Source organism: Cryptomeria japonica, chromosome 5 (assembly GCF_030272615.1).
Source record: "Cryptomeria japonica chromosome 5, Sugi_1.0, whole genome shotgun sequence".
In the NCBI taxonomy this organism is placed as follows: Eukaryota; Viridiplantae; Streptophyta; class Pinopsida; order Cupressales; family Cupressaceae; genus Cryptomeria; species Cryptomeria japonica.
Genome location: NC_081409.1, coordinates 671,293,516 through 671,581,873, shown reverse-complemented (window position 1 = coordinate 671,581,873; position 288,358 = coordinate 671,293,516). Strand labels below are relative to the sequence as shown.

Genomic DNA, 288,358 nt, shown 5'->3' with positions numbered 1-288,358 from the left:
ATGTGCTTGGAATCTAATGACTATTTTAATTTATAACTTGTATATTATAATGATAATCAAATAATTTGCACATATAGACATTTGCACAATTGTATTATCATCTTGCAACAATACAATCATATAAACTCAATATAATAACCAATTTGGTATTATTTCATAATGATCATCTAACTAGCCTTTATTGAATTTACAACCAAAATTATCTAACCTCTTGACTAAAAATAACCATCTCAATAGTTATGGGCTTTCTTCATTCATTCTTGCATGCATTGATTGTTAGAGCTTCTTGAACATTGAATTAGATGATGACTAGTGCAAAATCTCTAAATTTTTCAAGCTTTTCTACATCATTTTTTTGTAATTCTAGGGTTACACTTTGCTCTCCCTTGTGAATTTTGCAATTATTTTGAACATACCAATGTCTATGGTTTATTGTATTATTTCCTCTAAGATTGCAAGATCCTAGAGTGTCACAACCCTCCTTTATCACCTTTGGATTAAAATACAAACTCTATTATATTTCTTTTGGCTAAACTATTGAATGAATATTATAGAGGAATAAAAATAATAAATCACACACACACATGGAAAATATACTTTTTTTATTTGTTTATTTAAATTTCCCCACCCAAATTATGGCACATGTTGTAGGAGGAATAAGAAGCTTCTAGAGGCTTCTCCACCACCTTGCATGTAACTCCTCCCACTAAGTCTAATCAATTTGCATGAAGGCCAAATTGGAAGAGAATCTCTATTTTTTTAATTAAAAAATTAGGTAGTGGAATTTGGAGTTTTTTTCTTATAAAAGATGTACAAGTTTTCAAAAAGAGGAGTTGGTAATTCCATAAAAGAAGTTCTTCAAAATAATTTCTCTTGTAGTTATATTTTCATTTTTTAGCTAAGATTTTTGCTTTGGAGGACTTCTCTTCAAGTTTGAAGGATCAAGGGAGATCCATAGAGGATTCTACACCATTTTCAAGCACCCAGGTTCTTTCAAATTTAGTTTTTTTTCATGCATCTTATTCTTGTTGCAAATTAGAGTAGATTAAATTAGAAATTAGAATCATTTGTTTCAAATTTTGATGAGAAATAGATTCATTTATTTTCAGATTCTTGATAAGAATTACATTCATTAGTTTCAAATTTTTTATAAGAAGTAGATTAAATTGTTTAAGAAATTAGAATCATTTGTTTCAAATTTTGATGAGAAATAGATTCATTTATTTTCATATTCTTGATAAGAATTAGATCCATTAGTTTCAAATTTTGATAAGTATTAGATCCATTGTTTAAGAGGTTAGATCCATATATTTCAAATTCTTGATAGGAATTAGATTAAATCGTTTAAAATCTCTTATTAAGTTTTAGATTGATTCTTGCTGAAGAACTAAAATTAGAACTATCTTTATCTCCTTTCTCCAGCATCATTTCTATGGTTATTGATTTAAAATCTGAAACGTATATTTGAAGAGATCTCGCTGTGATCATTCTCTCTGTGATTTCTCATTTTCTGGTTATCTAAATCTTTTGTAAAAATATAATTAACATTTCTTCTCTGTGAAAATTTTTCTCTGTGTGTACAAATAAATTTGTAGCTAGGAAATTCGGAAATCATCAAAGCAAATCAATATTAGTCTAGCTCAATCACGAAAGCTCAATTGCAATGACAAATCCTAATTACACTCAATAAAGACATGAAAACAAGGCATCAATTCAAACGCAAACCACTGCAAACTTGGATGTCTCCTTCATGTGGCTCCATTGTCCTTCTTTCTCCTTCAAATAGATTTGTTTGTGGATCTCACCTACTAGTGCATAAGCATGATGTGAAAGCAAGTAGACAAGATTGTAGCGCAAGAATACTCGAAGCGTGATTGATTCGACCAGGTATCAGGGGTTCGAAAAAGTGATTAGTTGGGATTGAAGAAATTCATCCAATTTATAGACAAATTGGAGAGAAGATCAAATTAGCATGAAGAGATTCGAATGGAAATTGCAAATGAAGAATGACAAATATGACAAATTATGACAAATTTGCACTTTCTATGCAAGATTGATTGATTGATAATTCATGACAAAATTATGACAAATTTCTATGTCAAAATTGATTGATTGTCAATTATGACAAATTATGACAACTTGAAATGTCATTCCCATGAAATTAGGAGAAAAATAGGAGAGAATTGAAATTAGATGAAATAGAAATTAGGAAATTAGGAAATTAGGAATTAGAAATTGGGAATTAGAAATTGATGAAAATTAGGAAATTAGGAATTAAGTGAATTAATTAACAATTTTTCATTTATTAATTAATTCACAAAGAGGGAAGAATTAGTTAGCCAATTAAATAAACATTTAATTGTGACAAGAAGACCTAGGATAAATAAATAAATTATTTAACCTAGAGGGAGAAATGACAAACAAGGTTAAATGAATAAATCATGAAACCCTAGAAGATGAATTAGAAAATGCAAGAATGACAATTAGGTCTTGATGAAGGATCGATTTGATCATGATTCTGACTTGATAAAAGACCAATGCTGACAAATGATTTGATTGATAAATGCGCCAATTGACATGATTGAAGAGGACAAGGATCGATGACAAATCGATCACAAGGTGACAAGATTGACAAGAAGACAAGGATCGATGACAAATCGATCGCAAAATAACAAAATTGCCAAGGACAAGGATTGACCAAAATCATGACTGAAGATTGTTGTCGACAAGACCAAATTCGAGAGCGAGATAAATGAAGAATGCAGAAGAAGGACTTGATGCTTGCAAATGATAAAAACCAAGTGCGTGACATAGAAGAAATGTTAATGCGACGCAAAAACCCTAAAATAAGGCAATGCGCAAATGTTAAAGTATGATTCCGCAAGCATTGACCAGTTTTAGACGTCTACAAAATTTATCTCTCTTCTCTGTGAATAAATCTCCCTGTGTAAAGAACAAAGGAATAAATAATCCCTCTCTGGTTACTTCTCTATTGTATGTTGTTCTTGGAACTTAATCTGTATTCTCTCTAACATTTTTTTTTTTTTACATACCTGTTATCTATTCTTCTCTATGTGAATTTCAATAATCTGGAAATGTAATTCTCTTGCATATAAAAATGCACACACACACACACACACACGCGCGGCCCCCTCATTCCCTACGGGCCTGCACATGCAGGACCGCAGGGGATGATGGGACCCGTGGTCCCCACCTCCCCCTAATTGCTACATTTAAACAATATACTTGTTAATGATTAATTTCGATGACATTTTTAAAATCGTTTTTAATTAAAGTTACTTTTTTTATATCATTTCAAATTAAATTTAAATTTATTTTTTTAATTTTTTTATATGATTGGTTAGTTAAATTTATTTTTTTTAAATTAGCAAAAGATGGAAATCAAATTATTGTTTCAATTCCTTTATGGAATTATTGGATTTTTATTTGATCAATGATTTTGATTTACTTATTTAAAACAAATAAGTCTTATTATTTCAATTTGATCCAAAATTTCAAAAAGTATAAGCTAATCACTCATGGGGAATTTGTAACACTATAATTAATTAGTCTTGCGATAAGAGAAAACATTTCTATATTTTGTATGTAAATGACGTTACTTTTGCATTGCATTTATATTATTTCACATTCCTTATCTTCATGCAATTACTCATAAGTTCACAAATTATCATTACCATGCCAATACATGTATTAATTCGTTTAATTGTAGAATAATGATATTTCTCTTTTCAAATAGTATTTAAAGTTTAAATTATGTACATCCATTTCATAATTATATTTCAAGCATGATGTTCATAAGCTCTTAGTTTAGAAACTAAACAAAGGAAGTTGGAAAACCAAAACTAGCAGCGTTCGGTATATACGGTGCCTCTGGGTCACGCTTACGGGTAATGCCATCGTGTTGAACTACTGCACTTAACGCCTAATAAAGCTGCATTAACGACGTCTGTGGCATCGTCCCTATAAATCGTCGGGGAGTAATAAGGGACACTTGGAAGTTAAAATCCAAGGGGCGGGTAATCCCCCGTGGATCGGTAATTTAATAAGATAACTTTTAAATGATTTTCACATCCGTTGAGATAAACCATAGTAAACCCCTTTTAGGGATGGTCAAGTTAAATGCTCTCATGAAATTGATTTCTTTTTATCTTGAAGGGATATTGATGATTTGCAATTGGGTGACGCTCATGATAAGAATTAGGATCTAGTTATTTTTAGGCCACAAGCAATAGGCCATCTTGGGCCTTCGCTTAAGCACTACCATCGTGGGTAGCAACCGCAGAGAAACTGTCTGGGACACTGACCCTAGAAAGGGTTGCGTACCCACAAATCAGTTTACATCAAACCATAGAATAGAAAATAGAACTACATACTTTACGCCTTGATCCCATGCCGAAGCGGGTATGTAGGCAGTCTTGGGACAGAGTTGTCCCTCGTACTCAGGCGTTCGTGGGTGGGGTCTAGGCTTGGTTGAGTAAGAATCCTAATTGAAAGATAAGATAATTAAATTGAAAAAGAAATTCAATGCATACTCGGAAGGAATCCCGTATGGATTCGCTTGACTTCCCGAGGCTTTAAGCCAAATTCCAAGGCGGAATTCAAGCTTGTATTATTTTAATTACTCCTAAGGATGGCGACCTCGGTGCACTCTTGTTAGAAGAGTGTAGTACTTAGTGAGTGGCTCCTCAGGACCCGAATGGTCCCGACGAGCCTAAGTCTCTGGCCAGAGCATCTCCTATCCCATTTGGATAGATGCCTACCCCGTATGGGTAGATGCCTATCCCGTTTGGATAGATGCCTACCCCGTATGGGTAGATGCCTATCCCGTATTGGATAGATGGAATCTTATGTCCTGTATGGACAATTGCCTAGCCCGTATGGTGAGATGCTCATCCCGGATGGATGAATGCCTAATCCTAAATGGATGGATGCCCAGAGTATGCAATTGAATAAAACATAATGATTACATTAAAAAAAAAAAAAAGAATACTCAATATTGTTGACCAATTTTGGTGGGTTATTACATAGAGGCATCATCTATTCTTGGTCACTATATACTTCTTGAGGGAGATAGATTTAAGGCAACAACAATTTCTCCTCACCATCTAGGAAATATATATTTTCTTGAATCTCTTAAGCTAGTGATATTGTTTCTTTTTTCTATCATTTTTTCTCTCTTTCATCTCTAACCATTATTATTGTATTCTACATCGTCTTAAAAATGAGTGTTTGGAACCACTATCCATTTTACATTAGATCCCATATAATCCATTGTTGGAACACTTTGATTTTTTCACTTTGCACTTTTCCCTCTCATACTCTAAGATATTAAGATTTGTGTAGGCTATGATACTCAATATTAATAGATTATTATATTTTTGTTCTTTAAATTCTAGACATACTTATAATTTAAGGATGCACGCTAAATTTGATCAAAACTCTTTTTATGACTACATATGAAAGTTGAAAGACTACATTTAAAGTTTGATCATTTTAACATAACAAATTATTCACTTGTTACACATAAAATTAAATTAATTATTCTATAAATTAATTAATTAATATTAAACTTCATTTTTTATTTTTTATTTTAATTATTCTCTCATTATCATTCATTTAACATAATATTTAATTTCAAATAAGATATAATATAATATATTTAGAAAATAAAATTTTCAGATTATTTTTTTAAGACATTTTCATTTCAACCATTCCATAATCTTTTAAAATCTAGTTTGCACTTACATTTTTAAAGTTTTTGGATTTCATAATCTTTGAAGTCTTCCGGTTACTAATAATATTAAAAGAGGAGTTCATAACATGGCCCAACCATCACTTGGGGCTCCACTTAGGGTTTTGAAAGATTTATTTTTCTTTCCTTGTCCAAAGTTGACCTTACTTTGACCGACAATATAATCAATAATGCCCCATCTATATCTATCTTGTTTGTGCTATTGAGTCACAACCATCTTTAACAATGTCATCATAAAGATTGACATAATATCTATCCAAATGATTATATATATATATATATATATGAATTTTTTAATATTAAGCAATTTACTAATTAAAAGCTATTATTTTATTTTAAAATCATGATTGATTATGATTTGATTATTTATTATTTTTATATAAGATAGTGGATAGATTGAGAAGAGTTATTTCTTTGATAATAAATAGTATTCAATGTATTATATATTTTATTATTTTATAATTGTTATCAATAATTAATTATTAAATAAATAATTTAAATTTATAATATAACCATTTTAAAAAATTTAACTTTTATTTCATTTCTTGTAACATTTTTAATAGTTCTAAAATACTTAATTATTTACAAATAAAATACTACTTAATTCTTCACAGATTGCTCAAATTTGAACAACTTAAAACTCCACTTAAAATATCATTTTAAATATTCCAAAAACCCAAAACTTCCTTCAATCACTGGATCCCTTAAAACCATTTTGAGTAATTTCCTTCAACATCTCCTCCTTATTGATATTTTACATATATATCAATACTTATTGAAATGAAATTCTGAGATACTAATTTGTATGGATATATTACATGCACACATGTTTGTTCTTTTTAGTAGCTGATTAAACATCTCCTCCTGGTACTCAACTGCCATGACTAGAAGAATACAAAGCATACTCAAACCATACATTTACACGTCTGTAGTACACTCTGGTGGAGGCAGAGGATATCTCTGTTTGTCATTGCAGTAATTGTATATCATGAAATTTTCCTTCACCCACTGCAGTTTCTTCCACTGCTCTGAACTCACCCCATTCGTACCTTCTCCCAATGATGCTGCCATTGACTGGGCATTGAAATTGCGGTAGGATGCAACAAATGGAGCATGTGACCACTCTATCTTAACAAGCCCCCCTTGAGTTGCCCAGCTGTCTCCATTCCATAAACTTGAAAAAACTCCCATGGCTTGTTTATCTGGATATGCCACCCCAGCTGCCTTGTGATTGCTGAATACTCTGATTGGCACACTGTCCACCATGAATCTGCACTTCATGTCATTCAAATTCAGTCATCAGGATAAAAAACCAGGTGAGAAAGGCAGAGCATAAATGAATGGTTGGATTTGATCATGGTATGCATATACTTAAGCAATTGGGTCATGAGGATTTAGAAATAACTTTCATTAATGATCAAAGAGTGAAACATACAAGATGTGCTGAGCAGTCCAAACTACACCATAGGAGTGAAAGTCTTTTGTGGGATCAAACCAGAGGTAAATCCTCTGTTCTCTGTCACCTTTACCACTTGCATACACATTTGTCTGGACAACATAAGGCTCTCCTGATTTATTCCCCAGAAATTCAAAGTCCAATTCATCATGGTTGGATCCCTCTGAAGAAAGCTGCAGTACAATTCATTAAAAGTAAGTTGCTCTTCATAATAAAACAGTCTGTGAAATGAATTAAGCCTATAACTTCAAATACATACATAATAAGCAGTCACAGTGCCAGCAGAATCTCCAGGAACCAGCTTGATTTGCATGTTAATATTCCCAAACAGATACTTATTTTTTGAAGCAAAGCCAGACCCTGTTAAACAAACACACTTAATACCAGCAGAGCTGAATTTTCTTTCACATAAACAGCTTGAATTTGTCATTTCTTACCAGAATTTTGATCCAGGGCAAGTTGCAGCTCCTGCCCACCATTAAAGAATTTAACATGGTCTGCAGCCCATGAAACATAGAATTCTTTGTCCAAGCTACTGCTGGTTCCCTTGAGCAATATAAGCAATGAGAATACAATAAGCCCACGGAGGAAGAAGCTGCCCATATCTGAGAAACTTGTGAATACTAGTGATTAATTTACTTTGTTTGTAAAGCAATTAGGGGGCAGGGGATATTTATAGAGGTTGGTTTGCACAGTGTTGAGAGAGGAACAGAAGAAGAGTAGTTGGAAAATGGATTGTCGGTGTGAAAAAGGAGAAGTCTGTGTTGAGGATGAGCTGTAAACAGCTCGATTTGGATGAGTCATCGATGTAGTGGCCATCCATGCCTATCTATACTGAAATTATATCAGAATTTTCTGGCTTGTCCTGTTTGACAGATCTAGTCTAGTTTTCATGGAAAAGATTAATTATTGAAGCTTCTATCCGCCGCCACAACTGGGTCAAATGGGGCGCTCTGTATTTTTCTTGTGGTGAATTCCAGTGAATGGGCATACGAAAGAAATGAGGGCAATAATTGTAGTTGTGTCTTGATCATAGGGTAAGGATATTCTTGCACATCAGCTTCTCTTCACAATGATATCCAGCTAAGATGAATACTGGCAATCAAATCTGCAACTATTTCACCCGCCCCTCCATGTCATTTCACAATCACATGATCATAAATATGGGACCATAAGGATGTAAGACACGTGAGCTTAAGATGCAAGCTTGATAAGCATATGGAAACATGCAAATTTCATGATATAAGATGTAAACATTAAAAACAAATAGAATTATAATAAACATAATAAGTACATTAACATGAGAGAGAGATAACATCATTTAATAATGAAATATAAGAAACACATATAGGCCTCATAAATTCATGGATCATAAGACATAACAAGAAACATGTGATAAGTAATATGGTAAATGTAGAACTTACGAAATATAAGATTTTATGAACATACAAAGTAGCACAAGAACCTATAAACATACAAAGTATCAATAAAATGTGTGAAAAAAATATGTGGATTATACATGAAAAATATGAAGGCATAAGAGTCATCCAAAACACAGTAGCCATGGAAATTAGGAAACCCACGAGTTAAAAATAGGAGAATGCATAGGAAATATACATATCAAGTCAAGAAACAAGTATAACACACAATTTTTGGTGTCTTGAGTGTGTTGGTATGCAATATGACTTGATGTTGTTGCATTTACATCTTGGCAAATCTCTTCATTAATGTTTTGTCATTGATGCCTTGGGTGAAAGCTTGTGGTATATTGCATTTGATATCAAAGCGCATATTACACCATTAAGAGTTCTAATACATTGTTGTGTTGTGTCTTATCTTGGTCATGTGTTTCTATGTGCATCTTGTGATTGTCCTTTGATATCAAGTCTCCATGTGATTGTGTGTTGGAGCATACTATATGTGAGTGATAGTAAGACCCCTATGTTATTTTTCTTCTATCTTCATATTGTGTGTGTGATGGACCTACTTGATGTTTTGAGTTCTACCATTGAACTTATCTTAAAAATATAGATTTGTTAATGCCAAACATGCATTGAGGGAAACATTTTATACTTTCCCAATGGATGATGCATACGAAAAATTGAGTAAGAAATGATCAAATTCATGGACTTCATAAAGATGGTGTATGTTTTTTTAAATAAAAGAAATAACATGAACTATTTGACCTTAACTATGTTCTTATCATTTTGTGCATTCCGGTATATGAAAATAAATTATTGCATTGAAGGAGTTTCTTTTTAGGTTAGGACAAGAGTCCCTAGAAATATGCTTCTCCTTATGCAAGATGTTTCAATTAGCACACTCTTTGGTTTTGACCATTTCTATACACTCTTCCATAATGTGAATGTTGTATTTTATATTTTTGATCATGGCATGGATCTTATTACAAATTATGTTTACCATCATGTGGAAGAAATGCTTGGCATTGATAATGTATATTATCATGTGAGTGAGAAATTTTTTTATTTGATTTAATAATGGTCTAGTATGTGAATATTAATGCATTAGTCAGTATGTTTGGATGCAATAACCCTCAACAATAAGAATAATTTCATCAAAGAAAAGAGGGCACCAAGATGACATACATCTTTGAAGATGTCATACTGAACCAAAGTATCTGCAAGTTGGTCATTACTGAAGAAATGATCCCACACATATTTTTGACCCAAAATACTAATCCTCAAAGAACAGTTGATTAGGTCCATGAGATTGGATAAGAAAGTATGATGATCAAATTTGATTATTGTTCTAATGGCCCTTTCAATATTTTCACAGTTAAATTTAAGCACCTTATGCAGATTGTTTGAGTCATACCTTTTAAGATAGATCCACTTGATGGCATACCTAAGAGTTAAACATGACATGAAAGCCACACACTAGTAGGCAATATACAAATAGGAATAAAGAACTGGGAAGATGTATGAAAAATACAACAGATGAAGGAAAATGAGTGACAAATACAATATAGAGGTAGATTTTCTCCATTACATGCCTTCCAAACTAGTGGGTAATAAATTATTTGAGACACATTTATCAATCAAATTTTTTAAAGAGATTGCAATGAATGGTTTGGCAAAAAATAAAATGAAATTAGTGAAAATCATTTATTCCAACGTACTAAACAATGAGTTTTTTACACTTCAAGAAAAACAATAAATAATATCAACTTAAAATAGTTTTTAGCAATGGGGATCCCTTTGGAGGTTGGATGAGGGACGTGCATGGAAATTACAAGAACTACTATACCAAAAAATGACATTGATCTTTACTAGGAAAACTGAACACAAATCCGATCTGGATTTAAGGAGCCAATGACTCTTTGTAAGGTCAAGGGCTTACATGCTATGAATCTGATCGATTTCTAATAGATCATTCAATCCATGAAAGAGAAGATTCAAGTATAAACTTCTAAAACTCCTATAATTACCTTCTTAGAAGACATCATCTAAACCAAATAATGGAATATTTATTAGGTGTCTAAGTTGATTTAAAAATTAGCAAAGCTTTCACCCATCAACTTCTTGGAAATTGAATTGGTAATTTATAGTAAAGTTAGTTTGTTTGCTAGAAAATTTACTTCTCCATAGCAACACATTACCTCAAAGAATATGAATTTGTTGAGAAGAAACTTAATTTCTTCGAAAATGCAAGCCAATTTTTAGTTTGGAGAACACTTTATGATAGAATTAGAAGATCGTTAGCCTGAACCAGATTATTAGTAGAATCTAGTTCACTTTTTAGTAGCAACCACTAGAACCACACCTTCATGATTTCTTATCACAACTCATGCACCTATTGTTCTAGAATTTCCTTTTGAAGCGCCATCAAAATTTAGTTTGAACATATTGAGAGGAGGAATCCATTTGAGCTTATTTTTATCAGTTTTGAATTTATAGGAAGATGCCCCGTTTTATGGGATAGGTGATAGAAGAGGCCAATTCCTTAGCATCTCATTGTCCCAAGAAGTGAATGGTTTAAGAATTGGGAGGGAATGAAAGAGAATCTCATTACATTGTTTGATATTGAAGCTTTTGTTTTCTATAACACTACATTTAACTACAAACTTATTTCCTGAAGATATTGTCAAGTTCCTCTCTAACAAAATCTTTCATATGAGAATTGAAGAACTAATGGCCCATAAAACAAAATATGTAGCATTTGCATATGGTGAAGGCCAAGACTAAAAGTGATGGAAGGTTTTCTTATGGAGGGGAATTTTTTTGGAGCCATTTCCAATACACATTAGAAAAATTTCATGACAATAGGAGGTGATTTATATCCTCATATACCTCCCCATAAATTGCATGGGAAAAGAGGGGGGATATACCCAGCATGTCTAATCTTAAAATTGTTACAATCTTAACATTTAGGGCTTACCAAGGGAAATCACAAGCCTTGGGAAGAGCTACATGACCCTAGCATAAAGAAAAAGGCCAAGTTTTTGGTGCATGGAAAGTGAGTTTTCTATAACCACCCTTTAATATGTACTATGGACTAATTTTGAGGTTGTCTAGATCAAAACATCATCAAAATTTGACAAGAAAATATGTCTTTTTTCAATTTTCAGCCACATATGAATATATTTGAACTTGTGAGAAATAGAATGAAGAAATAGATTTCCATGAGACCTTGGGAACAAAAATGGAGGAATCAATAACTAGGTAATCCTTTCCTTTTGAGTCCTGGGATACAATAAGTGTTTCCTTCTGTAATATGGTGAAAAGTGATGAGGAGAGATCAAGTGGAAATCTTTACTCCCCTCAAGCAAGGGATGAAAGTTTTACAAAAGATTCCCTTCGACTTTTCACACACATTACATTTAAAAGAGGGGTTGAAATCACTAGATCCAATCCCAATGGAAAGAGATTGAATTCTAAGTGAATTGTAGGGGATTTAGAGTGTATTTGGAAAGTAAATTAACCCTATTTTAAAATAGACAAGTTGAATTAAGCAAATTGAGACTAAGTGTAGAGATGACAAAGAAGCAATTATATCTTGAGATAGAGATGCACGATGAAGTTGTGCACCTAGAATTAGGAGTAAAATTTGGAGATGAAGCTTCCCTGCAAATCTGAGTGAAAGTCATCGGCACCAGGTTGAAGTTGCACCTGGTCCTCCGAAAAATCCGCACGCTGAAAAGGGTTTCTTCGTCTCTGAAAATGAAGCCTAAACTTGCAATTACAGCTACGCACCTGCAACCTACACACAGAAAAGAGAGGAAAATGTTGTTGGGATTGCGGGTTTTCCTTCAAGTCAAACCCTGTTTTGGAATTAATCAAGTAATTAAAAAATGTTGCAAGTAAATGAAAGGAAATGTCTAAAGTAAAAATCCACCCCAAGAGAGGATGCAATTGAAATGTTGATGAATTTGCTTAAAAGGATATGTGGAATATGATGTCTTGAATGTTGATAGAGATCTCCTCTTCAATGGTTGAATCCTTGACTTGAATGCAACACCTAGCCTTGAAAGGAGACTTTAAATGTTCAATGTTTGAATGAATGCTTGAATGCTTGATGATGATAATGGAGACTTCTCGCTTGTTCACCTTACTTTCACTTATTGAACTTGATTTCACTTATGCAAATAGGAGGGGAAATTCTCCTTATATAATTGCAAATTAGGGGTATTTAGCTAATTTTCCATCTTAGGCTGACACAGGAAAAAAATTTCCCGATCAAAATTGACAAGCCCAATGGAAAGTTTTGATCAAAGGAGGCCCAAAATAGGGTCGGGATAGGGGTACCACACCCCTATCCTGCCCTAGTTTAGGACATGAAGTGACAATAGGCAGTGCAAAATGGTAGAAGATGCAAGTTTTTAGTGTTTTGAGCATGTCTCAGGTCTTCAATTAGGCTTAGGGATTCATCCGCTAATGCAAAGACCCAAATACGATCGAAAATTATAAGGGTCACAATTTTACGATGCTATATTTAGCCCCCACTTTAGCGAGAATATAGGTGCATGCCAATACTACCGGTAAAGTACACAGAAACAAGATTGAAAGACTTTCACCACATCAAGGAGGCAAGATACACCAAGCCCCCAGTGGACTAAGGATCTTACGACTTTGATTGACAAAGTAAAAGGGAATATCAAGAGGGAGGAAGCATGACTGCAAGTAGTAAGGTGCCCCTCACTATGAGTCATGGAAGGATACCAAAAATGAAAAAGCCAAGCCAAATTCCACTAAGTAACTCCAAGTATCAAGAAGGAAAATATGAGCGGAGTGTATGCCCCTATGTTAAAGCAATCGTGCACACCTTATCGTTAGTGATTTCTTTAAGGTAGGATACACCCCAGAGAGAGAGAGAGGGGGGGGGGCATGTTATCGCAAGGATTTAGCCCCCAATCGAGGAATAAACCCAAGGATAATGAACACAAAACACAAAGCATGAGGTGGCTTTGCTTTCCTCGGGGTCAGTATGTTGTATGATACTCATGTATATCATGTATATATGCATAAAATAGTCCTGATTCCCCAAAGAAAGGAAACCACCTTGGAAGAAAGGGAACACATGTGTATTTTGAGTCAACATGAAAGAGACCAAAAGAGATCTCGATGCTTTGGATCGTCCTCAAGTAGACATCACTAGGGACAACAAACAAAAGAATAGGGATAAACATAGAAGAATGGTCACAAAAGAGAAAGAAAGGAGAGAGGTATAGGATCTATGGTGCTAATACAACTAGTCTAACATGACATCCACCTCCCTATCTTATTGATCACTATTTCAGGAAGGCGGGAAACATGCCAAAGGAGAGACATTGACCACAACGGATGGACCTTTCACAAGATCCAAATAAGGACTATGCTCATGTGCTAAGTCACTTTGTTCGTTTCTAGGAGCTAGGATTAAGGCTTTTGAAAATTTTGCAGATAAATGTTTGTCAACATCAACATATTCATATTCACTATCAGAAGCATTAGGAGTTGTATTGCCATCATGAATAACATTTTTACCTATTTCTTCATCAAGATTTATGAAAAGAGGAGCTCTAACATTCAAATAGAAGTAAAACCATCACATGTTTTATGAAACTTATGATTTGGAGATTTAGGTTCAACATCTTGCTTAGGAGAAAATGGAATAATGTCAACTACTGGTGTTTGGGGAGATTGAATAGTTTGAGAAACAACTTCACGAGCTCGAGTACAATGTTTTCATTGACATAAACTCATACAATGATTTTGTTGAGTCTTAGTGAAAGGTTGAGAAGATTGAGGTATATTTGTTGACGGAGGAATATTTTCATCTTTAGTAGTTGGATGGTTAGGTTGAGGTCTTTTAGGTTTAACAAGAGGAGAGGCGGGTCTCTTCTCTCTATAAGAGAAAGGAGATAGAATTGCACCATATAAAGGAGGAATGTTTGGTGTAGGAAGGAGACCAGGTCCATCATGAGGAGGAGGTATAGGTCTAACCTTAGGAGGAATATTATTGTTCTTCTTAGAGGAAGGAATAATTTCATCCATAGGAATAGGTTGGGAATCTTCCTTAGGAGGAAGATTAGTTCTATCCGTTAGGGGATGAACTTCATTTTCAAGAATGATGGGAATATCAAGTGTTGGAGTTCTAGGTTGGCTTAAGAATAAGATCATATCTTTCTTCTCTTTTTGATAAGATTGAAAGAAAGAATCACTTCTTGGTGGAAGAGATTGAAATTGTTGTGGCCAAAAGTAATTAATAGGAACACCTGGGATTCTTTTGGTTGGTCGAAATAAGCTATGGTTAATAGTTATGATTTTTTCATTATGGGGAAATTTCAAACACTTATGGATTGGACAAGAAATAGCCTTCATGAAAGATAGCCAAGGGTAGCCTAACTTCACATGAAATTGTTTAGAGGAAGGAATGATAACAAAGTTGACATCGATAGATTTAGTATGAACCTCAAAAGGAAGTGTCATAGAACCAATAGTAGGACAAGAAAATCCATCAAATAACTTAACAACCGCATTAGTATCATCATAGATTGGTTGATGAAAATGTAAAGTATAAAGATATTCTTTAGTGATGACATTAACCATGCAAGAGGGATCAATAAGCACACCATGACAATGTGTGGCTTGGATCTTCGCAACTATGTATAAAGGGCCATCAGGTGCTCTAATGGTCTCACTAGGATCAAATGTGATACATGGGTCCTTAGGTGTTTCTTGTTTCTCTACCATATTAATCAAATTTGGAGCTGTGAAAGTGACATCAGAGGGAGAGAAAGAGGTATGTTTAATTTCAATCAAGTTAGAGGTATGAGAGGGTAAAGGATCAGTGGAAATATTAAGATTTTGATTAGGAGGAGCTACTGATTTGTTTCCCTTATCATTCACACCTTCCATAGAGATAGTATTGTTATCAATCAAGTCTTGAATCTTACATTTTAATGCAAAACATTTTCCAGTATCATGACCAAGTTGATGATGAAATTGACAAAAATAATTATTATCAAAGTGAGGTTAAGTTGCCTTAGAAGGATCAAATGTTTTTATTGGAAGAAGTTTGATAACATTTCTTTGTAACAACTGAGACACGATGCTATGCAAAGATTCATTCAAAGGAGTAAATTGTCTTTCTCTTTTGAATTTTTTTGAAATAGGAGGCACACCTGTTGTAGCATTCACATTGTTGTTGTTGATGGTATCATTGAATTTGATGAAGCCTTTGTTTGGTTTGAACTTCGCAAACGGTTGTTGAGCATTCTCACCTTTATCACTCAGATCCATAGGAGCAGATTGGTCCAGTTGACTCACAGTCAGTTGATAACTGTGAAGTGTTGCGCACAACTGTGGAAAGGAAGTAAACTCAAAAAGGAGAAGTTTTTCCCTAATGTATTTTTGCAAATTAGAAATGAAAATTCTTTGAATATCATTATTAGGTACTGGAAAAAAAATTGAGAACACAAATGCTTATATCTACCAATGAAATCAGTCACTTTTTCTTTAACACCTTGTTTACAATGCATTAAATCAGTCAAAGTGATTTTAGGACCTATGTTGTTTTGAAATTGCTGAATAAAAATATTTGCTAATTGTTAAAAATAAGTAATAGAATAAGAAGGCAAAGAGAAATACCATTGTAAAGCCTTTTCTCTTAATGTTCTAGTAAACAATTTGGTAAACAATCTTTGATCATAAGCAAAGTCCATACACAAAGTTTGGAATGTTTTGACATGTGTTAAAGGATCACCTTTTTCATTATAGAGTTCCAATTGAGGGACTTCAACTTGTTTAGGAGGCACGAATCTAACAATATAAAGAGAAAGTGGGCTCGCAACATCAAATGTGGGCACACTAAACTTGGATTGACTCATAGAAGCAATTTGTTATTGCAATGAAGACAAAATTTGAGCAAGGTTATTAATGGTTACTTCGGTTGAATAATATATGTTAGACATGTTTGATTAAGAAGGTGGTGTGATGTTGTTGAAACAAGGAATTGATTTGGAATAAGGTGGTGGGACACTATGGTAATTAGGCATGGGTGATGATTGAGTAGGAAAAGAGAGACTAAAAGGAGGATTAGAATGATTGGACGAATTGCCCCCTTGTGTGACATTGATTGGTTGAGGTATATTGGAATACTCATTGAAGTCATAGATAAAGATGGAGGATTGAATGAAGAAGAGGGATTACCCCCATGACTAACGGTTGTAGGTATGACTTTTTGAGTTGAAGTAGCCATAATGTTTGAAGTGAAAGTAGGAATACTAGTAATAGAAGTGGTCAAAGAAATATAATGATTGATTTGTGTAGAAGGTTGTGAATAACCCAAGTCTCAACACAACTCTTTATAGGCATGACATTATAATCCACAATGTGAGCAATACCACACAATATATCAATTTCATTCTTATCACTTTGAATCATGTATTTTAGACCTTAAATTATGGAAGAGCCTCACTATTGGGATATTATTGGGACATCCATTGTTGGAAGTTGTCAAATTGATTGTCCAATATTGAAAGTTAATCTATGGAAACTCTACTCAAAGCTTCTTCTTCATCATGGGAATCATTAATTGGGTAGATATAGATGTTATTAGGATGGGAAGAATTAGCCATATCCTCATTGTAGATGTCATCCAAATTAGGCTCCATCTCTTTGGGAATTAAACCTTGGGAAGCCTTAATTCTAATGCTTCTTCTAATGAGGATAGTATAGGTAGGACTAATAGTTGTAAAACTCATGCACTAGAGGGAAAATTTGAATTGTGAATTTTGGGAACAAATGTTGCAAAATTGAATAATGCAAAATTCAAGAATATAATGATTATACAATTTGAAATTTATGGAAAGAAGAATGACACAATTTCCAAGAAAATAAAAAAGAGATTGAAATTTAAAATTAAGGCCAAATAAGATATCACTTAATTTAAAATTTAAAATTTAAAATTAACAAGATTAAAATCTTAAAATTAGGGCAGATTATAATTAACCACTTAATTTTAAATGTTTCCTTGAAAGTTGTGATGTTTAAATTGGGAAGTATTTATTATTTTAGTAGTTAAATACAGTCATAAGAATCTCTCGAAATTTTAGGAAAAAAACTAGGGACCAAGTTGAAAGGGTACCCAGTCCTCCCAACTTTTTCGAAAATTTTCAGGGATGAAAGCTATGATGATTTGAGAGCTAACCCCAAAAAATTGATTGATTTTATGATCTCTAGATAGGTGGAATTAAGGTTTGAATTTCAAAATAGGACCCTATTAGGGTTTTGAAAATGATAAGAAATTGAATTGCAAATTTGAAAAAGGTCAAACCTAATGGATAGGGCCACCTTGAATAATATTTAGAAAACTGAAAGTGGTTGAAATTGATTGAAATTTGCACAAAATCCAATTAAATTTGAAAATTAGGGTTTTAGGACCCAACCACTGAATTTTAAAATTTTGAATTTTGGAAAAAGGAGGGAAATTGAAATTTTGAATTTTAGGCAAGAAGACAAGTCTAAAAATAGTCACAAATCTGAAAATTAAATGTAAATCCAATTCTTGCACAAATTCAAATTGATTTTTGACAATTAACCACTTGATTTCATAATTTTGATTTGCAAATTGAACAAGACAATGAAAGAATTGAATTTGACAAGCAATATAATTTTTAGATCTAAGACAATAGATAGCAATTTTCACAAAACACAATTTCAAGTTCAATTTTAACTAGGTTTTTCATTGAATTAACCGCTAAGTTTTGCAAGAAAATTAAACTTGTACATGAAAAATATGCAATGATTTTCAATGTAAAGCATGTAAGACGTCGGGTTCACCAAAATGTAATATGGTGAAAAGTGATGAGAGAAGATCAAGTGGAAAGCTTTACTCCCCTCAAGCGAGGGATGAAAGTTTTACAAAAGATTCCCTTCGACTTTTCACACACATTACATTTAAAAGAGGGGTTGAATTCACTAGATCCAATCCCAATGGAAAGAGATTGAATGCTAAGTGAATTTTAGAGGATTTAGAGTGTATTTGGAAAGTAAATTAACCCTCTTTTAAAATAGACAAGTTGAATTAAGAAAATTAAGACTAAGTGTAGAGATGACAAAGAAGCAATTATATCTTGAGATAGAGATGCGGGATGAAGCTGTGCACTTGGAATTAGGAGTAAAATGTTGAGACGAAGCTTCCATGCAAATCTGAGTGAAAGTCGCTAGGACCAGGTTGAAGTTGCACCTGGTCCTTTGAAAAATTCATGCATCAAAAAGTGTTTCTCCGTCTCTGAAAATGAAGCCTAAACCTGCAATTACAGCTACACACTTGCAACATAGACACAAAAAAGAGAAGAAAATGTTGTTTGGATTAGGGGTTTGCCTTCAGGTCAAACCCCATTTTCGAATTAACCAAGTAATTGAAAAATGTTGCAAGTAAATGAAAGGAAATGTCTGAAGTACAAATCCACCTCAAGAGATGATTCAATTAAAATGTTGATGAATTTTCTTAAAATAATATGTGGAATATGATGTCTTTAATGTTGATAGAGATCTCCTCTTCAATGGTTGAATCCTTGACTTGAATGCAACACCTATCCTTGAAAGGAGACTTGAAATGATTAGTGTTTGAATGAATGCTGGAATGCTTGAATGCTTAATGATGATAATGGAGACTTCTCACTTGTTCACCTTACTTTCGCTTATTGAACTTGATTTCTCTTATGCAAATAGGAGGGGAAATGCTCCTTATATACTTGCCAATTAGGGGTATTTAGCTAATTTTTTGTCTTAGGCTGACATAGGAAAACTTTTTCCAGCTCACAATTGACAAGCCCAATGCAAAGTTGTGATCAAAGGAGGCCCAAAATAGGGCTGGGATAGAGGCGCTATGCCCTCGTCCTACCCTAATTTAGGACATGCAGTGACAATAGGCAGTGTTAAATGGTAGAAGATGCAAGTTTTTAGTGTTTTGAGAATGTCTCAAGTCTCTGATTAGGCTTAGGGAATCATTTGCTAATGCAAAGGCCCAAATGCGGTCGAAAATTGCAAGGGTCGCAATTTTATGACGCTACACCTTCATTTTTAAATAATGTAGAGATTTGATTCAAAGGTTTGTACCCATTTCATAAGTCCTCCTAGAATAAATTTTTCATATAATTATTAATAACCCAAGAAAGATGTGGAAGAATAAAGTATCTAGATGAAATTAGGAGATTCCACATTTTGGAACATTTGGGAGGGTTAAAAATTGTGAAAAATTTGTTATGTGTCATCAAAGTCTAGATATTCATTCTCATGAGTCTACACCATTTGAACTGAGAGTTTGTATAGATTCTCCAAACTAGCTTGACCCTTACTGAAATAATTTTTGCCTCCAAATTTTTGATATCAACCCCTCCATTGTCTTTAGATTGGAAAAACCTATCCCAAGATATGATAGGTAATTTCATTATTATTTTGAAGGTTTTCTAACCATAAAAAGAGTTTGAAGTGATTCTAAAGTTCTATTATAATATTTTTTTAAACCTTCAAGACCATCATCATATATGTTTGAATTATATTCAAAATGGATTTCAGCAATATTAGCTTCCCTCCCATAGTGAGCCATTTTACTTTCCAAGAATATATTGAACTATCTATTGCTAATATGACGTGGTGCAAGTATTCTTTCTTTGCCTTAGCAAAAAATAAAGGGATGCTCAAATATTTACAAGAAAGGATTTCTAGAGCATTATAATATGATGTATCCAATTAGAACAAAAATGATACCATTAAAGAAAGCTTGGATAGACACAAGATTGATTAATTTTCTTTCACTATTATTCTTCTACAATCTCTAACCATTTGGCTGCTACAAATGGAAAAATATCTTATTTAATTACAAAACTGAAAAAATTCCTTATTTGTCAATTTTTTACAAAATCCAAATTTTGCCACTTTAGTTAATTTTCAAAATTATCCGAAAATTCACCAAAACTTCTAAGAATCTAAAAATCATAACTACAATACAAATTGCCAACTTTCTAAATTCATAACAATTACGAGTTTGAAAAGAACTGAAAAAGTAACTTTCTAAAAAATTTAAAAAGAAAAAAAAACTCATTTTGAGGCTCAAGATGAAGGAATTAGGCCTTGGAAATTTAATCAAGTAGAGGTTTATAAATCCAAACAACTCCTCACGATACATCTCCTTGTAAAATTTCAACCCAATTGGACAACCGATGTCAAAAGTTATGACCCTGTGAAGTCCCTATGTCATTAAATTTACTCGAGATTCTAGTTCTAACCTTCAGAGGAATATTTTGAAAAATGATCTTTGATTCATTTGTATTTGCATCTTGACTAGAGATAAAACAATAAGAAAAGATGATATTTTGAACTGCTTGCACTTCATCAACAAAAGATTGCCTAAAAAGTAACATGTCATCAACAAAAAAGAGTATGTGTACTTGGAGTAACAAAATTTCTAATCGTGGTACATTTCGAATTATAAATATGGTTTTGAGCAATTATAACTCTACTATGTGCTTTATCCAATATGATAAACAAAAGGGGTGAGAGGGTCGTTTTTCCTAACATCTCAAGAAAAGTAGAAAAATCCACATAGAGAGCCATTAACCAATACTAAAAAAGAATCTCTAAAATGCATAAGAGGTTCCATTTACAATATTTTTTATTGAAACCAAATCTTTGAAGGACTTTCAATATAAAGTTCCAACATACCTTGTTTTAGGATTTAATCATATTTGATTTTAGCACCATTTCTAGATACTTTTCTTCCTAAATAGAATGTAAAACCACCTAAGCAGCTATAACTCCATCAAATGTTTCTCACCTTGACATAAAGCCACTATGTTATTTCAAAATGATATAAAGGATAATTGTGACCAATGTCATAGTCATTTCTTTAGTGGAGATCTTATATAATGTATTATAGAGAATAATGGGCTTGAATTCAACAAAAGAAGAGGGGGAAGAATTATTGGGGACTAAAAGCGAAAAAATGAATTCAATCCTTTGAGGATATTACCATGTTTTCTAGGTTCTTCAAGTGACAAGATAATGTTTGTACCAATAAAATCCAAACACTTCTAAAAAAAGAGAGTAGCATAACCATCAAGACCTATGGCCTTCTTAGGAGCCATTGAGAAAACCATATACTTTAGCTCCTCATTTGTAGATTTAGCTAGTAATAGGTTATTTTTCTCTTTCATTATTGTTTGTGGTTATGTTGGCTAATATTTAATCTAAATGTTGTTGTTGGGACACTTTACAAGGTAGGATATCTTTGAAGAACATAATAGGTCCCCCCTCAATTTGTCTTGCCTCAATAATTTGTTCACCAATCAAGTAGGTTTAGAAGAAATTTTATTTCTTTATCTTCTTAGTTTGGTTTAATGATAAACTCTTTTAGTATTTGTGTTGCCTTCTCTCAATCACACTTCTCTATACTTTTATTTATAATAAATTTACGCCCTTTGCAGTAACTCCTCAAGATAGAGTTTGAGATGTCTTTCCTCTTCATAGAACCCTGGGTTAGATGAAGGTTGAGTTAGGCAAAAAGTCTCTAACCATGCCACAAGGGTGAGTTAACCATTAATGGTTTGGAAGACTTTGGGGACAAATTTGTAAGGACTCTTACAAATTTGGGGGAACTCAACAAGTTAGCTTGTTGAAGACATAAAGGCTTTATTGCTTTTGGAAGACTTTCCTCCAAATTTGAGAAGTGACATCCTCAAATTTAGGGAAAAAGAATGATTGAAGGGTTTAGACTAATTGATTAGGATTAGATGGGTTCTAGAAGAATGCTTTTAGGAGGCAAGTGGGAGATGTGGGAAAATGCAAGTGGGTGGGGAAAATAGAATTTAATTAAAATAAAATTAATTTAATACAATTGTGGTTGCAACTTGCATTTGTAGGATTTTGCAAGTGGGGGGATTTAATTAAATTCTAGAAGGGGGATTTAATTAAATGTAAATTTAATTAAATGACTTAGATAGAAGAAGGGTATATTAATTAAATCTTAATTTAATTAATAGGCGATTAGAAGAATAGGGATATTAATTAAATCTTAATTTAATTAATTGGAAGAATTAAGAATAATTAAATTAATAAAATTCACTTAATTCATTGTGCAACTTTTAGGTGTCTACAATTATAATAAAATTTTGGGACTATAAGTTTAATTGTACCTATAGTTATATTCTTTGGACAATATTATTTTATGTTCTTGTATTTAAACGCATTCAATCTCATTCATTTTGCACATCAACAAAAAAAGAAATTATTTGCATTATAATACTTCAATTGATATTCAAAGAACAATATAGTTTTGCACAAGTATTCTAGGAGCATATGCATTTGTGAATAGTGGTCATTTTGATCTTTTATATAATAGAAGTAGAAAAAGAAGCTAAGGCTAATGATGTAAAGTAAAGGATATATTTTAGTACAATTCTTTGGGTATAGGACAAATCCCCTTTTTTAGACCTATCCCTAATCCCCAAACTTATGGAGCCTCAAATAACATATGAAATATCTATCCAAATAATAAACTATATGAGCATTGAGAGGAAACCATAAGAAATTTTTTCAAACTATGTACCACTAAACCAATGGTATGACATAAAATCTAACATATCTATGCACTCAACCAATGCCTATGTGAACAGAAATTGCATCTCATAAGGAATATATGACCAATACCTATTGAAATTTCACACCTCCAAGTGTAATACTCTATTATGGATTACAACTCATGTGAATCCATCCATCATCTAACAAGATTTTCCAATGTCAATTTGAGTGCATGGGAAAGTGCTATTAATGAGTTATGATTGATCTATAACCGCCACTATTATGCCCACCTTTTTCATGAATGAAATATCTATAGGTCTTATGTTTAGTGCCATTAAAATTACATGTAACAAAATAAATAAATATAAATAATTATACCTACACACATAGGGGAGTCCACTTTCACCCCTTCCATGTTCCTTAAGAGTATTTACTTTATTTATCATCTAAATTTATAATAAGACTTTAGGATTGCAAGGGTAATAACACCTAAAATGTTAATCTTTGTGTGATGTGTTACCATGTCTTTATACTTAAAGGTAATCAATACATTCATTTCACACATCAATAAATTAAAGGATCATTCATGCTAGAGCACTTTAATTGGTATATTAAAATGAATCTAGATTTGTACAAGTATTCTAGATGAGTGATGTTTTCAATCCTTTATACACATTCCATGATTTCACTTGGGATAACATGTCTCTTATTGACATAATGACAATTCCACCAAGAAACTAATAAATACTACCTAATGTTTGATATAAGAAGAATACAAAAAAAGGCAAATGACACAAGTTGAAAAATTAAATTTTGTAGTTTTATTAATACAAGTCTATAGATATAAAATAAATCCGCTTTTGTAGACTTGTCCTTAATTCCTAGACTAATCTTTGTATAAAGCAAACATAATTTTTTTATTATGAGACAAATACTAGACTAACTACAACCATCGATTTCAAATCTCCTTTAGTATTATATATTTTAAGACATTTATTTAAATTATTCTTTTTTTATTAGAAAATTAAATACTTTCATTATTATATTTTTACTTTTAAAATGAAAATTACACAATCCCAATTATCATTATTTACTCTAAATAAATTTATACCCAATTAATTGCATTTATCTCTTCTATTTAAAAAATATTTTAAAATAATAATTTAAAAAATATTTTAAAATAATAAACCTAAAGAAAAACAATTTTTTGATTTGCATACATGTACAAATTTTCATATAAATCCCATAATGCCAAAAAAAAAGCTTGAAATAAAACTAGTGACATGTGTTGCATGTAGGTGCTCACCAAGAGATATTTTGATTTATAAAGCATATATTTAGGCAATATGCCAAATTGCAGATTCTAGTATAGTGTGAGCATATAATTGCATGGAATTGGGTGTACAACAAATGACCCATCTCATCATGAAATGAGTTGTAATTTCAATATCAAAATAGTGGATCCCACCACCACCATACCTTTTCATCCACCATTCTTTTTTTTTTTATCAAATATCCATTTTTATTTATTTCTTTATCAAATATTCACTTCTCCAACCTTTGTTTGGTTTGAAGAAATGGTGCTCGTGGACAAAAGTATATATGTACTTTGCTATCATGAGTATATTTAGTTGAAATACAAACTTGTTTTAAATATGTGATGAGTCATTTCTTATGGACAAATCAAATTTAATTAAATAAAATCAAATTTAATCAATTTCATCAATAAAATATAAAAGTAGGGAAATAAACCAACTAGCTAAATTTAGGAGTATAAATATTTTCTAACTTTTCATGATGTTTGTTGCTTTTTGTGTCAAATGTTAATTTATTAAATTGAGCTCCTACATGCATAATGGTGAATTGTTTTTGATGGATCTTAGTTAATGGTTTAGGCTTTCAAATAGTCGTTTCTTCACATCATTAATTACGAGTCATTTTCTCATAGTTCATCTTGAGTCAAACTTCTCTTTATCATTCCAATTTTATCGGATGTCTCATTGGATTTTCTCATTTCCTTTTGCCTTTATTAAAATGAATAAAGTGACCTTTTTATGATCCCTTAAAGAAATTCATCATTATTAGTCCTTGCTAAGACAAAAAAACTATTGCATTCATCTAATTCTATTTTTCAATTAGTTGAACCAATCAACATTTAGAATTAAATTTTTTTAGAAAAAAACCTTTAGTCCATATTTATTTTATATTTTACATAACAATAAAAATATCATTTCTTTATTTCCATTGGCTCATATTGAAAACAATAAGTAGAAAATTCATTTTTTTGTGTAAAATAATATATTTATCTCTTCATTAATGACATTGTACTCATGGATTTCTAATTGTATTCCAATTTGCAGGGTCGTATGTCACACACCCACCAACCATTATAAATCTCATTTAGATTCTCAAGATCTATAAATTCCTAACAGAGACATTTACATTGGTCATAATTTACATAAACAATATACATGCTGAAATGTTTTGCCCAATAGCTGGTGCGCACTTCTTCTCCTCTCAATTTGTACAATTTTGTGACGTGACATATACAATATGGGATCCTATTTCTTTTTTTGAGATGAAGGATTTTTTTTTATTGATGAACGCTTTTGATTGAAGCTATGAACTAGTGAGGCCACATTTTTTAGGGACCTCATCCTCAAAAGCTAGGGGATTAACCCTAAATCAATTGTATCAATTTTTCATTCTTCCTCGATCTCCTCCTAATCTCCTCCTTCCTCCTTATTTATCCTCTCCTTATTACTCATTTTCCCCCCTCCTTATTTCTCCTCTCCTTATCACTCCTTCCTCCTATCTCTCCTATTTCTCCTCTATCAACCTTCCTCCTACCTACCTCATGTCATGGATTTGTTGTCTCCTACTATATTCCTCCCTGCAGTGTCTTTTCTCTCCAAGCATAATTTCACATCATCCCTCCACCTAGAGGTTATGCCTAATGCATTAACATCTATATGCCTAACACATTATGTCATATGTCCTTCATCTCTATCACACTAGTCATACCTCCATTGTGCTATAGCTTCTATCTATCATCTTCGCCAAGAAAATGGTCTGAGGATTTGAACTCGAGACAACAATATCAACACTTCTTGCTACCATCGTTACACTATGGGGTCAACTCTTGAGACAAAAGATTAGTATTATTATAACACATGTATTATTATTATTTTAATATTCTATTATATTTATATGTTTTATCATAATTAAATCTTAAATATTAATTATTTATTAACAATAAATAATATTCTTATGCGATAATTTATTAAGTATTTATTATAAATTATTATTATTTTTCCAAATTTATAATTTCTTTCTAGGAATGAAATTTCCAAGGAGAAATAAAATTGACCTTAAAAAATAAACTATAGTTAGTATCTTGCATCTATTCAATTAAAGTTTTACTTAAATTCATTTCAAAGTTAAATCTTGAATTGTAAATTGACACTTTTGTAAGAACTTTTGAAAATATGTAGAAAAGAGAAGCTCTTATTTATTAATTATGTTGTTTTGAACTGGAATGTCAATATTTAATAACTTAATAATAATTATATTTAATGACCATTAATAATGAGATCTTGCTTCATGGTATTAATGGCCACTCTTGTAGTCAATTGAAACAATTGAACCTTGAGTTGGAAGAGGTTCTGCAAAGAGAGGAAATCTATTGGAAACATAATCAAGGGAGACTTGGTTGCAAGCAAGTGATAGAAACACTGTTTTTCATTCTTTAACCATAATGAGAAGAACCTCTAATTGGATAGCAGAAATAAAAAATGGATTAAGTATTAGTCTTGTTGACCCTAAGGATATTAGCAATGAGGGAATTAACTTCTCCTCATTATTTTATAATATTGTCCATGATGGCATTTTTCGATAACAATCCAGCAAATTTATTAGATCACATACCACCATTGGTAAGTAACCACGATAATCTTGAATTGACGAAATTTTTTTATCTTGATGAAATAAGAGGCGTAGTTTTTTCTATGCACTCTGACAAAGCCCTAGGTCCGGATGGTTTCACAACTATTTTTTTCTATAAATGATGGGAATTTATGGGTACAAACATTTGGAAAGTAGTTGAAGAGTCTAGGAAAAGTGGCAATATGTTGAAACAATTCGACACCACTCTCATTGCATTAATTCCAAAATTGCCAAATCCTTCCTCATTTGCAGACTTTAGACCAATTTCTCTTTGCAATACCATTTATAAGATTGTATCAAAAACAATCTCCATGAGGTTGGCTAGGCTTATCTCAAAAATTGTCTCACAACAACAAGGTGACTTTGTGCCATGGAAGGATATAGTAGAAGGAGCTCTAATTGCTCATGAAGTAATCCATTCACTCTATTCTCATAAAATGGAGTCAATGATAATCAAACTAGACATGATGAAGGCCTATGATAGGGTCAATTGATCCTTTTTGCACTAAGTAATCCTCAAATTTGGTTCCTTGAAATGTTGGTGCAAATAGTTTATCTCTTGTCTATCAGGGGATAAAATATCTATTATTATGAATGGGCGATCAACTAGCTTCTTCTCTTCTTCCCAGGGTGTGAGACAAGGGGATCCTCTATCTCCTTCACTATTTATCATTATGGTTGAAGCTTTAAGTAGGAAAATCTCAGCATTGCACACCCTACATATTTGGAAAGGGATTTGGATTCCACAAATTCAAATATTGGTAACCTGTAATCTATTTGCAGATGATACAATGTTGTTTGGGGATGCCATTGCTAGAGAGGCTAAAATTATTAAAAAAAAAATTGGAATTGTATTGTGCAGTCTCTGGGGAAAAAAATAATGCTTCTAATTCAAAGGTCTTCATTTTGAATTGCTCCACAAATTTGGAAAACAAACTATCTGAGTTACTCAAACCGAGCTCATTACCCTACAAGTATCTTGGTATTCCACTATTTGTAGGGGATAATAAAGGAAGCTTTTGGTTTGACATTGTAATCTCAATTAAGAGTAGGATAGCTTCTTGGAAAAACACTTGGCTCTCATGACTAGGGATAATTTTGTTGATCATAATGGCGTTGGATACAATTCCAAATTATGTCATGTCTGTTATGCCTATGCCGAAGATGATTAAAGCAGATCTAGAATCGCTACTTAAAAAATTCCTTTGGAATGGTAACCTGGGATAGTGTATTTTCCTCTAAGGTTTGTGGAGGGGTAGGTATTCACAAATTTGAGGAAAGAAACTTAGCTTTCGCGAGTAAGCTAGTATGGAAGCTAGGACTCTGAGGAACTGGAAAGAATATTCACCACTTTAGACCCTCTCTCAGGCTCACAAATGTGGAAATTTTGTGTTGAACTGTAGAGATATTTTCTTACCAAATCTATCTTGGGTGATCCATGATGGAAAATCTATGAGATTCTGGGAGGATTCTTAGAATGGTCACCCTCCCTTAGAGCATTTTCAAGGTATAGAGGATTTGAATGTTATCCTAAAATCCTCTTGGGGAAGTTTGGTCAGAGATTATTTTCAGAGCTCTTGGTTGGATGGTTCTTGGTTAGTAAAATGGAAAGATTTCTCAGAGGTTGTTGCTCCTTTTCCATAGAAACAAATCTTATTGTAGGAATTGAGTAAGAGAGATTCATTGTAATAATTCCATGGATGAACTTGTTTGGCTACCCTCCATATTTGGGTCATACTTAGTTAAATAGGGGTACAAATCTATTCTCAAGATAAATCTTGGTGTTAAAATAAGAGGTTTTTCTTTCTTTTGGTTAGGGGTAGGCCTCCAAAAAGTAGGAACATTCACTTGGTTAGCTCTAAAAGGAAAAATTATGACTAGCGATAGACTTACTTCAATTGGTATTTCTCAACCTTTCAGTTGTGTCTTGTGTGGTAACAAGGTAGAGCCAATGGATCATCTTATACTCAATTGTCCTTTTTCACAAGAATGTTGGAAATGGGCTCTTTGAAAACTTCATTGGGAGTCTCCATTACAGTAAAATTTGAAGGAAGTTTTTGAGTCGTGGACATAGTTATCTGGAGATTCTTTCTTCTCAACAATCTAAGAAGTTATCCCTGCACTTATCATATGGAATATATGGTGGGAAATGAATAGACGTATATTCGGAAAGGAGTCTAGCAACCTTCAACAGGTAATTTTCAAAATAGAATCTAATTTTTCAGAAGTGGTTAATGTACATACAATGAAGACCAAGAGATTTGATTCTTAGTTTATGTCTTGGGATAACGGTATCCTAAATGAATGGAAAATGATAAAACTTCTATTCAAAGGAAGTCTATTGCATAACTCACCCAAAAACGTGAATAGACAGGAGATAAGATAGAGCTCTCCTCAACCAAACTTCTGCAAATTGAATTTCGATGGTGCTTCCAAAGGTAACCCAGGTATCTTAGGTATAGGATGTGTAATAAGAGATCATGAAGGCAATGCCATTAAGGTTGGAAAAGCAATAATTCATGATGGGACAAACAACATATTAGAAGCACATACACTTCTTTTTGGAATCAAAATTGCTAAGGGGAAAAGAATTCAAAATTTGGTTATTGAAGGGGATTCCATGAATGATATCCTGGAAATGAAAGGGTATCACTCACCAAACTGGAGGATACATTATATCATCCAAGAAACCATATCTATAATACATGACTTCTATAATTTCTCAATCTTGCATTGCTATAGAGAGGCTAATAGAGTGGTTGATTTTCTAGCAAATCAAGGATTTAGTTGTTAAGAAGGTAATTTTATCATGTCTTCCGAGGATGTGCTTCAAAATGCTAACCTAGAGAAATTAATTCAAGAGGAACAAACATTTGAAGTTGTTTCATCTTTCAAATGATTGGGTGTCTGGAATACTCCTTCTCAGTTCCAATGATCTATCAAATCAAAATTTGGTTCCGGACTCTTGTATAGCATTCCCTCTAATTATTGTGAGTGTCATATTTTTTTTAACATGTGTGAATTTTATAGGATGTTTCCTCCTTTGTGCATCGAAGTTCTCCTTTGGCCTTTTGTCTTAGTGGCTCCAAATATTGGGTCTATACAGGGCTCCTTTGCATCCATTTTTTCCTATGTGGCTTCAATCTTCTATCTCAAGACACTTCACACATGCTTCACATACTGAATTTCTATGATGAATTAAGAGCATATGTTGACCTCATTTTTATAATCTGCATATCTTGTCATACTGATTTCCATGTGCCTTACTAATTGTGGATAAAGGACCACTTAGTACTTTGCGTTCGTGTGTTTACTTGTGTCTAGACAAGTGGTGCAAGAAATGTATCTTCTCTTCTTCAAACTACTTCATTCGAATGTAGCTTCTGCCTCCCCCATGTGATTTGATTGACTATCTATCCTTTGAAGTTTGATGTTTTTGTGCAAAGAATTCTTTCTTGATGTTTGTATGTACTGTTGTGGGACACTTGGTGATTTTCACCCACTCTTGAAGTAGTTATTGGCAGTCTTGCACAATTTAAGATAGATAAGGTTTTATTGTAGAGTAAACTCATGTGTTGTGGGTCTTTAAATCCAAGGCATGGTTCGCTTCTTCTCCAAGTCTGGCTTCTTTGGTGTTCATTGGTTATGGCAGTTATAATTGTGTTGCAGGGTCATTTTCATAATGTTTACCCCCAAAGAAATGCACACCTTTTATCTCTGTAGGAGGTGCTTGCAATACCATGTGTAAATTTATATTTGGCTTTGCATTAGCTGTTGGGGGAGGAGTGGTTGTTGTTGAATCTTGTTACACCTCGCTCCATGGTTGTCTCTAGATTAGCAACATTGTTAATGGATCTGATATGGTTGTCGAACTTCACAAAGTTTTTTATTGGCTCTCGTGTGCATACATTACTATACACTTAGGAGGAATTAAATTCCTAGTTTGCCAACTACAATATCTTCTCTGGAGATAATTGGATGGGGGATTTTCTGAACAAAATAGAAATTCTGGATGAATTAGTCTCTAGGTCACTTCTTATTTCTTTCATCAATGGTATTTGTTATGACTCCCTTGCATCATTTTTCAACTGGATACGTCAATATGTAACCCATATTGGAGAACCACTATTCTCAACAACATTGGGCAATTTTTAAGCTATTTGGGAACTTCATTCCCATGCATAAGTTGACCAACATGGGCACCTGTCTTCTTTCTCGAATGTTGTTGATATAGCCTCTTCACAAGAGTCTGGAACAAAGGTCTAAGTTTTTGGTTACTAAATCATGTTTTTTGACCGATTGAAGTCATGGAAGATGTAGAAGTGCTTTATATATGCAGGTGGATTTGGTCTTCAATCCCTTTGATCATGCGTCAGATTTGGTTAGCTTCAGTTTTGACTACCCTATGGCCTCTCCACTGCCAACTTCTGGGTTGTATTTAGTGGTTCTCTTCTCCCTATTGTTGGACAAATTTTGTTTTCCTATATGCCAATGTATATGGGTGGGCACTCTGTTCTATCATGCCTTTCGAGTTCTACAAATTTGTAAAATCTATGTATTTGAGTTAAATGCTGAGTTTTATTCTTCTTAGGTCTATATTAGGATCGTGAGATTATGTTTGAAGCAACCAAGATCAAAGAGACCAATAGATAGCACAATAAAGAGATAATAAAATATGACAAGAATAAACTATATTCGTATCAAGATGCAAGATCAAATGGATCATAAAAAATTAAAACAATGTATGATGAGCCTGCTTATAAAGGCAAGGCTAGGAGACAAGAGAGAACATAAAGATGGCATGTGGCTCAATGATATGCAAGGGTAGGTAGGGATAGGTAGGAGAAACAATAAAATATTTCACATGAGGTGGATCACCCACTGAAGGTAGAATGTAACAACAAGATAAGACCACAAAAGGTGGAAATTCTCCTACATATAGACTCCTAATGTATGCACATCTCCCTAAGTGTCTCATATGCAAACTATAATGTTATGCATGTACCTCCCCTTGGGAAGAAACAAAACCAAAGGTGTATCCATGAAGTCTCCCCATTCATGAAGGGAATATGTAGGGAAAAATCACAAGATGAACATAATCTCTAAAAACTGCTCAAGTGTCCCCATGTCGACGCTGAAAGATACCCCCTCCAAAGGTGGTGTACTGATCCACACTACTGAAAAAGGAACTCCAAGATCTATTGGAGAAGAATGTAGAACAAGATCCAAAGACTCACATGTCTCCTCTAAAGATAAAGAGGCATCCTCCAACTATTGTACATAAGAATCCACAATCATGTCAACCTCGAAAGAATGATCATGTAGAGAATGAACAAGAGGGTTAGAGTTTTCCCTCGCAACAATTGAAGAAGGATCATCTTCATCAAAGAGAAGATGAATACCATTAATGATGTCTCCCAAATCTGCAATGTAGGACTCCAAAAACAAACTTGCAATGTTTGTCAAGTAGGTATCCCAATGAACTTAAGCTGGAAGACAAGATATATCCTGCTGCACTGGATCATAGGAAGGCAAAAATGTTGCATCATCTGCATTATCGGGTGCAATATGTGATGTGATATCAATAGGAGTAGATGAAATGCAAGGTGAGAATCCTCAAGTTCAAGTACCCAAAGTTCTCCTCAAAATCTGAATCATCACAAGAAGTATGATAATCATATGTAAAATCATCCTCATCAATAGGAACAAAATCTGAAAAGGAGTATAACCGAGATACTTGATCCACAACCCTAGTCGCATTGATATATCTACTCTCCAAGTCTCTAATGATAACTGATACAGGTGTGAACTCCACAGTTTTCTTTGTTGCCTCATGTGTGATTTGATAGATGGAAAGAAGATTGTTTGTCAAATGGGGTACACACAACACACCATTGAAGGAGTTATCTCCAATGGCAATAGATTCTTTCCCAATCACATCCATGTATGTATGATTTCCCATCAAAATTTGTGGCATGGTGCAAGGCTCAAATGAAGAGAACATAGATTGTGAAGATGCCATATGATGAGAAGCCCCTGAATCTAGAAGCCATTTCCTTGAATCATGACTTGTAGTAGTACAAAGAGCTTGTCCTTTTCTTGTCCCAAAAGAGTGAGTCTACCCACTTGTTTCTGCTATAAATGCTTTCCCTTTCCCCTTTGATTGTGAGGAAATGGAAGGTGACGAATCCTCCTTGTTGGCATTAGGAAAATCGATGTTTTTCTTTTTGAGGACGATGCTCTGCAAAAAGGATTAGAAAATTTGTTTGATGGCAACACACACAAGAACATAACAAACAAAGGTTAGTGTTAACAACCAAAGATTATTCTAAACAGGCATATCAAGAGAGACACTATAAGCAAAATAGAGCATTTAACAAACAAAACAAATGCAACAAGGCTCTCCAAATGCCTTACACCATGCTTGTAGCTCCTCCTCCCTTGTTCCTCTCCTCTCCAAGTTTCCAAATGAGTGTAGCTCTCAACAATTTTTTACACTATGGATGTCTTATGGAGATTCAAGATTGAAAAAATGCTTTAAACTATGCTATGCAAGTGTAAAACAAGCTAAATATGAGATATTATGAAATGAACTAAGATTAATTTTAGTCCAAAATGACAATATGAGTGATTATGCTAAAATGCTCTCTAAAATTGTCTATAGGGTAAATACATACAAGTTTTCAGGATCTAGATTATGAAGAAATGAGCTCTATTTATAGGTAAAATGGAGCAATGGATGGTTGAGATTGAGTAATCTCAACAAGGGTCAGGATTGAAGAGCTTAAGATCCATGTGAGGACTTTCCATCCAATCCTAGGATGACAAATGTCAACATGAGATGGGTTGAGGGGAGAGGGAAGAAGCATTAAATGCTTGACATGACTTGAGGGTCAACTTGAGAGGTAAGGTTAATGTTGAGTTGAAAGAATAAAGCCATTATCCAATAAATAATGTCTTTATTCAATGGATAAACTCTTGTGCAAGAGTTAGTGAGGATAACCATGGTCAAAGCAATAAATGCTTGAGAAGGCACATGGGTTAAATGAGGGTTGAGTTTAGAGGTAAAGTCTCTAACAATGGGAGCAAGTGCATTTAACCATAAATGGTTATGTAAGAGCCATTAATGGTCATGTAAGAGCCATTAGTGGTTTGGAAGACTTTAGGGGTTAGCTTATTGAACACATAAAGCATTATATGCTTTTCAAAGACTTTGAGGGCTTTGAGAAGTGACTCCAAGTTGCTTAGGAATGTGACAATATTTAGGGGATGGATTAGGCTAATTAGGAATGGTTAGAAAGTGATTAGAAGGATCTAGAAGGGGATTTAGGATTGCAAGTGGATTTGATGGGTGAGGGAAAATAGGATTTTAATTAAAATAAAATTAATTTATTTCAACTTGTAGTTGCAACTTGCATTTGTAGGAGAATGCAAGTGGGGGGGATTTAATGATTTAAATAAATGTTTTAATTTATTTATTTAAAAGAAGAAAGGGGATTAAATTAAATAAATAGGATTTATTCATTTAATTGATTATGAATCTGGTTTAATGAATTAATTAAAACAAATTGAATAATTTATTTAATTAATAGGAGAATGCTTTGAGGATGATATTAATTAAATGTTAATTTAATTAACTGTTGGCTAGTGGGTTTATTAATCAAATAAATAGCAAATATTAATTTAATTAAAATGGATAGATATATGTGACTATAGAGGATATGGAGGAGTTCATCATCTTCTTAGAATGGCAATGATGCTCCTCATGACCAACCCTTTTACAATAGGCACAAGTTGGTCTCTCCTTCTTTGGTAAATTGTCCTTCTTGGAAGAGGATGAATCCCCTTGTTGTGGAGAAGGTGGTTCTTTGTCCTTAGGATTTGATTGCCCTTTCTTCTTGTTGGAGTTGTCCTTACCTTGATTTCCTTTGTTCCCTTGAGTTGTCACATATGTTTGTGACTTAGAAGTCTTAAGAATGCCCATTCTTATCAACTTAGTTTGTTTTGTCATCAACATATCTGTGAAAGCATCAAATGTAGGCATTTTGTAGCTTGAACCCATTATCATCCTATGGGTTTGGAAACTAGAAACACATGTTGCATATTCTTGTGGAAGTTTTTCCATCAAATTGTAGATCAATTGGGTATCCTTCTTATCAATGCCACAATCTTTGAGTTGGGCCCTCAATTCATTTGCTTTAGTGACATAATCTTGTATTGTGTCAAATTTCTTGGGATCTAACATGGTGATATCACTCTCAATTTGATATCCCCTAATCTCATCAATGTGACTATACAAGTCTTGAAACTTTTGCCAAGCATCCTTAATTAAAGTACATTTTTCAATATGAAAGATGAGATCCTTTGATACATACTTTCGTAAGGTACCAATTGCCATGATGTTCTTAGTGATCCAATCTAAGTGACCATTGTGATCATCCTTAGGATCAATGGGAGCAACAATAGCCTCATCAATGCAATGAGTCAATCATTTTTCCATTAGTTTACTCCATGAACCAATTTTCCAAGTAGCATAATTATACAGAGTTAAGAGAGGAAACTTAGAAGAACCCATATCAATAAAATGAAAGAACACAAGAGCACAAGAGACACCACCCCAAATTCACTCAATCAAAATACCTAGCCCAAAATGATGATTTTGGCACTTTATATGTAGTGCATGTATAGTAGGCCACTTGCAAACAATGGCAAGGCAAACTTCTGCTTTTTTTTAACAAGTGCCCCAATAGGCTTAGAACTACAATGCAAAAGATAAAAAAGATAGATCTATGCAATACAAGTGCCAAATTGGCCAAAAAGGACCATAAGTTGAAAGTACATTTTCCACTCAAAATCACTACAAACTGATAGCAGATTATGAAAGTAGATGAAAAATATGCACTTTAAAAAAAAGCACCTGAAAAGGAGTTCGTGAGCCTGAACAATCCTAAAAGTTGCAGAAACGAGGATTGGATAGGTATAGTCACCAAAAATTGAATTTTTGAAACATTTTTCCACCTAAATCAGAAAATAACACCACTACATGAAAATACATGAAAAATTAGCCCAAATAAAAAAAAATTGCACTAAAAAAGGAGCCAAAACGAGCAAGATATGGGCCTTCAAAGTTGGGCTGAAAATCAAAATTGCTTAACGGAGAGGGATTTGAAAATTTTCAAAAAAATGATGATGTCATCAAATTGCAAAGTTAAATTTGACAACCATATGGTTGGCGTTGAAAACTTCACCCCCTGTTTGCGTGGTGTCTATACAGTACAAACTGATGACGTGGCACAATCAAAAGATGACACATGTTGTACGACAGGTTGACGTGGCAGTACTGATTGTGTTGTCCATACAATGATTGTGCATACGGAAGATGATGTGTTAGCCAATGTGGCAGGTGAGTCAACAAATGATGGGGCAGTAACGTGCCAATGACTGTGTAACCCGTGTGGCGTATGGACGGTTGGGTGGTAAGTTGATGTGGTTGCTGACGAAGCGACTGACTATGACTATGATGAGCATGCTTATCAAGGCAAGGCTAGGAGACAAGAGAGCACACAAAGATGACGTGTGGCTCAATGAGATGCAAGGGTAGGTAGGAGAAACAATAAAATATTCCACATGAGGTGGATCACCCACTGAAGGTGGAATGTAATAACAAGATAAGGCCACAAAAGGTGGAAATTATCCTACATATAGACTCCTAATGTATGCACATCTCCCTAAGTGTCTCATATGCAAACTACAAAGTTATGCATGTACCTAGGTAAACTTAAGTAAATTGTAATTATATCCAAGATGAATAAATAATTACACCAACAAGGAATGGTCTTATGGAGTTCTAGTATGGAATTCATTTTGGATATGGGTATCGAGGTTGATTATTTCCTTCAACATGGTCATATCTTTATTGTAACATTCTATTTTTCTATTTTATAATATATATTATGTACCTTGGTCCTTTGCATAATAATAATAATATTAATAGTACAACCTGAGTTGGTCAAGTGGTGGAGAACTTGTACTGTTGAAAGAGAGGTCACAAGTTCAAATCCCACAAAAAGAGTAGGGTATGTACACCTTATCAGCTTCAGCCCATTACCTATCAAAAACAATAATAATTATTATACTTAAAAATTAAATTAATTTATTATAATAATTATATTTCCATAAATTATCTTATAATTATAATTATATAATTTTATATTCAATGAAACAAACTTAATAGAATATAATAAATTTATTTAAATAAAAATTGTATATATTTTAATATTAAATAGCAAATACTTCTCACTACATGATATTTATTATTATTCCTTCCTCTCTAGGAAGGATACTTATCATTCATGGAGTTCCATTTTTTTATTAATTTAACTAATCAACACTCAAAATTAAAAAATTTAAAACAAAAAACTTATAATCGATATTTATTTTATTACATTTATATTTTAAAAACACCTATTATCAGTCCCAATTATCAATATTTAATCTAAATAAATTTAAACTTCATTAGTTACATTTATTTGTTTTATAAAAATATATTTTCCTTTCAATCATAAACTTATTATCCAATTCCAAGCTATAAACTAAAACAATTATTTGATTTGCATATATCTACAAAATTATATGGTAGAGAAAACCAAAATTATATTAGTGACATGTTTTACATGTGGGTGCTCACCAAGAGATGTTTTAAACTTCAAAGCATATATTGCAATAGGCCAAACTGAAGATTATCATGTAATGTGGGAGTAAAAGTGCATGGACAATAAATGACCCACCTCATCATAAAATGAGTTGTAATTACTTGTAGGGCACTCCATGCATACCAAATAATCAAAATACAATTTTTTATTTTTCCTCTAAGTTGTGAGAGTGGATCCCACATTTCTTATCAAATTTGACTAGTTTTAAGGAAATGTTGCTCATGATTATAGGGTTCTATGTTTGTTGTACAATAAAATTATAGATGTGCATTGACATCATGATTATTGTGAGCTTACAGACAAAATTGTTTTAAATATGTGAAATAAATTTCTTGTGTATAAATCTAAGGTATGATTCAATCATGTGTTAAAATAATGTTTTTATATATTCATTATTTTAAAGTTAGTATATAATTATAATTGTCTTGTATATTTTAATATGAAGTAGTTTGTTGTTGATCTTGAGTAGTACTGTTTTTTTTTCTAATAGACATATTTGATTTGACAAACAACTAATTTATATAATTTGATTGAATGTAATATATAATATTTAAATGTGTGCAAGGATGCAACATTTAAAATTGCTCTAGACAAAATTTTAGATATTCAAATCAGGTTTTCTTGCATCAGCTCCATAATGCACTAGCTTGACAACATGCTAAGTATGTAGATGGCCCATATACATATTACAATGTGCTGAATCTTTTTAATATTTAAATCCAAAATTTTCTACAATAATAGCTCTTTGATAATTAAATTATTCATGTTCTATTAAACCATAACAACATGTCACACAAAAATGTATGGATTCAACTCCTAATGGCTAGTAGGAAAGGGTGGGAACTAGGGAATTTGAATTTGAGGATTTAAATTTAAGGGTCAATCTTGAGCCACTCGTATTTGAACCTAAGTGACATGAGACTAAATTAGGATAGGGAAATGCAGATTTTGGGATCAAGAATAGTGCATATGAGCTTGGTTTGATAATAGAGTGAATCATTGGGATTAAGTGCAAGTGAGGCTAGAATAAGGTTGCATTTATGGAGATGTGTGAAGGTGGGAATAAATTAGAAGGGATACAAATTGGGGAATGAGATAAATATATCATAAGAGTTTATGTGTACTTGCATAAAGTTATTTTATCAAAATGGTTTCAAAACTAAATGGAAATTGACATGACTGCGTGAATTTCACCATTTCATTTTGTCCCCACTTTGAATAGTATGTGAATATAGCATGAACACACATTTCATAGTATATGGACATTTTCAACCAACATGAATAGTAAATATTCAAACATAAAATAATATGGGGGTCTATGTAAATTGATGATCAATCTTTAACACTTCCTGTGTTGTCTCACACTAAGCATTCAATCATAATTTAAAAAATAGAGAAAATATACACAATGATTAGTTTCTATCATATTTGAGCAAACCATACACAAATACAATCTTTGACTATTTGTTAAAAAAAGAGAAAGATAAAAAAAATGAGTGTAAGAAATTCTACCTACATGAAAAATGATATGATAATGCTCCACTTAATATTCAAACTTCATAATTTTGAAGATTAGATCCATGACATTTAATATAGAATCGTATTGAAAGAGACCCATCTTCTAAATTTTAAATTAATATAATTCAAATTTGATTGATTTAATTATAAATGAAAAAACACTATTATATCACCCACCAAAATCAACTAAATGTATTTATTTTAAATTTTAATACACAATTTATTACAATTCTAAATCCATTTGATTGTTTTTAGTATTCATTGAAAAATTAAAGAATCCAAAACAATTATTTGATTTACAAGATTCCATATAAATCCCATCCAATGATGTAAAGTTATAATTGTATTTAATGATATCAAGTCAAACATGAGCTAAGAGGTATTTTTCATTCCCTAGTTGCAAATTATAATTTAGTCTACACTAAGAGTCCACAACATCATGAAATGAGTTGTAATGAAGGATATATTTGAATTAAAAACATATATTTTCTTTTCTAGGCTATGTACTCTTATAATATGTGTTTAAAGATAGGTGGATCCCACCTCCATACCTCTTTTATTGAGCATGATTTCTATTATTTGATAGGGAATGTCGAAATATCCCCTCCAAACATGACAAAACTTAGACTCGTCCTAGGGAAATGAAAAGTCACTCATGGAAAACATGGTCCCTTGTTTGGTGGACAACAAAAGAATGGGTTGAAATTTAGGGGGAGATTTGATATATATATTTTTTATATTTATAAAATGTATAGAAAATCATAAGGAATAAATTTAGTCAAAAGATTGTGTATGAAATACAATAAGAATGATTTGATATTTATATTCATTACCATTCTCTATATATATATAATGTCATGATTGTCTTTGTTTTGGAGTTAATTAAAAATTAATGATTTAGTAGAAAGGATAAGTTCTATCTTTCTTGATTTAAAAAATATATATAAATTGTTGAATATGGTTAAACAGTTCAGCCTTAATTTATTGTTTATAAATGTATTCTTTAAAGATTTTTTGTTTTGTTTTGGACAAAAGGCCTAAGTCTGTAATATAATATATTGATTATAAAATATAGAGTTTACAAAAAGATACAAAGAGAATATTTACAAAAAGAAGAAAAAGAGGGGAAGATCACTCTCTTATAGAGCTTTCCTAAGCCTAATGAAAGCCAATTGGAGCCGACATATGATATAAACTATCAGGCCAGAAGGTCATATTCATCCCTCTAACATGTCGTGAACTACAAGGCATATTAATCCCAAATAGAAAATGCTTTGTATATGATAGGATAGCTACATTATGGGAACAAAATCCATGGGATCCATTTGATTGAATAATCCGATTATAGAGGTGAGCAATATCACATCCCCGGGCCGTCCATTTTAAAGTGCCACCATCTGAATGAAGGAAACCATTTAAGCAGGAACTGGGCATGTGAGACTCTAAAGTAATTTTTGCATTGTCACACGGAGGTGCAAAAAAACCAAATAAAACTACAAAAAAACTTTCATAGCTTTCCATCTTTTGGTGCTAATGGTCCAAATTGCATGCAACTGATCATAGAGCTTTGGAGTCTGACAAAATTGAGCATCATCAACTCGGAGGGTATTGTCAAAACTAGGAACCAGTAGTAGAATCCCCTGAAGAAGTGACATCTACCAAGAGTGGGAAGGAAGAGGGATACCCATGTGGGTCTACCAGAGCATGAGAGAGGAGCTCCCATAACACACCAAACTTAATCACACCCCATGTGAATAAAGGCTCCCTAATGTATGCTCTTTAGAGTTTTATTTTTGTGTTCTTTATTATTTTGTAAGTAGACATTTTGCTAAATTTTAAAAATATTATTATTGGTATTTTATTCAATACAATAATTTTTTTTTATCATCAAATCTTATTGCATTGGGTTTAAAATGGAAATTTAAATATTTAAATGTATTTAGTTTTAAAAATAATCCTTGATAATGCTGATCGGTGCAATATAATGAGTGTCAAGTATCTTAACCATTAGAAGTTCTATAGAGTTCTTCCAACTCAAAGGTTTCTCAAGTGGCTCCAAGATTCGGAACAATATCCTCAAATGTAGAAACATCATTTAATTTGAATTGTGGTGGCAAATTGGGAACGAGGATAATATCCGTTTCTAGGAGGATACTTGTGTTAGAAATATATGTTTGGTTGTCATTGATGTCAAACCTATTGATCTGGATTAGTCTAGATATAGTAAGTTTGTGTATGATATATATGTATGTTGCAGAGCAATGATATCTATGTATGAAGGTGTTGCAGAATAGTGGAAGATAGGTATGCATGTATGAAAATGAACCTTGTGGATATGTTAGGTTGCAGATATGTTATAGTTGATGTAGGTAAGTTATAGTTATTGCAGATATGCTTTGCTCTAGAAATGTGTGTTGATAATATGTGGATATTCTTTCCTGTTGACCTAGTTTTGAATTTAGTCGTGGCAATTGATTTCGTGCTCTAGAATTCATACTCCAGAAGTGTATTCAATAATGATGGTGTTCGACAGTGTTTGTGTAGTGCTCTACATTCCTCTGCTTTTGGGTTTTTGATGATGATTTTTTAAAAATGCATTGTTCATGATCTTAATTTCTTTATGTCAAGTTGAATCATGTTTTTTTGCTTCGAAAACATGCTTGCAGAAGTTCGAGGATATGATCATTCTGAGTCTATCCAACCTTGAATGCTTTTTTATTTTTATTTTTCGAAAGTGTATTTAGTGATGATGGTGTGCGACAATGTTTGTGCAGTGCTCCACATTCCTTTTCTTTTTGGTTTCTAATAATGATCTTTTAAAAATACGTTGTTCATGATCTTTATTTCTTTATGTCAAGTTGGATCGTGTTTTTGTGCTTCAAAAACATGCTTGTAGAAGTTTGAGGATATGATCATTCCAGGTCTATCCAACCTTAAATGTTTATTTTTATTTTTATTTTTTCTTTGGTGCTTGTAGCGTGTGATCTAACTATTGGAATATTCTTGAAGGAAAGCATGTAGAAGATCGATGGAGAAGTATTCTTGGGGAAATTTCTCTTTAGGCCGACTTTGTGCATATATCGGTAGTATATATATATATATATATATATATATATATATATATATATATATATATTTGATTAGTATGATGTGGAAGTATGAGTGTATGAAAGTGCAAGTGAGTGAGAGTGTCCATGTGTTGAAGGAGAAAGGCATAATTGGTGCAATAGTGGATTGGAGAATTCAGCTTATGTTAGAGTTGCATAGATTCTTGACTAGATCTTCTACAAGCAGTTGTTTAGATATCTAAGCTTATCAAGAACTAAACATATTCATATTTAGATGCAATTTTTCTCAATTCACCTTTTGTCTCTATTTCTTGGCAGTGAGCCTTTGAGAATAAGCCATTGTATTCCGAGAAGTGAGCCCTCTGACAATGAGCCTTGTAATCTCATATAACTAGTTATATTATCTTGAGAGTTAATCCTCTTTGTGGTTTTTCCCATTTGTGTTTTCCATGTATAAAAATATGGTCTCTCTTATGGTTGTGTATCTCTTGCATTTCAATTATTTTGCATGCATTTAATTTGGGCTAAGGTTAATTGATAATAAGCTATGTTTTTGAAGTTTAGTTTTTAATTATAAAAGGGAATACTGATTATCCCCTTAGTATTTTGGTCCATTAAACAATTGGTATTAGAACTTGGTCCCTTGTTGCTAGCTTAACCTCTTGAGGGAGGTCTTGGTTATTTGAACAGATAGATCTTATGGATATGGCAGGAGAATACTATTTGGATGAAGAGTTGAAGACAACCCTTGAAGATTTGAAGAGAGTGGAATCTAAGAATGAATAATTGAGAGAGAATGTCAAGGTAGCAAATGAATGTGTCAAGAAATTGAGAGATCAGATCTGAAATTGGGTAGTCCAACCTATCATGGGGGCCACGAAATGAGCCTTTGTAGCAGGTGCCACGAATAATCATTGGGCAACTTTATTCAGGGTTAAGCCGACTGGAAAGTCTTCCTTTCCCCTATCTCTGCCACTTGTGATAAGGTTAGCGGTAAGGTTTCTCTTTCTATTTCTGACCAGGTGATTAACCACAACATTGTTGTCATGGAGCTCACCCTTGTTGGAAAGTTCTCCGAGCCTAGACCCAACATTGACTCGGTGAGGATTTTTGTTAGTCGGAGGTGGAAGATTAAAGGGCAAGTTGAGGTTTCGACTCTCCCTCGAGGTTTTTTCTCCTTTTCATTCTCATGTCCTGAGGATATTCCTACTATTATTTATGGTGGCCTTTGGATCATGGGGAGGTCCTCTTTAACTCTTAAGAAGTGGAGTCCTAAATGGACATGTCTGATGCCTTTTTTGAAATCATTCTTGTTTGGGTCAAGTTGCCAAGGCTTCCTCTATAATATTGGCATGAAGATATTTTCAAGGTAATTGTTGGAGTGTTTGGGGAACTTCTATCCATTGATTCTATGATGGTTGTCGGGAAAAGAATGGTCTATGTTAGGATTTGTGTGGGGGTGTCTAGATCCAAGGATCTTCCTTCATCAGTTGAACTAGTGTCAAAGTTGGGAATGTTAGTTCACACTATTGAGTTTGAATCGTTACCTTTCATCTACTTCTTGCGCAAAAAGGCAGGCCACTGGGCAAAGAAATGCCCTCAGAATACTAAGATAGATTCCAGGGAAGGACCTATTGTCTGGAAACCCAAACTTGTCGACACAGAAGCTCAGAACAAGAAGGATGATTTTGTGCACCAAAAAGAGACTGATGGGCGCCATAAAACCAATAAAGAAAATTATGTTCAACCTTGCTAGAATAGTGAAGCGAAAGAAATGGATGAAGAGGAAGACAACATAGAGAGTAACCATGAAGATCAAAACCTTGAGGTTAAGGATTTAGATCCGAAGATTATTTCTGAGGAGGCTCCTATTCAGGATGAAGATGAGACAGCTAAGGATAATGTGGTTGCTATAAATTAAGAAGAACAAGTATTGGTAGAGGATTTGGAGGATGGAGAACTTTCACCCCCGAACCACTGTAGATTCAAGGATATGGAAGAATGTACCTTCAAAGATCGACAATGTTCTCCAGTTCTTGGATCATTATTTGGTAAGCTTGATTTCACTGATCTAAAGAAGACCCCTGAGGATGACTCTTCTTCACAACACTCTATCTGTAACTTCCCTGACTTGGACCAAAAAGTTGTTATTTCAAACACCTTGTCATCCCCGCAGGTTGATGATGCTACTGGTTTGGAGGGAATCAAATTTGATGAAGAAATGAGATATACTAAGGTGGTGTCGAAGAAAAAGAAGTCACAGTAGAAACCTAGAGTCACTACTCACAATAGAGGGAAGGCATACTGTGGGATAGTTCAAAGTGCAGAGAGAAAATCTAACAGGTGGAAAAGAGAGCAGGAATGCATGCAGAACATAGCGGATGGATCACAGAAAATGATCCATGATAGTCTGTTTAATTCTCTTGGTAAGAAATGAAGATCCTTTCTTGCAATATTAGAGGTCTTAATAGCAGATATAAATAGGACATAATCTGTAATATTGCTAGAGATCATAGACCGGATATTTTACTTATTCAAGAAACTAAAATGTTGAAAGATAAGGTGGAGAAAACTAAGTTTTATAATTTTGTGAATCTCAAGGGAGTAGCTCTAATGGGGCTCTGGGGGATTTGTTACTCTTTGGAATACTCATTTTATTCATGGCACTCCTATCTGTCATCATGGTAACCATGTGACTACTTTGTTTAAACATTCAAGGGATGGGTTCTCATGGATCCTATCCAATGTGTATGCTCCCAATAGTAAAGTTTGTAGGAGGAAATTTTGGTTAAATATCTCTTATTTTCGAAGTCATTATCCCAATACTCCTTGGTTGGTGATGGGGGATTTTAATACCCCTCTTATGGAATCTGATAAATTTGGGGGATCCCAAATACAGAATGATAGCAATATGGACTTAGCTGATTTCATCAATGGTCAATGTCTTATTGATTTGGATTTATCTGGAGTTTCCTTCACTTAGTCTAATCATCGTGTTGGAGCTAAGCTAATTCAAGTTAGGCTTGATTAGGCTTTGATCTTAGTTGAGTGGATCTAGCATTATGTTTGTTCTCTAAATTCTATAGTTAGAATTGAATCTGACCACTTTCCTATATATTTGATGGCTGACCCTAAGAACGGCCTACGAAGGAGGTTTCCTTTTAGATTTGAGAAAATGTGGTTCTCCCACCCAAACCTTTCCAGTAGTGTGAAATATTTGTGGAATGTTCAAGTGGATGGTTTTTCTATGTTCTAGGTTGCTAAAAAGTTAAGGCATGTTAAGGAGAAGGTTAAAAAGTGGAATAGAGAAGTCTTTGGGGACATCTTCGTTCAGAAATATGCTCTTCAGGAGGAGTTGGGCCTGATCCAGGATAAAGTCCAAAATGAAGGTTATGTGAATGATAATTTTTCTTAGGAAAGTGAGCTTCTGTCCAAATACCCCAAAATTATAGCCCGGGAAGAGACATTTTGGAGGAAGAGATCTAGATCCTTATGGCTCAAGGATGGTGACAAAAACACTAGAATCTTCCACATCTCTACCCTTAAACACATGGTTGCAAATAGAATTGGCCACCCTGTGAAGAATGGGAGAAGAATTTATAATGAGTATGAAATAAGTGGAGCTGTTGTTGAGTTTTTTGTTGATCTTCTGAAGAAAGATAGTTTATTAGACCCGAAGGCTCAAAATATGTTGGTTGATATCATACCTGAAGTCCTATCTAATAACCAAAATCATAATTTGGCTGCCATTCCTTCAAAGGAGGAGATTAGGAGTGTTGTCTTTTCTTTTGATGGTAGTAAATCTCTAGGCCCTGATGACTTTCCTATGTTCTTCTTTTAGCACTTTTGGGAGGTGGTGGGGAAAGATGTGTCCAATGTTGCTAATTTTTTTTTTGGAGCTAGATCCTTGCTGAAGGAATTGAATGCTACTTTCATTTTCCTCATCCCTAAGAAGCAGGGGGCTGATTATTTGGATGCTTTTAGGCCTATCAACTTGTGCAATTCCTTCTACAAAATTATCTCCAAGGTCCTTACGTTGAGGATGCTGAAGATTCTTCCTCTTCTGATTTCTCCTCAACAAAATGGCTTTGTGCCAAGAAGACAGATTCTTGACTCCATCGTTGTTCATGAAAACATTCATTCACTTTTTGAGGCAAAGTCTCAGGGCTTTATGCTGAAATTGGACATTTCTAATGCTTATGATAGGGTGGATTGGTGCTTCTTAAAAAAAGTTCTTCATGCTTTTGGTTTCTCTGGCAAGGTCATTAGTCTGATTTGGCAACTTATATTCACCGCTTCAACTATAGTTTTTTTCAATGGATCACCCTCCCATTTCTTTAGAACCTCGAGGGGACTAAGGTAGGGTGATCCTATATCACCTATTTTGTTCACTATAATGGCAGAAATTTTGGGTAGATTCATTCATAAAAAGGTTGTGGAAGGATCTTTGAAGGGCCTCAAGCTATCATCTGCCAATTTGATCTTCTCTCACCAACAATTTGTTGACGATACCATTTTAATGGGAAGCTCCTTTTTTGTGGAAGCCAGAGTCATCAAATCGATTCTCTGCCTTTATGAAAAAGCTTCTGGACAGATGGTTAATAGAACCAAGAGTTTTGTCCACTTCATTAACACTCATAAGCAGCGCCAAATGAAGATTACTAATATTCTCGGCTGCGTCATTGGTAAGCTCCCCTCTACTTACGTGGGTCTCCCTCTGGGATCTAAACCTTCTGATTTCTTTTGGAAATATTTAATTGATCGATTTAATAGGAAGTTGGCTGGGTGGAAAAGTACCCTTTTGATTCAAGCTGGTAAAATTAAGTTGTTGAAAGATACTCTTCAGAACCTCCTAGTGTATGCCCTCAGTTTGTTCAAGATTCCTTCTGAATTTTCTAAAATTATTGATAAAATTCAGAAAAGATTCCTTTGGTCTGGGGTTGAGGAAAAGAAAAGAATCCTTTTGGTTGCTTGGGAGAATGTTTGCAAGCCAAGGAGATATGGTGGACTAGGAATTAGAAGCATTAAAACCTTTAATAATGCTCTTTTGGCTAAACAGGTCTAGAGGTCTTATGAATCTAGAAGGGAATGGAACACCTTATGGCACAATAAATATATCTCTAATGTTAATTCTTTGCAGTGTTTTTTGAGTTCTTCTCATATCCCTATTGGATCTAATCTTTGGAACAATATCCTCAAGGCTAGGGATGTGGATAGTTGGGGAGCCTATTGGAAGTTGGGGAATGACAAAAGAATCCAGTTTTGGGATGATTGTTGGATCGGGAATCACTCGCTTATTTCTGATCCTACTTTGGGATCTTCAAGAGATCTTTGTGTTACTTCTTTTGGCTTAATGGTGGATGACTATTGAAAGGAGGGTAAGTGGGTGAATCCTCCTATTATTAATCCTTCTTTCACTCATTTGCAACTTTCCCTAAATTCTTTTGATTTGGAGGAAGGTGTGAAAGATGAACTTATTTGGAAATTCAATACCAATGGGAAGTTTTATGTTTCTTCTGTGGATGGTTGTAATGAACCCCATGTGTCCTGGTGTTCTAAGGTGTGGATCAAGGTCCTTTCTCCTAAGGTCAATATATTTTTTTGGCTCATCTTTCTTACTAAAACCTTAACTACTGACAATCTTGTTAAGAGAGTCTTTTCTATCCCAAATAGACGCTACTTGTGTACGAGTGAGACTGAATCTGTTGACCATCTATTTTTACACTACTCTTACACTTCTAAGATTTGGGGTGTGGTGCTTCAGAAATGGGATCTTTGTTGGACTTTCTCGGGGGCTATTAAGGAGTTCATTCACCAATGGAACCTGCCTTCAAGAAATCCTTTCATAAAAAAGCTATGGTCCTTCGTGTTTCCTCACGTGGCGTGTAGTTTATGGAAAGAACATAATAATCGTATCTTTAGGAATATTCATCTCCCTCCTGATATTGTCTTCAAGAAAATTCTAGAGCCATCTCTGATAATCTTTCGACTGTTAGCTCCAATGTTCTGTCTCATAGTGGAATCCTTAAGGAGTATGAAGCCAATGTTGTCAAGGATTGGTATTTTGGTCATCAAATGGTAACATCTAAGGTCAACCCTAGGGACAACATTAGTTGGAACTTTCCACCCCAAATATGGGTGAAAATCAATTTCGATGGTGCGACTAGAGGGAACCCTAGTCAAACTGGTTGTGGAGGGGTGATACGGGATCACTATGGCAACTTCATATCTGCTATTGTTCTCCCTCTTCGTAAACAAACTAATAATGTTGCAGAAGCTATAGGAGCTTATCATAGTTTAAAACTTGCTAAATAGAACAACTTTAATCTTGTTTGGGTTGAGGGGGACTCAAAGAATATTATCAACTACCTTAAGGGCAAATCTACTCCGGCTTGGAATGTTGATATTTGGATGAAAAAGGCTAAATACATTATTAAAATCTTTGATATATGCATTATTGTCCATGTATAAAGACAAGCCAATGTGGCTATCAACTTCCTTGCCAACAAGGGAGTGATGTGTAAAGCCCAAATTAGTTGGACCTGTGGTGACATGTTGGACTTGAAATTTGCTATGCATTTGTTCCACGAGCGAAGTCAAGCGAGTGAATTTAATGATAACTTGTGCCATAATGACTTTGAGTGTTTCTATAATTACTGATACCTTCCTTTTTTAGACAGGTTGCCAGAGAGGACATGAGAATCAATGCAAACTTATTTTGCATGCTTTGTGGGCAATTTTAAATATTTTCTGGAGTCTTACTTTAACTCTGAAAATTCTTTGTAGAGAGTATAACAGAGAGGAAGATAAAATGGGTGGTGAGAGAAAAATAATTAAGCCACCTAGATGTGTGCAGTTGAAGAATGAAAAGAAGCTATGGAAGATTTTGGAGAAAGGGGGGTTTTCTCCCTACATTGAGAGGCTACAAGGGCAAAATCAGGATGTCACGAACTATTTTTGTCAAAACTGGAAGGATGGAACAATTGTTCTGCATGGTCGGAAGGTCCTGGTTGATGAATCCCTTATTGTACAAGTCACTGGGTTATCTGTGGAGGGTATGAAATATTACAAAGATAGAGTGTATACATAGTAAGCTATGCAAAATTTCCCCAAGAAGGACGCGAAGTAGGCCAAAATTGTTAAAAAGACAACCAACTACTATGACATTGTGGTCATTAAGTCTTTCTGGTAGAAGCTTCTCAAGGTAATTATGAATTACCTTACTTTGGATGGTTGTTATACTAGGGTGTATGGTCACCACTTTGTTATTTTGAATCATTTCCTCTATGGTGTGAGGATGTCTTTCCCTTTCTATCTCATGTCAACTCTTAGGGCTAATTTTAGCAACCACCACAAGAACCCTTCCAAGTTTCCCATCTTGCATGAAGGTTTGCTAGTCCTTATTGATGCCCATTTCCATGCTCTTCCTCCCCCTGATGATTATATCTACATTGTTTCTGAGAATGATGAGACTAGTGCGGGCGACTTTGATAATGAAGCCTCTGGGTCTGGGTCTAAAGAGATTTCCCCTCCCCTGAAAAAATCTAAAATTGAAATACCTTCAAGTTCAAAACCTAAGGTGAGGAAGGGTATCAAAAGGAAAAAGAACATTGTTATGTCCTCCCCCTCTACTTCTACTGAGAATGGCTCCCCCTCTTCTTGCGAGAAGGTAGAAGATGATAAGGACCCTAATTGCCCTAATGTCCCAACCTCTCCTCCTTCCTATAAGGAGACTGGTAATGTGGGTGTGGTTGGTATTGCTGACCTTCATCCCAAAAGTGATGAGCTTAATGATAAGAGGGAGGATTATGAAAATGTGTTGGGTATGGCTCGTGAACATGCTATTGATACTTTTAGCTTGTTCAAGTGGTTGTTTCATGAACTTAAGGAGATAAGGATCAACCAAAGAGCCCTGTGAAGCAAAATGGAAGCTTTCCCTACTGGTTCTACTCATGGTAATCTGAATAATGAAGAGAATTGGACTGAGGCTGAGAAGAAGTCAGTCATGGACTATATCAAGAAGATGGGGGAAGGGTTTGATCAATTGAAGAAAAGATTGGAGGAACACATAACCCGCATTGAGGAAGGCTATACCAAGATCTAGGACACCCTCAAGACTATTATGGTAAGAAGTCACAAAATTGTCAAATAGTCTGCAATGGTTATGAATACCATGGTGAATAGTCTGGAACAACATGATAGGGTTGTTGTTATTATTGGGGATGATGTTAAGGCGGCTCAAGGTGTTAAAGGACCCTGCAAAAGGACCCGTGGGAACATGAAGAAAAAGGTGGATATTCAAAATGTGGATCACAAAGCTATGAAGGCTACTGCTGATACCATGAATGCCCTTGAGGCTGAGGTCGCTAAGACCCTCAGAAGCCTAATGTAATTGGGTCATTTTCTATTTTCTGGTTGTTGGTTCTGTCCAAGTTTGGGTTTGGTCTTTTTGTTGTCTTTTTGTGACCGACTGGGCTTTGGCTGTTGTTTCTTATGCTTATCCCTGTAGCCTATTTTGTTTTGGATTTTTTTATTTGATTCTATATCTCTTAGAATCATTTTCTAAAGGGTTTTGGGGCCCCTTCAAAACTTGTTTTTGTCTGAATCCAAAATAACACAACATGAACACACATAACACCAAGATGTTGACATATAACATCCAATCAAGGGAAAAACCATGGTGGGAACCTACCCACAATATGATGGCATTCTGTTAGAAGTATATGAAATATTACAATGGAGAATGCACATGCATTCAAGCACATTTCCTAGAACTCATTGCTCAAAAACAAGAAAGGGCTACAACACAAGGAAGACTCACTATCTTACAAAAAAATTCAGATCACATCTAAAAGATCATGAACTAAAGCATAGCATCTCTTATTGTCTGGTTCCAATTCTGGTTAAGCACATAACAACTTCTTCACTCTCTCACTTCTTTTCTGTCTCTGAAAGATGAATACATTACTTGCACATACACTCATCCACAACATACTCAATTACAAATGATATTATATATATTTATACATGACATCAACCTCACCAAGGTTGGCTCAACACTCATCACCTAGTTATAAAATATAACCATACACACTGTAAAATCATATGTGGACCAAGCAATGTCGGCTAAGAAATAGCTCAGACCCATATCACATGCATTAAATGTGAAACACCTCCAAGAATTATGCATCAAATATCAGCAACATGCTACAAGCATCTAGTCAGCCAAAACAATGAAGAACACCAACACATCGGAGAAAATCATCAATTACATGCACAATAATCAATGCGAACCAGCAACACAAATGACACATGATCCAGAAACATCATGAATTATTGATGCAACATCTGCAACAAATCAAATTACTAAAATCATATCATCATTATACTGGAACTTCAAGAACACTAACTACAATGACTGTCAACCTAGAAAAATTACTTGCGGAGCTCTAAACCACAAAGCATCTGAATTGATGACACACATCAATGTCCCAAACATTCCTCCGAATCCATAGATTAAGATATTATAATGCTGAGAAATGCATATCAAAATAGTGACACTCTGGCACAACTGAAAAACTAGCCACAACAATGATAACCATAACTAACTCAAATCTTCATGCGAACCTCTGAAAATTACATTGAATCATCTATACACAAACCTCTATAAACCCTTTAATCCACAAACTCTGATCATTAACAAGTTGAACAAATAAACTCATTGACCTCCACTACAACACTATCATAGACATAAATATGTTGACATCAATAACAACACATCTCTTAGATATCATTAAATAACATATTTGGAATACACCAACGTTAATATCTCCAAACATACAACAATCTCCCCCTTTGGCATTGATGGCAACATGTGATGTGAAAAACAATCAATGTCAAAGAAATCAATATCTCTCTCAAATAACTCTCTCCCTCTTAGATTACTACACAATTTTTCACATGAATCTCTCCCCCTTTGACATCAATGGCAAAAAAAACATATTTCTAATAAAAGCACAAAACTGACTCATTGACTACTCCCCTTGAGTGGCAGCCTCCACTCGTCAATCCAATTGACAAGATATGACTATGAAATGCGCCAGACAGATGCATACCAATGCACCTTAGTTTTGATCAGGAGGGGAGATTGCCCCTAGCTTCCCTCTGACATACTCAAAAGTATCCTTAGGAAAAGGATTTGTTCCTTTGTAAGCACATAATCCAATCTGACTTCCTTCTCATTTACCTTGTCTCTCAAAAACTGAAACTTGATTGATATATGCTTAGTCTTGAAATGCAACACTGAATTCCTAGAAATGTTAATTGCACTTGAATTGTCATAGTAAATAGAAATAGGCTCATCATGTACATAACTTTGATATCTTTCAACATCTACTTCATCCACACTACTTCAGCAAAATTGTTAGCAACATCAATGTATTTCACCTCTGCAATAGATAAAGAAATTGAATTCTTCTTTTTACTCAACCAAGAGACTAATATTTTGTTAGAATTCGTGAAATACGAATCCCACAAGCCCAATTATCTTATGCAAGAATACCTGTCACACAATAAGAGAAAATTGAACAACAAAGAGAATAATTGAATGTATTGCTTCGAAATTGCTTAATTACAAAGAAGGATATGACATCCTTATAAAGAAATCTAACTCTAAAGATAGAATTCCTAAATGGTGGAGTCTACAAGATAGACCGAGAGTTGAAACACAATGCATGAGTAAGTCATGTATGCACAAAAAACATAATAGACTAATTAATGCATGAAACTCTCCAAATATAAACATAGCTTGCTTTTCCTAGTTTGCATTATGCATGGAGATAAATATTAATTAATTATTCATAATTAATTAATTAACTAACTAATAAATGTCAATAATTAATTACTAACTAAGGAATCAATTATTTAGTGAATCAATGCAATTAAGTGAATAATTAATATATGAATTATTTATTCCAACACCCCCCTAAATGCACAACTAGGGAGAGAGGCAAAAAAGATGTAGGAAAAAACATGCAAAGATGAATGCAAGATGGGTCCCAACCTAAAGCCTGATGAGGTACCCATGAACAAACATGGAAGTTTCTTAGAAACGAAGCAAAGGAGAAAACCCTAAATGGGAACAAAACTCCTCTCCAAAAGAGAAATAAAACACAAGCATGAAGAAGCTACAAACACTGTCATAGAATGACTACTATGTTGTTGAAAAAAGAACCTCCAAAAATAGGAATGCTAGAGTGTCTATATGGTAAGTATTCCATCTCACCAATAATGCATGGGTAAATGGCCGTGATGCATCTCATAGTACATAGGAATAAATACTTAAGTGCTCCATCTTACAAACAATGCATGGGTAAATGGCCCTGTATCTCCTAGTACATAGGAACAAGTACTGAATACATAAAACACTCCAATGCGAAACCAAGGAAGCAATTGAAACAACAATAGAAACCCCCTTTGATTGCCGAAAAGGGAGAGTAAGATAGGTACACTGAATCTAAATGCTATTCTCCATGATGCTGAAAAAAAATAGAGATGCGTGCCAAAAAGATGGAGCTCTGATCACAGGAAGACATAATAGGGGCAATAAGTCACTGATTACTTCAGCAATAAGATGCAGTGGGATGGAAATATATTTTCAAAAATGGACTTGAGATTTGTATATAATTCTAAATCACCTTTCCGACAATATCTCATTTGCAAAAAATGGAGTCCAGATGCACAAGATATGTCCCCGAGAGTGCAAACTACAACTTTCGACTTCAATTGGCAAAAATGCTTTCAAAATGAACAAATAAGAAAAATATACCTCCATTGGTAGATCGGGATCAGAAAGAGCTTTCCAACGGTATGTGGTTTTCCCAATTTTGACTTCGTATGACCAAGTTATGGCCAAAACAAAAAACACCTCTTTTAGGACACAAAGAGAGTCAAAGAAGGGCCATGCATGTTGACTGTACTGTTGATGTCAGCATGATGTCATGCTGATGCTTGAAGCACAAAATCAAAATCCTTAAAAAAATGATGAAAAATCTCTGATGCAAGGCTAGGAGACACGAGAGCACACAAAGATGACATGTGGCTCAATGAGATGCAAGGGTAGGTAGGGATAAGTAGGAGAAGCAATAAAATATTCCACATGAGGTGGATCACCCACCGAAGGCGGAATGTAACAACAAGATAAGACCACAAAAGGTGGAAATTCTCCTACATACACACTCCTAATGTATGCACATCTCCCTAAGTGTCTCATATGCAAACTAAAATGTTATGCATGTACCTAATTAAACTTAAGTAAAGTGTAATTATATCCAAGCTGAATAAAATAGTAGACCAACACCCCCCCTTAAGTGCAACTTAGGGGAATGCACTTAAGTCTACAATGCAACTAAACAATGTAAGATGGGTCTTGACTACAAGGCCATGTTAGATACCCATGTTCAAATGCAAATGCAATCTCTCATAAAGTGGGGAAAGAGATTAAAAACCAATGGGAAACGCCCCCCCCCAAAAAAAAAACAAGAGATAAAAATTATACAAAGAACTCTCAAAGAAGTATGTGAAGTACAAAATCCCATGTGAGGAAAAATCCCCCCCCCCCATATGAGAGATGAAGAGAGACTAGGTAGCCCGGGCCCTCAATGTAGAATCTACACCAATGGTAGAAGCTTGAAATTGAATGAAGAAATTGCTCCACGATCATCGAACAATGTTCCTTCCCTTGGGAAGAAAAAAAACAAAAGGTGTATCGATGAAGTCTCCCCATTCATGAAGGGAAGATGTAGGGAAAAAGCACAAGCTGAATGGAATCTCTGCAAACTGCTCAAGTGTCCCCATGTCAATGCTGAAAGATACCCCCTCCAAAGGTGGTGTACTGATCCACACTTCTAAACAAGGCACTCCAAGATCTATTGGAGAAGAATCTAGAACAAGATCCAAAGACTCACATGTCTCCTCTAAAGATAAAGAGGCCTCCTCCAACTGTTGTACATAAGAATCCACAATCATGTCAACCTCGAAAGAAAGAATGATTATGTAGAGAATGAACAATAGGGTTAGAGTTTTCCCTCGCAATAATCAAAGAAGAATCATATTCATCAAAGAGAAGATGAATATCATTAATGATGTCTCCCAAATCTACAATGTAGGACTCCACAAATAAATCTGCAATGTCTTTCAAGTAGATATCCCAATGAACTGAAGCTAGAAGACAAGATATATCCTGCTGCACTGAATCACAGGAAGGCAAAACTGATGCATCATTTGCATAATTAGGTGGAATAGGTGATGTGATATCAAAAGGAGGAGATGAAATGCAAGGTGAGAATCCCCAGGTTCGAGTACCCAAAGTTCTCCTCAAAATCTGAATCCTCAGAAGAAGTATGATCATCATATGTAAAATCATGCTCATCAATAGGAACAAAATCTGAAAAGGAGTATAATTGAGATGCATGATCCACAACCCTAGTCATAATGATATCTCTACTCTCCAAGTCTCTAATGATAACTGATTCAAGTGTGAACTCCACAATTTTCTTTGTTTCCCCATGTGTGATTTGATAGATGGAAAGAAGATTGTTTGTCAAATGGGGTACACACAACACACCATTGAAGGAGTTATCCCCAATGGAAATAGATCCTTTTTCAATCACATCCATGTATGCATGATTTCCCATAAAAATTTATGGCATGGTGTAAGGCTCAAATGAAGAGAACATAGATTGTGAAGATTCCATATGATGAGAATCCCCTGAATCTAGAAGCCATCTCCCTGAATCATGACTTGTAGTAGCACAAAGAGCTTTTCCTTTTCTTATCCCAAAAGAGTGAGTCAACCCAATTGTTTCTACCATAAATGCTTTCCCTTTACCCTTTGATTATGAGGAAATGGAAGGTGATGAATCCTCCTTGTTGGCATTAGGCAAATCAATGTTGTTCTTTTTGAGGATATGGAGGAGTTCATCAATCTTCTTAGAATGGCAATGATGCTCCTCATAACCAACCTTTTTACAATAGGCACAAGTTGGTCTCTCCTTTTTTGGTGAATTGTCCTTCTTGGAAGAGGATGAATCCCCTTGTTGTGGAGAAGGTGGTGCTTTGTCCTTAGGATTTGATTGCCCTTTCTTCTTGTTGGAGTTGTCCTTTCATTGATTTCCTTTGTTCCCTTGAGTTGTCACATATGCTTGTGACTTAGAAGTCTTAAGAATGCCCATGCTTATCAATTTAGTTTGTTTTGTCATCAACATATCTGTGAAAGAATCAAATGTAGGCATTTTGTAGCTTGAACCCATTGTCATCCTATGGGTTTGGAAACTAGAAACACATGTTGCATATTCTTGTGGAAGTTTTTCCATCAAATTATAGATCAATTGAGTATCCTTCTTATCAATGCCACAATCTTTGAGTTGGGCCCTCAACTCATTTTCTTTAGTGACATAATATTGTATTGTATCAAAGTTCTTGGGATCTAACATGGTGACATCACTCTCAATTTGATATCCCCTAATCTCATCAATGTGACTATACAAGTCTTGAAACTTTTGCCAAGCATCCTTAATTAAATTACGTTTTTCAATATGAAAGATGAGATCCTTTGATACATACTTTCTTAAGGTACCAATTGCCATGATGTTCTTAGTGAGCGAATCCAAGTGACCATTGGGATCAGCCTTAGGATCAACGGGAGCAACAATAGCTCCATCAATGTAATGAGTCAATCCTTTTTCCATTAGTTTACTCCATGCATCAATTTTCCAAGTAGCTTAATTATGTGGAGTTAAGAGAGGAAACTTAGGAGAACCCATAGTAGCAAAATGAAAGAACACAAGAGCATAAGAGACACCCCCACAAATTCACTCAATCAAAGTACCCAGCCCAAAATGATGATTTTGGCACTTTATATGTAGTGCGTGTACAATAGGCCACTTGCAAACAATGGCAAAGTGAACTTCTGATTTTTTTTACAACTGCCCCAATAGGCTTAGAACTGGAATGCAAAAGATCAAAAAGATAGATCTATGCAATAAAAGTGCCAAATTGGCCAAAAAGGACCATAAGTTTAAAGTATGTTTTCCACTCAAAATCACTATAAACTTATAGTAGATTACGAAAGTAGACGAAAAAAAATGTACTTTAAAAAAAATAGCACCTTAAAAGGAGTTCGTGTGAGCCTGAATGAAGTCCTGGAAGTTGCAGAAATAGGGATTGGACAAGTACAATCACCAAAAATTGAATTTTTGAAACATTTGTCCACCCAAATTAGAAAACAACACCACCACATGAAAATACATAAAAAATTAGCCCAAATAAAAAAAATTGCACTAAAAAAGGAGCCAAAATGAGCAAGATATGGGCCTTCAAAATTGGGCCAAAAATCAAAATTGCTTAATGGAGAGGGTTTTGAAAATTTTCAACAAAAATGATGATGTTAGCAAATTGTAAAGTTAAATTTGATGGCCATATGGTCGTCGCTGAAAACTTCACCCCTTGTTTGCGTGGTGTCCGTACAATACAAACTTATGACGTGACACAATCAAAAGATGACACATGTTGTATGACAGGTTGACATGGCAGTACTGATTGTGTTGTCTGTATGATGACTGTGCATACAGAAGATGATGTCTTAGTTGATGTGGTAGGTGAGTGAGCAAATGACGAGGTAGTGACGTGTTGATGACTCTGCAACCCGCGTGGCGTACAGACGATCGGGTGGTAAGTTGATGTGGCTGCTAACGAAGTGATTGACTGTGCTATGTGTCGTATGGTGACTAGATCATGTAGCTAATGAATAGGCGCCACTTGGTGCTGATGTGTGTCTACGTGGGTGAATGGGAGCCAACCATGTGGTGGCTGACAAGGCACGTCTCACATGGAAATGTGTGCGAACAAGTGTGTGTCGCGTGGCACACAGGTGGAGGAATTGGTGGGCGGTCGTAGCAGGAGACACGACAGTTGGAAGAATAAAGTCGATGCTAGACTCAACACAGGTGGGGGCATCAACATGAGTGGCGTCGGTGGAGGTCGGTCGACGGTGGTATCAGTTGTCAAAGTAAATAGGAGCTAGCGGGGATTGGGAAAGGTGTCGGTGAGAACAACAGGAGGAGCTGGATGACGCAGGGGTTCAGCTGATGGTACGACCCTGCATGTTGCGCAGGGTACAACCCCTGCAAAAAGAAGGTTGCAGTACGGTGTGGGCTACGGGGGCGGGGATGAATAAACCCCCACACCCCCCTTGATCTTTAATAAAAACATTACAAATAAAAATTGCAAAATTTTTAAATAAATATTGAAATAAAATATTTTTTTTTATAAACAAAATCGTATCGTACTGCCCAAATTGGGCAAAATTTTTCCTCTTGGCCCCAAAATCGACTTTCACCAAAATAGGTCGAATTTATACTCAAAATTTATGGAATCGACCACTTGGACACAATGGTGAAGTCGGATCTATTTTAGGATGCCTCTATAAGATGATGCTCCTCAGATCTACTTCTTGACCTCCTTCTAAGGTGCAACAAAATCTCTCCAAAGGCTATGCATTGGTGCTCCAAACACTCTAATACCATGTGAGATTATGTTTGAAGCAAGAAAGATCAAAGAGACCAATAGATAGCACAATAAAGAGCAAATAAAATATGACAAGAATAAACTATATTCCAATCAAGGTTCAAAAGAGATCAACTGGATCATCAAAAATTACATACAATGTATGATGAGCCTGCTTATCAAGGCAAGGCTAGGAGACAAGAGAGCACACAAAGATGACATGTGGCTCAATGAGATGCAAGGGTAGGTAGGAGAAACAATAAAATATTCCACATGAGGTGGATCACCCACTGAAGGAGGAATGTAATAACAAGATAAGGCCACAAAAGGTGGAAATTCTCCTACATGCACACTCCCAATGTATGCACATCTCCCTAAGTGTCTCATATGCAAACTACAAAGTTATGCATGTACCTAAGTAAACTTAAGTAAAGTGTAATTATATCCAAGATGAATAAATAATTACACCAACAAGGAATGGTCTTATGGAGTTCTAGTATGGAATTCATTTTGGATATGGGTGTTGAGGTTGATTATTTCCTTCAACATGGTCATATCTTTATTGTAATATTCTATTTTTTTATTTTATAATATATATTATGTGCCTTGGTCCTTTGCATAATAATAATAATAATAATAATAGTACAACTTGAGTTGGTCTAGTGGTGGAGAACTTGTACTCTTGAAAGAGAGGTCACAAGTTCAAATCCCACAAAAGGGGTAGGGTATGTACACCTTATCGGCTTCAGCCCATTACCTATCAAAAATAGTAATTATTATTATTATTATTATACTTTTAAATTAAATTTTGATGGGGCTTCTAAGGGCAATCTGGGCAAATCTGGGATTGGAGCTGTCATTTTTTATCATAATTCGAAAATTGTCAAGGTTGCTTGTAAATATATTGGTATTTGTTCTAACAATTTTGCAGAATTCCATGCTTTATCATTTGGTCTGGATTTAGCTATTTCTCTTAACATTAAGGATATTCTAATTGAAGGTGATTCTATGGTGGCTTTTCATTTGGTCTCCAATAAGAAATGTGTCTCCTGACAGTTACAATATATTTTAGATCGAATTCTTGCTCAATTAAAGTTTGTTAGATCCTTTTATATCTCTCATTGTTATAGGGAAATTAATTGTGATGCTGATTTTCTTACTAACAAGGCAACAGTCGAGTGTTTGGATTACTTGGAGGTCTCCCCTACGGATATCCCTCCTCTTGCATAAGCATTTTATATTAGCTTGGTTTGGTCAACATTTCTTATTTGTCCTGTTGGCTAGTGGTCAAGGGGGTGCTTTTCAATTTTGACTTGGTATGGCATGTGTTCTGTATTTCTTGAAGGTGTGACATTCTGATCTTAGTCAGTATGTTTTAATCATTAGGATTGGTGGGTTTTGTTAGAGAGGTATAATATTTTTATCCTTTCTTTCAAGTTTATACTCACGGAGTAATGATTATTCACTATTGAGGATTATTGTATTGGTCTTCTTTGATTATTTGTATGCTCTATAATCACGATAGTTGATGGTTTGATACTTTTATCATGCACCCTTTTCGTAGTTGATATACTTGTATGTGTTACATTAGGGAGGGTGTTGTCCACTTATTTTGTGGTAACATTTTTGTTGATGTCATACATTCCAAGTATTTTCTCTACGAAAGGTGGTGCTTTTTATGATCTTCATATGATGGATTTTATCTATGCGGTCTGTTTCTTTCATGATTCCTCTGTCCTCATTCTTTTTATTTCATCTGGATCAGGTTTTTGTGATTGAATATTGGTAATTGATTTCTTATTATGTGTGATCTATTTCCTTCACCATTCGGTACTGCTGCAATCATTATTATTAATCGGCTTAACTCATTACTGTGTTATGAGTGTGTGAGTTCTTTATCTCGGTTGTTGATAGTATCTTGGGATCATTGTTTTCATAATTATGTATATGTGAGTTGTTTATCTTGGCTTCTGTGAGATTTCGAGCATCTCTCCAAGCAATATTTGTTATGATGCCATCTTTCTTTTGGTTTGCGATATATATGAGTTTGTCATATCTCTAATCTTAGCATTTCATCCTTTTGTTGATTCTTTCCTTCCGAGGGTTGTCATTTCCATGCATTCTAAGATGAGGAGCTTGGGTGGGATTGTAATCTGCTTCATTTGGATGATTTTCATGAGGCTTGGAAGGTGGTGGTTGAGTTTTGGATCATGGAAATTACAGGTGTTGCGTTATATACAGTGGTTTCTAGTTTTTCTTTTGTTTGCATGACTCTTCTTATGGTTACTCATTTGGCTCGGCCTCTTGTTGATTCCATCGAGGTTTCAGCATCCTACTCTCCTTCTTATTTGGGTTATACTCTGTCTGATCACGGTTTTCATTATGACATGCTCACTTACAGTGGTTTCATTTCTTTTCTTGAGTTTTATGCTAATAAATGGATTGGAGAATTGTTCTATGTAGCCAGGGGTGGTGCGAGGATGTTCAACTTTTTGCAGTTTTAAAGATGTAACTGGCAGATGATCTTCTATTCCATTGTTGCGATGTTCTTCACAGTGAGCTGAAAGGATGATATAACATCTGATATCTTTTTGTATGCCATTTATGGCAGCTTCTTTTGTATCTAATGGAATTGCTATGTAATATGGAGGGGGGCTTTTTGATTATGCCCAGGAGGCTTCTTGTAATGGGTAGGTAGGCCTTAAGTTTTTTGGAGCAATACTGGAGGGTTTTCATACTGGCTCTTTCCCTCCAATGCTCGTTGAACCGGACACCATGTAAAAATTATAATTTAATATAATTTAGTGGTAAATCCACTTTTATCAAAAAAAATTAAAAATATATTTCTATAAATTATCTTATAATTATAATTATATAATTTTATATTCAATGAAACAAACTTAATAGAATATAATAAATTTATTTAAATAAAATTATATATATTTTAATATTAAATAGCAAATACTTGTCACTACATGATATTTGTTATTATTAGTTCCTCTCTAAGAATGGTACTTATCATTCATGGAATTCCATTTTTTCATTAATTTAACTAATCAACATTCAGAATTAAAAAATTTAAAACAAAAAATTATAATGAATATTTATTTTATTACATTTATATTTTTAAAACACCTGTTATCAGTTCCAATTATCAATGTTTAATCTAAATAAATTTAAACTTCATTAGTTACATTTATTTATTTTATAAAAATATATTTTCCTTTCAATCATAAACTTAGAATCCAATTCCAAGCAATAAACTAAAACAATTATTTGATTTGCATATATGTACAAAATTATATGCTAGAGAAAACCAAAATTATATTTTACACGTGGGTGCTCACCAAGAGATATTTTAAACTTCAAAGCATATATTCGCAATAGGCCAAATTGAAGATTATCATGTAATGTGGGAGTAAAAGTGCATGGACAATAAATGACCCACCTCACCTTCAAATGAGTTGTAATAACTTGTAGGGCACTCCATGCATACCAAATAATCAAAATACAATTTTTTATTTTTCCTCTAAGTTGTGAGAGTGGATCCCACATTTCTTATCAAATTTGACTAGTTTTAAGGAAATGTTGCTCATAATTGTCTTGTATATTTTAATATGAAGTAGTTTGTTGTGGATCTTGAGTAGTATTGATTTTTTTTTTTATAATAGACATATTTAATTTGACAAACAATTAATATATGTAATTTGGTTGAATGTAATATCTAATATCTAAATGTGTGCAGGGATGTAACGTTTAAAATAGCTCTGGACAAAATTTTAGATAATCAAATCAAATTTTCTTGCATCGGCTCCATAATGCACTAGCTTGACAACATGCTAAGTGTGTAGATGGTCCATATATAGATTGCGATGTAATGAATCTCTTTTAATATTTAAATCCAAAATTTTCTACATTTATAGCTCTTTGATAATTAGATTATTCTCGTTCTATTAAACCATAACAACATCTCACACAAAAATGTATGGATTCAACTCCTAATGGCTAGTAGGAAAGGGTGGGAACTAGGGAATTTGAATTTGAGGATTTAAATTTCAGGGTCAATCTTGAGCCACTCGTATTTGAACCTAAGTGACATGAGACTAAGTTAGGATAGGGAAATGCAAATTTTGGGATCAAGAATAGTGCATATGAGCTTGGTTTGATAATAGAGCGAATCCTTGGGATTAAGTGCAAGTGAGGCTAGGATAAGGTTGCATTTATGGAGATGCGTGAAGGTGGGAACAAATTAGAAGGGATACAAATTGGGGAATGAGCTAAATATATCATAAGATTATACCACTTGTTTATGTGTACTTGCATAAAGTTATTTTATCAAAATGGTTTCAAATCTAAATGGAAATTGACATGACTGCGTAAATTTCACCATTTCATTTTGTCCCCACTTTGAATAGTATGTGAATATAGCATGAACACACATTTCATAGTATATGGACATTTTCAACCAACATGAATAGTAAATATTCAAACATAAAAGAATATGTGGGTCTATGTAAATTGATGATCAATCTTTAACACTTCTTGTGTTGTCTCACACTAAGCATTCAATCATAATTTATAAAATAGAGAAAAGATACACAATGATTAGTTTCTATCATATTTGAATAAACCATACACGAATACCATCTTTAACTATTTGTTAAAAAAAGAGAAAGATAAAAAAAATAAGTGTAAGAAATTCTACCTACATGAAAAATGATATGATAATGATCCACTTAATATTCAAACATCATAATTTTAGTAACATATTTTTTAGCAACACATATCCAACCAACTCAAATCCATGTTGAAGATTAGATCCATGACATTTAATATAAAATCGTATTGAAAGAGACCAATCTTCTAATTTTTTTCAAATTTGATTGATTTAATTATAAATGAAAAACACTATTATATCACCCACCAAAATCAACCAACTCAAATCCATGTTGAAGATTAGATCCATGACATTTAATATAAAATCGTATTGAAAGAGACCAATCTTCTAATTTTTTTCAAATTTGATTGATTTAATTATAAATGAAAAACACTATTATATCACCCACCAAAATCAACTAAATATATTTATTTTAAATTTTACTACACAATTTATTACAACTTTAAATCCATTTGATTGTTTTTAATATTCATTGAAAAATTAAAGAATCCAAAACAATTATTTGATTTACAAGATTCCATATAAATCCCATCCAATGATGTAAAGTTATAATTGTATTTAATGATATCAAGTCAAACATGAGCTAAGAGGTATTTTTCATTCCCAAGTTGCAAATTATAATTTAGTGTGAGAATAAGATTGCATGGAACTGAGTGTACACTAAGAGTCCACAACATCATGAAATGAGTTGTAATGAAGGATATATTTGAATTAAAAACATATATTTTCTTTTCTAGGCCATGTACTCTTATAATATGTGTTTAAAGATAGGTGGATCCCACCTCCATACCTCTTTTATTGAGCATGATTTCTATTATTTGATAGGGAATGTCGAAATATCCCCTCCAAACATGACAAAACTTAGACTCGTCCTAGGGAAATGGAAAACATGGTCCCTTGTTTGGTGGACAACAACACAATGGGTTGAAATTTAGGGGGAGGTTTGATATATATATTTTTTATATTGATAGAATGTATAGAAAATCGTAAGGAATAAATATAGTCAAAAGATTGTGTATGAAATACAATAACAATGATTTGATATTTATATTCATTACCATCATATTATGTAATGATTTGAAATTTATAAATAATATATATATATATATATATATATATATAATTGAATATGGTTAAACAATTCAACTTTAATTTATTGTTTATAAATGTTTTCTTTAGAGATTTTTTTGGGGGGGGGCAAAAGGCCTAAGCTCGTAATATAATATATTGATTATAAAATATAGAGTTTACAAAAAGATACAAAGAGAATATTTACAAAAAGAAGAAAAAAAGGAGAAGATCACCCTCTTATAGAGCTTTGTTAAGCCTACTGAAAGCCAATTGGAGCCAACATATGATATAAACTATCAGGCCAGAAGGTCATATTTATCCCTCTAACATGTCGTGAACTACAAGGCATATTAATCCCAAACAAAAAATGCTTTGTATATGATAGGATAGCTACATTATGGGAACAAAATCCATGGGCTCCATTTGATTGAATAATCCGATCATAGAGGTGAGAAATATCACATCCCCGGGCCATCCATTTTAAAGTGCCACCATCTGAACGAAGGAAACCATTTAAGCAGGTTCTAGGCATGTGAGACTCTAAAATAATTTCTGCATTGTCACATGGAGGCACAAAAAACCCAGATAAAACTACAAAAAAACTTTCATAGCTTTCCATATTTTGGTGCTAGTGGTCCAAATTGCTTGCAACAGATCATAGAGCTTTGGAGTTTGACGAAATTGAGCATCATCAACTCAGAGGGTATTGTCAAAACTAGGAACTAGTAGAAGAATCCCCTTAAGAATTGACATCTATCGGAAGTGGGAAGGAAGAGGGATACCCATGTGGGTCTACCAGAGCATGGGAGAGGAGCTCCCATAATGCACCAAACTTAAGCACACCCCATGTGAATAAAGGCTTCCTAATGTATGTTCTTTAGAGTTTTATTTTTGTGTTCTTAATTATTTTGTAAGAGGACAATTTGCTAAATTTTAAAAATATTATTATTGGTATTTTATTCAATACAATAAAAAAAAATTATCATCAAATCTTATTGCATTGCATTTCAAATGGAAATTTAAATATTTAATTGTATTTAGTTTTAAAAATAGTCCTTTATAATGTTGATTGGTGCAATATAATGAGTGCCAAGTATCTTAACCATGAGAAGTTTTATAGAGTTCTTCCAAGTCAAGGTTTCTCAAGTGGCTCCAAGATTTGGAACAATGTCCTCAAATGTAGAAACATCATTTAATTTGGATTGTGGTGGCAAATTGGGAACGAGGGTAATTTCCATTTCTAGGAGGATACTTGTGTTAGAAATATATGTTTGGTTGTCACTGATGTCAAACCTACTAATCTGGATTAGTCTGGATATAGTAAGTTTGTGTATAATATATATGTATGTTGTAGAGCAATGATATCTATGTATGAAGGTGTTGTAGAATAGTGGAAGATAGGTATGTATGTATGAAGATGAACCTTGTTGATATGTTAGGTTGCATATATGTTACAATTGATGTAGGTAAGTTATAGTTATTGCATATATGCTTTGCTCTAGAAATGTATGTTGACAGTATGTGGATATTCTTTCCTGTTGACCTAGTTTTGAATTCAGTCATGGCAATTGATTTCGTGCTCTAGAATTCATACTCCGGAAGTGTATTCAGTGATGATGGTGTTCAACAATGTTTGTGCAGTGCTCCACATTCCTCTGCTTTTTGGTTTCTAATGATGATCTTTTGAAAATGCATTGTTCATGATCTTAATTTATTTATGTCAAGTTGGATCATGTTTTTTTGCTTCGAAAACATGCTTGAAGAAGTTTGAGGATATGATCATTTCGGGTCTATCCAACCTTGAATGTTTTTTTATTTTTATTTTTCGAAAGTGTATTCAGTGATGATGGTGTCCGACAATGTTTGTGCAGTGCTCTACATTCCTTTTCTTTTTGGTTTCTAATGATGATCTTTTGAAAATATGTTGTTCATGATCTTTATTTATTTATGTCAAGTTGGATCATGTTTTTTGTGCTTCAAAAATATGCTTGTAGAAGTTCTAGGATATGATCATTCTAGGTCTATCCAACCTTCAATGTTTTTTTATTTTTATGTTTTCTTTGTTGCTTGTAGTGTGTGATCTAACTATTGGAATATTCTTGAAGGAAAGCATGTAGAAGACCAATGGAGAAGTATTCTTGGGGAAGGTGCTCTTTAGGCCGACTTGGTGCATATACCAGTATATATATATTATTATTATTTGATTAGTATGATGTGGAAGTATGAGTATAAGAAAGTGTAAGTGAGTGAGATTGTTCATGTGTTGAAGGAAAAAGGCATAATTGGTGCAACAGTGAATTGGAGAATTCAACTTATGTTAGAGTTGTAGAGATTCTTGACTAGATCTGCTACAAGCAGTTGTTTAGATATCTGGGCTTATCAAGAACTAAACCTATGCATATGCAGATGCAATTTTCTCAATTCACCTTTTGTCTCTATTTCTTGGTAGTGAGCCTTCGACAATAAGCCATTGTATTCTGAGAAGTGAGCCCTCTAACAATGAGCCTTGTAGTCTCATATAACTTGTTATATTATCTTGAGAGTTAACCCTCTTTGTGGTTTTTCCTATTTGTGGTTTCCACGTATAAAAATCTGGTGTCTCTCTTATGGTTGTGCATCTCTTGCATTTCAATTATGTTGCATGCATTTATTTTGGGCTAAGGTTAATTGATAATAAGCTATGTTTTTGAAGTTTAGTTTTTACTTATAAAAGGGAATACTGATTACCCCCCTCAGTATTTTAGTCTATTAAACAATTGTTATTAGAACTTGATCCCTTGTTGCTAGCTTAACCTCTTGAGGGAGGTCTTGGTTATTTGAATAGATGGATCTTATGGATATGGCAGGAGAATACTATTTGAATGAAGAGTTGAAGACAACCCTTGAAGATTTGAAGAGTGTGGAATCTAAGAATGAAGAATTGAGAGACAATGTCAAGGTAGCAAATGAATGTGTCAAGAAACTGAGAGATCAGATCTGAAAGTTCAAAGAAAGGCATCGAGAAGTTAACAAAGAGTTGAAACAAGCAAATGAGACTATTGTGAGTTTGGAGTTGCAAATTGAAGAAAGAAGGAAAGTGGAAGAAAGTTTGAAGGATACAATCAATCAAAAGACAAAAGAATCTGGAAAAATAGAACAAGAAATTGTGAAGTTGAAGTCAGAAGAAAAAGTCAGTGAAAGTAGTGCATTATTAGATAAACTGTTAGTCATATAAAAATCTCATAAAGACAAAGAAGAATTAGGTTTTCGATCCGATGAATGGTCAAGTCAGAATAAAAAAGGCAAAGACAAAGAAGAGAAGGTGGAACTTGAAAAGAAACTTGAAAATACAAATAATGAAATAGGACTGATTCTGGGCTAACAACTGAGAGGGGGGGTGAATCAGTTGTCTCACAAACTTGCACAAATTAAACATTCTCAGATCTTATTATTAAGCATGAAAGTATAAATCCATAACACAACATGAATGGACTTATAGTTTACTTTTACAAGTAAGTAGAAACCTTGACTAGAAGCTATCAAGTTATGGTGCTCAGGGTAGGGTTTCACGTCATGCTTATGCGTTCCTTGGCGGGTCCCTTCCGAGCTCATAGGGAACTGGCTCGAGATCCCCTGGATCTATTGGCACTAATGACAACCAGGGAGATGCAGATTCTAAAGATGTTGGGGACCTAGAATTGGGTTTTCAAGTGGACCCAGGGGATGGGCATCCATCAGAGGTTCCCCCTGTGGATGCTTCTCGTGATATGTCTTCATCACGGGTTTCTTGGGTAGTCCAACCTATCACGGGGGCCACGAAATGAGCCTTTTTAGCAGGTGCCACGAATAATCATTGGGAAGCTTTATTCAGGGTTAAGCCGACTAGAAAGTCTTCCTTTCCCCCGTCTCTGTCACTTGTGATAAGGTTAGTGGTAAGGTTACTCTTTCTATTCCTGACCAAGTGATTAACCACAATATTGTTGTTATGGCGTTCACCCTTGTTGGAAAGTTCTCTAGGCCTAGACCCAACATTGACTCGGTGAGGCTTTTTGTTAGTCGGAGGAGGAAGATTAAAGGGCAAGTTGAGGTTTCGACTCTCCCTCGGGGTTTTTTCTCCTTTGCGTTCTCATGCGCTGAGGATATTCCTACTATTCTTTGTGGTGGCCCTTGGATCATGGGGAGGTCCTCTTTAACCCTTAAGAAGTGGAGTCTGAATATGGACATGTTTGATGCCTTTTTTGAAACCATTCTTGTTTGGGTCAAGTTGCCAGGGCTTCCTCTGGAATATTGGCATGAAGATATTTTCAAGGGCATTACTGGAGTGTTTGGGGAACTTCTATCCATTGATCTTATGATGGCTGCCAGTAAAAGAATGGTCTATGCCAAGATTTGTGTGGGGATGTCTAGATCCAAGGATCTTCCTTCGTCAATTGAACTGGTGTCGAAGTTGGGAACGTTAGTTCAAACTATTGAGTTTGAATCGTTACCTTTCGTCTGCTTCTTATACAAAAAGGCAGGCCACTGGGCAAATAAATGTCCTCAGAATACTAAGATAGATTCCAACAAAGGACTTATTATCTAGAAACCCAAACTTCTGGACACAGAAGCTCAGAACAAGAAGGATGATTTTGTGCACCAGAAAGGGCCTGATGGGTGCCATGAAACCAATAAGGAAAATAATGTTCAACCTTGCCAGAATAGTGAAGCGAAAGAAACAGATCAGGAGGAAGACAACAGAGAGAGTAACCATGAAGATCAAAACCTTGAGGTTAAGGGTTTAGATCTGAAGATTATTTCTGAGGAGGCTCCTGTTCAGGATGAAGAAGAGACAGCTAAGGAGAATGTGGTTGCTATAAATGAAGAAGAACAGGTATTGATGGAGGATTTGGAGGATGGAGAACTTTCACCCCTGAACCACCATAGATTCAAGGATATGGAATAATGTACCTTCAAAGATCGGCAATCTTCTTCGGTTCTTGGATCATCATTCAGTAAGATTGAGTTCAGTGATCTAAAGAAGACCCCTGAGGATGACTCTTCTTCACAACACTCTATCTGTACCTTCCCTGACTTGGATCATAATGTTGTTATTCCGGACACCCTGTCATCCACGTAGGTTGATGACGCTACTGGTTTGGAGGGAATCAAATTTGACCAAGAAATGAGCTATACTAAGGTGGTGTCGAAGAAAAAGAAGTCACAATAGAAACTTGGAGTCACTACTCGCAACAGAGAGAAGGCAAACCGCGGGCCACCCCAAAGTGCAGGGAGAAAATCTAATAGGTGGCAAAGAGAGCAGGAGTGCATAAAGAACATAGTAGATGGATCACAGAAAACGATCCATGATAGTCTGTTTAATTCTCCTGGTAAGAAATGAAGATCCTTTCTTGGAATATTAGAGGTCTTAATAGTAGACATAAACTAGACATAATATATAATATTGCTAGAGATCATAGACCGAATATTTTACTTATTCAAGAAACTAAAATGTCGAAAGATAAGGTGGAGAAAATTATGTTTTCTAAATTTTGTGAATCTCAAGGGAGCAACTATGATGGGGCTTCTGGGGGAGTTGTTATTCTCTGGAATACTCAGTTTATTCATGGCACTCATATCTGTCATGATGGTAACCATGTGACTACTTTGTTTTAACATTCAAGGGATGGGTTCTCATGGATCTTATCCAATGTGTATGCTCCCAATAATAAAGTTTGTAGGAGGAAATTTTGGCTAAATCCCTCTTCTTTTTGAAGCCGTTATCCCTATACTCCTTGGTTGGTGATGGGGGATTTTAATACCCCTCTTATGGAATCTGAGAAATTTGGGGGATCCCAAATACAGAATGATAGAAAAATGGACTTAGCTGACTTCATCAATGGTCAATGTCTTATTTATTTGGATTTATCTGGAGTGTCCTTCACTTGGTCTAATCGTCATGTTGGAGTTGAGCCGATTCAAGTTAGGCTTGATCGAGTCCTTATCTCAGTTGAGTGGATCTAGCATTATGTCTGCTCTCTGAATTCCATGGTTAGAATTGGATACGACCATTTTCCTATATGTTTGATGGCTGAGCCTAAGAACAGCCTGTGACAGAGGTTTCCTTTTAGATTTGAGAAAATGTGTCTCTCCCACCCAAACCTTTCCAGTAGTGTGAAATATTGGTGGAATATTCAAGTGGATGGTTCTGCTATGTTCCATGTTGCTAAAAAGTTAAGGCATGTTAAGGAGAAGGTTAAAAAGTGGAATAGAGAAGTCTTTGGGGACATCTTCGTTCAAAAATATTCTCTTCAGGAGGAGTTGGGCCTGATCCAGGATAAAGTCCAAAATGAAGGTTATGTGAATGATAATTTTGCTAAGGAAAGAGAGGATCTGTCCAAATACCACAAAATTATAGCTTGATAAGAGACCTTTTAGAGGCAGAGATCTAGATCCTTATGGCTCAAGGATGGTGATAAAAACACCAAATTCTTCCACATCTCTACCCTTAAACACAAGGCTGCAAACAGAATTGGCCACCTTGTGAAGAATGGGAGAAGAATTGATAATGAGGATGAAATAAGTGGAGTTGTTGTTGAGTTCTTTGTTGATCTTCTGAAGAAAGATACTTTATTAGACCTGGAGGCTCAAAATATGTTGGTTGATATCATACCTAAAGTCCTATCTAATAACCAAAATCATATTCTGGCTGCCATTCCTTCAAAGGAAGAGATTAGGAGTGTTGTCTTTTCTTTTGATGGTAGTAAATCTCCAGGCCCCGTCGACTTTCCTATGTTCTTCTTTCAACACTTTTGGGAGGTGGTGGGGAAAGATGTGTCCAATGTTGTTAAAGAGTTTTTTGGAGCTAGATCCTTACTGAAGGAATTGAATGCTACTTTCATTGTCCTCATCCCTAAGAAGCAGGGGGCTGATTCTTTGGATTCTTTTAGGCCTATCAGCTTTTGCAATTCCTTCTACAAAATTATCTGCAAGGTCCTTACGTCGAGGATGTTGAGGATTCTTCCTCTTCTGAATTCTCCTCAACAAAATAGCTTTGTGCTAGGAAGATAGATTCTTGACTCCATCATCATTGTTCATGAAAACATTCATTCACTTTTGGAGGTGAAGTCTCAAGGCTTTCTGCTGAAATTGGACATTTCTAAGGCTTATGATAGGGTGGATTGGTGCTTCTTAAAAAAAGTTCTTCATGCTTTTGGTTTCTTTGGTAAGCTCATCAGTATGATTTGGCAGCTTATATCCACTGCTTCAACTGCAGTTATTGTCAATGGATCACCCTCACATTTCTTTAGAGCCTCGAGGGGACTAAGGTAGGGTGATCCTATATCACCTATTTTGTTCACTATAATGGTAGAAAGTTTGGGTAGATTCATTCATAAAAATGTTGTGGAAGGATCTCTGAAGGGCCTCAAGCCATCCTCTACCAATTTGATCTACTCTCATCAATAATTTGTTGACGATACCATTTTAATGGGAGGATCCTTTTTTGGGGAAGCCAGAGTCATCAAATTGATTCTCTACTTTATGAAAAAGCTTCTAGATAGATGGTTAATAGAACAAAGAGTTTTATCTACTTCATTAACACTCCCGAGTAGCACCAAATAAAGATTGCTAATATTCTCGACTGCCTCATTGGTAAGCTCCCCTGTACTTACCTAGGATCTAAACCTTCTGATTTCTTTTGGCAATATTTAATTGATCAATTTAATAGGAAGTTGGTTGGGTGGAAAGGAACCCTTTTGAGTCCGGCTGGTAAAATTCAGCTGTTGAAAGCTACTCTCTAGAATCTCCCAGTGTATGCCCTTAATTTGTTCAATATTCCGTCTAAATTTGCTGAAATTATTGATAAATTGAAAAAAGATTCCTTTGGTTTGGGGTTGAGGAAAAGAAAATAATCCCTCTGGTTGCTTGGGAGAATGTCTACAAGACAAGGAGATATGGTGAATTGGGAATTAGAAGCATTAAAACCTTTAATAATGCTCTTTTGGCTAAACAGGTCTAGAGGTCTTATGACTTTAGAAGGGAATGGAACACCTTATGGAACAATAAATATCTCTCTAATGTTCATTCTTTTCAGGATTTTTTGAGTTCTTCTCATATCCCCACTGGATCTCATCTTTGGAACAATATCCTCAAGGCTAGGGATGTGGCTAGTTAGGGAGCCTATTGGAAGCTGGGGAATGGCAGAAGAATCTTGTTTTGGGATGACTGCTAGATCGGGAATCACTCACTTGTTTCTAATCCTACTTTGGGATCTTTAAGTGATATTTGTGTTGCTTCTTTTGGTTTAATGGTGGTTAACTATTGGAAGGAGGGTAAGTGGGTGAATCTTCCTGTTATTAATCCTTCTTTCACTCATTTTTAGCTTTCCCTAAATTCTTTTGGTTCGGAGGAAGGTGTGGAAGATGAACTTATTTGGAAATTAAATCCCAATGGGAAGTTTTTTGTTGCTTTTGTGGATGGTTGTAATGAACCCCATGTGTCCTCATGTTATAAGGTATGGATCAAGGACCTTTCTCCTAAGGTCGATATGTTTTTTTGGCTCCTCTTTCTTAATAAAATCTTAACTACTGACAATCTTGTTAAGAATGGCTTTTCTATCCCAAACAAATGCTACTTGTGTATGAGGGAGGCTGAATCTATTGATCATCTATTTTTACACTACTCTTACACTTCTGAGATTTTGGGTCTGGTGCTTCAGAAATGGGATCTTTGTTGGACTCTATCAGAGGTTGTTAAGGAGTTCGTTCACCAATGGAACCCGCCTTCAAGAAATCCTTTCATAAAAAATCTATGGTCTTTCGTGTTTCCTCACATGGGGTTTATGGAAAGAACGTAATAATCACATCTTCAGGAATATCCATCTCCCTCCTGATATTGTCTTCAAGAAAATTTCTAGAGCCATCTCTGATAATCTCTCGACTGTTAGCTCCAATGTTCTCTCTCATAGTGGAATCCTTAAGGAGTATGAAGCTAATGTTGCCAAGGATTGGGATTTTGGTCATCAAATGGTAACATCTAAGGTCAACCCTAGGGACAAAATTAGTTAGAACTTTCCACCCCAAGGATGGGTGAAAATTAATTTCGATGGTGCGGCTAGAGGGAACCCTGGTCAAGCTAGTTCTGGAGGGGTGATACAGGATCACTATGGCAACTTAATATCTGCTATTGTTCTCCCTCTTAGTAAACAAACTAATAATGTTTCAGAAGCTATAGGATCTTATCACAGTTTTAAACTTGCTAAACAAAACAACTTTAAGCTTGTTTGGGTCGAGGGGGACTCAAAGAATATTATCAACCACCTTAAGGGAAAATCTACTCTGGCTTGGAATGTTGATATTTGGATGAAAAAGGCTAATATATTATTAAAATCTTTGATAGATGCATTATTTTCCATGTATACAGACAAGCCAATGTGGCTACTGACTTCCTTGCCAATAGGGGAGCGACATGTAAATCCCAACTTAGTTGGACCCGTGGTGATAGGCTGGACTCAGAATTTGCTATACATTTGTTCCACGAGCGAAGTCAGGGGAGTAAATTTAATGATAACTTGTGCCATAATGACTTTGAGTGTTTCTAGAATTACTGATACCTTCCTTTTTGAGATAGGTGGCCAGAGAGGACATGAGAATCAATGCGAACTTATGTCGCATGCTTTGTGGGCGATTTTAAACATTTTCTGGAGTCTTACTTTAACTCTAAAAATTCTTTACAGAGAGTGTAACAAAGAGAAAGATAAAATGGGAGGTGTGAGAAAAATAATTGAGCCACCTAGCTGTGTGTAGTTGAAGAATGAAAAGAAGCTATGGCAGATTTTGGAGAAAGGGGGGTTTACTCCCTACATTGAAGGCTACAAGGGTGAAATCAAGATGTCACGAACTATTTTGCTAAAAAATGGAAGGATGGAACAATTGTTCTTCATGGTCGGAAGGTCCTGGTTGATGAAGCCCTTATTGTACAAGTCATTGGGTTATCTATGGAGGGTATGAAGTATTACAGAGACATAGTGTATACAGAGCAAGCTGTGCAAAATTTCCCCAAGAAGGAGGCAAAGCGGGCTAAAATTGTTAAAATGATGGCTAGCTACTATGACATTGCGGTCATTAAGTCTTTCTGGCAGAAGCTTCTCAAGGTAATTATGAATTACCTTACTTTGGATGGTCATTATACTAGGGTGTATGGTCACCACTTTGTTATTTTGAATCATTTCTGCCATGGTGTGAGGTTGTCTTTCCCTTCTATCTCATGTTAGCTCTTAGGGCTAATTTTAGTGACCACCACAAGAATCCTTCCAAGTTTCCCATCTTGCACGAAGTCCTACTGGTCCTTATTGATGCCCATTTTCGTGCTCTTCCTCCCCCTGATGATTATATCCACATTGTTTTTGAGAATGATGAGACGAGTTTGAGTGACTTTGATAATGAAGCCTCTAGGTCTGGATCTGAAGAGATTTCCCCTCCCCTGAAAAAAGCTAAAATTGAAATACCTTTGACTTCAAAACCTAAGGTGAGGAAGGGTATCATATGTGGACCAAGCAATGTCGGCTAAGAAATAGCTAGGACCCATATCACATGCCTTGAATGTAAAACACCTCCAAGAATTATGCATCAAACATCTACAACATTCTGGAAGCATCTAGTTGGTCAAAACAATGAAGAACACCAACACATCGGAGAAAATCATCAATTACACACACAATGATCAATGCGAAGCACCAACACAAAAGACATATGATCCAGAAACATCATGAATTACCGATGCAACATCCACAACAATTCAAATTACTAAAATCATATCATCATTATACCAAACTTCAAGAACACTAACTACAATGACTGTCAACCTAGAAAAATTACTTGTGGAGCTCTAAACTACGAACCATATGAATTGAAGACACATCAATGTCCCAAACATTCCTCCAAATCCATAGATCTAGATATTACAATGCTGAGCAATGCAGATCAAAATAGTGACACTCTGGCACAACTAAAAAACTAGCCACAACACTGATAACCATAACTCACTCAAATCTTCATGCAAACCTTTGAAAATTACACTGAATCATCTATACACAAACCTCTATAAACTCTTTAATCCACAAACTCTGATCATCCACATGCTGAACAAATCAATTCATTGACCTCCACTGCAACACTATCATAGAAAAAAAAATATGTTGACATCAATGACAACACATCTCTCAGATATCATTAAAGCACATATTTGCAACACACTAACATCAATATCTCCAAACATACAACAATATCCCTCTTTGTCATTGATGGCAACATGTTATATGAAAAACAATCAATGTCAAAGAAATCAATAGCTCTCTCAAATAATTCTCTCCCTCTTAGATTATTACATAGTTTTTCACATGAATCTCTCCCCCTTTGACATCAATAGAAAAAAAACATATTTGTAATAAAATCATAACACTAACTCACAAAACTGACTCACTAACTACTCCCCTTGAGTAGCAGCCTCCACTAATCAATCCAATTCACAAGATATGACTATGAAATGCACCTTAGTTATGACCGGGAGGGGAAATTGCCCCTAGCTTCCCTCTGACATACTCATAAGTATCCTTAGGCAAAGGCTTTGTTCCTTTGTAGGCACATACTCCAATTTGACTTCCTTCTCATTTACCTTGTCTCTCAAAATGTGAAACTTGATTGATATATGCTTAGTCTTGAAATGCAACACCAGATTCTTAGAAATTTTAATTGCACTTGAATTGTCACAGTAAATAGAAATAGGCTCATCATACATAACTCTGATATCTTTCAACATCCACTTCATCCACAATACTTGAGTAAAATTGTTAGCAACATCAATGTATTTCGCCTCTGCAATAGATAAAGAAATTGAATTCTTCATTTTACTCAACCAAGAGACTAATCTTTTGCTAGAATTCATGAAATGCGAATCCCACAAGACCAGTTATCTTCTGCAAGAATAACTATCAGACAATAAGAGAAAATTGAACATCAAAGAGAATTGAAGACAATTAACAATAATTGAATGTATTGCTTTGAAATTGCTTAATTACAAAGAAGGATATGACATCCTTATAAAGAAATCTAACTCTAAAGATAGAAACCCTTAATGGTGGAGTCTACAAGATAGACTAAGAGTTGAAAGACAATGCATGAATAAGTCATGTATGCACAAAAAACATAATAGACTAATTTAATGCATGAAACTCTCCAAATCTAAACATAACTTGCTTTTCCTAGTTTATATTATGCATGGAGATAAATATTAATTAATTAACTAATAAATGTCAATAATTAATTACTAACTAAGGCATCGATTATTTAGTGAATTAATGCAATTAAGTGAATAATTAATATATGAATTATTTATTCCAACACCCCCCTGAATGCACAACTAGGGAGAGAGGCAAAAAAGATGTCAGGAAAAAAACATGCAAAGATGAATGCATGATGGGTCCTAGCCTAAAGCCTGATGAGGTACCCATGAACAAACATGGAAGTTTCTCATAAATGAAGCAAAGGAGAAAACCCTAAATGGGAACACAACTCCTCTCCAATAGAGAAACAAAAGACAAGCATGAAGAAGCTACAAACACTGTCATAGAAGGATTGATATGATGTTGAAAAAAGAACCTACAAAAATAGGAATGCTATAGTGTCTATATGGTAAGTATTCCATCTCACTGATAATGCATGGGTAAATGGCCGCGATGCATCTCATAGTACATAGGAATAAATACTTAAGTGCTCTATCTTACAAAAAATGCATGGGTAAATGGTCTTGTATCTCCTAGAACATAGGAACAAGTATTGAATACATAAAACACTCCAACATGAAACCAAGGAAGCATTAGAAACAACAATAGAAACCCCCTCATAATGCCGACAAGGGAGAGTAAGATAGGTACACTGAATCTAAATTCTATTCTCTATGATGCTAAAAGAAAATAGAGATGTGTGCCAAAAATATGGAGCTCCGATCACATGAGGACATAATAGGGCCAATAAGTCACTGATTACTTCAGCAAGAAGAGGTAGTGGTCTAGAAATATATTTGCAAAAATGGAGCTGATATCTATATAGAATGTTGAATCACCTTTCCAACGATATCTCATTTGCAAAAAACGGAGTCTGGATGCACAAAATATGCCCCCGGGAGTGCAAACTACAACTTCTGACTTCAATTGGAAAAAATGCTTGCAAAATGAAAAAAAAAACAAAAAAACCTCCATCTTTAATCGGGCTCGGAAAGAGCTTTCCAATGGTATATGGTTTTCCCAATTTCGACTCCGTATGACCAAGTTATGGCCAAAACAAAAAAAACACCTCTTTTAGGACACATAGAGAGTCAAAGAAGGGCCATGCATGTTGACTGTATTGGTGATAATAGCATGATGTCATGTTGATGCCAGCAGCCCAAAATAAAAATCCTTAAAAAAATACGATGAAATTTTTTTGACGCAGGTGTATGTACGACTGTATAGATTTTTGTGCCTCGAAAAGCATGCCAATAAAATTTTTTACCTCTCATGCTCCCGTCACCAAAAATAGGCAAATTTTATATCAAAATTCATGGAAAAGGCCTTCTGAAGCCAATGGTGAGGTCTTTTGGGGCCCAAAAAGCTCCAAATTTTCAGGTACCCTTCGGAAAAGAGAAAAACCCTCGAACTTTGAACCCTTACAAAATGGACTATGTATATCGGATTTCAATGAAACGAAAGGAAATCCTGAATTTTTTGAGCCTTCTGGAATTGATGGTGAGCTCCAAAATAAACCAAGATGAACAATTTTCTGTGTAAATGCAAATAATTTCCTAAAAACCGAACAAGAATCTTCATATCTGGAGCTCTGATACCATGTTTGAATTCGTGAAATGCGAATCCCACAAGCCCAGTTATCTTTTGCAAGAATAATTGTCACACAATAAGAGAAAAATGAACAACAAAGAGAATTGAAGACAATTAACAATAATTGAATGTATTGCTTTGAAATAGCTTAATTACAAAGAAGGATATGACATCCTTATAAAGAAATCTAACTCTAAAGATAGAAACCCTAAATGGTGGAGTCTACAAGATAGATTGAGAGTTGAAACACAATGCATGAATCAGTCATGTATGCACAAAAAGAATAATAGACTAATTAATGCATGACACTCTCCAAATCTAAACATAGCTAGCTTTTCCTAGTTTGCATTATGCATGGAGATAAATATTAATTAATTATTTGTAATTAATTAATTAACTAACTAACTAATAAATGCCAATAATTAATTAATAAGGAATCGATTAATTAGCGAATTAATGCAATTAAGTTAATAATTAATATATGAATTATTTATTCCAACACCCCCCTGAATGCACAACTGGGGAGAGAGGCAAAAAAGATGTAGGAATAAAACATGCAAAGATGAATGCAAGATGGGTCCTAGCCTAAAGCCTGATGAGGTGCCCGTGAACAAAGATGGAAGTTTCTCAAAAATGAAGCAAAGGGGAAAACCTTGAATGGGAACAAAACTCCTCTCCAAAAGAGAAACAAAAGATAAGCATAAAGAAACATTGAAGCATGAAGAAGCTGCAAACACTATCATAGAATGACTGCTATGATGCTGAAAAAAAGAACCTCTAGAAATAGGAATGCTAGAGTGTCTATATGGTAAATATTCCATCTCACCAACAATGCATGGGTAAATGGCCACAATACATCTCATAGTACATAGGAGTAAATACGTAAGTGCTCCATCTCACAAACAATGCATGGGTAAATGGCCCTACATCTCCTAGTACATAGGAACAAGTACTGAATACATAAAACACTCCAACACAAAGGCAATCATAGACGCATTGCAGAAGAGAGAGGATGCAGTTGGTACATTGGGTTGAATCAAATTTATATGCATGTAAGTTTGTGTTACTTGTGTGAACTCTTTTATATTTAATTATTATAATTGTTTTTCTTTGTCCCTTTAACATTGTATTTGTCTACATTTGATACAATTTTGGTTTCATAAACAACATTGTATTAGTTATCTTCTTCTTAATGTTATTTTGTGCACATTGTAATTGTGTTACAATTGAATTCTAATTTTTTATGATATATTTATTTTATTGTAATCTCTTCATAGATTAATTGTAAGTTCAAAGATAGAATTATGTCTTAAATATGACCTGACTCTATATTTATCATTGTATGACAAATCTATATTTATACTGTACTTTTTTATTTTAGTACCATGAAGTCCATGCTTTTCATACCACTACTATCCGCACTAATAAACCATCAATACACTAGTAAAGTAGTGTGGTCAACTTAAGAGGAAAGTCGATACTATGTTTGTATCTTCCTAATAATTTGGTTAGCCTTAATTCCATCAATCTATTGGATTCCTCTATGAGATTCATTTATAATTAATAATCCTTTTATATATTCATGAAAATCATGATTCCTCTATGAGATTCATTTATAATTAATAAGTCGATACTTGTGTGAGCTCTTTTAAATATTTAATCATGATAATTGTTTTTCTTTGTCCCTTTAACATTGTATTTGTCTACATTTGATACAATTTTGGTTTCATAAACAATATTGTATTAGTTATCTTATTCTTAATGTTATTTTGTGCACATTGAATTATAAACTGTTGCACTATAATAATAAGTCTTGAAATAATAATTTAATAAGGAAATGACATTAAAACAAGTCCAAATAACATAATAACAAAACAATGTATCACATTTATAATCACTAGAGTGCACCAAATCACATAACACGACTTGATATCATAATAGCAAGGAAATGACATAATAAAAAGTCCTATATATAATCACATAACACATAACAACAAGTCCTATATATAATCACATAATAACAAGTCCCGGGATAACATAACAATTGTCATCATAAAAAGTCCACAATACAATAACACAACATGATCTAAAATATACAATCTAAGAACTCACGTGCATCTCACCTCCAGTCCTCTTCACTCCATGTGAAGGTGGCTGAGATGAATCATCCTGCTGCACGTGGTCCTGAGATGCACCATCCTGTGTTTGTGCAATATCAGTGTCTGCACCCTCTTGTGCATTATTAAAAGATTTTACATGAGAAGAAGTTACTTGCATAATTCACTTATAAAGTAATTAAATACTAAAAAAATTTAAATAAATTACCATATGGCCGTGCTCGACAATGCCCTCACTGATACATGGAGGTCCACTATCATGAACAAGAAAAGTGGTCGTAGCCAAGTCCTGCAAAAAAAAAACATTGTATATCAATTTTGATAATCCATATAAAGCCCAGGTACACAGTATAAACAAATCAGAAATTATTTTTGTAATCATCATGCCTCAAATGATAATGTTGATGGTTGCATCTGGCTCAACCCCATAGCCGTACCAATATTGGTAGTGGTGTGGACCTGAACAACATATATAAAGCATGAATCAAACTTGTATATATACATAAATTATAAAGTATATATATATATATATATATAGACTACAAGATTATCACAAAAAAGCATACATGTGATGCAGGGAAAGTAACTGATGGTCGAAGGCGTACGTGTGATGCGCCATCAAACGATCCAGAAGCCTACAATTGCAAAAAATAACGAACATGAATCAAAGTTGTACTTAAATTAGTAAGCATGTAAACACTTCAAATTAATGGATGAAAAACATACTAGTGGTATATGATGCTGAGCCTCAGTGGTCCATGGGTCACGTGAAGAAGTACCCACCTCAATGCTACATGAAGCACCCTACAAAATTGAAAAAACATATCATATGTAAATCATTACATTAAAAAATTTATTGTTTATTTTAAATGTACATATCAATACAATCTATCTAGATGAAAGTGCATACCGTAAATGGGGCACCAACATCTCTAGCTATTGAGGTAACATGTTGTCGGTTCCTCAATGATGTGGTGTGATCCATCCTCTGTTCAGAAAAAATTGACTCATGTTATGGTTCATATGTGTATATATAAGGAATTTCATATTGCACTGTAAATTATACAAATAAATTTGTACCTCTCTAGGCTGATCATGCAGGAAATTGCCTCCAGGCCCGAGAATTTGAAGCAGTAAGGCATCTCCTGTCGGGCGTTGATTGGTCCCAGGACCCGATCACAGATTTCGAGGCAGTTATGGCAGCCCCAGCAAGGTACACAGATTAGTGGTTGCATCAGCAGATCAAGAGGCTAGTCCATGAGGGAGTCCAGTTCACTTACCATTTGATGGGCAGTCTTGATTCTCAGTCTTCAGAAGATGAAGGAACATCTAGTGCACCTCGGGAAAGAATTGAGAAACCAGAGAAAAGAAAGAAGGCTAAGGCTTGCAGAGGAACTCGGACGTCCAAAAGAACAAGAAGGGAGAAGATTCCTATAAAGAGGCTAGAGGTCACTTCATCTTCAAAAGATCCCAGTTCATCCAACGATGCCATAGAATTGGATTGCGTACCTGCTCCGCCCTCCCAGAGCAACATCAATGCATTTGAGGCCAATGATCCTCCTGCACCTAATGTATTGGACATTGAGCTAAGAGCCCTCGAGTTGACCGAATTGGGTAACCAAATAGAAGAAGGAGAAATCCCATCCACCTAGGGGGTCAAAGTGCATGAACCTACCCAACAAAGCCATCATGAGTTGCTGCTCCTCAATGCAGCCAAAGATGACTCCACCGTCGAGGGAGAACAAAAGATAGATGAAACTCATGAGCTCGAGAGAACTGAAGAGCAACCTTCACATGAAGATGTCGGGCAATTGTTCAACGAAATAGGGGAGAATTTAGCTGCAAGCAAAGAGCTTCACACCTCTTTCACTCCTCCGGTGGCAGGGCAGCTACGAATTTGTGGTTAGTCGGTTGAGAACGTAGGAGAACAAAATGCTGACTTGACCCTATCATCAACCCAGACAGTGCCTCAAGAGTGGTTGATTGCCAGAGCTCAGCGTAGGGCCGCCACCAAAGCACCCATCGATCTAGAGGATATCTTCTCGCGTATGGATCAAGCAAAATCCAAAAGGAAGAAGAAACCAAGGGCATATTCTAGAGTGACCAAGGACGAGCAAAGGAACCGCACTCTTCATATTGCCACCCCACCCGTAGACAAGCCAGCAGATCAGATAACACTGGCAGATTATAGCATCACAACTATCCCCATCGGACGAGCTATCAAAGAGCAAGAAAAAGAAGAATTTAAGGATTCAATGCAGAACATACTCAGACAGCTCAAAGAGATCACAGTGGAAAAGGATATGTATCGAGCTCATGCTGAGCAAGCTGAGGAATACATCGATCAGCTCCTAAGGCCATTACACAACCCCTCTGAATCCCATATTCCCCCGACAGCGTTGGTGCAAAGGACCACAACTGAATTTGAAGGAATTCGGGATACCGCAAAGGCTGTCAAGGAGTGGATGCAAGACATCAAGAAAAGGGGAGAACAAATCCTTAAGGAGGTGAAAGAAATGGCCCTTCATCGAGAGCTCACTCTAGTCAAGTTGTTAGAGGTAAACAAGGAATCCCTTCACATGCACGAAGTGGCAGCCTCTACCCTTCCCCTCATGAGAGCTCTTTTCTAGACACATGCGCAAATTCCCACATTGTCTACCATCCTAGATCCTCATAGCATCAGTGTTCTCAGGGAGTGGTACTGGACCATCACCATGAAGAACGACACCAAAGAAATTATTGACAAAGAAAGTGATGCATGTGAGGTAATTCTGGGGAACATGCAAGAACTAGGTAAGACCATCCTCCGATCAATGGTTTCAGGATGGATAAATGACCTGTCCGACAGTGCAATCTAGCTGGACTGGGAAGAAAGGTTGGGGACAAATAAGATTTCCTATTCCACTAAGGACTTGAGTTTTGCTGGTCAGTTCCATTCAAATATATTATGCTTTGAGCGTAATCGCTCCAGCTAGAAGGACGATTTAAAGCACGTGGACCAGCATCTCGAGGGCATGCAGTACAAAATTCGCCACCCTCCTATGCCTCCATTCAGTTTGCTCTTCCAGTTGTGTATCAAATTCCAAGAATACGTTCGCGAGGAATGAGCAGCAGGTCATGATTTATGACGGGAATACCTGCATGGCGAGGATCAGTTTCTAGAGAAAGAGTGTGAGACCAAAATAGAGAAAGTAGTTTCTCAAAAGTGCTTTTTTCCCTCCAAATCTTAAAAATACACTTTTGCCCAAAAAGGTGACATTTGACTTTTGGTCAACAAATGTAAAACTTTTTTTTTATGCACCTTTTTGGATTGTTCCAAATTGTTGTAATTATCCCTTTTTGGGTAGTTATTGCCCATTTTGGGGTAGTTGTTGATATATGCCTCCCATTTATGGGTATGGGCAGCCATGCTTTATGGATGAATCTAGGCCACTTGTTTAGATTAAATATAGGCCATTCATCCTTTTTGAGGCCTATTTAAGGGACTGGTTTTCCCTCTTTTTTGTAAGAAGTTCTTAGATTGTTGCGAAAGCTCTGGAGAAATTTATAGGAATTAATGCAATGAATTAAGACTGTTTCCAAGTTTCCCTGTGAGTGCATGGTCTCCTTCTTCACTTAATTTAGAAAGCTTTTAGTTATGCCAATTTATTTTACATAGCATTTTTTTTCAATCAAGCATCTGATAGAATCTTTACAGTCCATACCATTAGAGAACAGCTGATTGCTTTTCTTTCCGCATGGTTAATCTGGACCATTTCATGCTCAGTTCGGTTATCAAATACATACTATGAATGTAGAAATTCTAATATCATACTTGATAATATGAAAATCTAGTTTCCCCTTTGAAGATTGCACTGGATTTATGCAAACATTGTGTCTAAATAGCTGATGATGTTAAATCTAGTTTCCTGGAGGTGTCTGTCTGCTTGACTGAATTTGCTATCTTAGTTAGAATTTATAGTTCATGTCTTTCTCTCCCTCTCTATCCTTCCCTCCTTTTTTCCCTTTTTATTCAGAAAATCTACAGTCCTATCAAAACAATATCAAATTAACCAATATCATCCAATAGAAAGATCGTAAAAGTTCCAGGGAACTTATCCATAAATTGCCAATTAAACGTAAGTCCCCCTTGTGTTTCCAGCAAAACACATCAAGCCACTGAGAGATCCCGCAGTCAAGACCTGACAAAAGAAACCTTGAGGTCGTCCCCTTTGATCAAACCAAAAACAGCATTAGGGACCTCCTTATCTCGAGAGAGGATAGGATACTCAGTGAGTTTATTCTATTCTGCGTTGGCCGTATGGAGTTTGCAGCGATGCGATTTCAGGCACGTCAACAGGATTTTAATTTTTTTTAAAGCGAGGGACATCAAATTTGAAAATTTAAAATATCGCAAACTGTGAACTGGGTTCAGACAAAAATTAGTCATATGGCACAAAATGATGCTTAGGACATGTTCACAAAGAGATTTCCCTCATTTCCTTGTAATTTTCAAAACTCATCCATTTTTCACATTTTGACTGACATATTTATGATTGGTCACAATGTGGATTAAAATTGACAACGTTAGATCACATGCTCACTCATTTTGTAGAGACACATATTTGATCCTTCATACAACATTAGGACCAATTTAAAGTTCAAATTTTGGGTATTTCAAATGTGGGACAACACAAGGACATAGGTTGGCAACTTCTATTTGTTCAATGAGTTACTTTACAAGCTTAAGACATTTTCACGTTCCCACAAGCATGTTGCAAAAATGCTTGATTGTAGGAGTGAATTACTCTAAGATGGTATATCACTTTGGCATCACCAAAATACTTACCTCACAAGCTAATTTTTTATTGGCCTCACGTGCGCATTGATATTGAGCACCACACGAAGTCACGCATATCCTATGGCTTTTGCAAGCTTGCCAACATGCAACAACACATTAGAGCTCTACACTCCTTTAATATATTACATTGCCTGTAGGAGTCAATTAATATGGATTTCCTTAGTAGCCTTCCAACCACCAAGCACTAGAGCAACTTTTTGGTTGTCATGGTTGACATGTTCTCCAAAATGGTCATCATGGTTGCTTGCAAGAAGGCAATCTTCGTGTTTGACATCATGCACATCTTCAATTATTTGTCGATTCACTTTGGGCTTTTGATGTCCATTGTTTTCGACAACTGACTCAAGACTCATGTTATGTCTAGATCTATAAATCACCCCAATATAGATAAAGGGAACTCGGCTGGAACTATTTCGTAGGCAAATTCTACACGTAACATGCCCCAACAGGGTGTGTAATGGCCAGAAGACCATACTATTGGGAGGGGATTATAGTAGTATTCTCTTGGCTAGAAGCACTCTCCCATTCCTCTAACTAAGATAGTAGGGGCCCTTTGTGTCATATGTAATGAAAAATCAACACTTTTTGGCAAACTCTTTGAACTATGTTGGACACACAATTGGACCATTCTTGTCTTCCATCCTTAGATTGATGGTCAAACAAAGGTGGTCAACTTCATATTAAGATGCCTCTTATGCATTTACAATTGTCATATTTGTGCACTTAGGAGGACAACCTACCATATATCCAATGCCTACAACAAAGTTTTTCATAATTAAATGAGACATTGTCCTTTCTAGACATGTCTAGGATTCCAACCAACGACACCCCTTGAGATCTCTTATTGCATAGCATCAACATCCAAGATGCATGCATCAAAGTGGGAAGTGGATAAAACTCAACACTTCATTCAATGCATTTAGGACATGCATCATCAAGTATAATGGATCCTTCTATACCAACAATGAAAGTACAAAGAGCACTATGATGCTCATCGTGTGCCACACTTTTCAGGTCAATGACAAAGTCTAGTTGCATCTCTAGAAAGGATGCTTCAAGGGCCTTAATTTCAAGATCAAGCCACTATATTATGTCCCTTAGTCCTTACACCATCTTGCATGCAGCTAGAAAGAATGCCTTCCCACGGTACTTGGGCCTACATCTTGTCTTCAATTTGGAATTGCTCAAATCATACATTCCTCACTTCTGGAGCCAACACAATCTCAACATCCTACAAATTTGGATCCTGCTCATGTCAATCTAGTTGTGATGATTATGAGATCATGGCACCAGAATGACTCATACAATGGGGATCATTCTGTTGCTTTTCAAGAAGGGGAAAATGATCTGAGTGCAACCTGCAACCTTAGTCTTTTCCATTCCCTTCAGTAGGACCACTTGTGTGCTTATCTTCATTCAATGTGTGCCATACAATACCTGTGCACCTATGAACAACATTGTCTTCACGTGCCATTGTGCAACACTACTTGCATGCAGATTAGCTTTGCAAATGGCTGCAAATGCCGATATTCTGCAAGACTATATGAGTGAGACACATGGGGCATTCATATCCACGTGAAATTCTACTATACGTGTCCAAAACATAGTTGCACATGCACCACATGTTCATGTCAAGCAAATGGCACCATATGAGTTTGACACTTATCATCACCTTGTGATAGAGCACACCATATGTGCACAACACTTGTCAGCATATTGTGAAGGCCTAGTTGATGACCCATTTGTATAAATACCTGCATAGTACAAGGTACAGACAAAACGTACCAGCATCTTTGCTGTACACATGTTGTACATATCTTCTCCAATATAGAATTTCCCTTTCAAACTCACCTGTGCCTATTGAATATGCATTTGCATTCTAGCTTAGTGTTTCACTTGCATATTCTGTAAACTCGTAGATTACCAGCTAATTTGCAGGTTTGCCCACCAATCCACCTAGGAATTGGATCAATAGGCACATGTACATTTCCTTCACAACATTTTTCCTTATGTTCCGGATTTTATCTTTAGTGGCATCCACTTTATGAGATCTGTTTCTCTTTTTCTCCTCTTTATAAGATTCTTCAGATTGACACAGGCATGGCATAGCCAATGTAGGCCATTTTTGAGACCTATTTGCATCCTGAAGAAGTATAAATGTTTCATGATAGCACTCCACACTCCTCATCAACTACATTCTATTCTGATCGTCTTAGGGTTGCACCACATCTGATATCAGCAATCCTAACCAGTGTGAACTGGTCTTGGATTTGGTAACTTCCTTGGGAAAGATCTTTGACTATTGTTAATGCCTAAGGTGGAAACATGTGAAATGAGTTACTTTCGTTTAAAATTTTAATGTGTTTTAAAACCCCCTTATAGATTCTTTTACATATTTGATGCATTAATGACAATGATAGCTATCAATCATAGTTGTTTAAATGCTGGCAGGACAGTTTCCATGAAGCCTGACATGGTACACATGCTGAAATATAATCTGTTTGATTGAAATATGATATTCTCACCTGTTACACCATAAATTAAGTATTTTCTTCGTTGTGCCATGATAAATATGTAATTTAAAATGACTCTATGCCCTGTGTTACACGTATCTAGAATGGATTTATGATGAAAATTTGACTGTATGCTGGTAAATGCATGAGAAGCCTTAGAAGCTTTATTTGAATTTTTGGTATGGAAGAAGTGAAGGAAAATCCATGTCTGTTTCTGATGGCATAATGGATTATAGAGATCTAAGAAGTACCTATGAGACCTCTTTTAGGCTAGGATATAAGCTTGAGTATTGTAGGCAAACCTTGAAGAAGATTCTATAATTTTGCATTAGATAAATTCTAGGTACTTCAGACAGTCATAACAAGACAAAAGCATAACCATCCTAGCAGTGCACCTTATGTTTTGGCTCAATCCATAGTGAAACAATATACTTTGCTCATAAATAGAGTGATAAATTTACATCTTGAACTATTCTGATTCTTTTTAATCGTCTAAAGTTTAAACAAACTCATTTGTATCTCATTCAATATTAGCAATTTAGTTTGTGCTAATGTAGTAGTCATTGATGTAGTTTGCTATTTCATAGCAATGTGCTAGTGGGTCCAGCTAGAGTCTGGTTCTTGTGTTTGATAGAATTGCTTGTATTGTAAAAGTGGGATGATGATTAAAATTTTAGTATTCTGTGCACATCATTGTTTGGGCTAGTTCCCTTTTCAACTAACAAGAATAATTAATGATGTAGAAATATTCTTATTGCTGTGGTATTTCTGATAAGTTCCATATGGGTAATCATAATGCTCAATTAGTTATGTAGCTTATTATATGCAAATATTATAGTTTTATGATTTAATAATCTTTGAAACCCTTAAAGTTTGTAGAAATTTGCGTATGTGGTTTCCCCTCAGTGTGGATTATGTGTATGTGAGTATTTAAGTTAAACTATAATTTTCTATTTCAGGTGGACACAAATTGAGCAAATCAACAGGAAATGCTGGTGGCAGGATTGCATGTGGTGTGCCTTATATATATCATACTGTTTTGCAAAAGTATTTTCATTCTAATCAAATATGAAACTCAATGTGATTTTCTCTCTGCTGGTATTATGTTATGTAGGGGTGATCGGTTTTCAATCAGCAGTCTAAAGTGACAAGTTTCAGATTGGCATTATCAGTGTAAATATTCTTGGCAGCGGTTATATGATTGATACCACAATGAAGATTGGCAAGCTGATAAGTTCCATTTAGTCATAAATTATAATAAACAGAAGAAGTTCAACAATTACTTGTGCCATCAATTATAATTTATGTCTGTTTGTTGGTTAATAACATTGCTGTTGTATCGTGTTGATGATTATTGTTTAGTGAAGACTGAGAACTTTGATTATCAAATCTGAGTCTTAGCAGTAGTGTTTTATAGAACACAAGATAATTGACTTAATGCCTCAAAGGAAGCTTTTAGAACCTATTGCTACGAAGGGAGTTCCCTCACATCTTCAGATTCATTTTTAGGAGATGGTTATCTTCATGTGATTGGAGATGTTGATCCTTGGTTCAGAGTATGCATGGTATTGCATCTTGGTTTACTATTGATTCTAGCTTAGAGTTTCGACATGATACTATTTCTCTTGAGACCAAGATGTACGCATTGTTGTAAATGATCTTTCAGGAGATGTTAGTGTATGCGGGAAAAGTGGGCGAATAAAACTTAATATGTGAAAATTTAGTTAAATACTAGTCCACACACACACACAAGACTTCTTGGTGCAAGCTATAGAGTAACAAAGTATTACTCAGCTTCCCAAGGTGGGTCCATCTCTATCTCACAATGTCCCTCAAACCAATGTTTTTGCTCTCAGATCACTGAGCAAAATGGTTTAGGGATGGCAAATGCAAGAACGAGGGATGCTTTGATAGATTTTAGTATGAGATGGATGTTAAGCTATGTATGATAATAAACTAAATGATAAGATGACAAGATTAGTATGAATACTATCCTAGCATGATATATTTAATCTATGATTGAGCTAAAATAATAAAGAACTTATTCTAAATATGCATATTTAATCTACTTCCTGATTTAAAGAGAGGCTAAATGATGAGCATATATGAAATGAGAAAGCTTGAAAGAATTTGAGCATAAGTGTAATGCTTCAAATTTGAAAGATAATTGTTTAGAATGAAAGATGATTGTTTAGAATGGAGGAATGAGAGCTCTATTTATAGCATAAACAGGGCAATGGATGGTCAAGATTGAAAGGTTTAATCAAGGGCCAAGTTTGAAAGTTGGGGATCCATGTGCACAATTGGCACCAATAAAATGGTGACAAGTGTCAACATAGGATTGGGTTGAGAAAAGGGGTTGGAGGCATTAAAGGCCTGAGAAGACCTCATGGTTATCTAAAGGCTAAGGGTCAAGTCTAAGTTAGGCTTATCCACAGGATTAAGAGTTAATCCAAGGATAAACCTTTGTGCAAATGATCAAGAGATAATCATGGTCAAAGCATTAAAGGCCTGATGAGACCCTTGGGTTGGATAGAGGTTGAGTCAAAACAAATGTTTTAACCATGTAGGAGGGTTTGAGTTAACCATTAATGGTTATTGGAGACTTTGTGGATTAAGTGGTTGAAGGTTGGAAGCTTTCAAAGGTTATCAAAGACTTTGAGACATTTAGTGGTTGAAGGTTGAAAGCCTTTAATGGTTATCAAAGACTTTGAGGCTTTGAGAAGTGACTTCCCTTTGCTTAGGGATGTGACAAAGTTTAGAGGAGGGGTTAGGTTAATTAGAAGTGATTAGAAGATTCTAGAAGGGATTAGAAAGGGGTTTGGGATTTTGCAAGTGGATGGAGAGATAATAGGATTTAATTGAATTAAATGATTTAATTCAATTTGGTTGCAATTTGGAGAAATTAAATAAATTAGATTTATTCAATTTAGGATAACTATTTAATTAAATTTGAATTTAATTAAAAGTGGATAGGGGGATTTAATTGAATAAAATGATTTATTCATTAAATGGGTATAGTGAATTTAATTTAAATAAATTGAATAATTTATTTAATTAAATAGAGGAATGTGGATAGTTTAATTAAATTGGATTTAATTAAATAGAGAAATGAACATAAAATATTCATTTAGGAATGTGGTCATTTTTATACGTCTACATTTTGCCCCTCTTTGAAGTGACGTGTGTGCACATGTTATTTCAAAGAAAATGATGTGTTTTTGTGATTTTATGATCAAATGCAATTTTTGTTGTGTCGCTCTTATGATTTGTAAGTTGTGCCCTAGATTTGATTTGATGTGTGATACCAGATTTGATTTGATGTGTGATGCCTCAGATTCGATATTTTGATGGTGATGCCCCAGATTTGATTTGATGTGTGATGCCCCAGATTCGATATTTGTGTCGTGCTGTCATGATTTTATGTAGTTGTCCAATATGAGTGTCAGTATAACTTGTTTTGATGTGAGATATTTCAAGTTATGTAGATATCAATGTGTTGTTCTGATCAAAATATGATTTATTTGCGTGTTCTATTTCAAGTTCGATATGGGAAGCCTGATGTGTATTACAAGCTGATATGGGTTGGAAACTTGAGTTGTGTTACAAGCTGATATGGGTGGGAAACTTGAGTTGTTTTACAAGTTTATGTGATTTTGGTACTTGAGTTGTTTTACAAGTTTTGATATGGTTTTTGAGAGCTTGAGTTGTGTTACAAGTTGATATGAAATGATAGGTTTTTGAACTTGATGTAGATAAGCAAATTTGTTTCATGTTGTTGATGTGAGTTTGATTTTGATATCTTTGTTTTGATGTGGAAACTGATATTGGATTCGTTTTACTTGTTTGATAGGAGCGATTGGGCGTGGTTCAATCGCGGGAGAGATTTCCGAGACCGTGGACATTGATACCGCGGTTGTCGCAGGCCGATCTTGATATCATCGAGAGATGTGGGTTGACTTCCCTTTTAGATATGCCTCAGATATGAAGAATTGATTTGATATGAAAATTTGATATGAAACTGATGTGAAATTGATGTTGAGATTTGATATGATAATGCCCCCTCGGGAGATCGTTCGTGCACACAAAGCATGAATGATCTCTCGAAAGAAGAAGAATGTTGTTTGAAAGATGGAAGAGTAGATAGTGATGGCATGCATGGGTTTGATAAGATTGATTATATTGATTGGAATGAGAGCAAGTCTTGTTTCAAGTATGACACCTCCTGTATAAGACATGGATGATCGAGCGTCTGGTTTCAAGAATGATACCACCTGTATAAGATATGGATGATCAAGCATCTGGTTTCAAGAAGGATACCACCTGTATAAGACATGATAGAAGATAGTTTGGAAGAATGATGAAGATAGTTTAGAAAAATGATAGAAGATAGTTTGGAAGAATGATGAAGATAGTTTGGAAGAAAGATTCCATGATGATGTGATAGATATGCATGCGAGGGATGCAATGATGAATGATGAATGATATTTTGAAAATGAGATGTATGATATGATATGAAACTAATTGTAAAATGATATGCAACTAATTGTAAAATGATATGCAACTATGTTAAAATGATATGTAACTATGTGTAAAATGATATGCAACTATGTTTTTGGTAGCATCCTCATTCTGCATTTGTCATCCGATATAGCCTTATGTTTGCTTTCTTTGTAAATATCATCATTGAGCATTGATTTGTTTAGGATATGTTGAAAATTTATACAAGCATAATGGTATAATTGAACCATAATGACCTGAGAAAAATTTACATGATTTTTGATTTTGCAAGATAGCACAAGCGTCAAGGTATAATTGAACCAGGACGACCTGAGTGCGTATTGCGTAAACATACAAGAGTTAACCTTTGTCCCATACAAATCCGAAATGTCCTCAGTGATATGCCACTGGATTTCTTCATAGGACAAATTTGCATGGTAAAAGACTTCACTCACAGATAGAAGACAAATAAAACATCACATTCCTTCCTTGCTTCTCTAGTCGTAAGACATCCTGGAGGTGCTCAGGAGATATGATAAGCAAAAATGAACAACCATAAGTAATCATGCATGCTATTGGAAATGTATTCTTGTCAATTAAAACATCTTGCAAAATAGATCTTTGTTCAGTTGAAATCAGTTCAAGTTCGTGATGTTTAGCCTTCTTGCATTGTCATTTGTCATTTGTTGGTTGTTTTGATCCTTGTTGTCTTGCTACGTTTTTGGTCTAATGTTGAAAATCTTGAAGGTGAAATGCCCCTAGCGAGGTCAGGATTTTGCCCCTTGTCGTTGATACTACTTTGATATGGATATGTATACTAAGCACCAAGCCATGGTGGGATATTATTTGGATAATTGTTTCAGATAAACCAAGGATAGTGACTACACTAAGTATGTCCAAGATTGATAAGCATTTGTGAATTTCTGGTGATGCCTCAGATGGGTGGATATGATATGTACAATATGATTTGTGAACCCTGTACTACCACCAATTGATAAAGATAAGGCTAACTAGAATAAAATTCAGCAGAGAGTAGCGGCGGGTGGTCCATTGAGAGACACCCTTAGAGAGTTGACACGGAGAGTGCAGGAGGTAGAGTATTATAGGCGGCATTATGAGGCTGCAGTACCCAGAGATCAGCGAGTGGAGAGCTTTGTACAGTTGAGATCGAGTCGATCTCGAACCACTGGGACACGATCTGAGAGCCGAGGTGTGACGGGGCCGGCGAGACAGGACCCTCCTGGAAATCCAGGGGCGAGTGTATCTGGAGCGAGACAGGACCCGCTTGGAGATCCAGGGGCAGGTGCATCTGGAGCGAGACCATCTCCGTCAGGAGATAGTCATACTTGAGAGACAGGGTCTCTGTTGTATTTTTGAGCAGTTTGTTATTTGTTGTACTGGACACAGTGTTTGGACACATTTTGTACATTTTGATCAGTTTTGATATATATATATATATATATATATATACACGACACCATTTTTGATCATGTGATGTGTTGATATGGATGCATTTATTTTATGTGATGATGTAATGCTTAAATATATGATGTAAGATGTATGATGCAGAAGGTATGCTTTTTATATGCTGTATCTTGAAAATGAGATGTATGTTTTATTTATGCTGCTAAATGTATCGTGATATGTAAATGATGTGAAATGATATGGAATGATGTGTATGCAACTAATTGTAAAATGATATGCAACTAATTGTTTTTGGAGTATCCCTCATTCTGTATTTGCCATCCGATATAACCATATTTTTGCTTTCTTTGTAAATATCATCACCGAGCATTAATTTGTTTAGGATATGTTGAAAATTTATACAAGCATAATGGTATAATTGAACCATAATGACCTGAGAAAAATTTACATGATATTTGATTTTGCAAGATAGCACAAGCGTCAAGGTATAATTGAACTAGGACGACCTGAGTGCGTATTGCGTAAACAAACAAGATTTGATCATTTGTATGCGTGAAGTGGAATCAAGCCTTCAGTGATATTGGACGTATCACGTCGCGAGGCATGTATTGACACAGTACAAGTGATCGCCTCCCAGACAGAAGACTAAGAAAATATTGGAAGTTCCCCACGATCTCTAGCTGTGAAGCATTTAGTGAGACAAGGAAGAGAATCCAATAATGCACAAAGTTCAAAATGCAAAACTAGTTAAGATTTTATGCTATAGTGCAACATTCAGTACTTTAGAAAATCAGCCATCCTTGATATTTTCGTGTTTTGTTTAGTTTTTGTTTGGCAATGAAGTGTAGTTGTTTGTTGGATGTCATGTTGGTAAGTTTTGCATTTAGTCTTGATGTCTTGAGTGTTTGCAATATTGATATGATTCATATGCCCCTAGCAGAGTGTGCCTCTTGATGTGAATATATACAGTGATTCCAAGCCATGGTGTATGAGTGGTAGGAGGATATATATAGACAAATCAGGATAGTAACTACGCTAAGTATGTCCTGAATGGATGTTTGCTAAGTGTCGGGCGATGGCCAATAGTGTTTGTATGGACAACATGGTATGGAAATAGATAGAGGAGTCGTTCTTTCACAAGGGCGCCTGTTTACCAGGTTTTCACCCTTTGTTTTTATTGTACTTTGCTTTTTTTTTGCTTTTTCTGGATTTTTTTGATTTTTTTGTTTGTTTTGGGCTTTTTCCGTGCACTAGGCTACTTTAAGTATAGTACATTTTCAGATGGATGCTGTTAGTTGGTTCGTCGAGCACATCTCCTTCAGAATTTGTTAGCTGATAAGCACCTGATCCATAAACGGATATGATAACATAGGGACCCAACCAGTTAGGTTCAAATTTCCCTTTCTTTTCTCGATCTTGCTGATTTCTTGGATTTTCTTTAAGGACTAGGTTGTCTCTTCTTTAACTTAGTTTTGTGATGAAGACTTGTTCATCTCAAAATATGAGGAGTGGTCATACACGAATGATCAATGGTTTCCTTCGATGTTTGGATTGAGATACTTCGTTTGGAAACTTAAGTCCACTTTTATCAAATGAAGGTTTAGATGCCCCCTCACGACAAAGTGTGTCAAATGATATGCATAAAGTCTCCCAATATAGAAACTTGATTTGACAACTTAAGGTTTAAACTTGGTATGTTGTTTGATAGAATCCTTTAGATGATGGACCTTTTGATCAAGGTGATGATAATACCTGATTTTGATAGGATAAAGTCTTATCTTTAGCTAGTTTTGGATTTGACAACTTTTGTTCTAAGACTGACTTGTTTGATTTGGAAATGATTTCTCTGGTGTTTTGATTTGATTTCTTGTGACCCCATTTGATATTGGACCTGAAAGGATACTCAAGAAGTTTGAAAACTTTTTCTAGAAAGGATTACTTGGTTTGGTATTCCCCTAATCTTGTTGGATGAAAGTCTTTCCTAAAGATAGTTGAAATGTTGATAGCCATCTCAAAAGATGTTTTGTTGGATATGGAAATCTTCTCCACTTTATGATTTTTCCTTGTTTGAACTGACTTTTGAGTTTGATTGTTGGATACTTTGCAAGATATTTTAACATTTGTGACAAGAATACATAGCACACATGAAGACAATGATCATCCTAATGCTAAACATTGAGTGTATATTCTTTTAAGGATGTGTTCAAATCCTCGATGTTATCACTGGTTTGATTTACAACAAAAGACACATCAGATAGACTCTTTATTCAAAGGTCATTGACAATATCATAGCCCACTAGTCTCGATACTCCGTCAGCTCAAACAGCCTTGTAACCCCCTAGAGGGCACCTGTTTTTTTGCCTTTTGCCAGAAATTAACTCAAAGTGAATTGCTTCACAATTGAGTAGTTATCTTGGGAGATATACGGTGAGTAATCTTGGGGGCGGATTCTTCCCCACCCTTGCACTATGATATTGCCAATGTTTGGCGACTGACTCAGTTCAAGGTTTCTATTTCTAAGGTTCATAATCAGGCTTCCTGTTTGGCCGTCAGTGATAAACTCCCTCAGGAGGCTTCCCAACCTTTAGAACAAAGGCTTTACGTATCATAAAGATACTGGGGGAAGGCTAATCGCTGCGCGTAACCGTTGAAAGGGACTTTCGTCACCCTCCACTTTTGATTATAGTGGGTTGGAACACTTGGCTTCAAAGTCGTTCCCCACTTAGGTCATTCCCTTCACACCAGCCAAAGAATGGCTTTAAGAGTTTTTCAACCCCTCGAGAAGGCAGGCCTGCTAAAGGATTTAAATGCTTGAAGTACAGAAAGCTTAAGAGTGGCTTGGCTTTTTGGTCACCCAGCTATAGGGAGAGCATATACCTTCCACTTTCGAGACAAGGCAATCAATTTGTTCTTTTTAGCCTCCAAGACAATGATTTGCTAACTTCTATTTGGAGATGTTGCTCCAAAAAGCATGGTGTTCCTTTTTAACCTTTCATAGCAAAGTGTGTATTTCCAAAACTTTTGTAAAACAAGCCTGGTCAACAAAAGTAAATCGTGATTTTTGGTCAACAAAATTAAAGTCGATAGGGGAAAACTTTCCCTCTTTGCCTTGCACAAAATGAAGATGAGGTTCTTTTACTTTGCAAAATGAAGTGAATCCTTTTAAACACCAAAGGATGGTGAGGTTCTTTTTAAAACTTTTGCCAAAGTAAAGATTGTTGGTGCTTTTTACAGCTTCCAAAATGAAGTGTTTTTCCTCTAATCTTGCAAGAAAGCAAATATGAAGTTGTTGTTCTTTTTACCTTACAATAAAGAAAAGATGAAGTTTTATTTTAAAACACCAAAAAGGAAGGCATGAAGTTCATTTTATGCATCCAAATGAAATGATGAGGTTTATTTTAACTTTTGCAAAAAGGAGAGTGAGTTCTTTTTAACCAACTTTTGTTGAAAGAAAGTAAAAAAAGAAACTTAAAGCCTCTAAACTTGCTCCTTCCCTTGCACAAAAAATATTAGAACCTGCACACAGTCAGTGATCAAGTGTTAGTGTGGGCTTACACAAGCCTAAATTCTGATCTTGGTTACAAATTTTACAATCCTGATCCTGAAATGCCCTGAAATTTGACTAAGTCTGAAATTTGGAAGATCTTCCAAAAACTAGATTTTGCATTATAACTCCTAGAGGTCTGAAACCCCTCTCAAACAGCCTGAAAGTATATATGGAATATAACTTAAAGTATAAGAATCTCTTATACTTAAATGTTATATTCCATATATATTATGTCTCCCACAAGCCTAATTTTTGACTCTGTCATAAATTTTTGGCTCTGCCAACTCTATGCGCTAAGAAATGATGTCTATGCACTAAGAAAAAGCCCCTACGCGCTATTATGTGCCCCCAATGCGCTAAGTTGTTTTCCCGATGCGCTATTCTATTTTTCTCCCGCGTTGATACCTACAGGAAAATATTAGTGTTTTGATGCGCTAAAAGATTGACTTCACGCGCTGAATGATAGACTCCATGCGCTAAACAATGGACTAGATGCGCTAGGCTGTTAACCGGATGCACTACTCTGTTTTGTTTCCGCGTTGAGGCCTACAGGAAAAACTTAACGGAGGTCACGTGCTAATGTTTGAACTGCACGCACTAGATGATGGTCTCCACGCGCTAAACAGTGGATTGGATGCGCTACTTTGTTTACTGGATGCGCTAAACAGTCAACTTAACACGCTAATTCATTTTTCCCGCGGACCTGCAAAAGTGGTTAAATTCAAAAACCAATTTGATATATGGGCTAGCCCCACGGTGGGCACCAGAAATGTATGCGAGAAAAGTGGGCGAATAAAACTTAATATGTGAAAATTTAGTTAAATACTAATCCACACACACACACAGGACTTCTTGGTGCAAGCTATAGAGTAACAAAGTATTACGCAGCTTCCCAAGGTGGGTCCCATGGTTCTCTATCTCACAATGTCCCTCAAACCAATGTTTTTGCTCTCAGATCACTGAGCAAAATGGTTTAGGGATGGCAAATGCAAGAACGAGGGATGCTTTGATAGATTTTAGTATGAGATGGATGTTAAGCTATGTATGATAATAAACTAAATGATAAGATGACAAGATTAGTATGAATACTATCCTAGCATGATATATTTAATCTATGATTGAGCTAAAATAATAAAGAACTTATTCTAAATATGTATATTTAATCTACTTCCTGATTTAAAGAGAGGCTAAATGATGAGCATATATGAAATGAGAAAGCTTGAAAGAATTTGAGCATAAGTGTAATGCTTCAAATTTGAAAGATGATTGTTTAGAATGGAGGAATGAGAGCTCTATTTATAGCATAAACAGGGCAATGGATGGTCAATATTGAAAGGTTTAATCAAGGGCCAAGTTTGAAAGTTGGGGATCCATGTGCACAATTGGCACCAATAAAATGGTGACAAGTGTCAACATAGGATTGGGTTGAGAAAAGGGGTTGGAGGCATTAAAGGCCTGAGAAGACCTCATGGTTATCTAAAGGCTAAGGGTCAAGTCTAAGTTAGGCTTATCCACTGGATTAAGAGTTAATCCAAGGATAAACCTTTGTGCAAATGATCAAGAGATAATCATGGTCAAAGCATTAAAGGCCTGATGAGACCCTTGGGTTGGATAGAGGTTGAGTCAAAACAAATGTTTTAACCATGTAGGAGGGTTTGAGTTAACCATTAATGGTTATTGGAGACTTTGTGGATTAAGTGGTTGAAGGTTGGAAGCTTTCAAAGGTTATCAAAGACTTTGAGACATTTAGTGGTTGAAGGTTGAAAGCCTTTAATGGTTATCAAAGACTTTGAGGCTTTGAGAAGTGACTTCCCTTTGCTTAGGGATGTGACAAAGTTTAGAGGAGGGGTTAGGTTAATTAGAAGTGATTAGAAGATTCTAGAAGGGATTAGGAAGGGGTTTGGGATTTTGCAAGTGGATGGAGGGATAATAGGATTTAATTGAAATAATTTAATTCATTCAATTTTGTTGCAATTTGGAGAAATTAAATAAATTAGATTTATTCAATTTGGGATAACTATTTAATTAAATTTGAATTTAATTAAAAGTGGATAGGGGGGATTTAATTGAATAAAATGATTTATTCATTAAATGGTATAGTGAATTTTATTTAAATAAATTGAGTAATTTACTTAATAAAATAGAGGAATGTGGATAATTTAATTAAATTGGATTTAATTAAATAGAGAAATGAACATAAAATATTCATTTAGGAATATGGTCATTTTTATACGTCTACAGTTAGATCATGATGTCATGGTTTAGTTCTTGATTTAGATTGTGAGGCTTCAATGGTCTTGGAGTGAATCATGATGACTTGATTATCTTAGAGTAGCATTCTCATTCCCCACTCTTTGTATACTTGATGGTTTTATCTTCTAATAGGTATTGTCCATCCTATTTTCATATGCATTTGTCTTTAGGCTTTATCTTCTCATTGTTATAGATCTTGAGCTATGTATAGTTAGTTCTGGAGGGTTCATTTGAGGGATATTTGGCATGACTATCTCCTTGTGCATATGAGTTATATTATGATGTCATTGATGAGGATCATAGGAGATGTTTATTGGGTTGATTTCCTTGTTTGAAAATGGATACTTTGAATTTGATCTTCCTTGGTTATAGAAGCATACATGTGCATTGATATTTCATTATACATATGTTGCATTTGATCTATGAGATCGAGTGGTTGAGAGTTGTTGATACTTTTCATTTGGGGTTGTAAGTAGATCATACTTGAAACAACATAGCACTTTGAGGTGTTGGTAGAAGGACATAATATGGTTTACAAGTTTTCTCTCTTCTTTATATGGTTACTTCTTGGTGGTTCGTGTTCATATGATTTGGAAGAGTTATGGTGACATTGTGAAAGAGCATGTAGTTGTTTATGTTTTATGTGTTGATCATTATGTTTGTTCTTAGTACTACATAGTTTTGATCATTTTCCACACCTTGGTATAATTGTTGATTGGCAGACTTGATACGCCCTAATCTTTCAAATTTGGCATTACCCTTGTAGTGGGAGTCCCTGGTTGTGTGTGTTCTTCATTAACGGTTATATACAAGAAGCTTGTGATTGTAGTTTATGGGTTGCATGTATTATCGACATTATCTTATTGATGTTATTGATATCTAGAAGGTACGGATGGTTGGATGTATTTGTTAGAAAAATGTTGTCTCAACCTTGCATTTACATAAGGTTACTATTTGTGGTAAGTTTACATTTGAGTATGAATTGGTTTGAATTTTTTTCCAAAGCTACAGATTGGCTAAATAAGCATGTCAATATTTTTTTGTTGCAAGATCATGTCTAGATTTGTAGATATTAAAGTTTTGTTTTTGAAAGTTACAAACGAAAGTTTTGAAGTCAATTTTGAAGGCCTTGGAGGCTTTGAAACAACTTGAAAATGGTCATAACCGACGTAGTGGGTTATAGCTTGATAGAACACAAGCTTTTTGAAACTTCAAATGGTTTGTCAATAAGACACCCCAGTTCAAAAGTTGAGTCTCCTAAAATAGTAAGTATAAAAACGTGTTGGACACTCAAATGAGTTGTAAAAGGGGCTTACACATGTTGGTGTGATTTTTGGCACATAATAGGGCATCTTAGATTGGAAATAAGTTGGGCACCACTTTTTGGGTGATTTTAGCTTATGGTTTTGTAATATCGTTTGATAGTTTCATGTTTTGTATCTCTTATATATTAGATGTGTGAGATGGAGGTTGTGTAAATCTTATAACTATTGAGTTACCTTCAGATCTGTAATTGGGGATACCCATGTGAGAAGTTTTCTCTACAAATATATTGTATTATGTTGATTTCTAAATAATAATTGGGTGATTTTTGAGTGTGGGTTTTTCTCCATGATATATCTTGTGTTTATTGTTAATATGTTTGCATGTTGTATATCTCACTTTGTATGTGTTTCTTATTTTGTAACAACTTAAGCTTTGCAAGAAAATTTGCATTAGCCCTCATTAGATTAGTGTTAGGAAGTGTTTTCTGCATCTTAGCTCCCTTATAGTATTAGCATTTGTTGTGGGCGATATTTTAAATCATGTGGGTTTTGTACCTTTTATAATAACTTGGAGCATTTGTTATCACATGAATTTGATTCTTTTGTTCTTTGGATTAGAGCATCTTCACCTTTCCATGTCCCTTTTCTTCCATAGGTGGCTTGCTAAAGGTTGAGAATATTTATTGCTTGAGATGGTGGTCATTTTGGTTTTATTGTAGGTATCCTAGTGGAGTATGAGAGCATGCTATAGATTTATGTGATTTCATGTATGGCTATGATGTATTTCATTTATTGACCTTTATGCAATGTATACAAGTGGGAGAAAGTTAGGAATAATATTTGATGATTTTAATATTTTAGATTAAATGGGATACTTTGTGGTGCATCTAGGAGGTGTGTTTAATTGCATTATATATTTATTTGGGGCACTTGTAAAAGTATGTAACATCAGTATAGCTATTTTATGTGTGGGAAATAGAGAAAAATTAATTATCATTTGGGGAAAGATATTTAATATTGTACAAACTTAACACCTAAAAGCAAATTTGGGGTCAATATTTTGTGACTTAAGCATGGGATGGTGTTGTTGGATTCAAGTTACATACATGTTCACCCATTTGGATGGGTGATGGAGAATTCAAGAAGGATGAGATATCATGAAATGGATTCACTATTCCTAGAATTATGAAAGCGAAAACAATGTTATTATTACACAAATACTAATATATCATGGATCTAGGAAGGATCAATAAAATTGTTGACTTGCAATGGTTACATCCTATTGAGGAGTTAAATACGAATTTTGAGGAATTATCCAATAGGTAAGATAGTTCACTATCATAGTGTTTTATTGTATGAAACTAAATCCTACATCTCTAATGTTGCATCCAAATGGGATAATTTGAAAAAGGGATGAGTGTGGATGGCAAGGGAAACACACCAAGGGACATGGAACTCAAATTTTTGGTTGTTGTCCATGGTATTTTCATCTTCTACCTTACAACATTAGTGGTCATGAACATGTTTTTAGTCACATGGTGGAGGAATTCTCAATTTATTACCATCGTTATATCACCTTGTCATTATGGGAGGGGTTAAATGATCTGTATTTTTCATTGTAGTTAATAAAATATATTGTTAAAATTGTAGTACATGTTCCAATTTCTTTTATTGATCTCTCATGTCTTGGAATAATGTTATATTTCATGAGAATTCATAAAACTATAGGGTTTGGGAAGATCTCTTTTCTTAATATTATGTGTAGAAGGTTTTATCTATTGGGTTTGCCAAGTACCATTATTTCAACCTATGTATTATTGCGTTTAAAGAAATTTCAAGTAATTTATGAATTTTGTAACCAAAAGGGATTCTCGACCTTGCGAAAGAGTATTCCTCAATTAGTAATATCTAATAGAGAAGTTTTAGTCACATGTTTGGGGAGTTTCAAACCTGATATCAAGGTTGAAGTATTTCTAGTTGATAGAGGAAGATTTTCAACCCTTACTTTTCTAATTTTGAGCAATATATTTCATGTTTGCATCCATGGTATGATAGTTCTATGGAACATTTTGATAATCCATGTTTTGAATTTGATAGTGTTTGTCACAAGGAGATGTAGATTTGTAGCTATTTGAAAAATCTCTTTGTTATGAGTATAAGAGGACTCATCCATTGAAATCATTGTGCTAATATTATAGCTTATGTTGTTACAACCATTTTCTAACTCGCATATAGTCTAAGCCATGTCATTTGCCAAAAGGTATAACTTGGGATATCATAATAAGAGATTGGAGTGGTAATAATAATAATATAAAAGAGGTAAGTATAGATGTTGACATGCATTGGCTATGCTTATTTGAGAAGCTCATTACGAAGGAGGAGTTTAAGATGAAGGGATTTGTATGTTAAGGTAGTTATCCTATTATGGCATTCATGCACATCACATGGAGACCTCAAGTTTTCATGAAAATTAGAGTGGTGCAACATAAGCATGTTGAGCTAGCATCGAACTTGGTATTTTGTTCAAATATTTACCCACAAGAATGGAAGAAGAAAAGTATTGATGATCTCTTTCCACACAAGGAAGGAGGGAACATACATGGGAAAACCATGTACCAAGCTTTTATCCCCAATTTCGCTAATGTAATCATTATTAGCCCTCGCACCACTTAAATACAACTAGTTTTGTAGGGATTTCTAATCATAAAAAAAAGTGCACCATTCTTAATTTTTCTTATAGATTTTTTCTAGCTCATACATTTCTTACACCTTTGATTTTTGTAGGGAATATTGGTCTTCATGTTATTATATCATTGATAGGTTTCTAAAACAATTATTACCAATCATGAACAATAGCAAGATGACATAATTTAAGGGGGTATTGTTGATAGAAGAAGTTGAAAAAGTGTTTCAACTAAAGGGAATAATTATTGCATCTACCATGGTACTTAATTCGGTAAGTTTCAATTGAATAGTGACTATTCTAACTTTTTACTACGCCTTACATAATATGATTTGTACTCTACTTTGGAAGGTGTACATTGCAATATCTTTGAAGACGTCGTAGGAACTTACAAGTTGGACATGAAGCTCAAATGAGTGTCCTAGATTTCCCCATCACATTGAAAGAAGAACCAAGAGGTGCAACAAAAAAATGGTGACTATTTCTCAAGTTCTAAAGACTCTCTACAATCATTAAGAGGGAATGAATTGAGGAGATAGTGTACTAGGCATTCCAAGTTATCCCACAAGATACAAATTCTCTAACATGATTCTAAGTGGTTGCGCTATGGTATTTGAGTATCCAAGATTGCTTGGTAATTTTTGGTAGAAGTTGTTTCATATGACAAGTACACGATCTAGACTTTATGGGCATCTCACAACATCATTCATCATCTAGTTTGCATCTGCTTTTGGGCAAGCAATTTCGGAAAGGGAAGACTACCATGTCCACTTTTTTGAGTTAAAATATTTAATAATTAAGTTGGGCTTCATCATTGCTAATTCTTAGGGCAACTTAATAATATTACAACAATTGAAGTAAAATAAACGTTTTTTTAAGAGAGAAAAGAATAAAACAATTAAAATTAAAAAAAAAATTAAATAATTAGAAGGGAATTTAAGACCAAAATGCATGATTCAAAAAGATTTATCAAGGAGGTGCCTATCTTCATTGAGAAATCATTCAAGTTATCCTTTCGAATCCAATTTTTTATATTTGTTCAATCTATGACATCTAAAGATGAAAACCCTTGGTTTGCGGTTTGAGAGGATGAAAACCCTCTTGGATTTCATATTTGGAACAACAACAAAAACCCTTATTTCTCAAATATTTTGGTTGAGGAATTGAAAACACTATCTAGGTTGCTAAGTGTTGATATAATGATATGTTGGAGATATCATTTTTTGAAGGGATATATGTTGCTACTAGAGTGTTGCTACAATGACTTGATGAAGTTTTCAATATTTTGAGGATTGTATATTGTTGCTAGAGTTTTGCTCCAATGTTCTATCATCATATCAACATTTTTTGTGTCACCCTACATCAATTTAGGAGGCCACTACATTAAAGAGTCAAATCTAAAATTGTGTTGGTTTATTTATTTGAAGGTTGTTTTACCTCCTTTCTAGCTATTGTATCCCTTGCAAGGATAGTTGTACAATGCTATCCCTATGTGGAGGACTTCTTGATCATTTTGAGAAGTGAAAACCTTTAAAATTCAAACCGATTTTTTTTGGGCTATTGAAGGATTGATTACAACTGGTTCTCGGTCATTTTCTAGCCATCAATACCGACTCACTAGCCATCATACAATTCCACTATTATGCCATACCATTTTCAAGTTCATTTATTGCTATTCTAATGTTTCCAAAGGTTTATAATCATACTTGGTGGGAATTAATGATTAGGCTTGAAAAGGAACAATGTTAGAGATTGCTATATTCGTTTGTGATCTAGATCTAATGTACTTGAGTTCTTGTCATCCATTTTCAAGTCTTGTAATAATATTTAATACATCAGATAGTGTTAATGTTCTAATGCTTAGTTTTGCTTACATCATGTTGGGTCTCAAATCAACAGATTGGATAGGTTCTAAGGAAATGCCAACTCCTATGATCAAACCCTCCAATTGACTTGGCCAGCTTATAGAGTGAACCTATTTGGTTACTAACTCTCTCACTTTAGGCTCTGCAGGACCTAGGCGGGTATACCTACAAACTAGTTGTTCCTTCAACTAATGTTTTTTATAGCAGATTTAGTGTCTTAATCTGATGTCTCCTAGTCTCAGAATGGCATAAGTTTCTTAAACAAACTGACTTCAGATGTGTGTATTGATCTATGTATCTTACAAAAGTATATATGTTACACTTTGGCTAAATTACCTACTATACCTACTCTACTAATCCTAATGCTTAAAAGTAAAGGGTAACTGGTATGGTTAAAGGGTTTGTTTACAAATGATCAGTGTCTTTCCTCTTATTTGGGCTACAGAGTCTTATATTTCTTCAGGACTTATTGTGTAAACTTATGAGACAGTTTTTAAACCCACCACCTCTCGGTGAGTCTGTCAGTTACTGTTTCTTATGAGCTCTACTTCAATGTCTATATTGTAAACTGCTTGAATGGATTTAACCCTAACTTTTAAGAGACCATCCAAGGAAGAAATACAAGGAACAATTACAATTCACGAGTAAATCTTTTTGATCCAAATCTACAATATGAAACACATAATTTTACTGGAAGAACACGAATAACCTTATCCACTTTTAGATAATATCATAAGCAACTACCTTCTGAAAATATGTTAACTCTCAAAACATATGAGAAAGAAAATGCAACTAGTTATTTTTGATAAAAAGTTTAAAAGTACAAAATTGCCTCCACCTCTTATCTCTCTATTCTCTGTTTTTCCCCTCTCTTTACATTTTACATCACACATATATATGTGTTTGAATGGTTTTCATACCCCTTTGGGTGAAAAGACACCCCCCTTTTAAATAAAAATAATTCCAAATCCCGAAATTGCCTTAGTTTATATAATTAATTGTCACTTTACAAGTTGTTTAGGCATATTAGAGGTATTTTAAGGCTATTTTATTGGTATATAATGGATAAATGGTCTTTAAATGATGTAAATACCCCCTTTGGTGCTTCACACTCCATTTTTTATGCCCATTATTGTGTTTATGTTATGGTTTCATATTGTGCAACAAATATAAAATATATTACTTGTACCTATTCAATATATATATATATATATATATATATATATATATATATATATATATATATATATTTAGAATTTTTCTTGCTCCTTGTCTTGGAATTTGGAATTCAAAAAATTGCAAATTTTAGGGTTCCAACACATCATTTGTATCTTTTGAAGTTTTCATCCTTGCATAAATACATTGGGGATTGAGTTAATTTATTTTTTATTAGTAAAGCATCGTTAACTAGGGCGTCGACCCTTAACATAGTAAAAAAATATCAATTGTGTACAACAAGCAACATCAAGAGAGATGGTGTTGGCAAAAAGAACAACAGCCTAAAGGTAGTTAGAAACAAACACAGTCAGACAAGCAAGAAATCATATCCAACCGAAGAACAAAAAAGACCCCACTCAAGGGGGGAGGGAAGCCACCCAAACCCAAACGGGGGGAGTTTAGGGCAGGGGAAAAGACTTCCCCTTCCGCTTGTGAGCAACCATAGTCCAGGCGATGCTATCATTAGGTCCATCAAAAGAGAGATCAACCAGAAGGGACCCTGCAAGGTTACAAACAGTGGTGTTAATAGGGTGTTGCAACACAACAACATGAGGCTGATGTAGAGAAGTAGTAGGTTGTGACGAAACAACAACAACATAAGCAGATCCAACAACAAGGGATCGTGGCTGCAAAATAGGATAAGCAGAAGTGGGGACCTCAGGAGATGAGGGCACAAAAGGAGCAACAGAAGCATTAGTAGCCGTGAGGGGCATGTTGATGTGTTTTTCATGCACATGCGAACACAGAATAAAATACCTAAAGGTACCTTATCCTCTCTTGAGCAAAGTTTCCCGACTGCTGAAGATCTCGCCGAAGGATTAGTCGAGGCAACTCCAAGGTTCTTGTATGTAGGTTCTCTACTCGTGGATAAGCTCTTTGTGGTATGATGTGATTTTGTTGGAATCACAAGGGGACTTACACTTGATGACTAAATGTCTGATTTGCTTTGAATATTGCTGGAACATAGGATTTCACTAGCCTAGTTTTTTTTTTAAAAAGGAACAAAGGATGAGGGCGAGGGAAGGAATTAATTCTGACACTAAGAATGTAGGAGCAATGATTGATCTTTGATGAAATTCTAACTAAGTCTTGTCTTGACATCCCAGGACCATCTCCACAAGGTTAGTGTGATCTTCAGAGGAAAGCTTTATGATGTTCAGATCATCGCTACAGGCATAGACACCATCAGGCTGATGCATATCAATGAAGAAGCAACAATTGAAGTTAAGCTTAAGCTAAATGATTCCAGTTGACTACACAAGGCAAGTCTGCAATCAACAAACTGCTAGTAGTATGGATATACAAAATTCACCATCAATCAAACACATTTCTTCCACTCATCTAATAACATGAAATCAAATCTGAGAAGTATAAAGACCATGCAAATTGTTGAATCGACCCATAGATTTCACCATTTCTTCAATGAATTTTTACAAGCCTTTTACAACAACATCTTGGCAACAATCTTTGCCTTGTCTTTCTATTCTACTCTAATTGCTATTCTATCAACTGACTATTCACTATTAGCTAACTATTCACCTTCTAACTACTGACTAACTATTCTCCTTTACAAATGAGGAGCCAGGGCTTATATAGTGCCCTCAATACAATTCGATGGCTCAGATCAACTTGAGATCAATGGCCAAGATTTTACAATGAAAACCCTAATTAGGGCTTGTTACAACAAACTCAATTCTAGCCAATGAAATAATTGCATTATTTGGACACGTGTCTTCTCTGGAATATTCGACCAATGGATAGCCAGGGTAGGTACATTGAAGTTTGTGTCATCTTTGATGAGTCAGGTACATTGAATCTAGACACGCTGAGGTGGACCAACCCGACTGGAGGAGTGATGACTGGGATGCCACCTTGTCTGACACTTGGTTGATGCTCAATTTGGTGATGTTGAGAAGCTAACTTTAGTTAACTCTTCTGAAACTATTTGCTTCTCCAACGGACCCTTGCTTTGATCCTCTTTTGTCTTTGATGTGCAAGATGGATGGTGTACCTTCCCTTAAAATGCTAGGCTGGAAAAGGTCGTCCCTGTCGATGCTGGGCTGGAGGAGGTCGTCCTTGATTATGTCTGCTCTTCTTTCTTCTGCAAAACAAATCAAGAGATGATTAAGGACACATAATAAATTCATTTCAACATAGCATTTCCTACCTTAAATCATCAACAAGAAGATATCAAAATGAAGTTTGCTTAAAATTCTTTCCAACGACAGGCTCCATAAGAATTTCGCCCAGGACCCTTTGGAAGGGTCAGGAGCGAATTTTGCATTCCTGGCTCAAATTATTCTCACCTTGTGATCCTACTTGCTTAGATACATGCCCAAGGACGTCCTCATTTTCAACCAAAACCAAGCTTGATGTAAATTTGGGGCAAAAATGGAGGTTTTAAGAATTTCGCTCTGGACCCTTTGGAAGGGTCAGGAGCAAAATTCAAGCTTTAGGTCTTAATTCCTCATCTCCTTCGCTTCAATTCATCCTTCAGGGCAAAGAAACATCATTTCAACCTCAACTACACCATAGGACTCAAAGTCTTGACTTGACACAAGGAGAAAATAGGGATTTTGATGAATTTCGCTCTGGACCCTTTGGAAGGGTCAGGAGCAAAATTCCAATTTTAGCTCAAAATTCACATTTTTGAAGGTGAAACATCTTTCCAAGGCATTCTAAATAGATTCTCTCATCCTAGTATAGGCCTGACTTAGCACAAAATTTGGAGAAAAGGATGGTTTTAGTGTTTTTCGCTCTTGACCCTTCGAAAGGATCAGGAGGGAATTTCTTGCTTGTAGTTCACTTCTTCATTATTTCAACTTCAATCCACCTCACAAGGCAAGGAAATACTTCTCTTCTTTCATCCAACCCAAGATTAACTTGATTTTGCAGGGCAAAATAGGTGATTGAAGGATTTTCGCCCTGGACCCTTTGGAAGGGTCAGGAGTGATTTTCCTCCTCTGGCCTAAAATCATCATTTCTGGAGAAAACCATCAACTCAAGGGAAATCACAAGGGCATCTTTTACCTTGGTCTAGGCATAGCTTAGCATAAGTTTGAAAGGAATAGGTAGATTTTAGGATTTTCGCTCTGGACCCTTTGGAAGGGTCAGGAGCGAAAATCCTGTTTTAGGGTTATTTCTCCATCTCTTCAACTTCAAATTACCTCCAAGACTTACAACACCTTGCCTCACTCCTCTGTAGGTCATAAAATCAAAATCTTGACTTGCTTTGCAAGGAAAAAGGGTTGATCTTAAGAATTTCGCTCTGGACCCTTTGGAAGGGTCAGGAGCGAAATTCTCATTTTAGCTTCAAAATTTGCATTTTGGCGACCAAAACCCACTCTTTGGCAATCCAAATGACTCCTCTCACCCTTGTCCACGTTTGACTTTGCTCAAATTTTGGAAGAAAAGATGGTTTTTAGGATTTTCGCTCTGGACCCTTTGGAAGGGTCAGAAGCGAAAATCACTTTTTAGGCTTATTCCTCTATCATTTCAAGTTGCATTCACCTCAAAAGGCTAGAAAACACTTCTCCTCTCACATCCAACCCAAGTTTGACTTGATTTTGCAAGGGAAAATAGGTGTTTGAAGAATTTTCGCCTTGGACCCTTTGGAAGGGTCAGGAGCGATTTTCATCATTTGGCTCAATTCCTTCAAACTTGATAATTATTGACCATTCAAGGACATGCCTAAAGACACTCTAATCTTGACCCACACTAGACTTGGCATAAATTTGAGGGAAAAGATAGGTTTCGAGAAAATTCGCTCTGGACCCTTTGGAAGGGTCAGGAGCGATTTTCAAGTTTTCTAGCATGTTCCTCCATCATTTCATCTTGAATTCACCTCACAAGGCAAGGAAACACCTCTCTTCTCTCATCCAACCTAAGTTTAACTTGATTTTGCAAGGAGAAAAGGTGATTTTAAGATTTTCGCTCTGGACCCTTTGGAAGGGTCAGGAGCGAATTTCCTATTTTGAGCTTGTTTTGGCTACTCCATTACCTCAATCCAATATTCAAAGGCAAGAACACATCAAAGTCCACCTAACCATGCCATAAAACTCAAGAATTTGACCATCTCCAAGAAGAAAATATGAGTTTCCAAAAATTTCGCTCTGGACCCTTTGGAATGGTCAGGAGTGAAAATCTTGTTTTGAGCTAAAATCATGATTCTTTCAACTTGAAACTTCATTGCAAGGTAAAATCTCATCTCCCTTTGCCCTAGGAACAAGGTTTTAAGCCAAAACAAGGAAGCAAAAAAGGTTTATGACGAATTTCGCTCTGGACCCTTTGGAAGTGTCAGGAGCGAAATTCACCTTTTGGCTAAAATCTTCATCTTTCAAAGTGTCCAACTCCCTCCCAAGGCAAGAACATACCAATTTATCCTACATCATGCCAACACCTAGCCAAAACAAAGAAGGAAATAAGAGCTACAAGGGTTTTCGCTCTGGACCCTTTGGAAGGGTCAGGAGTGAAAATCATGATTTGACCTTGATTCTTGCTTTTTTCAACTCTAATTTTCTTTGGGAGGCAAACATAAACTACTCTCCTTTCATCTCCATCTTGGTCTTGACTTTAGCAAAGGGGAAAATGAGTGTTTTCAAGAATTTCGCTCTGGACCCTTTGGAAGGGTCAGGAGCGAAATTTCTATTCTAGGCTCAATTCACCTTCAAACTGACTTGACTTTGTCTTAGACTCGATCCTAGATCCATTTCCTTCCACATCCTTGCAAACTTGCTCGACCACTCTTTGACTTAGGCGAGATCTTGAGTCTTTGGTGAATTTTCGCTTTGGACCCTTTGGAAGGTTCAGGAGCGAAAATTGAAATTTCGCTCTGGACCCTTTGGAAGGGTCAAGAGCGAATTTTGACATTTTAGCCTCTTCGTCAGGATTATTTTATGGAATATAACATTTAAGTATAAGAAACTTATACTTTAAGTTATATTCCATATATACTTCCAGGATGTTTGAGAGTGGTTTCGAACCTCCAGGAGTTATATTGCAAAATCTAGTTTTTGGAGGATTCTTCAGTTTTCCAGACAGTCAAATTTCAGGATCAGGACATTCCAGACTTAGCCAAATTTCAGGATCAGGGCATTCCAAACTTAGCCAAATTTTAGGGCATTTGAAGATTAGGATGACATTCCAGACTTCATCACTCACCAACTTGACCTAGCTCGGACCTTCAAGAATGATACCCACTCACAAAGCAAGACACAATTAGCAACAAGAGCAAAACCAGGCCCTAAGGAAGACTCTCAAAGAAACCCTAACCTAGAGCACTCGTTGACTCCCCTGGCTCAAGCAAAGCCTACCATCCTATTGATCCCCTGGCGACACTCAAAATGCAAAGGCTAACAGACAAACCCTAAACACCTAGAAAGCAAACCCCAGAAAGCAAAAATAAAATAAAAAATAGTGGTCCCCATTTGCAATGGGGCGATGTGTGAATACGTCACAATAGGGCACGCCATCGATATCATCCTCATGAGAGGAGCCAACAAACACGGAGTTAGAACACTGCTCTTAATAACTTGATTACTAGAAAATTATAAAAATAAAGATATTTGGGAAATACCTAAAATTGGGACATTACTATTTTTTTTCCTCTGAACTTATCTTGGGATATGGATGTTTATAGATCTGGTTTTTTAATTACCATTTGGTCATTTTCGATTAGAGATATTCTTGTCTAGGCTTTCTCTACAAGTATATTGTAACTATGTTTAGTTTACTAAATAATACACTGTTGCTTTAGAGGATGGGGTTTGTATCTCGTACGAGCTCCATATAAACTTGTGTAGAGGTATGCTTTTGTTTATGTTTTATATGTGTTTCTATTTTTTGTGACTTCAAAGATTTAAAATTGCACAATACTAACCTATAAGATTAGTTTAGGAAGTGTTTGCACATACTTTTCTTTCACAAATGTTCACGTCATCTTGCATGACCTCAAACTAAAAATTACAACATAATTTCATCCAACTTCAACACATTTATATTTTAAATCAAGGAGACCAGATAATTCCACAAAAGGGACTATGTTGGTCCCATGTGTCATCCCAAAAAAGAGAAAGGTCACACTTCCCCATAATCTAAAAAAGATCAACTTTAGTCATGTTACTATGCAACCTTTGAAAGGAAACTTGCAACCATCATTATGACAATTTCCATATAACCCATTTAAGATTTAAATCAAATCAACACATAGAAGCCATATGCAAAGAATAGACAATATACCCATGACAATGTGACACAAGATATATCCTGGGAAAACCCTCACGAGGGAAAAACCCAACCTGCAAAAGCATCATCCACCATGTACTATCAGCAATGCGTCCATTACAATACAAATATGGAAAGTCTTCGAAAATCTAGTCATAACCAAGCACTCTATGTGACCAACCATGAATCCACACATCCATGCCATGCTTCCTCCTTCACAAATGCTAATCTGGCTAACCCAAACAACTACCCTTGTGGTTGCTTTTATAAACACGAGCTCCCACAAAACCATCAAGTAGTATTACATCAAAACCATGTGCCCAAAACCATGTGACAATAAAATATAATATTTTTTCTACCTACCCTTGACCCACATTTAATATTGGGTACTTCATCACAATTACAGCCTCCAATATTAAATAAATATAATATAATAATACCAATGTGTCAATATAACTCATCAAGTGGTTACAAGAATATTCCAAGAGAATCTCTACATGTTGCACGTCCATCTAGGTGCTCCTAGATGCAACAATAAAATATGATATTATAAAATAATTCCATGTCCACCTCACACAATAATTAAATAATACAACAATGAAACATCATTATGCAAGGTGTACAACACCATTTTCCCAACAACTTTATTGTCTTTCACATTTGAGAACCTTTGCCAAGGGTTGATAGACTATGAATGAAAGAATGATTCTTAAATTTAGGTACTTATGCTTAAGAAATCTCCCCCATAAAACATGTTCCTCTACAACCATCTCAAATATAATTAGTAAGCAAGAGATATAGTGTTAAAAAGGGAAGATCTCAAAACTAATTCCGCCTCTTTTTTTAGGCCAACAAATTTTATCCCAATTAACCAAGTGTCATTTATTTTTGTCTAAATTTATTTCCCAAAGAAACTTTTTCATCTTATGGTCAAAACATAAAAGATGCCTTTTGGAGCTACAAGAGTTATGAATTTACAAAGCAGGAGAGCTTGAATCATAGTTTAAAAAAGGACAATATGATGTCTCCAATGATTGGAATGATGCTCACTATAATACAACATAACATTTCAATCTTTTTTCCTAGGACAAGTTGGGGAAATAGGGATACCCAAATATTTGTGAGAAGAAGAAACTTGAAAATGAAGAATAATAACAATTTTTTCTTGAAGATTCAAGTCTGTATGGAAAAACAAAACTTGAGGCTATTGTTAATTCAAGAGTTGATCAAATGCACTAATATAAATGTCAAAACTTTCCTAAGAGCAAAAGCTTCTCAAAGATTGGCATTGCCCATAAAACAAGTAACATCCACAAACTAGAGGTGGGTAGGTGGATCTATACCTTGCACAATATGAAATCCAAAAATAGAATTAAAACATTTGAGATGCTCTAAAAACCTGCCAAGTCCTTCCACCACAATGAGAAAGAGAGAGAGGATATCTCTAATGTAAGCCTCTTTTAAAGTAAAAAATAGTACAAGGAGAATTATTTATAAGCATTAAAAAAGGAATAAGTGTTCTCCCATGTTTAGATTTATCATGATCAATCTCGTGAGTTGCTTTGAGTGCCTCTTATCTCCCCTATTTGTTATTCTAAGTTTGTTTAGTACCCATAGCCTAGGTTGAAGGATTATATTTTCTTTAAATAGTCTTGACTTCAAGATATCTTTTGGATAAAAGATGAAAATGTTTTCTTATTTATCATAGTGCTCGATAAGGTTTTAGGGACATGTTCTAGCTTTTCTAAGGCAATAAGAGTCTCCAGAACATTAAGAGTTTGAAAGTTAGGAATAAAAAAAGGGTTCTAACAATAGACTTACTTTGCACAAAATAAGCATGGTGGACATTAGCAATGGTAGTAGATATATCAAAAATCTTTGTAGAAAGTGAAAGGACTTGTGTTGTATGAATTTGCTTCTCATTGAAAAAAATAGCATATTATAGTTTACCTTGAATTTATTGATCCAACATCGTTTCGTCATTCCTTTAATTTGTTATCATCTCTTTACAATTTCATATTGAGCACCTTAAAATTATTATTATTATTTCTATTACCAACTTTATCTCTTCAAGGATTTAGAGGAGGTTGAGCTTTACCTTTCCTACAAGTCATGGTAAATCCATTATTATTAGGATCTAGCATAAACACTTGATTATCTTGCTGAATTTGTTGCTTATCATTTTTATCCTCTTGTGCTAGTTTCTTGAAAGAATCATTTGACTTGAGTTGGGGACAACTACGATATGGATGTCCATACTGATAACATTCCCTACATATGAAATAAATAGCTTAGTATCTAGGGTTTGATGCCAAAAAAAGTTATCACCTAAATACTAAAGCTTTATGAGAAATTTTATGAAAACTGAATACTAAAGCTTTATGAGATCTAGTTCAACACATATTTGAGCATAACTAAGGTTCCCAAATAAGAACCAAATGAATCATCCAAAATATTTTGAGAATTCATCTTTTTAGGAAACCAGTGGCAAGGAAAATATAGACAAGTCTAAATCAAAAACTTAGAAAAAGTGTTGAAGTTGCGATAAAATCTAGATGCCAAGGTTTCATGAAAAGATAGGCATGTTTGAAGAAATAAGGACCTCCTTAAAAAAATTGGACATCGTTAGAAACATTATTGAAAGAAATGAAAAAATACCCATTGACAACTAGTATTATCTCAATGTTTTCTTCAATTATCCAATATCTATGAGCCCATTTCTAAGCTTCCCCAAATTCAATGAAACCTCCATGAACTTATAGATAATGACATCTCTACCTTATGATTATTTTTTTGGGGGAATCCCCTTGCTTCAAGGAAGGCAACCATTAATTTTAAATCGTTTGCTTTTTATTCTTGAAAAAAAAATACTATCTTTAAGTTAGATGTACACAAATATTTGTTGCATTAGCTTCATGCATGGAATGACTAACATGAATATTTGTTGCATTATCTTTAAAGGAGAGACAAGAGGGACTTAGAGACTCAAGTGACTAAGCCATAAAACTATCTAGAAAACAAAAAGAAGAATAGAAATAAGAAAAAATTGAACTTCGAAAGACAAAAAAAAACATGATAGAGCTTTGACTGCAAAACTTTTGATATGACAATATATAATTTGAACAAAGATGTTTCTCCCCAACCCTAAAATATTAATTGAACCCTGATTGAATGTTTTTTTAAACATTTGTAAGTTTAGAAAATATACTTTCATTTTTTACAGTTGATTTTGATTTTGACCCATAACTCTAGAGAGTCTAATAGTAACTCACCAAAACTCACAACCAAATCCATAGATCCTAGATGGTCTTTTTCAACTCAAGACTTATAATGTACCAAGTTTCAGCACGTCTAGGAACACTGATTTCTAACTTATAAAGTATCTTCCCACAATCCTCCGAGCCAAAAATAAAATAAAAAAGTTTAATAGTTCTTTTATATTGACATCAAGGAAAACTTAGTGGTTACCACAACTAATTACCAATTATTAATATTTTTATTAATTCACTTTGACAAGCTCACAAAAAGCACATTATAACACTTACGATTGGCATGAGTAGATATAAAACCCAAACTCCATCAGATTTCATTCAATGTTTATATATCTAACCCATATACCACCAAACTTGGAGGAATGTTTCACCTCCCACCGTGTTTTCATGAGTTGTCATCCCTGAATTTATTTCAAGCGATCAAGGGGCTTACTTGGAAACTTATTACTGGACGCAAATGAGCTGGATCCCCATGCATTTTCTTTTACCACCAGGTACTTCATTGTTGAAGAATTAATTGCACCCACATGATAGGGCCTTGGCCACATGTTCCAACAATGTTTTTGATCTACTGCTACCTGACAGTGCAGATCTCTAGTGTCTCAAAGGTAATCTTACATTGCTAACATAAGAATCAACAGAATATAAATTTGAAGCGAATACAACCAAAGAGTTGATTAAAAAATGCCAAGAATACATGAATTGCACAAAAAACCACTACTTGAACGACATGGCGAACAATTTGGTTTTTGCAGAGATAAACAGTCAACAGCATGAGAGATAAGATAAATTATCAAGCTGCGCCTACTGTTGCAAAAAAACCCAAGCCCAGTATATTGTACCAGTATGTTGGTACAAGTATGGCACAAACCCTAGGGCACCTTAAGTGCATCTAGGATGTACCCAGATTTCAAGACATGTGAACTCAAATTAAAAGCAGCTGATTAACACACACTATCCACCAAGTTCCCGAAAGGTTAAAACTTTAAAATCATTATAAATTCTAAGAACCTAATCCATCTTCACCCATAAAGCAAACTGATTTAATGTCATTCCCTTCCTTCAATTATGACTCGTTCAGACCACTACACCCATATATTCACTGCTGGAAGTTTTAGAGAAATTGAACAAGACGAGGAACTTTTTTCTGGATGGACTCATTTCACTATCATTTGACTGCAGAGAATTGGATCGCCAAGTTGAAAATTTTTGGACAGTCGAAATGTAGTTTTTTAAGTGCATGGAAATGAATGTAGAAAAAGGTAAAGTTAGGGTTGTGTTAAGGTCACAGCCAAGCTAGATGTCGATTGGCTGCATGCGATGCTCCTTGTGGAAGCTCATGAACTCTTCACCACGCTTGGGAGTATACCAGGCCTTGACAATCGGCCCACTCCTGCAATACCCATTTACCTAATAATATACCCCTGGGTTTCAACCTCATATTTGTATCTGATTACACAAGTTCTGGAGATGTACGTTCAGTGGTCCACACCCATACCTTGCATATCTCAGCAACCCCATTTCTTAGTAACATTTGAAATCGAAAAAAAAATGATTTATGCTCCTACAAATAAAAATTCAAGCATCAGTCTTATCAGTCCAACGACAAGGAAAAACCATCAACAGCAATCATTCAATAATATCAGCAAGAAGACAACAGCAAAGAAAATGAAAACATCCGCCCCTAATGTATATAGTGAAGCTGACAAAATAACAAAAAGCAACTCTCCTGGGTAGAAATACATTTGGAAGTCACCCTTAAATGCAACAGCACTGAATCTTCTACAGGGCCAATCTTGGCTCGGAGACAACTTTATCATCCTTCTGCCGCATGGGTACTTGTAACCAATACAAGCTTATAACTATGCTTGCAAAATGCAAAACAATTTCTAATGAACGGAATTTCAAGCCCCATATAAAATACAGGTCAAATATACACAAATGCCAGATTCTTGGATTCGGGAAAATTGAAGAGTAGGAATAAAGGGCTAGATGACAGTCTCGTATGCCTTGGACTTAAATGCTTTCTATAATATTTAATCAATCAGTACCATTGTAGCCAACCAATTAAGACTATCAGAAACAAGCTTATGTTATTTGAAGAATTGGAAAGACAATGCAAATAAGCCACCGAAAAAAATATCACAAGGGGAGCATAGAATCAGCCGATTAGATACTGAACTAAATAATAGTATAAATATTTTTATGCAGGCAACGTTAAGAACCCTATAAACAGAATCACTCTCGACCTATAGCAGTACAACTTATTTTGAAACATCATAATGATAATTATAATACTTAAGCAAATTGCATTACTCACACTCTACTAATGGCGATGAAATACTTTATTTGCAGAAAACATCATGGGGAGCCAATAAATTATACTAGCACTTGTATTTCTAGGAGGTTCAAGGGATAGGTCGATAGGAAAACAAAGCTACAATATAATTAGATTTTAATATGACAAATTTAATTATATTAAAATAAAAATGTGTATGTGTATCATGGTATAATGTTGTTAAATGTCTTATTTTTTATTTCTTTCAACAATTAGTACCCACTTGACATTAATTAGTATTACATAGGAATGTCTCTCTTTTTTTTGTAGCTTCTATTTTAGAATTCTAGCATTTGTTTGCATTAAACCACAATATTGTAAGATGAGAAAACCACAATGTGTAACTATTTTACAACATAATGATTAAAAAACTAATTTTTTTAGAAAGAAGTTAAAACTTTAATTTTTATTTTTCATCATCATCAATTGTCCTTGTAATTGATTAGTTTTAGTTTTTTTTCTCTGCTAAATAAGGAAATAGTTAAAAGTTTATAACTTTGAGAGAGTGTCTAACAATCTTCAGGTCATGGAAAAAGTTTCTTTAGGTCATGGAAAAAGTTGAGACCAACTTGATGCCCTAGTGTGCATGACTTAAAACTTAAAAATAATACATACCACTAAGAAAAACACTACGTAAGCCTCCATCTTAAGAAGATGCTTAATGTTTTAAACCCTTTCTTTTAATCAAATAATTATGATAAAAATCATATTATATATCATAAAAGAAAGCCTACCACCTAAAAATGTAGCCATCAAAAATTGTTAGCGTTGGGATAGGGACATGTTCCATTTTACTATACTAGAATGTGGAGTTTTTTAGTAAGTGTATTTACCTATTTAAACTAAGAACCTTTCTTAATTTAATGCAATTTTGGTGCAACAAATTATGAATATTTAATGCTTCTCAAGTGAAGAAAAATCCATAAAGTGTGGGCTTTGACTTACATCAATGTCGCTCATCAACAAAAGTACAACCATGTCTTAAATGATCCAAAGACTTTTACATGCATGTCAATCACACATTGAAAATTAAAACAAACATGCACAACACAAAGGTTTTTGTGCAACAAACACCTATAAATATAACTTGTGGAGGAAAAGCATGAATATATGTCACTCATATATGAATTTTTTTTTGCAAATTCTTGGATCAAGATCCATGCTTCACAATTGAACCAAATAAATTTGACGACTTTCAAAACACATTGAATTGCTGCTGTGTGTGTTGCATGCTCCTTTGGAGTTGGTGAAAAAAAATGACAAAAGTCTAAATTTTTTGCATTTCAACACTATGATTCGATGTCAAGGATTTAAATTTGAACTCAAAGCACCAAGTTTGTCTATGAATTTTTGAATTTTTGAATTAATAAGTGAACTAAATATGTATATCCCCTTATAATTGTATAAATTTGAAAAGTGCTCAAGAATATTTAAAATTATGTTTAAAAAATTACATGCAAATATATATATATATGACTAGATCTGTAAATGTCTCAACAAAACCAAAGAAATAGATCTTACATCTGTTCAATTGGATCTGCAAACTGTTCTAAACAGCTCAGTGGATAAGAACTCTAAAAAAAATGTGAAAGTATCTTGGAGCAACAAAATTTTGATCATGAGAATGAGTGGGAATCTGGACAGGTTTTATGCACATACCACAACTGAGAAAAACAGAATGTCAAAGACATAATAGTTGCCCAGGGAGACATAAATAAAATCGTAGAACCAGTGGCTTTATTTAATAGATGAAAACACAAGAAAAAATGTGGATCCCAGTGATCTCCGCTACATTCCCTTATGCTTAAATGAATGTCCATTCCCTGTTCCAAAGGTTCCCATATTGGCACAGGTGGGGAGGATGCTGGCAAAGGTTGTAAAATTTGGCTTTACACTTACCAATTGCATTCCCTTGAAAGTTTGTAAAGCCTTTTCAACAAATCCAAATTTTGCATATCCAACGACCATTGCAGTCCATGAGACCACATTTCTTTGAGGAATTTTGTCAAACAGTTCACGTACCCTGTCTCTGCTTCCACATTTTGCATACATGTCTACCAGGGCAGTTGCAACTACAACATTTGACGAAATTCCTTTATCTTCAGATGTCCATACCTTGTTCTGAATCTCCCATTTTGACACAGGCTGGGAGTACCCCGGCAAATATGATTTGATCTTGAGGATACCCAATTTTGTAGCAATCCCCAATAAACATATACCATGAGACGCTGTCTCTTTCTTTCATATGGTTAAACACTTTACAAGCATCAATCAAATTTTCACACTAGAAGCTTATTATAAAAATTTGTGCGTGCAGCATATGCAAATTTCCTGTGAGCGATGAAAGAGGGAAATAAAAGTTGTGCGTTTAGGAAATGCAAATTGCCTGTGAGCGATGAAAGAGTGAACTATTTTTTATTGTGAAAGCACGTTCTGAGAACGCAGGTCTGAAATAATTGAATATAACAGAATTCTTTTGGAATGAACTAAAACACAACAAAAAATATCCAGGATGCAAATTGCCTCCATATTAGCTTGTGAAGGCAGGTTTCTGAGAATGTGGGTAGCGACAGCATGTTCACTCCAGGGGTTGCCGATAAAATTGTCTCAGTGGTGGTTAAAGAGGTACAAAGGTGTAGCGCTGGAAATGGCAAAGCATCCAATTGTACAAGATATTGAAAGGTCTGGTAGTGAGGACAGAGAGGGCGAAGTTGAGATAGTGGCATCATTGGCACAGGGGATCACAGAAAACAACCCCGCCAAAGAATCATACAATTGCAACTGGATAACGACAGTTTTATTTAACGGGTAACCGGTTTCCGATGTGAAATAGTGGTATAGGAGCGTGAGACAGGTTTTCAGTTCAATTGTGGAAACCCAAGTCCACAATAGAAGCCTATCGGCTAAAAATTGAACTTTTAGTGTTTAGCCACACAAAATTATCCTCAGTGAAATAGACGCCATTCCTAGTATTAAATGTGACTTTGAATTCATGCGAATGCTACCCTAAAAAATTCTTGCTCTCTATGCAAAAGCTTTAGTCTTATTTTGTGTGAGCTCTTAATATTACTTGTTACCATCTATTGATTCCTGTACGAGACTTGGAAAGAACATTGTCAACATTACCTATCACAAATTTCAGATCTTCTCTGTAAAAGCTTTAGTCTTATTTTTTCATGCGTTATTTTTATACTCGTGCATTACAATCTATTGACTCCTATACAAGGCTTACCTGTAAAGGAGATCGTTACCTTTACCTATCACAGAGCGATATCTTAACTGAAGATTCACAAAAGTTGAAACGAACTACCTTTTAGTGAGACAGTGTTTGTGGACTCTTAAGATATTATTTGTATATAAAACTCTTGCTTTTTCTTCTTACAATTTTATCATGCAACTGATAGTAGCATACTACCAGTTTGTACAAACAATGTGACTGTCTCAAACAGCTTGTTTGTGATATTATAAGTGATTAAACAAAGGCTTGGAACCAGAAGAACCTAGGTGCTTATGTAGAAAATTCAAATGCCACTAGTAGATAAATACTTGGATCATATTAACATACCTTTTGACATGAATTGGTATTAACTATTGTAGAGAGATAAAAGGAGCCAAACATTCCAAAGTAGTCTTTGCTACATTGGTAATTGTTCATTATATGTCTAGTTTTTCCAACATATGCAGTTATTCGATTTGCTATGGTCTCACATCCTCTAAACAACGTCAATACCAATTACTTCAATTTCTCATGAAGCTAAATGCATCTGGCCATCTGGCCTGATGGAGACAACTTGATGTAAATCTGAACCCTAAATGCCAGAACTTGTACCGTAGTACTAAAAAGAAACATCCATATCAAATTTAGAGATGCTAGACCGTAGTACTAAAAAGAAACATCCATATCAAATTTAGAGATGCTAGCATGATAAAATCATCAGCTACTTATAAATAGTCCTTAAAATGCCAGTCAAAAGCAGAAACCCAAATTTCAAATCAAGCAAGTGTAAGAATGATATATTAACTCTCGTCAATTTACTTGTAAACGCAAGTCCAATCCAAAATTATGCCAAAATTGGGTTTACATTTCTCTGTCCAGCAAAGGTTGCTGTATTAACATAGAACACACCACTCCAAAGGAATTGAAATTGCAAGGTTCCAATGCAAAGTAATCAGGTCAATGCTGTGATTATTTTGGTTTCCTTGTTTGTGAAACAGTAGATAATCACTCCCAAACTGGATCCAGGCAGGGCAGTGTGTCTGTGCACAACCCGAACATTAAACAATTTATTTGCCTTCTTAAAGAAACGGGCATCCTTCTTCCACCTCCTGAGATGAGCCATGAGTAGTATTGGATTGCTATCTTTCTACCATTACCCAAGAGAAGCCACTTGAGAGTGAGCAGAAGAGGATCGAATAAGTTCTCGTGATAAACCACATCTGATGCCAGAATCAGGTCAAAATTGTGCCCTACTTCCACGACATCTTCCTCTTCTCCCCACCTGAGGGCCTTGACACACACACTCCCCCCCTGCTTGCTAGCCTGTAGGCAAGGATTAGCGAAAAGTGTCTGCTTATTGGCTAATCTTCTAAGGAACATTCTGAAATATTGCCTAATTAAAAAAATGATTCCCTCAGTTTATATTGAAAAAATATCATTTCTTTAGAAAAATCACTAACATTTTGTCTAAAACCAGAAGCAAGTTAAATTTGGATTCCCCTCAGTTTCTATTAAAAAAATACAATCTTCTTACAGAATCCACCAATTTTTCGAACTAAAACTTCAGGAAGTTGAGTTGACATTTCCGTCAATTTACACTAAACAATACATATTTATTGAGAATTCACAAAACATTTTAGATAGAAGCTTTGATAAAATTGATTTTCTTCCCAGACATAAAATTTTCGCATTGCCAAGTTTTCTAAACTTTCAAAATTTCATCTACCTGCAGGGGTTCCTCATTGACAGATGCATTGAACTCAATGTTTGGAAGGACATGAGGAAGATCAGTGATGGTTACGTGTGCACCCAACAGTGCTGCAGCAATGCCCACCATTCCAGTACCTGCACCCAGTTCAAGAACCTTGAATGCCTGCTTGTCATCCCTCCTCTGTAACAACAGTCGGGCAACATAATCCAGTTCACAATAACCTTCTGCTGATAAATTTTGTTCACCCCCATTTATCGATCCAACGTCTTGTCCAATGCAACTGGATATTCTTGTGTTTTCATCAGCAGCAGTTACAATGGTCGGGTGGTGCCAATACATTTCATCAAGGAACCAACACAGAGCAGAGGCTGCAGGCCATACCTGAAATGAGAGACCCTTTGAAGGCAGCTGCCTTACTACAAATTTCTTGTGGGTTCTGTGCATTTCATATTCTGCCATGGTTATTTCATCCTCGCTGCCATGGATGTTGATGTTGGCGGTTAATCTATTAATGTCCCCGTCGCCTTCGTCTTCTCCTGCACTTTCGTCTTCCATGTGTTCGTATATGAAGTAGTTTCTGGATCTAGATAGCACATACTTTCTTCAACGGGTATGTTTGCCCTAATTCGGCAGGAATCGCAAGTTGCCAAGAATTCAATTTAATATTGTGTAGGGCTTCGTGGTTACGTTACCTATTCTGGAAGCCCCACATTACCGTAGTCCTGCACCTTGAATGAATTCAATATTGAGTATGCAAGGATTTTAATTGAGGATTTTTAGATTTCACTGTGTGAACAATTTTTTTGTATCAGTAGATAACAGAATGAGGAATGAATTGAGTTAATTAGAAAAGATCAAGCTCATTAAAAGGAGGGTGGAGAGGAGAGGAGAAGCACATTATTGGAGGGAGGGTTTTAAAGAGGAGGAAGGAAAGGGCTATTCAGTTTTTAAATATATTTCATACATTATTAATATATTATAATAGATATTTGGTGCATTCTAAGGGCTGTAAAGAGAAGCAAAAAAGACATTCATAAATACATATACATACACATATATATCTTTAATATGTACATTGCAAATATATTAAATACAACACAAATGCTATGTGTATATATTAATTAATTTATATATAAATATAAAATACATGGAGAGATATCTTTATGAGGTGTTTATTTGGTTTTTATGTGAAAAATTGATTAAAAAATAGATGCTTCGAGAAAGATATCTCTCAACACATATATATAAAAGTTAATAGGAGTCACAACATAACAAAGAATATATTTAATTAATTAATATAATTTTATAATATTATATTAATATATAGTATTATTATATTAAATTATAATATTATTGTATATTTATTAAAAATATATTATTAATAATAGTATTACCCTACCCCTATCCCTATCACCATCCTAACCCTAATACTAATTCACCTCTAACTGTAACCCTAATTATATAAATCTCTAACCCTAATGTAAAGTTCCATAATATTAATCATAACCCTACTACCAACCCTAATTATATTTCTAACTATAATTTTATCTCTAAATAGGATAAGGGTGAGGGTTACAGTTAAATGAGAATCGGGATTAGTATAAGGGTTCATTTATGGTTCAGGTTAGTATTAGGGTCAGGATTAGTCTTAGTACTAATTGTAGACTTATTATTAACCCTAATTATATATTAGGGTTAGTGTTGGTGTTAGGGTTAGGGTTAGGATTATGGTTATGATTGGGGGTAAAGTTAGTGTTAAAATAACCATAATCCTAATCATACTATAATTATAATTGTATCTCGAAGGAACACAAATGGACCACTGAGAGGGGGGTGAATCAGTGGTAACAAAAACTTGAACTTATTAAATAGACAAAACTTTAATAACAAAAATCATGAAACTATAAGCAAAGGTATTAAATACATTCACACACACGGGGCAAACACATAACACAAGATATATGAAGAAAACCCATGGTGGGGACAAACCTCGGTGAGAAAAGTTGCTAAAGTCTACTACTCTAATCTAGCCTCACAAGTAAAAGTTTGATTACACATTTATGGGCACCAACTCAAAGGAGCACCAACCCCCTATCTGAGCACCCACTCAGACAACATAGAACAAGTGAATATTCAATTAACGTTATACACCTTGCTACAAAGAAATTTTGTAACTCACAATTTGTTATCTGCACTTGAGATCGACTTAACTCTTCTCTACTCTCAATCTCTATCATCTGCTATTAATCCCTACTCTCTACCTTTTGTCCTCTTCCTATCTCTGCACACAACTCTCTAATCTATGCTCTATTCAGTCCTCTTTCTCTGCCCCACTCTATGTGATTTCCCCTTTGAGTTTTTTGTTCTCTGGTCTCTAGTCTCTGCTCTTCACTTATGTTCTCTTCTCTCTACTTTTAGGTCTCATTTCTCTTCTTTGAAGTTTTTATCCTCTATCCTCTCTCTTGGCTTCATTTGGTGTGCATTACCTGTTGTCTTTTTCACTTTGTATGTGTTTCTTTTTTAATTTTCCACACACCATGTTCTCCCTTCTCTCCTTCGTACTTGCAGCTTCTACTTTTTTTTCTTTTCTGCACCTCTCTATTTAGAGCCTACACACTCTCGTCCTTTTCTACTGCTCACCACTATGTTATGTAGATGTTCTGGATTTGCTTTTGTATGCCCTTTTTTTGTCTTCTATTTTGGATCCTCTATTTTTACTTATCTTCTTCAGCTTTCAGCACGCCTACTCCTCAAACACATCATTCACACCCTTCTATCTTTTTTTCACACATCTCCACCTCTCTACAATCCTTCCACACCCTAACAACAACTACTCTATCCACTAACTTCACTTAGTGGTCATCTACGTACTCTTAAGATTTTCCCTCCAAAAAGGTATTTTAAAAATATTTCAGCCATTAAATAATATTTCTTGTCTCTTCTTCTCAGAAAGCAACCATCCAAATTAAATGTCACCTTCCTTCACTTTCAGCAACCTCTGCCTTCCATTAACTACCCTCTGTCTTGAGCACACACATACCTTCCCGCCAAGATCAAAATAATAAATGCTCATCTTGATGTGCGTGAAGATTTGATCTTCTGCCTCTTTCTTGCAGTCAGATGATCACCATCATTAAATGCATCCTCTCCATCTTTAGTCATTCTCTGTGTTCAAATTACTAATTTTAGTAAACTTCATCTGCCCATAGTTGTAATATCTTTTCGATTGAAGATTTTCTAATCTTCTCGAGCCACATAACCGATCATCTGCTAGTTCTCCAAACGCATACATTAAATGCAATCTTCTCTCTCAGCTATATCTTTGCGATCAAATCAGATTTGACAACAGACCATCGTTTTGGGGTGTCCATACATCCATTCTCTATCGACAATTTAAACCTCTTCTTTAGATAGAGCAAATATGATTTATCTCGTACATGCCACATCCTCAACTTCTTCGTCTTCGTCATTGGGTCACCTTTGGTCAATGTCCACGTGGACCACTTATACATCTACATCATCATTTCCCTTTAATCGCAATATCACAGACAAGAGGACTAGGTGAAATACCCATTTATCAAAATTGCAATACATTTTTCTTTTATCGCTATATCGCAGGAGACTTGGTAGTCATTTGATCGTTGACTGCGAAACTGCGATAACATATAACTTTATCGCAATATCACAAAGAAGTTGGACGAGAGCTTGTGATTTGTAAAACTGTGATAGAGGTCCTTTGTCTTCTCCCCGCAGACCCTTTTGTCGCTATATCACAAGTGACTTGGCCATGGTGGGGTCCATGCTTGTGAAATGCTGATAACCATTTCTCTTGTCGTGATTTGCCAACAACTTTGGTAGAAATTGATGTCTCACCTACACAATTGTGACATACTCTCTCTTCTCTAACTTCACTCTAGCGATAAACACATTGCAAAACGTGGTGTGTAAAACATAGTGCGGTACATACAATGAACTATGCATAACTGCAACTACACATTTTCTAAGTCAAACCTGTTTTCTCAGTGCCTTCTCAGCTCTATTGCCTTTGTCCTCTATGTCCAACTATAAGTCTAATAGAAAACTCAAATTGTCTTCTCTATCCTCTTTGTGGCCTTTGACTACATACAAACTCCATACTTGTTCAACCTGCTTGTATTGTTCTTATTGTTCTTTGCACAACTTTGCCAACCCGAGACAACACCATCTCTATCAATCTAGCCTTCATCTGAGACATTCATCATCCTGCATCTTTGTGCAATGCATCTTCTCAACCATTAACATCAATGGCAATCTAATGCCAACATACCCTAACCCTGATTTAACATTAACACTAACCCTAACCCTAATTGAACCCCAATTAAACTCTTTTTTAAATTTAACTCTAACATAATTACTCCCTAACCCTAATGTAATACTAAGACGAACCCTAACCCTAATACTAATTCCAACCCCAATTGAACCCTAACCCTAATCCTAATTGAACTATGTCTCTAAACCTTACCCTAATTGAACATTAATCCTAATTAAACTCTATCCCTAACCTAATTGAAGCCTAATTGAACCTTGATTAGATTGTAACCCTAAATGAAAATTTACCCTAACCTTATTTATACCATAACTACAACCCTAACCCTAATTGTAACTAAACTCTTATGCAATTGCAACCCTAACCCTAACCCTAATCCTAACCTAAATTTAACTTCAATTAAATCATCAACCTAATCTTAACCTAAATTTAACATACTTGATCATAACAGTAATCCTAACACTAACTCTAATTTAATCCTAACCCTAATTAATTTGTAAACATAACCCTAACTAAACCTTAGCCCTAACCAAAATCCAAGCCATAATCCTAATTTAAACATTTTTCTATAATCGTAATTGAACCATAACCTTAATTGAACCCTCGTCCTGACACAGATCCTAGTTGAAGCTTAATCCTAATTAAACCTTAAACCTAATTGTACCCTAGCCCTAACCCTAATTGAACTTAACCCCTAACCTTAACCCTAATTAAACCCTAATCCTAGTTGGGGTTAAGATTAGGGGTAGAATTAGAGTTAGGGTTAGGGTTAATATTAGAGTTAAGGTTAAGGTTTTTGTTTAGGTTAGGGTTAGAATTATATATCATATTAAGGTTAGGATTAGGGTTATGGTTAAGGTTAGAGGTAGGGTTATAGTCAGGATTAGGGTAAGAGATAAAAGTAGGGTTAGGGTTAGAGTTATTATATTATTATATATAATATAATATTATTATATTAATATATCTTATAAAAAATATTATTAATATACTAATATTAATATTAAATAATATATATTATAATACTATATTTAATAAAATAATATAATAGTTAACATTATGCAAAAAGAAAGAGAATTGGTAGAACAAGATTCATAGGAAACCCTAAGGAGCCAAGCAACAACTCGAATCCATGTGTAGACAAAGAAAAATCATTTCCTCAACAATCCCATGGAGGTTTACAAACCATTGATCTATCCAATGAAATTGAACTAGATCTAGGTTTTTTGGAGGAACTTGTTGTAATTTGTTAATTTATCGAACCCCGAATGAAGCGAGCAAAGAATCACAACTACATTGTTGAGACCTAAAAAACACAAGAAATTACAAAACTTACCAAAAGTTATTTTTTATTGTAAATTCTACTAACAAAGAAGAAAGGGATAAAATTCTATAGGGTTGCCTTTGGATGATGGGTGATTGTGAGATTTTGCCAAGATCAAGAGCTCAATGAAAAGTACAATAGAGAGACAAAATAGATGAAAGGAATAAACCATATTCTAAGATGAAAATATTGATCAATTGGATCATCAAAAGTTCTTACATACAATGTAGATGAGCCTTCTTATAAAGGAAAGGCTATATGGATATGTGAGCACACAAACATGACATGTGGCTCAATGAGAAACAAGGGTAGGTAGGAAATAGGTGTGGTAGGTAGGAGAAACAATAAAATATTCCACATGCGGTGGATCACCCACCGAAAAGTGGAATTATCACTCCACAATAAGTGGAAATGATAAAGTAATAACAAGATCACACCATAAAAGGTGGAAATCTCCTACAATACACTATCTCAATGTAGCACAAACACCCAAGTGTCTCATATGCAAACTAGTATGAAATGCATAAACCTAAGTAAACTTAAGTAAGGTGTAATAATATCAAACATGAATAAATAATTACACTAACACCCCCCCTTAAGTGCAACTTAGGGGAATGCACTTAAGTCTACAATGCAACTAAGCAATGTAAGATGGGTCCTGACTACAAGGTCATGTTAGGTACCCATGTACAAATGCAAATACACGCAAACCAATGCAATCTCTCATAAAGCGAACAAAGAGAGAAAAATTCTTCTTCCATTAATTTTATCAAGATTATCACCAAATTTAGTGTTGTGCTAAAAAGCCATCTCATTAAAAGGACCCACCAATTTGATACGCATATTCAAAAAATATTTCTATTAAAAATTAAAACTTTTAGTGGGGAGGGGGGCCCACTAAGCTTTTCTCCACTCTTAATAATACGTAGGCCTTTTAAAAAATCTGCAAATAAATGTGTTGGACCTCACAAAGCTAATTTTCACTCTTCTATAATGAAAACGTACCTCCTATCAAAATATGATTAAGTTTAGGAAAATGGAGGCAGCCAATGAAATTCAAGATTCATTGCAAGAAAATGATTACCAAATGGGGCGATCAAAAGATAAAGGATCCCCAACCAGCTAATTGATAAAGAAAGCTCGATGGAACACGATGAAGAGAGAAAGCACAATCTGATCAATACAAGGATGTCGCCTTCATCCACGGATCGCACGGTGGAAATCGGGGCTGTAGATCAAGGTGTTGGCCAACCACGTTAGGAAAGACTATCGGTGTTGATCTTCCGTACGAGAAATGAATTGCATAATATTTAATGGTTATAGGCCAATGCTAATGGCGCTGCCAAAACACCTATCCAAACCGATCAAAGTTGTGAATGCAAGGAACCCATTGCTTTGCCTAGAATGAAATGATGTCCAAATCTTTCGATCTGCCAAACAAGGAGTTGATCTGCATATATAAAAGCCTCTCACCACAAGGGCCAACAACTCTATAAGCCACCAAACATAATCACCAAGACCAAAATAGTTATGCTGTGAGTCTGCACAAATGCAATCATGTTGAGATCTGGCAAGACAAGTTGGCGGCCACACCAAATGCACCAAACAATAAAAGATGCCTCGACTCTATAAAATTTTGGCCATATCTAAAAAAAATTGCAGAAATAAAATAATGAAGGAAAATAAATTTTAGAAACTGTTGTTGGGGAGAGGGTCTAATGGCCCCCTGACTAAATTTTTTTTGCTACAAGAACAATTTTATCTGAACATAGGCAAATTTGTAGTCAAAATTCATGGAAACGACCTCCCGAACCCAACCGTGATGTCCAAATCGCTGTAGGATGCCCCCCAAAAATGCAGATCCCCAAATCTAAGAATTGAAGCCTCCAAAAATGACTAATCAAAGAAGCCCTTTAGGCTCTGATACCATGTGATATTTTGCCAAGATCAAAAGATCAATGAAAAGTACAATAGAGAGACAAAATAGATGGTATGAATAAACTGTATTCTAAGATGAAAATACTGATCAATTAGATCATCAAAAGTTCTTACATACAATGTAGATGAGCCTGCTTATAAAGGCAAGGCTATATGGATATGTAAGCACGCAAACATGACATGTGGCTCAATGAGAAACAAGGGTAGGTAGGAAATAGGTGTGGTAGGTAGGAGAAATAATAAAATATTCCACATGAGGTGGATCACCCACCGAAGGTAGAATTATCACTCCACAATAAGTGGAAATGATAAAGTAATAACAATATCACACCATAAAAGGTGGAAATCTCCTACAACACAGTATCCCAATGTGGCACAAACACCCAAGTATCTCATATGCAAACTACTATGAAATGCATGAACCTAAGTAAACTTAAGTAAAGTGTAATAATATCCAACATGAATAAATAATTACACCAACAATGATTATGCATCGTATATCGAACAATAGTGTGTTGATTTCAACCCAATTATTCTTGAGCCATAAGCCTATGTGGATTAGACTCTGTTATCTCCCTATTGAATATTGGTTGGAAGAGTGTTTGTAAAAAAATAGGAGATTGCTTGGAACCCTAATGGACATTGATGTGGATCTTGTCAATGGAGATTTATACCTATATGCGCACATTCAAATAATGACGGTGAGGAAAATCCCTAAAGAAATTAGATTATGTGTTGATGGAGATCATTGGATTCAAAGTATTGAAAACGAAGAGGAAAAGCAATTTTGCCTAATATGTTGAAAAACAGACAATATGGAAAACAATTGTTGAATACCCACATAGATGACAAAAAATGGATCCCAAAAAAATTCAAAAAATTACTCCCTTGCAAGCTCAAGTTGTGAATCATGAAGTTGACTATAACAAGAACACGCCAGACCAAAGGCTCCCATATCAGCTACAATATGAAGGTATTTGAAATAGCATAGATACAAATTTGCAAAAAATGATTGTTTTGACTCTGCTTCATTATGGTTCACCTTACACTAATAAGGTAGCAACATTCAATATCTCGAATGAAGCCAATTCGGTCAACAATGGGTAGACAAGGTCGAATTTCTTGAGGATCGATCTAAAAGTGAATGGGACTTTGAGGGTGAATTATCTAGGGAAGATGAATTGGGTATTATAGATCCTTGATGTATCAGTCAATCTATAGCAAAGCTTCTTGGTAAAGCTAAGAAGGGGAAATGAAGGAAGTCAAACAAACAAAAGACGAAGGATGAAGCCTTGAAAAAAGCCCTGATCAATGTAACTGACTTTCTCATAAAGACAAAAGGAATGAAGGCCTCCCTTGGGAACCATTGAGGATACTCACATGGAATGTTGGGGGTCTGTCAACCCCTAACAAGAGGCACTTGGTTAAGCGCCAATTAGAGAAACTTTCAAATGACATTGTTTCACTACAAGACACAAGAAATAGTGAAGAAGAGGGTATCAAAATTTCAAAGTACAGTAGAAGATGGGGTGGATATTTCCTCAATGCAACTGTTCACTCAAGCAGTTTGGGACTGCTTTGGAACTCAAATTCTATCAATGCCTTGTTATTAGCCTCTTATAATTGGTTGATGTTGTGTAATGTAAGGTGTCGGATGACTTATCTAGAGTTTCCCTTATTTAACATTTATGACGCAACTCTAACAAAGGATAAGGCTACACTTTGGTAAACATTGAGAGAAAGAATTAGCAAGCTTAATACCAAAAATTGTATCCTCAAGGGAGATTTTAATGCTATCTAGGATCTCTTAAAAAAAAAGTTGTTGCTTAACTAAAATCAATAGAGTTATGCTCGACTTCAAAAAAATTGTAGAAGACATCTAGGAACTATCAATTGTGTCCCAAACAATGGAAGATACACATGGACTAACTAGAGAATATGGTGTAGACACCTAAAATTAATATTTAATTAATTTAAGCCTATCAACATAATTAATTGACTTTAATTGTGTTATCCTTATTCCTCTCAGAATAAATTAAATCTAATTTAATTAATCTTGTCACTATAGGGGAATAATTAATTTATCAAATAAATTAATTATTCCCCTATTCCTCTAAAGTCCCTTCAAATAATTATTTCCTCTAAACCCACTCAGTTAATTAATTTTAATTAATTAACCTAGTCATGTGATTCCTACAAATCACCTTTCCTAATCCCACTCAACCTAATTAGTCCTTCTAGAATCTCTCATAATCATGCTTATCATTATCCCTCAATTTTTAATTCCCACTCATGTCACATCAACATTGAGTCTCTCAAAAAAATTCAAATTTCTTTGAATCCCTCAATGCATCCTTATTTTGGAATTTTTAATTCCCCATATTTGAAATTCAAATTTCTCCCCCCTTTTCCCAAGGAATTTTATATTCCTGTTTATTTTCCCAAGGCACCCTTGATCCATGCCTTCTATCTCAAATCAATCTCAACCCTCATGATGAAATCAATCTTGGCCCTCCATTGGCCTTCTCCAATCTATAAATTGGAGCCTATTCTCCTCACAAACCATCCACTTCTCATGCATTGTCATGCTGCTCTTTCCTCCTATTCTTTCTCCAATCTTTCAATTCAAATCCATCCAAAATCCATCCAATAATCCTATCAAATCCAATCTATCTTGTTGAGCATGATGAATATTGATGAACAGTAAATACCCAACAGATACTGAGAGGGGGGGGGGTGAATCAGTATAGACAAAAACTTCTTAAACAACTTAAACTGCAAAGACTGCACTAACTAGTATACAATATCACCAATCTAAATCAAGGCACCACCGGTAAAACACAGTAAGATTGTGAAAGACATAAACCGATAACATCTAGATCTTCTCAAAACCTAATATATCATCTCAACTTCACCCATATGCTTAAGCAAGTAATACATCAGAAATACAATGACCATTGGATCAGCTTGCATTACCGCTTAACAGAAAACACTAAAACATCACATGAAAAAGCATCACACATAACACACTGATTTTTCACGTGGAAACCCAATTGGGAAAAACTACGGTGGAGATGAATACCCACAAGTTGTTCTTGAACTCTTCTGAAGTCCGCTCTATTAGGAGCCTAGTCCAGTTAAAGACTTTACAACAGGTTTTGCTAGGAACTGATCCTGCTAGGGATCACTCGGTTAAGAGATGGATAAATACCCGATTAGAGGTTAAAACCCTGTTAAAGGTTACCTTGTCAGAGGATTTGAAGAACTCAATGATTTTGAGTCACCATGTTAAAGGATTTACAAAAATCATGTTAAAGCTACCTGGTAAAGGGATTTTCCATCTGCTGAAATGGTTAGAAGTCAACAGGTAATACACTGATCTGATAACAACACTTAATGCCAAAGCAAATCCGCTTCAGTTCCTTTACATCTGCAATCACACTCTACAAATCTCTACTCACTTCTTCGGTCTGGCAAGAATCACTTCACATACATTCATTTGCCAACAACTTCAAATGAAAATCATCATCGACCTTATAGACAACAATTAGGTCGGTGGCCAAAACCTAAAACCCTAAGCATCTAGGTTAACAATACAGTCGGTCCAATCCTGACCGTTTAAACACATTACATAGGGTAAAACAATCTTGAACAAATCTCAAGACGTTCTCCATCGTCCATTCTTCACCACTTCTAGAAGTTGATAACCCATCACGCGCTCTCCACCGTTTACTAAGATTTTGCACATTCCTGAGGTAGATAGAATCAATCTTCTTCATGCAAGATCCTCAAGAAGATTCTTCACTCGCACAAGGCTGACATGGCAACGCGATCTAATCTTCATTTCAATGCTAACTCATCACAGGATGTCGTCAGTCGAATCACACAGACTTGGAATGCATCAACCGGAAACCCTAAAGCTGAGACTACCAGCTGGTAGTCATATCAAATGAAACCCCGATACAAACTTTGCATATATCGGTTCACACTTCAACATACTGGTTCACATTTTGCATATACCGGTTCATACCATCATATCGGTTCACTTGCCAGTTTGCTTACTTCAATATAGCGGTTCATACTTCAACATATTGACATCAATGACAACATACAATCCCATCATGTCATCAAACTCTGCACATATGCCAACAATCTCCCCCTTTGGCATTGATGGCAATACACAAAGATATCTCTACATCTTCTTCCATATAATATATCTTCAATACTACAGATATATTTTTCACATCTTCTCCCCCTTTGACAACAATGCCAAAGTGGAGGCACAAACATCCATGATGTACTATGTTGCTCCCCCTGAGGAGTAGCATCCTTCAACACATCAATCCTAAAAAGATTTGACAATGCAATACCTAACTAATTTGGAGCACATACCTTTAGTTCACCTCTTGAAGGGGTAGCACCCCTAATTCACCTCTTAAATGGGTAAATATAGCCTTCAGTAGAGGCTTGGTGAATATATCTACTAACTGCTCCTTACTGGAAACATGTTCCAATATAACTTCTTTGTTCTGAACTTTCTCCCTCAAGAAATGATACTTGAGCTCGAAGTGTTTGGTTCTAGCATGCAATACCGGATTCTTGGAAATATTAATTGCACTTGTGTTATCACAAAATATACTCATTGGTTCAGATACAGGGACTTTGAAACCACTTAATACATGATTCATCCAAATTGTCTGAGTGCAGTTCATAAATGTTGCTACATATTCTGCTTCTGTTGTGGATTGAGAGATACAACTCTACGTCTTGCTCATCCATGAGACTAGTCTACCACCGAGAAAGAATGCACCACCGGTTGTGCTCTTCTGGTCGTCCACATTACCAGCCCAATCGACATTTGTGAATACTTTGAGATTGAAATCATTATTGTATGGATACCACAATCCATAATCTATAGTTCCTTTCAGATATCTAAGAATCCGCTTGACTGCTACCAAGTGGGATTCTTTTGGACTTTTCTGAAAACATGCAGCAATGCCCACTGCATGTGCAATGTCCAATCTGCTGTGTACTACATAGTGCAACTTACCAATCATTGACCGGTATTCCTTCTCATTCACCAACGCTAAGTCATCTTCTTTTGACAATTTACAACCGGTCATCATCGGTGTACCAACTGGTTTGTTGTCTTCCATGCCAAAGGTCTTCAACACCTCTTTGACATACTTGGACTAAGTGATAAAGATACCATCTTTCATTTGTTGAATCTATAGTCCAATGAAGAACTTAATCTCTCCAATTAGTGACATCTCGAATTCCTTCTTCATTTCATCTGCAAACGCATGGCTCATCTTGTCATCTCCACCAAAAATTATGTCATCAACAAACACTTCACAGATCAGAATCTGATCTCCTTCTGACTTCAGATAGATATTGCTATCTTCACTTGTTCTTTCAAATCCAATCTTCACAAGAGGGGAGTGTAAACGTTCATACCATGCTCTAGGTGCTTGTTTTAATCCATACAAGGCTTTATGTAGCCTACACACCATATCATTGTCTTCTAATAGGGCAAACCCATCTGGTTGCTCTATATACACTTCCTCTTCAAGTATTCCATTCAGGAATGCAGATTTCACATCCATCTGATACACTTTGAATCCCTTGAAGGTTGCATATGCAAGTAGCATTCGAACTCCTTCCAATCTAGCTACTGGAGCAAAGGTTTCTCCATAGTCTTCTCCTTCTTCTTGAGCATATCCCTTACATACCAATCTTGCTTTGTTTCTTACCATTGTGCCATCTTCATTCAGCTTGTTTCTAAAAACCCATTTGGTTCCAATGACATTTTTGTGCTCAGGTCTGGGTACCAAAGACCATGTACCATTCTTTTCTATCTGGTCAAGTTCCTCTTCCATAGCCTTAATCCAGTCTTCATCTTTGTGTGCCTCTTTAAATGTTTTGGGCTCAAATTCAGAAATCATGCAAGAATTCTCTCTGACCTTTCTTCTTGTAACTATTCCTGCATCCTTATCCCCTATGATCTGCTTTGGATCATGATGCAGCTTTACATACCTAGGAATGATCTTAATTGATTCCTCTTGCTTTTCCTCTTCATCTTCATCAGCATCTACTAGTGTAGGAGAACTGTTACTTGTACATGGTTGTTTTGCTACCGGTTCTCAGAAGGTTACATCTGGTTCATCTACCACTCACTCGCTGCTGGTTTTCTCAGGACTCTCAGAGGTTTCATCAATTCTAACATTGATACTTTCAACAATTCTCTTATTGTTAAAACACTTGAGAGCTTTGCTCTTGGTGGAATATCCTAGGAATATTTCCTCATCACATTTTGCATCAAACTTGCTCTAGTATTCACTTCTCTCGATATAACACTTGCTACCAAACACTCTAAAGTAGCTTACTACTGGAGTCTTACCGGTCCAATACTCATAAGGAGTTTTATCCTTACCTTTCTTGATGAGTACCCGATTCATAGTGTAGACTGCAGTGCTCACCGCTTCTCTCCAAAAAGTGTGAGAAACCTTCCCTTGAATCAACATTGTTCTAGCTGCTTCAACTACAGTCCAGTTGTTCCTTTCTGCTAGACCATTCTATTGTGGAGTCTGGGGGGCAGACAGTTGCCTCTTGATGCCATTCTCTTCACAGTACTTATTGAATTCACCAGAAGTAAACTCACCTCTTTGGTCGGTTTTAAGGCATTTGATTCCCTTACCGCTTTCCTTTTCAACTAGTGCTTTGAAGGCTTTAAACTTTCCAAAAGCTTCAGACTTGTCTTTCAAGAATGTGACCCACATCATTCTTGAGCAATCATCAGTAAGAATCATAAAGTACCTATCTCCCTGAACACTCCTAGTTTTCATAGGACCACACAAATCAGTATGCACAAGATCAAGTAAATTATCTGTTGTAAAAGATTTACCTTTGAAGGTTGAAGAAGACATTTTCCCCAGTTGACATTCTCTACACAAAGGATTCTCTGGTTTTTTCAGCACAGGCAATCCTCTAACTGCCTTGATCTTACTGGCCTTCACAATATTATCAAAATTTACATGGCACAGTCTCCTATGCCATATCCAACTGTCATCAAACTTAACCATTAGACATTGACTAATATTTGTATTTAACTGAAATAAGTTACCTTTGGTCTGCATACCGGTGGCCATCAGTTCACCACTCTTTCCTTTTATTTTGCACACTCCATCTTTGAATTCCAGAGTGAGTCCTTTATCATTCAGCTGGGCAACACTCAAAAGGTTATGCCTGAGACCTTCTACCCAATACACATTATCAGCACTACTTTTTCCATTTAGAGAGATGAACCCTTTGCCTTTTACCATATATGGTGCATCATTACCAAATTGGACTACACCTCCATCGTACTCTTCCAGTGATAGAAACATTCTCCGGTCACCAGTCATGTGGTGAGAACATCCACTATCAATAATCTACTCATTAGAATTATCAAAGCGGGAGACAAGAGCCTTCTTGTCTGACACATCTTCCTTCATGGCTACAAACACTATGTCTTTGCTTTCTTCATCTTCCGATTCATCATCAGTGACACCTTCATCGACTGCAACAAGACAGTTTCTCCTATTTCCTCCTTTGAACTTTTTAAACGTCTCCGGATTGTCCTTATTATCACTGTTGGGACAGTTGATAGCAATGTGTCCTATCATATTGCAAGAAAAACATTTCAAAGGGAGCTTACCTCTGTATTTTCTAGTTCCCTTAGGAAGTCTCTTGGAAAGAAGAGCTTCAAATTCCATCAGAATCTCCTCATCATCCATATCTCTGTTTTGTCTCGGTTCACAGCTAGTACCAACCTCTTTTCCCTTTCTGGATAGTGCAGCAGATGCTCTAAAGGTTGATTCAGTCTTTTGAACACTGCCATCATAACTGCTTAGCTCATATGCGGTCAACTTAGCAATGATGGAGTCTAGGGATACCTTTGTCTTGTCAATAGATCTCAACTCCTGAATAGCGGCAACCCTTATTGCATAGACCGGTAACAAGGATCTCAAAACCTTTCTAACAACAGTGGGATCATCCATTGTACCTCCTACACTCTTGATATCTCCAACAATAGTTTTAATTCTTATCCCATATTGTTGAATGGTCTCTCCTTCAACCATCTGCATGTCTTCAAATTTTCCTCTAAGGCTTTCTTCCTTAGCTTGCTTCACATGCTCATCACCGCCATAGATAGTCTCCAGAGTATCCCATACATCTTTGGGATTGTCTTTATCCTAAACATCTATAAACTCAATATCAGATAGACTGTTGATAAGAGCTTCCATGACTTGCCCATTCTCTTGAATTTCTCTTCTTTGATCATCGGTGAGAGTACCGGTAGGGACAAGATAAATATTCTCAACATAGTTCCAGTGTTGAGCACCCATGCTTTAAATGTAGATCTTCATTATGTCCTTCCATATCTTAAAGTTTTCTCTATTGAAATCAGGACCTTCCCTCTTCATCATTAGAATAGGATCTCTTCCTCAAGCGGTTAAGCTTATAACACAGAGGACCTAGAGGATGCTCTGATACCAATTGATGAATAATGATGAGCAATAAATACCCAACAGATACTGAGAGGGGGGGGGTGGGTGTGAATCAGTATAGACAAAAACTTCTTAAACAACTTAAACTACAAAGACTGCACTAACTGGTAAACAATATCATTGATCTAAACCAATGCACTACCGGTAAAACACAGTAAGACTGTGAAAGACATAAACCGGTAACATCTAGATCTTCTCAAAACCTAATATCTCATCTCAACTTCACCCATATGCTTAAGCAAGTAATACATCAGAAATACAATGACCATTGGATCAGCTTGCTTTACCGCTTAACAGAAAACACTAAAACATCACATGAAAAAGCATCACACATAATACACTATTTTTTCACATGGAAACCCAATTGAGAAAAACCACGGTGGGGATGAATACCCACAAGTTGTTCTTGAACTCTTCTAAAGTCCGCTCTGTTAGGAGCCTAGTCCAGTTAAAGACTTTACAATAGGTTCTGCTAGGAACCTATCCTGCTAGGGATCACCCGGTTAAGGGATGGCTCAATACTTGGTTAGAGGTTAAACCCCTGTTAAAGGTTACCTTGTCAGAGGATTTGAATAACTCAATGATTTTGAGTCACCCTGTTAAAGGATTTACAAAAAGCCTGTTAAAGCTACCCCGTAAAGGGATTTTCCATCTGCTGAAATGGTTAGAAGTCAACAGGTAATACACTGATCTGATAACAACACTTAATGCCAAGGCAGATCCGCTTCAGTTCCTTTACATCTGCAATCACACTCTACAAATCTCTACTCACTTCTCCGGTCTGGCAAGAATCACTTCACATACATCCATTTGCCAACAAATTCAAATGAAAATCATCATCGACCTTATAGACAACAATTAGGTCAGTGGCCAAAACCTAAAACCCTAATCATCTAGGTTAACAATACAGTCGGTCCAATCCTGACCGTTTAAATACATTACATAGGGTAAAACAATCTTGAACAAATCTCAAGATGTTCTCCATCATTCGTTCTTCACTGCTTCTGGAAGCTGATAACCCATCACGCGCTCTCCACCGTTTACTAAGATTTTGCACATTCCCGAGGTAGATAGAATTAGTCTTCTTCATGCAAGATCCTCAAGGAGATTCTTCACGAGCACAAGGCTGACATGGAAATGCGATCTAATCTTCATTTCAATGCTAACTCATCACAAGATGTCGTCGGTCGAATCACACAGACTTGGAATGCATCAACCGGAAACCCTAAAGCTGAGACTACCAATCGGTAGTCATATCAAATGAAACCCTGATACAAAATTTGTATATATCGATTCACACTTCAACATACCTATTCATGTTTTGCATATACCAGTTCATACCATCATACCAGTTCACTTGCCAGTTTGCTTACTTCAATATACTGGTTCATACTTCAGCATATTGACATCAATGACAACATACAATCCTATCATGTCATCAAACTCTGCACATATGCCAACAGAGCACTTGGAGAGCATTCCACATCCAACTCAAGCAAGCAACACATCAAGTGGAGCATCAAGGGTGCATCCTCATCGTCCACTTCATCAAGCTCAATCTGAGGGAGAGGTAAAAATAGCAAGGTATAATTTGTTTATGTTTTTCATATGGTTTGTTGACGTTTCATGTCTTTAATGTGTTTGAATGCTAACCACCTCAATCCACCTTGCTGGTTTTTCCCCCCTTCATATGGTTCACTATTATGTTTGAAAGACTAGATCTATTCTTTTTAGGGAAATTTTGGATGAATGGAAACATTTTATATTCTTCATCTATTCCACCTAATTCAGTGTCTTATCATTACTAGGTGTAATTGGAATTAAGATGAAGCGATAAGGTTGGTAATAGGTATTTCAAATTTTAAAATAGGTGGTGGAGGGATGGATCTCTAATCGACAAAATAGAAAATTGGTAGAAGAAAAGTAATATTTATAATGGCACTGTTAGTTATTGTTTTATGAAAAGGAAGATCTTTATCAAGAATAACTTGTGTGTATGGAACAAGGAAAGCTTCAAGAATATATTTATTGAAAAAAGAATCAATTGATGTAGAACTAAGTGAATTAAATGACAAAGTAATTAGGGATCGTAAAAGAGAAGCTGACAAAATTGCTTCCAAGAGAATAAATCTATGAGAAAGAAAAAGCTAGAGAATACTGGATTAAGGCAGGAGACTCAAATACCAAACAAAACCACACTTCGTTCAAGACAAGAAGGATTGTGAATTGGATTGAGGGAGTAAAGTTGGTTGATGGATTGTGGTGTAGAGACAAATTGGGAATTGGGGTGGCGCTCAAGCTTTTCCAATCTTTACTAGGGGGTGGTTCGTGTTTAGACAAGATGTGTTGGAATGGGCTATTGTCGTCCATCCCAAAATATTTAACAACTAAGGATAACAAAATGTTGATGGATTCCTTTTTAGTGGAGGAACTTTAGACGACCACCTTTTAGTTGCACTTGGATAAGACCCTAGGGTCAAATAAGTTTCTAGCTAAATTTAGCAAGCATGTTGGAACTTTATTGATTCTGACATACTTCATCTTGCAGAGGATGTTAGATGTAGTAGAAAGTTTGTCAAGTATATGAACAATATTGTCATTGTGTTAATCTGATTAAATGTCAATCAATGAATGAATATCAGCCAATATCTCTTTGTAATACTATTTATAAGATAATATCCAAAACGTTTGCAAACAAATTGGAAAAACTACTGGGGAAGTTTATTTCAGAGGAGCAAAATGGCTTTACGCCAGGAAGAGACATTATTGATAGCATTATACTTGCATCCCAAACTATTCATTTGTTAAGACGGACAATTTGAAAGGTATGGTTATCAAGCTTGATGTTAGTAAAGCTTATGACAAAGTAGATTGGGATTTTTTAGTTGAGGTGTTGGGAAGATTTGTGTTTGAAGCCAAGTGGATCAAAGTTGTTAAGGCTTGAATTCTTACACCAAGATTTTATGTTCTTGTTAATGGTTCTTTGTTTGGGTTTTTGGAGGCCACTAATAATCTACGGCAAGGAGACCCGATATCACAATTCTAGTTTTTCATCATGGTCAAGGTGTTGGGAAGATATATCAAACAATTATAGTCCCTATAAATTTGGAAAGGGATATTGGTTGATGTTGACTTGGATCCTATCACCCATTCCCAATTTGCAGATGATACCATATTATTTGGGGAGGCTTCAATTACGGAAGTCAGGGTGATCAAAAGAACACTTGATAATTATTCTCTAGTGTTGGGGTAGTCCATGAATAAAGACAAGTTAGAAGTCTTCATTTTCAATACCAAAAAAAAATCCAGAAGGGAATTGTGATGATTCTTGGTTTTCATATTTCTCAGTTGCCATCCAAGCATTTAGGGGCACCTCTCTTTGTCAATTAATGCAAATCATCTCACTAGAACGAAGTGACCAACAAGTGTCACTCGAAGGCTAAATCTTGGAAGAACAAATGGCTTTTGCAGGCTAGAAGAATCCTAATAATCAAATTAGTACTTTCAACAATCCTTGTCTGTGTTATGTCTTGTTGCAAACTTACTAGTTAAGCTATTTTCTCACTTAAGAGACATCTAAAAAGATTTCTATGGGATGGTCCAAAGGAGGAGAAGATAATTCCCCTTAAAAATTGGTATATTGTGTCTATCTAAGGAGGAGGGTGGTGCGGCACTTACGAAAATGAACTTGCAGAATGTTGTCATGGTAGAAAAATTCACATGGAAACTATTCAAAAAACTAGATAAATTGTGGTGCCAAATCATGAGGAAAATATATCTAGATTTTGATGCTCCTAGTAGGATACTAACTATGGCCAATTTCTCTAGAAATTCAACAATCTGAAAGTTCATATGGGAGAAAAAATTTAATTGTAAATCATTTATCATGGAGGATTGGGAATGGTTAGCGTGCAAGATTCTGGTGTGACTCATGGAATGTGTAGGAGACTACCATAAATTTGTTAGAGAACTACGATTGGATAGTCGATACAGAGAGGAGGAATGGTGAGTATGTGGCTAACCATGTGGTTTCTTCTAGTGTCAGCATGAACTATTTCAAATGGTGTACAATAAAAAAAATTGTACATTCTTGAAAATATGGGTTTGATTCTAAGAGAGATGCTAAAGAAAAGGAAGATTATGTTGTCCTTCGATGAGGATGAAATTATTTGGTGTGCCTCTAAGTCTAAGGAACATATTATTAAATAATATTTGTTAGAAATCGGGATCTTAGGATACTAATCATTATAAACAAGATCATAAAATAAATGAAATGAGAATCATAGATGCATAAATTTACACATTACATAAGATATACAAGGGGAAAACCCTTTTAGGTAAAAACCCCATAAAGCATCTTTTTATTATAATATTTATAAATATGGTCTATCATAAAATAGAATTGAACCTGGGGATGCTCCTCCAATGCTTCCACATGGCCAATAAGACTCGTGTGCATAGTGATACAACTCACCATAAAGCTCGATATTCCTACCCCTCTCAAATGAGAGAGAACCTCCTTAAATATAGGAGGATGGGTGACTTCACTAGTCACACCTTTTCAATAACCCCCATTATTAAATAATTAATAATCTAATATTTATTAGATTATAATTATTTTGAATGCGATCTACGTATAAAGCATATAATATATAAGGTTTTATAAACTTATATTAGAACATTATATATAAATGTTATAAGGGTATGACCCGTAATAACATTATCTTCTAACACTCCCCCTTAATGTTAATAGGGGGCATCCCATGTCAATTTTCATAAAAGAAAAAATGAAGTACCCCAGTAATGTAGGTCTTCTTAGGCAATGATAAGCAGGGACACAAATATATGCCAACATAAAGATCATGCATTCCAGACTACATGGAATTCATCTTGTCATAATTTATGATCTCGGTGTTTTAAAAATGTTGCCTCCAGATCTTAAAAAATTATATTGGAGTCATGGTTTCCTCAAATCAGCCTCTCCCCAAGTTCATTAAATAGTGCCCATAAGACTTAATACAATGCCTTTACAAGTGGAAAATTTACAAGGAGAAGAATTGACAATATGCACATAGGACTTGAGCACAAATGTGCCTGTAGGACTTACTAATGCCTACTTGCAGTACAAAAGGACTTACATATGACTACTTGTAGGCTTAAAGGACTTACTAATTCCTATATAGGTCTTATTTCATACCTCTTAAGACATATGCCTACCCGTAGGATTTAAAACTAGGATTTAACTACTAGGTGTTGTCATTGACATACACATTCCCCCTCAATAGCATCACCTAAGGCCAAGCATTATTTGAATTTGGAGCATATAATGCCTAAAGGTCTTATGCCTATTAGGTCTTAAACCTAAGATTTAGCCAATAGTTGGTGTTATGTACACTCTCCCTTAATGGCATCACCTAAAAAAACAATCACCACATAGAGGATTTCAAAGTGATGGCTATAATTCTAATATATAGAATGTGGTCATGATCTTCAATGTGTATTTATTATGGAATGATTTCACTTGAGTAAGGTGTCAATGATCTTGAAAGTGTCTTTATTATGGAATGATTTCGCTTGAGTAAAGTGCCCATGATCTTCAAAGTGCCTTTATAATGGAATACTTTCACTTTGAGTGAAGTGCCCATGATCTTCAATATTCATTTTGATCTTTAGAAATGATATTATTTGGAAAGAGTAAAATATCTTCAAATAAGATGGTACTTTTACATGCATCAAATTGGAACTCTTCTATAAATTTTCAAGGCCATATTGATTCTTCAAGAAAGCTACTTTCATATGTCACTCCTTTGATTCAAGGACACATAGAAGATAGTCTTTTTATTAAAATATTGTGTCATCCATGTAATAACACCTGCACCATATGTTTTGAGAGTATAGTCTCCACAAAGAAGCACCAACCTTGTTAGTAATATAGTAATCAATTAAACTTGATACTTGGTGCAAAGAAATTCCATAATATTATGAATTTGTCATATTCCTCAAGATCATAATATTCCTCAAAAATTTAAAATATAATCCAATGATTAGTAGCAAGGAGATCAACATAATTTTTCATAAGCATGAGCATGAATAATGAGAAATGTAGACATAAAACTACATATAGTAATGATCCATGTATAAAAAAATAAAGCAACGAGTAAGCTATCCTTTCCTGGTCTGCTCCCCAGACAATCTAAACATCCATGTTTTAAGAAGGTGAAGCTTTTAATTTTGTAGAGGCTAATAATGTTTCTAATGAGACTTCTATTATTCTTATTTGAAAGTAAGAGATTAAATTAATTATACTTCAACAACCATTGGTAAATTAAGGAATATGTGTTGATCATAAAGGTATATTACAATTAGAACTGATATGATTTTATGCTAATAAATCATATGATATTTGATAATATCATATCAGGAATTTACCACAGATTTATTGAAGCACCATATAACTTGTTAATATGAAAGGTTCCTCTTGATGTTTGGATGGTTCTATAAGATAGTTAGAGACTTGTGAATGGTATTGTATCTTAGAGAGTTATGAGCTCATTTTAGGTATTCTAGGAGGAATAAAGATTTAGTTTTCGGGATCAATGGTTACCACCTCTTTTTATTCTCAAAAAAATATAAGTGATAGTGTGCTCTTTGCAAGATATGTAAAGCACCATAATCGAGTTTGTTTTATAACTAATATAGATTTTCATACAAATGATGCATAAGAAGGTTATTAATTGAGATTTACCTCATACAATATTGCAAATAGTTGAGACAGTCTAAGTCAATGTTATGACAAAAGTAACTTTTGTGCATCAAAAAATAATTGATTCTTGGATAGATTATTTCTCACAAGGCTTGAATTGTTAGCTTGAGAGAACTGTTAGACAATTCAAATAACTGTAAGACAACTGAGGGGGGGGGGGGGGTGAATCAGTTGTCACATATTACTGGAACATTCAGCAATTAAAACTATAATACCGGAACCCAAAACATTAATATTGGAATGCTTAAACCAAATACTGGAATAAAAATTAAACCAATTAAGCATAAACAATAATCAGAGAATAAATACCATCCACATGACACCAAGATTTATAGGTGGAAAACCCAGTAAAGGGAAAAACCACAGTGGGAAGCCTACCCACGGTCAGATAATACTTATGCAGTAAGTATGTGAATTACAATTGAGGGGCATGGACTTGCAGGAAGGCCAACAACCTAGAGCACACTGCTCATCACAAAAGGAGTCTCACTGACTACATAGAAATTCAAACTACAATCCAGAGAAAGGAATGAACTGCAAAGATAGCATCTCCTATGCCTGAGTACAGTTTTGGTTAAGCTCAATATCGGAGGACTAAATCCTCTTACATAAACCCAACTCGATCTTCAATAATCGACCAAATCCTCTGTCTGAATGATATTACATTATTCGCACATTATATTTCCATATCCTATACCTATGACCATATCTACAATGAGATCTTACAATATATATACAAACCCTTGACCATAAACAATCAGGTCGGCCACTAGACAATAAACCAATTACATAATTACAAAACATGTTGGCCTAAGGATAAACAAATAATATTCAACTCATAAGACATCTCGGAAACACATCGAGAGGTCCAATGCACACGTTACATTAAGTTAGTCCATAATCTAGATCAATTGGGACCCAATATAGGTCCACACGGTAAAGCAATGATCAAGTCTGGAACATGATCACCATCAGCATACTAAATCCATACCAGAAGCCGCAGCAACACCACTTATGCATATCATCAAAGATCTTCATCAAAGCTCTACCGGTGAAACCCTCGCCGGAACCACAAACCAAGCTTCCAAGCAAACAGGATAGCATCCGATCACCAGACCAAAACCAACTTAGGATAGTCATCTAAAGAAATTTCTATGGGATGGTCCAAAGGAGGAGAAGATAATTCCCTTTAAAAACTAGGATACCGCGTGTCTGTTTAAGGAGGAGGCCGGTGCAACACTTAGGAAAATGGATTTGCAAAATGTTGTCATGGGGAAAAATCCACATGGAAACTATTCAAAAACCAAATTGTAGACAGTAAAAAATGTCCTAAGTCTTCGACGACACTTTTCACTAATCTTTTTCATCTAAACTGATTAAATAATTTTAATTATTTAATTAGTATTAATTTTTTCGTCTAATTTCTTATAATAAAATAAATCTTAATTATTTAATTATTGTTCTTTTAAACTATTAATAAAATAGTCTTCATTATTTGAATAATATTCATGATAATCTCTTTCTAATCAATAAATCTTGATCTTAATCGATTAATTCTAACTATTCCTCTTTGATTGAATAATTCATTTAATTATTTAATTTCTTTATTCTAAGCTAATTATTCTTCCATGACTAAATAATTATTTTAATTATTTAATCCCTTTCTCTAAATTATTATAATTAAATAAATTTTTAATTTATTGAATTACCATATGTGGGTGAAAATAATTTTTTTTTAATTATTTATTTATGACCCCACTTAGCTCTTCCACTTTCTAATTTTTATTTCCAATTATCTCTTTCACTTTCTAATTTTTGTCTCCCTTATCTCTTCAACATGCTAATCTAATATTTATGAGAAGATAATTAAGGATTTTATTATTTATTCTCATAATATCTTCTAATTGTTTTCTTCTATCTTCATCCTTCCTCGAATGGCAGCTCTATTATACATTCAATCTCATTCGTTGATTATTTTTAGTCTCAAATCAATCTTAGCCATCCAATCAATCTCAAACTTTTTATAAATTGAGCCATTTTCTCATTAATTTTCAACAACATTTCAAGTATCCTTATGTTGTCAATTTCAATTCATCTTGCTTGCATCACACTTGTTTTGCAGGTGAAATCTACAACAATTTGAAGGAGAAAGAAGAACAATGGAATAACATGGAAGGAACACTCTAGTTTGGTTTGCAATTAATTTCAATGCTTTGTTTCTATGATTTCATTGATTGTATTAGGAGTTATTTTCATTGCATTTTAGTCTTCATGGTTGGCTAATCTATTGCATTTTATTAAAACACTTACAAATATAGTCTATCATAAAATAGAATTGAACCTGGGGATACTCCTCCAATACTTCCACTTAGCCAATAATACCTCTTGTGCATAATGATACAACTCGCCATAAAGCTCCAAATTCACACCCCTCTCAAATGAGAGAGAACCTCCTTAAATATAGGAGGAAGGGTGACTTCACTAGTCGCACCTTTTCAAAACCCCCATTCATAAATAATTAATAATCTAACATTTATTAGATTATAATTATTTCAAATGAGATATGCTTATAAAGCATATAATATATAAGGTTTTATAACCTTACATTATAACATTATATATAAATGTTATAAGGGTATGGCCCCTAATAACATTATGTTCCAACAATATTTCCTTTTGATATTTACATGATTTCTAGGTTTTTACACATACTTTGGACATAACTATGAGTACATTCCACTTGTTATCCCATGTTACTAGCTTGATCTAAATTTATGATGATTATACGAACATCTAAGGTTATCATGGTCACATAGTGATTTTGTGCTTACTCCAATTTATCCTAATCATGTTTATTTCCAATGTTTCTACATTCTACAATGAATTTGTCTCACTTGTACTTAGAAGGTCTTTTAATCTAGCAATCACAGCGACATTCATTGCCCTTGTTTAGAGAAACATTGGGGGCATTTTTCTTCCTACCATCATATGTGCTTTCATGGGCATATTATTTGCATCTTTCTTATGGTAATACACAAAACTATATGTAAATTGCTTATTGATATTTAAACACTTTATCTCATACTATCTGCTATCTACAAACAAATTGCACTTTGTCCATGCAACTAATTGGAGGGGGGCATATGATTTTGCTATTGTTGGAGTAAATTTACATATGCTTAAGTTTCACTTAAGTGGCCTACATAAATTTTTATTTGATATTACTTGCATTTAGGTGCATAGTATTTAATATTACACAATGCGTTTGATATTTACTATTAGTAGTTACATGTCGGTTTGACTCTACCTCATCACACCTCTACTATATATATAGGGTGTTTATACATATTTCATCATCTCAATTCATCATCCGCTCATTGGTAAAATAGCCTTTGTTTCATGTTTGTGAAGGAAATATCACAAGTTGTGTTCCTAGGTTGAGTGGTTTCACCAACATGGTATTAGAGCCTTCAATTTGTGTCTCCTTCTAGTTTTGAGGGTTTTCATCAACCTAAGTTCTTGAGGTCTCGGTAGGTTTGTTTGGCGATATAAATACCATTTCCTTTGACACACATCCATTTGTTTAAATTTTGATCTCAGGTTTGTTTATTAGCAGATTAGTGCTCATTGGCACCTGCATATTGTCATGGCATGGTTTGCAAACTACCAATTTATCTGTTTGTGGTTGACATTTATGATTTGCGGAGTTTATATAATTGGCTAGCCACTTTTTTTGTAGCCACTTTTGTGTCTATTTCCCTAGCATTTTAGTAGGCTCATTTCAACCCTTGCATCATCCTCTTGTCTCTCAAAATGCTCAAGACCCTTTTTAGCCACTACATTTCAACATCACTTTTGCATTAACCATGCGTTTATCTTGTCAATCATTGTTTTTAGCGTGATCTGTCTGTACATTAGCATGCCATGTGGACATCTTGTGACATCTTCATGTTCAATGTCAATTATGAGGGTTTTGGCATTTGTCACCTGCCCATGTCAGTGGAAACAACTTGAAATCTTCCAAACGGCTCAACGGTCCTCTTTTTCCCTCCTAGTCTTTGTTTTAAATTCATTCTTTCACTCAAAGCAATTTCTCTTGGTTCCTCAAGAAATCTCTCTTGTTCTCTTGGCTCTCACAACTTTATCTTTTTCTCTCTTGCTTGCTACAATAGTTTCTAACTTGCTACAACACTCTCAAGCTCTCACAATAATCTCTTGCAACTCTCTTGGCTTTCTCAAGCCTTGCTAGTAATATATTTCTTATGTCTTTGAGCATCTTGAGGATTTATCACATCCCTTTATCTATTTGATCATTTACATCTTTCTATCTATTTATCTTTTTGACCTATCTATATATCTAGTTGTCGTGGAGGTGGAAAAACCAAAATAGGGATTTGGCTAAGGCAAGTCTCTAAAAAGCCCCAAACATTTTTCCTCTTTTTCTTGTATGCGGGTTACTTAATCTGATTCAACTACATGGAGGTTTGTTGTATTTATTTATTATTCATATCTTTTATTTAAATCTATTTATTCTACTTCTTTGTATTTCTATCATGTCATATTTGTTGGTATATTTATGATTTTGAGTTTTGCAGGTTATTTAAAACACAACATTGGGTTTTGTCCATTTTCTGAGTTTTTCATTTGCGGTTCATACGAGACTACAACACTTCGCGTAGATGTTTGTGCGTCATGCTGGCATCCTTGGCCAAAGATGCTCAAATTTGAAGCAAAAACTCCCTATCATTCGCTCTTTCTATTTCTGCACTCAAAATATTCATTTTATTTATCTATTATTAGAGACCTTCACCAATTTAACTAGTTGGAGAGATTTGAATGTATGTTGTGAAATCGACTCTCAAGGGTGAGAAGCACATAGGAAATACTAAAACTTCTGTATTTTAGAACTTTTAAAAACAAATTGCAAAATGAAAACAAATGAAACGTAAAGAGGATAATTAGCGAAACGAAAACACAAGTATTTCTCGTGGAAAACCCTTTCGGAGTTTAAAAAAACCACAACAACAAATATATTTCATTAATATAAATGGACACCAACCCAATGAACACCAACCCGGATTAGAAAAATAATTTACTAAGAGCACAAACTCTATAAAGAACACAACCTGTAGGATGAAGCACCCACTTCACTTGAAAGAAGCAGCAACCTCTTACTGTTGAAGCACTAACTTTTGGTTCCAAAAAAAACAAAGGATTGACTTAACAGTTCAACGTTTAGTTAACATAAAAATTACATTCTAACAAATAATAAAACAAACATCTCCGCCATCACACAAAGAAGAGTAAGTTGTATAAAAATAGGTCGAGTATATTTAAGCTAGCTAGCAAAATGAACGTCAAAGAAATCCATTAACTCCAAATTAATATTCTACCAGTTTGGTGAAAGGCACAACCGATGAGATACATTGTTTGAAATGGGCATAGTATTATCCTTCAAGATTAAGTGTCAGCTAACCTTCTAGCAACATCATAAATGAAACCTCATGCCTCCACAAGAAAATATTAATCCAAATTTGTATTCATTGATTCAAACTTAGCATTGATTCAAATTTGTATTCTTTTTTTCGCTAACTAGTGTCTTAATTTCTTGTACAATGCAGGTATAATAAACTTTGCCAAACCCTCCATTATTGCACTCTTAATTTGCACATGCCTATCTTTATACCTTGAGCTCTCTCTTGATTGGCTAATTTTTATATATATTTGGCAATATTTGGCACAAATTTTATACTATTATAAAGTCTTGAATTATTTATTTGTGCTTTACGGTGTTAATCTCGTGAAGCTATTAAGCATTATGGGCCCTTGTGCACAATGATTTGGGCTTTGGCTTAGGATTCAATCTCATATGCATTTCATTTTGGTTTTATTCACACTTTATATGTGGCAGCCCTTGATGGCTATACTATGAGTTCTTAAGTGAGTTCCTAGAGGCAAAACTTGAGGGAGATTGAGGAGGAACTTTGTGTGGTGTGGGTTACCCACCATTATTCATGCAATCGTGATCTTCTTAGCCCAAGCTTATTTTTTGCTTCTTAGCCTCCTAGATGTCTTGAAAGTGCCTAATATAGGCCCTTTTTTTCATTTTTGCATAACTTTTTCAAATAGAGGCCATTTTTCGCAAACCAAATATTGACAGAAAGATGATTTCATCAACTTTGCAATGGTACAAATATTTTTTAATGGTTTTGTTGTTCACTTTCATTTTGTTGATCTTTATTTATGATGTGAGAAGTGTATTGTTGATGTAATCATGGGTTATACAACACATCCTTATGTTATCACTTTGACTAAGGACAATTATGAGTCGTGAGAAAAAGGTATCATCACACATTGTAGGTGGCTTAATCTCTTGCCTCGTCTTTATAGACTCATTCCTGAGCCAAAGACAAAATGGAAGCAATTAGTTTGGAAAAATAAGAATAATCATGTCATACAGTTGATTGATTGTACTATTAGCAAGAGCTTCCTCCATGACATCTGCTCCAAGTTTAGAAGTATATAACACCCATTCAAAATTTGGACCATAATATGGGAGATTTTTGGAGATCCTTGTGTTCCTCTTTTTCCAAATGATCCTACTTTAGATTGCCTTCTTCCACTTGATGATGTTGACAATATTGTTTTTCATGATAGTACCTTAGAGGAGTTTGAATGTGAAGCAATACTTGAGAGTTATGTTGATCCAAATACTCTACCTACAACTCCTACTTCTCTAGTTGAGATCATGCATTCATCTTCTGTTGTGATCCATTAAGTACTACAAATGATTCATTACAATAGGTATCTATTTGTCTTCCTGATTAGGATTCCTATCTACCAAACATTAGTTCTTTGTTTGTAAAGTCTCACACTTCAAATTTAGGACACACATTTGAGGGTTTATCTCTCCTATTTTATGATAGTTATGGTACAACTATTGTCTCTTCATCTCCGTCTTTGGAGCTTGTTCAAAATCAATTTCCATTGGTTACTTGCTTGTCACATTCGATTGTCATTAGGTGTGTACCTGATTGGCTTGTGGCATCTTCATCATCCAAGAAATTGGCGACGTGCGCAAATTTTAGAGGCACCATCATCTTCATGAATTTTGATTTTGCTTCCTACAAATTCCTACCATCATCTTTTTGTTTCTTTTCTCTCTTTTGGAGAGGAGTTTTGTTTCCATGGGATTTCTCCTTTTCTATGGCTTGTGAGAGCTCTCATTTCATTACATTGCATTTGCATTGTACATGGGTACTTAACATGGCCAAGTTGTTGGGACCCATATTGCATCTTTCTTTTTCTTGCATAATAATCTACTCTATAAGTTGCACTTAAGGGGGTGTTGGAGTAAATGAGGTTTTATCATTTACATATGCTTAAGTTTCATTTAGGCAGCCAACATAATATTTTATTATGAGGTATTAGTTGCATTTAGGTGCATAGTATGTAATATTACAAAAAGCAATTAATATTTGCTACATGTTGATTAGACTCTACCTCATCAGACCTTTGGGTAAAAGCACAATATTCTGTCACACTTTTATAAAGGAAGTGGCAAATAAAACTAAAACTGTTTAACTTCGACTGCATAAAAGTAACATTTCTAAATTGAATTTCAAAATGATGTAAACTGATCAAATATAGAAATTTTAATGAAATTTGTGTCTATTATTTTTTAATTTTTTTAAAAAAATTGACATTTGTTTTATATATTCAAGGAGAGACATTTGTTTGTTTTTTTGAAAAATTCTAAGTTCAAGCGCTCACAAAAATCGAGATAATGTAGCCAATAGTCCAGCCGAACTGAGTTCAGACGAATTTTTGGTGCCATTTAGGCACCACGCCAACAACACGGGGCACCACGTGGCTGGGTGGTAGTCCAGCCGGACTACCTCCAGTTAGCCCCAAGTGCAACACAGCTTCATGCTTTTGCCCCTTTGCTATATATAGAGGGTGTTTGTGCATATTTCATCATCTCAATTCATTATCTGATCATTGGTGAAATTGCCTTTCTTGCTTCTCCGTGTTTGTGAAGATTGAATTGCAGGTTGTGCTCCTGGGTTAGGTGTTTTCACCAACAACTATTGTCACTATTTCAAATATGGTCACAAGGACTACCACATGCTGATTCAGTATGTAGCTATTGAGTGCACTACCATCTTAGCTATTGAATGGAATGTATATCTATTAAATGTAGCATCTAGTTACTTATACAATACAATGTAAGCTATCCAACAATTTCTAATTGTCAACAAATCGATATCATTTACTTTTTCTACAAATTATACTTGCTTTTATGATTACTTTGAATGATTTATGGATGCTATTTATTTTGATCTTTTTCTTTTGTGCTTGCAAGTTTTGCAAGGGGAGAGGATGTGGGCCACACACTCATCACAAGGGAACATGCACAAAAAAGTCGTCTACTTCAAAAAAATTATTATTTTATGGGTGTGAATATTTACTTTCCTAAAGTAGTTGCATGTGTTTTCACCTTAACATGCATTCTCCACGTGGTAGCTCACATGCAAGTCAAAGTGAAGGTAAAATATAATGGTCGAATTGAATAACTTGTGCTTGTCCCCTACATTTTAGATTCACTTCGAGTCATTTGTTCCTAATGCTTAATGAAATAACTAGTGTGCAAAAACAAGGATTTTTATGTGAAAGTTGGCAAAATAACATAATCTTTACATATTTCCACCTATACTCATCCCAAGGGCTTAGACAAGATTCTCACTTCATCTATTCCATGTATCGAGTCTAATGATCCTCTTTTTTCCTAAAATAAAATTAAAATTTAGAATTAATTATATTCCTTCCAAGTGACTGTTACATGAGCCAACTTGAAGCCTAAAATAGTTAGATCACATGTTGAAGTTTTGAATTAAAGAAAAAACCCTTATTCATTTAGAACATCTAGTGAACAAATTGAACTAATGCCTCCTAACACACCCCATAAAGCTTAAAAATAATCATCTAGTGATATTAGCACTATATTGGCAAACTACATGACTTATTGTTATCCTTAATATTGTTCAAAATTAATTGACTCAACATCCTCACAGAGGTTTGACACAAAGGAGTAATTATCCTTCTTGTGTGCAAACTCTAAGCATACAAATTAAGGTTTTTTTAATGTGAAGATCAAATAGAAAACTTTTAGAATTTAGTATAAGTCAAATTTGTAGGCCTAGTATAGCATTAAAAATTGCATATTATTGCAATTTCACACTTATGCATTTCACCCACTTGGATTTGATAATTAATGATAAATTTGATACCTTGATTTCAAATATTCTAACTTCACGAATGAAAAAGACGATGTATTACTAAAATGTGGTTTGAAAATCAATAAAAATCTCCTATACTACAGTGCTACGTGTAGACATTCACATGGTGTGCTAAGGTCCAATGCATGTCCGAACAAAAAAGTAATGGCTTCTCCCACACATTTAACCAAACAAAACTCTCTTTTTCTTCATTCATGAAACAAAATTTTCACTCTATGCTCTCAATCTCTCCATATTACCAAAACTCTACAAAAATCTAAAGCTTCCTCATTTTGGCTCCGCATTGCAAACCAATTGAAAATCTTATGAGGGAGGGGAGCGCAAGGCTATGGTAAAACTCTCTTTGTTTACCGTTTACTTTATATTTTTAGAATAAATCTTTAATTCTTTGAATATCAATTTATAATTTACCTTCTATCAAACCTCATGGTGCTCTTCCCCATAGACCAAGGTTTATGCCATAACTATATTTTATCATTGCATCTCTATTTTAAAATCCTAATATCCTTAGGGTAATGTTTTTTTTTCATTTTTATCACTTTTGCCTCTAGATATTTGTGGAGGTCAAGAGACCAAAATGGGGGTTTTACTAAGGGTGCCCCACAACAGCCCCCAACATTTCATGTTGTTTGTGTGTTCAGGATTGACAAGTAATATAAAAAATGAGCATTTTGGGAGTCATTGGATTTACTATGTCAGGATAACAGTGTGGCGCACTAGTGTCCCAAGTCAAGAGCTCCTCCATATGTTGCCAAGTTCTTTACTTGAACTTTCATTTTCATTTGTAATTAGATTTTTATCTACTCTGAATTAGGATATATATTAGTTTAATTTATTTCTCACTTTTGGTTAGTTAATGACATGATTATTTTTTAAGCATAATCGTTTATGTTTACTTCCTCATAAGCTCTTTTCAATTCTACATTAAGTATTTCACTTTGATTTATGTTATTTGAATGTAATGTAAAAAAATAATTCATTGTTATAGTTTCTATAAGTAGAAAATTTCCACCATTATGTTTTGATGAAATTGACACTTCACAAACTTTTCTATTGTTGTATTGTACTTTTACTCAACTAAACCCAACTTTCTAAATAGCTCATTCATATCTTTTCATTTATAGATTCTTTGGATTACTTTGCATTTGGAAAATATTTATTGTTCAACAATGTTGAAACTCTTTTTCCAAACTTTAGTGTTTTTGATAACACATTTTCTAAAGATGATTTTGATATATTACATGATGTTCTTAATGAGTTTTGTAAGTTATATTCTTACAAAGATTGTTGCTCTTCAAATTCTTATTACGTTACTCCTAAAAAAGACAACGTGATTGTTGTCTTTGGTATCCATAATACACCCAAGAGACCAATAATCTACTTTAACAAAGAACTTCTAAAATCAAAGAAAGTAATAACTATTTGTGTTGACCCTTCTACACGCCCTTCGAGATATTACTTGCATCTTACCCAATCTCTTACTTTTAAAATGTCAATGAATACTGATATAAAGCAGTATCTCACACTTATAACACCAAAATAAATAAACATAATGTTAATCTTTCAACACATCTTTCATCTTTTCAGCCTTTGATTCCTTTAGCACCCAGACCAAATTTGAAGCCTCCCAATGATTATGATCTTATAGAGCAACTACGTGTTACTCTAGTTAAGATCTCCCTTTGGGATCTTCTTCATACCTCCAATTTGTCATGAAATGCTTCTGTAAGCTCTAGAAAAAAATATTTTTCCTACCTTTGTTGGGCAAAAGGATGTAAATGCTTTGATAAATCATAGTCATTCCGATTCACCATATATTACATTCTATTCACAAGAACTTCCTTCCCAAAACAGTGAAAACTCAAGCTTATATGTTAATGATAATGCTTTTTTATAAATAATATAGGCATTAGACACACTCTCATTGATACTAGTTCAATGCTCAATGTATGCAGTGTTGATCTCCTACCTTAGCTCAAAATTGATCCTCGTTCTCTTGCAACTACTTTATATATTCATTGATTCGATAATGTTGGTTTGCAAGCTCTACTTCTATATTACTACCATTGCAACTTGTACACATTATTTTACCCACCCTAGCCTACTTAATGTTAGGTTCTTTACCTTATAACCTTCTAGGAATACCATGGTTTAACGCTTTGGGTGTAGTCCCATCAACCTTACATATGAGATTTGTTCATATTAATCAAGTGGTCATAATCAAGTATGACTATATGCCCTATACTATTTTCAGTTGGTTGAAACCAACTAATCTTTGAGTTCTACTACCTTTTAAAAAATTAATTCCTTCTTTAACCCCTAAAAATGTAATATCATCCTTTGATACTTCTAAGGATGATCCTACTAATTCTTATAGGGATAATTCCATGTCCGAGTGACAAGTGTGGTTCCTTTACACCATTTATTGGAGAATATAAAGTCAACGCTGCTAACTTTGACATTCTGAAAATATCACTCACACCTATTCCTGATGATGATACATCTTTTGAATCAGAAGGAAGTGTGGATGATAAGTCATTATACTTATCATATTTAAAATGCCTCTAACGTGGATCCTCCCCATTTCAAGGAGTTGCAGTCATGTTAAGGATTCAATATTCTTTCAAAAATAGGTTATAATGGTAAAGGTTGTGGGCATAAAGGGTAGGGTATCAAGATTCCATCAAAGCCAAATACACGACTCTAATGTGGTCTTGGATACTACCTTTCGACCTCTAAATCTTAAATGTGATTAAATGTGAGGAAGACTTCTTTAGAATCTTCTTCATGTAATCTTATTCATCTAGAACATATCTCAAATACTGTCAATCCTATTGTAACTCCTCTAGATGTTTTTTATTCAAAAGAGACTCTAGTTGAGTTCTTAGGAGCATATTCTAATTTTCCATCCTATCATCATGACATTCAATTCTCATATTGCTTGAATTCTCAAGCTTATTTTGTGAATCTGTTATGTCTATAAATAATAACATTGTTGTTTGAAGACTTTTATGATTCTTGAACCCTCAGTTCGTAGTCCCCTCTTAGTTACTGATACATACTATTGATTCCCTATGGATCCTAATGCTTTTGATAAAGTAATTAAGATCAAATATGCCTTTCTTCTAAAGAAGCTAAATCACATTCTAATCTTCTACATTTTTATCCTGATACTTCTGCTTGGACAAATAGGGATATGCCCGTTACTGACTCATCTGTTGTGGCCCATAATATTGTATTATATCATGATGCTAAGCCAATTAAACAGAAAATCAGAAAGATGAATCGGCCAAGGTTGTCTTTCTGGTTAAGACCGAGATGGAAAATCTTTTAAAAGTTGGTAAGGCTATGAATATATCTGATTATGCTGCGAAAATGAAGGACCATTTAGATAACAGTAGCAAGTTTAGTGAATTGGACTATATTCTGATCTCGATTAATTGTTAAGACGGTGATGAGCAATTAAAAAGTCATTATTGGAGGACAATGTGAAGAAGAACATATAAAGGGTGAGGTTTGTCATACTGAATGTTCTCTTGTGTAGAGAACGCATTTGCAACAAAACATCACTTTAGCTTGGAGGGTAACAAGGTGTTTTTAGTGAAGGGTGGTTGTTTTCAGCATCACCTCATTAGGACAATAGAAATTTGTAAGCAATCAAATAATTTGGATTGTGACGAGGGCTTAGATTTAAGCAATTCCTAAAGATTAGTTCTTAACAAATTAAAATACAAATCCTCACTTTAGAAAATAAGTTATTCATGTTTCTAAAATAGCATTTTTAAATTATTGTTTTTGTAATGCTTATTGCATGTATTATATATATAAAATGCTCTAGTCTGTTAAAGACTATGAAAACCTTATATCTTCATAATTAGAACTTGAAAATTTGAGAAGATAATAGAGAAAATGAGCTTTATTTATAGTAAATTAACTAAATGTAAATTAGGCTCATTTTCTATGGTGTTTAGGTGAGTGTTAAACCTGTCTGATATTGTAACGCTTTGCTATGGAACCCCAAAGGATGACACTTAATAACATAGCAAAAAAAAAATTAAAACACTTTTATTACATCATAACTAATTAAACAACATTAATACATTCAAGAAAACTACAAATTAACCTAAATCCTCTTGCAGGTTTCCTAACGTTGCTACCCAAGCAATGCTCAAACATAAATAATTAATCCACCAAAGTAAAAGATAACATAAATACAACATCCAGATCTAAAACTAGGTTCATTTTAATGCACCAAAGAAAATGTTCCTATGATAACCTTTAGAACATCATTACATATATCTAATCAAGTGAACATATTATTTCCAAAACATCCCAAATAATAACATAATTTACAATACATCATTCTCACCAAGGAGAATACATTGTACAATACACATTATCAATGTTACATTACAAGGATATCAAATGCACAAGACACCAATTGATGCATCACCGGAAACATCCACAATAAGAAACTGAAAGAAAAATCAAGAGTCACCAAAGCTCACAAACAAGTCCTCTGGTCCCTGATCGAGGTAGGCAACAACCACCCGACCATGTGGAACTCGAAGGCCCGCCCCCCATGCTAGGAGATAGACACAAGGCCCCATACCACACAAGCAAACAAGGTTGGCAGAGACAATATCCAAGGAGACACAAAGGACCACTTACACATACAGACACATTTCAAAAGCTACCACAAAAGATCACCACAAGAACTACCAGAGGCTTCACAAGACTAGGGTTCTATGGTACAAATAGAGAGGAGTGTCATCGCATAGCCTGGCATGAGTTACCCTAGCAATCTGACCCCCTACAAACTCACGACCCTGACCCCCATCGAGGACTCATGCAAAACCGAACAAATCCTTTCGCGAAGACAAGGAAGTTCAATCATGTCATCCAGGCCTTCCTAATCTCATCCCGAATCTATACAAGCACTCTAGGCCATGAAATCTCGTCCCCTGTCTATATGAACACAAAAGGCCATGAGTGGGGCACCAAAACATAGTTATTTTTTTTAATGTGAAAATCTACCCTTCCCCCTAAATTAATTTTATTTAGCGTTATCACTTGATTACCAAACTCTCAATGAGTTAACCTCGCAGCCACTTTGGGCCCCGGCCCCCATTGAGAACCACTCCTCCTAACTTGTACTTAGACACCCTAACAAATAATACATTGCAAGGGAAGGATAACCATCCACAAGTCCAAAATTCCAACTAGAACATCCATGTATCCAAAGCCTGATACTGAATCAAAATTATACTTGAAACCATCTTATCCTTCCAATCATATACATCCATGAAAGTACTTCCATAAGCACAACAATTGAACATCCAACCAATAAATGATAACCAGTCATGAGAAATCATGGAACGAACACAAATCAGCCCCAAAAGACCCCCAAAACTAAGGCAACTGAAAACAATCCCATAACAAGCCTCTAGTAACCAACTAAGAGTCAACCGGACTAACAACAAGTACGACCACAACCAAAAGGTCTCTAATTGAACATAAAGGATTTATTTCTGGTCCTATTCTTCCCTCAACATTATATAAATAACTGATTTCAGATCTGAAAATTAATTCACAAATAAACTTGTCAAAACCAAAGTAAAAACATCAAAACTAGATAGCTAGTCTTGCACAAAGAGACACCAAAATGAATGTAACCTTGAACACCATTAGAATGTATTTTCAGACATTCAACCACAATCTATCAAGTCTGAAATATAATCTACCACAACAGCAAGTAATATAATTTTCATTCTCAAAGAAAACTCTACCAACTCACAAAATCATGATGAATCTACACCACCCAATTCACCCAAAACACCACAAATTGACTCTTTTTGAATCACAAATAGAAATAACTGCCTATAAATATAAATACAAACCATAGAACAACAACATAAACCTGAAACATATCATTAAGACCCAACACAACAAGAACCCTTACAACAATGCTTGAAACAACAAGAAAATTTTCTAAAAAACGAAAGCATAACGAAGAAACCTTACCTCAAATTTGAAGAACAACGGAAGAAGAAGAAGGATTAGAAAATTGAAATTAAATCTCCATCCCAAAATCCACTCTAACAAGCAGCAAAATCCACAAGAATCCACAAACAAAACTCTTGCAAACAAAGTCAAATTGATTCCAAAATTCTATTCAAATCGGGTTTCAAAATCTCTAAACAATTCGATCAAATTTTCTCTCACCAATCTTCTCCAAAACCCCCAATAATTCCAGCATGAATTCCAATCAGCCACAAGAAACTCCAACAAATAACCAAATGAATCTTCAACTCAATCCTCCAAAAGTTCTTCAACAATCTCACATAACTACAATTCGAAAACATAATTCAGTCTTCCCCAAAATTCTTCTCCAAGTAAGCAAATTCCTTCCCCAAGATTTCCAACAATAACTCCCATCAAGAATCCCTTTCAAACTCAAAATAAAAGAATAAAAAGACTCACAACTCCCCTTTTGAAACCAAAAGTCACAATAAAGGAGATAATAAAATGGTAACCCTTAAATTCTCAACAATAATTAATTTCCCTCTCAATACAAGAAATTTAATAAACACAAGGAATAAATCATAAAAGGGGTAAATGCAACATAGGAAATAAATAAAACCTAGGAGATAAATAAACTCATGATAGCATACCATAACATAGGATCACTAATTAAAACATAAAACTCATTAAATATCTTAAACATAATCCATAGGAGAAATAATTACATAAAAAGGATAATAATCACATCACATTAAAATTACTAACAATAATATAACTATAGAATATAAATATTCACCACCACATAAAAAGGACACAAAATAAATAAGGGAGCGCATCACCCATCTCATACTCAAGACCACAAATGAAGGAAAAATCGAATATTGCCTATGTGGCAATTCGAATGGGTAAACACATGACCAAAGATAATTGTTCTAATACAAGGCATAGGTTAGGGCTAGGATAACTTGGGTCTCATGTACTATCTCCATTATCACCATCTGGAACTGTAAGGGACACTCAGACCCATGTAACTAAGTGGAGTCGTTGCCTGGTGCCTAGTACCTGCAACCTGCAAAACACTTATGCACAATATATATATATATATATAAAGCATATCGAAGAATACAAGTTGGGTGAAGGAGAATTATAGTATCGCATGCCTCTCATAACGAGTGATACAATATCATCCCTTTCACCTAATTGCTCAACCTACATCAAGAAGTAATATATCTAATCAACACTTCTCATAATGGTAGTGTTGACGTGTCTGAAATTGCATTGCTGCAAACTCCATACGGCCAATGCAGAATAGAATAGGCAACTGATTATCCTACTCTCTCTTGAGATAAGGAAGTCTCTAAGCTGTTTTCTAAGTTTGATCAAAAGAGACTACCTCAAGGTTTCTTTTGTCAGGTCTTGACTGCGGGATTTTTCAGTGGCTTGATGTGTTTATACTGGAAACACAAGGGGGACTAACGTTGAACTGGTAATTTATAGATAAGTTCCCTGGAACTTTTATGATCTTTCTATCGGATGATTTCGGTTAATTTGATACTGTTTTAATAGGACTGCAGATTTTCTGAATAAAAAAGGGGAAAAAGGAGGGAAGGATAGAGAGAGAGAGAGAGACATGAAATGTAAATTCTACCTAAAATAGCAAATTCAGTCAAGCAGACAGACACCTCCAGGAAACTAGATTAAACATCACCAACTGCTCAAGCACAATGTTTGCATAAATCCAGTGCAATCTTCAAAGGAGAAACTAGATTTTCATATTATCAAGTACAATATTAGAATTTTTACATTCATAGTATGTGTTTGATAACTGAACTAAGCATGAAAGGTCCAGATTAACCATGCAAAAAGAAAGACAATCAGTCATTCCCTAATGGTGTGGACTGCAAGGATTCTATCAGATGCTTGATTGAAAAACGCTATGCAAAATAAATAGACATAACTAAAAGATTTCTAAATTAAGTGAAGAAGGAGACCATGCACTCACAAGGAAACTTGAAAACAGTCTTAATTCTTTGCATTAATTCCTGTAAATTTCTCCAGAGCTTTCGCAACAATCCAAGAACTTCTTACAAAAAGAGGGAAAACCAGACCCTTAAATAGGCTTCAAAAAGGATGAATGGCCTAGATTTAATCTAAACAAGTGGCCCAGATTCATCCATAAAGCATGGCTGCCCATACCCATAAATGGGAGGCAAATATCAACAACCACCCCAAAATGGGCAATAACTACCCAAAAAGGGATAATTACAGCAATTTTGAAATAATCCAAAAAGGTGCATCAAATAAAGCTTTACATTTGTTGACCAAAAGTCAACTGTCACCCTTTTGTGCAAAAGTGCACTTTTAAGATTTAGAGGGAAAAAAGCACTTTTGCGAAATTACTTTCTCTATTTCGGTCTCACACTCCTTTTCTAGAAATTGATCCTCACCATGCAGGTATTCCCACCATAAATCACGACCTGCTGCCTGTTCCTCGCGAACGTATTCCCGAAACCTGATGCATAACTGGAAGAGCAAACTAAATGGAGGCGGGAGGATGGTGAATTTTGTATTGCATGCCCTCAAGATACTGGTCCACGTGTTTTAAACCGTCTTTCCAGCTGGAGCGATTACGTTCAAAGCATAATATGTCTGAATGGAACTGACCAGCAAAACTCAAGTCCTTAGTGGAATAGGAAATCTTATCCGTCCCCAATCTTTCTTCCCAGTCCGGCTGGATTGCATTATCGGACAAGTCATTTATCCATCCTGAAACCATTGATCGGAGGATGGTCTTACCTAGTTCTTGCATGTTTCCCAGAATCACTTCACATGCGTCACTTTCTTTATCAATAATTTCTTTGGTGTCGTTCTTCATGGTGATGGTCCAGTACCACTCCTTAAGAACACTGATGCTATGAGGATCTAGGATGGCGGACAATGTGGGAATTTGCACGTGTCCAGAAAAGAGCTCTCATGAGGGAAAGGGCAGTGGCTGCCACTTCGTGCATGTTAAGGGATTCCTTCTTTACCTCCAATAACTTGACTAGAGTGAGCTCTCGATGGAGGGCCATTTCTTTTACTTCCTTAAGGATCTGCTCTCCCTTTTTCTTGATGTCTTGCATCCATTCCTTGACGGCCTTTGCGGTGTCCCATACTCCTTCAAATTCAGTTGTGGTCCTTTGCGCCAATGTTGTCAAGGGAATATGGGATTCGGAGGGATTGTGCAATGGCCTTAGGAGTTGATCGATGTATCCTTCGGCTTGCTCAGCACGGGCCCGATACATGTCCTTTTCAGCTGTGATCTCTTCGAGCTGCCTGAGTATATTTTGCACTGAATCCTTAAATTCTTCCTTTTCTTCCTCTTTAGTGGCTCGTCCGATGGGAACAGTTGTGATGCTATAATCTGCCAGTGTTATCTGATCTGCTGACTTGTCTACAGGCGGGGTGGCAATATGAAGAGTGTGGTTCCTTTGCTCGTCTTTGGTCACTCTAGAATATGCCCTGGGCTTTTTCTTCCCCTTAGCTTTTGCTTGATCTATACGCGAGAAGATATCCTCTAATCAATGGGTGGTCTGGTGGCGGCCTTGCGCTGGGCTCTGGCAATCAACCACTCTTGAGGCACTGTTTGGGTTGATGATAAGGTTAAGTCCACATTTTGTTCCTTGACGTTCTCAGTTGACTCACCACAGATTGCAACTGCTCTGCCACCGAAGGAGTGAAAGAGGTGTGAAGCCCTTTGCTTGGAGCTGAATTCTCCCCTATTTCGCTGAACAACTGCCTGACATCTTCATGTGAAGGTCGTTCTTCAGCTCTTTCGAGCTCATGAGTCTCATCTATCCTTTGCTCTCCTTCGACGATGGAGTCATCTTTGGCTGTATGTTGGAGCAACAACTCGTGACGGCTCTGTTGAGTAGGTTCATGCACTTTGACCCCCTGGTGGATGGAATTTCTCCTTCTTCTATTTGGTTACCCAGTTCGGTCAATTCGAGGGCTCTTAGCTCAGTGTCCAGCACATCGGGCGTAGGAGGATCATTGGCTTCAAATGCATCGATGTCGCTTTGGGAAGGCGGAGCAGGTATACAATCCAATTCTACAGCATCATCGGACGAACTGGGATCTTTTGAAGATGAAGTGGCCTCTGGCCTCTTTATAGGAATCTTTTCCCTTCTTGTTCTTTTGGACGCCCGAATCCCTCTGCAAGCCTTAGCCTTATTCCTTTTCTCTGGTTTCTCAGTTCCTTCCCGGGGTGCACTAGATGTTCCTTCATCTTCTGAAGACTGAGAATCGAGGCTGCCCATTAAGTGGTAAGTGAACTAGACTCCTTCATGGATTAGCCTTTCGATTTGCTAACGCAACCACTGATCTGTGTACCTTGCTGGGGCTGCCATGACTGCCTTGAAATCTGTGATTGGGTCCTAGGACCAATCAACGCCTGGCAAGAGATGCCTTACTGCTTCAAATTCTCTGACCTGGAGGCAACTCCCTGAGTCTGTGAGCTGATCTGGGACCCGACGGTATTCAAAGAGTCGCATCTGCTGCACACTCAGTCTAGAATATTCCCGTCCCCTGACCTCGTAGTCATCAGAGCAATTCTTCCAATAGTCTTCAACTGATTCCTTTGCTCTGTACCTTCTACCATAGGCTCTTTTTGCCAGATTATCATGATTGAAATATTTTCTTGGAAAATGGTCCTGTAGGCCATAAGAGGCCAGCTCTGCAAGGGACTCATCTGCTAGGGTAGGGGTCTTCAAGTGAACATCATGGTTGCCTATGATCATAGGAAATGTGAATCCAGCCTGCTTGCTTTCTCGAAGTAAGATGCCGGCCGGGCGTGACTACCTTGCAACCTCCATAAGAATTACTTTGTCGGTTGGGTACCCTGGAAGTCGAAGAGGGGCACCATCGAAGCCAACTATTCGGATGTAGGAAAACCTTGGGAACTGAATGAACCAGGCTCCATACCTCTGTACCAAAGTAGTAGCTTGCTCCAAGAGCCTTATGTGTAATCCTCCCTGCATTAGCCTAACCAGGCGCATTGTGAAGGCGTCATTGACGCGTTCATACTGACCAACTGCATAAGCCGGGCTATTCTTTTCCCTCTGAACTATATCTTGGTAGTGTAGCTGCGGGTAGCAATCATAGACTTTCACCTGACCGGGCCCATTCCCGATTTCACCTTTCATTATCAATCCTGGCAGTGGCTGGTTCTTGGTGAACATATAGACCAAATAAGAGGTCATGGTGAAGTACTTCTTCGTTTCGAGCTCAATCAGCTAAGTGTGGATGTTATCGCTTATGATCTGGGCCCAGTCAAACTTAGACTTTCCGACGAAGACCTGCTCTGTAAAATAGAACATCCACTCTTCAAAGTAGCTGGACTTAGGAAGTCCCATGACTCGGCTGAGTAAGGTGACCATATCCCCATGTTCATTATGAAAATCACTCCTGGGGGTCTTTTTCACAATTCTGGCGCTTGAAGGCCTTTTCTCCTTGAACCATTCTTCGTTGATCAGTGCCTTGCATCGGGCCAGATTCATATCATATGCCCCTTGTGCTTCATCTATGGTTGTAACTGTGGGATTGTTTGGAAAGGGGATGTCAAATGCATCACCAATGGCCTCAGGAGAGAAGTCAGCGATGGTCATATTCTCGAGGAGCACTAGTCTGGAATTCGATTCATAATGTCGGGCAGCCTCTACTACTAATTCATAGTTCTGTATTGCTGGAGGAAATCTCGCCGCTTGGGTGATGCCACTTTCCACCATCTGCCTAGGCCTGCCATACGCGTTGGGTGAGAAGACCCGATTCCTGAAGTCTTGAATATCGATATGGCCAAGGTCGGTATCACCGATATTGTCCCAGACGCTCTGAACCTTCAACTCCCTCAATCCTCCTCTTTGATATTGGTACTTCATCCTTTCAACCTTACGCGGGATATCTGATTTGGATGCTCTTGAGGTCTCGGCTGCAGCGGTCGTTTTTGATGATTCCACCGCCGATTTAGGCATTTATCCTGCACAGTCGGATGCGGATTACAAGATGATACAAGAAAAGCAAGGCGGTTTAGATAGAAAAATGCTCCAACATGCCGGGATTAATTTAAAATTTAGATTGGACATGGGGCGACGTTTCTAGCTAAAAAGGGCTTGATCAATTTTAACCACAACATTGATGAAGATTTTTGATTGTGAATTTATACTTAACGCTTTCTGGATTTTGAATTAATTTCAATAGAGACAAAGCATGAAAAGTTCTCCTAAGTTTGAAAAAAGAAGATGCAATTTCCGGTGAAGCGTTAGGAGTGAATTCTAGATTTCTAGTGCTTTGAACAACGTTTTATGAGCGAAAGAGATGCAGATTTCAAGAATTCAAGCATTTTGATCAAATTTCACGCATTTGTCTATTCGATTTAAGCATTTTCAAATGATCATACAAGAAAAAGCGTACTTACCTTATGAGAGCGGATGGCGAGAGATTGCCCGACCTTGCCGCATGAAATGAACGGACGATCCTGTAAAGTTTTGAATTCCAACGGTTATCTCTTTAGTTTAAATTTTTTTGCGGTTGTTGGACGAGAGAGAATTTATCATTTTAAATGGTTTTTACCCTGGGCAATTGGCAATTTAAATTTGGATGCTTTGGAAAGGTTTACATAACGCCTTACCTTGAATATGATTTACACGGAATTAGCTTTGTCTTTCAAATCTGTCGTGATCTTTCTTTGTATGAAATGCAGCAACATTGAGGGAGGGTTTATCAAACTTTGAATTTCCCAATCTGGGCTTGCGCACAGCTGTTTTGGAGAAATGGAGGATTTTAAAATTTCGAATGATGCCACCTTTCAACCTCGGACCTTGGAGAGTTTGGGGACCCCTTTGAAATTTAAATTTTGCCTTCTATTCAATCCCAAGGGCAAACTTCGGATCAATAACGCTTTCTTCTTTGCAAGTTTTGCAAATTTCACGTTTTACATTTCGCGATTTGCAAGCTTCTAGCGAATTTCGGAGCACTGCCTTGGAGAAAACTTCGGACCTAACACCTCTTCTTTTGCGATTTGGAAAGTTTGCGATTTTCACTTGTTGGGGCTTTGGGCGTTTGAAGGTTTCGGAGCACTGGCATTGTTTGCAAGTAAAACTTCGGACTTAAAAGATGATCCTGCAAATTTCGGAGCTTATGGATGCTCTCGCTACCATGGAGATATTTTCGGATTTCAATGACTTCGCAAAAACTTCGGACCCTTAACTCCCTGTTGGCAACTTTGGACTAACCTCGGACCTCAACGCCCTTCTAAATTTCGGAGCTTTGAATGAATTTAAACTCCCTTTCACGATTTTAAGACACACTTCGAAGTTCAATGCGCTTCTATTTATTGAAATTTCGGACCTAGGGAATGATTTAGCAAATCTCGGGCGTATTAGATGTTTCCGCCAATTTAGTCGCCTTCAACCTTTCGCGATTTTGGAGATTTCTGGAGTTTTCGAGCCTGAGGTATACTTCGCAATTTCAACGCTATGGAGCCTTGGGCGCTTGAAGCGCATTTTGCAAACCTAAACAAACTTCGGAGCTTGCAGCGTTTCGTGGAGAACTTCGGACCTTTATACCTTCTTTGCAAATTTGATGGGTTTTAAAATATCGGGGCTAGGGTCCGAAAATGGGTGTTTAAAGCGAACTTCAGACCTGGAGGGGTTTTTGCAAGATTTCGCACTTTATCTCTTTTCCGAAACTGCTCCAAGGTCCGAAAATGAGGCGCTTAAGTGATTTTGGAGCTTAAAGCACTTTTGGAATACTTTGCGATTTTACCGTTTTTATCCCAAGGTCCGAAAATGAGGACTTAAGCGATTTTCGGAGCTTGAAGCGCCTTTTGCAACTTTCGACACTCTATGTCTCCTTTCCAAAATCGCCCCAGGGTCCGAAAAAGAGAACCTTAAGTGATTTCAGGGCTTGAAGCGTCTTTTGCAAGATTTCGCACTTTATCCTTTTTTTCGAAATTTCAAAGCTGGGGTCCAAAAATGAGATTTTACTTGCTTTTCGGACTTAAACGCCTTTCTTTTATAAATTCAATATACTTTCACTTTCTTCTCCAGGGTCCAAAAATGGGTCTCATAGCGAGTTTCGGACTAAAACGTTGTTTTTACCAATTTGGAGCTCCAATGCCACTCTTGCGATTTGCCATTTTTTTTTTAATTTTTTTTTTTTCCTTTTTTTTTTTTTAAAAAAAAATTTCGGAGCTATAGTCCGAATTTGGGGCTTTAGGGCGTTTTTCGGACCTTGGAGGCCGTTTGGGAATACTTTGCATTTTCACACTCTCCAGTTTTCACCCCAAGGTCCGAATTTGGACATTCTTTAGTGATTTTCGGACCTGGAGCTACCTTTCGCGACATTTAAAGGCCTTTCACATTATTTTCGGACCAAATGGGAAACATCAAATTTTGAAATTTTCGCCCCAGGGTCCGAAATTCGGCCCCTTGGGCGATTTTGGCAATTTTAACTTAGTGAAATTTTAACCCCTTTGGGCCTCTGGGTCCGAAATTTGGCCCCTAAGGCAATTTTGAAAACTTACGTAAAACATCTGACCTCAGACTAGCCTTCGCCAGATTCCACAAATTTGGATTTTGGAGGCTTCGGAATCCTAAGGCACTCAGGCAAGCTTCGTGACTTCAGCATTTTGGTCAGGGAGTTTGATCCTTCATCAGCAGGTGAAAATCATCCTTCATTCAAATCCTTACAAACATTCGCGGGAATAAACCTCATGCAACCCACTTCGTAGCTCTTGTACGAAAAACGGCGACTTTGGTCTTCGTGTGACCTTTAGGCGTACTGCTCTTGCTTGGCGGGCTTCGCCAATTCCTACTACCTTACGCCTACCCAAGGCGATTTTTAAAACTTCGAACAAACTCTCGACACTCACGCTCGAGGGCTAGACTAGTCGGGAGGATTCATCGGCTCACTTCCCCGACATCACTTTAAGGACTAGTCGCAAACTCGCTCGAAAAGACGCAAGACACTGCGCGAAACTCAGCAGGGCAAAGACGAAAAGCTCAAAACAGGAAGGGGGACCCTGTCGGCGACAGGGAGCGTGTGCAACGCACAACAGGTAGTAACATAAACCATCATGAATATAACATATCATTTCAAGTGTAATCATCAAGACATCTAAACACAAAATCATAAGTATCAATGACTAGCATGATCCAATAATAGAAATGTCATGAATAGTCCATCCAAATGAAACCACATATGTCTACACACTAAGCAAATAAAACTACACGCATACATAGTAACCATCAAGAATATATCAGAACCAAAATAGGAGTCAAACATGGAAGGGTATTACAGATATACATGATTAACTTGTCAGAAGTTCTAATATCCACCACCACAGATATCCAAGTTAGCTTTTGTTTCAATAGTGACAGTTCTTTATGCCATTGTCATCATTTAAATGGATTAAAATTGACTGTTGTTAAAACATTTTTGGCTCTTTTCACAATGAAATTCTTTAAATAGTTTGGTTTCCCTGTCTGTCTTAACTCCTGCTAAGGAAACTGGACCATAGTTTTATTATATATGATGTGTATAAAGTTAAATATAATAAAACGCATATATAACTATCGACCAAAATCAACACTCACAGCATAGTCTATAGCAAACTCAGCTTTCCTTCTTCCTCTATTCAAGCTATCATGCATTTCTCACCAGATATATTTGTAAGCCCATGCATAAATATAAAGGGCAATTTGAACCTAACTCATCACAAAAATATATTTTGACAGGCATAGGAGAACATGAATTTACAAGCCTGGTCATGCATATAATTCGAGTAAATTCAGCTTTCGTAGTTTAGACATCTAGCGTGTCACGTTGTATTTGAACAAGGTAATGTGCATTCTGAATGCTAGAAAACTATATGGCTCATAAGGAATGCCTGCTACTTTGGGAGACAATATAAGCCTTGTATAATTATAGGAGGATTTCAACCAATATATCATCAATGCATTGTCGTCAACTTTAGAGCAAATAAAAGCTTGCATACTTCAAAGGCAGGTGTTTATATCTCGAAAAAAAAAAGTTTACTCTCATCAAATCCCAAGGCAATCCTTAATGCTTTCCTCAAACTTGTCCAAAGCTGTCATTGTCTCCACAAAAGCACCTCCTAAATTCTCACTGTAACAAACAACGAAAACAAAATCCCATATAGAGAATTATTGCTTGCCCAAAATTCCTCCAAAATGTACAAAGTTAAACAGTCATAAAGTAAACTAAGAAGAAACTCAAAAGTATAGACTATAGACACAACATATCATAGCAAATAAAACACGTAATTTTGACTCTGCAAATGAAGGCTCTATACCTTACACATTGCAAACCATGAATTACTTTTAGTTTTAGATAGCGTTTACAGGAATAATGCAAGGCAGCAAGGATTCTCGTATTCTCATTTATCAAATTTAGGCAGACAACAGTAGCTTTGTTAACAACGAAAACCCATTATGCTTTGTGATGGAATAATCAGCAAGTCAAAAGTTCAAGACAAAACAATATTGGTCATGAAAATTGTTTTATCAAAACTAAAGAATCTCCACGTGGCATAGAAACCTGAGGTGAGACTAGTGTCAAGATCTTGATCATGCAGCAGTAAATCGCAATGAATTTTTTTATGCAGCTTTATAAAGGTAGAAATACAATACAATCAGTGCATTAAAGAAAAAAACAAGTGTTAAAAGGTTTTATTTGAAAATTTGTATTAATTTATCTGGAACTGTATTCAAGGTTGAAATAGTAAGAGTTGGTTGAAACAGAAGGGTAGTAAACTATGAAATACGTGAATAATTATATAAAGCTCTTGACTTTCGCAGCATTCTGGCATTCGTGAATGATGTCTCTCATAAATTTTGCAGATCCCCAGCAGCTCCATCTACTGAGATAAGATGCCCCATATAGTGCAGAACTCCAAGCAACAAACCTAGGGATTGAAATTTGCAAGCATATAAGTTTTTCCAAAATCCATGAGGAAGGAGATTCAGGGATTACAATTAATGCAATTAGATGCAAGGGCACGAATTGGAAACTTAAGAAATTTGGGAGAATCTAAGGGGATTCGAAGAGGTAACAGTCTCTCATATCTATACAAAGGGGAATAAGGAAGCAAACAAAATGGCCAATTATGCGATAGATAAAGGGGATGGATTATGGATGGGAGAATCCCTTGCATTGGAAGATTTGTTGGATAGAGAGAGATTACAGGTGACCACCAAAGGACGGGAACATTACTGTTGACCAAAATGGTCGTATTATTGCGATGTAAATCAATTTGACACTGGCTCATTTGTTCATCCGTTCGAAACAGTGTTGAAGTCCCTGGTTGTGTTGAGCAGAGTTGAGTGGTGTTTGCGGGATTGTGTCAAGGTGTTCTGTAGAAGAATGGATACAACAATTTGCCTAGACAAAGTCCAAAATGGCTTTCAGGGGGAAGATCACCAATAGAAGGCTACTGAAGATTTTCAAAATGAAGGATGGCGAAATTTTGGCAGTGGTTAAATTGGAGTTAGGGGGTAGTTTCCTTGCCTCGGAATTTTGCCACAAGGTAAAACGTAGATGTGGCATCCATTTTTCTTGTATGGATATTCAAACTATGGGAATGTCGCTCCACCCTTTCTCATTTGGGACATCCAGGAGGATGTAGATGCTGTTGGCATTAAGTTGTCATTGATGTCAACATGTTCAGATGCAGGTTGATCTGGTTACGTATGCAAGGGGAGACGAGTTGGTTCATGTTTGGGAGTTGATCTAGTTCAGCATGCAAAGGGAGATGTGTCGATTCAGGTTTAGCATTATTGTTGGGAACTTGTTCGTGTCAATCTCACAGTGTGATGGTCGCCACTCTTTGTACGCCTGTGTTTATCGCTAAGAGATTTCACTTCAGCAAGATGCCTTGATTTCTTTGCCGATGCATCAAGTCTTGTCGATCAAGCTTCAGAAGAGTGTTGTTGAAAACCCATAGTGATGAAGCATTTCGGTGAGAGAAACTCATGTCTCTGCGACACCCTTGCTGTTCGGTGTGACTTTGCCTTTCGGTGAGACCTCTTTCGGGCTTAGCAAGTTCCCAGTGTTATACCGACATCCCCTTTTCGGTGGGACATTCAACCGGTCTTGCTGATACAATGTCTTGTTCGGTGTGACTTTGCCTATCAGTGAGACTCCTTTCCAGGCTTGTAGATCCTTAGTGTCATACTGATATCTCCACTTCGATGAGATGTTAGACTTGTCTTGCCAATATAGTTCCTTTGTTGATGTGACCTTGCATTTCAGTAATACCTAGTTCGGTCATTGTAGATCCCCGATGTCTCCTTCGATTTCGATGTGACCTTTGATGTGTCTCATCGACATGTTTCATTTCGATAAGACTTTGTCTTTCGGCAAGACTCTTTTTGCTTTTTGCCGACCTTTTGAGCTATACCAACATGGTCCTTTTCGCTGTGAGATATAAGGTGTCTTGCCGATAATGACTCTTTTTTTATGTGACCTTGTGTTTCGAAAAAACGACTTTTTCTTCTTATCGGTCCTTTGGAGCTATAGCAATATGAATCTTTTCGATGTGACATTGAATGTGTCTTGCCGATAAGGTTTCTTTTTTTAAATGACTTAGCCTTTTGACAAAACTCAAATTGCTTTTTACCGGCCCTTTTGGACTGTAGCGACATAGTTCTTTCTCGTTGTGATGCATGCGGAGTCTTGGCGAAATACCTCTAACAGCAGAGAGAGATCAAACGACATGTTTTCCACCTCACCAGAGTATACCGATATATAAATGGTCCACGTGGACTGTTGACCTAGTTTGACTCGATGGCACATAGGAGTATGCTGAGCACATGGAGTGTATGGGAGGAATCAATTTCCATCTGGATGAAAGGCAAGGTACTGCTGACAGAGATTGGTTACTTGGACACCAAATGTGGTAGCTTGAAATCTAATCTAAAAATATCGCAGGTAGAGATGAGAGAAGGCTATATTTAATGGAGAACAAGTTGCAGACTGCTGAGTGGCTCCAAAAAGATCTGAAGTTCTTTTGTCAATGAGATATCACAGCCATAAGAATATCAGAAAATCTCCAGTCGACAAGACATCAAGTCACAAGGCAGGTGAAGATTACTAGATGTAGTAATCAGATCTCAGAGTTCGATCTAAAAAACAGAAGATGCAATTAATGATGGCGGCCACGTAGGCTGTAAGATAGATTTCTTAGAGGCTCGAGAAGTACTTTTGGATTTTCATTTTGGAGGGAAAGTCTTGGAATGTACAGAGAGGACTGCTAAGTGTGGCAAGAATGCAGGTAGATGAGTGAGTGAAAGTTACAGGGGTGTATGCTGATCAGAGAGAGTGTAGAGGCGGGTAAAAGAGCAAAAAATCAGAGACAAGAGAACATCGTGCAGAGGTAAGCAAAAGAGAAGGTTAGTCTCACAAAGTATGACAAAGTGAGAGCACTGTATCAGGCAGAAATCAGAGAGTAGATGACTATGTTGAATTGCAGAGATCAAAGGGCAGAGGTGAGACATTAGAGAGTCAACATAACACAGCAGCAAGGCAAGCATATCAATCAGTATCAATGGATTACAAAATCTCATTTGTAACAAGGTGTCCAAATTGTATTTGAAATTGATCATTAATTCACTGTATGTCATCTGAGTGGGTGCTCAAATTAGGGGCAGATGCTCCTTTGAGTTGGTGCTTATAAAAATCAGGGGTTCGTACCCATAAACATTATAATCAAACATTCTTGCTGTGAAGCTGGATTAGAGCAATAGACTCTGGCAGCATTTCTCACCGAGGTTTTTCCCCACCGTGGTTTTTCCTTGTACATTTGGTGTTATTTGTTTGTCCTATGTGTGAATTTGTGCTTGATCTCCCTGCATTTCTGTTATTAGCGTTTTCATAGTTGAATATCAAGTTTTAAATTTTCACTGATTCACACTCCACCCTCTCAGTGGTCAATTGTGTTCCTTCAGATTCTTGGAAGGCAAAGGCAGCGAGCTACCTGGCTTTTCTCAAGGAAGCGGTGGGAGGTGTTGGAGTTCCTACTATTCCTACGGCATTGGGCTGTGTTGATTGAGACAATGGTGGGCATGAAGAACCAAAGCAAATGCAATAAAGATGGTGGAGCGGATATGGACGTTTGATTGTTTTGGTAGTGATCCGATGAGATGATTGGAGGCTATTTTGGTAGGCCTCTCCTTTTCTATTTAGGTTCGTTAGGCTTAGTGGGGGATATAATGTCTCTATTCTTTTGGGCTTTGAAGAAGTCCCTTTACTGTATACGGGTGTGGCTCCCTTCACCACTTTTATATATCAAAAAAAAGTTTTAAAAAAGGGAAAAAATTGTTAGTGATAGAGTCCAAAAGTAATGTTAATTGAAAGGACTTTCTATTTACATTCTCAAAAGTGATGTTTTAGAGGGAAAGGAAAATATATATATTATAATTCTCTCCAATGCCTATATAAAGAGTTGAGCATTGAAGAGGGTTACTAATTTCATAATATCAAACCCTATTTCTTTTGAGATTGAACTATGTTCATCTTTCTCCTTAAAGATAAAAAAACCTTTTGACAAGTGGATTTGATGACAAAAACCATCCTATTCATGAGCGATTCCACTTAGGGATTACCACTGAGTTGATTGTTAAATATTTTTCAATTTCAATTATTTTGGTTGTGTGGAATTATCAAAGATAAATTATAGTTTGTTTTGGTTTTTCAAAATTTGTATACGTAGAATTTCCAGATTTTGAATTTATGAGATAATTTCAAAGTGATATTAAATCTTTTAATATTATTTTTGGTCATTCCTTGAATGACCGTACCAATTCTATTTTTTAGTCATATCTCAGGCTCATATTGCTGTTTATATTCATTGAAAGAAGTTGAAAATGTATTTTCTTTTGGCCTACCATACCTATGATATGGAGGTTGCGATTCATTATTAAAAGGTTGCTTCATTATTAAAAGGTTGCTGCTCCAATAAAAGAATTCATTCTTCTTTACCTTGGTTGCCATACATCGTGAACTCAATTGATGCTTTCTGGGAAAGTACTACTTTGTAAGTTTCGGAGACCTTTTGGTCTATAAAAATATTATAAGAATTGTTTATTACAGGGGATTGTTGATGATATTGTAGCATTTGATCCATTTTTAGCTAATATTTATTATTATTTCTAGTGTTGCATTTTGTGCTCTAAAATAATAAAATAATCTTTCTGTTGTTCATCTTGTAATCTTTTATGTGATTTACTGCCAAAAACATAATATTTTTAGTTAATTTCAGTATTGTATGTCTGGAAGACAATGCAACCACAACAACAGTAAATCATTATCAATTTTCAACGTTAATGTTTCTAATGTTAATCTATATGTTTCTCTGCCAAATTTCAAGTAACTGTCTTGGAAAGCCTGCTGCACAAACAAGTTCAGTCATATCAGTTTCGGCATGTAATTCATCTGAAAGGCTTTCAACTAGATTAAGCTTACCTTTACTTCCATAATTTGCAATAGTTTTAATATTGAATTGGTGCAGTTGATACCAACAAGCATTTTAATATTATATCATTCTAACCCTTCCACCATATGTTCTCACCTTGCCCACATTGGGATCTTGGTGATCAAATGGTGTTAAGTTTTCATGCTTGTTCATTGTGATAGGGAGAAAAAATAGTTTGGGACATTACAATGGTATCAAAGTTAATGATCTTACCAGTTCATAGATTAACTAACCGTTGATGCAGACCACACCATATGAGTGATAGAGGGAATAAATACTATCAAAGAGAGAAGTAAGGCTCAATCACCAAAATATTAGTGTGAGCACAAGGTCCAGAAAAAGAAGAGTTTATGACAGACGGAAGAGATAAGAGAGTCATGATAGATGATGAGAAAGAAGATGCACAATTTAATGTCCTTATCCAAAGGCAACAACACATGATAAATATGATGGCTCAGTTGATACAAAACATGCAGAACTTGTATGTTCCTAGGCCTACTCAAAATCAAAATGGTAAAGAAAATTCTTCAATAAAAAAATTACAATAATGACAATAGAAGAGTTAACGGTTCCACTGCTAGACCCTTTCAACCTACTTTCCTATATGGGGCAAAAGAAGAAGCACCTGTGATGTCCCCAAACTGAACCTTATCAAATATTGTTGATCTTGAGAAAGCTCCTTGTATTATCTTTATAATGAAGTTGATGCAATTGAAACCAAATGGTTTGATGAAGATATTAAGAATGATCAAGACTATTAATGATGAATATAAAGCAGAAGTGAAGAGAGATAACACGACTAGATGACATTGGACTACATTCCTGATTCCAGTGGGTGTCGTGATTTAAGGCACAAATTATATGTGTGACAATATATCAAGGAAAACATTCAGCACATATTGGTGACTGGACAAAACAGAGCATAGTAGAGATCTTTGACATCCATAGATGGAGACATAGAGCGGTAGTGAAATGGACGGTACCTGTGAACCAGATGTTATCACACTTAAAATTATTATTATTATGATCGAAGTCAACAGTTCAGATATCGGAATAGAAGAAAGAAAGAAAAGTGCAGGTGGGATCGTAGAACACTGTCGAACACAGATTACTGATATAGGCGACGAAAGAAGGAAGGTAGAATCCATCTTAAATAATAGCGACAAAGTCCAAATAGTTGGCAATAGCATAAGAAGTTATCAGCAAAAGCATGAACCAATCATAACATCGTCAAGGAATACCTAAGACACAATGACAATGTCAAAACATTTATCGGTAACCAAGAATTAATCTCTATTTTGATAGATAGCAACATTAGGCGGTATCGTGATTAATAGGGTATCCATATCTATTATTAGAATAAAGATTAAGGATGGTTAGAACAGTAATCACCATATTGGTATTAATTGATTAAGAAAGAACTATCGATCGATTAACCACCAAAGGGTGCGATTAGTCTTAAAGGAAAGAGAGGTGATATGGGAGATGTCGTTTTGAAACGCAACTCCTCATTCTTTCGGCAAGATATATAGAAGCATCGAAGATGGTTTTGTTTATTACACTTATCCATATTTGGTTCACGGAAGGGAGTTCATTTGCGGCACTTGAAGTCGCAGAATAGACGGGAATATGCAGTGATCTTTATGAGGAAGAAGACACCATACATAATAATCAATATGCTTGGCGATAAGGAATTAGAAGCTCCCCTTGATACAAATCCTCACCCCGATAATCAAAGGAACCGCAGAATGTAACCCATGAATTGGTGCACTTCAATACACTAGAAAACTACGAATTATCTTATATACAAGCCAGACATTTTCCAGCGCCCACCATTCGTAGTGAAGTTGCGATAAGCACAGACGGAGGCACATTACAAGTGAAATACTTGGAGTATCCAATATCGAGCAAGGGGGGACTCGGCCAATATGATTCCCATAAGAAATATAATGGATTTTGGGAATTACCATTTATTTATTTCTAATAAAGTGCTCAGGCAGGCAAAGTGGGTGATTCCACCCATCCATAAGATCCTCCGTGCATGTTAAGAAAGAAAAATAGACAGACACAATATCCACACTAATTACAAGAACCAACCAAGTAAAATCTGAAACAGCATTAGCCTATTACAGCAATCATTAGATCACCGCCATTACGAGCCTCGTATCAAATAAGGGGATCAGGTCGGGTCGATCAAAAACAGTGAAACTTACAGATACTCTAAAAGAATATATCAGGAATATTATATAGTCTCAGTTAGTAGAAAATATCATGTGTATATACGTGAAGTTATATCAGGATCACAGTCAATATATACATACTGTGAAAGTTAAGATCACATTCATAATAAGAAGATCATAAACGGGCCCAGGGGATTCAATCAGAAAAAGAATAATAGCTCGATTAAGCCTCAGCAAGGAGAATGGATATTCCTCGATATAATATCATATAAAAGAATAGTTTTTGTGGTGACATTAAGAATAGAATTAAGGATCAATTAGCAGATATATGAAAAAGACTTGGAGAAGACCAAATAGCAGATTTATAATCTCAACAAGGATAGAATAAACAAATGAAGATGATTTATGGTCAAATGATAGCAAGTTGAAAGGGAGAACCTTTGCACAAGATAAGTCCTATCCTTGAACTATTCTTAAAATTATTAAGTTAAATATCATAATAAAATGTCATCAGTTTAGATAAATTTTATATTACAATTCTCATATTAAGTTGGAATTATTGTCTCAGGACTAAATTACAGCAAATCCCAAAAGGGGACATTACAGCACCTAAAGTGGAAGTGCAAAATCTGGTGCTAGATGATATTATCATTTCTTAAGCTGAGCATAAGACTCTTCATGCGAAGATTCAAGAAGAAACATCTCTTGCAAATTCCATTCAAGGAATGGACCTGGACCTTAACCAAGACACTGGACAAATTAGCACAGCAAATATTTGCAATATTCACTAGGGAAGTTTAGGTGCATCACGAGATGATGTAGGCAATCATTGATTGACCACCACCGAGGACTCTAACAGAATTATGAGGCTTCTTTGGGTTATTCAGTTACTACAGAAGATTTGTTAAGGGATTTTTGCAACTCAGGGCACCTCTAACAGATCTTACTAAGAAAGGAGCTTTCCAATGGACAGGTGGAGCTCAACAAGCATTTGATAAGCTCAAGGAGGTGATGGGAACTTGTCTAGTGTTGTCATTGCCCGATTTCACCCAACCCTTTGTGCTGGAATGTGATACATCAGGTGAAGGTATTGGGGCAACATTAATGCAAAATAGACACCCCATCACTTATGAGAGCCAAAAGCTCATGGATGCTAAAACGCTCGAATCCATCTACGATAAAGAGCTGCTTGCCATCATGCATGCGTTGGCAAAGCTCAGACAATACTTAGTAGCAAGGAGATTTGTAGTCAAGACTGATCATAAGAATTTGAAGTACTTTTTGGAGTAGAAGGATCTCAATGAGAGGCAACAAAAATGGGTTAGTAAAATTCAGGCATATGATTTTGATATAGAGTATGTTAAGGGTAAATTGTCATTGATGTCCTTTCCAAGAAACCCATTGCTTGATCTTTAGCCGAGATTTCAGCTAATTGGAAGGCTCAATGACAGTTTTAAGGTGGTAGATGATGTCATCTACTTCAAGGACAGAATATATTTAGTTCCTAAGTCTAAGCTAAAGGAGAAGATTTTGAAAGCCATCCACAACACACCTTTGGCAGAACATCCAGGATACTTTAAGACTTACAAACAGATCAGAGAGAGGTTCTCTTGGAAAGGCCTCAAGGATAATGTCTTGCATCATGTCAAGGGATGCATGCCTTGTCAGCAAAACAAGTTAGAGAACACCTTTCTTGTTGATCTACTACAACCATTTGCCTATTCCAGAGTAGAAGTGGGAAAGTATACCAATGGACTTTAGCGCTGGTCTACCGAAGGTTCAAGCAGAGATTATATTTTCATATTAATTGATCGGTTAACCAAATTTGCTCATTTCTTTCCAATCTTGTCACATAACAAGACACAAGTTGCAGTTTTTTTTTGGAGAGGTGTTTAGGTTTCATGGATTGTTGAGGAATATTGTTGGTGATAGGGATAGTAGGTTTCTCGATGCATTCTGGCAAGAGCTATGCAGGTGTTGTGATGTATTCACACATCACCCCATTGCAAATGGGGACCCCTACTTTTTGCTTTCTAGGGTTTGTGTTCTAGGTCTTTTAGGGTTTGTCTGTTAGCCTTTGCATTTTGAGTGTCGCCAGGGGATCGATAGGATGGTAGGCTTTGCTTGAGCCAGGGGAGTCAGCATGGTGCTCCAGGTTAGGGTTTCTTTGAGAGTCTTCCTTAGGGCCTGGTTTTGCTCTTGTTGCTAATTGTGTCTTGCTTTGTGAGTGGGTATCATTCTTGAAGGTCCAAGCTAGGTCGAGTTGGTGAGTGATGAAGTCTGGAATGTCATCCTGATCTTCAAATGCCCTTAAATTTGGCTAAGTCTGGAATGTCCTGATCCTGAAATTTGACTAAGTCTGGAAAACTGAAGAATCCTCCAAAAACTAGATTTTGCAATATAACTCCTGGGAGTTCGAAACCACCCTCAAACATCCTGAAAGTATATATGTTATACTTAAATGTTATATTCCATAAAATGATCCTGACAGAGAGTTCAAAATGTCAAATTTTGCTCCTGACCCTTCCAAAGGGTCCAAAGCGAATTTCGCTCCTGACCCTTCCAAAGCGTCCAGAGCGAAATTCTCCATAAGACATTCTAGTTTGACCAAAACCTAGAACTAATGCATTCCTAGGCTTGAATGAAGGCAAAAACACTTATTTGAATGAAGAAATGTGAAAATGAAGTCAGGATCTTGGCCAAGATTAGGAATTTCGCTCTTGACCCTTCCAAAGGGTCCAGAGCAAAATTCTTGAAACACTCATTTTTTCCTTTAGCAAGATTCAGGACCAAGGTGGAGATGCATGAAGAAAGATCTATGTTTGCCCCCCAAGGAAGATTAGAGTTTGAAAAAATCAAGAATCAAGGTCAAAACATGATTTTCACTCCTAACCCTTCCAAAGGGTCCAGAGCGAAAATCCTTATAACTCTTGTTTTCTTCCTTATTTTGGCTAGGCGTTGGCTTGATGGGAGATGAATGGGTATGTTTTTGCCTTGAGAGGGAGTTTGATTGATTTTGAAGAACAAGATTTTGGCCTAAAGGAGAATTTCGCTCCTGACCCTTTCAAAGGGTCCAAAGCAAAATTCATCATAAACTTCATTTGCTACCTTGTTTGACCTTGAAACCTTCTTCCTCAAGTGGAAAATGATCTAAGTTTGCTTCTTGAAGTGGTTCGGAGTTTGAAAAGTGAGTAATCTAGCCTAAAATGAGAATTTCGCTCCTGACCCTTCCAAAGGGTCCAGAGCGAAAATCTACCTAAGACTCATTTCTTCCATAGTTTGACCAAATTTTGATTTGCAAGGCACCTTGAAAGGAAGGATGGACATCTTTTGCCATTGGAAATGTTTGAAAGCATTGAGAAGTGAAGGATTTTGAGCCAAATAGTGAATTTCGCTCCTGACTCTTCCAAAGGGTCCAGAGCGAAATTCCTAGAAACACCTATTTTTCCATTGGAGGAGGTCAAGTCCTTAGTTTTTATGGCGTAGATGGAAGTGGGATAGCATGTTTTTGCCTCTTGAGGTGGTTTGGAATTGGAGAAATGGAGAATCAAGCCCAAATCATGATTTTCGCTCCTGACCCTTCCAAAGGGTCCAGAGCGAAAATCCTCCTAGACCTCATTTCCTTCCCTATTTGACCAAATTGTGATGTCCAAAGCATGTTGAAAGGGGAAATGGACATGATCTTGCCTTTGAGAGTGTTTGGAAGTTGTGAAAATGAAGGATTTTAGCCAGGAAAGGAAATTTCGCTCCTGACCCTTCCAAAGGGTCCAGAGCGAAATTCCTTGCAAGCCTATATTTTTTACCTTGCTTGAGCTTAAAACCTTGTTCCTAGGGCGAAGAGAGATGAGATTTTACCTTGCAAAGAAGATTGGGATTGAAAGAATGATGATTTTGGTCTAGAAAGGAAATTCGCTCCTAACCCTTCCAGAGGGTCCAGAGCGAAATTGTGCAAAACCTATCTTTTCCCTTAGTTTCATGCCAAATCCAATGTGGATCATGATTAAAGAAGGCCTTAGGAATGACTCCAAATTGCCAATGATTATCAGCATTGAAGGAATTGAGCCAAATGATGAAAATCGCTCCTGACCCTTCCAAAGGGTCCAGGGCGAAAATTCTTCAATCACCTATTTTCCCTTGCAAAATCAAGTCAAACTTGGGTTGGATGAGAGGAGAGAAGTGTTTTCTTGCCTTGTGAGGTGGATTCAAGTTGAAATAATGGAGGAATAAGCTCAAAACAAGATTTTCACTCCTGACCCTTCCAAAGGGTCCAGGGCGAAAATTCTTCAATCACCTATTTTCCCTTGCAAAATCAAGTCAAACTTGGGTCGGATGAGAGGAGAGAAGTGTTTTCTTGCCTTGTGAGGTGGATTCAAGTTGAAATAATGGAGGAATAAGCTCAAAACAAGATTTTCGCTCCTGACCCTTCCAAAGGGTCCAGAGCGAAATTCTTGGAAACTCATTTTTTTCTTCTTGGAGATGGTCAAATTCTTGAGTTTTATGGCATGGTTAGATGGACTTTGAAGTGTTCTTGCCTTTGAATATTGGATTGAGGTAATGGAGTAGCCAAAACAAGCTCAAAATAGGAAATTCGCTCCTGACCCTTCCAAAGGGTCCAGAGCGAAATTCCTAAGATCCCTTATTTTCCTAGCAAAATCAAGTCAAACTTGGGTTTTTATAGCTTGCATGAGTGTGAGAATTGATGTTCTTGCCCTTTTGAAGTTGGTTGAGGTTGAAAGATGGAAGAATAAGCCTAAAACAAGATTTTAGCTCTTGACCCTTCCAAAGGGTCCAGAGCGAAAATCCTTAAAACCATCTTTTTTCCAAAAGTTGAGCAAAGCCAAGCTCGGACAAGGGTGCGAGAAGGCATTTGGATTGCCTTAGAGTGGATTTTGGTTGCCAAGATTGCAAATTTTGAAGCCTAATGAAAATTTTGCTCCTGACCCTTCCAAAGGGTCCAAAGCAAAAATCCTAAGATCACCTACTTTCTTTGCAAGACAAGTTAAAATTTTGATTTCTATAGCCTAGACAGGAGTGAGGCAATGTGTCCTTAGTCTTGGAGGTGAATTGAAGTTGAAAGGATGGAGGAACATGCTCAAAACTTGAAAATCGCTCCTGACCCTTCCAAAGGGTCCAGAGCAAAAAACACTAAAACCATCCTTTTCTCCAAATTTTGTGCCAAGTCGGGCCTAGACTAGGGTGAGAAAAGCTATTTGGAATGCCTTGGAAAGATATTTGACCTTCAAAAATGAGAATTTTGAGCTAAAATTGGAATTTCGCTCCTGACCCTTCCAAAGGGTCCAGGGCGAAATTCTTATAGGGTCTGTTCCTGGAGAAAATCTTGGGCAAGTTTCATGGTAATATCTTTTTGTTGATGATTTAAGTTGAAAATGTTATGTTGAATTGAATTTATCATGTGTCCTTAATCATCTTTTGGTTTGTTTTGGCAGATGAAAGAAGCCCGGCATCAACAAGGACGACCTTCTCCAGCCCAACCTCATCAAGGACGACCTCTTCCAATCCAACATTTGAAGGAAAGACAAGGTGGCATCCCAATATCACTCCTCCAGTCGGGTTGGTCCACTTCAGCCTGTCCAGATCCAATGTACCTGACTCATCAAAGATGGCACTAACTTCGATGTACCTACCCCGGCTATCCATTGGTCGAATATTCCAAAGAAGACATGTGTCCAAATAATGCAATTATTTCATTGGTCAGAATTAAGTTTGTTGTAACAAACCCTAATTAGGGTTTCATTGTAAAATCTTGGCCATTGATCTCAAATTGATCTAAGCCATTGAATTGTATTGTGGGCACTATATAAGCCCTGGCTCCTCATTTGTAAACGCTAATGATAGTTAGTCAGTAGTTAGAAGGTGAATAGTTAGCTAATAATGGATAGTCAGCAAATAGTATAGCAATTAGAGTAGAATAGAAAGAGAAGGCAAAGATTGTTGCCAAGATGTTGTTGTAAAAGACTTGTAAAACTTCATTGAAGAAATGGTGAAATCTATGGGTCGATTCAACAATTTGCATGGTCTTTATACTTCTCAGATTTGATTTCATGTTATTAGATGAGTGGAAGAAATGTGTTTGATTGATGGTGAAATTTGTATATCCATACTACTAGCAGTTTGTTGATTGCAAACTTGCCTTGTGTAGTCAACTGGAATCATTTAGCTTAAGCTTAACTTCAATTGTCGCTTCTTCATTGATATGCATCAGCCTGATGGTGTCTATGCCTGTAGCGATGATTTGAACATCATAAAGCTTTCCTCCGAAGATCGCACTAACCTTGTGGAGATGGTCCTAGGATGTCAAAACAAGACTTAGTTAGAATTTCACCAAAGGTTATTCATTGCTCCTACATTCTTAGTGTCAGAATTAGATCCTTTCCTCGCCCTCATCCTTTTTCTTTTTTTTCAAAATCTAGGCCAGTGAAATCTTGTGATTCCAGCAAATCAGACGTTCAGGTCATCGAGTGTAAGTCCCCTTGTGATTCCAGCAAAATCACATCATACCACAAAGAGCTTATCCACGAGTAGAGATCCTACATAACAGGAACCTTGAAGCTTCTCCGATTGATCCTTCTGCGATATCTTCAGCATTCGAGAGCTTTATTCAAGAGAGGATAAGGTACCTTTAGGTATTTTATTCTGTGTTTGGTTGTGTACAAAATACACATCAACAGCAGGTTAGATGGCACAAGCCACAAAGTTAACCCCCAGGTTTCTCGATGCATTCTAGCAAGAGCTATTCAAGTTAGATGGCACAAAGTTAACCCCTAGTGCGAGTTATCACCCGCAAATAAATGGACAAACGAAGCTTGTGAATAAGTGGGTTGAGGGGTATTTGTGTAGCTACGTTGCAAGGCAGCAGAAAGCCTAGATCAGGTGGTTGCATTTAGGAGAACACTACTATAACACCACCTATCATATGTCAATAGGGATGTCTCCATTCAGGGCCTTCTATGGGTATGATGCTCCTTCATTTCTATATGTGGCTTTTGGTTATAGCAGGGCTCCCAAAGCCAAAGATTGAATCCAAGAGAGCCAAGACATCCTTACGTCTCTTAGGAATAATTTACAAAATGCTCAAAATCAGCAAAAGATTTATGCAGACAAGCATGGGGTTGAGCGTAGCTTCAAAGTTGGGGAATCGGTCCTCTTACGACTACAACCACATAGACAATCTTCACTGAAGAAAAGCGGTGCAAAAAAAGTTGAAACCTCGATTTTATGGTCCCTACAAAATAATCAAGAGAGTGGGGGAGGTGGCTTATGAACTCGAGCTACCAAAGAATAGCAAGATATACAATGTGTTTCATGTTTTGTGCCTTAAGAAGGCACTTGGGCAACAGATTACCACTTCAGCAGAGCTACCACCACTAGGTGAGGAAGGTCAGTAAGTTTTGGCTCTTCATGATATTGTGGATGTCAAAAAGAGGAAATTTAGGAGCGGGGCGGTTAAGGAGTACCTTGTCAAATGGAAGAACTTGCCCATGGAAGATGCCACTTGGGAAGCAGAATAGATTCTACAGCATCCGAATTTGCAATTGCTTGACATAAAACAATTTCGGGAAGGGAGGACTGTAATGTCCCCTCCTGCATAGTCGCTTTTGGAGGATTTATTAGCCTGAATTAATTCCTATAGGCTATAGTCAGGTTTAAAGGAGTTAATTAATTTAATTATTTAATATTATCCCTCAAAAGTATATCATATGGGAAATATTATTTAATTAATTTAATAAAGTTATAAAGTGACTTTAATGGTCATTTTAAGTGATGTTTTAATAAAGTCACTTGATTTCATGCATTATCTATCAATACAAAATCATGTTTAGAACTCAGAAAAGCCAAACAAACAAATCTGCAAATCTGAAACAAGATATAAACAGCAGAACTAACTCTGGTAAAAATTAGAACTGAATATATTCATCTCAAAATTTGAGGAAAATATTGTAAGGGGGTCCTTACAGAGTTATTGTGGCAAGGATACTATGACCACTAGCTTTTTATTCTAGGTGATGAGAGACAACTACTATTAATATGCTAAGTGTGAGTTGGTTCTTGTACGCCTAATGCACCAATAACCATCCTATTTTTTCTGAAACAGACATCCAAGAGGAGTATAGAGCCATATCCCTTCATGTAAATAATAAATGCTCGTTAATTATCTTTGTATGATTCCTTGAATACTATTTAACAATACTATAAAAGGACATTTTGAAGAAAACACTGTACAAAGTTTACACTTTGCTAGATCTTATTCATACCAACTAAATGACTCTCTAAATTTAAAGAAAAATTTTTAATTTATAAGGGGAAAGTTTGAGAGAGAATTTCAAATCAGAACCAAGCCACTTGATAGCAAAAGAAAATTTCATGCGTACACATAGAGGTGACAAAAGTTGTCATGCTTTATTTTTACAGCTACTTTTCTGTTCTTTTCTTTTAATTATTATAAAATGGTAGGAAAACCTTACCTATTCAAAGAAATGCCAGATTTGCCACTTTCAACAAGCTTATCAAGCATGATAAAGGATCTGCAATAAATAGACTGACTAGTAAATGCTTATTTATGAAAAGGTTTCCAATATCTGTGCATCAAATCTAGCTGACGCTTAACAGCGTTCCTTAAAGACTTCTCCTAAGCTAAGAATTGATCAAAAATCAAGTTGCCTATCTTCAATAGATGAAATTGTGTCATCTACACAATCATGCTTTCTAGTTTGATGCTACCAATATGATGCAACAAGTCAATAAGAGCATTGACCAATGATATAGTACACAGATAGGAAAAAATAATTTCAAAAAGTTCATGACTACATGATGTAATGAATAAGTTCCACTGTTTACTAATAAATCTGTTTGTGTGTATTCTGATTTCCCATACTGTAAACCATTTTTTCCTAATATTCAATGCATGCAATTTTAAAATCATTCAGAAATTTGAAATATTTATAACATGAAATATATATGCATTTCTGACCTATTAATAAATGCTTCTTTTATGAAAGGTTTCTAGTACTTGTGAATCGACTTTTTATGCTTTTAAAAGCATTCATTTGTAACTGTTACAAAGTAAAGAATCAAAAATAAAAAGGGTCAATTATCTTCATTGAATAATAACATGTAATCTAGACGCCCATGCCTCCAAATTTGACAATACAAGTGTGCTGGCATATATGAATAAGAGGAACATCTACTATTGGTATGGTTTGCAAGCAAATCAAGAAAACATAATTTGAAATTCCTGCAAATGTAATTTGATATCATTTTGACCACATAGCAGTACAAAAGTGTGTTTCACCCTATGAAACTCAGGGTTCATACTTTAGTTTTTCCCATCTGCTGTCATGATTGATAATCAATGTGTGTAAACCCAATTTAAAATGTGATCTTCCCTTTCAGTTTACAAGGTGGTTGAGTCACAGTCCTATTTTTCGACTGGCGCCCTGTGTAGGTTGATCAAGGTTGCAATTGTTCTAAAATGAAATAATGAAGTGCTTCAGTGAATTAGGGAGAGTGTGGAAGTGGTTAAGTTATTGAAAGCACACTTTTGCAATGGTTTGGTGATGCAGTCTATGTCAGGGAATTTTATCAAATTACCTAAACTTAGCAGCCACAACACAAATTTATGGGACAACAATATACACAGTCACAAGACTTTGAATTAATTCATTCACAGCAATTCAACCAACAATTCAACAGTCTATTCACCACAGCAGTGACATTTCAAAACGCTTTATTCATTTCAAGAGTACAACAATTCATTTAAATACACAACAATATTTAAAGTCACTCTTCTCACAATCAAGCCCCAAAATAACCAACACTTTCCCAAAGCTCTCTGAGCTTCCCTAGCCCCCATTACAAAGATCATTGATCTCTATTTATACTTTCAGTTGGAGAAGTTGAATGGTTTCCAACTTTTGGAACTGTCACAACTAATTCGCCTTCCAAAACTGAATTGACTTCCCAAGAATACATTTTGCCTTTGATAAAAATTTCTTTAGCACCAATGAATTTCGCCCGCCTCATATACCATCAAAAGCCATGGAAAAACAAAACAAGTCCTCCACAAACTAGACCTTTCACATTCTTCTTTTCGATGGATATGAACTTATGCAAACTTCTTTCGCTATCCATACTAGTTTGCAAACTACTAAGAACACCAAAACAATCTTCTTTTGACGAAAATAGCTTTCAGCGAACTCACTTATCCATGAACCATTCCTTCTAGTGCTTCATCAACTTCTTTTTTCAGCAATTTCATCTTTTGACAAACCAAGGAGTTTGTGAACCAAGTTTTGTTCAACGAAATGAAAGGCTCACGAACTAAAGTTTCTTCTGAAAACACAAACTTTCTTCTAACTTCTTTTCTACCTCGTATTTCGGCATATTGGTATTTTGGCAAAAATATGAACTTTAGAACCTTTTTAAAAAATCTGTCAATTCTTGAACTTGGAAAAGTGTGAAAACAAAGCTTGTCAAAATGTGAAGTTTGTGAATCAAGAATTTTATTGAATCTAGGTGTTTTTGGTGGAATGACAAGTTTGCAAACCTTTCATTTTGCTGAAATGTTCAAACTTTTTCCCAAAGACTTCAAACTTACAAGTTCCAATAGGGCATCTGATATTGTCGTGTGGATGTTATATTTGATGAATGGGTTGAGGAATGGCACTGTGTACAACTAGGCGTCTTTCCTCTTTGATAGGATTAGGGAATTCCTAGGGCTCCAGCACAAAGCATTTTACATGTCTCATCACGCCATTGGTCTATTCCTAGAGGCAGTACGCACAAAGATGCTAGAAGAAAAGAGAGGCCATTTGCAACCACTCCTGAGAGTGGAACCCTACAACCCACCAACCTTCTACTAGATGTACCTCAATACAATGATAGTGGGCGGGGACCAACCCCTCAGGAAGAAGCTGCGGTAGGATGTACACCAGTCAAAAAGTGTCGAGATTGAAGCCAGTGATGAAGACATGCTAGAGGCATCATCATCGGAAGGGGAGAGCACAGAGGACACCTTCAGGGTGGTAGCCGCTATTGCAGAAGAGGATGAGGTGGAGGTGGTAGGGGAAGTTGTAGGCATGCAGGAGGTAGCGCACACACCATCCGCAAAAGCAGTAGGGGAAACTTGCGCCACCTAGTTGGCAATTTCTACACCACTGTCAAGAACACTAACAAGTCATGACACTTCAGCACCTCAAACGCCAGTTGGAGAAGTGAGGGACTTGACACCATCGGTGGAAATAGGGGTTCACGTGACAGTACAAACACTAACTGAAGCAAGTGTTGTGCGAGTGATAGTGGATGTAGAAGCATCACCGCCACCTACCAGAACTAAACTACAAGCAAGGGTAACACTTGCACACTTCACTCCTATGGACGACACAGAAGGACAAGAGCAAACCATCGACCCATTGTTGCAGACCTTGGGTATTCTCCTGGAGAATTCCCCTGACAAGTCGCCACCACCTGGCGGAATGAAACCACCTCAGGGAGCCGCCAACGAAGACAGGGGACAACAAGTTCAGCAACAGCCATTGGTAGCTAGCAAACCTACAGGAGGAGAGGAATCTTCGTCTAGCGAAGCAGAAGAGATTGTGCTTCGTTTGGGTAAGCCTAACCCAGGCGACCCCCTCGGCGCTATGCAGCATTATCTCCCAGTTGGAAGGGATGGCGAAGTTTTTGAGCAGCATGGGACACGTCGACTAGAGCATTGACATTGGCCAAGACCCTCAGATCACCCGTGTAGTAGAGAGGCTCCTAGCATTTATGAAGAAAGGCTATGAAGCAGAATTATTCAAATGTTTCACAACAAAGGGGTGGCCAAAGACAAAAACATGGGACATAGTAGATGCATGGACTTCCACGCAACTAGTAGTAGAAGACTAGCCTGGGCCCCTTTAATAGCTACAGGGGATGGAGATTGCCTTCAGAGATTTGGTTCTGAAACACACACAGCTAGTAGTAGAAGACCATCCTGGGCCCCTTTGATAACTATGGGGGATGGAGATTTCCTTTAGAGATTTGGTTCTTAAACATCGGAAGTTGGCAATGGTTCGTATAGAATCCATGATTGCTCAGCAAGACCAGGTTGTTCGAGAAGCAGAGGCCATGCTGAAGACCTTAGTAGATCATAATCAGAAGGCCCAGGAACAATTGGCTCAAGAACACTCATGAGTCACTTCTTTAGAAGACATTGTGGTCAAGCACGTCCAGGAGTTAGATGAGAAGGAGAAGCTCAGGACGGTACTGGAGGAGAAGGTGGCACACTTGGAGGCAGGCATGGCGAGTAGGGATGAGCAATTGACGAGAAAAGACCAAGAGTTGGAGAAGGTGCGCAACAAGCTCATGGAGGCAGCATATATGGTCAAGACTGCACGGGAATGGGAGTTGGCGGCCAACAAGTGTCTCCAACTCCTGCAGCGGCACCCAGACACCCCTCTGTCCTCTATTCCGCCAGGGGCATCCTCTCATCCTTCTCAATAGCTGCATATAGTATATTAGCTCCCATTTTGGTTTTTGTCATCCTAAAGATGACTTCTTTTTTGGGGGGCTGATGTAAACGGCAAATATGCCGCTCATAAATAAATGTGACTTGTTATGTCTTGTTAATAAGGCAGTGTAATTAGTTCTCGAGAGTTGGGTTGGTTGCTGACAATTGCCAATCTTAACCAGCCGCCTGGCACTATTTATGTTGTTATTGTATCAGGAACAGTTGCATGTTGTTGATGTACTGAATTGTACATGATAATAAAGAAACATCATTCTGCCATATGTTGTGTTAAGTATTCATTTATTGTTACTCTGTTATTGTGTTGTTAGTCTATTGTTTTGTAAAACTATCCTATACGGCAATAAACTAACCCTAGAACTTAAAACTTAAGGTTCTATAATGTTTTCATATACTTGCTATATCCATGTTTTCATAAGAATATAATGTATATATCCATGTTTTCATATGAATATAATGTATATATGCATGTTTTATCCATGTTCTCATATGAAGATTTAATTTCCCTATAAATTTTAGATTTTCCTTATATTTTATATTGCCATCCCCTAGCCGTCCCCAAAAATGGCAAAAAAAATCACCATCCCGGAAACCCATCCTGCCATCCCCTGTTATCCCGTCTTGGAAACTCGAGGTATCGTAGATAACAAGTAATGCCTCAATTTCTTTAGTGCTTGTACTATTGCATAAAATTTTTGATCATATACTAAATATTTTCTTTTTGCCTCATTCAACTTGTCACTTAAGTAAGCAATGGACCTTACCTCTTGACTCAAAACTCCAATTGCACATCCCCTCACATCACAATCTACTTGGAACACTACCAAAATCTAGTAAGGCCAATACTAGCTGTTTTGTTACGTTTTTCTTCAACAATTGGAAGCTTTCCATTGCTGCAGCTGTCCACTAAAAAATTTTATGAACTTCTTGTAGAAGCTTGCCAAGTCATGAAAACTTTAGGCCTCAAACATACCATCAACTTCTCTTCCTTCAACCTCTACAGTACTACATGCAGCAAATGTTCTTCCTATGTCTTGCTAAAATTCAATATATCATCTAAATGAACAATAACAAACTTACTAAGGAAAGGTTTCAACACTTCATTCTTTAATCTCATAAAAGTACTGATTGCATTTGTTAACCCAAATGGCATCACCAACCACTCATACAAATTCATCCAAAATTTCTTCCGTGGCTCAGCTGTTATGTTCTCAAGTTGCCAAATCAGGTATGGATATAAACATGGGTACGTGGCCATGATATAATAGTATACTGAATCTTTTTTTTTGCGGGTGGGAAGGGGAGTTGGGTGTGTCCATAAAAAAACAATATATATATATATATATGCAGCCTAAAAGTTTAGAATGACATATATCAATGCATATGTTAAACAAAATATATTAACTTAAATTCAGTTTTCAATATCAAAACATAATATACTAATTTAAATCAGTTTAAAATTTTGAAACATAATATACTAATTAAAATTCTGTTTTGAATGTCATGATAGATTATCATTTTTTAATATTTAAATAATAAAATCAGTAATCAATTCACTAATCAACAGCATATGGGTCATCATCAAGACCAAAATCGTCATTAAAATTAACATTGGATGATGCAAGTAGATTACGAGAACCACATGGAACCCCACTGCCACTTGCACTAAAAGTAAGTTGGCTACTTGACTCCTCAAAATTTGAAAATTGTGCAACAAAAGAAAGATCTAATTCATTTTGCTCCAGTTCTGCATCCCACAACTTTGTTGCCCCTTCTTTGTACTCATCATCTTTGTGTATTAAATGCATTGTTTGAATCACCTTCAATAGCTCTAGTCACAAGAATCATCTAAAATAGCTTGTGACATGTGATGGTTTGTGATAAACATTTGGATCTCTTCAACCTCAGCATAGACTTGTTTGATCTAATCTATTTTTGTACCCAACTTTTGTAGCACAAGGTTCAATGAATGCACAACACAAGGTGTCCAAAATATATAAGATAATCATGTCTCAACTAACATACTAACCACTCTACAATTCTTTGCATTGTCCATTATAATTTGGGTAACATTTTAAAGACCCACTTAGTTAATACATTGTATAAGGATGTCTGCAATAAATTGTGCATCCTTTACCGGAACCTCTCAAAATCCATAACTTTCATAAACATTACTCCTTTAAAGCACATTGCAAACACATTAATCAGTGGCTTGCTTTATGTATCCTTCCATCCATTGAAAATAATACACACATGTTTCTTTCCATGAGGCCTTAATGGAAGCCAATGGAGTTTCTATTTGTTTGACCTTCTTTGACAATAAATTGCACCTTCTCATAACCTAGGCTTGTGTACCCTTTTGGAGCTTCATTTATTTTTCTTACCATGTCTTGCCAATAGGGTGATCAAACAATATTGAAGAACAAACCATTTACATAGAGGCGTCTTGCAATTGTTTGGTTGCCAATATCTCTGTCGTCATATTAAATGCACTCATCAATAGTCCTTTTTCCCTCTTCACATTACTAGCCTCATCTTCATTCCTACCCAAAAAATGGATGGCTTTTTACTACGATGTTAGGGACAACACTATGTGTATGAGATGGAGAAGTGGGTGGCCTCCGTGAGACCCTCTCCCCAAAGGATGCCCTATTCTATTTGTAACCCTCGCATCTGCTTCTTCTTGCTCCTTAATACATTTTGCTATTTTATAAGCAGGTATTGATACACCAATTTTTCTTGGACAGGCTTGAATTCCCAATCTAGGTATTACACACAAATGGCTTTTCACCCAACTGTAGGAACTCGTATACCACTTATCACACAGACTACATATCCAAACATGTCACCCTACCTAAAATCTGCTCCACCATTTCTACATGCCTCTATAGTGGTGAATTCAGATAATTTTGAATGAGGGTTTGCCAATGAAACTAGAACTCATTGCCATGGGAAAAATGTAATAGATTCTCTATGTACAACAGACCTACAATTTGTAAAGAGAAGTTTGAAAAACAAATTAAACTTAAATAATTTGCATAGCATCTAAACATTATATTTAGCATTGATATATAGATTTTTTGTTTTTATTAAGGGGTAAACGCTTTTGACCTAGAGCTATGAACCAGTGAGGCCACAAACAGGGGACCTCATCCCCACACTTCACTTGTTCAAATCCAAGGATTTGAACCTTGGTGGCCGCTTCACCAACGAAGTGTTTTAACCGCGGCACTACATGTCCGAAGACAGTATTGATATTTAAATATACTATTTAGTAAATTTATTAAAATCTATAATTATAATATATTATATATTAGAAAATTATATATATTATATTCATATATAAATATACTATAATAATGTAATTTAATAATATAAATAAACTATGTAAAATTTATAAACTACAAATATTTATCTATGTATAATTATTTCTTGAAATTGTGTGCTGCTGATCTGGTGTTTGATTTATTCAAAAAGAATCTGAGTTGTTTAGGATTTCCAATTGAGTTTCTTTCTTTCATTGTCTGAAAATCCCGTTTGCAGGGCACTACTATTAACAATGCGTTGCATGTATCCAAGGCAACAATATAGGCACCTAATCATTTTCATTTATACAAACCCACCCTTAAAGAATATTGTGAAGTGTGGATATATGTAAATCTTATCTATAGTTTTGTGTCTAGGGTCAATTTAGCTTAGGTTTAGATTAAGTTCAGCTCTCAAGAAGCTTCTCCTCCAAATTTAAAGATGGATTTTAACTTTAATCTCACCCACTATTCTTTTTGTGTTTTCTTACAATAGACAAATCAAAATGCTAACAGAAGACATAAGACTGCAACTTAATGATGAGCCGTCAATTAATATTGTTGGATTTTGCCAAGATCAAGAGGTCAATGAAATGTACAAGATAGAGACATAATATGGGACAAGAATAAACTGTATTCTCATCAATAGAAAATGATCAACAATCAACTGGATTATCGTTACATACAATGTAGATGAGCCTGCTTATATAGGCAAGGCTAGGGATATGTATGAGCACACAAACATGACATGTGGCTCAATAAGAAACAAGGGTAGGTAGGAAATAGGTGTGGGTAGGTAGGAGAAATAATATAATATTCCACATGAGGTGGATCACCCACCGAAGGTGGAATTATCACTCCACAATAAGTGGATATGATAGTGTAATAACAAGATCAACACCATAAGAGGTGGAATTTCTCCTACACACACTATCCCAATGTGACACAAACACCCAAGTGTCTCATATCCAAACTACTATGAAATGCATTATCCTAAGTAAACTTAAGTAAGTGTAATAATATCCATGATGAATAATTATTTACACCAACACCCCCCCTTAAGTGCAACTTAGGGGAATGCACTTAAGTCTACAATGCAACTAAGCAATGCAAGATGGGTCCCGGCTACGAGGCCATGTTAGGTACCCATGCACAAATGCAAATGCATGCAAACCAATGCAATGAAATCTCTCACAAAGTGGGGAAAGAGAGAAAAACCCAATGGGAAAAAACCCTCCCCAAAAAGAGAGATGAAAGCTATACAAGAGAACTCTCAAAGAAGTATGTGAGGAACAAAACCCCATGTGAGGAAAAAGTCCCCCCCATATGAGAGAAGAAGAGAAGTCAAACTGTGATCCTCCCTCAATGAAGAATCTGCACCAATGATAGAAGCTCGATGTATGAAGAAACTGCTCCACGAACGTCGAACAACATTCCTCCCCTTAGGAAGAAACAAAACCAAAGGTGTATCCATGAAGTCTCCCCAATCATGAAGGGAAGATGTATGAAGAAAACTCATGATGAAAGGAATCTCTGAAAACTGCTCAAGTGTCCTCATGTCGATGCTAAAAGATACCCCTTCCAAAGGTGGTAAACTGTGCCACACTGCTGAAAAAGGAACTCCAACATCTAGTGAAGATGGATGTAGAACAATGTCCAAAGACTCATGTGTCTCCTCAAAGAATAAAGAGACCTCCTCCAACTGCTGTACATAAGTATCCACAATCATGTCAACCTCGAAAGAATGATCATGTAGAGAATGAACAAGAGGGTCAGAGTGTGCCCTCGCAACAATCGAAGAAGGATCATCTTCATCAAAGAGAAGATGAATGTCATCAATGATGTCTCCCAAATCTGCAATGTAGGATTCCACAAACAAACCTGCAATATATGTCAAGTAATCATCCCATGAATCTGAAGCTGGAAGACAATGTATATCCTGCTGCACTGAATCACATGAAGGCAAAACTGTCGCACTATCTGCATCATCAGGTGCAATAGGTGATGTGATATCAATATGAGGAGATGAAATACAAGACTCAAGAACGGGTTCACATGTGAGAATCCCCATGTTCAAGTGTCCAAAGTTCTCCTCAAAATCTGAATCATCACAATAAGTGTGATCATCATGTGTAGAATCATCAAATGTGAAATCATCATCATCAACAAAATCTGAAAAGGAGTATAACCGAGATGCATGATCAACCACCCCAGTTGCAATGATAGCGCTAGTCTCCATGTCTCTAATAAAAACTGAGTCAGGTGTGAACTCCACAACTCTCTTAGTTGCGCCATGTGTGATTTGATAGATGGAAAGGAGATTGTTTGTCAAGTGGGGTACACACAACACATCATTGAAGGAGTTATCCCCAATGTCAATAGATCCTTTCCCAATCACATCCATGTATGTATGATTCCCCATCAAAATCTGTGGCATGGTGCAAGGCTCAAATGTAGAGAACATAGATTGTGAAGATGCCATATGATGAGAAGCCCCTGAATCTAGAAGCCATCTCTCTGAAGTATGATTTGTTGTAGCACATAGAGCTTTTCCTTTTCTTGTTCCAAAAGAGTGAGTTTTTCCACTTGTAGAAGCCATGAATGCTTGCCCTTTTCCTTTTGAATGTGAGGAAGTGGAAGTTGATGAATCATCCTTCTTGTAGACTTTAGGCAAATCAATGTTATGCTTTTTGATGATATGTGTGAGTTCATCAATCTTCTTAGTATGGCAACGATGTTCCTCATGACCAATCTTTTTACAATAAGCACAAGTAGGTCTCTCTCTCTTTGGTGAATTATCTTTCTTGGAAGAAGATGAATCTCCTTGTTGTGAAGAAGATGGTGCTTTTTCCTTAGGTTTTGATTGCCATTTCTTCTTGTTTGAGTTGTCCTTTCCTTGATTTCCTTTGTTCCCTTGATTTGCTACTAATGCTTGAGACTTAGAAGAAGCCTTAAGAATGCCCATGCTTATCAACTTAGTTTGTTCCATCATCAACATTTCATTGAAAGCATCAAATGTAGGTATTTTGTAGCTTGAACCCATTGTCATCCTATGAGTTTGGAAACTAGAAACAAATGCTGCATATTCTTGTGGAAGCTTCCCTATCAAGTTGAATATCAATTGAGTATCCTTTTTATCAATGCCACAATCTTTGAGTTGTGCCCTCAACTCATTTGCCTTAGTGACATAATCTTGTATAGTATCAAAGTTCTTGGGATCTAACATGGTGAGATCACTATCAATTTGATATCCCCTAATCTCATCAACTTGACCATACAAGTCTTGAAACTTTTGCCAAGCATCCTTGATTAGAGTACATTTCTCAATATGAAAAATGAGATCCTTTGATACATACTTTCTTAAGGTACCAATTGCCATGATATTTTTAGTGAGCCAATCTAAGTGACCAACTGGATCAGCCTTAGGATCAGCTGGAGCAACAATAGTTCCATCAATGTAATGAGTGAGTCCTTTTTCCATAAGTTTACTCCATGCATCAATTTTCCAAGTAGCATAATTATGTGGAGTTAAGAGAGGAAACTTAGAAGAACCCATAGCAGCAAAAAGGAAAGAACACAAGAGCACAAAAGCACAAGAGACACCCCCCCAAATTCAATCAATCAAAGTACCCCCCCTAAAGTGATGATTTTGGCACTTTATACTTAGTGCGATTACAATGAGCCACTTGCAAAACAAGGCAAAGTGGACTTATGATGCAAATTTTACAACTTCTCAAATGAGATAGAAGAGACTTCAATCAGTAGTGCAATGAATCTAACTGAGATTCAAGCAAATATACAAGTACCAAGATAGCCAAAAATGGCCAAGATCTGAAAGTATAATTTATACTTACAATGACATCAATTTGATAGCATCATGTGAAAGTAGACGAAAAAATACGCACTTTCAAAAAAAACGGCACCTAAAAAGGAGGTCGGATGACCCCAAACGAAGCCTCTGAAGTTGCAAAAACTAGGATTACTCAGGGACAGTCACCAAAAACTGCATTTTCTGAAAAATCCGTGCATCAAAATCAAAAAATTCTTTCACCACTGCGGAGAGCACGAAATTCTAGCCCATTTCAAAAAAAATTGCACCCAAAAAGGAGCAAAAATGAGCAAGTTATGGCCATTTGAAGTTGAACTGCAAAATCAAAAAAGCAAATGAGAGGGGGTCAAAAAAATTTCAAACCTTGCTGATGTGGCGTTGACGTCAGCAAAACACTATGTTAAATTTGACGGTCGTATGACCGTCGCCAAAACTTCGCTGCCTTGCTGACTGGGCGTCCGTACCGTACGGACAAACTGCGTGGCGTGCTGACTGTGTATTCCGTACTGTACGGAATGCTGACTGTGCAGGAGTGATTCGGCTGCTGATGTGGCAGTCCGTACTGATGACGTGGTAGTACGGAAAAGCTGACTGGGTACGGTTTTCCCGCGGGCCAGTGGCCGCCTGCCACGTGGCGGACGCGGGTTCCTCCGGTCTTTGTCCGCGTGGCGGGGGAGGCGCAGGAGGCGGCTCGCGGGAGGAGCCGTAGGGTGGTGTTGTCTGCGAGAGCGGGGAGCGGCGCCGAGGGAGGACACGGGAGTTCGCGGGCTCGGAGCGGCGGGCGCGGTGTTGCGGGGGAGGCGTCGGAGGAGGAGCCGAGGCCGGGAGGTGCACGCGGAACGCAGGTGGTAGCGGCGCTGGCGAGGTTACGGTAGGCTACGGAAGGACGGACGACGGAGGGACAGCCGGCGCGGGATGACTGAAGGCACGGGAGATGCTGGTACGATGCTGGCGCAATCGGCTGTCAGATGGTACAGCGCGCAGACAGAGGTACGTTGCCTGCGAAATTCCTGCAACACGCGAAAAACGGGGGGTACGGGGGTCTGCGGACCCCCAAACAAGCAATTTTTTGTTTTTTTTTTTTTGATTTTTCACTGCTTTTTCAATTTTTTTTGCTTTCGGATTTTTTTTTATTTTTGATTTTTTTTCAAAACAATATTTCAGAAATAAAAATAAATTTTTTTTTCTGAATATTAATAAAAAAAATTTCGAAATCCGTACGATATAGGCAAAAATGGAGAAAAAAAATTTCTCACCAAAATAGGCCAACTTTATAACCAAAATTCTTGGAAATGGCCTTCCGGACGCAATGGTGAGGTCAGATCTGGTCTAGGACGCCTCCAAATGATGATGCTCCTCAGATCTGCCTCTTGACGTCACAATAATGCCTCTTCAAGACGAATCAATGAAGCCCCAATAGCTCTGATACCATGTTGGATTTTGCCAAGATCAAGAGGTCAATGAAATGTACAAGATAGAGACATAATATGGGACAAGAATAAACTGTATTCTCATCAATAGAAAATGATCAACAATCAACTGGATTATCGTTACATACAATGTAGATGAGCCTGCTTATATAGGCAAGGCTAGGGATATGTATGAGCACACAAACATGATATGTGGCTCAATAAGAAACAAGGGTAGGTAGGAAATAGGTGTGGGTAGGTAGGAGAAATAATATAATATTCCACATGAGGTGGATCACCCACCGAAGGTGGAATTATCACTCCACAATAAGTGGATATGATAGTGTAATAACAAGATCAACACCATAAGAGGTGGAATTTCTCCTACACACACTATCCCAATGTGTCACAAACACCCAAGTGTCTCATATCCAAACTACTATGAAATGCATTATCCTAAGTAAACTTAAGTAAGTGTAATAATATCCATGATGAATAATTATTTACACCAACAAATATGCTAAAGGTTCTTGAGCACTAGGTGCAAATATGGTTATGATGGTGAGTGCAGATATGGCAGATGGTAGAGATAACAATGCAAGGAATAGCATTTATTTGAGACAATTAATGGATATGGGTATTGAATTATCAATCATTTGTATTAAAATTCAGTTTCAATTGAAGCAGCATAGTATAAATAAGCTTAGGAGATAGGAATGCAAAGATTCCCCTGAAAGGTCAAAGGCTGTAGGAAATTAAAACGTCACAAATAATTTTTGAAAATTAGTTGTTCTTGGTTTTATGCCATTAAAAGCTCATGGGCACAAAAGTTATGTTTTCTCTTGTCATCTTGTGTTGAGTTGTGTTATGCTTTTTTCCATATCCCCTACTGCCTAAAAGCTAATGCCACTTCCATATTCTAGATGGGATGCCTTGTCAACGCTAATAGTATGGTCATCTTGGAGTGTATAAAAACTATACTAGAAGAGAATTATGACAAGAATATTGTTACATAAAGCTTCAAGATCTACGATTTCCCAAACTTTTCAACCAAAACTAAGGAAGCATAAAATGTAGTGCCATTAAAACCAACATAATACTAATGTCATCTAAATATTTAGTTTGACTGAGCTCCAAGCAAGTTTTATGGATATCTATCCATGCAATTTGTCTATTCAACTCTGATGAATAGTAAGTGGGAATAGTTAACTACCTTACAAGATTTTTGAAAGCAATATCAGCTTTGAGCTTCGTTGGGTCTGTATCATCAAGCAAGGATGATGCATTTTTCAGAATAAGATTAAAAGTGCAAACCTGCAAAACCAAATTCAACTTTTATTGACCATACAAATTGATTTTCCCAATTTGAAAAGTAATAAATTCATTTTTCTCAAACATTCAAGGAGCTTCAATCTTAAACTCATATGGATTTTCCTCTAACCAACCCCTTTCCTTATTTTATACAAACATTGCTAAAACAAATTTCAACACCTATCACGAAGACACCAAACTATAATGTCCCAATTCAGATTTTTCAGAAAATATACCAAATTTTTTTAAATTGCACAAACTAAAATAGTCATAATAAATACACTCAAATCCAAACTACTGAAACTTAGAACACTTAATAAATATTGTTGATATTGAGCACCCTGAATTATTGAGTGTTCTAAGTTTCAAAGTATTCAGAGTGGTCAATAGTATACTAGTCTCAATATTTCAGTTACCAATATTTCACTATTAATTCGGAGTGCTCAATATCAATAATATGCAATGCTCTTATGCTGCTGATTTGTGCCTCTTTGCTGCTATCTTATGATAATGTTATGCTTTATTTATGTCTGCTATAGGTCACATAAGGTATTGTTGTTAAGCACGATATGTTGGCTGATTTTTAACATCATAAAGAAGATGGATCTAATCATGGTAATTTATATTAAGGAAACTTAATTTTCAGCTTTGCATATAAGTTTTAAACTTTCATATTGTAGTGGTCCAAGCCTTGTTTCTCATCCATTGAAGTCATAAATTGATTATTTGGATTGCGATTGAAATTTCTCAATAGATATCAATCACCACTTTCTGTAACAAAGCTCAATGAGGCTTGGAACCATGACCCTGGTGGTATCTTGTTTTATTTCTCCCATGGTGGTCGTGTCATTTCTAACTTGTCTACTTTATCAATTTTGAGAAAAACAAATTATGAAGCAAGAGCACTAATGAAGCAACTCGGGAGAATTTGTGGAGAAGGCCTTAAAGAATTACTAATTTTCCCAAGAACTCGATCATATTATCCTACAAACTCCCTCAAAAGTTCATTGTGATCTTTTCCTACAATTGAGAGCTAAACAAAAAGAACATGCCATCTTCAGCCAGTTAGAAGCATGAAAGAAATTTAGCATGCATAGTTTCCTAGTTAGTGATGCAACTTGGAGAGAGGTGATGGAACCAATTTGTGCTGCTCCAACAAAATTTTCAACAAAAAAATTGATTACATCTTACTGAGAAACCCCCAATATGCTACAAACAGTAGAAAATGATGAAATATGCTCATTGGAAAGCTACGTTCTATCACCATGAAATTTTAGAAAATTCGTTCTTGAGCCTAGTAGAAAATCATGGTAAACTACAAGTGCCAAAGGTCCAACAATGGCTTCCCATGGCAATGAAAATGAAGGAAAATCTTAGTTATTGTGAACATCATTAATCAATGCTTGAAATGGTTCCTTATCTTTATTTGGATTTGATGGCTGTAAATTTCTTGCAAAAATATTTATGAGTTCCTAACCATCGATGAAGGCAAATCTTTATTTGAATGTGCTTGAGGAGGTATTTGAAAGACTGAATCATGAATCCTTGTCCTCCACCGTGATCTGGTGTATACTTTATCAGCAAAGATGGAAGTGATAAGATCTTCTGCTTGATGTTGTTTCTTGAAAAGTTGGGAAGGCAATCTTAATAATATTTGCTTTACTTGTGTAAACATTAAATGCTAAGATTGATCAATTCCATGTAAAAGGAAGTAAGATGGGTCTTCCTACTGCAAGGTCATCCTTTTGTTCTTCTTTGTGCAATATGGCAGGAGTGGCTCTTAAATGTCTAGGACTCTTCTTTTAATCAAATGCAAAATGCTTTACGTTGTTCAAAATATCTTCTTAATCCTATTTGACCCAATTTAAGTTAGGCTGAAAAACTAGAGCTTGAAGGGTTTTACAATCATGAATGTGAGATTTGAAAACTTCAACGTAAGCCCCATGATGGGAAAAAATTCTGACATTTTAATTTGCCACTTTCATGAGAACACAATAGAAAAGTGGATGAAGAAATCCTTTCTTCAGACTCATTGAGGAAGCTCTCTAATTTAATCTGCTCTAAAATCTAAAACAAAAACAAGCTTGCTAATATGAACGCTATACAATTTGTTCTATGGAGTTTTGCATAAGGATAAAATGAATTAGCAAACTTGACCTATCTGTTTTTATCTCAAAGGTTAGAACATGTGACTTTCAAGAACTAGCATCTCATCAATGAATTTTATCAATTTGTGACAGTTAAAATGTAAACAAGAATACCATCTATATAGTGCAACAAGAATATAATGCAAATAGCAACACAAGGATAAAGTATAAACCTCAACACCTGATCTAGCTTGAAAGGCAACAAATGAACCTTCTTCTGGTGGAATGCAATCTCGCGCAGCAACTTTGACAAGCCTTTCAGCTTCTTCATAGTCTTTATTTGATGTAATCTCCCCTGTCTCTGCAATATTGCAAATGTCAAGCAAAAAGATTCAATAACAAAGAAGCAACATGTTCCTATTATTCCTATAGTGGAGCTCTAGTGCCACACCATAAATTCATTGAGGAGGAGGTACTTAGAAAATTATAAGCGCTGTTGAGTCTGTCACGTGATGCAACAATAGGTGCCATCAAAAATTCTGATGTCCTCCTTTTCTGTGCTTTCAACCATTCCTTAGGTCCTGCTGCCAATGCATGAGAAGATCAATTTCCAGAATAGATGTATCACGTACTAGAAAATCAATACAATCATGTCACATCAAGAAGTATGGTTGACCACTGCAAGGAAAACTATAGTAAAAAAGAATCAGAAGAGAAGTCTAAACTAGATGCATATGATACAGCTGCCAGTCTAGCCTTCTAAGTGTCTCCATAAAATGGCTGCGTGCAAAGACAACTAAATATTTGTAGATTAAGATCAGGTACATGTTGATGGAAAAGCTTCCATAGACATAATGTGCTAGGAAAAGTTTCTCCAAGGTTAAAAGTCAAATGTTAGAACATTATAACTTGAATCATAAGAAGTTAGCCATAACAAGAAAGCTAGATATCCATGGAAAATACAAAAAACATTCTTAAGATCTTAAAACCTTCAGGTTCCTAGACAAATTTGTTCATCCTCTCTTATGGTTCTGTTTATCTTGTGTTATAAAGTTCTTACATGTACTTCTCTATGCCAGGTAAACTACTGAAAAGTGTTCATCTCAATCCGATCAGCCAACATCACAAACATTAATCAATATGTTCTCTGGGATTTCATTAAAAGACACAGCAGTACCATTTGCTTGTGGTGAGCTCTTATGATGCCATGCCATGAAAATGCACTGCAAAACCTACATTGTTTCTGCAAGATAATTGCTTTCCTTGATCACTAGTGACATTGAGTGGGCAACCAAATTAATTATTTCTCAAAATAAACTGTATTGTTATTGCCAAACAAATCTTGTGTAGCCACACCTTTAGTACACCTTGTGAGATAATCTGTTGTCATAAAATACTATCCACCAGTTCTAACTGTTGACTATTTGATTGAACCTGAAAAATCAATGGCCCACTTCTCAAACAACTCTTGAAATTGCACTAGGTCAAGAGGCATCTCATCATACCAACTATGCTTACCAATGCACTAACAAACATTAAATGCATATGAAAACTTAATGGGCATTCCTATGTAGTGCTACAAAAGTCAGGCTTGTAACACCTCCACCACCATAGCTTTAACCCCATGATTCCACCTGCTATTCTCTCATGGCACTCACATAGTACTCCTTCATGTTCATCATGACACACACGCACAACACCTCATTCAAACCCATCTCATATAACTGACCATTTATAGTTATAGGGCTTACATCATGCTTAAGGCCTCACACTTTTTAGTTATATGATTTTTCTCAACATGAACCAACTTCTTGCTGGTAAAACAAATTGGGTGATCAATATTGCCTTCTCTAGGATGTTTATGGCATTGATTGTGATAGTTGACGAATCTAAATATATGCAATGTCCCTCCTTGGGATATTCTTGATTTTCGCCCTAAAACAACAATTCCAACTTAGGATGAGAATTGCGATAAATTTATAAATATAATTTCATCAAACTTGAAGACAAGTCATTATAATATTCAACTATAATTCTAAGAATAATTCAAAAGATACAACTTACTTTTGTTCTCTCCCCCAGACTGTCTTGTCGAAGACCAATAACACTCAGATCGATAAATCATGGCATCATTAATATTAGGATTGATACATCATAGCATATTCCTCAGCAGATCATATTGTGATTTTCTTAGAAATATTTGCAAATACCAATATTAAGTTGGGTCATCCTAAATATTGCCAAGAGCATATACTTACAAATCCCAGTCCACCTTGGAGGGGGGTCATCCTCCTTGATCAAGCCCAAGAGCACGGAAGGATGGTCATCCATTCCACCTCCTGGCCCATGAGCATGGAAGGCTGGTCGTCCATTCATCTTTGGGTGGTGTACTTGATAAGAGCATGAGAGGGGAGCCATCCTCTCATCTCTCACAGACTTAGAAGGGGGGCCATCCTTCCTACTTGTAAGACACTTTCTCAAATCCAAGACTGATTACTCAGGGATTATCTAGAGTATTGTTGATTGCTTGATTTCTCTTAATTGTCATTTCTTGAAGGATTGATGAGTAGATGCTTAAATGATGCTTGAAGGAATTGATGTTTGAATGATTGATGTCTTAGTGATTGATATTTGAATGATTTGATGCTTGAATAGTTAATTTTGGAATAATGGATGTTTGTATGTTTGATTGATTGAATGAATTGATAATTCATCATGGTGATTTGTTGATTAATTGTTTTCTTGATTTGATACTTGATAATTACTTTTGATGGATTAATGAGTGATGATTGAGTAAGTGCTGATTTGATGTATTGGTGAGTGAGGATTGAGTGAGTGCTGATAAGTGCTGATTTGATGTATTGGTGAGTGAGGATTGAGTGAGTGCTGATTTCATGTATTGGAGAGTGATGATTGATAAGTGATCCTTCAATGCTTGGAATGATTTCTCCTTTGTACTTTATTGGTGAAAGGGTCACTACCTTTCATAAGAATTGAGTCGCCACCCTCCATTGCTGCCTTTCAAGAATAATAATGTATTTTCCAAATTGATCTCTCTTGCATGTCCTCCTCAAATGAAACCTTCTTCACTTTATATCTTCCAATGTGATGGAGAAGTCGCAACTCTTCATCATATCTGCCCTTTGCAAATGTCACAACCTTTCACAAGTAGCTCCCTTTGAAAGAGCATAACCTTTCATAATTTCTGCCCTTTCAAATAGCCATTCCCTTATTTTCTTCCCATTCCTTACTATTAAACCTTCCTTGATTCATATGCTCCATTGTTTTTTTCTTCCTTTTCAATTTGTGATTTATTATATTCCTTCTATCTCTCCTCCCAAGGAAATGATCTTCATTTTATATCTTATTTTTGAAGGAGTCACAACCTTTTATTTCATGCCTTTTAACCATTCATTGAACTTAATTAAATTTTAATTATATCATATTACATTTTTATCTTTCAATATTTTAATTTATTGTTATCTATTATTAAATCCCATTTCAAACAGGGAACATTACAATATACCATCTGAATCTAATTAGAAAATTGTAATACCAGCCTACCAGGGTCACTAGGCAGTGTGATTGCCAGCTTGTCCTTTGAAGTATCAAATGCAGCTTAATTTTCATTTATAATAATTAAAAAAAAGTTATTATTTAATTATTTCATTTTTTCTTTATATCTATATTAATTAAATCAGTAATTATTTAATTAATTTATCATTTTCCCCCATTATTAACTAAATAATTTCAATTATTTAATTAATTCACTCACTATTTCTTTTGGTCCACTGTAATTATATAAATTTTAAAATTGTTTAAAGAACTAACATTTATCCCAAAATTAAATAAATAAAAATAATTTATTTAATTATTTTTTCTCCCAAAAAAAAAATATTAATTTTGTTTATTTCTCCAACTATGCATTTAACTCTTTCAACTAATCCATCTCATCAGTCCAATCCACTAAATTTTTCGCATCCGTTGATTCTTCTAATTAATGTTCACCATTGATCATATATCAAGTGAAGCATAAACACATTTGTTGTTTGTAATTAGGGTTGGGCCCTAAACCTCCAACGCATAAGGGCTGGGCCCTAAACCTCCACGTCTCACCTCCACGCTATGCTAAAACATACACGCCTCATGATAGGACCTATCCTAACTTCGCATTAAGAAATTAGTAAATTAAATAATTAAAAAGGGTTCTATTTTGCAAAAGCCGACATGCTAAAAGGGGTTCGCTCCTTATATAAATAAGCATTCAACTCTCACCACAAATAATCAATTGTAGCACTAACTTCATGCGAAATACACAAGTCTGGAGAATGCGAACTTCAGGAAGAAAGTCTTCAAGTTGAGGCATGAATTACATCATTAGAAGGAGGCGAACTTAGTTAAGATTGTGCAAAGTTCTTGAGGATCTGTAAATCTGGGTTAAAAGAAGGAGCAAGCTATCAGCAACAAACACACACATGACAGTGAAGCAATCTGCCATTCTTTCTGTAACAGCAACATCTACTTCTACAAGTTCTTGAGTAAGTGTTGTAACAATTGCATTACCATAATCTATAATCAGATCCGAGGATCTCTTTGGCTGGGTTTTTCCTCCTAGGAGGTTTTCCCAGGGTAACTGTGCTTTGTCCTTTTGTATTTCATTTCCTTTACTATGCTTAAATCTGGAAAACAATAAATTAATTAACCTAGTTTAAACTAATTCTGATTTTCTGAGTTTTATTCAATCTGAAAGTACTAAAATTAACATGGTATCAGAGCTAATTGGTTAGATCAATCTTCAGATTTAAAATTCAGTACACCTTTATTTCCAGATTGCTGTAGCTTTTGCAGATCAGGTCAATGGGGCTAAAAGTTGAAGATAGGTTTGATGGGAATCTAAATTTTACTGCATGGAAAGTTCGAATCAAGTTGGCTCTTGAGGAAGAAGATCTTCTCCAATTCATTGAAGCGAAAGAGCTAACTGAGCCTTCGGATGCAACTGAGTTGAAACAATTCAAAAGGGATGCTATCAAGGCCAGGAAGATTCTCATTGATTCAGTCAAAAACCACCTCGTCACCTCTATTGCCTCATTCACCACTGCAAGGGAAATGTTCAGCCATCTACAAGGTACATATGAAGTTAACAATCTTAGTAGGGCAATTACGTTAAGACAACAACTACTTAATATCAAAATGGCTAAAGAAGATTCTGTTATTTCCTATTTCATAAAAATTTCAAAACTAAAGAATCAGCTAGGTTTAATTGGCCATAACATGGAAGATAAAGACCTTGTCATGATTGCCCTTAATGGTCTACCTCACTCTTGGGAGTCATTTATCCAAACCGTAAGTGGTCGGTCGGAGTTACCTACTCTTGATCGCCTTAAGAATGATTGCATCCAGGAAGAGTCTCGCCTCTTCACAAGGAGTCAATCCAAGAGCCCCCATGTAGATGAACATCACATGCTTGCAGCTCAATGCAAGAAAAGGGGAAATTGGAAGCAACCTTATCTTAGAAGAAATAGGGATTCCAGATCCTTTAGTTCCCAACACCCTTGGAAATAACCAAGAGATACCTCGCGTGTGCGATGTTTTAGATGTGACAAATTTGGTCATTATGCTAAGGAATGTCAATTTAACCCTAACCAAAGTGAAGCAAACCTAAATGAAGTCTCAGAACAAAATGATGACTTCTTATTTATCTCCGCTCTATCTAGCAGTGTTCCCTCAGATAGCAATACATGGTTGATTGACAGTGGTGCCTCCAGACACATCACAGGTTACTGCGATCATCTTTCAGGCCTAGTAGAAAAGGATAAAACAATGCGAGACACGCAATGGATTTCAAAGAATTAATTCAATATCAGAATGAGCAAGACGCTCATAAATAATACAAGGATATTTACAAGAATAGCAAGTTTCTAATAAGAAACTGCTGAGAAGATCGAAGACGATCTGACTAAAATAGAATATACACTATTGAGCATTAATACTAAAATTAACATTATTTTAATCCAGCTGTCGAATATAGTGACAATGCATTTCCACGTGCTTGGTTCTTTCATGGAAGACTGGATTCTTGGTGAGTTTGAGCACTCCCTGATTATCACAGAACAAGGGAGTAGGACCTGCCTGGGAGACATGCATATCCGCAAGCATTCGTCGAAGCCAAACCGCCTCACAAGATGCCTTAACTGCTCCCCGATACTCTGCTTCTGTCGAGGAGAGAGCCACTGCCTGTTGCTTCTTACTAGTCCATGTGACAGCACCAGATCCCAAACTAAACAGATACCCTGCTGTAGAATTACGGTCATCAACCGAACCTGCCCAGTCAGAATCTGTGTAACCACTAAGTATAGGATCAGAACTCTGAGTGTACAAAAGTCCATAATCAGGAGTGCCACTCACATAACGCAGCACACGCTTCGCTGCTATCCAATGATCAGCCTTGGGAGCTGTCATGAAGCGTGAAATGTAGCTCACTGCAAAACTGATGTCAGGTCTAGTGGCAGTAAGGTAAATGAGGTTGCCCACTAGTTGCCTGAACAGAGATTCATCCACAACTGGTGAGGATGACTGAGCTGAAAGTTTAAGCCCGGGTTCCATAGGAGTAGAGACAGGTTTGCAATCCTGCATTCTGAACCTGTCCACAAGACTTCTGAACCTGTCCACAAGACTTCTGGCATACTTGGACTGAGAGAGAAAGATACTGTGCTCAGTCTGCCAGACTTCAACTCCTAAGCAGTAATGAAGAAGTCCCAAATCTATCATATCAAAGGTGCGGCACAAATCCTGTTTGATCCCAGTGATCAAATGTGCTGAACTGCCAGTAATGATTAAGTCATCCACATAGACAACTACAAACAGAATATCATTACTAGAATGCTTGATATACAAGTTTGCATCAGATGGACTCCGCTGAAAACCATGATCTGTCAGATACTTATCAATTTTCATGTACCAAGCCCGAGGAGCTTGTTTCAGACCATAGAGTGCTTTGACTAGTCTACAGACCTTCTGTTCTTGACCAGCAACCTTGAATCCTAGGGGTTGCGTCATGTAGACTTCTTCCTGTAAGTCACCATTCAAAAAAGCACTCTTGACGTCCATCTGATGGACTTTCCAACTGAACTGGGCTGCCAAGGCAAGAACGAGCCGTATGGTACTCATTTTAGCTGTAGGAGCAAAAGTCTCCTCATAGTCAATGCCTTCTTTCTGTGAGAACCCACGAGCAACAAGGCGAGCCTTATACTTGTCTAAGGTTCCATCAGCTTTGTATTTTACTTTGTACACCCATTTGCAGCTAATGGGCTTCTTCCCTAAAGGAAGATCAGAAAGGGCCCAAGTGTGATTCTTCTGAAGACTTTGGAACTCAGCTTCCATAGCCTGTTCCCACTCAGGTATACCTTTAGCCTCTGAATATGTCTGAGGCTCAAAAACACTGTGTATGTTAGCCATGAGAGCAAAATTGACTGTATGCTGTTGTTTGCTCTTATTACGGGAGGTTCTACCCTCAATGAGCTCAGTATCCCTGAGATCACCAATGGTCTTGGCCCACCATTTAGGCCGGAGAGTAGAAGTGCGAACATCTGGAGAAGCTGGAGGAGGCTCAGGATCAGGAACAGGAGCAGCAAGAGGAGGATTATTCTCCAGAGGGAACTCAGGTAGTGCATCATCGAAAATAGATTCTGCATCATCCCTCCCATCAGGCGAACCTAATGGAATAAGAACACTGTGAGGCTGATCCTCAGAACTCTGCTCAGAAGAAGGGGACTGAAAGAATCTTCCGTCTTCATCAAATACAACATCACGACTGAAGATAAGACGTTCAGTGTCTATATCTATCAGTCTGTAGGCCTTATGGTGATCACTGTATCCTGTCATCATGAGTTTCTGACTTTTAGAATCCAACTTGGAGCGCTTAGCATCTGGAATCCAAACATAGGCAACAGAGCCAAAAACCTTCAAGTGGCTAATCTTAGGCTTCCGACCAGACCAAACCTCTTCTGGAGTCTTCCCCTTAATAGCCTGAGTAGGAGAACGGTTAAGAAGGTAGACAGCAGTAAACACTGCTTCAGCCCAATACTTATTCGGAACACTCCTGTGTTGTAACATAGAGCGAGCCATCTCAACAACCGTACGATTGCGATGCTCGACAACACTGTTTTGCTAAGGAGTGTAGGGTGTAGTCAACTGGCGTTTGATGCCATGGGTATCACAGAAGTTGGAGAATGCAGAAGAACAAAATTCCCCCCCGTTATCTATCCTAAGAGTAATGATACTATGTCCAGACTCTTTTTCAACAAAGGACTTAAACTTCTGAAAGATACTAAATACATCTGATTTATGTTTAAGAAAGTACACCCACATCTTTCTACTAAAATCATCTACAATAAGCAAAAAGTATTTGCAACCAGTAACAGAAGATGTATTCATAGGACCACAAATATCAACATGAAGTAATTGAAGTACCTTAGATGCGCGCCAAGACTTGCCATGTGGGAATGAAGTCCGATGCTGTTTGCCAGCTTGACAGGCGCCACATACTCCAAGATGCTGAGTCTGAATATCAGGTAACCCTGAGACAAGTCCCTCCCGAGATAGCTGAGAGAGGTACTGAATGTTGAGATGTCCATATCTCTGATGCCACAAAGTGCTAAGAGGAGAAACACGAGCTGCCAGAGCCACTTCAGGAGAATCACCAGTGTCAAGGAGCCTATATAGGCCATGATCCTCTAGACCAACAGCAACAGTAAGACGAGTCTCCCGATCAATGATGGAGCACTTGTGAGCACTGAACACCACATCTAGTTGAGGAGAATTCCTCATAATCTGGCTGATAGAGAGCAGATTAAGTTCCATTCCAGGAACATAATACACATTCAGAAAAAGGAGAGTCCTGCCACCAAACTGTATCTGAACGGTGCCTCTGCCAACAACTGTATACTCCTCACCTCCGCCAAATACAACGGAATCACTGAAAGGTGAGAAGTCTGTAAACCAGTCACGCCGATGAGAAAAGTGACGTGATGCACCAGAGTTGATGTACCAAGCAGAAGACCTGGCATGATCTGAAGACCTCTTAGCCATAAAGGCATAAAAGGCAGACTCTTTCTGCTCGGAATGTTCAGCAACATGTGCCTTCTGGTGTGACCCTCCCTGCTTCTTTTGTTCAGAAGCGAGCCTCTGACGGCAATCTTTCTTCATATGGCCGTACTTGTGACAGTAATTGCACTGCACATTCTTCTTCTTAGCTCCATCCTGTGTCTGAGAAGAGCCTTTCTGCTGAGAAGACTGAGAGGACTGAAATTTGCCTTTATCCTTGTGAAAGGATTGGGCTGTGAAGGCATTTTCCGAAGAGGCTGATGTAGTACCACTACCAAACTGCTGTTTCCAGCGATCCTGCTGTAGAAGTTTGGTGCACAATTCTGAAAACTTCAGATCAACATTAGTGGAAGTAATATTGAGGGTCTCAATGAAGTGTTCATACGATTCGGAAGACTTTTCAGAGTGATTACTACCATGTCTTCTTCCTCCATAGTCCGACCAATAGCTTCGAGCTGATCTCGAATGTCCTTAATCCTCGTGAGGTGTTCCTGTAAGGACATACGTTCATCCATCATAATGGAGAACAGCTGATTCTTTAGAAAGAATGCTCGGCTCTTGTCGGATGTCTCATGCAGTTCCTTCAGATGCTTCCAGATGTCGGAAGCTGTCTTGCCAGAAGGAATCTGCGGTAACTGATCATCAGTCACTGAGAGTTTGAGAAGCATAACTGCCTCCCGATTGCGTTCATCAAACTTATCTTGATCTGCACCAGGTGTACCAGGACTGAGCTCTTTTCCCAACACAAGCTGGTCAAGACGCCTATATTCAAAAATGGTCAACATACGCTGTTTCCAGATGTTGTAATTGTGACCATTAAAGCGTTGACTGCCTTCTAACATCAGATTGGTGAGAGAAGCCATTTGCACGTTTCCCAAAAAAAAAATCGGCTGACCCAGAAAAATCCAAAGACAACCCACAAATTTGTGCGAAAAACCCAGAAGGAATCTGCTGTCAGAATCTGAATCCGCAGGCTCGAAAATCGAGGCACGAAAATCGAGGCACCCAAAAAAAAGGACTACCCAGAATAGGGTTCGAAAAACCCACCACAAATCTGCAAGAAAAAATTGGTTTTCGATAAAAACTTAAAGTTAACACCTGAATCGAAAAATGTCGTCGCCAAAGATGCAGGTCGCGGGGTGCAGATCACACGTTTGCAGAGGGGGGCGAGTTGCAGGTGGCGACACTGGAGGTGGCGACGCCGAAGCCTGCAGACGCGCACAACGCCGAAGTCTGTTGCAGGTCACGGGGGTGGTGGAGGCAACGCCGGAGTGTGTTCGAAGTCCGCGACGTCGCACACAGGTCGCGACAACACACGACGACCCTGCAGGTCGAGAACACAGGTCGCGACAACACGCGACGACCCTGCAGGTCGAGAACACAGGTCGCGGCAACACGCGACGATCCTGCAGGTCGAGAACACAGGTCGTGGCAACACGCGACAACCCTACAGGTCGAGAACACAGGTCGCAGGAAGAAAAAAAACCGACAATACCACCCCAGAAGATAGGCAAAAAACTTTGATGAATTTTTTTCAAAAAATAATTTCGAAAATTTCCACTAATTGGAAATTAGGATTCAAAAAATTTCGAAAAAATTTCTCCTATAGCTCTGATACCATAAAACAATGCGAGACACGCAATGGATTTCAAAGAATTGATTCAATATCAGAATGAGCAAGACGCTCATAAATAATACAAGGATATTTACAAGAATAGCAAGTTTCTAATAAGAAACTGCTAAGAAAATCGAAGACGATCTGACTAAAATAGAATATACACTATTGAGCATTAATACTAAAATTAACATTATTTTAATATTCTATTAAAGGATACTAGCCTTCACGTAGTAATTGGTGATGACGCTCGTTATTTGGTAAGAGGTTCTGGCTCTACTTCTCTAAAATTAGATTCTAGTATTTCCTTGCATCTTAGTGATATATTATTTGTTCCTGGAATTAAAAGAAACCTAATTTCCATTTCTGCTCTAGAAGATAAAGGTTATCAAATTGCATTTTCTGAAGGAAAAGTTCTTGCTTGGTCTAAGAAAGATAGTTTTGAATCTGCTCATATAATTGGTCATAGATATGATAGTCTTTATAAGCTCTCTACTAACCCTATTCAAGCCCTCGTTAATGAGGCCCCGAAATCATGTGAGTTATGGCATAGAAGACTTGGACATCTACATTATCAAGCTCTTCCATCCCTTGAAAGGTTAGTCAAAGGTATGCCTAAACTCAGTCAAATTCATGATAACACTTGTAAAGGTTGTGCTATTGGTAAGAATGTTAAAAGTCCTTTTCATAAAAGTGAAAATAGAGCTAAAGACAAACTAGAACTTGTTCACTCTGATTTATGTGGTCCTATGTCTATAGCATCTCCTAGTGGATTCCTTTATTATGTAATCTTCATAGATGATTTCTCTAGGAAAACTTGGATCTACTTCTTGAAATCTAAAGAATCTGATGAAGTTTTAAGTAAATTTAAAGAGTTTAAAGCATTAACTGAAAACCTCTATGATAAAAGAATCAAATGTTTAAGATCTGACAATGGAGGTGAGTACACCTCCGGTAGCTTTCATAATTTTTGTGTTGAGTCAGGAATTAAGAGGGAGTTTTGTGTTCCATACAATCCTCAACAAAATGGTGTTGCTGAAAGAAAGAATAGGACCATTGTGGAGGCTGCAAAGGCTATGATTCACGATCAAGATTTGCAGACCTTCCTATGGGCTGAGGCTTCTAGAACAGCAGTATATATCCAGAACAGATGTCCTCATCGTGCTCTAAAGAACATGACACCAGAAGAAGCCTTCACAGGATTCAAACCAAACATTAGTCACCTCAGGATCTTTGGAAGTCCCGTCTATGTTCATGTGCCCAAGGAAAAGAGATCAAAGTTGGAACCCTCCGGAAAGAAAGGCATGCTAGTCGGATACAGTGAATCCTCCAAAGCATTCAGGATTTACATCCCAGGTCAAAGGTATGTTGAGGTAAGTAGGGATGTTAAATTTGAAGAAGACATTGTGTTTAAGAAATCGAAAGGTTCTTGTGTTATTGATGAATCTGATGATAATCAAAATATGAACGTTGATACTAACCCTGAGATTCAGAGTGAGCAAGTTGAACCTCCACCACAAGATGATCATGATGATCCTCCAGAACCCATGAATCCCACTGATATTCCTAATGACATTGTCGTTACCAAGAAGAGACCACTTTGGGTAAGAAACACCATTCAAGAAGCTGAAAGATTTGCTGCTCCAAGTGGCACCTTCCGTGAAACTAAGAGACCTCAGGTATTTTCCAACTATGTTTCTTTAATGTGTAATCTCATTGAAACTGAACCTTGCAATGTTGAAGAAGCCTTAAGTCATCATGCCTGGAAGCTTGCTATGGATGAAGAATATCAGTCAATCATCAAGAATGATGTATGGGACCTTGTGCCTAGACCCAAAGGTAAGTCTGTTGTTTCCTCTAAATGGTTATTTAAAATTAAACATAATGCTGATGGTAGTATTGAAAAATATAAGGCTAGATTTGTAGCACGTGGTTTTTCCCAAAAGGAAGGCATAGACTATGAAGAAACATTCGCTCCTGTTGCTAGATATACTTCCATTAGAACAATAATTGCTATTGTTGCTTCTAAGGGTTGGAAACTACATCAGATGGATGTTAAGACTGCCTTTCTCAATGGTGTCATTGAGGAAGAAGTTTATATTGAGCAACCTGAGGGATATGAGATTCAGGATAAATTAACCCATGTATGCAAGTTAAAGAAAGTTCTATATGGTCTTAAACAAGCTCCTCGTGCTTGGTATGAAAGAATTGATAAATATTTGCTAAGCCTAGGCTTTTGTAAAAATGATGCTGACCCTAACATTTACTTTAAAGTAGCCAATGATGAAATGCTAATTCTAGTTCTTTATGTGGATGACTTATTTTTGACTGGTAAAGATGAACTTATTATTAGATGCAAGAAAGAATTAGCTTCAGAATTTGAAATGAAAGATTTAGGTCTAATGCATTATTTTCTAGGTCTAGAAGTATGGCAAAGATCTAACGAAATCTTTCTAAGTCAAGGGAAGTATACTATTGACATTTTGAAAAGATTTAGAATGATGGATTGTAAATCAATATCTACTCCTATGGAATCTAACTTAAAGAAGTTAAGTGTTTCTGCAGCTAACTCTGAATTTGCAGATCCATCCGAGTACCGACAGTTGATTGGATCACTGATGTATCTAGTTAACACTAGACCAAACATATGTTTTGCTGTGAATGCCCTCAGTCAGTTCATGAGTTTGCCCAAGCATGTTCACCTTGTTGCAGCCAAGCATATTCTAAGATACTTGCAGGGGCACAGTTGGCTTTGGGCTGAAGTATCCACGTAACACTCCAATAACCTTGGAAGGTTATTCTGATGCAGACTGGGCTGGAAGCGTCAAAGACAGGAAAAGTACCTCCGGTATTTGTTTCAACTTGGGTTCTGCAGTGATCTCTTAGGCCTGCAGAAAACAATCCTCAGTGGCATTGAGTACTGCTGAAGCTGAGTATATTGCAGCAAGTGTAGCATCCAGAGAAGCAATGTGGCTTCGTAAGCTTCTTGCTGGACTGTTTGGTCAACCATGGGACCCTACAGTTATTCACTGTGATAACCAGAGTTGTATTAAAATGTCTATCAATCCAGTGTTTCATGACAAGTCAAAACATGTGGAAACCCATTATCACTTCATTCGGGATATGGTGCAAAGGGGTGCCATTCAGCTGAAATACGTCAGCACTGATGAGCAGGTTGCAGATATCCTTACCAAGCCTCTATCCAAAGTGAAGTTTGTGTACTTCAGGGATAGACTCGGTATTGTAGAAAATGAAACTCCGATTGCGAGGGAGTCTCAAGTTCAGTGATACTTTGTATTATATAAATCCACCCTCTGCGAGCAATGTAAGGTGGTATTGTAAACTTCTCAGGGAGAAGTATAATTATTAACCATCCTCTGCGGGCAATGTAAGATGGTATTGTAAATATTAACCACCCTCTGCGGGCAATGTAAGGTGGTATTGTAAACTTCTCAGGGAGAAGTCTAATTGTTGACCATCCTCTACGGGCAATGTAAGATGGTAGAAAGGGATCCTCTCCACCCTCTGCGGGCAATGCAAGGTGGATCCAGCCTATGCTTGTGTGCAAATTGGAAGGTTATGTAGTTCCATTATATGCTTGTGTGCAAGATGGAAGACTACAATATTCTGATTATGTAATCCATCCTTTGCATGTGTGCAAGATGGAAGATTATGGTTATGTTCTCATCCCTAATTAAGAGGGAGTGTTGTTTGTAATTAGGGTTGGGCCCTAAACCTCCAACGCATAAGGGCTGGGCCCTAAACCTCCACGTCTCACCTCCACGCTACACTAAAACATACACGCCTCATGATAGGACCTATCCTAACTTCGCATTAAGCAATTAGTAAATTAAATAATTAAAAAGGGTTCTATTTTGCAAAAGCCGACATGCTAAAAGGGGTTCGCTCCTTATATAAATAAGCATTCAACTCTCACCACAAATAATCAATTGTAGCACTAACTTCATGCGAAATACACAAGTCTGGAGAATGCGAACTTCAGGAAGAAAGTCTTCAAGTTGAGGCGTGAATTACATCATTAGAAGGAGGTGAACTTAGTTAAGATTGTGCAAAGTTCTTGAGGATCTGTAAATCTGGGTTAAAAGAAGGAGCAAGCTATTAGCAACAAACACACACATGACAGTGAAGCAATCTGCCATTCTTTCTGTGACAGCAACATCTACTTCTACAAGTTCTTGAGATAAGTGTTGTAACAATTGCATTACCATAATCTATAATCAGATCCGAGGATCTCTTTGGCTGGGTTTTTCCTCCTAGGAGGTTTTCCCAGGGTAACTGTGCTTTGTCCTTTTGTATTTCATTTCCTTTACTATGCTTAAATCTGGAAAACAATAAATTAATTAACCTAGTTTAAACTAATTCTGATTTTCTGAGTTTTATTCAATCTGAAAGTACTAAAATTAACAACATTATCCCCTAGCATATCTCTAGTCAGTATGTCTCTCTATTATCTTGAGCTCTATTATCTACAAGGATGACTACTAAACAAGCTATCTTCACATATCTTATCTGGAAGCATATAATATTATCCTTGCAATATCATGCTATCATACTATAATTGTGCTATCATGATTATGTTATTTTGAAGAGCAATTTCACATATCAAGTATTCAAGCAAATATCAAAGAAAAAATAAAACAAACTAAGCTCTTTGTTTTGGTATAACTATTTATTATTTGATTTCATAAATAGATCTTAAGCTGTATTGAACAAATGTGGATGTGAATTTGATTATTTCATTACATTGTTCTTATTTTACAGTGATTCACATTTTTCATCATTCACAATAGCGAATTGACAAAACTAGACCGTGAATCTAAACTTCAACAACAATAAAAACTCAACCAAATGGCATTAGATATCCATTTGAACCCTCCCCACATCAATGCTGGTATTCCATCTATTGTGACATTTTCGTACATCACCCCATTGCAAATGGGGACCCCTAGTTTTTCCTGCTTTCTAGGTTAGTTGTCTTGGTTTGGTCATCTAGTAGTGTCTCTAGCTATTGACCTTTTGCTTGTAGGAGGTGCAGGGCCTCAGGCTGTCAAGAGGTGATCAAGTCGTGTCTCTCTCTTTGAGTTGGAGTGAGGTCAGCTTTTACTCTTAATGCCTTGGTGATGAACGATTTGTGATGATCATTTCATTTGATCATCATCATATGCTATCAAGTCACGGATGATATGTTGAGTGCAAGTATGGAGATCAGTCACAAGAATTGAGACGTTTGATGAATGCCAATCAGAGTGAAAGCTTAGACGAGCATGAGGAGGCTTGGGTGATGATGAAGGACCCTTGAGATGAGTAAGGTAAGTGCCACAACCCATGAAATTGAAAAAGAGAGGTCACTTCCTGTGACCCCTCAAAACCCCGTCCTGCCTTCACTCACTGTCAATGATCCTCCAAAAGCCCGACCACCTTAAGGTCACTTCGTGTGACCCATCAAATGCTCGATCAAGATGGATAATTTCTATACTTTGCAAAATGAACTTTGATTGAGGCAAATACTTAATGCTTTGAGGGATAATGCTATTTGAGGTTGATAAAGTTTGCTAGGTGGGAATAGAAATGCATTGAAGAGTTCATTGAGTGGGTTGTATTGATATCCTCATTCAATGTCAGTGCCCCTCCAAATCCCCAACCTGCTTGCTAGCATTTCTAGTTGATGCTGAAATCCACGACCAACTTGAGTCACTGTCAGTGACCCCTTAAAAGTCATTGCTAGTGACACCTCAAAAACCCACCCAAGGATTTGAAGATGTTTATGCTGTTAAAAAGGGAATGATTTCGATGTCCAAGCAAAACAAGTAATCAGATTGGTGGAATCTTCTAGCAGTGAATGGAAATGTCTTAAACAAGCAGATTGAGCAAGTAAAGATGACATTTTGTCAGTGAGGGATCAAATCCCCGACCGCTGTCAATGGGTATCCAAATGCCTGACATCCTTATGATGATTATCAGTGCATCCCCAAAAGTCTGAACATATTGCAAGCACTATCGGTGGGTGTCTATAATTCTGACCAGCTCTAGGTCATTTCCACTTGACATCAAAAGGGTCTGGCCCAAGGCTACGAAATGATGATTATACTATTGTATCAATGCTTGAGCAATAAAGATGAGGTTGCTTTCATGAAGGAAGGAAAGGATGATTTGAATGTCTGATCGAACAAATGACTAAGGTTGATGAAGAAACGAAGAAATGAAGGTGATCAAGAAGGAAGTTATCACTTCCACTTGATAACTTCCACTTAGCAACCAAAAGTCCAACCACTGTCAATACCCTATCCAAAGTCCGACCACTGTCAATGCTCATCTAAAAGTCCGATCACTGTCAGTGGGTGTCCAAAAGCCCAAACTTCCTATGCCCCATCAAAAGTCCAAACTTCTTGAAGACCACTGCCAGTGCTACTTGAAAACTCCAATTGACTTATAAGCATTTCCAGTGACACATGAAAGTCTGCCCATCTAGAAGTTACTTCCAATCCATGGCTTAGAAAGCTAGTGAGTAATAGCAGATCTCAGCCCTGAAACCAATGGAAATCAGACCTTAATCAGACCTGATTGCAAGCAAATTTTATCAGCAGATTACCACATCCAGATTTGAACTAATGATTAGTGATACACTAGGGTTATGAAAGCTTGCTTTATCATCATGATTTTTGATTCATTGTGTCTCCTTTCAGGTTTTGATGCAAGGAAAGGAGGGTGAGAAAGATGAACATTCAGAGAGACGTCAAGGAATTTAGCATGTGCAAGACAAGGAATCAAGTGCAAAGGACTCTACTAAGGCGAAGACCCTCAAGGATGGCATGAAGAGGATTTCACAATGATGCAATGGAGGACTCATCATCGCAAGTTGAAGGTCAACATCATCAATGAGCAGGCATAAGAGATTTGAAGTCAATGAACAGGCATAAGAGATGAAATGCTAAAGGAAGGAATTTTACAACTATCTTGAATTTCCTCCAGAAATCCAAGAATCATTGCCAATACATCAAGAGATTTCCCGATGCATGAAGGAGAATTGGAGAAGATGATCAAGTCAGGCAAGATGATGCAATTCATCATCTCATTTCCTCCATCATTACTACAAGCGCTTGGAAAAGTTGAGTATCAAGAGGTATTGCCCGAATCACAAACACTTGTGATGAGTTACAAGGAGAAAGTGGCTGAAGTGGCACCTAGTCATCACCTATCCAATCACATCATTCCAAGATAATGCATCTAAATTCAATGCACCTAACTCATCCATCAAGGAGGATAACCACCACATGTGGGCACAAAATTTGATGCACCTACCCTCATCATCTATTGATTGTTAGCGGCATTATTGTACACAAACATAAGACTAGTTAATTATGTGTAATTGTTTTGGTTAGTTGGCAACCGAGGGGTGGTCGTTGCGGTGCGACGGTTGGCGCTCGCACCCCCTCGGTATCTTTATATACTTCCGAATGTAACTTGTAAGGGGAAACGATCAGGAATGGAATAACATCTCTTATATTACATCTGATATCTATGGCATTATTATTCTGCATTACGTGTTTTATCTGTGTGCTTTAAGTTATTCACCAGAGAGGGTAAACATTTGGCACCGCTGCCTAGACGTACTTGGGAACGGAAAACACGGATGGCGCACAAACACGATGGGCCTACCCGTCGGTGAGATTAACCCAGAGGCCGACGACGCACAAATGGGACAATCATCGTGGGACGTAGAGCGTGATGGCAAGAGGCGAAGGGGAAATTGAACCTTGTAATAATCCCGGCACAATGTTGAGATAAATTGTGGCCGAAAGGAAAAATAATAAAAGTTTTTTTTTGTACATGGCGTGTGCTTGCTATGTACGGAAGTGATTTATGCCCAATATATTAAATAAAGATAGAAATAAAAAAGCAGAAACGAGTGGGAGGCCGCGCAGAGGGCCTTGATTCTGGAGCAGCAAGTAGAACGTAGACGGAGGCTGAGGCAACTTGCCAAAGGACGACCTACCGAAGGGAACCAAGGAGGTGTCACGGAGGGTGCAGAAGCCGACGGAAATTTCTACGCGTCGCCAAAACACCGTAGGGTGCGGAGCCACGAAGAGTTTATGGAGGAAACAAGGTTAAGGAGAGATCTAATCGAAGAGACCCGGGATCGGTTCAGAAACTTATCCCTTACACCACAAAGTGAGGATCGCCAAAGGGAGTCAAGAGTGGGTGCGGGTGACAACGAAGGGGAGGATAACCGTACGGTAGGTGTCACACTCGGCAGGCAAAACATCGTACCTCCAGTCACCCACACAGGACACACCACCGACACCGGAGGGACCGATGCATGGGCCCAGACACAACCACAGCCACCTCCAGGAAGACGAACCCCATCTATGGGGAGTAAACAGAAACTGCCGAAGTTCAATGGCGACGGGAAGGAAGATCCCGTTTGCCATTGTCGAACGTGCGAAACCATATGGTCAGCGAACGGTGTTACCGTCCAAGACAAATGGGTAAAACAATTCCCAACAACCTTGAGAGGAGTGGCCATAGACTGGTACTCAGATATGGACAAGGCCAAAGTCGACACATGGCCCGACCTGAAGAAGGAGTTTGGGATAGAGTTCCGCCTCCTGAGAGATGACAATGAAATAGTCACTGAGATCTATGGAACGAAGCAGAACAAGAACGAGACTGTCCGAGCCTATAGTCGGCGGCTGAAGGAACTATTGGGAAAAATGGAGAGTCGACCAACAGATGGGTTGAAAAAGCGATGGTTCGTGGACGGACTAAAGCATTCCCTCCGAAAGAAGATGAAAATCGTTCCACCTACATCGTACGAAGACACATACAATAGAGCAATGGATCTCGAGAGCGAGACCAAGACATCGAAGAAAAAGAAGAAGAAGGATAGCTCGTCCAAGGAGGATGACTCATCATAGGAAAGCAGTAGCGACAGTGAGGCTGGCAAACGGGTGCAAGCGCTCCGGAAAGACATGGAGCGAATGAGGAGGGAATTCAAAACAATGAGAAGCACCAGTCGGACCGAAGGGGGAATATGGTGCACTGAGTGCAAAGAGGAGGGGCACACAAAGGGTAATTGCCCAAAGAAGGCATTCTGTGAGATTTGCCAAGTGATGGGACACTCCACCAAGGAGTGCCCATACAACATGAAAACCCGAAGTACGCAAATGAGCCAAGTGTTGTTCACAGAGCAGGCCACAACATCCGCATCAGCGGGTACGGCCCAGCAAACCAACACAACGGCATCATCTGGAGGTTACCGGGACAACAGACACGGCAGCAAAAAGAATAGCAACAATAACAATAACAGAAGCCGTATCCAGTATGACGCCGAGGGTCGGCCAATTATCCAATGTAGGGCCTGTAATCAGTGGGGGCACTTCACCCGTGATTGCACGAAGGAAGCCACCCCTCAGCACCTCTGCCGATGGTGTGGGCCAGGCGACCATGAGGACGCAAATTGCCCACAGGCAGGGGTTAATCTCCTCAACATTGAGAAGGCTGAGAAGACTGGTGAGAAAGAAGTATTGGCGATCACCCGCGCCCAGACGAAAAAAGCCACTTATCCCGACCCCCGTACGGAGAAGGAGAGATTACGGGAGGCAAAGGCCAATATTGAACGTGAGATGACAGCCGAACGACGGGACAACGAGGTGGCGAGTACATCATCCCGTACAGAAGCGGAAAATAACATCATTGGGCAAGTATTGTAGATGGAAGTACCTATAAGGGTAAAGGACCTTCTAGAAACAATGCCACAGTTAAGAACCGCCATTTTTAGTTCCATACAAACCATTGTGCAGGCACCTTTGCCTGCCACACGGGCGGAAGTTCCAGTTAGCCCCTCGGCTGACCCAATGTTGTTGGCCTTAAATAGTGGTCGGCATCCTGCTGTAGTAGAGATGGGAATTCTCGAGGCTATCTTCAAAGACACCATCATGGACAGAGGTTCGAGGGTGAATGTACTGCCAGAGGATACGTGGAAGAAGTTGGGGAAGCCAACACTGTGGCCACCCACGTTCAACTTGGTAGGTGCAGACTAGCACGACATCAAGCCACTCAGCACCCTGATGGCCCAGCCGGTCACCATCGGCACGCAACCTTTCATACTAGATTTTGTGGTAATCCCACTCAAGAAGAAGGGGTACGACGCCATCTTAGGCAGAGGGTGGTTGGTTACAGCAAAGGTGAACCACGACTGGAAAAAGAACAACCTTTCTATGGAGAAAGGGGGGCAGAAGTACACCATTGATCTGAGGACCCAGGTTATTGACGAGGAACTGGCATCATCTTCGGAATCGGAGGGTGAAGGAGAAGGCAACCTGAGGAACGAAGGACGAGGCTACAGGGAGCCCAACGACGAAGGAATTCTCAAACTAGGAGAGTGCTCCGAGGATGAGACAGGGTCATTGAACGGGCTCTTCCATTGGCAGATGGAGGATTATGAAATGTCCCAGAGCTATAGGCTCAAAGTAGAGGAACCAGAGCAAGTAACAGAGGAGGTGTACCTGCCAGAATACATAAAATATTAGAAGGGAGACGCCCCAAACCTCGATGACGTAGATAATCCGAAGATCAATTGTGTCGGCAACGATTGGAAACCTGTGTGGAAGGCCGCAGCTTTCAAAATCTTTATTATTCTTCTTCTTCTTATGTACGGGAAGGAGACCGTGGTCCCTATAGAATTTGTGGTTCAAGGTCTTCGAATGGCCATTGAAAATAGATTTGCCACCAACGGATCCAAATTGAAACCCTACCACGCGAAGCGCGTAGGGGACCCGACAGGCCAGAAGGACACCCGAGAGGATGGAAGGGGACTCGAGAGGCCGGGCAGGCGACTTGAGAGGCACAGGACCAACGCGGGAGACACTTGGGCGAGGAAAACCAAGAAGGATGAAGGGTGATCCCAGAGACAGGGGACCCGAGCCGAAGACTCTCTAGACAACTAAATTAGGAAATTGAAAAAAAAAAAAAAAATTACAGCCGTACAGCTTGAAAAAGAAGAGAAGAAAGCCACGGTGGAACCACCGTACAGTAGCACCACCGTGCGGTGGCAACACCGACAGTGGAACCACCGTGCGGTGGCAACACCAATGGTGGGACCACCGGCAGTGGAACCACCGTACGGTAGCACCACCGTGTGGTGGCAACACCGACGGTGGGACCACCGTGCGGTGGCAACACCGACGATGGGACCATCGTGCAGTGGCAACACCGGTGATGGGACCACCGTGCGGTGGAACCATCGTACGGTAGCACGTCCACCACCGCTACCGCGGAGCACGGAGACATAAACACAACCCCCGCACAAACAAACACAGTCGTACGATGGAGGGGTGTTGACTGCACGGGAAGGTGGCCGTATGATTGGAGGTGCCAGTGTTGTTGTTGACCATACGGGGAGATTGTATGGCCGGGGTGCCATCGGGGACATTATAGGAAGAGAAAAAAAAACGACGACCAGATTTAAAATCATTCGATGGAGTCTGGAGCCAAGACACTAGAAATTTAGAGTGTAGAAGAAGGGTTTTGACATCATAAAATATCACAGAAATGATGCGCGCCATGGACTTTCGTACGTAAGTGTGTACATTGTCAGCAGTTTGTAGGCAAACCAAAGCTTGCAGCATTACCATTGAAGCCGGTTATTGTTGAAGAACCTTTCCGACAATGGGGCATTGATTTCATTGGTGTGATCAATCCCTCCTCAAGTGCAGGTCATTCCTATGTCCTTACAGCTACTGATTATTTCACCAAGTGGGTGGAAGCCATACCGGTAAAGAACGCTACTTCTGAGGTAGTATGCAGTTTCCTCAAGGAGAATATTATTTCCAGGTTTGGTGTTCCATTCAAAATTGTGACTGATAATGCAGCCACCTTTTCTTCCTCAGAAATTTCACAATTTTGCTTTGAATATAATATCTTGTTAACTCATTCATCTGATTATTATCTCCAAGGTAATGGTCAGGCGGAATCTAGTAACAAGAATTTGATTACTATTATTCGCAAACTTGTAGAGGAAAATCAAAGGTCCTGGCATAAGGCTCTTTTTGATGCTTTATGGGCGGACAGAATTACACCCAAAAGGGCTATTGGTATGTCACCATTTCAGCTTCTTTATGGGATCAATGCAAAAATACCCATCACTTTGGAACTTCCTGCTCTCAAGTTGTCTAAAGCAATTGAGGATCAAACTTATGAGAATGCTTTAGACAAAAGGATCATGTATCTTTCTCAACTGGAAGAACAAAGAACACAAGTGGTAGACCGAATTGCTCAGCATCAGCAACAAGTCAAAATTCTTTTTGATAAGAAATCAAAGCAAAGAGGATTCCAAGTTGGTGATCGTGTTTTGCTTTGGGATAAGTGAAGGGAACCGAAAGGTTTACATGGCAAATTTGATTCTCTTTGGCGAGGACCCTTCACTATTCACCGTGTTGCTGGAGAAGATAGTTTTATCTTGGCTTATCATGATGGTACACCATTTGCGCTGCCTTATAATGGTCAACATTTGAAGCATTACTTTGAATGAAGATTCGAGGTAACTTCTTGTACATAATGTCTTTCTCTTGTTTGTTTTCCGTCTTTTGTTTGCTTGTTTTTGCTTTGTTTGACCCTGTGACCCAATGGATAAGAGGAAGGCACTTAGAGTTTTGGATTCTTTTCTTTCATAATCTTGAAGAATGAATGAAAGAATTTCCCAGTCAAAGCCAGTTGTTGTCCTCATTTTTGTTTCCAAAAATGAAGGACCACTACGTTAAAATTTTGTAAAAAAAATGAAAATTTTTACTCTATGGCACACTTCCCAAGGCAAAATTTTGACGAAACCTTGGACTGGCTTAATCATCAGCCTATCCTCAAACTACCTTTCGAATTTCGTCAAATTCTGGGTTCGTTTTCTATGCCTTTCCTTCAATTTCAGGTTTTAAAACCCCGACTACAGGTGGAGAATTTTCTTCAAACTACAAGTTTTAATGATATTCATTGTTTTGGGTTTTTGTAGGGGAATTTTTAGCTTTTACATATGCATTTTTATTAAAAGATGTTACTTGTAATTTATTTTAAATTTTCCTTCCTTCCTTTGTTATTTTTAATGTTTTTTGGTCATGTTTAGTTAAAATAGGGATTTTTTGGCTCAACTGCAAGTAAACTTGCAGTTTGGTCAAAAAACCCCTACTTTAATGGTTTTTACATGTAATAGGGATTTTAAATCCCCATTACATGTGTGTATGTATTTCTAACTTGTTGTAGGGATTTTATTTCCCTTTTACAAGTTTTTAAAACTTGTAGTTTGCTCCAAAAAACCCGATTTTGCCTTGCAAGTGCATTTTTGACAATTTTAAACTTGTCATTTGTCCAAAAAAACACGATTTTGGCTTGGCAAGTGAAAAAGTAAAAAATAAAACTTGTCATTTGGTTCAAAAAACCCGATTTTGGCCTAGTGAGTGAAAAAGTGAATTTTAGAACTTGTTGTTTGTTCTAAAAAACCCGATTTTCATTCCCTTATGCATTTCGAACTTGTCTTTTGCTCCAAAAAACTCGAAATGCAAGAAAAAACGATTTTTGACCATTTCAAGGCAAATTTTGTGGAAAGATTGTTGGAGGAAGGAGGCGTTTTTGCTTCTACCCTATTTTCATGCATTCATGGACATCTTTCACGCCAAATGAGGGTTATATTGACTGGTTTTTTGCCCTAGATCAGCAAACGCGTTTTTATTTAATGCCACATTTTGGGGGATTAGAACTTATTATAGCTGCAATCTCCTAAAGCGTTTTGCCCTCTCTCACCTAGGCGTGGAGTTTGGGAGGAGTTTTAAGCTATTAAATGATGCCATTAAAGATGCAAATGATGGCCACGTTTTTTCCACGTGACTCCTTTGGCTATGCTTTGCAAGCACAAATCATCATTTCTTCTACTTCCTCCTTAGGCGTTTTGCTCCAATCCTTTTAGGCGTCCTCTCTCATTGGCAATTTGATCATCCAAATTTGGGATTGCTGCTACATTTATCAGTTTGGGGCATTTTTGTAAAAAACGTGATAAGGGTTTAGCATTACGGATTGCTCCTTTTTGCCGGTTTTGCTTCTTCATTCCAAAAATTGTTGCATTATTGGAGAAGCATTTTGCGTTTTTAAGAAAGGTATGTTCTCTTTCCTTTCTTTCCTTCATTCTATTATTTTCTTGTCTTCTTAATTTTCGTTCTTAGTTGCATTTTTGGCATGTGTTGTTCTTCCCCCAAAAATTGGTTTTTGTGAAAGAAATCTTCCCCTTGGTATGCAATTTTTGAATTGCATTGTTCTTCCCAAAATTCCCTCTTTACTTGTATTCGGGATTTTTAATCTCGATTACAAGTTCGCTGGAAATTCTTGTTCTTCCCCTATGGTTAAGGAATTTAACCATTTTTTATCAAAATTCCAAGTTAAAAGTGTGAAATACCCCTCCCTTGCAAATTCGAGTTTTAAAAACCAGATTACATGTCGAAGAGTTCTTCCCATTTTCATGAAAATGGCTTTCCCGGATTTTCCCATTTCTATCCATTCATGTTCCCCATATCCGTACTTTCCATTTCCATCATTTCCGACAAGTCAAAATCTCATTTTTCGTCCATTTCTCCATTTTCGAATTTACAAGTGTACTTATATTCGGGTTTTAAAACCCCGATTGCATGTATGTCCTTTCCAACTTGTATATTTGCGAAAATTCTCCTAAGATCCGAAATTGGTCAAAGTCAAGATTTTCCCATTTCTACATATTTCCCCTTTTCCTCTCACAAAATCGTGAAATTCAAGAATCAAAGTTTTACCCATTTGAAGAAGGAAGAATAATATTAGCAGCTGACTATGATGTTGCCTTCACTCTTTTAAATCTTCATCACAGCATTCCAGGTTCACAATCAATGTCAGATTTGCCGGCATCTCCAACTCCAAAGAAAATGAAATACAACTATGACAAGTATCAGAATGAGGTTGCACCTTCCTAGGTTTCTTCTCCTTTGGATCGCATCAGGGACACGGAGATAGGGCACGTTGATATGGCAAAATTCATCAACAGGGTAGAAGATCCACAGGATAACAACTTGCAACGGCTGTTGGACAGCCATATCCATCATGCATCTTCCTTCCCAGTGGCTGCCCTAGAACCTGAGCTCGTTCTTGCATGCGCCCATCATTTTGACAAGGAATCAAGAGTCATCAAACAAGATGATGGTGAAGCTATAATTCGTCTTGATGCGGATACAATCGAGAAGGTCTTCAGAATACCTTTTGCACCTGTTTATATGGAAATCACCAAAGAAAGTGCAGCGGAATACTACGTGAAGAGGGAAAAAGATTGCAAGCGACACATCAATAGGTGGATCTAAGAGCCACGTCCTTCCTTCTCAAGGTGGGCAAAGTTGTACCGTTGTGATTTCAAATGGGAGATAGGAGACACCATCACTCTTCTCAGCAGGATGATAGGCCTGAGCATTCCAATGTCTTTGAGCCATGGATGTATCAATTCATTATGTTCATACGGCAGTCACATCACATTTCATGGGGGGAAGTCATCAGCGATGCCTTGTGCGAACAACTTGCAACAATTCCTACCACCATGACCTTCTTCATGAATTCTTATTTGGTATATTTAGCAGCATCACTCAGACACTTTCCAGGTCTTTCTACCAAGGGTGATTGCTCGCTTATACCAGTTTGGGAATATTATGACCAGTTGCCGTTAAACCCAGCAGACTGCATTTTAGAAGGGTCCAAGATGCATTCTTCAGATATTTCATGTGTCAGTTTGACATGGATCTCAGGAACAAAAGAGTATCAGATGAGGCATGGGTCAAGGTGTCTGAGTATGGGTGTTTGTTCTTGCAATTTCCCACCTTCACCTGTATGAGGATTGGATGCTATGATGGTCAGCCATACATGCTTCCAAGATACCCAACCGATAAGATAATTCTTATGGAGTTGGGAAGACAGATCATGGTTGTTCATACTTTTCAGTCTGCTAGACACAAGGTTGGAATGGGGATCTCTACCACAAACCCATTGAAAATTGGTCGATACTCCTTTGTCACATCTGTGAAGGCTAAGGCCATGGAGGCTGAATTGCAGGAAATCAAGCTTAAAAGGTTCAAACCTAGAGCTGATTTTGATTATAGAGGTATGAAGGAGAAGATCAAGAAATCCTTTGTGCATGTTCATCGCATTGAAGACATCTGGGTAGATCTCTGCACCGAAGCCGAAGTTCTGAAGATGGATTACTACAGGCTCACTGTTGAGCAAATTGTTGACTTGAACTTGGCGGATATCCCACAAGGGATGATTGATGACGGGCATATACTTGATCCTGAATACACTTCACGGAGGGTTGAGGAAGCTCCACTTCCTTTGATCCAATGGTCGCACAAAGAGTGCATCTCCATCCTTAATAGATTTCAGCCTATCTTGGCCAACACTAACACATGGCTGAAAAGTAATGCTGTTAGACTTATCAAAATCAAGGTTGGTAAAGAAGATGATTCTACGGGGCCTCTTGGACGGAAATTTGAGATTCAAGTCGATAACAAGGAGGGTGCTTCATCTTCGGGCACAAGGATCAAGTTACGAGTCAGTCGTGCAGTAGTGCTTCCTCCTGAGGAGACGACTATTCGTGGGAAGGAGAAATCACGATTCTATGTTCAGGTGATCGATCTGGATAATCCAAACGAGGGGCAGCAATCTGACGATGCTCCTAAGTCTCCAGTTTCAAACTCGCCTCATGAGGTCATTCCTCCAGTTTCCATTGAGACGCCCCTTTCTCCTCCTGATTTGCTCGTGGATGGGTCTCCTCAGAATGCAGTTCCCATTTCAGCATACGAGCCTTCTCCTGATCGACAACAAGAAAGTGTGTTGAAAGTTCCTGAAGATAATCCCACTTGCATTCAGTTATCAGAAATTGATACTTCCACTTCTGGTTTTGAAGAATTCATGAGGCAATCTTCATGCCCATTGGTAACTGAGCAAACCGTGGTCGCTGTCCAAACAGATATTCCTCCCAGGGTGACCACGGTAATTCAAACAGAAACTGCTTCTCCTTCGCCTACGGCTGCTATTGGAAGTGAGTTGATGACTTTGCCTCCATGGCTTAGTTCTTTCACCCCGAAAAGGAAGAAGCAAGAGATCTCACCTAATGCCTTTGACTACCAGCAACTCAAACAGTCTAGATCCAAAGTTACTAAGAAGGCCAAGACTATCTCTAGGGTAACTGTTGATAGCAACAAAATGAAAGTAGCTGAAATTGTGGAACCTATTGCAGATAAGCCACTTGATGAAATGTCAGCTGTTGATTATAAGGTTACAAGGATAGAATTGGGCAAGCAAACGCATGAGGTCATTAAACATGATGCTCAGTTTTCTGTTGCTTCATTAGTGCAAAGGTGTGATGATCTTCTTGCGAAGAAAGACAAGCTAGAAGAGAAAAATGTAGTATCCCACTAATTTTTTATTTTTTTTTTTAGACCAATAACAATTCATCCACAACAATTAACCCATTAAGGTTAGAGGAATAAACCAAAACAACTGAAAGGGAACCCTTCCACCTTTTGTTCACCGAGAGCCTAGACTGGGATGGTGAGAGCATACGGTGTTCCGGGGATCGTCAGCAGCAATAATCAAACTGAAAATTACAGTGCATGGGCGGCAAGCCAGCCCCTTCTGCTTATCCAGCAGGATAGAAACCAAACTCTTGGCGGTAAACCGACCAAGGAGAAACCACAAGGAATTGAAGTACAATCACTCTACCGCGTATTTCAGCGGGAGGACATTACATTAAACAATCACTCTACCACATATTTCAGCGGGAGGACATTACATTAAACAATCACTCCACCGCATATTTCAGCGGGAGGACCATAGCATTAACTTATCACTCGACCACTTATTCAACGGGAGGACTGAAAATTACAAATTTGTTGCATATTAGGCGACAAGCCAGCCTCTTCCACTTATTCAGCAGGATGAGAATTACAAAGATAGAACTGGTTAGTAGTACTACTACCTAACCTTACAATAATAGAGATGATAGAAGGAGAGTAAAGCAGATTTCTACAATAAAGATATAAATTTCTGTTACAACCAATCTGCAGGCTGAAAGTACAGACCAGCAGCCTAGAGAAATGTCAAAATACTCATAACTCCCTCATTTTACATCGAAATCAGCTCAAACTAGTCCCAAACCCACCGTACATCATATGCAATGGCAACCGATCAAAACAACACCAAAAACAAACCCTTATTTAATTTGCACCAATCCCAATGCAAGGCAGAAAACCCACGCCTAGCCTAGGAATTTCGATTTGGCATAATAAATTCAAAACTTAAACAAACATGCTATAAACTTACAAAGTTTATCGCCAGTACTGGGAAGGAAGATAGGGCTGATACCCATAACTGTCAATCGCTCCAGCAGAAAGGTGTGAGCAAAAATGTGCTTCAGCCACAGGTGAAACCAGCAAGTTTCCAGAATCACTTCAACACCAAAATGTCTATGGCAACTCTGAGAATGTAGAAGAATACAATGCACAGCTAGGTACTGTATTTCAAGTACGAAACCGAGTAGCACTAGGGAGACGCACTCCGAAGCCTCAAGTTCTATCGCCAAACCGGCAGCATAACCTTACAAATTTTCAAGATATCCCAAATGAGAGCCCAAGGCTCTTATTTATAACTTCTCACCATTCAAATTCAAATGCAAATTCCACTTCCCATTTGCATCGCATTTCATCTTCATGTGGACCCAGTGTAGCGCCCAAAGCAAGAGTCAAACCTCACGCCCAAGACTTGGACCCACATTAACCACTTTTGGCGAAATTAGAGATAAGTTATAAAAAATATAACATCTTCCTCAATATTTCGATATCTCTCTAATAAAAATGAATTTGCCAATAACTACGGAAAAATAGGCATTAATCCCAATTTATAATAAATCAATCGTTAATAATCAAATTAATTAAATATTAACCTTAGGATAAGGAATTAATATTCAATTATTTCGCATATGGCTCTAGTACTGATTATTAACACTGGTAGGATGAAACTGAGTTGGGACAACCACCAAACTGCTGCAGAATCAGTAGACGGGGACATTACAGAAAAGAGCATCAATGAGAAGGGGACATTACAGAAAACCGACAGCTTATGGCAGCCATTCATAAAATCACAAAACCTGCTACTGAAGAGAGTAACTCCATAGGTTCTTCTAGTTCCCAAGAATCGATTCGTGGAGTGGAAAGGGCTGCTCAGAAAGTACAAGCACTGGATTCCTGGGTTGATCAGCTTCATGATCAATGTGTACAAGTAATGAAAGACATTTTTCAAATAATGTCTAAGTTGGAAACCATTGAGGAGAAACTGGATCAGACTTCTAACACTTTCAAAAAGAATTTGGAAAGTGTTGAGAAAAGTCTGACAATCTGGCGTACCATGCCCCAACAACAGCTGAGTATTTTGCAGGAGCACGCCATCATCTCTTCCAGGGTCATGTACTTGGAATTTGAAGAACTCATGGAAAACAAGACCCTTGTTCTTAAATCCCTCATTGAGGAGATCAGTGATGCAAGGAGATTTCGGGATGAAGTTTACCAAGGTATTGTCTCACATTGTGAAAGGGCCTCTTGCAATATAGTAAGTCAGGATGGAGAGCCGATTCCAGAAGAAGAAGTTCTTGCTGATTTACAGATGAAAATTCATAATGAATGGAGGAGCGAACAATTCTCGACAGCTTCGATTCAAGCATTGATCAAACACCAAGCCTTTCTGCATGAAATCCAGTCTATCCTGGATAAAAACAATTCTGCGCTCCTCCGTTGTCACGACACTATTGTGAAGACTATGGTTGTTGCCAAGAACACCCATGAACCAAATCCCAAGGAACTACAAGCGAGCATCCAGAAATTTCAAAGATTTGTGTCTTCACAAAATGCAACTTAAGTGTTTTTCAACACTTAGTTGAATTTCCTTTTTTGTAATCTTTAGTTGTAATTTAGTTTTGACAAGTTGCATGTAAAAGTTTCTTTTGTAAAATGCAAGTTACACATTACTTGCGCTTTTGTAATTACATGTGAATCAACTACAAGTTTTGTCCGATTAGGACTGTAGTTGGAATAAGTCTTAGTTAGTTGGAGTAACTCTTAGTTAGTTAATGAAGTCTCAGTTATTTATTGAATGAGTCTTGGTGGTTGAGAGAATCTCTCAAGTTAGTTAGGATCCTCCCACCTTTTTCTCAAAGCTCCTCTTCTATAAATACTTGAGGAGTCCATTGTAATTATATCTTTTGGAAAGCAAGCAAAAACTCTACCAAATTTACAGCAAGAAGTCTTTGAGCTTATGTATGTGGATTGAAAGTTTTTTAAGAATAATAAAGAAAGACTACTCAAGTTTTGAGTCTTTGAGCTACATGTTTGAGTTTGAATCTTTTATTTCTTCTATGCCAAGTATTTCTAAAGAAGCTTAGTCCAATCGGATTTGAAGTCTTTGAGGTACAAGTAGAGAAGATTAATTAAAATAGGAAACTCTCTTGAAGGAGAAGCAAGTCTTTGAGCTTGCGTCTATTCTTGAGGAAAAATTACTATTTGATAAGAAATAGCAGCAAGTCTTTGAGCTTGCATTAATTCTTGTCTTTGTGTTGAAAGAATAGATTATTCCAATCTTTGAGCTGTTATCTTTTATTCGTTGTAAAATTTAGTATAGCAAAGGGTAGATAGGACTTCCAATAGTCAAGTCTTTGAGTTTGATATTGTTGTCCCGTCCCGAAGGAAGTGACGGAAGTCTTTGCGCTTTCAAGAAACTCCATTTCCTTTCTCTTATTTCACTTGAAAGTGGTTACTACTGTTATTCAATCGCTATCTTTTTCTGTGAAGAGAAAAGGATATTATCTTTCTTGAAAAAAGAAGAAAGATTGCTGTCCCATCCCATTTTATTTTCCAAGTTGCAGTTAGATAGGGGGAGCCTTCCCTTAATTAGGAGAGTTTTTACTCTTGTGCTGTGGTTGAAACCACAATTTTGTATATTTCCCCAAGTGTACAAAATTTTCAACCAACAAATAGTTAGATAGCAGCTAGAGTAGAGTAGGAGAGAAGGGAGATTGTTGTCAAGACTTTGTTGGAAGAAGAATGTTTTCATTGAAGAAATGGTGAACTTCATGTGTTGATTCAACATTTTGCATGGTCTCTACTTCTCATTTATTTTCATGTTGATTAGATGCATGGAAGCTATGATGGATGGCTAATGGTGGAATTCTTATGTTCATATACTAGTATTTCATTGATTGTGAAGTATCTTGTGTAGTCAATTGAACTCATTTAGCCAAGCTTAATTTTAATTGCTACTTCTTCATTGATATGCATCGTCTTGATGTGTCTATGTCTTTGGTAGTGATTTGAACATCATACGCTTACCTTAGGAGATCACACTAAACTTTGTGAAGTTGTTGCTTTGCATGGCAAAGCAAAGTCTAGTTGAATTTCACTAAGTCATTCATGGTTTCTTACATTCTTAGGATTAGATTAACTTTCTCAACCCTTTATCCTTTTGCTATTTTTTCAAATCAAGTAAATTCCTACATTCCAGCAACCTTCAAGTTCAACGTAAGTCTCCCTTGTGATTCCAACAATATCACATCATACACACTGAGTCTATCCAAGAGCACATTCAGAACCTTGGAGTCATCCCATTTGATCACACAGTTTAACATTTGGGAGGATTTTGATCAAGAGAGGATAGAATACTTAATATTTTATTTTGTGTCGCATAGTGCATAAAAACACATCAACATCATCCTTATAAACTGAACTATAGGTCCATGATTCTACTGTACGTTGAAACTAAATTATGGCCCAAGTGAAGGAAAAGTAGTTGCTTTGGTGGCCCTAATAACAAACTTCCAAATTTCAAGCTTCTTGTCTAGTAAAAAAATTTGAGTTGGTTGAAAGAGATAGCCTACCACAAACAATAAAGATATAACAAGCAATTGACAACTCTATAGGCGTAACCTAACCAATGACATAACCAAGATTTCTGAAAATTTTGGAGAAACATCGCATGCTCTACCAGAGAGAATATGATCATCATGCTAGTTACATGACAATTTCATTGGCAAAGAAAGAAAATTTATTTTATTGTGTCTTGTGTTTTCTCTAGGTCTAATATCTTGGCAGCTTCAAGATTGCCAGGTGAAGAGAAACCATGATAAAAGTTGTATTTGCCCATCTTCTACGTGCTTGGTGGTGAAGATGGACACTTCATGCAGTTGTACTCTTTAATACACTTTTCAAAACACTTATAGATAGGTTATAATATATTTTTAACTTTAAGACATCATATTTAAAGGCATCTGCTATGTTGGATTGTCCCTGTAGTTAGATTTCCCTGTGCACATTTGGTTTTGAGTACTTGTATAATGTTCCATGTGATCTGATTCCTGATATTTTAAGGGAGAAAATCTTCTATACTCCCCTACTCATCACATAGAAGAAGAAGATGAAACATTTTTAAGCATATTGAACCATGTTTCCTTTTCATAATATAAAAGATATGAATATCATATACAAACATTTAACAAATAAATTCTAGAAGTTACTAGTAGAATATTTTAGCAAATGTATAGTCAACTTAAGTCAGGCTAATCTTACATTAAGATTTCAATAATATTCTAGTGCATTTTTACAATTTGGAGAATCAATAAACCAAAATAAAAGTATTCCGTAGTCCTGGTCTAGAGGTAAAGCAGAGAAAAGTGTTGGATAGTGAAGTCCAGCGGGTGCAGCCTACTGGACTTCTTTATTTGTTTTCCCTCCATTTGTAGCCTTTTGGCATTCCTTGTCAAGACTTCCAAATACAAAACAAAACATTGTGGATAATGTATCATTATTGATGTATTGCTGATGAATAATGAGCTGCTTTATGTGAAACCAGAATAGAGATAATAACAGAGAGATTTCCCTGCATTTTCCATAGATGTAATCAAATTGGTGAACCACGTAAATCTGGTGTTTGTGTTTATCATTTGTTCAATCTTGCATCTTTTAATTCTGAGATTGTAATTGTTTATTTATCTGCATTTTGCATCAACAATTGGTACGAGAGCTTGTTAAAGAAGCTGAGTTAAAAATTGTGAAGAATTCTCGCGAAGATGGAAGAGGTGGATAAAAAGAGAATCAAAAAATTCTTGAGACAGAATTTTGGTATGTGGAAGATGGACATGGAGGCGTTGTTGATGCAAAGAGACTTCTCTACTATGCTGGAAGGCAAAGCCAAGAAGCCAACTACAATAGTTGATGAGGAGTAGGAGAAATTTAATAAGAAAGCAAGAGCAACCACCATCCTCTCTTTCTCCAATAACGTATTATTGAATATTACAACAAAGAAGACAACAAAAGGATTGTGGGATAAATTGTTTGATATGTATGAGATGGTTTCTGCTTCAAACAAAGTTTTTCCCATGAAAAATAAATACAATTTAAAGATGAAGGAAGGAAGTAACATGTAAAAACTTCTAAATGAATTCAATACATTAATCAGCCAATTGATTTTCGTGAATATAAATAAGGATGATGAAATCAAGGTCATCTTAATATTGTGTTTTTTACTAGATAGCTGGGAAGGAGTAGTGATAGCAATCAACAATTCGGTGTCTAGTAAACAAGTATACTAAAATTTGATCATGTTGTTAGTGTTAGAGTAAAAGGTTTTATTTACTTAATTAATTTAATTATATTGATTAATTAATTAAGTCACTTTTTCTTTTTTCACTTAAGCTAAATTTAGGAAGCTTTTTTAGGCATTTAATAATTATTTTATTTCATGCATTCATCCCTTACGGTTTTCTTTAGAGTTTTGATCTCCTTTATTAAAGGATTTATCTCATTGTAATTATTCATTCTAGCAAATTAATTCAATTCTGATCCCTTCTTGCAATTGTCTCCAATTATTCTTGCACTCTCTTGTTTGTAGGTTTTTCTCGTGTATGGTAGGTATTTGCATGCAGGTGATTACTGGGCATTGTGGAATTCATCAATCATGAATTCTAACTGTTAGGACTCTCCTTAGTTGAGATATGAGGAGGAAAAATCAAGGAAACTCCTAGGGTGATACTTTGATTTTTGGCAATAAAGGGAGACCCCAAGAAAGAGGCACAAATAATAATAGGAGAAGATCAAAATCTACCAAAAGATCTAAGTCCAGAGGTAGAAATGTAGGTTGTTGGTTTGTGGCAAAAATGATGCACAAAGAAGAATTGTTGGTCATTTAAAAAGGTGCAAAATCAGTCAAAGAAAAATGAAGTTAACACCACATATGAAGAGGATAAAGGTACATTAGTCTTGTCAACAAGTGAAACTATAGCTAATATGTGGGTGTTGGACTCTAGCGCTTCCTTTCATGCAACCTCACACCAAAAAGTTTCCAAAAATTATCAAGAAGGCAAACTTGGTAAGGTCTATCCTTGGTAACAATGAACCATGTGACATTATTGGTAAAGGTGATATATTGTTGAAATTAAAAAATAGAAATGAGTGGTTGTTGTGAGATATGATGCATGTTCCTAAGCTAAAGGGAAATCTGATTTTTGTGGGACAGCTTGATGCTCAAGGATGTAACATCACTTTTTCTACAAATACTTGGAAGTCGATCAAAGGAGCCTTAGTAATTGCAAGAGGCAGCAAATTGGGGACTTTGTATGTGCTATAAAGTCACACTAAAGTGCAAATTGCAATGGCAGTTGTGGATAGCAGTACAAAGATTTGATATAAGAGGTTCGAGCATATGAGCAAGAAGGGACTTGAGATTTTTTTCAAAAGAGATCAACTGCCAAGTTTGAAATCTATTGATTTAGAGTTGTGTGAGCATTGTATCTATGGCAAACAAAGGTTGATCAGCTTCTCTAAAACTGAACATGACAAGAAGACAAGACCTTTGGAGCTCGTGCACTCAAACATATTTGGTCCCACGGAGGTAACCTCTATTGGAGGGTCAAATTACTTTGTTACTTTTCTTGATGATTGCACTCACAAGGTTTGGATCTATATGTTAAATAAAAAATCTAAAGTATTTAGCTAATTTAAAGTTTTCAAAGCAATTGTTGAATATTAAACCAACAATAAAATCAAGTGCTTGAAAACGGATAATGGTGGAGAATTTTCCTCTTTGGAGTTTGATAACTTTTGTGCAAATAATGACATACAACACATCAAAATTATTGCTTCCATATGCTAGTACATTGACGAAGATAATTTTGATGCATTGTATGACATTATTTGCACAAAAGTTATCAAACTACAAAGAGAAAAACTCTCCACCATTATCCATTTTCAAACACTTGATTTATTTGTTGGTTTGATTTCAACAATTGCTTTGAAAACTTTAAATTTGCTATAAATAATTCAAACTTCCCATTTAGCATATAGACCCAAACCTTGCAAGTGCAATCATCAAGAAAAGTAACAAAGTAATTAGACCCTCCAATAAAGGTTACTTCTATGGGACCAAATACATCTGAGTGCATGAGCTCCAAAGGCCTTGTCTTCTTATCATGTCTAGTTTTACAAAAATTGATCTGCTTTTGTTTACCATAGATATAATACTCACACAACTCTAAATCAACAGATTTCAAATCTACAAGTTGATCCCTCCCGAGCAAAATTTCAAGTCCCTTCTTGCTCATATGCCTAAGCCTCTTAAACTAAAGCTCTATCCTGTTGTCCGCAACCACCATCATAGCTTGCACTTCAACGTAACTTTCTAGCACATACAAAGTGTCCATTTGTTGCATCTTGCAATTACTAAGACTCTTTTGGTCACCTTCCAAGTATTTGAAGAAAAAGTGATTCTACATCCTTGAACATCAAGTTGTCTTGCAAAAAACAGATTTCTCTTGAGCTTAAAAGCATGTCTCACATCCCTCATCAACCACTTATTTCCATTTTTTAATCTCAACAATACATCACCTTTACCAATAATGTCACATGGTTAATCGTCACCAAGGTAGACCTTATCAAGTTTGTGTTCTTGATAATTTTTGCAAACTTCCCGACATGAGGTTGTATGAAAGGAAGCACCAGAGTCCATCATCCACACATTAGTTGTAGTTTCACTTGTTGACAAGACTAATGTACCTTGATCCTCTTCACATGTGGTGTTAACTCCATTTTCATTTGACTGATTTTGCACTTTTTATAATGATCAACAATTCTTCTTTGTGTATCCTTCTTTGCCACAAAACCAGTAACCTTCATTTCCACCTCTGAACTTGGATCTTTTGATAGATTTTGATCTTCTCCTATTACAATTTATGTCTCTTTCTTGGGGTCTCCCTTTATTGCCAAAAATCAAAACATCACCTAAAGAGTTTCCTTGATGTTTCGTCCTCATATCTACTTCTTAGTTTACCGGATACCAAATTGTTGATTGCCATCGCTACTCCTTCCCAACCATCTTGTAGAGAGCACAATAATAAGATGGCCTTGATTTTATCATCCAGATTTATATTCACGGAAATCAATTGTCTGAGTAATGTATCGAATTCATCTAAGATAGTTTGACATGTTGCCTCCTTCCTTCATCTTTAAATTGTATAATTTTTTTATGAGAAAAACCTTGTTTGAAGCATAAACCATCTCATACATATCAAACAATTTATCCCACAATCCTTCAGTTGTCTTCTTCATTGCAACATTAAATAATACATTATTGGATAAAGAGAGGATGATGATTGCTCTTTCTTTCTTATCCAATTTCCCCCACTCCTAATCAACCATTGTAGTAGGTTTCTTCTTAGCTTTGCCTTCTAGTGTAATAGAGAGGTCTCTCTAAATCAACAACGCCTCCATTTGTGTCTTCCACATACCAAAACTTTGTCCCAAGAATTTTTTAATTCTCCACTTATCTGCCACCTCCATCTTCTCAAAAAATTTCACAATTTCTGACTCAGCTTCTTCAACAAGCTCTAATACCATATTGTGAACCACGTATATCCAATGTTTATGTTTATCATTTGTTCTATCTTGCATCTTTTAATTATGAGTTTGTAATTGTTTATTTAACTGCACTTTGCATCAACATAAAGCCCTAGGTCCAGTGAAACGGCAGAGTGGGCAATGTGAGGCTGATATGTGGATGTACATGTTGCCAATTAACCAAGTAAACACCTGTAAGAGGTGTAGTTTAAATGAGGTAAAGGAGAAACACATAGTGGCAAAATCCTATAGTAAACCTGAAAGCAAGAAAAACAAACAAAATTTGGCTTCGAAGAGATTATTTTAAAATTAGACATTCACAGGATTAATGCAAACAGATAAATATTTTGAAGGGGAAGAACTTAAGTCGTCAAAGTATCGGGGTTTCACTGCGACGCCCCAATTTCTAATCGTGAGATTATAGATTGTCAAAATTGGATTAAATGTATATCCAACTCACTGGGGATGCTGTACACTTATGAAGTAGGCTAGCTGCAAGTGCGGATGAATTTGATGTAAGAGATACCCTCCATCATGACATTTCAGCCCAAAGCTACCGCACAAAAGGCATTTAAAAACAATTGTAAACAAGTAGATCATGCACACTAATTTGGACCAAAATTATGAACCATAAACATTTCATTAGTTGAAATGTGTGTCGATAGAACATAAAAGGGTAGAAAAGAAAAAGGATTTGCATAAATTATTGCCACTTATCATGACGATATTTAATCATAGCCCTCTCTCATTATGTATCTAACTATAGGTGGATTCAATTCATGCCTAATATTAATCAAGTTGATCTTCTTCCTTCTAAGATGCGGATTGGAGGTGACCCAATGCTAATCAAATGAAGCTTATGATCACTTTATGCTTTCCAAAGGAAATGTTGAGAACTAATATCTGTTATTGTTAACCGATGCTGCCCATTTCATTGTGTAGTTTAGTTGGTTGAAAAAAGAAATGCTTCAAATACGTGCAAAACAAGTTGGAGGTGATATTCAGCTTACAAATGCCAAATGAAAAAGCTTGCGCAGGTTTACAATCCACCGTAGAAAAAGTGAGACCACCCAGCAATGTTAACATCAGGAGTCTTCGTGTCTGCAACTGAGAAGAGGCCCCTTTAACATTAGTTGAAATGGAAGGCAAACTCACTGACCCACCTTTTGAATGACGTGATTTGGTTGTAGGAGGGTAAAAGAAACGCGGCATGGCTGATAAATTTTCCATCTCTCAAGGTTTTGATAGGTGACACTGTTTTTTTTTCTTTGGATTTCATTTCTTTCTGATATGGGCATTCAGATAAGGGCGCGGCCTGATCTTTGGCGTCTACCTTCGTTTAAATGAAAAAATCGTCGGATTGAAAGCTCTAGCCGGATTAATTATAAAATGAACATCACAAGCTGAATTTCAAATTATTTTTTAATTTATATATAATGAAATAGGGTCTATTTTATGACCCTTTTTTTTAATGGTGGTATACTCTCAGTGGACAAAAAGATGCTTAGGAACAAATAAAACACCAATAAGTTTAAGTGGATGCAATCATATTATAATATTAAAAATTAAATAGTTAGCATTTGATAGTATATTTCAATTATTAATAATATTGTTTTTCATAGGTTGTTGGTCTTGAATTTTTTAAGTATACATAATTACGTAATAAGATGAAATAGCTAGTTCAAGGTAAGGAAACCTCTTGTTCTAATTAAGAAGAGATCCTCAATTGCATTGCACCATTGAAAGATACATAGAAGGATGACCCACTTAGAGACACAAAGCTCTCCTAGTACTACTCCTAGAATATCATGGTAAGTTGTCATATGTAGTTCCTTATTCTTAAGCCTCTCAATGAAGAACAAGTGTATACACTAGAGGTAAACTCAAAGGAACTCTTGCCACAATGCAAGGAGCACTCAAATGAAACTTCTTCTTTTTTGGGGAACCCCAACATGTGGAGCATCTTATATGTCTATTAAGAATATCTTTGGGGCTTTATGCAACTCGATGGTCTTGTAAATGTAATGCATGGCTCTTGTTCCATTGCTTTACTTTTCAGGCCCATTTTTTTATTTATTTATAATAGTTTATTTCACAAAGCCAATCTTTTTTGATGAAATTTACATGTCAAAAGATATTATAGCCATGATATCCAAGTAATGTTAGGATGAGGTGTCACAGCCTTGCAATCCTAATGTTCTTATTTAATATTTTAAATGTATTCTTATATCAGTTTTGTCACTTTTATATTTTCTTATGAAAGTTGGTATCACATTTGGAGGCAACATTAATTTCATTTTTTAGAGATTTTTTTTTCCTCACATCATGATTAGGAATCTCACATTGAATTGGCATATTTTTTCCATATGGACATCTTGAAAGATGTATAAGAGCATCTTGATTAGTCTTCATGGGCTTATATGTAAAATATTGTTATGACACATAAGAGCATGTAAGAGGGAGATTACATTAGAGTCTTAACCAATTTTATGACAAAGTTGGACACTTGTCATGAAGCATCTAATGTATGAGAGAATGAAGATATATTGGGGTGTCCAAGTTCTGGTGGTAAAACATTTTTGTTTATGACATATGACAACACGTAAGGAATATACTAAAGATAGTCTAGGAGACCAAAGATTAAGAAACCATTGGATTTTTTGACTTGACCATTTGTGCACTTATACCTCACTTAGTCTTGTTGATAGTTTTCCAAAACCATGTGATGGTTTCCAATTTGTACTTCTCTATAGATTTGTGCTTGGAGTTAGAGGTTGCATAGGTTGTTTTGCAAGTTGTATGTATAATGAAGTGTTAGTAAAATTCAATGGATAGTTTATATTCATGTGACTCACTTTTGAAGGATTAATACAAGCCTGGGTCTCTTGGGGTGTGGAGTTTTTCTAAAAGGGTTTATTCATGTAATTATAATTGTTTATGGTTTGCACTGTCTTTATGGTTGTTTCTATTTTTAATATATTATATCATTGCTAGGGATTTTGTAGCATTAAAGTTCACTATATCTCATTATGAAGTTGTGCCCCATTTCTAAATTTGGCACTAGAGCCACAAATAGCTTGATTTGAGAAAGGGGTGGCTTTTTTAGAGTGTGTGATTGGGTTTTTTATTGTAGTATGAATGTTTTGTGGTTTCTTATAATTTCAATTTCTATGTGAAAGAGATAGCTCATTTCAGTTGGAGATCAAAAAGCTCAATGGCATTAATTTTGAGCTTTGAAAGCTAAAGATGGAGGATTTCTTTGAAGAAAGAGATCAATAGATTATGTAATGCCCTACCAAGGAATCCTCAGGGACATTAGCCAAAAAAACATGGAATATTTTTTTTTAAATATTTAAGATAAACATTAACAACTCTCAAAATTTTACTGGCTCAAACTATAAACACACAACACGTCTTGTTGCAACTCGATGATGCATAAACAGAAAACTTTGGTTCCAAAACACCATCCAACCATGGAGGAAGGCTTGGAACACCTTAGGGATCATCATCAAGGGGTTTCAACCCTTGCAAAACTTCACAAGACTTTACAAGACATCGTAAGACAATCTTGACCATCTCCTTGGTCCTAGGTGTGACGATCAACCATCTATGAATGAAGGCACACAAACTGGCGCAAATAACACCATAAATTTTTACTAAATGTACAAATGGACCACCTTAAAGTTTTACTAGACTTACTGGGACCCAATAAGTAACTTCTGTGTACAAGGTTTTCCCATCTGAGGCTCGAAAATGCTCATTGTCGTAAGTATCGAGAAACTAGCACCCCAAGTGGACTAAGTGCCCAACTGGGACACTAGTGTCTCAAAAGGACACTAATGCACCATGTTAATGTCTTGATAGATCTTGTTGATAAGATCCCATGTTGGTGTCCCTCTGACACACAAATGTTCAGGCCATTGAGCAATCCAAAGGCAAGGATTGACCTCTTAGACACCACAAATAGAATGAAATAAGCTAGAGGTTCCAATGAAGCCTCAAAAATATGAAAACACCAACAAAAGACTTGGGGGAAGAAGGAAGGAAAACAGTTCCCTCGGACACTAGATGCATCTAGCACACAAAAGGAGAGTATGGGGAGATGTGTAATGATCTCACCATCATCCTAAATTCCTTCCCTAAGAAATGATATGGAAGAATATGAAATGATGACTCTTTTTCACATTCACAAGCTTTTAGAAGACATTGCAAAAGGCCTCAAACGGATCAAGAAAATACATAACACGATATAGTTCAACACTAAAAGTTAGGATGGTGACATGAGGGGTCTACAACACCCTCAAAGATTACTTTAACACATAATATTTCATTTTAAACCCAAAAGAGGATTCCTATGCTCATTTTAACCATTTTGCAGCATTCAAGATGGAAAGAAAGGTACACATTTCTTGTACTTGGCACCAACGCTTAGATCGAAAAGCTACACTAACCATTTTCATTTACATTAGATTACAAATCCTTCTTAAATAAGGTCCAATAAACAATATTATAATTTTACATTACATAGGGCATAAGGTCCTAGAATTATACATTTGCATGAATAGAGATAACTAGAAAGCATGACAGGAAGATGAGTAGGGAGAGTCCAATGTCAAATTTTATGTCAAAACCTTTGGTCTCCGATGATGGTTTACTTGTCACCCAACCATGTGGAATTGTAAGTCCACCAAGCACTATGTTATGGAGATAATCACATGACCCAAACACAACAATCACATAATACACATGGTAAGAAAGGCTCACACTCACACCAATCACAAAGTATACACATCATACAATAACATGGAGTAAACACCAAAATGTAAGGGAATTCTATATCTCTTGGGCGCTACTCAATCTACATAGGGGTTAGATATTAGAGATCACAAAAGGGGAGTGTCATCATGTAGCACAAAGGGATGGCTCACATGGAACCAAGTGGTCCTCTCAACAAGACAACGAGACTTGATCAAACCAAATCAACACCCCACGAATGGCCAAGTCTTCCCAACTTATCCTAATTCTATACTAGCACTCAAGGCATGAGAGGGGAATCCATTATCTTAGTTAGTTTTATTACCCATGTTTTCTTTAATTTTTACTAATTAATCATAACTCCCCAATAAGTTATCTTGGCGACCACTTTATTCCCCAACCCTCATTGGGAGCCACTCCCATAACCAACTCTAATAGCTAGAACCTAGTCTCATCATGTTTTCCATGAACACAAAATCAAAATCAAAATCAAAATAAAACAATACAATTCTCTCATTTTTCACACTTTTTGACAACATAAGCACAATTTTCTTAATTTCAATAATCATATGCAACGGGATCCAAATTGATCCAAAATTATAAATTACCGATATACCTATCATTCCACGTTATAATCCATCAAAATTTGATAAGAATTCCCCTTTTTATCATTTTCTCATTTTCAACGAAAACTAGTAAAAAGGCTCAACCTCCTTTAAAATAACTCAAAAATTCATTAAAAAATAAAATTGAAAAATTGAAAATCATGTCAATGTGAATAAGGTCATATAATAACTAGTTCATAGTTAACACCTATTCACATTATTAAGTTTACTTATGATATCTTATATGTCACATGTAACTTTTATTTAATATTGTTCATAGGAGGGGTGATTTTATTGTATTCTTGCAGGAGATCATTCCTTATGGGGGGCTACATAGTCTCCCTATTTCCTTCCTATGGGGCGAAGGAGGCCATCGATTAGATTCATCATGATGTATGTAGTTCTTGGGGGGTATTGATGTTGACATCTTCATACATTACTCATTCTATCACTTGATCTCATTTGCACTATCTCTTTTTTAGAGAGGATTTTTGTTCCCTGGGGTTTTCTCCTTTACTTCGTTTGTGAGAGATAATTTTCTTTGTACATGGGTATCTAAAATGGCCTAGTTGTCGGGACACATAATAATCATCTTACATCATTTACATAATTATTCTTCTTCTTGAGTTGCACTTGGGGGGTGTCAGTGTGAATAAGGGTCATAACCTAACTAGTTCATAGTCAGCACCTATTCACATTGTTAAGTTTACTCAGGATGGCTTACATGTAACATGTAAATATTATTTAATATTGTTCGCGTTAGTATAATCTTGGGTGTCATTCTAGATAGATATGAGTTGTAGCTCATTATTTAATTTTGTAACCAAGTAGTTACATTTTTACCTCATCACCTTGTCTTTGTAAGCAAGGCTTATTTGTACATTGTATCCTAACAATTCACCTCAATCATTGCATTATGATCTCCATTGTTAATTATTTCTCTTGTTGCAACATTCTCTTATGGTTGGCTTGTTTCTTGGTAAATCCCTTGAAGATTGTAGCTTCATGATGGCTCTTAATATTTCCAACAAATTAAAGAATACTCTTTTGGTTCTTAGGTTCCCAACACCCCATTTATATCATAAAAACACCAATGCATCTATTCTAGATAAAATTGGGCATGGTAATAGAATTTTTTTGATGAATTAAATCATTTTCAATCAAATAGAAATAAAAAGAAAGAGAAGAGGAAAAGAAATGAGGTTCCTACCTCAAATTTGGTTCAAATTTCAAACTTCAAATTCTCCCACCACACTAGAGAAGAGAACAAATCCACTAAGCAACGCAATCCCTTCCCAATTGCTCTTCCATTGGAACAATTTTAATCCTAATCCCCTCACCAATGGATTCTCAATCCAAAATCCAAATTTCATGCACAAAGAGGGTTTTTCATTAACTAATTCTCCAAAAAATGATTGTGTAAAATGAGAGCTAATTTCCTTATAAAACCCAATTCACTTTTCCCATTTTGAAAATAATAATTAAATAACTTTTTAATTTCAAAATTCATATATTTTACCCTAATTATGCAAATAATTTTAAAATGAATTTATACATAAGCCACATATTGATTTTCAAATATAAAATTGTCATTTAACACCACAAAACTCATCTTTGCATAAAATTTTATGAAAAAAATGTAAATTAACACAAACGTCAAACACTCTTCACTAGTTGAACTCTTAAGGGTTAGGGTTTTCAAAACATTACAAATCACGGTATCCAAGGTGTAACACTAGTTATAACATGGGCAATCATACTCGACTAAGTATGATAGGTAAGGAATAGTGGGAATTGACCAATATGATATCTCCTCATAACCACCATTGAGGAATAACTTGGACCTATTCGACCAAATGGAAAAGTTCCTAATACCTGTAACCACTCAGCAAATGTCAAGAGTACCTATGCATATGTATAATAGCCAAAACACATACAATTTACCCAAATGGAGTTAAACATCATAAACATGAAAACAATTGGACAATCCTACATGAGCATAATCAACTGAAATTAGCAATCTATTGTTGATTTCTTAATAATATATTGGGCAGATTTTGGAGTGTGGGATTTTTCTCTTGAAAGGGTTTTCCCCACATAAATCATTGTGTTGTGGAATGCATGCTATTTATGCTTATTTCTATTAAGTTTTTTTAATTGTTGTAAAGATCTAATTTTTTTAGCATAATCTTCCTCTCAAGGTTAGTGTAGGAAGTTGCATTCCTCTACCTTAACTCCCTTATGCAGATAAATATTAAAGTAGATATTTCAAGAATGAATCATGATGATGAGTTTTCTATGGATAGAGTTAGAAGCATGTTAACTAGTGCTAAGTTTGAACAACATTGCTAAGTTGAAGTGAGTTTCACACTACATTTTACTTGGCCGTGAGGTCTCCCACTTCCACTCTAGTTGAAAAAACAATGTACGGGGTATGAATGGATAAAATACTGTGAATTTTTCATTTCATATTTTTTAACAATTAGATGTGTTTTATTTTAAGCTTGATTTCAAGGCTAGCAAGCACATTTTTATGGGTCATGGCAAGAACATTAAGGGTTATAACCTTTAGGATCCTATGACATTAAAAATATATATTCTAAGGATGGTATTTATTGAGAGATTGAAAAATAAATATATAATAAATTTTTACTTCCTGAAAAGTTTGCAAAAATAATGTATTTGATATTAAGAGATAAGCAAAAAAAGATGCATATATAGATCAACAACAAGATGGATATAATGAGAAGGCTCATATTTTAGATTCAATGAGGAACAATACGAGCCTCTTATCACAACTCTCAAAAGGTCCACTAGATAGCATGATCCAATTAAAATGTATATCCCTTCTTATTATAATCATGTATTTGCCTTTTCATGTACTACCAATGAACCTAGACATGAGAAGGAAGCTCTATATTTAGATGAGCATAACTACTACTTAGAGGTCAAGAAAGATGAAATAAAGGATTTGGATAAATTTGACATTTGGGATCTAGTTAAGCAACCCAAGGAAAAGAAATCCATTAGATATAAATGTGTTTAGAAATAATTTCAAAGTAGATAGTAAGTTAGAGTTATGGAGACCCCAAAACCAACATTTTATTTTATAATTAATTATTGTATGTAGAAAATTGTGAATGTAAACTATTGAAAAGATAAACTATCAATCAAGCAAACACATATTTCAACCACTCTCAAGATTAGGACACTAAGAAGAAAACTAGATTAACATAATAAAACTAATTAAAGTGCAAACTTTATCTTCCTCCTTCGATTTGATTGTTCCTTGATTTGATGTGTGCTTGCTATATGGTATATACTTGATCATGCTCCATGATAGTGATTGCAAGATGGATTAAGATAAAATGAGATGAAAAGATGGTTGTTAAAATGGGTGTAAATATGCAAAACATGAGTGAGCATTTCTGCATTATGAGGGCATGAAAACAAAAGTGGATCCGTTTGGGAAGGAAAATGGGGGTTTTAAATAGGCTTGAATGAGAGATGGAGGGGCATGAGAATGAGACACGTGTCCCTGAGAAGGGCAAGTTTTATGGATGAGAATGACATGTGTCCTTAAGAAGGACATGTGTCATTGGAAGGGATGGCGTGTCCCTGAGGACACATGTCCATTTGGGAGTAAGACACGCAAATTGGAAGGTTATATTCCAAAAGATATTACAAAACAATGATATTCCCATGTTGTAGGATATTTGGGATATTTTCCCAAATTTTAGGAAATTTGAGATATTTTGGGAATGTGCACACATATGGTAAAGGCCAAGGGATAAGGCTGACTAAAACCTATGGTTAGCTAGGTGGGTTAGGCTAGAGGAAGGGTTAGATGGGTGTTAAGGTTAGGAGACATGTACGGAAATAGAATTAATTGATTTGATTAATTATTTCTATAAGGGAATTTGAAAGAAAAAAGTCAACATGAATTAAATAATCAAATTGCAAAATTTGACATATTTAATAGAAGAAAAGGGTCAAATTTAATTAATTAATTGATTTATGGTTGTCAAATAATTTATTAAAGGGGGACTGTAGTGCAATTAATAAGATTAATTATCTAGAAGAAAGGAACACAAATTAATTAAATAATGTGTAATTACTTAATTAAAGGTGCTCGGCATAGCTAAATTCTATTAACTAAATCAGTCAAATTTAGGTGTCTACATTTTGCCCCTCTTCACAGTGGCACTAAAATAGCGGTAGTGTGAAGACAATAAGACAACATCAACTCGAAGAACAAGGAGCAAGAAAAATGCCCTAGGAAAACAGAGGAATGGGTAATGAAACCTAAAAGGGAAAAAAGATAGGAAAGAGGAGTGAATGCAAATGCAACAAATGATATGCATGAAATGATCATGGAGCATGAGTACCATTGGAAACAGGTTAGCTTGCATCAAGAATTTATTTTGATTTAGCATTGTATACGATGCATTAGGGTACAAGGAACCAAGGTGATTTTCACAACCAATACATGGATTGACACAACAAACAAACAAAAACAAGGTTAGTCTAGCACCACATAGAGTTACAGAGAAATTTGCAAGAAATGATGCTAAGAAAAAAAAAACCACAAGCAGAAGATATGCCCCAGTGTAACATGAGATAACTAAGACCTCATGAGGGTACAACAAGGGACACGTCAGGAACAAACACACCAAACAAAACAAAAACAAACAAGATCATCACCCCTAGTTCTGTTATTCCTAGCACACCATGATATAAACGATCGTGGCAACCAAGAGGAAATAAAACAAAGGAGCTCAAAAAGATAAACAAAGATAAAAAAGAATCTTCCAATCATGCGCAAAAATACACAACCTTCCAATCATTCCCCACCTCATTCCTCATCAACTCACCTAAGAAAAATGGTGCCTTTAGGTTTGACCAATCATGAAGTAACCTTTCTCTTTTGAATAAATTTTAATATTAAGTTTTTTCCTCCTTTACAGTAGGCAAAACTTCAAATCTTGCCTCTTTTGGAAATATTACCACTCTCTCATTTTTTGGTCCAATCCCCATCATTACCCATCCTTCCTAATAAATTCTCTTTATGACACTTATTCCATTTCTTCTTGCTTGAGAGATCTCTATTACAAGTGCTTGATCTTTTGGTTGCATCTTGCTCCTACATTCCTCACACTATATGTGTGTGTATACATACATACATACATCTATATGTGTGTGTATACACACACACACACATATGGATTTATGTATGTATGTATATGTATATATGCTTGTATGTATATGTGTACATGTATATATAAATATGTATATATGTATATGTAGGAGTAATTAGTATAATCATCTAATTAATTATATGATTAGGTCCTTTATTATTTTATTACACTTAAGCTAAACTTGTGAGTGCATCTATATAAATTTATATTGAGCTAATTATGGATCAAGTTCTCTTGAGTCATATGATTAAGACACTTGTTATTCTCTAATTTAATCCCCCCTACGATTGTCATCTAGGGTTTCGTCTTTATGATTTTCTAAGAATTCATTGAAATCATTCTAATCTATGTAGGTTATTCATGTTAGTGTATGTATCATATTATCTCCTTGGATAAATCTTTCTCTCAAGGTTCCATAGCATCAATCATGGCCTTTTCTCTTCAAATTTGATAGGCATTTTAGTTATAGGTGATTTTTGAGAGTTGTGGGGCTAGTTCATTGTAATCTAAACTTAGGAGTGCATCTCTATATTTATACTCAATTAATTATTGGTCAAGTTGTCTTAATTCATATGATCAAGACACTTTTCATGCTCTAGTTTAATCCTATCCTAGGGTTTCATCTTTATGTTTTTATAAGAATTCATGATATTCATTGTAATCTATCCCAAGTTATACATGGTAATATAATTATTAGATTCCCTAAAGATCAATCTCTCTCTCAAGATTGTATAGCATCAATCATGACTTTTTCTCTTTAGGTGTGACAATTGTTTTGGTTGTAGGTAATTTTTAGTGATTTCTTTTTAAAAAATTTACAGTTAACTTAAGCATACAGTGTCAAAGTTGGAAACAAGATATTGTTGGAAAGTTGGTTCTTATAAATTTCTAGTGGCTGAGGTTTTATCTTCATATATTTACTACTAGTTCCTATTATTTTTAGTCAAAGTTGGATCTTCATTTTCTACTTTTGAGCTCATATCTTTTTGTTAGTATCTTTGATTTTCATGATTCTTGCAGCATTGAAAATGTAATTTGGAGCTCTTTAGATCCATATATAATTTTTTCTAGAGCTTTCCCCAAATTCATCAATTTAAATTTATTTTTTTCATTTTTTGGTTAATTAACTTGGATCTAGGAGATGATTTATTTTTGAGAGATGACTTTAGTTGATTTGATTTACATGCATAGAGGTTATTGGGGTTCTTTTTTTTCATAACATATCATGGGCTTTTTTATTCATCCTTCTATTATTGTCATCCTAGTGAAGGGAAATTATGAGTCATCCTAAAAGAGCATCCTAACACATCTTAGGTGGCTTGATTTTTTGCCTTATCTATATGGACTTATCTCTAAGCTAGCTACACATGGGGGTATCTATGCTCAGAGGATCATCATTGACCACGATGTAAGAGTTATTTTGTCTAGTATTAATTCTAACACTACATGTGCTTTATAGAACATTGATTGTCCCCACACAATTTGGACTCACCTTTGGGAGATCTACAAAGACCCTCATATCTCTCCATTTTCAAAGGATATTGCAACAGATTATATAATTTCCTTTGCACATATAGATTGTATACCCTATGATCATGATACTTTTGAGATGCTTGAGTTGATCACAAGCATTTCATGTTTCATTGGATCAAAGGCTTGTTTCTCAATTATCACTCCTCATATTGAAACCTCATTTGCATCGTCTATTGTTCCTAATTAGCTTTCCATTGGCACATGCATGGTCCCCATTGATTTAGTACGATAAAAAAACCATCTTCTAGACATAGCTACATGAGATTCATACCTTGTAGACATATCATTCTTGTTTTTGGAGTCCCAGATTGTAGATTTGGAGGATTATCTTGAGGATATTCACGTTCTCTTTGCTGACAACCACATCATTATTGTTATCCCATCATGTTCATTTCTTCTAAATATGGCTACTTGGGATTCATATATTGTGTAAACATATCATCCTTGTTTTTGGAGTATCGACTTGTAGATCTGGAGGATTAACTCAACAAAATTCATCTCTTATTTGTTGAAAGGCACATCAATGTTGTCACCTCATCTTCATTGGCCATAGATTTTGTTTTACATTAAATTTTGTAAATTCCTAGATTGGACCACTTTCTACATTGATTGAGCATGTACTTGTTTGGTTTGTGTCACCATCGTCCTTCATAGACAATGCAACACTTGAGCAATTTCTAGAGGCACACATTATTTGGATTTGGATTCTTGATTCTTCTAGTTTATGGGAATGTCTTGTTCAATCATCGATGAATTTGTTTCTTCCTAAGGGAGAAATAATATTTGTAGGCAATGGATCATGTTCTATCTTGGAGGATTCATCATTAGCACATGAGATGCTTCTTTATGGGGGTATTCACATCCTCATGTTCTATCTCCTATGGGGGAACCCTTGTTGTACATTTGTGATAGAAACATTCCTTGGGGGTCACATCAAGTCATCCCATCCTTCTCTCACTAGTGTAATTATTTCATTTTCTCTTTTGTAGAGCACATTTTTCCAATACTGATTTGAGGAATATACATATAGTAGATCAACACTCAAAAGGAGAAAAATAGGGGGAATCACATATTAGATCAGTACTAAGCTACAGGCGATAGCATCCTTGCCCTTAATGGTATGCCTGTGGATGTATATCTACTATATGAAGTCCGATGATGTTTCTATGCAGAATTAATGTTAATTCAAGAATATTAACATAGAGTGCATTATATTTAATAAGATATCAAGTATCATGACAGTGACAATACCAGCCCCTAAACATATTACCAATTAGGATTGTTTTAAGTGGTAGTAGTAGTAGTAAATTATATAAAAGGATACTAGCAAATCCATAAATAATTAGTAATATATATATATGTATACTCAAATCAGAATAAGGAGTAACATAATTATTGTAAATATAGATATTGATAGTAATAGATATTAATATAATAATTATGGTTAACATAATACTTTTAGAAATTACTCTGTAATATTACATAATAATTCATACAAATAATAATTAATAAATACGTAAATGATTTATAAATGAATTGGAATAAGATTGATTATTTAATATGGTAAGTTAGCAAGTACTTGATAGACTAAAGAAAGATCGAATATCACATATTTGATTCGTGTAAGATAGACTTGACCCTTAATCAAGTTAGCTTAAGTCATTAGTACTTTGAAAATAGATTGATTATGGTTAAATTAGACCAAATCCGAGTAGGGGACATTACACTGGAACCCATCCATCTATCTATGCATGCATTCATCTTTGCATTATCATTAGATTTTTAGCTTCTTCCTAAGTTAATCTTAAGGGGTGTGTTAGAGTAATTAGGATAACTACAACCCAATTAAATATCTAATTAGGTCATTTATTACTTTATTACACTTAAGCTAAACTTAAAAGTGCATCTCTATATTTAGATTGAGCTAATTATAGGTCAATTTATCTTAATTTATATATGATTAAGATACTTGTCATGCTCTAATTTAATCATCTGCTAAGGTTTCCATATAGGGTTTCATCTTTATGCTTTCATTATTATTTATTATATTCATTGTAATTTATATAGGTTATTTATGTTAATCTAATTATTAGATAATCTCTTGGATCAATCCATCTCTCAAGGTTGTATAGCATCAATAATGGGTTTTTCTCTTCAAATGTGATAGGCGTTTTTCGTTGCAAGTGATTTTTGGGAGCTATGCATACATACATACATACATATAGGTATACATATACATATACATATATACATATACATATACATATGTATGTATATACATGTATATACATATATACATACATATACATATACATATGTATGTACACACACGCACACACACGTATACGTACATACACACATGTATATGTATACACACACATATGCATATCTATACACACACACACATATATATATGCACACATGCATACATACATATATATGTATGTATGTGTGTATGTATCTATGTATATATGTGTGTATGTATCTATGTATATATATGCGTGTGTGTGTATGTATGTATGTATGTATGTATGTATGTATGTATGTATATGTGTGTATATATGTGTGTGTGTGTGTGTATGTGTATGTGTATGTGTATACACACACACATATATGTATATGTATATGTCTATGTATATATACATATATCTATATATATGTTGGTAAACAAATTTGTCATTGTGTTTGAGAGGGACAACTCCCTCGTATGATGGGGGTATTTAGGATTTTTGTGTACTTTTAACCTAAAAGTACAAAAAGAAGACAAAACAAAACTAAAGGAAGATTAATAACAAAAACTCTACTAGAAGACATACGAGGACCAAATAGGATTCGATAACTGATAAGATTTACAAATGGGTTATAAGCACATATGTTTAGATGCACGATGGCAATGAACAAAGGATGATGAATCACGACATACGAAGAGATCAGCTAGTTCAACACACTCAAACTAAGATACCAAAGTTTGGTTGCATATCATTACATCAATTGCACAAATTATCAATAGTTTGCACATATGCATAAAGAGATCACCAATTTAACATATGATAAATTAGCGATAATAACTTTGAAAATTCTCCAGAGTATCCCCTCTGAAAGAGTCTCACTTTTTACAATGACAAGAACCTTCCTTTTATAAGCCTCACAAAATAACTAATCTATAACTACTTTGCACAACCACTTAGAAAAACTACCTAAGTTAGCCTCTTAGGATAACTAACTAATTTAGCCACTTAGGATAACTACCTTTTTGAAGTAAGTTAGGATTAACCAAACTTTAAAAAAAAAACCAACCTCAAAATCTAACTTTAGTTACAATGGGTGACATAAGTCACTTTCACAAAAGGATAATTTGAAACCTTCACGTTAGAATCATGTTGAGGTAAGGTACTTATCCATCATCTTCGCTTCAGTTGTCCTTAAACCATTTCATTATCAACTATTTATTTACACTTTGGAGTTAGAATTGAGTTTAGCAACACACTCCCCCAAATGCTCAAGTGTCACTGCGATTGAATACTCTCTTTAACCGATCCTTCAACTTTCCCAACAATTTGACCCATCCATTAGCCTCACCTGTGAGCAAATGAAGCTTGAATTTATCATCTCTAAGCTCAACCCACTCTTCATCATGGCCATCATGTCGTGCATAATGCAACTTATGGAGAAGTCAGAAAACCTTAATTCTCTGTTTAAAATATGGAAAGCGCCTGCGTTACTGAAACAAATCTGCCCATATCATTTTGTATCATAGGGTTTTCGCCTACATTGCCTAGGTCTGAGTATTCTCCCGTTCAAGAGCTTTTCCAACCATATCATCTGCCAAAAATCTCCCGATCAAAATGATTTGATCGATGTTTGCAACCTGTTCGAAGCTTCTTATTGAATGCTAGCAAAACTTGTGGAATTCGGTTTTGATCCTGTCAAATGGTTTTGCATGAAAGTTTCTAAAGCATTTTCGCCAAGTTCATTTTGCCTGTGATCATGACATCTAGTTTGTAGAATAGGTAGTTATAATAACTAGTTTCTTTGAGCCATCGGGTAGTTATAATAAGTGCCTTCCTCTAGTGATTGGCAACTATACCCATCAACATATCAAAGTTAAAAATTTCGGTGACTTTGCTACACACCACAACTTGCCGAGCAACATTATGACCCCATTTAATCCTCAGTTACTTAAGTGACAACAACTAAGTAAGAGACCGAAATATTTCATCGCCGACGTTACAAACACTTGTTATATTGTGGAAGGTGACCGAGGCGATACATTTATATATGTAAAGAGGTTGCTTTGGTCACTTTAACAATTACTTTGAAAGCCCGAAATAAGCACTATCATTCCTTTATTGTCACCTTGGCCATCTCTCCAAGCCATAGGATCCAACTTTTGATTTTGAAATGGATGTAAAACATCTTTGTCACATACATACATGTATGTATATATATATGTGTGTACGCGTGTGTATATATATATTTATACATATACATATATATACATTTATACATATACATATATATACACATACATATGTATCTATATATATATATATATATATATATATATATATATATATATATATATATATATATATATATATACACACACACACATATATATATATATACACACATATATATATACACAGATATATATATATATACACATATGTATCTACACACACACACACACACATATATATATATGTCTTTGTGTGTATAGATATATGTATATATATACAAATATACATATACATGTACATATCTCTCTCTCTATATATGTGTGTGTGTATATATATATAGATATATATATATATATATATATATATATATATACACACATATGTATCTACACACACACATATATATACACGCGCATATATATATATATATATATATATATATATATATATATGTCTTTGTGTGTATAGATATATGTATATATATACAAATATACATATACATATACATATCTCTCTCTCTCTCTATATATGTGTGTCTGTGTGTACACACACACACATATGTGTATACAATATATGTATGTATACATATATACATGTATACATGTATGTATATGTATATATATATGTGTGTGCGTATATATATATGTGTGTGTGTGTGTGTGTGTGTACATATAAATATACATGTATTCATCTCTCTTTCTCTCTCTCTCTCTATATATATGTGTGTGTGTGTGTGTACATATATATATACATATGTATATATGTACACACACACACACACATATATATATATACACATATGTATGTGTGTATATATGTATACATATATGTGTGTGTGTGTGTATGTATACATATATACACACATATGTATGTATGTATATGTATGTGTATGTGTATGTATATATATATATATATATATATTGTTTGTGTGTGTGTGTAGATACACATATATATACATATATACATATGTATGTACATGTATAGATGTGTGTGTGTCCACGTGCATGTGCGTATGTATATGTATATGTATACATATACATATATACATATAGATATATGTATGTATGCATACATATGTATATACATGTATACATACACATATATACACGTGTGTGTGTATATATGTATATATATGTACATATACATGAACAAATGTGAGAAAAACACACACACACATAAAAGACACATGAAGATGAAATATGAATTACCTGCAACAAATTCTAACCTAGATCCCCAGGGTTCCTATTTTTCTTTTAAATTAACATATTTACTATTTTCTTTATTATTATTGAAGACTATCAAATTATATTCCTCATATTTCTCTATGAGTAAGAATTAAGTGTTAATTACATGATTAAAATAATTTTATTTATGCTTTGCTTAAGTATGCGACATGAGGAAGGTTCGAAGAAATCATAATTTTATAAACCCTAACAACAAGGCGAATGGTTTGGCTCGGCAAAATCCGCTTGCTCAAGCAAGGAAAATGGGGTACTATTACAATATTGCTCCCCCTCCCATTGCAACAGGTCTGAATCGGATTCTGATAGGCCGAAACACAGCACGCCCTAACTCGAGGGTCAAAGCTCACAAGCCCCAATGGGTATTTCATAATGGATATTGGCTTGATATGTGTGCCAATTTGCAAGAGGGTTTCAGGCAGCAAAATGCTAACAACACCATGCCTAAGCAGCCTCAATTTGAATGGCAACAAGTTATTTCTAAAAGGGTCAGGAAATTGCAAAGGCAATACCAACAATCGGCTCCAAATTTCGGACCTAAGGGCTTCTCACGAGCTACCAAACCTCTAGGTGGCTCGAATGCAAGGCCAAACGGTGTTCCCAGGCATGAGCAATCGCAAAATAATATGAGGAGGAAAAGACCCATTCAAGCAGAGAATGGAAGCGTTAAGAAAAACCCTATTAATTATCAGGCTCCTCAAGCAAGACTGAGGCCTCCAAATCAGGCAAACCCTAAAAGAAATCAAGCACCTCAAACAAGACCGAGGCCATCTAATCAAAATAATACCAATGATAAGACTAGCAGGCCTGATAGCAACCAAAAAATTGATGGAAATAACATGGCCTTCATATTATATGACAAAGTTATGCAGCCCCACTAGAATCAATGTAAAAAATTTGGGGTTTTTGCCAAATGGCTTGGTAAAGGTAAGCACATTCAAGACATAGAAAATTCGTGGGAACGAACTTATGCCAGACAGTTAAGCATCACTATCCTTCCGAATGATTTTCTTTTTATTCTCTGTAATAGCGAAATGTTAAAGAAGGATTTATTATTCGGGTCTCCGATCATTTTTAATGATTTTAATTTTTGGTTTCTAGATTGGCAAAGAAAATTTGATCCCTTTGCTTCTAAATGCATGAGTAACCCTAGATGGATCAATATTTCATATCTGCCAGTAGAATATTTACATTTTAACTCTCTATCTGAAATTGGCAATGCATTCGACATGTTTATTGGTGTTGATGGCAAATATCAAACCTCTATAAAGGCCTATAATATTAGGGCAAACTTCTATGAGGGGCCAGTGCCTATGAATGTTATGACACACAATCCAATTAATAATCCCCCTTAGATTAATTCGCCTAGCCAGGAGAAAAACATCAATTTCTCTTTCAGACAGGGGTTAGGGGGATTTTACTTAGAGTATGTTGAGCTCGTCATCACTGAAATTATAGATAATAGCGATCTGGTGAAGCCTCTAGTGGAAGAGATCACAAAGAGCCTGATTATGCCTCAGCCCAATACCTTTCCTTCATCTTCTCCAATTTTGGAGCAGGATGGGCCGAAGGATATTCAATTGGATGATCAGTGTGCCCTAGAGGAAGGGGAGTTTAATGTATCAGAGGAGGAGCAGATCCTATGTGATCTCGAAGAGACTTATAATCTAATAGGATTTAACCAATTATCTAATGAGGATGAGTAGTCCGAGGATGAGGAGTCAGAGGAGATGGCAGTGGAAAAAAAGAAACTTATAGAGGTCATTCTACAGATGGATGTGCAGGAGGAATTTGAGGCCTGGATCTTCCACCCCCAAATGAAAGTGAATCATCATACCTAGATGCTCAAAGGCAAATGTTGTCTAGCATCCCTAACATTATAAAAGAAGAGGATAATAGAATGTTAACAAGAAAATTCCTTATAGAGGAAATCAAAACTGCAATATTTCAACTTCACCCTTAGAAATCTCCTAGTTCTGATGGGTTCCCTATGGGAGATGGGTTCCCTACAAGAGAGGATAATAGAATGTTAACAAGAAAATTCCTTATAGAGGAAATCAAAACTGCAATATTTCAACTTCACCCTTAGAAATCTCCTAGTCCGGATGGTTTCTTTCAACATTGTTGGTCCTTCATGGGGTTGGATATTTGGGAAGCAGTGGAAAATATGCGGGACAAGTAGAATATTATATGAGATTAATAACACATTTATAGCATTAATTCCAAAAAAGAGAATGCTGAGGATATGGATGATTTCAGGCCCATATCTCTATGTAATACAATATACAAAATTATGTCTAAAGCCCTAGCCAATAGACTTAAAAACATCTTACCCTATATCATTTTTGAAGAACAAACAGGGCTCATTCCTGGGAGATCCATTATTGATGGAGTAGTTATTGCTCACGAAGTAATACATTCAATTTAAAAGAATAAAGAACCTAGCATGTTGATTAAACTAGATATTAAAAAAGCCTATGACAAGGTTGACTGGAGATTCTTGTGTAAGTGTATGGAGGCATTTGGCTTTGCCAAACAATACATAAATCTTATCTTTAATTGTGTTTCTAGCCCCAGAATTTCCTTGTCAGTTAATGACACCCTAGAAGGATATTTTGATATATCCAGAGGCTTGAGGCAAGGAGACCCCTTATCTCCTTTCTTATTCATAATAATGGCAGAAGCTTTTGGCAGATCAATAAATTCTTTACAATCTAGGGCTGGCCTTATAGGTATAAAAGTGATTGAAGGAGTGGAGAACATCACATATCAGCAATTTGTTGATGACATGATGCTCTTTGGGGTTAGCACCAATGAGGAGGCCAAAGCCTTCAAGACCTTGCTACTGGGCTACTCTAAAGCCTCCAGACAGGTAGTTAATGCGAACAAGTTAGAAATGTTCTTTATTAATACTAAAACACAAGATGAAGAGAGAATCTGTAGAATCTTAGCATACAAGAAAGGGTCATTCCCATGTAAATATTTGGGGCTCCCTCTGGATAAAGGTACTAGGGTAAGTAAATTATGGGATTCTATCAAATCTAAAATAGAACAAAGAATTGGTTCCTGGAATGGGCGGTGGCTTTCTAATGTAGGCAAGGCTACCATGATTAAATCAGTCTTATCGGCTATCCCTATTTACCAATTGTCATGCATTCCTTTGGCCCAAGGAGCAAAAGCAAAATTGGAAAGAATACTCAGAAGATTCTTTTGGCAAGGCCCCACAGATGATAAGGAGTTGGTCATTATTAGTTGGGATAAAATATGTAGGCCCAAAGATAGGGGAGGGGTTGGAATCAAGCACCTAGGTTGGCAGAGTTTAGCATTAGGGGCAAAACTAATTTGGTGTATGTACATGGAACCAAATTAGAAGTGGGTAAAAATCCTGCAAATAAAATATTTAACTAATATAGATCCAAGATGCATCTTTAGGACTCAAAGACCACCTAAAAGATCCAGGGTCTGGAAATTCATGGTAGACTACATGCAACTTATTCTAGACAAAATCACATGGGATGTTGCAGATGTCAGTAAAGTGAAATTTTGGAGTGATTCATGGGGGGGTTTGTTAGAGTAAAGTAATTAATTAACTTTACTCTCCTCTTAAGATTTCTCTTTATGCATACATTAGTCATTTAATAATTAATATTTAATTATTAAATGCTCACACCTTAGGGTTTGGTTTTCCTTTTGGTGTTGATTTCCTTTATAAGGATTGATCTCTTGTATTATTCATATTCTTGATTCATTTTTCTTTAATAATACATCTTTTCACTTTGTCAGAGCCAAAACCCTTGTATTTGTTCTCTCTCTTTCTCTGTGACAGGTTTCTTGCATGCAGGTTTCTTTGGGTTCTGTGGATTTGTATTTCTCAAATCCTACATGGTATCAGAGCTGGATCTGCTACAGCTTGTTCAGACTTTTGAAAATTTTGAGATCCAGGTTTTGGTTGCATCAGATCTGTGTTTGTCTTCTATTTTTTATTTTGGAATAGGGGGTATTTTTTTTTGGGTGCACTTTGAGCCCAAACGAACCTCACAGTTGAGCTCGTACCACCCAAAAACCCCTAGTTTCATATAAAATTCGTTCGATTTGGATACAGTTGCTCCAGAAGGCAATTTTTTTTATGCCCCAAGGCCGTACGACCCTAGGGCACGCAGCACGAGGCAACACAAAAAAAAATCATGATTTTTAAAAAAAACCGGGCGCAGCCAGTTTGGAGGCATGCGCCGCCGATGCACCACCCGGCGGCCACTGCCAGGCCACCGCCGCCGGCGGTAACCACCGGTCGTGGCCCGGCAGCCATTGCCGCGCCGCCGGCGCAGCCCGCGTGTCGCCCACGCCCTGCCCACGCCCCGCCCGCACGCCGCCACTCCATCGTCGCCGCCCCTGCACCGCCACCGCGCCGCCAGCCACCAATGCTAGCCCCTGGTCGCCTAGTGGACCAGGGGCTTATTTTTTTTAAGCCCTTGAGGACTTAAAGGCCCATCTGGGTCCCTTTTGGAGCGGTTTTACAAAATCGGGCATAACTTGGGCGTCCGATCTCCATTTTTTGAAAACGAATAGGCGTTGGAAAGATAACTCTGAGCCCGTTCTAATGGTGTAAGAATTTTTTCAAATTTCTCTAGTTTGATTGCATTTTTTCGCAGTCAAAGTCCGAAGAGCCTTTTTGCACTCCGAGGGGCATAACTTGCTCGTTTTTGCTCCGTTTTTCGAAAGCAAATAGGCATCGGAAAGGTGGTTCTGTGCTCTTTCTAGATCTACAGTCTATTTCATCAGTAAATTCTTGAGGTGCTCATAATTTTTTCTCAACCAGTTCTTGCTTTCTATCATTTTCAGGCTTTCAGTTTGTACTGGGGATTTTTTTTTTTGCATTGTGGGGGGTGTTTTTCTTGCTTTCTATTATTTACATTAGAAAACCAGAATATACAAACACCAATACAAAACAATCAAACCCCTTCTGCAATCTTATGTCTAGTTCTGAAAGACCACTTAAACATTCAGAGCAGTTGAGGCACAATTCACAGGATGGCCAACAAACCTATTGACTCTCTCACACCGCATAATTACCACACTTGGAAGGGTCGCATGATGACTCTTCTCCAGTCTAGAGGGTTATGGTCCTATTTGGATGAGATTCAACCTTAGTTGACACATCCTTTTGAGGTTATGTAGCACAGGAACAATATGGATCAGGCTATGGGATTGATGGCTTTACACATTTCCGATAGTCTCCAGTTTCATCTTGAGGGTTGTCTCACTCCTCGAGCCATTTGGACCAAGTTTGAAGGACTTTTTGGTACTGTCAACGAGTTCCGAGCTTTACAGCTTGAGGTGGAGTTAACTTCCTTGATACCTGATTCGTTTCCTTCTATTGAGGACTTTCTGATGAAGTTCAAACAACAAAGATCTATCTTGCAGGGTTGTGGTAAGACTAAGACTGATACAAAGTGCATTTTCCTGATCCTCTCCAAGCTTCGGGGTCCATTTCAGATCTTTTCTTCAACCTTCTATTCCACCATGGATGCCTTGGGTGCTCGCCATGTCATGCCTTCTTTTGAGGTCTTTTGTGATCATTTAACTCGTGAGCAAGCTAAGCTTAAGTAGTTGGATTCACTTTCAGGTTCACAGAACCAAGCATTGGTAGCCCAGTCCTCCAAAGGAAAACAGAAGCAGAAACTGAAGCCTAAGAAAGATTCAGAGGCTAGTGAGAATCCCTCCAAGCCACCACCTAAGTTTGAATCAAAACCATAGTCCAATTCTAAACAGGGCAAATCTTCAAAGTCTGGTGAGTCTTCCTCCAAGACTAAGAAGAAATCAGGTGATCCTTGCAGTTTTTGTGGCAAGGAAGGACATCCCGTTTCCAGGTGCTAGAAACGTTTAGAGGCTTTAGAGGAAGCCATGCAGCAGCATAATATCAGTGCACCACAGCCTCCTTCACAGCCCACAGGGAAAGGTCATGCTCTTTCTGCACGAGCATTGTCCTCTGCATCCACTTGGATTCTAGATTCTGGTGCCTCTCACCATATGACACACACAGAGGATTTGGTCACCGCTCTTGCCCCTACCGGCACTAGACATATTGCAGTTGGTGACTCAGCACAACTTTCCGTTTAGGGTTCTGGTACTGTTTCATTGGATGGTGGTTGTCTTCAGAATGTGCTTTTGGTTCCTGACATTTCGACAAACCTTTCTATCCGTTTATCAGATTTGCCACTCTGGCTCTGGTAAGACAGTTGAGTTCTCACCTCATGATGTGGTTATTCAAGATCTTCATGATCTTGACTTGGTTGTGGCTACTGGGAGTGTGGATTTTGCATCTCACTTATATAGTTTTGATGGCTTTGAGAGTTCAGACACTATTGGTTCCTCTCTTATAGCACATGCAGATTTAGTGAGCAGGCTTTGGCATGAGCGTTTTGGCCATGTCAATTATAGATATCTACAGCAGATGAGTACACAGGCACTTGTGATTGGGCTTCCACAAATTTCTTGTACGAATGGTGTATGTCGTGGTTGTGTCCTTGGCAAACATCATCGAGATCCTTTTCCTAAGGGTCGAGCCTCTCGTGCTAGGGCTGCCCTAGAGTTGGTACACAGTGATCTTATGTCCTTTCCGACTCCTTCCTTTTCAGGGGCCCGTTATGTACTCACTTTTATTGATGACTTCTCCAGACGTACATGGGTGTACTTTCTTAAGTACAAGTCTGATGTCTTTGACTCATTCAGGATTTTTAAGACATTTGTGGAGAAGCAATCTGGACTTTCTATCAAACGGATACACACAAATAATGGGGGGGAGTATGTAAATCAGGCTTTCAGAGATTTTTGCACTGAGCATGGTTTACAACATCAGTTTACAGTTCCTTACACCCTTCAACAGAATGGTGTTGCTGAGAGAAAGAACAGAACCTTATGGGAGATGGCAAATTGTATGATACAGTCTCGAGCTATGAGTTCTTCATTTTGGGCTGAGGCAGTCAATTGTGCCAATTATATTCAGAATCGGATGCCCCATAAGGCATTGCGACATATGACTCCTGAGGAGGCTTGGACCCATGTCAAGCCTGATGTTTCTACATTCTGAGTTTTTGGTAGTGAGGCTTGGGCATTTATTCCTGATGCTCAGCGGAACGTCATGGAGAGGAAGAGTCGACCACTCATATTTGTTGGCTACTGTGAAGATGTTAAGGCATACAGGTTGTTTGATCCTGATTCCAGAGAGGTCTTGTTTCGGCAGGATGTCCAGTTTGATGAGTGCTATCCTCAGATGGATTATCCATCCCCAGCTTCTCCCTCATTGCCTACTCCTTCCTCTTCATCTCTTGAGGATTACTTATCTCTTGAGGATGATGTAGATGATGATCCACCTTCTCCACCACCACCAGTTGCTCCGTCTTTGCCAAAGTGGGCCCGTGATACTGTTGATGCAGCTGGTTCTTTGGCAGGTGATCCTTCAGATACTCGTCGCACTCGTGCTCAGACATCTGGTTCTAGTCTTTTGAGTCATGCCATTTCAGATGATCCTCAAAAGTTTTCAAAGGCGACAGGACACCTTGAGTGGGATAGGGCCATGGATGAGGAGTATTCTTCTTTGATGAAGAATCATACTTGGGATCTTTGTCCTCTTCCTAAGAGAAGAAAGTTGGTTCGGTGCAAGTGGGTGTATTGTACCAAGTATGCTGCAGATAGTTCTATTGATAAGTATAAGGCCCGTCTTGTTGCGAAGGGGTTTTCTCAGGTAGAGGGTATTGACTACTCTGAGACCTTTTCTCCTGTCGCCAAGATGAATTCTATACTCCTGGTACTTTCACTTGCAGCTTCACAGAGATGGACAGTGTTTCAGATGGATGTGAAGAGTGCCTTCTTGCATGGAGACCTACATGAGGAGATCTATATGGAGTAGCCTCAGGGTTTTGTGTAGGACACTTCTTTGGTTTGCAGACTTTGACGTTCATTGTATGGTCTCAAACAAGCCCCTCAGCCTTGGTATGAGAAGATGGACTCTTTTTTGCTTTCCTCTCACTTCACACGCTGTCATTCCGATCACACAGTGTATATTCAGCGTCAGAAGGGTGATCTTTTGATTCTTGTGCTATATGTAGATGATCTCACTCTTACAGGTAGCTCATCCTCATGATTCAGAGTGTTCAGAGAGCTTTGATGGAGCAGTTTGAGATGACAGATCTTGGTCTCTTGCACTTCTTTCTGGGACTACAGGTTATTCAGTCTTCGGATGGGATTTCCATATTTCAGGAGAAGTATGCTCTTGATATGCTTCAGCGATTTGGCATGCTTGATTGCAAGTCTGCCCCCACTCCATTTCAGTCAGGTGTTGTTTTGTCTTCCACTTGCTCTACTCCTTCAGTAGACCCCACTTTATATAGGTAGTTGGTTGGTAGTTTGTTGTACCTGACACATTCTCGTCCTGATCTTTCCTTTGCAGTTGGCCTTGTCTCTAGGTTCTCCCATGATCCTCATGAGAGCCATTGGCAAGTAGCCAAACATATTTTGAGGTACATTCGGGGCACCACTCATTATGGCATTCACTACACTTCAGGATCCCCTCACATCATTGGCTTCACTGACTCCGATTGGGCTGGTGATGTCAATGATCGGAAGTCTACTTCTGGCTTCATTTTTTGCCTTGGTTCTGGTCCTATTACATGGTCTTGCAAGAAGCAGTCTGCTATTGCATTATCATCTATAGAGGCTGAGTATCATGCAGCAGTGTTAGCCAGTCAAGAGGTTTTATGGCTTCGGCAGTCGATGACAGAGTTTGGGTTTCCTCCAGATTGTCCCACTACTCTTTGGTGTGACAATCAGAGTGCCATTCATATTTCTCGCAACCCAGTGGAGCATCAGCGGACAAAGCACATTGAAATCCACATGCACTTCATCAGACAGTTGATTCAGGATGGTTTTCTCATCTTGGAGTATGTTCCTACAGAGGAGCAGGTTGCAGACATCTTCACTAAACCTTTGGCATCTCCGCGCTATCTTCAGTTGCGCTCCATGCTTAGGGTGAAGGAAGTTGTCCTTGGGGGGTCTTAGTGAGGCCTTCCTTCCTTCATGTTTTCTTTTTAGCATGTTTCTGTATCTCTTTTTGGAGAGGAGTTTTTTCCCACTGGGTTTTCTCCTTTACTTCGCTTTATAGAGATTTTCTTGTATTAGGGTACCTGATCAGGCCTTGTTGTCGGGACCCTCCTTTGCATTGTAGTTCCTTTGCTTTCTTCTGCATTGTTTGTAGCTGCATTGTAGCTCATCTTAAGGGGGGGTGTTAGAGTAAAGTAATTAATTAACTTTACTCTCCTCTTAAGATTTCTCTTTATGCATACATTAGTCATTTAATAATTAATATTTAATTATTAAATGCTCACACCTTAGGGTTAGGTTTTCCTTTTGGTGTTGATCTCCTTTATAAGGATTTATCTCTTGTATTATTCATATTCTTGATTCATTTTTCTCTGATAATACATCTTTTCACTTTGTCAGAGCCAAAACCCTTGTATTCGTTCTCTCTTTCTCTGTGACAGGTTTCTTTCATGCAGGTTTCTTTGGGTTCTGTGGATTTGTATTTCTCAAATCCTATAGGGTTATCTTGCCCTAGATAAAACTAATATTAGTCCTATAATTAAAGAAGTCTTGGCAAGGGCTTGGGGTATATATTTAAAGGACTACATAAAGATCCCAAATGGTGATCCAATCTTTGGTTGGGAATGGAAGAATGGTAATGATACTCTTCTTTCAGAAAGTGAGAAAAGAGAATTTAAAGAAGCACTGTTAGAAAGACATATTAACATTAAGGGAGGATAAGATATGGTTGTTTGGGCATGGTCAAATACTGGTTCATACAAGACCAAGGAGGGGTATGAAGAGATAATTAAAACATCAAACTAGAATCTTACTGACCTACACATTCATCTCTGTTGGGATAAAGTCTATCTTCCAAAAGTTGGCATGTTCCTCTGGGTAGCTGTGCAAAATAGAATTTTGACAACAGAATGGTTTTGAAAGATAGGTTATGTTGGTCACTCAAGATGTGCATTGTGTGTGCATTGTGTGAATCTAGTGAGAAAACAGTAAATCACTTATTGTTGGGCTGTCAGTATGCATTAGAACGTTGGGAATGGTTGAGAAATAAATTACAATAGACTGTTTCTCCCTCCAACTGTCTACTATCTTATATGAAGAGTTGGCCATTACTGCATAAGAGAAGTCTCTATAAGGACTTATGGAAGATATCTCCATCAACAATAGTTTGGGAGATATGGAAGGAAAGGAATCGAAGAATCTTCCAAGGAAAGAGAATGGAGCCGAAATAGCTATGCAATAAAATAGAAGCAGTGATAGTTGAGACCACTAACAATAGACTTAGAAAAGGCAATCTAAAGGATTGCTCATTTTCAGTATGGGATAGTGAGATAAGAAAGAATTGGTTCGGTCTAATCACCCCACCACATTATGGTGTGGGGGGTACAACAACTCAAATACTGAGAGATCAATGTAAATGGTCAAAACCAGGGTTTGGATGGTTTAAACAATTTTGACAAAGCATCCAGAGGCAATCCGGAACAACAGGGGTTGGATGCATAATCCGTCATTGGGGTGGATCCACATGTGCTACATTGGCCAAACCTATTGGTAAGACTACCAATAACTTAGCAGGAATGGAGGCCCTAGTAGTGGGCCTCCTTCTCAGTAGAGCATTAGGTATTAAAAAATTGGCCATTGAAGGGGATTCACTCATTATCATTAACGCTATCAGAACGATAAAATTCACCTAACTAGAAACTTAACTCTTTACTAGAAAGAGCAAACAATCTTATTAATCTCTTCAAATACACAACAATCAAACATATCTATCAAGAGGGTAATAGAGAGGCTAATAGGTTGGCTAATTTAGGAGCAGATGGTCATTACATTGAAAGAATAGAGGATTTGGTATATTGGATTAAGAATCTAGAGACCAATTAATTAATAAAGCAAGATCAGCTAGGGCCAATCTTAGATACATTAAAATATACAAATCTAAGATTCAAAGCTAAACTTTGGGCACTTTTATTAAGATCACAATAACTAACTAACTTGGAGGGGGCCGCATAACATTATGAAGTATAGTCACCATCACAACATGATTACATAGAATAGTATGTAGGTTTATGGATAATGGTGAGATGACACACGTATTATAGTGTCGCATGTGATCATTAGAGCATCATGGGTTAAAGGAAAACATAAGGCGGAGGATGAGGCGTCCGGTAGCAATTCAGGCATAGAGCCTAAGATGGAGAACCCAGTCTAGACAGATAAGGACAATATCATTGACCTGACAATAATGGAAGAATGAAATCAGTTTTTGGACTATATGTTTTTGCTTTTCTGATATCTAAAATAGTTAGATAAAGATTTACTTAACATAGTATTTTTAGATGCATATCGTAAGGACTCAATCATTTTATTAGGGTTGGAAGGCTTGGGACTAATTCAATAACAAGGATAGTGAAATATCTCTGATTCTATTATGATTAATAGTTAATTTCAGACTATATAATCTAATATATAAAGCTAATTAAGGTATAAGTGAAGGTTTGTGGTGAGTTAGAATTTTAATTTCATTATGTTTAAGAAATAAGAAATATTTTATGGAGGTAGATTGCAGTTGAGCATAGATTGATATCATTATAGGTATGGATAGCTATGGATCAATCATCCATAGTTATATAGATATCATTCATTATGGTATTCAACTATTCCATTATGGTAAGAATTATATTTTCTTGGTTTTTTGCTATTTGATTAACAACATTGCATGTTCTTCTATGGTTTTAAATCTAATTTCTAAGCCCCAACTTATGAACCTGATATGTATAGAGATATACATACGCATTACAAGATTATATTTGACCATGTATGGACATATTGGAGGTATCTGCCTAGATGTAATCAGACATAATTTGCAATGAGAGATATGTACAGCTATATATGTATTTGGGAAGATGGTGGTAAGTTTTTATGGTATTGGTATTAACAAGCTAATGATGCTTTGAGACATGAGTGTTCAATCTGAAGGTAAGAGGCCAAATTATTGATTATCAATTAGACAGAGAGAAGCATCTCTAAAGGAAGAATCTGATTTTACTGCTGCAATAAGAAAATGAATCAAGGATTTAGAACCCTAGGAGTGGGTAATGTGGAATTTGTAATCAGATGATTGATTTAATATATAAAGCATTAGAGGCATTAGAATTATGCCAACATTGTAAGCACATTGGTGCATTAGATGTATTATAGGAATTAAAGTTCCTTGGGCAAGACCAGAGATTTTCTTCGCCCAATTCTTTCCTACCGGTGCCCACACCAAATCGGGTTGTAAATATTTTTCTTTTTTATTAATAAATTTTTTTGGCTATGGCCTTTTACCTAGCAAAAAAAAAGATTTAAGTGTTAAAATGATCAACTTTTAAGAAAGCTCAAAATAAATGATATTGTCAATTAGTTTTACCCACAAGTTGACTTTTATTTGTATCTTGTGCCTTCCCATGAGTTGATTTTTATTTTCGACGTTATATTATTACAAGTGAGATTTCTTATTCTAATCTTTTTTCTCATAAAATATCCTAACAAGAATGACAATTTTGAACTATGTTTTGGTTATTTTATCCTCCACATAGTGCCTTTTCTTTCCCTAGAAGCAATATGCACAAATCATGCTTTACGTTTATAAAAAAAAGGGTTCTATTAGTAATGGATAATGTTTATGTTGAATTTGAACCTATTTGTAAACCCTAATAAAGATACAACCATTAACCCTAGATCTACAAACTACTTCAACAAAACTCAATAGAGAACTACCATGTAATGTAAATAAAACATAAAACAAATAAAGATTATACCTTTACGTCCATGATAGGCATGTCTCCATCGTTCTCCTATCGTCCATGATCTTGCATTGATGATGTTGCTCTAAGATTTGTGTTGCACTTGCACAAGAGCTCAAGGAAGAATGAATGTGGTTGTGATGATGTATGCTAGAGTGATTTTGACATAATGTAGGTATGATTTCTTGATTATGGATGACAAAATGGAAGGAGGAAACCTCTTTTGTAGAGATCTCAAAGAGAACCGACAACTTAAATTAAGAGGTTCAAAGATGAATAACCACAATCACGTAGATGAAACAAACTCAATTGGATTGAAGGGTAGGTAAAGATGGAGGAAAGAGATTGAGAGGTGGGAAGGATATAATAATAATAATAATAATAATAATAATAACAACATCTTTTAAAGTCCACAACATCTATGTATGGGTCTACAAATGGGATAGAGCAGTATGGGACTACCTTGTACTCCTTGCAGGAGGTACCTAACTGCACTACAAACGAGGCATACATACCTAACCCTCTTGTGGGATTTGAACTTGTGACCTCTCTTTCGAGAGCACAAGTTCTCCACCACTAGGCCAACTCAGATTGTACAAATTGAAATGAAGGGATAAGATTAAAGAGTAGATAATTTAGAGGTCAAAGAATGAATAATATTAAGAGGACAGATTGAAATGAAGGGCTAATATTAAAGAGAAGATAATTTAGGGAGACGTGTTTTCATGTGGAAAAGAAGAAAAAGGTAAAATAATTAATAAAAATATTTATTTAGGAGAGAGGTGGAAGGATTAAATAAATAATAATTAAAAGACAATTTTAGGTGTCTTCATATGATATGGGGGATTTTTTCATATGAAATGCCTATTTATGTCTAGAAATCATACAAAAATAAATCTCATTTCAAGCACAACGATTTTAAATTTTCCATGTGCATGTATGTAATGTAATTATGTATTAACAAATTGAAAACATTTTTAGTAGCTCAACAGAATAACAAAGAGGTTTGAAATGAAAGTGATACCCTTTTTATAAGTTAATCATATATTGCATACTCTCACATGTTTGACTACTGTGTTTTGCCCTTAGTTGTTGACCAATGTCATTTCTTCATGTTTTTAATTATTTAACACCATTAGTGACCACAACCTCCTTTCACTATTCAATTCCATAGAAAGACAAACACTTAATTTAGCTACTCAAAGTTTATTAAAAAGGTTTTCGTCCATATTTTTCCCAAGTTTTTTCATAAAATATTGTACGTTCTTTCATGAAAAAATGAATATTAATTTTTTTTCATGTCATATCTAAATATATACATTTTATTGCTATATGTAATGTTATTTAAATAGACAAAATAATTTTAAAGTCAGCAATGCATTTTAATAGAAGAGGAATCTATTGAAGCTAAAACTCATTTGCATAATAATTTACCTTATTACTTCACAATACAAAAAGAATATTATGATGTACATAAGAATGTTCAATGTCAACAACAAAACATTCATAAAATTGAAATTGATAATAATAAAAATATTCAATTGAATAAAAAAGATTTATACCATGAATGTTCCAAATATAGATCAATATAAAAAAAAACCGATAATATTTTCAAATATTAAAATAAATATATGACATTTTCAAAAAATTAATTACAAACTGAAAAAATGATTGATAAGTGTTGGTTTTTCAATTTTATAAAATATTGACTAAATATGTAAGAAAACAATTAAACTATCATCATAAATTGAAAATTAGAGAAAACAATACGAATCTTTGAAATTAAATGTAGATTTTTGAGACATTAAAAAAATTTAAGTATAGAAAATGCACCTTTGTTTGTGCGTACGCCTTTCTTCAAATGTGCCGAGAATAAGGTGGAATAGAAAGAGCGAAAAAAAAATGCCACATTAGCATAATGAATGTTTTGGAATAAAGCTATAGGAATGGACTACTGCTGATCTCATTTACGAAAAAAAGAATTTAAAGCTTTTTCCTTTTCCCTTGTTTGAGGAAATTCATATCCACAAAAGCTTTTTATGTTGTATCCTATTCCTATTCCTATTCTTATCTTATTTTGCTTCTTTATTTTTTCCTTTTTATTGTTCCTTGGGACATGGGGAGCTTTCCTATCCTTTTCATTGACTTATAAACTAGCAATGGCATCTTGGTGTTTAATGGGTACATCTTAAAGAGGTATGAAAGGTCAATTTTGATTAATTTTTTGTTGAAATTTGTGTAGTACATGAGGTCAATTGGTAGATAATTTAACATAATGTTGTTTTACACAAAGCTCTTAATATAGAAGTGATAGCTCCAAATCAACTATGCAGCCACTTACATGGATCCAAACATGATTGAAATAAAATTTCTCAATCAAAATATAATTAGGCTCCATTACCAACATGCTTATGTTGTGTTTGTAATAGGGAGAGAGGAAGAGAAGGGGAGTGATAGGGATATAAAGAAGGAGAGAGGGAGGGAGGAGTGAGAGAGAGAGAGAGAGAGGGTTAAGGAGATATAAGTAGGGGATAGAGGTAGAGAGAAAGAAGGAGGAGAAGGAGAAGGAGAAGGAGAAGGAGGAGAGATATAGAGAGGAGGAGAAAGGGATGTGGAGATGAGAAGGAGAGAGGGATAGGTAGAGATGAAAGAGATAAATATATAGAGATCAATTGGTTGATAGGTTTTTCACTAGGTTAAATTAACAGGCAGTTTGTGATGGCACCCCAAGAAATTACTCGTGGAATCCTTGTATTATTAACTGAGTTAAAAATATTAAATCAATTAAGGAGAAGATTAAATTTATTTTTAAAATCTTGATTTGAAGTAGAGATTGAGATAGAAATGAGAGTTAGATAGATAGATATAAGTTGGAAAAGATAGAGGGGGTGAAATAGAGAGATAAATTTATAGTGGGAGAGATGAAAAGAAAGAGGAAGGTGTGAGGGAGAAACAAGAGATGGAAAGAGGGAGACAAAGAGACAAGGGAGATGGAGAGAGAAATATAAATATATATAAGAAGCAATATCTAGAGGTGACTCATATATGGAGAGATGTCCATTTAATGAACATTTATTGTTACCTATCTTCAGTGAAATTTAATATAATGTGATCTCTCTCCATATATACTTAGGTATACCATATTTACTATTACTATCTTTTATAGTGAGGGAGAGATATAGTGAGATAATTGCTATATATATTATTAGGTTTATTATTAATGTTATATTATTATTAATTGATATAAATACCCAAAGAGAGATATAAACGACTCAGATAGAATATAAAACAAGATATATTGAATATAATTGAGTAAGTTACATAGTTATACATAGTTTTTCCTTCATAATCTCTACAACAATATCCTTCTTCCTAACTAGGATGCTAAATTCTCTAGTACAGTAATGTAATATTGATCACTATTCTTTGAATAATATTTTGTCTTCCTTTATTCATCCCTTGTGTCGATTAAAGTAGGAATTGCAAGAAATGGTAACCATTCTTAGTTTCTTTTTTATACTTTGAACATAACTCATTAAGAATATAGATGAATAATTCGGTGACATGAATATAAAGTCTCTCTATATGGTAGTTTTACTCTCCTATTACACTTATGCCTCTAACCTCATAAGCATTATCTACCTTTTACCTTGTTCCTAAAAGGCTAGTTGATCCAACACTCTCTAACTTTTATCATTGAATAATAAACATATAATACATTATATAATAATAAAAAAATATTTCATGTATTAAATAATATTTAGTATCAAATAGCAAGTTAAATATAATATTATATTATATATTATACTATATAAATATGAATAATAAATAACATAATGTGTATTATATAATATTATTTATACATTTATAATATAATATAATATAATATAAATATAAATATGATAAATAATATAATATAAAATAGATATAAAAAATTTCTATAAATAATCAAATAAATTCTAAATACAAAATTATTGTAAATAAATTCAACTCAGTTACAAATGTCTAGCAAAATTTAATAAAGAAACATGGAACAATGGATTAACATAGTGTTTACGGTGAAATGGATAATGGAAACAACAATATTGAAAGACTAAAATAGATTCAACCACAAAACCCTAGCCTAACAACAACAAAGATCCACCATAACATATGAAGATTACCTAAGACAATGCAAATCAACAAAATCACAAAGATTATACCATCACATGTCCACTAGGGTTTGAATCTCCATTCTTCCTATCTCCATTGATCTTGCTTGATATATTTGCTCTCAGATTTTATGTGTGCACAAGAGCTCAACAAAGAATGGAAATGTGGTTGCAAGTAGGCTTGATTGCATATGAAAGTTTGAATGCGTAGGAGATTAGGGTTGATAATGAAAGAAGCATCCTCTTATATAGAAGACACTGTAATAAATGGAGGGATAAGATTAAGAGGTGCAAAAGATAGATGGTCGGCTAGGATTAGAGGGTAGGTAGAGGAAATAAGAAAATAATGAGAGAGTAGGTAGAGTAGGAATTAAGAGATGAATGACACGTGTCATGGGTAGAAAAAGCTAACGAATTAATTAAATAAATAGATATTTATTTAATTAATACAAGAAGTGGGATCAATTAAATAAATAAAATATTTATTTAATTTAGGAAAAGGACAATTTAAATAAATAAATGTATTTATTTAAATGAGGAAAAAGGCTAGAAGAGGATAAATTAATTAATTAAATAAATAAAGATTTATTTAATCAATAACAAAATTAGGCTTAAATAATTGAATAAAAAAATATATTTATTTAATTAGACAGGATAATTTTAGGTGTCTACATTTGGCCCCTCTTTGAGACAATGCAGCTTGTCGCGTTGTTTCAAAGAAGATAAAATAAACTGATACAAAGTTGCCCCAAGACAGGAATGATATGCCCACTCGAGAGATTGGATGAAAATGTATGAAAAGATCACAGACAATCTCTCGATAAGAAAGAAAGGCTAGAAAGGACTGACAAGATAGGATAGAGTGACAGAGTCACAGGATAAAGAAGACTGACTCGGGAGACTAGGACTAGGGTAGTCTATAAGATAAACTACGAGGGAAACCATCCTCATTGCCATCCACACACCTAAGAGATCAAAGTGTGGAAAGAGCAGCGAGTAGTCAATAGTCAGCAATGATGGCATTGGTGCATAGATTCGATCACGTTCGTTGATATCAGAGGCCAGCAGATGCAGGAGAGCCAGTGAGTACCACAAAAACTCCTTGTACCTTGTTGTCATAAATGCATGTAAGGTAGGGCAATAAATGTGTATTAGGTATGTCGTAGAAATGTGTCAAGTGGGGAAAAAGACAGGAAGACGCGTTTGCATTGGTGCCAGGCGCGTTTGGGTAGGTTAGGCGCATCTGCATCGAGTGTAACCGTGTCTATGGTTCTAAAAGCGTCTATATCAAATGCGAGCGCGTTTGCGAAATGCAGACATGTCTATGTAGAATAGAGGCATGTCTATGTGTTTCAGGTGCATTTGTGAAATGCAGAAACGTCTGTGAAGTATGTAAGCGCATTTGTGTCATGAATGTGCGTTTATGTCTTCAAGGTCGAATCGGCAGTTCTGTGACAAACATACATTGTCGATTGGATAAGCTGTTGAGAGGATACACTCAAGCAGGTCCTTTAGGGAAGACTAGGATAATAGATAGGGTTAGGATTGACAATTCTATGATACAACATACGTTGCCAATCAAGAAACTACTCAAGAGGATACACTCAAGAAGAGGCCCTAGGATAGGATAGAGCGAGGCACTTTGTGATGAACAATGAGTACCATAGAAATTGACAATTCTATGATAGAACATACGTTGTCAATTGGATTAGGTTGAAATTGACAATTCTGTGATGGAACATACATTGTCAATTGGATAAGCTACTCAAGAGGATACACTCAAGTAGGTGCCCTAAAAGATAATATAAAAGCAACACTTTGTGATGAACAAGGAGTACTACTAGGATAGAGTGTCATATGATAAATATAAGCACTAGGATAAAAATAACAACACTTTGTGATGAATAGGGAGAACTACTAGGATAGAGTGTCATATGATAGATATAAGCACCAGGATAAAAGAGCAGCACTTTGTGATGAACAGGGAGTACTACTAGGATTGACATGGTTGATTTGCTTGTCTGCAGGAGGACCTACCTATGTTGGATTCACAGGAGAGATACCCTTCGACTCAGGGATTACGAGTAGAGCTAACATTTGAGGATAGAGCAGTAGTGGAGGCCATGGACTTGTGATACATTATGTATATGCCTGAGTTTCGAGCGAACATGGGATTGTTGACTGCATTAGCTGAGAGATGGCATTCAAAGACATGCACTTTTTATTTTTCGATGGGTGAGATGACAATCACCTTAGAGGATGTGTACATGATACTGAGGATACCAATCGATGGGGAGTTGGTTCCGTATGATCAAGAGGGAGATCAGGATGCACTAAGATGAGTGTTCCAAGATCCAGGACTGGAGATGAGGGTAGGACATGTGGCCTAGGACACCATGACAGGTACAGGATTAGCACTATCGACGATGCTGACAAGAGTTATCAATGGGTTCCTCTGTCCGGATAGGGTGACACGAGGGTTGGTTGTGGGATGGGGGAGGACTCTGGAGACATTGGTGATGGAGCACACTAGGTTTGCATGGGGGTTGTGTCTGTTGGCACACTTGTATTATGACTTGCATCAGTTTATGTATCACGGATCAACGGGATTAGGATGCAGAGTGACATTACGATAGGTATGGGCATATGAGAATCTTCTGGTTACACGACTGATACACTTTAGAGGGAGGGGACATGGGTGCAGTTATATGCATCTGTATGGTATGATTACTTCTCAGCCACATATTGGGAGGTTAGAGTATTGGCACCGAGTGATGGATGAGATAGATAGTGTGATATGGAGGCCTTATCTAGATTGTGAGGAGTGGGAGGACGACGCAGTCGAGCTCCCATATGTGTTCAAGAGTAGGTATCTGATAGGGAGGACACCATATGTTATTGAGCGACAGTTGATAGATAGAGTATGCAGGCAATTTGGCAGGATACAACGGATGCCACGGGGTTCAGTGATGTATGAGTGGACAGTGAGAGATCAAGCTCATTTAGGTCTATTTAACTCTTATGATTAGACAGTGACACAGATGCTGGAGATGGTTCCCATGCCTTGGGATATTTGGGCAGATATGGAGGACACAGGGATGGATGCGGAGTACAATGGATATTGGGAAAATCATCTGTTTCCACGATTGATGGATCCAAGGGAGCTGATAGAGGGTGATGGTGGAGATGGTGGAGATGATAGTGGGGATGGTGGAGGCAGAGGCAGACGACGGAGGCCAGGTGCAGTAGCAAAGAGGAGGGTAGCTCATAGGAGAGATGGGGGAGATGAGAGGTAGGCTCACATAGTTAGAGGTAGATGTGGATTGCCTTTACAGATGCCAACAACACAGGTTCCTAGACAGGTACAGGGACAAGGACAGGGATAGCCATAGGCGCAACCATAAGGACAGGGGGAGGAGGGAGGAGAGGAGGAGGATGAGCTACTATCCTTGAGAGAGATCTGTCAAGGACAGGTAGATGAGATCCAGGATCTAGAGTGAGATGGGGCTAGGCTTAGGAGACAACTGAGGTACACTGAGTGGGAGAGAGATTAGGCTATTCAACGCTACATAGAGGCTGAGGCAGCACTGAGGGTAGGTAGGAAGGCAACAAAGGACATAGGGGCCGAATACACCTATGTTATACAACCAAGGGAGGATATAGCCTTCTTGAGAAACCTGTATTATGGAGTGGTGCCACCAGATAAATGGGCTAGGAGCTTCCGAAGATCATTGCGGACTACAACAACTACTGGAGGGAGAGACAGGAGACATGCGTCTAGTGATAGGGTCATGGGTCCTCCACCACCACCAGATAGAGGAGGCAAGGGAGATAATACTAGGGTGGGGACTTCCAGGGCTCAGAGTCTGTCAAGGCTAATTGGCTCTGAGGGAGGGAGTTCATCATAGCCTTTGAGGGCTCCCTATGTATCCGTTTTTGTACCATTTTTGTATGATGATGTAGACACCTTCGGGTGATTGTGTAGCCATATGTATTTTGACATCATTGTATCATAACGTTTATGATTTTGATATATATATATGAGATGATTCATCCTTGCGGCAACTATATGCATTTTTACCCATGTGATGTTGCTTCTATGTTTTATGATGCATATGATATGGATGCAAATATGTACGTAATGAAATGCAATATTTTTGTTCTTTTATGTTTTTTATATGTTATGCAAATGCAAATGTGAATGTATGAAATGCAAATGAAGATGATAATGCAAATAACTATTTACATGATGAGAATGGAAAATGTGCTAACATGTGTTGTGTGCAGGATATGGTGCAATTTTGATATCTATATGTACGTATGAAACACTAATATGTGGTAATGCAGGTGCAAACTACATGAAATGCAAATAGTTTTGGCGTGTCATTATACTCAGTCATGTGATATCGGGCTACACAGACTCAAGAAGGAAGATGGAGGTCAATTAAGAAAGGGGGATGGAAGATAGAAGATATGGAAATGAAAGAGCTTCTTGTGCTATTATCATCATTGAGCTTTATTATGGCAAATAGGTTATGAAAATCTAGATATAGGTTCGACCCAGAAATCCATTGTACCCGTTTGCATGGAGATCAGACAGTTGTAAACAAGGAATGCCCCAGTTCACACTAGACTCACAATGTCCTCATATCCTTGGACAAGTCATAGCATTACTAAGAGACAATCCACAGACAGAAAAACAATAGGAGATGAATCATATCCCATCCTTGCCTTTTAGTCAAAGACATCTTGGAGATAAAATCTCTAGTCAGAGACATCCCGGAAAAGCTAAAAGAAATGTCACCAAAAGATAAAATCAAAAGAAAACCAAGACTCAACACCAACATCCACTGTAGTCCTCAAGTTTAGTGTCTCTTGTCACTTGTATAAGTCTAGTTGATTGTGGTCACAATTTTTTCATTCACAAAAGGATAGATAGCACTAAACCATAATGTTGTCTGAGTCTGTTGAAAGATTTGATTTGTTGAAGCCCATTGTTGTTTATATTTTATCTGAAACTGACTAAATCCATGAAACTGATACTTTATTGTGGAGAAGACGAAACTTAATTGTGGATCTGTGATGCAAGTGTTGCTTTATTGTGGATTGCACACAGATAGACTGAAGAAAACTGGAAGAAAATGTACTCCTCGGAATGTGTGATGCTCTTAGTTCCACACCCATCACAAGACTTAGGATTTGCCTTAACCACAGATAGGAACTGATTTATTATGCATGGAAAGGGGTGAAAAGGGAGGTTTATTATGAATGAATAACTAATGTTAGGTAGATCAATAACAAGCCATGATGGGAATGGGTAAGTTTATTATGGATGGATAGGTTGTGAGTGTGTGCAAAGTGAAGGGATGAGATTGAATCTCGAAGGAGGGAGGAGCATTGTCTCTAAATATGGTGCTGGTAACCTGATTTTCACCATGGTACTTGCCCAGGGCGCCACCAAAGTGGTTTTCACTGTTGGACGAAATTTATTTCTCTTTACTTTTATTTATTTATTTTTATTTATTTTTTGTGTCACAAGGTGCCTGTTTGCCAGGTTTTCACCAAGTAACAATTTTTTTATTTTTATGATTTTTTTGTATTTTTTGATTTTTTTTGAATTAGGATATTCTGAAGAGCTATGTGTAAAACCTGCGAAGGTGCATGTTGTTGATTCGATCTTTCAAAGGTTCTCCCTATGGTGTTGAAATCTGATATGCACCAGATCCATAGACTATTGTGATGATGTAAGGACCAAGCCAATTCGGTTCGAACTTGCCCTTCTTCTCTCTATCTTGCTGATTTTTAGGATTTTCCTTGAGAACCAAGTCACCTACCTCAAATAGATGAGGCTTAACCTAATGATTGTAACTATGACTCATTCTTTGTTGATAAGCTTTGAGGTGATTAAAAGCAGTTTGTCTTCATTCATCCAATAGTTCTAATTCTTGTAAGCAAGAAACCCTGTAGTCTTCATCACTGATAATGTTGTGCAAAGAGACTCGCAAAGATGGTAACTCAACCTCAATAGGAAAGATAGCTTCGATTCCATAGACAAGTGAATAAGGTGTGGCTCCTGTAGGTGTGTGAACACTTGTGCGATAAGCCCAAAGTGCGGGATTAAGTTGGATATGCCAATTTCGGCCAACGTCATCGACTATCTTTTTGAGGATTTTAAGAATGGTTTTATTAGACGCCTCAGCTTGACCATTACCTTGGGGGTAGTATGGAGTGGAGAAACGATGGTTAATATGGAAGTGATCACAAAGTTCACGAACATCCTGGTTCTTGAAGGGACGTCCGTTATCGGTGATGACGGAAAGAGGAATATTGTACTGACAAATGTTATAGTTAAGAATGAATGTAGCAATCTATTTTCCAGTGACCTGTGTAAGAGGTATGACTTCAATCCATTTTGTGAAATATTTTGTGGCAGTGATAATGAATTTATGGCCATTGGAAGAAGGAGGGTGAATATTGCCTATGAGATCGAGTCCCCATTGACAAAAGGGCTAAGGAGTCGCAATTGGTTGAAGTTCTTGTGCTTGCACATGAATAAGGTCTCCATGAATTTGACATTGCTTACATTTCTTGAAAAACTGATATGAATCTTTTTCCATACTGGGCCAGTAATATCTAGTCTTGATGAGTTTCTTGGCTAAGGTAGGACCACTACAAAGTGGACCACATATACCTTCATGAACTTTGTGTAACCCAATCTGAGCTTCCTCCCCTTCTAAACATATAAGAAGAGTGACATCTAGACCTCAACGGTATAGGATATCAACTAAAATGACATATCGGGAAGATTGGCTAATGAAAGTACGACATTGGTTGTTGGATAAGTCAAGAGGAAGGATATTGTTACGAAGGTATGTGAAAATGGAACCATATAAATGGGAATCAGGACCCATGACACATATCATCTTAGTAGGAGTGATCTCATACGAGGGAACCAAAAGGTTATTCACCAAGAACTCATAGCGGGTTTCATTCTGCGGTAGATCAATCAGCGAGGCAATAGTAGCCATGGCATCTACAACTCGATTTTGTTCTCTTAGTATCTACTCAAAGGTTATCTTTATGAAATATTGCTTGAAGTCATCTACCATTTTATTGTAGGGCATTAATTTTTCATCCTTTGTTTGGTAGTCATCGGTTGCTTGAAGAATTACAAGTTGAGAGTCCCCAAAAACATGAAGTTCTTGGATCTTCCACTGAGCTGCAATTTGTAATCCATTTGTTAATGCCTCATATTCTGCTATATTATTAGTGCAAGGAAATGACAATCGATATGATTTTGGAATGGAATCCCCTTGAGGTGTGATAAAGAGGACGTCGACTCCTGCACCATACTACGTGTATGAGCCGTTAAAGTACAGTTGCCAAGGCTTCGTGTGTGATACCATCAGGATGGATTCATCTGGAAACCCTGAAGCTAGAGGAGCAGCATCTATCATGGGTGCATCTGCCAACTGATCTACGATAGCTTGCCCCTTTATTGCTTTTTTGTCCACATATTCAATGTCGAATTCACTCAAGATCATCACCCATTTGGCTAGTCCTCCAGCAAGTGTTGCCTTATTGAGAAGATACTTCAATGGATCTATCCTTGTGACCAGCTTAGTTTTATGAGTTAGCATGTAATGCCATAATTTCTGTGAAGCAAAAACCACAGCAAGACACACACGCTCAATTGATGTGTAGTTAAGCTCATAACCAACCAAAGTACGACTGATGTAATAGACTACCTTTTCTTTGCCTTCAACATCTTGTTGCGCCAAGAGTTCCCCTATTGCTATTTGTGTAGCTGATATGTAGAGTAACAAGGGTTCTTCTGGAACCGGTGGCATCAAGACTGGTGGATTCAGAAGATAATATTTGAGTATCTAAAAATCCTGTTGACAGTTATCATCCCATTTGAATTTGATGTTTTTGTGTAGCAAGTGCTGAAAAGGATGACATTTATCCGCAAGTTGTGCTATGAATCTTTGTATGCATTGGAGTCTTCCTTGTAAAGATCGAAGTTGACTAATATTCCTTGGTGGTGGCATTTCTAATATAGCTCTGATTTTGCTAGATAGGCTTCAATTCCTCTTTGTAAAACAATGTATCCAAGGAGCTTCTCGAAGATTACTCCAAAGACACACTTCTTGGGATTTAGTCTCACTTTGTACTTTTCCAACCGATCAAAGACCACTGAAAGGATATGTCCAAATGTGTGTCTCTGTCTAATGATTTTCCCAAGAGGTCATCAACATAATCTTCTACATTTACATGCATAAGATCATGAAAAATAGTAGTCATAGCTCTTTGGTATGTAGCGCCTGCATTCTTTAGCCCGAAGGGCATGACATTCCAGCAGGAAGTACCCCAGGGACAAGTAAACGTTCTTTTGTACTGATCCTCAAATGCAATTTTTTTTGGTTATAGCCAAAAACTATGTCCATGAAAGATAACATTGCATGACTTGCTATGAGATCTACTATCAGGTCTATGTTTGGCAATGGAAAGTCATCCTTATGATAAGCTTTGGTGGTGTCTTTGAAATCTGTATATATTCTTATGTTGCGATCTGGCTTACTGACTGGTACTAAGTTGGAGATCCATTCAGGATAATCAATTGGTCATATGAATCCGACATCCAACAATTTTTCAAGCTCCATGTTTACTAATAATGCCACTTGTGGATGCATCTTTCTTAATTTCCGTTTTACTGGTTTTTCTCTTGGCTTAATTATCAAATGATGCATTACTAGATCAGGATCCAGTCCAAGCATATCGGCATATGACAATACAAAATTGATTTTTCATTCTGTGAAGAAACTTATGAATTTCAGTCTTTCTCTCTTTGTCAAAGATTGTGCCAGGAATATGTTATGTGGAATCTCTTCTATACCAATGTTCATTTTGATAGTCTCCTCTACTAACATGGATGATTTTTCTTTATATGATGCTGGGAGAATGTCGAGCCTTCCATCTTCGGGTGCCTCAGAGAGGTTTTCACCCTTAGATACGTCCTTTCTTTTTACTTTTTTGGGGTCAGACAGTGCCACAATGCGGTTTTCATCGTAAAACCCATGATTTGTTTTTATTTTTAAATTTTTGCAATAGGAAGGCCCAACACCCTCACCAAAATATGCCACATTGTTGAGTTCTATAGTGTATCCCACCTTATGGTCCCCAAGCGACAAATCATCTCGTATGCCTAATTAGTCGATGAAGGCCTCATCATTTTGGAATGTGTCGAATTGTACAGGTCCTTCATGGTCCCAATCAATAAGTTGGTGGTGGACAAGGGGAAGGCCATCAATGTTTTCAAAGTCAGCAGGAGTAAGGGTGAAGATACAATTATATTCAGGTATATAAAGATAGTTTTTGAGGTCATCGTTGGAACTCTCCTGATCTGTCTCGATCGTGAACGAGTCCAAATTGCCATCACTAAAAGTGCATTCAGGAATGGGTGTTCTCATTCTTCGTGATTTCAACCTAGAACCTAAAAACAAAGATTGTGTGGAATCCTTAGGGGTTGTTTCTTGACCAACTTTGAATTTTCTATAAAATTCCTCTTCTTTTGTGGGTTCACCTAGTTCTCTGAATGCCTCAATGAGTTCATAATCATTGGATGATTTGTCCGAACCCCATTCCCATCCATTGGAGTCGATGGAATAGCGACTCTCTTATTGATCATTGGAATTTTTTATTTGCAATGCTTCTTCTGATTTTCGAGTGTTTACCCTAGAAGGTATGAAACCAAGCCCTTTGGAGCATTGATTTTTAAATGTCAATTCTGGTTGTAAAGGTTGGGTGATACCTTCTTTTCTTAAGCCAAGAGGACTTTTACCATCGTACCCAAGCTTTTGTAGGATCTTGAATCCTTTGCGATATTTTTCACATGGTATCTTGTTGCGATCTTGTGTATCATCTTCAGGGTCTTTGTAAAGCATTTTGTATAAGCCTTCTTCTTCCATTTCACCCCTTTTGGAATATAGTAGGATCCCATTTTAGTGTAATGATAGATACCCGTTTAGGAGGATGTGGTCGTCCATATTATTTTTGTGAATTCATAACTTGCCACAAGCACATGGTTTGATTTAGAGTCTATTCACCCATGCCTTTATCTTGATATTTTCCTTTAAGCTCACCTTGCTTTGATGTTGAAGGTTTTAATGACTCAAGGTCAATATATGCAGATGATGGGATAGCCTCTCTATTAATTGGAATTATTGTCTCAAATTTTGGCCTCAAATTATTGCAGTATATAAATGGATTAGGATCACCATTAACTGTTACTTCAACTCCATTATGAGGAAACTTAATGCATTGATGGTACTTAGATGGGACTGCTATCATCTCATGAATCCATGGACGTCCTAGCAATATGTTGTATGTAAGATCGAGGTCTAGGACTTGACAAAACACATCCTTTGTAACCGACCCTACTCTGAGAGGTAAGGTGACTGTGCCCTTGGATGAACGCTCTTCATCATAATATGCCTTGATGGTAATTTTGTTTGTAGCATTCAAAGCTTTATTTGAATATCCCAATTGTATTATTGTATTCAAAGTACATATATTGAGACCGACTCCTCCATCTATCAGGACTCATTTTATTCAGTTTTTGTGTATGAAGGCTTCAATATGTAAAGGTGCATTGTGCGGTTGGCTTACAGAGGCATCGTCAGCTTCAATGAATGTAAGGGAATGTAGAACGGAAAGGTATCCCACCATGGCTTGAAATTGGTCCACGTTCATATTAGTGGGTACAAAGGTCTCTCTTAGGAATTTGTCAAGTATGGCTTTATGAGAAGGAGAGATACACAACAATTATAGGATTGAGATAAGCACGAGCGTCTTCCCTAACTGTTCTACTAGGTCATACACAGGTTTGGCCGATGAGGAAGCGGTGGTTTTAGCTAGAGCACCTTGGAGGGTAACCTTACATCGATGAGTTGTGACATTACATTCGAAGGTAGATTTAGAAGAAGGTCCAATGCCTTTTAGGACAACCTTGGCTCTTTGAGTATAACTTTCAGGCGTTTTCTTCTTTATGATAATAGTAGAAACATAGTTGTGCATAGAAATGTGATTAACGATTAATCATAATCATAGGACACCTTGGTATAGTTAGTTTTCTCATCTGTGGCTTTGGCTTTTCCCTTGTCATGTTTAGGGAATGGTTCCTTAAACATCTCATGTTCTTGATTAGATGTATGTCCCTCAATCTCAATATTACCTCTATCAATAAGATCCTGTATAATGTTCTTCAAGCGATGACATTTTCCTGTTTTATGTCCCTTGCTCTTGTGATACTTGTAATATTCATTGTCATTCCACCAATTTGGTTTGAATTTTGGCTCACATGGAGGATTATCTGAAATTGTTATTATCTTGTTTGCCACTAGCTTCCTAAAAGTTGACTCAAGTGGTTCTCCCAATGGGGTGTATTTCCTTCATGGTTTTGAAGTTGCTTGAGTATTTACTTGGTTGCTTATAGAAGAACTTGATCCTGAAAGAATGATTTTTGGTCTCACTGTGTTAGCATCAACAACACCATCATTTACTGTGTTCTTGTTCTCGTTCCAAAATCATGGCTTGTCCTTTCCTTTAAAATCCTCTTTATTTTCTTTGAATATCTTCATGATTCCTTGCTCAATTAAGACCTTCTCTGTTGCTAAGCCTTTCTCAATGACATCCTTGAAAGTGGACAAACAAGATTTCCTCAAGTCATAACCAATTTATCTGTTGACATTCTGTGTAAACATATCTACCATTTGTTTTTGTGGAATTTCACAAGAGCATCTACTGGCTAAATTCCTCCATCTTTGTAAAAA

General features: G+C 36.2%; 2 protein-coding genes and 1 non-coding gene across 10 annotated transcripts; all 3 read right to left on the bottom strand.

Moving 5' to 3' along the window:
- Positions 1-6,397: 6,397 nt before the first annotated feature.
- On the bottom strand, positions 6,398-7,951 carry LOC131039524 (xyloglucan endotransglucosylase protein 2). Its single transcript, XM_057972302.2, has 4 exons — positions 7,667-7,951; positions 7,489-7,589; positions 7,209-7,402; positions 6,398-7,043 (listed from the first exon to the last, which is right to left on the bottom strand). The coding sequence occupies exons 1-4, from the start codon at positions 7,830-7,832 to the stop codon at positions 6,692-6,694; spliced, it is 813 nt and encodes a 270-aa protein (XP_057828285.2). The 5' UTR covers positions 7,833-7,951; the 3' UTR covers positions 6,398-6,691.
- Positions 7,952-113,576: 105,625 nt separating this feature from the next.
- Positions 113,577-243,052, bottom strand: LOC131039530 (uncharacterized). Of its 8 annotated transcripts, none has more exons than XM_057972313.2 (6): positions 242,711-243,051; positions 204,470-204,577; positions 204,227-204,354; positions 201,809-201,909; positions 188,010-188,069; positions 113,577-113,601 (listed from the first exon to the last, which is right to left on the bottom strand). In XM_057972313.2, exons 1-6 carry the CDS (start codon positions 242,928-242,930, stop codon positions 113,592-113,594), a joined length of 627 nt encoding a protein of 208 aa, XP_057828296.1. In that variant the 5' UTR covers positions 242,931-243,051; the 3' UTR covers positions 113,577-113,591. The 8 variants fall into 8 exon arrangements, with proteins under 8 accessions (XP_057828296.1, XP_057828298.1, XP_057828295.1 ...); XM_057972315.2 differs by lacking the exon at positions 113,577-113,601 and adding an exon at positions 162,926-163,026 and having other exon boundaries at positions 201,814-201,909; XM_057972312.2 differs by lacking the exon at positions 113,577-113,601 and adding an exon at positions 162,928-163,026.
- On the bottom strand, positions 122,676-124,516 carry LOC131039529 (uncharacterized). The gene is made up of 2 exons (XR_009372687.1): positions 123,633-124,516; positions 122,676-123,229 (listed from the first exon to the last, which is right to left on the bottom strand). It is a non-coding gene; the product is annotated as an uncharacterized LOC131039529 (transcript).
- Positions 243,053-288,358: the final 45,306 nt, after the last annotated feature.

What these genes read in the sequence shown, in the direction of transcription:
- LOC131039524 (XM_057972302.2), bottom strand. Translation starts at nt 7,832, where the DNA reads ATGGGCAGCTTCTTCCTCCGTGGGCTTATTGTATTCTCATTGCTTATA. An exon ending in GCACTGTGACTGCTTATTAT is followed by an intron (nt 7,403 to 7,488) that starts GTATGTATTTGA and finishes ATTGTACTGCAG; the next exon opens with CTTTCTTCAGAGGGATCCAA. An exon ending in TGGACTGCTCAGCACATCTT is followed by an intron (nt 7,044 to 7,208) that starts GTATGTTTCACT and finishes CATGAAGTGCAG; the next exon opens with ATTCATGGTGGACAGTGTGC.
- LOC131039530 (XM_057972308.2), bottom strand. Translation starts at nt 242,930, where the DNA reads ATGGAAAATTTATCAGCCATGCCGCGTTTCTTTTACCCTCCTACAACC. An exon ending in AGCTTTTTCATTTGGCATTT is followed by an intron (nt 204,578 to 242,710) that starts GTAAGCTGAATA and finishes ATGCATTGGCAG; the next exon opens with CAGGACCTAAGGAATGGTTG. An exon ending in CAGCGCTTATAATTTTCTAA is followed by an intron (nt 204,355 to 204,469) that starts GTACCTCCTCCT and finishes GCAATATTGCAG; the next exon opens with AGACAGGGGAGATTACATCA.